Below are 242,278 nucleotides of genomic sequence, written 5' to 3'. Positions count from 1 at the left end.
GTAGTTTGATTGAGATGCGGGGCCCTTTTGGTTGCGGGGGCCCTACGCATAGTTTCTCTATAGGAAAAAACGTCTCTGGTTTGGAAACAATGTTGTTGTTGTTTTTTTCCAACTTTCCTTTTTTTCTTCCCTTGTTTCAGTAATAATAATAATGCGCCCCACTGCTTATTATCATTAGCCTCAGCCTTGTGTACATTTGGGGCATGTTTGCAAAGAGCCCAAAACAGTGTCAGCAGTGCACTTTCAACATTGGCTGTGTAGCTTGAGTTAAAAGTCCGCTTTCATCCCATCTTTGGAAAGAAGACTGTTTTATAAATGCCCCTGGCTTTTTTCCAAGCTCCTCGCCCGCAGCCTATGAGTCTAACAAGCATGATGCTTTGAGGATTGACTTGTGATTCAACCCAAATTTACAAGCTGATTACTATGCAGACACTGAGTCAAGTCGAGCACACAAAACCCCTCTGCTATTTTTTAACCAACAGTCTCAGGAATGTCCGCGGGATTAAATGACATCCGAGCAAGTATTTGTATGTTGTGTCTTAGCATGTCTTTAATGGCCGCGCACTTGAAACTTTGATGTAATTGATAAAAGAAGCTGTTCTCCCTAATCCTAATAGCACAATTCCTTATGATCCTTTATGCACAGGCTTGCAGAGGATCAAAGAAACTGAATTTTGCCTTGGGCGTTTAAAGATGTATTAAAAAATGAGTTGGAGGGATGCATTAACAAGATTTAAAAAAGAAAAAAAAAATCACAGCATTTATTCAATTGATATATTCGGCATTTGCTTGTGGTGCAGGAAATATCATAGGCCTGTTTACAAATACTACTGCACCAACTGCAATACAATGTACAATTTCAGCCACTAATGAGAACATTTTCAATGTGAAATCTCTGTGGGCGAGAGCATATAACTCATGTCAAATGTTTTCTGCTACTTAGGACATGCCAGACTCCGTTATGCTGTAGTTTAGTTTTGGTCTATTTTTAACCACCTTTTGGCATGTTGTGATTAGGAACTGGAGTGATTTCATCGCCATCAAAAAGACAGAGAACAAAGTCGGACAATGAGTGGCTAAAGTGTTGAAGTTTTCACTTGACAACTGGCTTTAATTAACACGTGACATGTTAACACGTTCACATGTCGACAGAGCTCTCACTCACATAGTTTTACCAAAATTATATTTAGATACTGATGCACTTGCAGTACATCAGGACAAGCAGGATACTGCTCTTTGTTTCAGTTCTATACCCTTTCAGGTTAATACATGAAGTCGTGCAGTTTTAATCAGATTTTGATTTGTTATTTCTTTTAAGTAAATCCCAAAGGTCGAAACAAATCTATACAGTATATTGATCAGTTTTTATGTGCACCAATGAAGTAATCAGGATCAATCACTTTCAATGTATATAGGATTTATATTGATTACTTACAAACAAACAGTTATGGTGGCCCTACACAACACATTGCTATAACTAACTAATTAGAAGCGAAACGCTTGATATTGATGAACTATGGACATGCGTTTAACACGTTCATTACAGTTATTTGTAAAGCTGCCTGTCAACCCTAGTTCTGTTTTATTACATTGTTCAGCATTGTGTCATCTACCCAGAACAGAACACTGTCCCATTTTTATAGTAGTGAGAGCTATTTCAAATCCTTTAGTGCTGATTTCTTTTTGTTGTGTATCTGACAGTAGTCTCATAACTTATAATTGGGAGTAAATGGTGCTGTAACATTTGCTCAGTGGATATTGACCAAAGGCTCATTTATATAACGCTCTATTGAGTGGATACCAGTTTACACTAACAGACCAACAGCTTATTGTAGTTATTGCAATAGACTGCAATGCAATACAATTGTTGTATTGTATGCAATGCAACAATGCATGCATGTTCATGTAAAATTATAATTTCATTATAAACTCAAAATCTTAAAGGTACTGTGCGCCGCACTTATGTTTCTAAACATACTGGTTTTAATTCTTCTTATGACAGAACATAGCAAGCACTTCTTTTGAACAAGTACAATGAACATGTACAATAGGGCAGGATGAATGATGTATGTGCGTAAATGAATGGTGGTGGCACATGGAGTGAATGAAGTACAAATCCCCTTCACTGTGTGAAGCGCTTTGGGTAACTTATGTCATGTGAAAAGCGAAATACAAATAAGCTTCCATTCCATTAAACAACTTTAGTTACAAAATGTTTTATAAATGTATTCAAATCTCTGATATTAAATGTGCATCTATTGCAAAGGTAGAATTGGGTCCATGGCTTACGATTTTATTTGCAACAAGCTTTTCAATGAGAAAAAGCTTTAAGAAAAACAGGGCGAAAAAAAATCACCATCTCATGCAAAATAGTGGCTTCAACTTTAAGCCGAGTGATTACAGTGTCTGAGCAATAGACTGGTGTCATGGTGAAATAGGGTGGCCCTTCCTTGCTCCCGTTCCTTTCTTCTCGGGTGATCTATAGTTTGTCGACACCAATCAGGCAAGAATGGGATAGCAGTCCATCCGTCTGCTCATGGCTTATTGAAGCGGCCGTGCTGCTTTTGAACGCCCCGGGCCTGCACATCCTTCCAGAGGTACAACTGGATCGGCCCTATTTATCTTCCTCTTTATCAGCGGGGAATGCACTTTTTGATTTATACATCCATATGATTCTTCTCACAGTGACGGATGCCTCCTCTCGCCGCAGTGTGCTAGAGGCCGCAGCGCATACAAAGTGTTTTTAATGAATATCTCACTGACAGAGGGTAAGTATCCGAGGGGGGCGTGTGGAAAACAGATGTAAATGGCATCACCTCAGACTTGTGCAGAAGTGATTAAGATCCACATGAAATCATCGTATATATGCTTAACCCGATACGATTTGCATGCACAGGGTCATTGTTGGGTTTTTTGCTCTTGTCTCTGATTTTGATAGATACCTCATTGATCTCCAGTGATTGTGTCTTGGATTTTTATGCTGCTTTTATCACACAAAACATGACACATTATACATTTTTTACTGCTTGAATGGCACTGCGCTGCACGTCTCACACTTTACACCTGAGATAGTAAAGGACATATTAATGTAACCTGGATTGTGATGACTTGCAATTTGTGGTTAACATACTGTTAAGAAATGTGTTGCTACAGCAGAGTCGTTTGGTATCTGAGATGTGCTGAGCAGATAATTCTCATAAAGCATAACTAGCCATGCTTTATCTGCTGGACATTACCATTATGTTAGTGAGCCATGTCCCCGCTTCTATTATGTAAATCTGCAACTTTGTGAACTAACGCCAAACTATAGAATATTCCACTTTACACATTGTTTTTGAAGCAGCGTAGTGACCAGTGACTAAAAATAAAACAATAAAAACGTATAGGGATAGATTTGTTCAAAGGGTCTGAGAATGAATAAATGATGAGGTTTGAAAGGCAGGAAACAGCCATTCACTGTTGTCCTGGTTTGGGTACATTGTATATAATGAAGGAATGTGGATTTGTATTTACTTTTTCTTTTCTTTTTTTCAACAAACTTGTTTTTAGTCACTTCTTCTTCAACGCCAATAATAAATCAAACCAGGAATTAGATCACAATGAAGGAAAATGTATTGTAGATGTCAATGTCACAGTGTAATAAAAATGCATTATGACAAAAGGACCTTCGATGTTATGTTCCAATGTGAAGCTAATGGTGACTCATTATTATTAAAATAAAGCAATTATTTATTTCCTATTGAAATCGTAGCATTTCCGTGTACTTGTCAATGATTTATGTTCCCTTGAGTTTTGTTTTTCATCGTTGAGCATTGACCAAAATTAACCAGTGTCCTCCATAAAACAGAGAACTTTTCAAAAGATTCCATCTTAAAAGCGTGGAATTTACTGCAGAGCTATAAAAGGCAGTTCTTGCCGAGCACAATGCATGTTCAATAAAACAATATGAGATCATAAAAGATGAGCAATAATGCATCTCCAAGGAAGATTAAATGAAAATCAGGGAACCAATAAGGCTTGTAATAATATACTGTGACACACAGGATATAAAACAGGGCAGACTTATAGCGTTTACTTCTATATATGTCCGTGTGCAGAACAAAAATACATCATATTCTGATGGTCTGCTACACTACCATATGGGTTCATGCTCATTATCAAATGTAAGGAGGCCTTTTAGATTTCAAGGGGATTGTTCCAGTAAGAAATAAGGTTTAAATACAGTCCAAGTTTTCAAGTAAAATTTTATTTTGCAACAAGAAGAAATGTGGGATAATAACAGAAATTTAGGACCACATGCCTTTAAATGTGGATTCAGTCATTTTCTGTCAGGTATTCACACTGCCATGACGTTGTGATGGCAAAGGCAAAATAAACCTTTCTTGTTTTGACTGTGGTTGGTTGTTGAGCTACATAAGCTCCATCTCTGCTGACATGGGACACAGCAAGACAGTCATTTTGAATTTCTCATAGGATCCTGAGGGATATGGAACAAAAAAGTCACGTGAAAGACCCCAAAAAATGTCCCCAGGACTGAACTGGAGGATTAAATTCAAGACACTGGACGATGCTCGACCCAAATGAAGGCCGTTACTGCAGCCCAATAACCATCAGAGGCCTGCGACTGAAGGGCTTCTAAAACAAAACGCGTCTTGAAAGGCCTCATCTCTTTGAATTCCACAGACCTGCCAATTTGGACTTTGCAAGAGAGCATCAAACATGGGACACTGAAAGGTGGAAGAAAGTTTTATTTTCTGATGCCTGACGAAGGCAACTGGCCGAAAAAAAAGGAACACTGGTGCGAGAGATTTTTCCTGTTCTGCGTTTGGCCTCTAGGCCTTCTCTTACGCACCTGTTTCACACAAGAGATATGCGAAAGAAACCGTCTTTAATTTTCTGATGAGAAAAAATGTGACCTTGATGATGGTCCTGATGGTTTCCAACTTTACTGGCATGACATGCTTGAGATGTTTTCTGCGATCCATGGGGAGGGGCGCCATCATGATTCAGGGTGCTTTTTCCTTCAGTGGAACAAAGGAGCTTCAGGTGGTGCAGGGGCGTCAAACGGCCACTGGCTCTGTGTAGATGTTGCAGAGAGCGTCCCCCATGACTGAGGGCCCAAATCTGTTTGGGAACCACTGGATTGTTCAACAGGAAAATGTGTCGTGTCTGGTGTTGGTTGAGTTATTTTCAGTGCTTTTTTCCATGTCAGTCATTCTATTTTATTTTGAAATCTCACTTTGTTTCTCATTGCACACTTCCTTCCTGCCCTCCTCTGTCTCCCGCCTGCTCCTGCCCTAATGTGTTACACCTGTGTGTCATGCTCCTTTACGCCCCTTAGTATTTATAGTCTTTGACCCCTTTGTCAAGTCGTCTTTGTCCTCAGGTAATTACTTCATTCTGTTCTTGTGTGTGTTCCAGTTTTTGACTATTCTGTTTTTTGGTTATTTGTCCTCTCGTGGAAATTCGCTACAATTCACAATGCCCGCAAGACAAAGGACTACTTCCAGAAGAATAACCTCCCTCTTTTGGACCATCCTGTGCGCCCTCTGATCTAAATCTCCCAGTCCCAGTCGATGCCCTTTGTGTTTCCACTCACCACCTGGAAACGTTTGCATCAAGCATGAAGAGGTCAACAATAACGGTGGAGCTGATTTCTGTTTTGAGGGGGTTTTGGGTTTGTTTGTTTTGTATTTTTTAAACTTTCGGTCAGCTGCAAAACGGCCTTAGCCTGGGAATACCCATGCTGCTGTGTGCGCTCGAATCATTTCAAACTGCACAACAGCCTGGGGACCATGGCCAAGTTTTCGCATGGTTATGGGAACCAATCACAGAACGAGGAGAGGCGGCAAGGCGATGACGCGCTATTCAACATACGGAAATTTGTAGTTTGTTCACGGATAAAACATATTTTTAAAAACAGGTTGTTTACAGATCCAACATGACAGCAACGACTCCATATTTTGATCGAGCTTTAGACCGTGTTCTAAATAGTTTAGCTCGAAAGTTTACAGCAGGTATGACATATGTCAAACCACACCTCTCCTACGAGAAAATGAATTGGTGGTCCCCTGACTAGATATAACTTGTGATATTTTGTCTAGGCTAGGGTTTGCTCAAAAAAAAAAAAAACTCTCTCACTCCTATTTCTTGTTGTTGCATATTGAAGTTCTACTTTGAACCTTAATAAGATACAACTATTGATGAAGACGGCACAATGTCATGAACCACGTGACAATCCGGAACAAGGGGTTAGTAAGGCAGTTCAGTTCCCAAATTGACTATAATGCAGCTTTGAGGCTTCGTAGCTTTTATATGTTACGCTTTACAACTAAGCATAGAAAGGACAGATGGCGTCCTTTTGATCGGGACGCATATATATTTTGTTTCCCCATCTCCAGCCCGTAAACACAATGGATATATCACTCAATCAATCAAACTTTATTTAAAAAGCGCTTTTCATACCGAAAGGTATCACAAAGTGCTTTACAGATAACAACATTTAAAACAATACGAGTCTTTTTGTTGACTTTAGGAATAACTAGGAGACCCCTGCCGGAGGAGCGAAGGGGCTGTGAAGGTTCAAAAGGTAAAAGCAGTTCTGAAAGATCAGAAGGACCAAGACCATTAAGACATTTAAAAAACATTAAAAGAACTTTAAAATGGATCCTGAAACACACGGGGAGCCAATGCAGCTATTCTAAAACCGGTGAACACTGAATAAGAATGTTTTTTCTTACTGTATATTTATTTTATTTCTTCATTTTCTTTATTTCTTTATTTCTTTTAAAAGAATGCAAGTAGGGGAAAGCCAAATGAACATCTTCAGTGCATAATCGATAAATAAATTTCCAGTTTTTAAATACAAAAAATTAAAACGCAGACAGTGCTGTGTGTGGGAGTGAACTTTCAAAAGGAACAGTGAAGGCCATTTTGGCACATTGTGTTAGCTGCACAATAAGATACGCTGAAATGTGATAAAATAAGTGCTGTGTCCATTCTCCAGTGACAACATTAACACATTGCAACAAAAGCAAAGTACTGTTAAAGATGAGCCTCCGTGGTTGAAGGTTTTTACGTACATGTCGAGCATTCAACTCCATTCACACAAAGCTGGACCTGGACGTAAATTCAGTCTCTCGCTGTCTTCATCGCACCATGCCTGGAGGTATCAAAGCCTTTCTCTTCGTTGCCATGGAAACTTTTTACTCTTTACATTTCCTATTGTCACTTGTGTTTTCAGCGGTTGTCCGTCTCAATAAGGCCGTGCGCTGATGGCATTCACTGCCAAACACAGACAACGGATCAGAAGAACAGATGAACTCGAGTATGTGTCGAGCAAGTCATTCAGGGACCTTGGTGCATCCGATCAAACCTGCATTCAAGAACACTGGTGCTAAAGACACTGTATATTCAGTTCAGTCATACGTAAACCCCAAAGAAAATGTATCATTCAAATGAATGAATGAAGAATGGTGTAATTACTCATGTGTACAGATGACTTAAATAAAGATTACTGTTAAATACTTTTACTGATGTAAAATAAAAACAATTTTTAAACAAGTTTGTCATATTGGCAAATGCCGAAGCTGAATCTACTGTATTATGATAACAATAGTTGTGTCAATTTGTCAAAAATGTCGCATTACATTCATTCATTCATTCATTAGAAACAAGAAAAATAGTTATTTATTCAAATGCTTTTTGTCCTGAGCCAATACATTGTCTCTCAATAGAAACCAAAGTCAATTACTGCTACGCTGCAAACAACAAAAGTATCCAAAAGCTCGCCAATCAAAGATTTATAACATTTCAAAAACTCAACTACAGGACTAAAAGTTGATAAATAAACAACACAAGTTTTGGACAACATTTTCAATTCTCATTTGGACGGCATCATGTTGAAATCCAGCCTCCCCAACCCCTCTCAGTATCTCAGAGTATCTCAAAGTCTGAGTGATGACAGAGAATATGTAAGGCTGAGAATATCATTGGAGAATTACAGTATGCAGCCGCGAGCAGCCTATTTTACCAGCTGTATCTTGTGAACTTAATCCCTAATATAAAGCCATGCTGAACCGGATTGTCTCGGAGATCCATGAAGGATTGGCTGAATAATTATATTTACACATGGCTTTTATACTCAAGTGAAAACTTGACCAGTTTTAATGACAATGTGAGTGTGTTGTGGGTGTCATAATAGAATAAAATATTGAGATATTTGTTTTGTTCTGACACCCAAACAATCCCAGCTCAGCCAATTAGAGTGGCAATAGCTGGAGGAGAATGCAGAGCCGAGAGAGCTGGGGAGGAACAGCTGAAGGCCAGATGCAGACCTGGAGATAGTCGCAGGCAGGGGGTCTATTAACGCTTCGGGGAGCCAGGTCTGACAGCTCCTTACTCATCTGGCCCACAGGGAAGTGTGTTCTCTTTCCGGCACTGTTGTGATGGTCAATACCGGTGCTTCCAGGGACACCTGGATGTGGGCTGGGATATTTGGTCATAGTAGCAATACTGCTCCATGTGGGATTTTGTCCTGTGTGCTACAAAAGTAGAACATCTTTCATTTACTGGATAGAATAAAAGAAAAAAAGGAAAGTCCACAGAGACATGTGCATATAGTTACAGACAGTGCTATCAAAGCTCTGTGCATGCACAGCTCCTGCAGTCATCATGAGAGCGTCACACTTAGTACTCCTGCTATGCTCAGGCTTGTGGAGGCTTTACACAGTGTATGAAGCAAGTAAGAAGTTTATTTGACATACACACATATTTTCATAAAATTCTGTCATGTAAACTGCTTATGTGGCACTTTGGAAAAGGTTCTTCTTAGTTAAAGCTAATGAATACAGGAAGTAATCCAAAGTGGTATAGCAGGTAAACAAACCGTCTGTCTTACCAAAAGAACCATCTTTAATAGTGCTCATGTGGTGGTGCTCAATGTAAATATTATCTTTGAACTTAATTGTAGTATGTGTTCAGTGCACGTCTGTGATGTGAGAAGGTAGAAAGCATGTCTCAACAATGACAAAAGACAAATCAACACTAACATGTCTGTTTCCACAAGCCTAGTGTGTTCTTTATATTTATCATGAAAACGTGCAAAGCCACTTGTCCAGTATGCACATGTAGCTCCGGTGGTGTGTGAGAAAGATAAGCTGTCAGATAATAACACCTCTGAGGTGATGCCGCTGCCTCATACCACATACGTATACTGTGTATTCATATACTGTATTTCCAAGAGTGGTGTGTTCACCTGTGAGTTGGAAAGTGAGTTTCCATCATTCAATATATCTGCTTGTGTGGGCGATATTTTACCTCGTGCCAACATGGCAGCTTCCATTTTACAATAGATTCAAAAGAAGGTTCATCTTTCTGTCACTACCATCCATCGCACCATCGCCTCCATCGGGCTGATTGCAGAGATGCAATCCGTCCATTAATATTCTGCATGTATATGTGTCTTAATGGACTCTGACAGCTGTATCTAACATATAAAAAGAGTTACATGCTGTTCCACAATCATTAGATAAACGTAAATCTCCGATGCCTTGAGATATCTGTCGTGTAACAATTGTGATGATTTTGTCTTTGTAGATTTTCGAAGGCAGTTTCAAACTACTACTAAACTGAACTTGTTCATTTGAACATTTTTGTGTGATTTCGTTAACAATCCGGATGGCATGCAGACATTGTGATTCCGGGCACCTCCCAGCTATGGTCATCGTTAATTAAAGCTGCTGCGGACTGACTTATTGACCTCGCCAGCTCAAGGGATTTTGATGGGTTATAGAGGAGCTCATAGAATCTGGCCCGTGGCCCAAGTTCTCTCCATTTTGGTCATCCCGCCGTGTTTGATGCATGGCAATTTAAATCCTCTGGTCTAATTAAATGTGATCTGCACTTGTGCAAAATGACTTCTTCCTGCCTCGCCGAGACATATCCGCAGCCTCTCACACAAGGTGACATTCCTCTTTTCCATTATTCAGGATTATAACAGATAGGTAGGACTCCGAGGATAGAGTGTATTTGGAGGGCTGCCACCGCACTGGAAGGCTGCTTTTAGATTTGGGGTGAATAAGTAATGGTGGTGATGAGAAGCCTGAAAAAGTCAGAATCGAAAGGATTTTCTTGGCTTTATTCATCGTTTTCACTGAACATGTCTAAATTATGATGTCAACAAAATGCAAAGTTCAGACGTTGAATTATCAAACATTAATCAACCATTCGCACAGTTTAGACTCAAATTCAGTATATGAGTTATTTGACTATGGAGAGACAGGCATCATTATTTTCTCATATTTTATTTATTCAAGTTGTGTGTCAGTGTGCTCTCTTCGGGATGACTCGTAATAAGAAAGCAACATATCAGAAACATCCAGGAACAGGTCAAATTATTGGTCAGAACAACTTTCATCAGAAATTGTACAAACTACATTATCCAGATGTGTTTGAGTGATTGGGAGAAATTAAAACTATTCCTTGGACTAGGCTTGCCTTGTGTATGAAATGTGCGGTATAAAAGAAAACATGCCTTGCTACCGCCTATGACAACCTTTCATTTAATTAATTACAAAGATTTTAGCATGTTAATTGTTTTTTAACGAAATTAATCGTATTTCGTATATTCGTGCATTGAATAATTTTTGTTGTTTTTTGATTAAAATGCAATTCATTGCAATTAATTAATTACAGACCTGTAGTTAACTCGATATAAATATAAATATGTATATTTCCTACTTTCAAACATGAAATGCTGCGCCTAAATGTCCACCCTGACCTCCAGCCCAATCACAACACTATGCACTACAGCGCACACATTGTAGTTAACGGCACAGCTAGGCCTATACTTCCTCATTGCCGTGGATCACATGGGTAAAACAAAGAATAAACACTGGATATAATCGATTACTGCAATAAAGACTGACCAAATTCAAGTCATTGTTCACATGGATTTTATGTTACTGAAGGCCTGTATTATTACAATAATTTGCCTGAGAGGTGAAGCTGTCGATCACAACAGGCAGTTAACAAAGCTTGTTTCAGTTGTGTTCAGTTCAAAGACGGCCGTTCTCCTCCTGCTCTCACAATTCATTGTGAGAAGTATTGACTACTCTGCTGACCATTGCCGTCCAACTCATCATTCGGATAGTTCACTGTCCACTTGAAATAGTGTGCACATTCTGACACAATCATAGTCCTGTCATATGTCCCCATTGATGCCTATGGTGCAGTGACCTTTCACAGCCAAGCCATTCCCATCGCGCTCGTGGTTAGGCTACCAAGCAAGAAATGCAAATCTGTGTTTACAACATTGCACCATAACAAACACTACTGGGCTTTAGCCATTGTTTTGCACTAATATCGATCATTCATAATTTCCTTTTCAAGCTCACCTGATCAGTGGCACTTTGGTCGTCTTGATTACTAATTTATTCATAATATCATGTGAGATTTAAAGTGGTATTAGTATCCAGTTAGTACTATCCGACTCATGACATAGCGCTTTTCTGTCGCCCTTTTCAGTGTTCATTTGGAGAAAAGTCCATCAGTGTCTGTTCATTATTGTATAGTCTCGGGGAACATACTGTACTTTCAGACAGTCTGGCTCATTAATGCAGACTGTCCGACAGCTCATTTAAAGAGTCTGTCCAACATTTTAGTGGTATCCAAGTTTCTCATTATATATTTACAGACATTTAACATACTTTAGGGGATTTTGCCGCCCCTTTACTCTTTGTGACTGTAGCTATTTGTTCAGTAGTCTATCACCTGTGGGATTTTCTTTGTTTATTAAGATTAATTGGCCAAAGTCCTTAAAGCGCTGTGGGGACTCTTTTAAAGTCAGTAGGAATTAGGTTTGCCTTTTTCCCCCATCACTTTGACCTCATTTAACACAGTGAATAATATGTGTACCTTTGTAAACCTGAGCTGCATATTTCACAGGCAAGCTGTTAGCACGCTTCACGCTGTATCCATCCGTCCTGCCGTGGAACATTTAGCACTAACGCGTCATGACAATGCACTCAATCCTCCCACCCTTACGGATAACCGCGACAGTGACGGAGAGGCTGGAGAATTTATCCCAGGAAGATGGCAGATCGGGAATGGGATCCTTCTACAGCTGTCTGCACACATATCTCACGCAGGGCTTGATTATGAAGTTATGCCGCATGCTACATGTGTGATGCAAGAGCGCTGATTGATGCTTGTCCTCATTCATCATCTCTATGGCTTCCACATGGCCTGCATGCCTAATTGTGCAGCAGGGAAAGTGTTGTAAAACATATGTTCAATTGATCCTGACAGTGAACTAAGAACGAATCCTTGACCTTCTTGAAAATGTGAAGATAGCTACGAAGTTTTGGTCCCTCCTCAACATCAAAAGGGAGACATTTATGAACATTGATGATTTCAGTGTTGTTTGTCAGGTAAATGTTCCTGTGTCAATCCTTTCAGGTCATTAATAAACTTAAAGGCAACCTGTGTAGTGATTTAAAAAAGGCACTGGAAAGACAGCTTAATTTGGGCTGCTTTAAGTCAATGATTTCCAACAGGGAAACTCTCAAAGACTCAGATTGGTGTTGCATTGGCGCTCTATTGGTGAGTTTGGGATTTGATGCCCCTGCCCCATCCCCTAACCCTCCTGGTCAATGTGGAAAGGTTTTTCAACTCAATTCAGGTCATGGGACACATTTCAATGCAGGGTATGGAAGAAAAAAAAAAATATATATATTAGTTGTACATTTCAGGATAGAATTCACACGTTGAAATAACAGACCAATATTTCACACACAGAGGAACATAAGGTTAAGTTTAAAGGAACTATAAGGAGTTAAAAAATGTTAAATGTTGTCCAGCAATGTGTAAGGTGTAGAATGAGCTCAGACCTATTCACCATAACTGCCTCTAAAATCCTGCACTGTCACTCAAAAAGGTGTTAATTCGGGTCCGAAGTGCCGTCATGCACGAGCTTAATATAGAAGGTGCCGCTGCGCAAATGACCTGAGGTGGCAGTAGTGAGTATAAAATGGCCAACTTGCATATAGCCCCTTTGGTGCCAGGTCGCCATAGGGAAATTTGTCCTCTGCATTTGACCCATTCTTCGATGCCACCGGGGCAACCCATCAGGGGCAGTGGGCGACCGCAGTGCAGCGCCAGGGAACCATCTCCAGATGTGGATCCAGGCTGATGGCCAGAATCACCTGGCCGGAGAATCCATGGATGGAGCGCATTTTGGAGATGTTTTTTTTTTTTTTTTTTTTGACAAGTATAAAGTGTGTTATTCCTGCAGCACAATGCTACTCTGCACAAGATGCTGGGAGAATACAATGAAAATGAATGAATAGAGCATGAATAGAGCACCGCAGGCGGCACAGTGGCGCAGTGGTTATCGCTCATGCCTCACAGCTAGAAGGTCCCGGGTTCCATTCCCACATGGATGGGGCCTTTCTGTGTGGAGTTTGCATGTTCTCCCCGTGTGTCCTCCGGGTACTCCAGTTTCCCCTATCACTAAAAACGTGTATAATAGATGTCCCTCTGGGGCTAGGACTCCCCTGAAAAAGAGATTCTTAATCTCAGTGGGACTATCCTGGTTAAATAAAGGTCAATAATAATAATTTTGTTTTTTATAACTTACAACATACAAACGCATGAATGGAAAATAAGTTACCTGTGAGCGAGGACCTCTCTGCGCTGCAGGGTGAGTGAACATGTCTCTACTCCATGGAAGTGTGCTAAATGTGATGTAGCTCACTGTGTACTCTTTGAAAGGAATTAAGATACTTGTTCCATTCGGCATTCCATAAGATCACTCAGGGTGCGCAAAACAGACAGGAAATGTGCAAACAGAAAAAAGAGGTATCTTATGTACAATAAGTAAAAGCAAAAATCGGACGGAATTATAACAATAAGGAAATAAGAATGAATAAAAATAGGATAAACATTTGAACAGATTATAAAAAGAATATGAAGGTGTAAAGTTTACAGTCCTCGTGCAGGTTGTCAATAAGTGATGCTTGTACAGGGATTAAAGTGACGCTGATACAGAGATTATTACACGTAGCTTTGCAGAGGGGTTGTTGCACATGTTACTTTACAGTCTTGCTGTACAGTCTGACAGCAGTGGGGATGAAGGCCTTGCGGTAGCACTTCATCTTGCACTGAGGGTGTCTCAGTCTGCCACTAAAAGAGCTCATATACTACACCATTACTATACGGCCTATATCAACAGAAATCAGAGTTTTGAGATTGTATATAATATATTTAGAACTTTGGCCTATTGCATTTTGACCAACAGCTCCACATTCAACATTTATCCAATGTTCATTCCCATATTAATGTATGTTTTCTGTGTATTTTATTGTCAGAAGTGTCTGACATTTTAATATTTAATACAACATTTATTGAAATCCTACACTGTAATAAATAATGTAGCAGTTCAACTTAAAATTCTATGTTAAATTTCTGCCATAAAGATTTGAGCTCATTGAAGGTACTGTTGTTTCAATCAAGTATAACCAGTAAGTTATAAATGGTCCATAAAGCATTGCTATACATGTTTTGTTGTGCCAACCATAAACTTGTATTGCTTCTTCATATTAACGCAAGGGTGTGTGTTTTTTAAACTCACGAGGCTAAATTAAAAACATCTTTGACTTATAATTGAATGTCAAAAGAAAACAATGTTTTGACCTCTATGAACATGTCAGGTTAAGTTATGAACAGATTTCAACTCATTCACTGCAGTTGAATGAAACCAAATATATTTGCTACTATAACACAAAATACTACTTTTTTTTTTTTAAATGGTACCACTTACAGTCTAATGTTAAAAGAACTCAGATGTTTATGGCAGAAATTGCACAAACACTAGTAAGTTAACAGAACATCTACTTGTTAAAATCTGATGAAACTTACACATTTTGTTTACACATTTAAGCAAATACATGTATATTTTTTGTATGCTCTTGTGTAGGCCTGTCACAAAAGTTCATATATATATCAACTTATTGTTTAGAATAATTTTGCATTTTACCTAAGTAAATGTTAATTGCAACTCGTGTTGTTGAAGATCTTAACACGTACTTTTAGAACAACTGCTTTCTGAGATTTTGTTTTAGTCGCATCAAATGGTCCACAGTATCATTCATGGCAATATTTTTTTTCAATATAATGAATTTAATTGTGTGATTGTGACAGGCCTACACTTGTGTTGTAGACAAACTTGGAGGCATTCACATATACACATTCAAAAAACACTGGATGGATCTTCTCGGAGGCAGTGGTGATCCCACCACCAGAGCAGCAGTCCTGTTCCTCTTGTGTTCTGCAAAAAGTGACACATGTTGTTTATGAGCAACTTTCCATCATTATGTGGAGAAGAGACGAGACACTGAGGAATAAAATGGCATCTACTGCAGTTAGAAGTTCCAGAGTCTTAAGGATTGATAAGATTATTTTTATTTTATTTTAAAATGTATAATTGATGAGTCATTTATTATGCAGTTGGTAGAACGGGTCGTCTTGTGATTGGAAGGTTGGAGGTTTGAATCCCTGCCCCACCCCCTCCCCCCTCAAATGCAGAGAACAAATTACTCTTCAGAGATTATTAAAGGATAACTTAACTTCCCACTATACTTACATTTTTACATGGCACAAGGAGAAACACCTTCCAGGAATTGCTAGAACATTAGTGAAGCTCTAGCAGTCGGGGAAAAACGACCTCACAGCCATCCAGAAATGAAGCCAGCAGTTCAGTTACAGCCACTTGTTGAAATTCAGCTTTTAGAGAACAAAATACAAATAATGTATATTAGCAAGCACGCAAAAAAAAAACACACAAAAAAAACAGTAAACCGTTACATCACCTCATCACCGACAAGCTCTCTCTTCCACTGGGCCCACCATCGGTTTTGTCATGAATGGAGCTGTTTTACGAATTTTCCACCATTTCTTCTTCACAGTCACCTTCTTGAGGCTTCTTTTGAAATGTGTTAAGATTAGACTTACTTAATCTCAAACATACTGCATAAATAAGCACACAATCGAAACCCGTTTTCTACATATCCAGGTTGACCCAAGTAGTGGAATTTTATAATCCAAGTTTATATGCTAACACATTTAAAGTAATTACTTTTTGTCATGTGCCAATAAATAAAACCAAGGGTTACTCCCTCAATTTAATTCCCATTCTTTATTAGGCATTTTGAAGCACACCAGATGTATTTAAAAGAAGTAAGACAGTGTCTGCGTACATCGGTGTGTGAATGAGAGTATGATCCTTGCTGTAAAGCGCTTTGAGTGCCTAATGTAAGTGGAAAAGCGCTTTACAAGTTGAGACCATTTACAATTTTCAGTTTTAGCCGCGTTGGTGTAATGTACCATGACCTTTGACCTAGGATAGTGCAATCTACCTTGTAACCTAGCAACAGGTCATATTCCAAAGTGTGTCATGACACATTCCTTCCTGCTCCATATGGAATGCTGTGTCTGTTGCTATGGTGAGTCCAGGTCATTTCTGCCAAACTGCTGGTTTAGTTCACATTGCGACACCGTCTTAGCAAACGCTCAGCACTTTCTCACAGTTTTGATCGACTTTTACAAACATTTGTGACATTAGCAAAATGGAAAACACCCAAGACACTTCTGACAGTGTTACAGAAGGAGCTGAAGCGTTTTCTGAAAAAGACAAACTCAAACAAGAGATCCAGAAGCTCCATGACAGAGAGCGTCAGTGGAGAGAGGAGAGATCAGGTCTCCTTCAGAGAGAAAGATGGAGGCAGGAGCGTGACCGGCTCTGGCTGTCGTTCTTTCATGCCAGAGAACGACAGTGGTCAGAGACGCAATTTGAGAATGAAAGACGTTGGTGTGAAAGTCACGGTTACAAGACTTTGAAAGCGCCGCACGAGAGTCTGCAGTACGTGAGGAGCTTCTCTTAAACGTGTTAAAAGAGGATGAAAGGCATCGCATCATCGAAATTGAAAGAACATCAGAAATATTAATCCCTCAGACGACGAACACACAGGGTTCAGGAGCAGAAAACGTCCAGCAAACATTTGAGCCAGCGAACAGCGCCAACATGAGCGAAGGCCACAATAACCACGCTTTGCTCACAACAAGAACAATTTCTGAACGATCCTTCAGTGACAGTTGTAGAAATGGTGCCACTAAGACCAAAGTATCGACAAATTAATATGTAAATAGGTCAAAATTACTTAAACTCAAAACTTTACTATAACTTTTACTATTAAGTCAAATGAAAACTGTGTCTTCTAAAATATGAAGATATTTTTCTCGGGGATAAACACACATCTCAGCTCCCGTTGGTTTCCTCCGCAGGCCGGCGCACTGAGGCACCAGGTGGCCGTCCCAGGAGGAGAGCGCCCCCTACAGGAGACCAGGGCCCAGACAAGGTTGAGCTGAGGAAACAGCTTAATGCAGGTGCAAGGACGATGCTGCTCGAACGACAGCGGGCCACAGAGCGAGGACCTGCAGCTGCGTCTGGAAGCCTCTGACCCCGGGGTCCCGCATGGTGGGGTGGGAGGGGCCTCTGCGGCGAGCGGACCCTACGAAAAGCTGATTAGTCGTCAGGGAGGTAAATTTGCTGCCATTGGTGTGACAGGGCCGGTGTTAGGACAGGGCGGTGGTTGTAGGGCTTGAGGGCGGGGGGAGGATTAGGACAGGATGGTGGTCACAGGAGTAGGGGTGGGGGGATTAGGACAGGATGGTGGTTACAGGAGTGGGGGGGGGGGATTAGGACAGGACGGTGGCTACAGGAGTAGGGGGGCGGTTCTCTCACATCAATGGCATAAAATTTGCTTTTACTGAGCTCAGTTTGGTAGAGATTTGATAGTCCAGGGTGGGACGGCATGGGGTAAATTAGCGAGGGGTAGGACATTGCGCGAGGGGTAGGACATCGCGCGGCCTTTAGCGAGGGCTAGGACATCGCGAGAGAGGATAGGGCGTGACAGTATGGGGCGTGAGGGTACTGCGTGTAACCGGACTGGGCAGCGACAACATAGCTTTTCTGAGTTCAGCTCTGGGACAGATGAGTCCCCAAACCCCCCCATGTGCAGGACCCGGGGCAGGGCTCCACGCAGCTGCAGTGGACCTCGTTCTGTGGCGGCTGTCGCGGGCAGCATCGCTTTGTACCTGCATTTAGGTTGTTTCTTCAGCTCAACGTTGTCTGGGCCCTGGTCTCCTGTAGGGGGCGCTCTCCTCCTGAGACGGCCACTTGTTGCCTCAGAGCTCAGGCCTGCAGAGGGAAATAAAGGGAACAGCTGGTGTGAGTTTAATCACTCCTTCCCTCTTAAACTCTGTACAGTTTGGGTAAGAGAGTAAGAATGTATGACAAATGTTTAGAGATGATCAGGAACTGTCTCTTCTAAAATATGAATATATTCTTCTCAGGGATAAACACACATCTCAGCTCCCGTTGGTTTCCTCCGCAGGCCGGAGCACTGAGGCACCAGGCGGCCATCCCAGGAGGAGAGCGCCCCCTACAGGAGACCAGGGCCCAGACAAGGTTGAGCTGAGGAAACAACTTAATGCAGGTGCAAGGACGATGCTGCTCGAACGACAGCGGGCCACAGAGCGAGGACCTGCAGCTGCGTCTGGACGCCTCTGACCCCGGGGTCCCGCACGGTGGGGTGGGAGGGGCCTCTGCGGCGAGCGGACCCTACAAAAAGCTGATTAGTCGTCAGGGAGGTAAATTTGCTGCCATTGGTGTGACAGGGCCGGTGTTAGGACAGGGCGGTGGTTGTAGGACTTGAGGGCGGGGGGAGGATTAGGACAGAATGGTGGTCACAGGAGTAGGGGGGAGGGGGGAGGTTTAGGACAGGACGGTGGTTACAGGAGTAGGGGGGAGGGGGGAGGTGTAGGACAGGACGGTGGTTACAGGAGTAGGGGGATTAGGACAGGACGGTGGTTACAGGAGTAGGGGGGCGGTTCTCTCACATCAGTGGCATAAAATTTGCTTTTACTGAGCTCAGTTTGGTAGAGATTTGATAGTCCAGGGTGGGACGGCATGGGGTAAATTAGCGAGGGGTAGGACATCGCGCGGGGCACTACCGAGGGCTAGGACATCGCGCGGCCTTTAGCGAGGGCTAGGACATCGCGCGGCCTTTAGCGAGGGGTAGGACATCGCGCGGGGCACTACCGAGGGCTAGGACATCGCGCGGCCTTTAGCGAGGGCTAGGACATCGCGTGGCCTTTAGCGAGGGCTAGGACATCGCGCGGCCTTTAGCGAGGGCTAGGACATCGCGCGGCCTTTAGCGAGGGCTAGGACATCGCGCAGCCTTTGGCGAGGGCTAGGACATTGCGCGGGGCACTACCGAGGGCTAGGACATCGCGCGGCCTTTAGCGAGGGGTAGGACATCGCGTGGCCTTTAGCGAGGGCTAGGACATCGCGAGAGAGGATAGGGCGTGACAGTATGGGGCGTGAGCGTACTGCGTGTAACCGGACTGAGCAGCGACAACATAGCTTTTCTGAGTTCAGCTCTGGGACAGATGAGTCCCCAAACCCCCCCATGTGCAGGACCCGGGGCAGGGCTCCACGCAGCTGCAGTGGACCTCATTCTGTGGCTGCTGTCGCGGGCAGCATCGCTTTGTACCTGCATTTAGGTTGTTTCTTCAGCTCAACGTTGTCTGGGCCCTGGTCTCCTGTGTTGGGACACTCTCCTCCTGGGACGGCCACGTGTTGCCTCAGAGCTCAGGCCTGCAGAGGGAAACAAGGGGAACAGCTGGTGTAAGTTTAATCACTCCTTCCCTCTTACCAAACTGTACAAAGTTTAAGAACGTATGACAAATGTTTAGAGGTGATCAGGAACTGGGTCGTCTTCAGAAGTTTACCGTCATATTTTTGAAGTTACAAAGATGCTTTTACTCAAGTAATGTCATAGCATAATGAATTCTTTGGGACTGAACTTAGAATTAAACTCCTAGGATCTAATCAACAAGATGGATGACTTCCATCCTCTCCAGACTGGCACTCCTTTGTTTCTCCTTTTGCCAGAAGCAAGACCCCCACTGGGATAGCCAAAGGTAAAAACAGGAACTGACACTAATGTTAAGACTCATTCACAAAGATGAAACTTCCTTGAGCTTTTAACATCCTGCTGAAAAGCCACACTCCTCTGGATTCAGGATTGAAAACAACATCTTGGCTTTGTGTTTGAGGTCAGACAAAGTTCCTCCCACAGACAGTAGATTTCCATGCAAAGACTGTCCTATCACAAAGGAAGAAACAGATTTCAACTATTTGTTTCCTTTATGACACTCATGAAACAAGTCTGAAGCTGCTGCTGGCCTTGGACGAGACCAAAGACTCTTTACTGACAATGTGACTTATGTACATATTAACTGCCTCACTATGTGTGTCACACAAATGTTTTACTCTTTGTTGAATATTTATCAGTAATTGATGGAGTATTAATGTTGCCTTCAAAATACGGCCTGATCTCGCTCTCTTATAAAACTTCTCTTTGTTGTGGTGACCATCCTTGTGGTTTCAAACCTCGTGTTTCTCATTTATTTTTATTTAAAAATACATACATTTTTGAGCTCAGTATAATCGTATACGCTCCTTTTAAGTCGACAATTTACCATTTGGAGCAAATCCTGGTAAAAAAAATAGCTTTACAAATTTAATTTTGTCTTTAATTTTGTAATTAATTAATTTATTGGTTTATTTGGTCGGGACAGTGCGTGTTAATTAACATACATGGGTCTCGTGCATGTAAACATGCCACACTGGATTGCAGCCTTGGGCTAATTCCATCCGTTTTTAGTGGTAGGGGAAACTGTTTTTTGATCACAATTGTTAAAAGCACTTTTTGCAACATAATAAAGCCCTGGACGGGCTCGACCAAGCGCCGGCCGCAGTAGCTCTAAAGAGCAGCTCAGCGGGGCTCCACGAGAGTACCCGCGCTGGGCCTGAGCGAGTATACTGGAGAGCCTCTGGGGACCCACACAAGGAGAGAAGTGGTCAAACCAGGCGCACCTGGCTCCTCTCGGGCGCCACCAGGCTGACCACCACGGTGCCAAACCCGTCCTCCAAAACAAGTGCTGTCCACCTCCATGGCCTCCAGGTGAAAGATCGCCTCCATCCTGCGGTGTCTGTCGGCTTGGTGTTGAGCGCAGGCTACTCCAGCTCTGACCAATGTCCCCTTTGACCTCGCCATCGCCATCCGTAACTCCGGCCGATGATTATCTCCCTACATGTTTCATGTGGGTCTGATCTCAGTGGCCGCGTTACATCGGTTGATTTTCAACCTACCAATCAGCGAGCAGGGGAGGCGGGGCTTGTAGAAGTAGCATTTGATCGCTCACTTCACTCACTCGGGCGCATTACATCGCCTACGTGAAATCAGATCCAATCGTCTCAAACTATAAAAGGAGTTCACCCCTACCACCTGAAAATGGAGCTCAATTGTGAAGATCCAGACCCTCTGTATGAAATGAGTATGAGGTAAGACCAGGCTACCTTTGACAATTTTTATTTCATTACTTTTGAAAACCCTTTGTAAATCGATCAGGCCAAACCGTATTAAAGATAATTAGACCAATGTAACAAAGATACTCCATCCACTACTGTAATTGTCATTCACCCCATTTACGACCTGTTATACATTAAACTTTAATAATGTTGATGCTTAAGTGTGTGTGTGACCTCAAATTTTGAATAAATATTCACATTTGCATTTAAAGTTTGGATTTCTACGTGTTATTGTGCTTTGATTTCGTCAGTATAGTTAAAAGATTCAAGATTTCATTCCTTCAGATATGTGTTAATAGATTTATATAAGACTTTCTTCCTGAATGTCCATATTAATCTGTGAAAGAACAGAGTTTGAGCGATAGTGTTCTAGGGTTTGTTAGGATCTGGTTCTTTTGTATCACACGAGAACAGTTATTTGGATATGGCCAAAGCAGACACTGGAGATATAAGTGGTCTCAAAGAAAAGGCTTTTACTGCCATTGTTCCAGTTACAAAGAAGTAAAACCAGCTGGTGACTTCAGAGAAAGAGAAGAAGTCCAGACCTTTTATCTCCTTTTATCCCAGTCTTGCTCCTCTGTGCTGAGAGGGTGACTGTCTATCTGTGAGTCAGTTGTTTGTGTCTATGTGTTTGCAGATTATCTGTACTTTACGTTATGTTCAGAATGGTCACGTTCAAACCTCCGTACGGAGCACGGGGCTTTACCAGCCCAGTGACCGAGACGGGTCTGCGGCCAGATACACTTGCAGTGACCGCAGAGCGTGGCCTGTTCTTGGGCTTGAACTGCGCTAGCTTAGCTTAGCTTAGCACCCCTGCTAGCTTAGCTTAGCACTGCCGCTCCACTAAGCAGAGAAAAGTGGCGCGCAGCGTTGTACAACACAAATAATAACGTAATGCGGAAATGATCGGCAGCAAAGTCATTGCTTGAGTGGTTAAAGTACTTGCTAAACAGTTACATGACAGCCTTAGTTCTAGTTTACCTTTGCACAGACACAAACTCAGATGAAACCTGTGGCATGACTAGCTCAGTAGCTCCGCTCTCTTCCTTGTCTCTCTCCTTTCTGGGAGACTGGCCTGGACTTCGCCTGCTGCCTGCTGTGTTACACAAGAAAATATTACCACGAAGAAGCTTTTAGAGCAAATTAAAAACCCCACTCTAAGACAACTTTCTTCAAATAGCCCACCCCTTTTGAAGCTAGCTTTAGCACCGCATGGCTTACTTTACAAAAATATATATCCATATGTATATATATGGGCAAGACATGGCTTAGGGTGATATTGAACATATATTTTATTTGGCTAAAACACAAGTGAAAGATTGTTTCCTTACTTTAGCGCGATCCTCAGCGAAGAAACGTCCACTCCATTTGAAAACAAAACTGTGGAAATGTATCGTAGGACGGACTGATGTGGATTGTATTCTTCCGCCAGTTTTGTCCAGATTGATTTTTACCAACAACATTTCTTAAGCTGTTACAGTAAGAGTTATTATTAAAAATAAGTATTCACTCTCAAAAAAGCTGAATGTTATTTTATATTATTTTCTAGCACTATATGTGTGGCGCAGTAATATGGTTGTGGGGTTACAAGATCCGGTCTCTTTCTAAAACTTACCAAACTAAGTCAAGTTCATGTATTTAAATGTTACCCCAACACACCTCAAAGAGTTTTTCACCTTTGAACTTACTGACATAAGTTAAACATCTAAAACAATCATTGTCATGTGAAGACAAACACTCTTACGTTACAATAACAAAATGGGCATACGACTTTTAACAGTGTATGATCGGCAAAAACAATGTCCATAGACAGGGCATTGCTTCTCTTGCGCTGTAACCGATCGATCCTTTTATAAAACCGAGTTAGAGACTTGCATCAGCTGGTGCCTACCATTCACCAAAACATTCAGCGAAAATTGCCGAAGTAAACAATAACAGCGATCGCTCGTATTACATGAACCTAAAACAGCATAGAGATCATGGTGTCTTGATTTCAGAGACTTAAGAAATATTGATACAAAATCTAAATAAAATAACCTATCGTTAACTAATGTGCTTTTTGTGGATTAAAGCACTAAGTAACTTGTTTACCTTAATAAATCCTTTTCGTAGTCCCTCTGGAGATAATACAAGGGTTATTTTTTCTTTCATCTCCCCCTGGTGTCTCTAGCCAGAAAACCACACTTGCAACTTTCCCTTCTCCAACCCGGAGGCGCAATACACATTAATAGAATCCCATAGAAGAAGCTAACAGGCTAACGGGCAAAGCTAACTGCGGGCTAGCGCCACTTAAACAGTATTTACAGCCAAGTTTGAGTGAAAAATAATTATCTCCATCGTGTACTTGAGTTGTTGCACAAGGTACAATATCCCTCTCTCCCTTTGTCGTTTCTGTCAGCGTAGTATTTACTCTCACGGAAGTTTAATGAGTAAAAAAACAGGGGGGAAAAGTGTCAGAACAAACTTTCATCAACCATCACTTTGCCACGTCTTGATATCAGCCTGGTACAATCAACTCCAAACTCTCATAGCAGCAAAGGTTTTCGAAAAAATGTCAAGGTACAAACCATACTGAAAGAAACCTCAGTTGGAAAGGAATAATTAAAACCATAGAGTTAGGGTGAACTTTAAGTGCTTTGGAACGCTAATGGACTTGTGATTACTTGTGAATAGGAGGCCTGGATCAAGGGGTAATTAGCTCAATTGTAAGCCACCTCAGCAAGTGGTCATTGGTCATTGTATTATAAATGTAAAATATAATGATGGCAAACCCCCCACTTTAAGCCTTAATCTCACACACAGCTGGTGGCTATAAATACATGCGTGAAAAATCTCAAGGTTAAGTTGGGGGCTAAGATATTCCCTGGCTAATGGGCTCCTGCAGACGGTAACTTGAAATAAATCCTCCATTTGATTTCCCATCATTGTCCACCAAAAGCTCACTTATCTTGATCATATTTTGCCGTCCCTAACTTTGGCAGAACAAAGCGCCTCTTTCTCTTGAGGGTATTGAGATGTGCTGTCAGACGCTATGATTCAATAAGCCTCCACTATTATTGTTACCTGATCTGTGCGCGCTCCGTTGTTATAAAACTCTTCACAAAGAGCTGCGAGAAGGGATGGCGCTGAAGCAAAAACAAAAAGCAAGGGGAAAAGCAGTGTGTACGACGAAACTCTGGGGGAATGCTTCAATGGAGATCCGATGTACTTCTTTTTCAGTAGCTTTGCATTCGACCAGCAGTGCACTCTGAGTCTCAAGGGTGCTCAGTCCCACTGCCAGTTCTGAAATGAGGAGCCCTCTTTGAGCATGTGTAACGAGGTATCAGCAGGCGACCTCCGAGCAGGCACATAAACATCAAAACATAAACACAACATTAAACTTATGAATTAATACTTGCTCAATTTTGTTTGGTAACCATCCAGAAGCATACTTAAACTGGGGTATACTCTCAGCAGGGGGATGATGAGATAGATGGGACATTTGGACTTTTTTTTTTTTACTATTTGCTTTTGTTTTTATTGATTTATTTAGTGGCTATATTGGTAAAATGAACTCAGCTTCATTACACGTTTATCTCTCATGCCGGCCGACGCTGAAAATTAACATTACCATTAATTCAACATAAAAATGTGATGCTGGGTTATATGGCACCGGTTCAGAACAGGAAATAGTTTATTTGTAATTTGAATGGTAGCATGTCGTTTACTGTGTGCACCCCTGCAGAGGACTTTGCCATCGGCTGCAGTTTGGGAGATTTCTTAGCCAGCCATGCAGTCAAGAGTGAGCTTGGTTTTTGTCTTGCTTTTCATCAAAAACATTACTTGAAGGACTTGCTCTTGACATGGCGTTATACATACAGACGGCATCTCGTCATAGAAGGGGGCGTCGCTTCGCTGAGGGGGAAAATAAAATCTTTAGAGCAATGGTGCCCAAACCTTTTGTCTCCGAGGGCCAAAGTAAAAAGTGCCTGTGAGTCGCGGGCCAAACACGGCGATGTCAAGCACGAAAAACACATATGACTGTAAATTATAAAGTTACTTTATTTTATTTACTTTTTATTTTTATGATAGCCTACATTTGCATTTGATTCTATCTATGCAAACAACAAGCTATATTAAAACAAATGGTAACTATGGCAAAAGCCTAATTTTAGTAGAACAAAATCAACAATTGTAGCAATTTAGTGCAAAAAAAAAACACCTGCATCTACAGCACCTACAGTAACTTTACCTCATTTGTTCACTCAAAGATAGACCTTTGCAATAAAAGTTGGAAAACTGTGAAAGTTGATGCTACAACACTCTGTAATTGATAAATACCAAGACACCACAACAGTGTTTCCTTAACTTTGCGAAAGGAGTGAAACAGCACCCCCAATTTGACGCTGGTGGTCAAAAAGTGTACTGCATCCATATTTACCATTGAGAATGAACGGAAGAGAGTTAGTAGGTCACTCTCTGGCGGGCCAACAGAATTGTTTCGATGGGCCAAATTTGGCCCGCGGGCTCCACTTTGGGCACCCCTGCTTTAGAGAATCACAATTTCCACTCTTTTTAGCCATTTTCTGGTGGAATATGAACTTATTTATCACACATAAATAAAGTCAAGTGTAACTTTGGCCCATATGGAGATTTTCTCACAGCCGATTGTTCAGTAGAAGTGAAAAAACGGCAGTCGTAGCTAGCATTAGCATTAGCCCGATGCTAACCTGTAGCATCATGTTAGCATTTTTCCGTTATTTTTGTGTTTATGGGCAGTTGAACCACTTTGCTCCTCTCCATGTCTTTGTATCTTTATTTAGTAGAAAACAATTTTCAGAATTCATGAATAATTCGAGAAAGTTTAGATTTTTCTCCAAATTGTTTTCCCCCTTAACTGTTTTCAAACATGACCATATATGGGCAATTCCAGAGATGCCGTCTGTATCGATGCTTTTCAGTCACGTGATTTTTGTCCTGGATCCCGAATCCAGCTCAAATTGTTCAAAATTGATACAAACCCTCGGATCAGCAGTAGTTTTGCCTGATTAATGGCCAACACACGCTCAACGGCCCTATAATTTTGTGTGGGAGAGCACCGGAGCCCCGTCCTCAAACCTGTTTTATTTGGAAGCAGCATGTGGCTAAAAACAGCTTCTGTCACCTCTGCAGATAATACAAGCGGTTCTTTGGTCTGTGCCACATTAGGACCTCTGTTAACTTTGAACCACTCATTTTAAAAACCCCTCTGTTTGTGTTGAATTAACTCCTTTCAAGAGTCACGATGCGCCGCGCAGTTTTGCATGCTTCAGTGATCTATTTTGTTTTATTATTTTGATCATAATATTGTTGTAAACACAATCTTTGTATTAATTTTTGTATTATTCTTATATTATTCTGCATGGCAAATATTACACTCATCATAGCAAATGGTCAAATGGCAAACCCAATTTATTTAGATTAAAAAAATGTTAAAATTAAGCATTTTCCTCCCCCTACATGTTCTAGCCATGTCCTAATGTGTAGAATGAGCCCAGACCCGTTCACCACAACTGCCTCTAAAATCCTGCACTGTCACTCAAAAAGGTGTTGATTCGGGTCTGAAGTGCCGTCATGCATGAGCTTAATACAGAAACTGCAGTTATGTGTAAGCCCTGAGGTGGCAGTAGAGAGTATAAAAATGACCAACTTGCATTTAGTCCAGGGGTCCCCAAGTAAATTTCGCTGGGGGCCAAAATATATCGGTAGTGTGTTGCCGGGGTCCATAAAAAAAGCTCCAGTAAAATGCGTTTTGATTGGGAAAACACAATTGAGGAAACTTTTTTCAATAAATAAATAATAATGAGACGGACAAAACTAACCTCGGCTTACACTTGTATTGTACTTAACAAGTCTGTGTCACAAGTCTCTGCCACACTGTAGGATTATAATGTATTGTTTACATCCTGAGCTCTTATTATGTCAGGGCCCTCTGCTGGACACGTGTGGAATTCTTTCCTTTCTTTTTTTAAGCTGCCCCCTAGTGGCTGGAGTGAGCATTCTGGTTATTTCTTTAAAAAAAACATGTAGCTCTGCACAGGAATGGGCTAGAGACTTACTTTCTTTTTTGACATACTCAGGAATTTGTGCTCTACAAGTCAGGGGATTGAATCATCTCGCGGGCCGGATTTGGCCTGCGGGACGCCTGATCAGGTCCCTTTTAAAGGAATATTGAATTATTTTAAAACTCTAACCTGTTGATTTTAATGACTCTCTTATTTAAACCCCCGTTTACCTGTTTCAATATTATTATTTGTTTTTTTATCATTTCACTGTCATTTTATCTCTCTTATTTATATAATGATCCCAACTATCTCTATGTTGTCCTTCATTTTCCTCCCGAGCAGTGAAATTAGTGCATGTTGTGTTACAGCATATACTCCTCTCCTACTGCTATCCCGTCTACACATATGCCACACCCCCTCAGCTGCTCAGCCAACCATCACCTCTGCAACAGTCAGTGATTCACTCCGTGCCACCTCCCTCCACCCAGCTCCACCTCTACAACATCTTCTTCATCCTCTCTACGCTGCACCTTCATCTCCACCACCGAGAACGTGCTCCAGGTCAATGCGGCAAAGCTGTGGATTCATTTCGCTTTTTATCCTATGCACACTTTGTCTCTGTCTGAGTCAAATTATCCAGCTTTGTTTGCATATCAAAGTTTGACCTTATAGCGTAAACCACTTGTATTGGTTTGTTGTTAGGAGTACGCAAGCACATTACTTCCTTTTATAACTAAACTCTTGCACTCTGGGATTTGATTACACTTGGCGTGAGTGCATTACAACTGCCCTTACTTGATTGCAGTTTGTATCCCCGTCACCTAATCATGAGTCTTTATGGCTGGACAGTGAACTTCGATGAAATTAAGAAATCTGGGAGGCAGAGGATTTGAATCAGCACTGCAGGGGTTAGGAAAACAAATAGTCCTAATTCTAACAAATTGTTGCAGCACCAGTGGGCTCTCTCCCAGTGGCTCTCTTATAAATTGGGGCATAATGTGGCGGTAAGTCAAAGCATTTTTCATTTTTTTTATGGGACAAACTCAATGATGTGAGTGCAGCGGTAGGCACACACACACACACACACACACACACACACACACACTGGCCCGCTCAGACGGTCTATGCTCCACCTGCCTTCTAGTAAAGGGTTTGCTCGCTGGACAGTGATGGTAGAAGGGGATATAAATGGCCCATAGCGGATGCATTCCCCGTGGGCCCATACACATATTCAAGCAGGTTCAAGGTATAATCTACATCAGCCCATGAGGGGGGGCTAATGAGTGACTGGAAGAATAGAAGAGTGGGGGTGATTAGACTTTACATACTAACCTTGGCAACTGGGCCTGTCCTTTAATGATGGCATAATTCAGCGTTCACCTTGGGAGGCTGCCACGGGTTTTGGTTTATGAGGTCACGGCGGTAACCTCAATCATTCAAGAGCACAGTCCGTCTTCTGCTTCAGTGGCTTCCCCTCAACACACATCCATAAGTCCTGCACCGCCGGACCTGTGTTAAAGACAGCCGCCATCGCAGCCGCCCCGAGGCAGGAACAGGTCAGATCACAATCTTGATTTTCACTTGCCCGCCTGGTCTGACAATCCTCAAGTCAATGTAACAATTGGAATGGAGTGATGGTTAGAAGAACCAGGACTTGACGTTGGCGAGGCATCCGACCAATCACGGGCAGGTTTCTATTTGGGCCTTATAGATTTAGCTTTTTTTTTGCATCAATTCTGTGTTGTATGTTTTATGTTGCACGATTGTGCCAAGAAAAATTCCTAGTTTGTGAACCTGTTCTCAAACAATGGCAATAAATACAATTCTGATTCTGGTACACCTATTGTATTTAGATTAATCTTCATATCACCATCAATGGGTTTTATTATTTTAAAAATAAGCAAAAATATCAGAACTAATTAGTACCTAGTAAAAAACACACACAAAAATGAAAAGACCAGCCACAATGGCCAGTGAGCAAAAATGTTTATGTCAAGCCCGGTGATGATTATGGATTATTTGTCTAGTTAAAACAGAGATTAAATAGTTCAAATAAAGCAAAGGATTTAGTCATTTTTTGACAACTTTATACTTGATTTTAAAACTGATTTTGACACTAATTTAACAGCAGTACATTTTTTTCTGGGCAGGCACTATATACAATTTGCATACAGTGCCATAAACATGGGCTTTTTGCGACACAATGGAATAGGGGTAGGCAAGTTTGCGTTGTGGAGGGCCAATTTCTATCATCGCTAAAACACCAAAGGCCGAACCTCACCATTGTAGCCCAAAGTAAAGAACCATTTCCTGCAAATGCCTCATACATTACATTAAATATGACCAAGTGGGATGTTCTGACAATACACAACAAAAAGTAATTGGCTTCAAAGCCACACCACATAGAATTTTACCCAAAAAATAAAATTGAAATACAAGCATTTATTTTATGACAGATATTTTCATCATTGAAAACTACTGCATAAATGTCCAAACAAACATTTATGAGGCTCACCCCTCTTAAGATATGACTGTAATCTTTACTGGGAGTGGGTACGTCTCCAGCTCGTCTCCATGAAGATGTGACTAAAGGCAGTAGAATTTGAGGTTCAAACAGGTTAGTTTCTCATCCAAATCCATTATTTTATCACTCTCTGCAGTAATAGCATTTTCTGTGTTGAGCTGGTCAATAGGAGCAGGTTTTGTTTTGTCAGCAACAGTGTAGTCCAAAATGTTACGCAGTGTGCCTTTGAGGAAATGTCTCTTGTTTTTTATTCACTTTTTTCCTGATCCAACCAAGTTTACTTTCCTAATGTTTGAGACTATAGTTAATTTCAGACTAGTTCTAAGGTAAATTTCACTTGAAATAAGAAAGTTGATCTTGCAATGGGATAAGACCAATGTTCTTACCCCATTGGAGTATAACGAGTAAATCAAGTAAATCAATAATCATCAATGATCTAGGTCAACCGTCCACCCACATCTTAACTCGCCAAAACAACTCAAATTAGGATTGTTATGCTCAAATTGAGAATTTTAATCTAATCTAGTTAATTACTCTCTTGTAGTGGACTGGTGGCAAAACTCTAACAGGTATTTGACCTCTATTTTGCATAAATATAATATTTTTCAAAATCATCTTGGGGAACAGAGGTTTTGTGCTCGGGGGCCAGATTTGGCCCTCGGACCTGATGTTGCCTACCCCAGATGAAAAAAGTATTGTATCTAAGTTGGCTCTTCATCATTTCAGAACAGTGTTGATTCCGTAGTAAATGTCTCTTGAATTTTAATCATTCCAAATTGTGGAGATTTTTTATTTTTAATCAATTCCTTTGATGAGAGAAGGATATATTTCTGAGCTTTGGCTTATTAACGCTTTGACTTAAAAGATTTTTTTCCCATTGCTAATCTATTCACGTTTTACTTGCTATTTTTGCTTAACTTTAGCCATATTTCTCCTGCTAAATCCCTCCCTCCAGTCATCACTAATTGATACTAGATCTTATTACATATTGATCAAAAACAGACTGCTCCATGTCCGTGAACATGGTCTAATTAGATGATGTATTTTTCATACGGCCCTTCTGCAATACAATACAACATGCTGACGTATTAGAATACCCATTATTCACAGGGATCATCAATACTTTTGACATGTTTATTTTGCGTACCAGCTCTGGCCGCCAAGCTGTTCTAGACGCTCGTGTTTGGATGCATTGTGTGGATGGTGCAAAGTGGCTGGAGTGTCTACATTATTAAAGACCTGGGATGTGTTTTTCTTGTTTTCAACCAATGGAATTACTATGAAGAGAGCCTGAGCCCAGCACAAATGTATCAGCAGTTCCTGACTCACACCGGCGCACAGTCGTACGTTATAAGTATGCTTGACTCAACAAATACGGGCTTTAGTGGATGTAGTGGAATAGTCAGTGCCTGGTGTGTGTGTGTGTGTGTGTGTGTGTGACTGTGCCGGCGACCAGGGCAAGGTTGAGAATTCGAGTGCATGAAACCATTATTCCCACTTGGCCACAGATGTTAGGCACACGAGAGGCAGCCAACGAGGGTTACAGTATTGCAATTAAACAAAATGAATGACCACTGTCCGGCAATTCTTTAATTGGAGATGCAGAATTCACGAGCTAAAAAAACAACAACGTTCAAACTAATCACACACAGAACAACCACGTTTATTGTTTATATAGCAGGAAAAGTCTATTTAAAGGCAAATTCACATGTGATATCACTTGCCCGAGCCCAACGAACGTACTATCATCCTTTTTTTTTAGCATTATTTCTGACAGAACAAGACAGTACCATGAATTAACCTTTCTGCAAGATGTGTTTTTCTGGATACTGAATGTGAACACGCAATAGGTAACCTTTCATTGTGAAGTTTGGGGGAGAAAAAGTCTTAGTATACAGTATAACATTCAGTGATATTATTTGTTTCTCTTGTCCAGCCAGTTAAAGATAGTGATACTGGTAATTACATTTTACACCTAAGCCCAGTGTTGGGTAAGCTACTTTAAAACTGTAATATATTCTGTATTAGTAGTTACAGCTATACAAATTGTAATGATTTTTACAATTTACATCTGTTATTCAACTTAAACTGTGAGACTAATGTATGATATAGACTCATTACATGCAAAGTGAGATATGTCAAGCCTTTGCTTGTTATGTAAAAGTTTTGTTTGTTTTTTTGAGTTTTTTACAAGCTGAGCCATAATAATCAAAGTGATAACAAATAAAGGCTGGACATATCTCACTTTGCATGTAATGTGTCTGCCATATATTATATTCACAGTTTGAGTTGAATAACTGAAGTGAATGCACTTTTTCATGATATTCTAATTATATGACGAGCACCTGTATGATATATACAGTGGGGGAAAAAAGTATTTGGTCAGTTTCACATAGACATTCTATTGGATTTTGGCCAAATACTTTTTTTCCCCACTGTATGTATACAACAGCATGCGATGAAAGAAGCAATCAGTACAAGCCCCCTCGCTGACCCTCACACACATACACAGCGTCACACCTGTATAATGCAGCCACACATCTCATTTTCTCTCATTTTGACGACATTAGCCACACACAACTGCACACCCTATACACCAGTGTCTGTATATTGAATGGAAAATAGCCTTTAGTATGAACAACTGGAAGTATCGAGTCACAGGCCAGCTGTTCTGAGACATTCTTCTCAACTCATCCCTGCAAAGATCTGAGGTGTTGATAATGTGTTAGGAAAGGGTTGGAATAAGTTTAACAGTTTCAATGTAACTAACTTCCTCTGTCACGGTAAGAAAATGGGGGGAAATATATACATACGGGGCTTTTCAGAAATTCTTGATCTACAAAATAGACCAGGTGTGTTTATATGGTAAGATTTCGACAGGGACAGATTACACGCTGTTCTACTTTCTATTGCATTGCTTATATCAACTTTATTTAACAGCGAAACATGAGCAAAGTCTCCCTACTGTCTCCTTCTGAAGAAGCACTGAGTCACACTGTATTTTGGCCAGATGAAAAACTGTGTTCATCATTTATCAGGCCGACAGACAGAGAGCTGCGGGAGGTGCGCGCGTCCCTTTGGAGTCCTTTTGTAAAGCTAGTTCAACAGTAAACAAGGACATTCATTTTGCACTGCCACCTCAGAGGTTCTTTTTATTATTTGATCATTTTCACAGTCGCTTTTTTGGATGCACCTTCTGAGCGCAGACGCAGCCCGCGGTTTTAGTCTTTGCCATAAATCAAGACCAACGCAATGTTTCAGCGCTATCCATAAAAGTTATGCCGACATTATTTTTTTTGACAGTGAACACAGCGCGGCGTGACAGTGACTTTGAGACGAAATTACAACTCTTCTATCACTCAATCTTGTGCTGTCTCAATTACGCACAGTTCTTATGCTTGTCAGAATTAGCCATGCAACGACTCTTTAATGATGACTCTCAGCTCCTCTGCAGAATTTACCGGGAGCTTTGATGTGCGTTGCCAGCTCGCGTTGCATTTGAGCACCTGTCACTTTCCGTATTGGAGCACGAGGAGACGTGGATGCAGTCAGACAGAAGCACCAGCAGGTGTGTGCAGAGCCAAACACAAGAGACAATATACTGAAGCACAGGAGCCAGACAACACGTCCACTCCACACCATCCACAGAGGTGTTGTTGTTATCACTATTGGCGAGTGCTCACTTTAACCACAAGTCCCACTTTTATTTAGCCAAGGTTTTGGGCAAAACAGAAGAATTGATCTAAGATTGATCAAAAAGCTAGTCCGACTCTCTCATCTAAAGGGGATTTTATTGATCTGCCAAAGTCCTTCTCTATAATTGCTTCACTGAAGTGTAAGAACAGCAGTTTCAGGTGGCTAGGTATCTGAGGGAGGAACACAACTTGGGCAATTTACAGATTGTTAAAGTTGAAAAAAAAAAAGGCTTCAATCTGGGCTGCTCACTAGAGCTCGTATCCAAGCGAATGCACTGACAAGCCTTTATTCAAAGAGAATGATTTTAACATAATCTATATCATCCATCGGATATTCTTCTGAGCTTGTTTTCATGCGAACATTAACTCCAGTTCAAAATACAGATGTTAAATTATACATTTTTAATCCATATCGGCTTGTGCTGGTACATCTTGATGTATAAATGTAGGCTGACGTTTGTCATACATTTTTATGTGACTATACTGCCACCTACTGGACTCTCTGAGAACATGCGCTCATTCGATCACACGGATATACAGCAGCAGTTCTGAGACTGCTCTCCAATGTCAGTGTCATTCACCAAAATGTGAGTCTCTTAATATGAAGCTTCAAAGTAATATAACATTAGTTAGAGGTTGGGAGTAAAACTTACATTTATTTGTCACAAGTGCCATGAAGACATTTGGAAAGTCATTTTAATAAGTAAATAATTAACAGAATTTTGGAAATTGGTGGGGAAAATATTTATCACTTCTGTAAAATGCACATGTTATGCAGAAAAGGGCAACACAGTTACAGGTGTAAGAGGTCATAACCCATAACCCATTAACTAAGGGTTAATGGGACAGAGGCTAGATGGTAGCCTATCCCATCGCCTGGGTACATTTACACACCCCCACCCTATCGTGGCCAGTTTATACCTCCAGTAGTGTTGAATAAATGACTTTATTTTTTAAACATTTCTCATTTGTTACTAAGTAATAGTCCAAGCATCTTAAGTTTGTGGAGTAACAAAATCATTCTGAATTAGAAATTGAAATTTTCAACCAATTTACTGGTACTGTGGAAACTCCTGTCAGGTCATAGTCCTACAGATGCACATCATGAGAAGAGTGACATTGTGAGATTTTTTTTCATGAATTGTCAAAATCAAGTTTTCTCAATTATAAAGAATCCTAGGACTTTGCACATGTCTTTATACAGTATATTACAGTATATACAGTATATACCCATTATGCTTGGGCCTCATCGTAGCATGATTAGTAAGACCTCTGCCTCACGATCTTTCAGATTTTAACGCTCAGAAAAAAAGCAACTATTTTGTAATATCTTGTTTATTTAGAAGAGAATTAGCAACTCTTCTATAGCTAATCTTTCTATGTTAACTAAAAAACACCCAAGACTGTGCAAAAATGCAACCACCGCCATTCATTTTTACAAGAAAACTATGCAAATTACAGCTTCAGGGTAAACAGAATAATGGAAAGGTCACAATGCTTTATCTAATAAACCAGATGAGACTTTGGGATTTGATTTAATTGCAGAGCATGTTCGAATGATTTGCGTCCAACATTTTAAGTTGATGAACTCCAAAACACAAATCTTTGCGTGGGCGGACAGTAAAAAACCAAGACAGCGATAGTCTAGTTGGACCATTCCTTTTGCTGTGAACATAGAGCCGCCCAAATATACAGATGGTGGGTTTGGATTAGTGAGTAATGACTAGCCCGCGTAAGTATTGTTAAGGGACTGCTACAGCAAACCCATTGAATTGCACAGCAGGGGCTAATTGAGAGTGTGAGACAGAGCCACGTCGGTTGCATTCTCTGGAGATGGCTTTGTGTAACGCTGGACTATGGTGGTGTATAGCATCGCCTTATCTCCACTGATTACCCTGCATCAAGACCAGATTACAACCAACACCATTGTACTGGATACATATATTATTTATTAAAAAGCAGGCTTTTTCAATGGCTGCCGGATTACTGTTTTAAGATTAATCAGACTTCTTATTCATTCGCAATTCGTTTCACATCTTGAAAATGGATCTCAATAATAGATGAGCGGCGGAACAACGGTACAAAAGAAGCGGGGAAAAAAATAACAATTCCTATCCTGCTATATTCAGCTTTTTGAGTTATTTTTTTTCCAGACTTGAATCAATTAGAGGCACTTTAAGGGGTGAATTACCCACCATTTTACTGTAAGCATAAATTCTGGCAATTTATTGAACAATGACATCTGTATAGACATAATTTAATGAACATCTGGTTTTCAGAGGATGCCTAATGATTTCGCATTCATCTTCTTCTAAATGGCTAAAGTGCACGCAATTAAGTTTTTAATTAGCTGTGAATATGTTTCTGTCAATTGGAATGATTCATCTCTTAAACATGAAATGCACCATGTGATCTCAGAAAGAAGAGACTTGTGCCAATTTTAGAACACAAGCAGCAAAAATGGGATTGGAAAGAGTTTTAAAGATTATCTTAAAGCAACATAGGTTTTGTTCTAACTCTAACATGGAAATACAGAATCACGGAGTTGGATGTAATCAGTGGACTTATTTGGTGGATTGGACTTAAAGCCTGTATCTGCTGTTCAAAGCAAATCAGGAAAATCTACAGCTCCCTAATGAATAGTGTTTGGCACGTCCCAGTCTCGCTGACTTTTTGGACTCCTCATGTGCGGTGCTGACTGTCATTTCTCCTTCCTGATCATTAATGCCTCATTAGAAATGATGAGCTTCTTCATCACCTCTCTTTGGAAAAGGTTAGTCCAGGCCCAGAGGAGAGGCCAGGAGTCCTTCACAGTGGGCCTGATAGAAAACTTCACAGCCCTGCAGCTATTGATTGGGGCTTCAGGTTGCCTTTCCACCAATGTAAGGGTCTGCACTGCAGCATACTAAGCTGATGTGTAATCAATGACTCATACCGCAACCGCGCTCTGTGCACAAACCCGTCAAATTATACAGTAGCCCTCCAATATCTGACATAGTGTGTTTTAAAACTGCCTTCTGGAAAAAATGACACACAGACCAGCGCACACTGGTAAACACGCTTTGGCCAGCGCACAGGCTGCCAAGTGTGCAGCCTTCCTCAGATACACGTGCCAAACGGTCCGTGCTCTCCCAACATCTCACACACCAACCAACGCCAGGTCATGCAGGGCTACTTTGATTTTTCACCTTGCATCCAGATAAAATGTTTATCAACTGAAACTCTGGCTGGATAAAAAAAAAAAATCTCGGTTGTGAAAGCCAGTCGCAGTTAGAAGCCTGTGTTTGGAGTGGGGCGGGCTGCAGTCAGGGGACGTGGCCTATCTGTGCTCTTGGCTGGCTGCAGCACAGACGTGCCCTCCTCCGTCTCTTTATGGCCCTTAACGATATGCACAAGCACACTCTGGGGCCAGCTTCCCAGAGCATTTAATCCATAGAGATATGATACTATGGTGGTGTTGAGTCATCCATCACAATCTCACTGCTCTTTTTCCCTTTACTCTTATTGCCTATAGGTGCAGCACTGTTGTTCTGCTTTGCACATTTGTCAAACAGCCTCTCATTTACGCACCCATTACAGACCATGGTTACTCACATCTATAGAACTTGTTCCTTTTTTGTACCCATTGGTTGATGATTTGCTGAACTTTGCTCATAAAGATGCATTTTCAAACTAAATAATGTTTATTTAAACTGTATCGACTTCCTTGGTTTCTCATGTGTGCACTTTTAATGTAGCAGTAAGGGTGTTCACAAGCATTTATTAGTTTATTGCAGAAGAAAAGTTGTAGAATTTCTTTCCCACTTTTGCACTTGCAGGATTTTATTTTGTTTACAACTCTCTAATCTCCCAAGATACAATTAGTGTGCCACCCTTGGACTCTTTTTGCGTTTATCAATACACATTTTCACGGTCGATACTATTAAGTCAACAGATGACCATCACAATGCAATACTCAATCCATTATGCGCTCCATTACATTGTCCCTATGGTTTGCCGACAAGCCATTAGGTAACAAAATCTCACAAAGGAAACACTATCTTTCATCAGACGCCCAGTTCAGTGCCTTCATTGCAATGCATGGCTCTTAACTCTTCTGAGTTTTTTTTTTTTCAAAGACACACACGGCCATTAGTAGTGTATTAATTACATGTAGAGAATTACTTTGTTCATCAATCAAGAAATCTCCTCTCGGCTTGTCAAGTGTAATTTGGTGACACGGTGAACAAAACCAGGAAGGGCCGGTCTGATCTGGCCCATTGTGATTGTGGCTGTTAATAGCCTGTGCGGTGCTGACAGACTGCAGAGCCAAACGCATCTGCCTCTTGTATCAGGAGGAGACGCTCGCTGTCCCACTACCCCGCTGAGCAAAGGATGCACAAAACACCTCGAATAGAACACAAGGAAATAATCACATCAAGACTCATTGCAAAGATGGCTGAAAGACTAATGATCACCACTGTCAGAACGTGCAGTCGCTTATAGACGCCATCCACAAAATCACAATTAGAGGGGATCATATACAATTATGTGAGTTTCAATGCAGTAAATGCCATTGTGATTATGCATCTCATGTCAATCTGAAAATGATATAGTAGATAACAGAATAATGAGCTACTGGTTGTAAGATGTGTCTGTGGATTTATCATGTTTAAAAGAATAAAACATTCAGATAGAGATTCAGTTTCCACAGTATCATGCATCGATAGGGTCCCAAGTCAGAACATCATAGATACTATCAGTAGACTGGCATTCCACCCATTTACATTAATGACACCATTCAAGACAAAATCCATGATGACAGTTCAGTCTCGTCCGTCTGAGCATGTTCCAAAAGAAGGCGGGAAACTTTGCCCGCCCAGCCACAAGACTCCTCAGCTCCCCTGGGCTTGTCCATCATAGCCTTAACAAAAGTTGAAAAGTTGCCTATTACGAAAACCTTTGAGGTTTCATCAACTGTACCCATCCCAGAGTTATCACAAGAGGAACATCTAGCTTTAAATACTCTAACATTCTTTGAAACAAAGCTTTGAAGTTGTTTTTGACATGTGTAAAGTACCCAATGGTTTTCACACGACAGTGCTATCCATCGGCCATTACATGTTTGTGGTTCAGCCCCTCAGTCAAATTTAATTGAAGGACTTTTTCTTGGGTTGTCTTTTTTCAGGCCACTTTGTCATGCGGGGTTACGCAAGGCTCATTCCGTGGCCCTTTGTTGTTTTCCTTGAACGTGCTCCCTCGAGGGTTAATCTTGAGGAAACTGATCCGCAAGGCTGGTAAACCCCTTATGTACTGCATTGGTGATATTGATATTGATGCATTGATTTCTGACCCTAGTGGTCCAAATTACGCTTCTCCTGACCGAGGCTTTTTGTCGGATTTGGTAACGCTGGTTGTTTCTAATTTGTGTGTTAAAATGGATCCTGAACTGAAACTTGAGCAGCAAAACAGTGCCTTTTATAAAGTCACTTAACCCTTTACAGGGCACTCATTGAAATACTTTTAAATAAATAATTTCAAATTAAGAGTGTAACTGGGGCACATAACACAAGTTTAGTTCTTTTTTAACATGTTTCTAGAAAATCAGTGTGAGAAGTTACCATATTTGGTACCTCGCCCTTAAGTGGTAGAAAAAGTGCTGTAAACAAAGTTACTATATTTAATTCATTGTCCTTTAAGTGGTAAAAAAATTATTATAATATACACACACCTTTTGTATTTTTTACCGCTTAAAGGACAATGAATTAAATATAGTAACTTTGTTTACAGCACTTTTTTATATATTATATAATATACAAAAAGTGCTTTCGGTCTTAGCTCAGGTTTCAGGTCTTGGTATTAAGGTGACATTATGTTTTGTGATATTGATCTTTAATGATCACACCCGTCATAGGCAAGAGCTTTTGTAACGTGATTGTGCTTTACGTGCAGTACCTCCAGTACTGTTTGCCTAAAAAATGTACAAATATAACCTTTGGCAACCTTTGGTTCTTTTGTCAAGAAAATACTGTATGAATAATAGGTGCAATGGGCATGTCCAAATATGGACAGAACTAATTAACTTAAGGTTTATGTGAACAGGGCGTATGATCAAATATGGTGGCTGCCTTTTTCATACTGTAATTTCACTTATTTCACCACATCCTCCAAAACAAATATATATATCATCACTTAGCACATTTATTCACCAATAAAATTTGTGAGTTTCATCAACTTACCATGGTTAGTTTTGAAGTTATGTAAAGAAATGTACCATGAATTTAGCCAGACTTTGGTCTTTTTTAGACTTAAGAGAAAACAGGAAGTTGAGAGCACGACCGGTCTCTGCTGATTGGTCAAATGCCACTGTAGTGGGATCTGTAATGTAGGGTGATCTCTTCTGATTGGCTGAGTGAGGACCATTATGCTTACTGGTATGCCGCTGGGAGGCCATATGTAAAGTGTGTGGAAATTACCAAAAAATAGTCACTTGCCCTATAACAGGTTAAGAAAACTGGAAAAAATGAAGCCAATGTTTGTCAAGGCAGCATTTTGAGACAGTGATGCATGCATTTGTGACAATGAGGCTGGATTACTGTATTGCCCGTTATGCTGGTGTGAGTCAGAATGAACTTTCCCGACTGACAAAACATTGCAGCTCGGCTTTTAACAAGGAGACAGAAACATGAACACAGCTCCATTGGCTGCCAGTTCATTTTAACGTTGATATTTTAAATATATATATATACATGGTCTTGCCCTTCCTATCAGTCTCACCTGATACACCCATACGCTCCCTCTCTTGTTCACAGATCAGGGATCAGCTGCTGCTGCTGCTGGTTGTTCCCATAGATTCAAACGTCGGTGAGACTGTGCATTATCTGTTGCTGGCCCCCCGGTTGTGGCTTCAGCTGCCATTACAGTCCCCACCAGCTTTTAAATCTCTTCTACAATGCACTGCTTTGCACATGCTTTTTACATGACATGCTCATGTCAGTTTTATACTTCTGTCGCTTCAGTTTGTGTCATACACTGCTTAGGGGAATTTATATAGGATTTGTGTATGGCACTTTTGGTTTTAAAGTGCTTCACAAATAGAGTTGGTATGGCAAGCTCTCCATGTGGTTCTTATAGGGGTATCTAGATAGTTAATTACATGTATGCTTTAGTATACCCAGTTTAGACCCAGTTCATGATTGTCTTGTGGTATTTGGAAGGAAATTACAGTGATATAACAAGGACCATGACATCATAGTATGGCTCTCTGTTTACATTACTGAATTTATATTGAACGCAATATTAAACATATGAAAACGACCATGTGAACAGACAGCAGTGCTGCATTTACTGCAGTACCTTCAGTGAACATCTTCATACTCTTGTCCAACGTTAAATTATTCATGCAATCCGTACTCTATCTTCTTGCAATATGGTTTCTAGTGAGACACGTGTGTTGGAGGAATTCTGCAATACAAAGTAGACTACATGGCTTGTCTCTGGTGATCTATGACTAACTGTGCTATGGGCCCAGTGGATTGGCTACGACAACAGAGGTAAGAACAAACAGTTTTATCTCTATGAGTCTTTGCGCTGCTTCCTGGGCTGCCTCGGCTTGTCGGGACCTACCGCAAGTTACCATTTACACACATTATGGATCGCGCCTGCTTAAAAATCTGTTCTATTCCAGAGCTGTGAAAATGTCAGGGAAAAGCACCCAGGCCTGAATTTTACTTGGAAATTATAGATCACCAAAAGCTGCTCTCTGAAGGGGAAAGAGCATGGGCCAGGTGGGAGGGTCTTCAAAATACTACCATTTTCACCCTGAGCAAGAGTGGATATCTGCGAATTTGCATGCATATTTGCAAAGATCCAATCAAACATCAAGGCACAGTTCTAGGATTGAAAAGCAGGAGGACCAGCTGTGTGACTAATACCTCAGTCAGCTACATGTAAGAAAAGAAGACGCTTTTTTCTTTTTTAACACATTTTCAGTGTTGCATCAGAAAATTCTGAACCAAGAGGTTTTGTAAAAGAGGACATGTGTCATCAACCTTCCATGTACCTTCCGTTTATGCATAATAATGAATGGATTGTAAATTGAAATCAGAATCAGAATTGTTTTATTGCCATTGTCGTGAACAGATTCACAACTAGGATTTTTTTTTGCGGTTCAATCGTGCAACGTGCAACATATAACACATAAGTTGGACGCGGTGACGCAGCGGTTAGCGCTCGTGCCTCACAGCTCGAAGGTCTCAGGTTCGATTCCCACCTGGACGGGGCCTTTCTGTGTGGAGTTTGCATGTTCTCCCCGTGTCTGCGCAGGTTAGTGGTAGGTTATAAAAACATGTGCAATAGGTGAATCCTCCAGCCAGGTGTTTCTGACCTCCAGCCTGGCTCCACATCATGGAGATGGGTCCTACAGGTCGCCCCATGCAACACTGAGGATGGGTCAAATGCAGAGAACTAATTTCTCTACAGAGATTTCTCTACAGAGATTAATACAGTATAACTTAACTTAAGAGGTCGATTGTGCAGCACTATGACTTATAAAGAATCTATTTTGGTGTTGACGTTTGTAAGATCAATCTATAGAGTTAAATATTTATTGAAGTGTAGTATTGTGTAAAAAAAAATGTAGTTCATTCACGTGTATACTTAAGCGTTACTTACATGATGGAGTTTTGGTGGTAAGTTATTTAGTAATCTAACCCCGGCATGGATATCCCAGTTTAATTTCCTCAGATGAACCTCTCCGGGGGTATTTGCCCTGCTGCTTTTCTATTTATCTGTCAAAACATTGCCAAATAAGACAACCTTCATTACAAAAATCTACTGTAGAAGTGGGGGAGGCTTTTCACATTGGTTCAAATGTGGAGGCACAGCGTCTACCTCAGATCTCGGCTCCTTTAAGTATATTTAAGTACCTAAAATGCATGTTCACAAGCAAATGTGTTTCACTACTGACCTTGTGCCACACAGCAAAAGCCAATTTCTACAAAGTGCTCTTGTCTCTGGGAAATAGGTCTCAAATCTTTACACAAGACTAATCCTTTGTATTGTAGTGAAAACAAATTAGGAGTTTCATAGTATTTTTAACAGTTATTCAAGAGTATTAGCCAATTTCCTCGTTACTTTCTGCAAAGTCAAATGTTTTGCTTGTTAAGCACACATAAAATCAGAGTCTAATGATTGTAAAACATTGCTTCAAAATAGAGGAAACAGTGCAGATGAAGGCGAAGGAGCTGAGGTGACTGAAAGCATATATTAAATGTCTGTGAATAGAGATAAAGGGAGAAATGTTACTTCAGAATATGTTATTAGGAAAGGATTCAACAGGCTCTTAGTAGCTCTCATTAGATGGTGTACCAAACCAGAACAAAACTCACTTTTCCTAACTATGTGGGGGAAGTGAATTGGAAAATTAAACGGGTAGAGGAGAGCGAGGGTGCAGTCTCTTGTCACTGCAGCATTGCACCGGCTAACAAGTCCGCTCCGTCGCCTCGCACTCAAAGTCATTCACATGCTTTTTAATTTCACTTCATTGATTGGAATTTAAAGCCCAGCAATACAGACAGGCAGACATTAAGATTATCTAGTCCCTCTAAACTGCTGTACTGAACATTTGTTTTTAAATTGTGCTACAGTAAGGAGGAATCATTCAAGTGAAGAGAGGAAAAGCATAAGAAACTTAACAGCCAGTTTAGGATTTTTATAAGAGGCAAAGCGACTTTGTAAAGGCGTGTATATTTATATAGCGCAGATCAATTGCAGTAACTTTTCATTAATGTTGACATGCTGTTCTTGCTTGATGCCAGATGCTGGGGACACAAGCTGTCGAAACAACGGACATGCTCTTCAATGCTTACTTGCCACTTTTTTCTTTTGCTTGTACTTCGAGCAATACATCTGTCAGAGAGATATGATTTACATAAACATCAAACTAGTGGTGTGAGTATCTGTCAGGGAAACTCAGGAGACCTCACAATTATTAGCATTTCAAGCTTGCGTTAAGGCCCATAGCTGTTTTGCATTTACTATTTTAAGTGTTTCAGATTAAATCTTTCCTTATAGCTCACTTCAGCATGTCTGAACCAGCAGATGGTTCTTACAAAGGTACAGAGGTGGAAATAGGAAAGTGATCACCAACAACCCTAAGCAGGTCCCTAGTTCCTCGTTCACTTAGATAAAAAGTACATCATTTACACCGCTTTTGATGATGAACCTGATCAGTTTAAATTCCTAAATTAATATATATTTATTCAAACACTTTGAATCCATTCATTAATAAGCATTCCATTGTCATATAAAACATCTATTGTGTTTAATTTCACCATGCTGTTGGCCTCTATAGTGTCTGTCAAGAAAAAATTTGGCCCACTGGGGACCACTTTCCACTATCAAGTGGAGATTCAGTTTTTGACTAACATCTTTTATTTTACATTTAAAATATGTTTCACTTGCACAATTTTAGTAGTTACATACATTAACTACTTTTAGTGACAAACCTGCAATGCACCAGATTGAAAGGCTAGCTATGGCTACACATAAAATAGAAATTATATCACAGTTTTGGTCAAATTGCTGGCTCCTTCATAGATGCTGGTTTGTTCTGTGGTTAGAAAGTCCAAGTCGCTGAATGGAGTATAAATAGTGCAAACAAACAAATATAAACATCATTTCTATTCACTTTGCTTTGCAACTGCTGCAATCACATGTTGAGATGGAAATGATAGGCTGCACAAGTGCGTAGCCATGTTACAGATTATTTTCACCGTGATTGTATGTCACTCTGGACCAAACATCCATGGTTGAATTGCAGTTTATGGTAACTGGATGGAAATTCCTTGTTTATCCCCAGGATTTCAGAGGACTGTTGCTTGGAAATAGATATGTAGTTGGACAAAGTGGCACCTTGAAGGACACAAAAGTGGCACTCTGGGTGTGATTTGCATGATTAGTTGTTTTTGCTAAATGCTGCCGAGGACTGGTCCAGAATTACAGTGGTGGGTGGGGGATGAAAATGGTCACCTTGTTTGATTTTATAATACCTGAAAGCTGAATAATTTAGCCTGCATGCCTGCAACAGTTAATCCGTGGGCTGCTTGTGGACATTTTAAATGTCATTTTGAAAGTAAAAGATGAAGTCCAGAGACCTCTGTTTAACCATATTGGCTGCATGAGGTATTTTACTTGCTCAAGTGTAAGGATCAATACTCTATGAATTTTTTTCAGCTCATCTTGGCTGTGATAGCCGCACCTGGTGGCATGGACCATCTCATTTGGCCACACTGTTCTCCTCAAACAAACCTCAGGGATGCACACTTTTCTAGACATGTACGATGTGTTCCAGGCAACAGTATTAAAATGTTGAAAATATCTGGGGGGACACAAAATGTGCTTTAAAAGAAACCGACTCTGCCTTGATGTTATCACAAGTTGGAATTAAATTGAATTTAGTGTGTTTTGTTATTTAATGACATGCATGTGGTGCTATTGTGCTCACTCTTCAGAGTGCAGCCACTCGAGGCTGTTCTACACCTCAGTGCCATGATGGATCTGTAAAACACTGCTGTGTCTTTGTTGGTAATAGAAAAATGGCAGATGAGAGGGGCTGAGCTAAATGAATAGAGAACAGTAGTAAACTTCATGTTTTAAGCCTCACAGAGAATCAGAGCTGTGTAAGATTTTCATAATAGACCAGACGTTAGCTGTTTCGCTGTCGGCTACTGCACACGCCTCAAACTGAAACTTACATGCTAAAACACTGCCGACAGCACATTGCATGTCTGATGAATCTTCAACTGACACCAGCTTACACACGCCACATAATTGGCTGCTTTGCATTTTTATGTCTCTGTTCTCCATTTTTACTATTTTAAGCTGGTATTGTAGTGTTGGATTTGTTCTTTTTTTATCTTGGACAGTAAGGGCTCTCTAAAAGGCAGAATTCTCTATCTTGCTCTCTCTGTCTCTCTCTCTTGCTCTCTCTATCTCTGCTCTCTCTCTCTCTAACTCTCTATACCTTCTCTCTCTCTCTCTCTCTCTAACTCTCTCTCTCTAACTGTCTCTCTCTCTCTCTCTCTCTCTCTCTCTCTCTCTCTAACTCTCTCTCTCTAACTGTCTCTCTCTCTCTCTAACTCTCTCTCTCACTCTCTCTTTCTCTCTAACTCCCTCTCTCTCTCTAACTGTCTCTCTCTCTCTCTAACTCTCTCTCTAACTGTCTCTCTCTAACTCTCTCTCTAACTGTCTCTCTCTAACTCTCTCTCTAACTGTCTCTCTAACTGTCTCTCTCTAACTCTCTCTCTCTAACTGTCTCTCTCTAACTCTCTCTCTAACTGTCTCTCTCTAACTGTCTCTCTCTAACTCTCTCTCTAACTGTCTCTCTAACTGTCTCTCTCTAACTCTCTCTCTAACTGTCTCTCTCTAACTCTCTCTCTAACTGTCTCTCTAACTGTCTCTCTCTAACTCTCTCTCTAACTGTCTCTCTCTAACTCTCTCTCTAACTGTCTCTCTCTAACTGTCTCTCTCTCTCTAACTCTCTCTCTCTAACTGTCTCTCTCTCTCTCAAACTCTCTCTCTCACTCTCTCTCTCTCTAACTGTCTCTCTCTCTAACTGTCTCTCTCTAACTGTCTCTCTCTAACTGTCTCTCTCTCTAACTGTCTCTCTCTAACTGTCTCTCTCTCTCTCTCTCTCTAACTCTCTCTCTCTCTAACTGTCTCTCTCTCTAACTCTCTCTCTCACTCTCTCTTTCTCTCTAACTCTCTCTCTCTCTAACTCTCTCTCTCTCTAACTGTCTCTCTCTCTAACTCTCTCTCTCACTCTCTCTTTCTCTCTAACTCTCTCTCTCTTACTCTCCCTCTCTCTCTCTCTCTCTTACTCTCCCTCTCTCTCTCTCTCTCTCTCTCTTACTCTCCCTCTCTCTCTCTCTCTCTCTCTCTCTCTCTCTCCCTCATCTCTCTCTCACTTGTGGCTCTCCGATATTCAATGAATGTAACACATATTAATAGTAATTCAAGATATTCATGCATTGTTTTTTTGCAGAATCAAAATCTTAAATTCTGATAAGCTGCAGATTTAAATGAATTGCCTCATTTGAAAATGTAATTGTACTGTTGAATGATTTAATGAGAAAACCCTGCAGCCATTCGGAGGCGCTGGCAGGTGAGTGTCCACCTTCTTGAAATAAAGGCCAAAGCTCTCTCCCCTGATTTCTAAAACCAGGGGCACAGGGAACACACAGGGCACTTTATTATTTCTAATGGCATTTTCAACTAGTTCTCCTGCAGCCTAATCCTATTAATCCATCCAGTTTAAAATGGCCACAATATGGAGCTCATGATGAACATTTATCTATCTCACAGTTTTACCAATAAAATTGTGTCATTGCCACAATAATGTTTAAAAAACATTTAAACATTTCTTGTAAATATCCTTCTTGGCTGCGGCAGGTGTGCGCTCTCACTCCTCCTCCTTCTCCGGGCTTCTGTCAGTGTAGTGGCTAATCCATGCAGCCGGCAGCTGGCCGCTACTCCTCTGCTTCGTCCACCATGTAAATGAAACTTTCTTTGCGTAGTCTTACCCGGTCTCCGTCTCCGTCGTTTTTTGCGGTTTAAACTATAGGTCTCTGTTCATGCCATCCCTCTATTGAAGTCACAGGAGATTTCATTTTTTGTGTAATCAAAACCGTTTGTTCGAAAACTGTGAAATAATAACATTTGAATTATTTTTTCCATACATTTGAGCAGTCTCTACACTGGTGAGTGTAATACTGCCATCTACAGATCGCACTTGAATTAATATATTCAAAACTGTAGGTGGGGCTGTTGCAGACATGCCACACACTCAGGTCTTTCCAGTATTACGGCCCTCGCCTCTGGAACGGCCTAGCAGAGCTCAGGGCCACACAGAACATTCATGCTTTTAAGAGCAGGCTCAAGACCCACCTTTTTAGTGTAGCTTTTAGTTGACATCTACTGTGCATGGCTATGGGGCGGGGGTGGGGTGAGTATGAGTGTTATTGTCTGCTTCTATTTGCAAGAGTGGGAAGTTGGGTGTGCGGGAATTGTATTTAATCTGTAAAGCACTTTGCATTACAACTTTGTATAAAAAGCTCTCTATAAATAACATTTTGATTGATGTGGGGTGCACTGTGTTGGGTACATTTTTACCATCAGATCTACATGATGATGCTTGTCAGACTAAAGTGAAGCATTTATCCACATATCAGCCACAAAACCAATGTCACAAACAACTCTCATTCAGACTCAGAGCATCAGACATGTGGCGACAGAGACACAATGAGGCAAACGTTTTGTCTAAACAGAAGTCAAACAGTTACATGCACACAATGCATTTATGAGTTCATAAATAAGTCATTTATGTCCTGCTAAAAGTTAAAGTGTATAAAACAGGTTTTAGTGCTTTTGAAAATATGACTTCTTTAGAAGGATAACATCAGTTGCAAGTTAATCAGCATAATTATAATTTCATTTCAGCGAAGCAGCAATTTTAATGCAGAAATGTTGGGCAGAAAAGATATTCTTTTTCGAATTTTTAAGCTGCTGACAGGAAGTGACATATAGATAAAGTTCCGTATAAGTTTGACTAATATATATATATATATATATATATATATATATATATATATATATATATATATAGATATAGATATAGATATAGGACCTGAGCTTATTTATATATATATATATATATATATACATATATATAATATATGATCCATCCATTCCAACACCAAAAGTGGAACGAAAATGTTAAAATGTTACTTATGGATTTCGCTCATGATACATGCACCGTATAAAATCTCTTGTATTAAGTTGGGCCAAGTCTCCGTCAGAGACAGTGAACTTGTCGTCAAAAATAGATCAACCTTTAGAAATTTGATGGAGTCTGGGACGTGCAGTGACACCTGATTCACAGTCCTTATCCACTGCTCCACCTTCCTGGAGCTTCTATAAGGGAGAGAGAAGTAATACACGCTGGCATGGCTCGGACTGTAATCCCTGCGGATACAGTGAATCTACATTGGCAAAAGGACAATAGTAATGATATTCACCTAATCTCCCCTGACAGATTCAGGACATGCTTTTCATTAACACAAAAGTGGATAAGAGTGCAATAAGCAGTGTTTCGGAGTTTACCTAAATCCTTTAAAGCTAACTGAGATTCACAGGAGGTGTCGCCACTGACGCCTGCTTGGATTTAAGCCAGCATTGCCATTGTATTTACCTAGTGCTTTGACGTCCCTTTCTTCTTCTTCCCAAGGTGTGAGCATAAACAACAGGGGCAGAGTCAATTTCCACACAGCTGGCAGTGCATGTTAACTTGCATTTGGGTTGTTCAAAGTGAGGAGAAAAATCAGACACTTTGATGCTTTTAAAGACAAATCTGAAGGGTATCGAGTTGTGCTCAACTTTGATGACTGCGAGCAACTTTTAGCATTTTTGTAGCTGTGTTTTTAATCTTAAGATCAAATAGAGTATATAGAGATTTTTTTAAATGGCTTTTGCAATAGTGTAGCCGGAACATGCTTCATGTGTCTTTTAAGAATTAGACGTATCATTATGTGCACCTTTGCGCCCTGAGTCTGCATAAACATGTGAATGTGCATTTTCATTTTCAGTTCTGACGGTATAGAAAACTAACCTGGCAAGAGCCAGATTGATAATACAGAGCCAAAAATATGAGCACTGATATCGATCTGGGATCGCTCCCCCTTGACTTGTTTGGGGAGAGAACGCACTTTTGGTAGCAGCATACCTCATGTTCTTTGTCGTTGTTGCGTTGTTAATTCGTATCTATTTGGCCCAAACCACATTTGGTTTGGTCTTGAACAGTGAGGCGGGAGCGATCCAAGATGGATTCTCGTGTGTTTGTGAAAGCACAAATAGAGCGAGAATCCAGCTTGTAGGCAAGATAAATAGAACGCATGCACTTTTGCTTTAATTAGCTTTATCTATTAATTGATCATAATAACTACCTGATTCATCTTTGGCACCATCTGTGTCGTAGAGCATGTCATCATTTTCATATTAACAGGTATTGTTTTTACAATGGATCCCCTGCTCGAAATGTTCCTGCAATTCATTAAAAAGTGTTGTTACTTTACCCTACAGTATTCCCAGTGAAAATTAATTAAGTAAATCAATTATTAATTTTATGTTGGCAATTCACTTATTTAGTATTAACTCTTTTTCGTGGTGGTTATTAAGGTTTGTCTTAAGGTGTAAAGGTACGAGTATGTTTTCACAAGAGGGAAACAACACTCCAGTTCAAACTCAACTCAAACTTGATCTTGGAGAGTTCCTGCACAGTGACTTTTGGACTTACCTTGATCACTCAGAGAAGGCCAAAGGGAATTTGAACTTAAACAATTAGGACGTGTTGGTGAATTGTCTGTGATACTGACTTGAGCACATGTGAACGCATCTGGTCTGAAGCGGAACTGGTATGAAAGCTTATGTCTGGGTCAGGTCATCCTCAACTGCAATACTTTTTCTCAAACATAAAGGCACCATTTTTGCTTTTTCTTCCTGTGCAAAGATGGTATTGGAAGAAGGGAGGACTGCACTTATATTTCATTTTAATTAGTTTCATCTGAGGAATTACCCAGCACTAATATAATGGCCTGATTCATCTCCCACACCATCTGGCGTGAGCACGGCCTACCTCTGGAGCTGATTGCTTTCCCCTGGCGCTATGTTGGGGCTAATAGGCTGTTCAAAGGCTGCTCAGGGCTCAGACAGCTGAGCAGAGGTGGGGCACCAACAGCTGGCCTCGGCACCATCATCTGCCGCCTGTCAAGGGGACCTCAAATGGCTCAAGTCCGTGCCCTAAGAGTAGAGTGAGTGAATGTAAACTAGAGGTAGGGATCTTCTGAGTGGAGTGAGGGAGCACATCATTGCGGCTCTCCTGAACATCTGCCAGAGCCGAGACAGGTGTCAGATATGCATGCGTGTTCAGTGGTGATAGTCATGCTTCACAATGTCACATGACAGGCAGGAGACCCTTAAATCAACTTGTGTGAATTACTTTTTTTTTTTATTATTGAAAACTTTCTGGTATGGTTCTCAACACAGCTCTGCTTTCACCTGTGGAGCGTGCCCTTCACTGGACACTGTCACAATAGTACGTATGGAGCCCCTACTTTAAGTGAAATAAACGTTCAAAGATCAGTGACTACATGGCTCAATTAAATTTGTAAATATTCATATTCATATCATATTGTTTGTTTCTTTCAGCACCTAGCATAAAATGAATTGCGTTATTGAGTTATAATGGCAAAACACTTAGGTTTCCTTTCAAATAAACAATGTGGAATGTGGAATGCATTCTCTCCTTAAACATGGGCTGGCCATTATGAGATCAAATCAGTCCTTGGATAACACAATAGCAGCAACAGACTCTGAGCCGTATGCACCCACTACCATTGGAAAGAGAGCACAAGCACAGTGTTGTCATTAAATGCCTTCGGTGTAGGTACAATAAATATTTGTATACGCAAAATAGACTCAAATCTTTTAAGCAAAGAAACACAAGTCTGCAGATGGAACGGATGTGAGCGGTCAGGGGCTGTGTGGTTATTTAAGGGATCTGATCTAACAGTTGAGCGGCTTTATGGCTTCTAATAGGCGTCCTGTCGGATTGAATGGTAAATATGGAGTGGCGTTGTGCATGCACAAGTGTGTACATCCTCCGCTTCATTTACCACATGCCAAGTCATGACCAGCCCATTTATTACACGCTGCAAACCACAATTAAATGAAGACATCCACACAAGAAAGAAACCCATTTACCTTTTACAAGCCTTGCACCCACACACCTTACACAAATCCGAGCAGTATTTGAAAGCTTCTCATGCATGGAGCACATTATCATTTGAGCTCTGTCCAGAGTTCTCAATTAAAATTATACAGAGGTTGCATTTCATTACTCGAGCTTGGGGCAATTTGCAGGCCATTAAGCCCCTACCTGTATCAGCGGAGATGTTTGGGAGATGAACATCTGGGGTTGAGGAGGCAGACCATGAAATGAAATGCCCCTGGCTTTCCCAGCTCAACCCTTTGTCCAAAAGGGTCCAAGGGTATAACAATGCCATGCATAGTGAAGAGCCCCCTTTTCCACACTGCGGCAAATTGGTCTGGGATCAGACTGTCGCACTTTTGTACCAACAATAATCAGTTTGCGAGAAATAATCAATGCATAAAAAGACGGTTGGTTGGGGGGCAGAAAAAAGTGACCAAATGTGGGAAGATCAATGTAATAGGTGCCTTTAAGGGCATTTTTGCCAATTATTTATTTGAGCGGCTCGGTACTGCAGCGGTTAGCGCTCGTGCTTCACAGCTAGAAGGTCCCGCGTTCGATTCCCACCTGGACGGGGCCTTTCTGTGTGGAGTTTGCATGTTCTCCCCGTGTCTGCATAGGTTTCCTCCGGGTACTCCGGCTTCCCCTACCACACAATAGGCCAGGATGAATGATGTGTGTGTGAATGCATGATGGTGGTCAGAGGGACCGCTGGCACAAATGTTTGCAGTTTCGGTCAGTCTCCCGCAGGGGAAACCACCACCGAGGATGGAGAGAATGTAAAGCTGTCTCATTGTGACTGTGTGTGTTTCCTATTTATGTTTTTTTGCCCCATATGCTTTGAGACAGGACAGCAAAGGATGAAAGTATTTGTAGACTACGGGATTCCAGTCCAAAATGCTGTGAGTTTCAGGCGTGTTTTTTTTTTGTGCTCAGAAAGACTAGTCATTCAGACTAACCTTTTGTTTTACAAATATCCTATACCATTAATTTATTTTGGCCAGGGTGAATGAGAGTGTTTTTGAGAGTGCGCATGGAGGACAACAGATGGAAATTAGCCCCAGGCTATAATCTGGTGTGGCGTGTTTACATGCATGAGACCCATGTATGTTCATTAACATGCACTGTCCTAATCAAATAAAGCAATCAATCATGGGTAATCGATTGTTTTGAAATCTAAAATACTGATGCTGTTAAAACCCTTAATATTATAAATTACAGGTGACAGTAAAAAGATTAAACTCAAAATACAATTGATAACAAGTATCACTTACCATCAGTTCATCTTTGCCATTAAAAATACTGAAAATATTATGTAACATTGAGCTCTTGTCCTTTTTTTACACAAATATCATAGAGTTAAATCACTCATCGGTTAAAGTCGGTTATGAAGGCAGATTCAATTTACTTTTATTAATAACATCAGAATCCAGTGGGCGTAATATTTTGCCTCATGTCAAAGTAAAACTGCCTGCCATTATTAGTGTGAGGTGTTGAGATTTTCAATTGCTGTCTAAATCTTGAAGACTGTAAAAATGCAAAGTGTTCTTAGCAGAATTCCCCAAATGGGATCAAGGTTCTCCATAAAAGTGTAATTGATTTTTGTAGCGCAATAATAAAGACGTGACAGAACTACTCTTAGGAGAGCAGTTCAGCGTGAGACCTCATTACGAAGCATCTAATATTTTCCTCTAAATCACAGTTTAAGCGCAAATGCAATTGCCTTAATGATATAATGCAATTTTGCAATATAACATTAGAAAATTAATATCCTCTGGAATTAATTGAAAAGACTTAGCTCATCTGAATATACAGGGTGGGGAGAGGGAACTTCCTTTTTTGAAAATGAAATAAAAACATTGTACACAGTTCAAAACTCTTGATTCTTATTGTTTTTTACCCGTCACACAACATCGTGTCAGCAATGACGTGTGTGTGAGACACATTTTAAAATAATCTGGATTGTGTCTCATTTTGTTTGTCACTCGTTTTTGTTGTAGGCCTACTGTGACTTAGTTAGTTTGTCCGTTAGTTTTTGTAAAAGCTTTGTGTAGCTCAGTTACTTGGTTTTGTACCCCTTTCTTAGTTTTGGTTAACTATTCATAATAGCCTTAGTTTGGTCATTTTTATTACTCCTTGTTAAAGGAATAGGCCACCGTTTTTACATACTAAGATATGTTCTTAGCTCACTTTAGCCGAGTTAATATATCCCCGTCTGGTCTTTGTCCGTGCGCTCTGTCACGCAAACGGAGCACATACGCAGCCTCTCCCACATGTCACATAGCTCCGAAAAAGCTCACGATAGAAGCTACCAAGCTCTTTCACGTGTTCCCTATTTAAATAAAGTTACATGAAGTGTTTTCATGCGAAGTATATTTACACAGAAATGTAGCATGTTGATTTTATAAGCAAATAAAAAGGGGGACTGTATTGTGAGGCGTAATGATACGAGGAGCACAGCGTCCGCGTAGTAACTCCTAAAGACTTCCCCCGCTCACTTCCGTCAATAACCTTTAGGAGTTACTGCGCGGACGTTTTACTCCTCGTATCATTACGCCTCACAATATAGTCCCCCTTTTTATTTGCTTATAAAATCGACATGCTACATTTCTGTGTAAATATACTTCGCATGAAAACACTTCACGTAACTTTATTTAAATAGGGAACACGTGGAAGAGCTTGGTAGCTTCTATCGTGAGCTTTTTTGGAGCTATGTGACATGTGGGAGAGGCTGCGTATGTGCTCCGTTTGCCTGGCAGAGCGCACGGACAAAGACCAGACGGGTATATATTAACACGTCTAAAGTGAGGTAAGAACATATCTTAGTATGTAAAAACGGTGGCCTATTCCTTTAAGTTTACCTTTTACATTTCTTGTTATTAAATTACATATTTAACTTTTTAGCATCCTTTTGTTTTTGTTTCAACTTTGCACAGCTGCCACACATCACTGAAGCAGTTGAGAAAGCCACCCGGTGGGTTTGGTTAAAGAGGGCAAGCCCGTGGACCGTTGCTGCTGGGATACAATCTGGGGACTGATCACTCCCGGATGGGTCGCCTGGGCGTGGGGTCTGATGTTGAAAGACCCGAAACCTAAGATGATCCCAGGAACATCCCTGATGATGCATCCCAGTGCATCCTTGAGATGTGTGTTTAAGCCATATCAGCTGATGCCAATGCGCAGCAAGGTCTAAATGAATAAAGTTGAGATTAAGCTATACTTTATTGACTCGTATTAAATATCTAAAACATTAACATTTGAAGCTGCAAGCAAGTGTATAGCTGACTGCTGGTAGAATACTTTAGACCTACCTGTAATAATATATATATATTTTTTTTTTCTTTAATTCTCCCCATTATGTGATGAATGGGAACACATGTTTCTGTCTCACAATAAGAGTATATTATTCAACTCATCACTTCAATAATGACTTAGTTAGATTTGGCGTGTAACATTCAGGTTAATGAAAGGGAGCATATGAGCAGACAGACGGGATATCTAGATTTCCACACATCTGGTTAAGCATCTGACAGAGCATGCGGCACATGTAAAAATAGCACTGACTCCGTTTTCCTTTATGAAAGGCGCAATATCTATGCAAAGAGATAGTTGTTTTATCAAGTTCCACTGTTCTTGCTATAGAGCACCACCCTTTAATCTTCTGTTCTTAGAAGTGAGAAGAATAAAAAAAAAAACAAGTCTAATATCTTTTTATGAAAAAACTGATGGATAAATGATCAAACTTCAATGAAAAAGCAACACTTAGTAGAGCAGGGCAGCTTCACCGTGCCTCTCCTCACACTGTTGTGAATAATAACACTTCTTTGTTGGGGATTATAGGTCCTTGCTACAGGGTGGTGCAAATAATTTTGCTGGTGACAGACTGAAATGGCTTTCAGTTTGTCAAATAGCTGCAGAGGTTGTGTTTAAGTCATGCAGTGAACATTCAGAGATCACTCTGCACAACACTGTGAGGCAGCTGTGTTAAGAGCGCATCATACAAAGTAGCTTTTTATTTCTATTATCGTACTTGAACAGAGTGTGGATCTCACTGGAGATTTGTGTTGTGTATTGTGTTCTAGATGATATGCAGCAATCAGGCCCTTTGAGTTTTCCCCTCTCACTTGCCTCTTTCTTTGTTTGTCTTTTCACAGTCTCAGCGCCTCGCTCCAGTCTGCCCTCACAGAAGCTGAGTACCAACTTCTGTTTTAGCATTACATCATTCCACATGGCACACCATTAAACTGCGGCGAGCACAGGCCTGGAGAATGGTAAAACACTGAATTCTGACGACCAATATTCGAGCACCGCGCATCACTAAGTCATTGAGTCACCACAGCAAATAAGTGTCTCCTTGTGTCCAGTGAGTCATGGGAATTCAATGATCTATCATTCTCTATATTCAAACTTCTGCTTTGGTCATTTAGATTACATTTTTGTAGTGTTATTAATCAACTTGCTTTTTTAATTAAGAAATGATTAAGATACTGAAATGTTTTATGTAATTTCTTCACTAAAACTCATATGTTTGACATAAATGAGTAAAAGACATGGAAAATGCTGGATGATATGGGTTTCACATTGTTGCCATAGCGACTATGTAGTAAAAAATAAATGAATACAATTCAAAATGGAAAAAGGTATGAATGGTGTCCATAAAAGGAAAAAGTTACTGTGGAATTTTTCACATTTCTGCCTAAATTGGTCATAAAATGTGGTCTGATCTTAATCAAAATCATAAGAATGAATAAACAGTGTCTGCTTAAACTAATAACACCCAAACAATATCATATTTTTATTGGCCATAACATGTAAACATTCACAGGACAGGGAGGAAAATGTAAGTAAACCCCGGTCTCACGCTGAACTGCAACAGTTTTGTAAAGAGGAATGGTCCAAGATCCATCCTGATTGTTGTGCACGTTAGGCCCAATAAGAATATGATAACATGTTTGGGTGGCCTTAGTTTAAGCAGACACTGTGTACTCATTCTTATTATTTTGATGATGATCAAATAATATTTTATGATCAATTAAGGCAGAAATTTGAGAAATTCCAAAGCGTTCACATACATTTTCCTCCCGCTGTATGTGTGTGAAAACAATGGATTCTCTACTACCCCGCTGTGAGATTGAGCAAAATCATCCGTATATTCATTGTATAGAAAGAGCATGGCCTTGGACGGCTTATCCCTGCATCGGCCCATACCACATTCCAGACAGGTACAGTTGATGTCATGGCGACGCTTACTTATGCAGAGGAATTTATTGTCTGCACTGCGGCAGATTACCATTGCTTAACATGCCACACAAGAGACCTAAAGAGGCAGCACCTTTTCTTTCACTGTGTTGCATGCTGCTAAAGCGCGCCGTAGAGCCCGAGGCAAGAGGGGAAGCACAGACTGTCGGCCTGAAGGACCGTGCCGCAGAGTGGGTTGGATTGATTTTCATTTTGTTTTTCAATTCTGGACCACTTTGCAATCACTGACTTACCAACTTTTATTTTTCTGCTTAATAAGTCACGCAGAGGGCAGTGCACTCCCAGGGCCGCTTTTAAACGTGCTCTGGGGGAAATGATCACTTATGCAGCAGTCTGACCATGCAATATTTACAAGGTCAATAGCTTGTGTTTTATTTACCAAAAGAGCAAATTTTGTAATTGACAAGTTAGCATTCCAAACCAGTCTGCAGCCAAAATAAAGATACATCCTAAATAATTGAAACATTCTCCATTTCAGATACATGAGACACGGGCAAAAGCTTGAGGAAATTTAAAGGGGAAATTTCTTTAACAAGGCAACAGTCTCAAGCTTTTAAGTACAGGGACTATCATTATGGAGAAAGTGTAGACGGAATTAGCCTTTTGAAGTTGTTATCTGCATGCATACAATATCAGGGCTATAGGGGATGAAAAGGTTTCAGTTTCTGTCCACCGTGGGCAATCCTCCTGGCAATATGTGCTCCATGTGTTTTTTCTGTGATACGGGCTGCCTGGGGTTAGGCAAGAAACAAAATGTTCTAAAAAATGATTAAATCAACCCCAGCGTCTCAGATCCCATCTGTACGTAGATATAGGCTATAGCCTCCAGCTGGAAAAGTGCACTTCTACAATATCCTTCTACAACACAAGATTTGTGGCATCTCAATTACATCTGTAATGGGTTATGCTGGTGTTTACAAGAAATGTATTCTATCATTTGTTTTATATGTACTCAATAATAACAATATCCATATTGCTATGAATCTAACTGACAATGTTTTATGGAAAACAATAACACCTACGCAGCACAATACATCTTTAGTCAGATTTTAGGCGACTCCTGAGACACAATGTTAATGTGAGTCACTAGTTGAAGTGTTTTCAGGTTATTTCAATATGTTTTACTAATTTATATTAAACACCTGTACTTTTACCGTTTATTATATACATAATTATTGTTGACAGTCAGTCAGTGCGCTTGTCCTTGTAAAGTGAATAAAAGACTTGTAATAATGTAATAATTTGCCATTTGTAGTTTAATTGATCGGGTCAGCAATGAATCACATTTGCTTATATTGAAAAAGTTTGTAGCACTCAAAGTATTCTGAAACTACTTTGAGAGCTTTGAACCTTTTATTGAAAAAAGTGATATTGCCTGCACTTCAAAAACATACCCAGAGTAGTACTTTGTTTCACTCACACATGCTTGGGGAACAATTCCTTCTCCGGACTGTTTATCCTGGAAGTTTTTTAAAGAGGGGGTATTATGCTTTTTTCAGCCACATAGCACCAGTCTATAGCACACTACAATGATGACGAAACCTTCTGTTGGTCTGTCAATGCAGTAAATTAGAATAACTGCCTTGTATAAAATTGCTCTTTCAAAATGGCGGTAGCAAATGACTTGAAACAGGCCCCTGTCTCTTTAAGAACCTCTGACCCTTTCCGACACGCCCCCTCCACACGCTGTCTGTGGCATCGCAACAACACTCCGCTCGTTGTCTCAACCATGGATCTATTGAAACTACGATCGGTGCATTTTAATTTTTATTGTTGGAAAGGAGCTACTGTTTATCACTTTGTGAACAATGGCCACACAGGATATTATTTGGAGACGAACCTTCCACACCGGACGCTTGGAAGGGGCTCTTGCCTGAAAAATAACTGCTGTTTGGAGGCTCTCTCTTTGCAACTGCCATGCCCTATGGATCTCTAACTATACCCCCATGGACGACACCAGGATCTGCAGGAGCCCATACGATTCAAAAGACGGACATTATCTGTGCAGGTGGACAATGGTTTTTCGAGGTTACCCGTTAGCTTGTTATAATCGACTACAGCTCATTGTTGATGAAAAGTCTGCAGTAAACCACACATGTGTAAAGCCAGGCTCATTGTGTGATCATCGTAAAGGCTGCTTCGAGTAGTTGCTGCTTTATTGACGTTATTTGTGCATAATATGCTGCCTGTTTTCAATGAATGTTGTGAAGGTGAAGGTTGTTAGCTTGTCGCGGCTAATAGTGCCTTAGCTCCGGGAGAAAACCACTCGGCTACGACTCACTGTAGATGAAATGTGAGCAATAAACTACAAAAACAAGCCAGGCTCCGTGTGTGATCATCATAAAGGCTGCTTCAAGCAGTTGCCTGTTTTAGTGACGTTTTCAATGCATAATATGCTGCTTGTGTTCAGTGAATTTTCCCGTTAGCTTGTTGCGGCTAGCTTGTTAGCTCCGGGAGAAAGCCACTCGGCTATGACCCATTGTAGATGAAATGTGAGCAATAAACTTCCAAATCAACAAGCCAGGCTCCGTGTGTGATCATTGTTAAACGGTTCTTTATGTGTGCGGTGGTTTTATTGACTTTATGTGTGCATATTTCTCGTTTTCACGTGATGACTCGAGGTTTAGCTTAGCATTAGCTTTCTCCGGAGGCTCTGTGCATCATCAAGGCCCTATATTCCCAGCGCAGAACCAGCCACTGAAATAAGTGTTCTTGTCACCGGTTTGAATCCTGGGTGTTTAGGTAACAGAAACACTGATGTGTGTCTTTGTAAAAGTCTGCTGTGGCTCCGGTTCACAACACATGAAGCTAATCCTCCATGATGACTCTGTTTACATCTTAGGGCTAGACACTGCGGGGAGGGGGTTCTGCTAAGGAGCAGTGGTTGGTTACTCGGCTGGTGACGAAAGGTCGGAGGCGTATCCTGGAGGTCGAGGGCGTTTCCTGAAGGAATCAGGCGTTTTATCCCTAAAATGGCTGCCATCAGAGTTTTTACAGATTACTCGAAAATACGTGAATGTGCCCTGGCAACACTTCAGGCATGTTTTTAATGAGGGAATGACTTAATAACATGATGTAAAGCTTGAAGAAGTCGATTTTGCATAATACCCCCCCTTTAAAACAGTCACATGGTCAATGACTCACTCTGATAATTATTGTCTTGAATTTGTGGAGTATAATTAATAGCCGTGCTGCACAAATAATAAACATGGTTCACTTACTGCTATTGCCAGTAGAGTCTATTGGATCCCTCAGCACTGACATTCTCATAACTTATAGAAAATATTGTAAATGTTAAACTTTAGAACTTCCGATATTTCAAAACATTTATACAGTTATACAGTTATACTGGCCATCAGAAGTGAAAAGACAGGTATCTAGAATCTGTGGTAATGACTAGTAACCTTCAAACATGCAAATAAACGCAAGAAAGGTAGTTTGCCTGCAGATATGATCAGAACAAGTTTGGTGAAAATGTCTCGACTTTAAAAGACAGAGAAACTTCATGGATTACACTATATGACATGTATCAAAGTGACTGAAACACGTGCAAACAAAACACAAGATGAGTTATGGATGAGGATATACATAACATGGCCAATATTAAAAGCTATACATGAATTGAAATATGTTTCTGTAGAAATATTTCAATCAGTAAAATTAATCCCTGTGATTACTGTAAGTCGCCATTGCGGATGCTGGTCATGTGTCAACAATACACACGATGGTGACAGCGTGGTGTGGTCGTGTCCATTGCGTCCAGTGTGTGCCATTGCGGGCATCCAGAATAGCAGTCGCCAGTCCCCGAATGTGACGCCACAATTCCTAACTGATACTGTACGTACATTATATTATACGGCTTCACAGAACAGGCATTTAGTCAGTAGCACTTGCTCCATCACAGGACAGAATGTATCCGATTTATGTTGCATCAAAAGCGCATTCACAAGCCTTGCTAACTTTCTATAGTATTCACACTCTATTCGAGACTCTCTCGACACAGCTGCATAAGTCTTGCTGGACATTTGGGGTGTCTTTTCATCCGTCCAGAGTCCCTTTCATTAGGTCCGTGAATGGCAGATGCAGATACGGCAGTGTTCTCCATCTGCCTGTGAAGCGTGAGGTCGAAGCTTCCCTTACAGCAGAAGTAATGGTCCACACCTTTAATTGTGGTGGGCCGTTCATCTTCACTAACAATAGCAGTAAGCAATGGCTCCGGGAAAGAAAGGCAGTGGTGTCTGACAATGGGAAGTGATTTAGTTGCGTGGACCATTGGTGAGCGGGCCTCGCAGGGGCAGCAGTAAAAGTGGAGGGAGAAGGATCATATGGGGTAAAGAGGCAGAGTGGATACAATAGCAGGCAGTGGAGAAGTTTCTCTCAGTCGATTGTGAAGATTTATCTAAAGAAAGATGCTGTCAAACACAGTTGTGCATGTCCTTGGAGGTATAGAGAGAAATGAAGAATGTAAGCATTATGGATATTGTATTTGCACAATGGGTATTTTAAGTTACACAGGACAATCACCACTTTGTCTTCATCTTTTTACAATCTTAAAATGGCCAAATATCTAAGCCATCAAGTTCCAAAATGTCATTGGAATGCATGCATTTTTTTTTTACTATAGGCATACAGCACTTTGTGTATATACCCTGGTGTTTATAATCTCAGTTACCCCATCTGATAGGAGAGTGTAGAGTAGTTACACTACTTAGTAATTCACTCATTGTTGTTGTTGTTTTTTATAAGACAGTTATGGCCACTAATGGAATTTTTGTCACATGACTAACCAAAATGAATACAGTTTATCTGCTGTGCCCGATAATATTCCATAAGTACTTGCAGTACAATTAATAACATTGTTTAGAGTAAGTTTTTTCAAAATCACGTGAAGTGTGCATAGAATTTTAACACACATTGGCCTTGACAGACTGTCTGGCTCAATGAGAGATTGAATCAGTAAAGTGATGACCAGTTTTTGTAGCTGTACCTGTAAATCTACACAAGTTTGTATTTTTGCAGTGGACGTGAAGTGTATTATAGATGCTATGAAAGTGAGTGGAGCACAAGTTACTTTGTCATCACAGCAGTATCAGTCACAAAACAAACGCATCTCAGTCCAACAATAGCCCCCTTTTGTGTGTGCGCTCAGACGAAAGGTTTGATGTTTTCTCATTATTCCATTTGATGTCAAAACACTATTTGATGCACAACTTTCAAAAGTGGACTTCTACTTTTGCACTTCTTTTTCTAGCGAGAAGAAGCTTTTTAAAGGCGCTGTAGGGGAGGGAGAAAAAAAAGCCATTGATGGGTCAGTAAGTGTTTGAAATAGGCATAAAGCAAGCAAGTGTAGTTACCAAATTAGCATGTTCGCAGAGAGAAAGTTGAGGCTTATTAAAATGATAGATTGTGTATGCAAAGAGATGCTTTACACCCACAAAACAGACTTAATTGCACTTGTTCCTGTAAGTCCAGAAATCTTGAATCTCAATACTCAATATTGGCAGCAGGCAGCAAAGGCAGCAGATGACTAGCTTCAAACACATCGCAAGGGGGAGGGCGGTAAAATCCTGACAAACAGTGAGATTCAGTGTCCACATCGTCTCGTCCCTGACAGGCTTCCCCATGCATGAATTCAAAGCTGGTGAAAAAAAAAAGCATGGCTGAATTTCATTTGGATTTGACAACCATCATGCAGATCAGTGTTGTGCTTCCACTGTAGTGTGTCCACGATAAGATGCTTTGGCAATTGGCCCATGACATCTGTTAGCAACCAGTCAAGAGAGACCCGGCAATTTGGCATTTCTTGTACATAAATAAATGTAAGTGGTGCTCCACGTCTGTTTTCACTTGTATTCAAATTGCCACTACAGCCAAGAATAAGCCGGAGTGTAACAACTATGTATAATCTCCACTGGAAGACAAACTTGTATGTTTGCGAAATGTAAACACAAAGTTGCCCAAAAAGCTTGAATAATTGACAGCACTTCATTTACAGCACAGTAATAACATGGTAATAGGATGGACACATGTATATATGAATGACAAGGGTTAGTGCATTTTGCAGTTTCCACATTACTATCATGAAAATATATGCCATATTTCCTGCTAGAGTTAATCATGTTATCGTGAAATAAATGAGGAGTGCCCTGTTTAATAATCATATCATTACACTTTCAGTTACCATTTCCACCCTCTTACCATGACATTACATTATGGCCTGGCCTGCCAGACTTAACACTTTTCCATTCTTTTACAAAGGCATGCAGTCTGCCAATATGTCAAGTTCCATAGGCATGATTGTTGAGGGGCTCCACCAATTCGAGATGTGCATAGTCCGGCCATACTTTAACAAATGGCGGCTTAACCGAGTACAAAGACATAAAGAAAACCTAGTAAAAATCACACACAAGACTTACTGTGTATTGCAGCGTGAGGTTTAAGCTGTTACTTATTGTTTTTAAATGTCTCCATGGCACTGCTCCTGTGTATTTGTCTGAGCTTCTGGCCCCTGCTAGGGCCTTGAGATCTGCTGACCAGCTACTGTTGAAGGTTCCTCGCTCCAAGCGTGTGACCAAAGGTGACAGGGCTTTCTCTGTTGCAGCTCCAAAACTGTGGAATGACCTTCCTCTCCACATAAGAGCTGCACAGACACTTGATTTTGATCATTAAAACCCTGCTAAAGACACATTTCTACTCCAAAGCTTTTAACACTGTTCAGCACATATCATGGCCAAAATCTGAGCTGTCAGTCCTTTGCTGCTTGTATATTGTCTTTTTTTTGTACTGTAGACCTTTTTGTGAAGCACTTTGGTCAACAAGAGTTGTTTGCAATTTTAAATATATAAATCAATTTGATTTGATTTAGAAACATCGCCAAATTAACTTATTTGCCTAAGTTGATTCTGACGGATTTTGAGAGAGTCTTCCACATTTGAGTGACGCATTGCAAATATAATTGCATTGATAACAAAATTAATGGAGGAACCCATACGCTCCCCATACTTCTCCCCTTTCACACTGAACTGTCCTGTTTAACAAAGTTTATGGTAGTAAAAATGCATTCCAGCTTTAAAAGGACATCAGAAGTATCCGAAGTTTAACAAATGCCACAAAATGTATTCAATATATGCCATGGCATGTCAAATGTTCAATGTGTAATCTTTTACCATCTGATGAACAGCTGTTTTCTTATTCTATGGGGGCAAAATCAAGCAAATGGGGCAGAAAGCAACTGCTGGAAGAGGAGTTTGCAAGTTGATGTTACAAGTATGTACATGTATGTTTTCAATTATATTGTTTATATTTTATTAGCCTCGATATCGAGTCTGAATGATGCTGTTTAGTTGGGGAGCTACCTGCTCTGGAGAACTGATCTAATGCTGAGACCAAGTAAACGCTAATTAATTATAAATGTGTGAACTATTACTGGAATAATTCTCTTCCTCCTTTTATCTCTCTGACGCCGTCAACACTTTCCCTTCAAGGCCAAGCCACGGAGCTAAACCAGATAAGGACTGAGCTCATTGGCTCATATTTTGCATAACACTGACTTTCAGGATTGTAAACAACTGCACACACATACCCCCCTCTAACCACACCCCTGTCGTTCTGCATCTGCCTCAACACGTTTCCTCAGTCCTATCTTCCGGTCAATGGCCTGTCGTCCTTCCTGTCCCCAAGAAAAAAATCCAACACCTGACCTGGTGTACAGTGAATTTCCCATGTCTTGATGTTTTTATATGTGCCTTAACTTTAACCTGATTGTAATTTCACATATCTTCTTTTGTAAGGTGCGTTGAGTTGCCTTGTGTACGAATTACGAATAAACATGCCTTGTTTGTTTGTTTGTTTGTTTGTTTGTTTGTTTGTTTGTTTGTTTGTTTGTTTGTTTGTTTTTTTGTTTGTTTGTTTGTTTTTTGTTTTCAGATTCAAGATGTGATTGAGCAGCATTAGCACCTCAACCTGAACCTTGACCTCTGTATTCACTCAAGACACAGAAGCTTCACTGCTTGCCCCCTTGGGACAAATGTCAGCCGTATAACAAGTTCAGAACTATGAGAACATCGACTGTGTCATATGGTGCAATATTAAAACTGAAAAAGACACATCTCCGGCCAAATTAAGAGTACATGTAAACACAGTATCACTGGCTATATGAGACACTGACATGTGTGTAGGGGGCGTTGTACGCAGATGGGATGGCGTCCTGATATCTTTCACTCAACATAATGAGACTGGAACACGCTTCAGCAGTCTTAAGGGCCGCGCGATGGCAGGAGACACCGCGGATCTTTTCCCCCTTCAAAGATAATGAGATGACAATGTATTCAACTATTATTAGATGGAGTTTCGGGGGGAGAACCGGCACTTGTCTGCAGCCTTTGATCAGCTGAGAAAACCGACTGTCATTCTTTGTATCTGAGCCGGACACATGAAACGAACGGCTAACAACTATATCACTGTCAAGAACACTCAGAGGGTTGTGGTGGGAGTGGAGCTCTTGCAGCAGGAGTTCACCTATCCTTGCACCGGGAGGAAGACCAAGAAAGCGACTCTGCGGCGTGTTGAAAAGAGAGATCTGAATTTCACTTAAGAAAAAAAAAGAGTGTAGATTCCACATGCCGTCACCTGAATGAAAATATTTCGTCTGACAGAGGGGCTCCATTGCAACATGTCAAAAGTGTCATGTTAACAGGCTTATTTAGGCAGGCTTGACGAAACACCCTTATTCCGAGTTGACAGTTTGTTTTGGCATTCGTGGAAAGATCCGTCTTGTCTTTTGTCCCCCTAGACAATCTTGAGTAAGGCATGTTTCTTTATATATTTTATTCTCAACATTGTGTTTTGACAAATAAACCACCCAAATCCTCTTCAGGCATTTTTACTGAGCTTTCTGACTATTTGATTTGTTGTCACATTTTTCTGTCAGGACTTTGGCAGAGAACAATTAGGCTGCGCTGCAATTTTACACGTCAAAATCTTCTCGATGGAAAGCTAAAAACAACCTGGTTGTGTTTTTCACACAATTTATTACACGTTTCACCTTGATTTAAAAGGTGTTATACAATTTACGAAGGCACCATTTCTATTTTTATTATCAGCTGAAATTGATTGAAATGTATTGCATGTGTTGTCTCCATGAAATGTTCTTTCACTCTTCAAAGCAGCATAATTCAAAATGATCGCATTATACAATATCAATAAAACATGTCTGCGAAATTCATTTGAGGCTAACCAATCACAAGTTGGACCTGATCTCTGCAAATCTATCTGCAACTCAGCAACACCATCCTGTGAAGGCAAGTTGTAACACCAATTTCCCAACATTTCATCATAGTGTCATGATAATTAAGCTGGGTTATTAGCTCAAGTATTTGTTCTTAGCATTCTTAATGCCAGCTGACATTTATTATGAACAGTTAAAGCATGTTGGATGGAAATGTTAGTTTGGCTGTGCGTTTACGGTGGCAAATCTGCTGTGTTCCCTGTGCAGTGCAACAGCGCCCTCTGTTGATAACAAATGATGCAATCAGTCACCAAAAATAATAGCGCACATGTTCATTTTGTTTTGTTCATCCATTTCAAAATACATTTCTTTTATCTCTTTGTGACTGTGTTGCATTGATTGTCGGACTAATTGAAAAATCCTAAAACGGCGTCATTCTTTACTCAGTCCTGATGTCCCTCATAATTAAAAGTTCTTGCGCCCTGTGATGTATTGTGCTGATGTGTATTTCATCTGACAGTTGTTTCAATAGGGAATGCGTGGACAAACTGAATATTCATGACTTCCCAGAATTTAATTAAAATCACGTCTGATAATTGGATCATGCAGTAAATCTGTGATAAAAGTGCTTGTTTAAATTTTTGTGATTGTGACTGGAGCACCAAAACCAGCAGCGACCCACCAATTCGTGTGCTCAAGCTGAATTCATTTCTTTTGTTTTGCTTGAGTCAGTGCTCAAAATATTTAGTGGAGGCAATGACTCAGAGGTAGAGTATTTGCCTGCAATCCAGTTATAGCAGGTTGGTTCCTTCCCATCGCTGACCAGTGTAATAGAATAATGCAATATAAAGCTACCAGTGTATTTTTCCACAATGAGTTCAAACCAAGCTATCGTCTAGCCCCCAAGCTTTTGGCCTTTTGTAAATTCGACAAGTCCCCTGTGTCCTCAAAACTGCTCTGTGAAACCAATTTGAACTTGAAGCCACATTAAAGCATAAAATTAGACGGGGAAAAGAATAATCTACTTCCTCTTAACAACCATAGACATATTGAATTAAGCGCATGATTCTGTTTCCCTCCATGTTCAAATTAATTGGACAGAGATACATGGAGCTAAATACTGTGTTTGCTTTGGGCTTTTAGTGATATTGCACTGAAAGGGGTGAATCCGAGCAAGAGCTTTTATGTTTTATTGATTGCCATTGATATACCACGGAAGGTGTGCAGACAGGATGTTTTATACTGTAGGCTCTTTATAGAAGCGCTAGGTTTAAGAAATTGGTGCCTTTACAAAGCAGGAAATGGGCTTTTAACTTGCGTGCATGTTGTCTACAAGGTTATCCCAATGTTAATAACTGCACGAGAGCGTGTCAGGACTCACATGGTGTAAAATAAAGGTTGTCACTGGAAATAAGAAACATAGATAGGGGGAAATAATATCACACATACATCATGGATTTGACCATGCACAGAAGACACTTGTTGCTTTATTTGCATGCTGTACAAAATTATGGTAAAAACATGAAAAGTTCTGCATTTGGCTCAAGAGCATGTTTACATTGGTTCAAGTTAGCATTACTTTTACGGCTAAGGTAACTACAAAATTAAAAATACTACTTACATTTCAAATTGTACAAATTTGTCGCTGTGTAAGAATGAAGAGAAATGTGTTTAGCCAGCACTACATTACAGTAGAGCTGGATAAACATAAGATTCACCACACACAAAATAAAAAAGTGCATTTTCACTGCGCAGCAGAGAAAGGTTTTGGTGTAAGAGTAAAATGCTTTACTGTTGCCAAAGCAAGAAAAGAAATGTACGATGGCTGCTTGTATTAAGAAAATGCTAAAAAAAAAAAAAATGTGCACAAAAAAAACAGCATTGCACACTCAAGTAGCCGATATCCAAAGGTGTATTTATGAATCAAAGCTTGCATTGCCTTCTTCTTGCTCACAAATGACAGGCCTGCTTTGCTTTGTTTGTAGTGAATCTTTAGTTTTTGCAGTTTCTTTACGAACTGAAACGTGTTTCATGTTTTCTACATTGCAAAATTTCAAGTGAAAAGGAATAATGGAACTACTGTTTGACACTGCTTTGGTCTGCAGCATATCATGATATCAACAGACTTCCTACAGTATCTATAAATATCACTGTGGTATTAAAAGTGTGATAATAGCATGCCCACAATAGTTGCCATGGTGAGCTGGTTAAGCTGTCATTGTGTCTCCATAACATACAGTCACTTTCAGAAGTCCACAAGACATTTGCACGGAAAAATGAAATATCAATATGATATATTTCCTATAAGACACACTTCTGTAAACTTTTATAAATGTGTAAGAAGACAAGTAAATGACTTTGGTGTTTTGCAGCTAAACAGGCTTGTAAAATTGCCTCTCATACAGCTTTCAGTTTCAGACTTGCTTTCTTGAAAACAGTAGTAATGACACTTTTTAAACATAAATGGCTGTACATACAGTGAATGCATGAAATGTGATGGCAGTCTGGGTAAAACAGGAGTTAAAAAGTTCATTTAACCTGCCCTTAGGATTCCTCTATAAAAACGCAGCTTCAAAACTTAAATATGACGACACAATGTACACAAAACCTTTCATGAAACACCCCAGCAGAACAAGGGGTTTGGCACTAGTTACGCTACAGCTCTGCCAACTCTTTGAAAAAAAAAAATTCTTGATCGGTTGAGAATGCAGAGAATGTGCGGCTTATTCCAGTCTCTGGGCAAGTGCTCCCAGTGGGCAGACCGACCGCTAATGATGGAGACAATGGTTTATGGGCAAGTCTCAGTGTGTGCCCAGCTCTGAAAAATCTGGAGAGCCGAGTTAAAGCCAGAGAAGAAAAAAAAAAAAAAAAAAAAAATGAAACAATGATTCTCAAAGGATGTGTCCTTGATCTGTTGCTTTGTTTGTCCACTCGTCTTTGCTGCTTGTTTTGCTCGCCGTCGGGAGACAAATCGCTCAAGGCAATTTCACCACCACAACGCAGGCGCCCGCTCGGCCTATGTTGAGAGGGACCTCCTACAGGAAGACACAGAGGTTAACTCGCAGCCTCGCTTTAAAGTCCCATTGTCGCTCATGCTGCTGAAAAGCTTTCGGGGACAAACACATAAAGATACATCAACCAAAAAACAGAAATCCAGCACAAGTTTGGATGCTGGATTGAATATAGGTTACATTCACTTGATGTCACAGATTGATGTTTGTTTGTTTATTAAGATCCCCGTTAGCCATTGCCTTGAAAAAAGTCTTCCTCGGGTCCGGATTATATTGATGTCTCAATATTTTGTTCACTAACGCTAATAAATGATCAGACAGAGAAGTCATAGCACCCTGTAAAACTGTCTGTGAGCAGTGATTCCCTCTCTCCGAGCCCCTGCGATGTTAAAGGTCATTTCATCCATTAAAAGAAATAATTGGAGCCGAGGTCAAATATCAGATTCAACATTTATGGGATTTCTGTGTGGATATTTCTTTTTTTCTTTTATGTAGTCGTGTATTGCAATATACAAGGACACTAAGGCGTTTCGGTGGCATTAAACTACTGACTGTACACCGAATTCTCATTGTAAACCAATTGAGACTGTAAACAAAGTCTGATAAATCCAGACAGCTGGACATTTCTTGATTCAGGCCTCTGATAAATCCTGTTCAATTGTTCACATTTTGATATTGTTTTGGTCAATGCTGCTCTATGGACATTGTTGCCTTTTACTAACAAAATGGTGGATCGCGTCCATAATATTCCATGCATAACAGTTTATTCCAAACTCTATAGGCTGTCACTTGAATGCTTTTGTTTATGGTCTGTCTATAGCGAATACCTTTTATCGTTTGGAAATGCATGAAAGACTAACCTCAGTCCACTCATTGTTCTGGGCATCATAGGAATCCACAGTGTTCAAATAGCACTGTCCGTCATATCCGCCAACAGCATACAGTCTGTCCCCCAGTAAGCACACCCCGATGGCGTCCCGCGGCACACCGAGGGGCGCCACAGTGGTCCACGTGTCTGTCTTTGGATCAAACCTGAAAGCATAAGCGCAGGGGTTTTCAGCAGCTTTTCATACCCCTTCATCCATTTCTGCTTGTGAATGTCACAAAATTCTTATGTTTGTAAAGCTTACAACACTTACACTCTACCACAACACGTTAAAAAAGCAGAAAATCAAAAGCAATGGGGGGAAACATAACGTGAAAATCATATAACAAAAATGACAGAGTGAGATGAGTATTCAGACTCTGCACGACCACTCCTTTTCTCTCAGTCATAACTTGAGTCATTGGTCGGTGAACATTCCATCCATTGCTCATGGGACAGAGAGGTGTAGTTCCTCTAGCCTGAGTGCAGATTTTTGCCAATAATAATAACAAGAATAACAATATGGATACTCCCTGTATCCCCTATACATTTCTGTTATTGTAGCCAATGCCTTTATACTTCTAACAGATGCTTTTGCTGGTCATGGTCTTTAATCATTAGTTTCACGGTCACCAGGGGGAGCTCTGTTCAGTACAGGACTTGAACTTCAAAGCTAAATGCAGAGTTGAGGAGCAGCTGGCAGATAACTGAGTCAACAGGGAGGCACCAAAGAGGGATAGAGTCCCCATGAAGGAGCTCTTTCGACTGATACGTTAATATGTGGAACATTTATATTATAAGCGTGCCCTTCTTTCAGGCTTCAAAATCATAATAATCAAATAGACATTCACATTACTTCACCTTTTATTCAGACCTACTTAAATATATATTAGTAGGTAAATATTATTGCATCACAAATAGAAAATTCTAAAACATCCAAATACAAATGTGGCCTTAATGTGCTGTATGTGGAACACGTTAGATTCAGGTTAGTGGCCACCAGGTGGAGCAAAACAATCATGTATAAGTCCCATTGCAAACGCCCTGCAACACGTAGAACTGAATGTGGAAACAAACAGTAGCTATATCTTTAGATAAAGTGTTAAGGACATGGACATTTTAATTGTTATTCCTGACGTACATGGCAAACCCAAGCCCTGTGGCAGGGATTTTGCAATAACACATCATACATTCCGTTTGGAGATAGTTGTACAGACCTTTCAACACAATCAGACAGCCTGGAGCAGTGGTTGGAGGCCGGTGCGTCATGTCCTCCCACAGCATACAGGAAGTTGTTGTACGTTGCTACACCAACGCCCCCGCGCCTCTTGGTCATGGGAGCACACATGCTCCACTTGTTGGTGTGGGGGTCAAAGCATTCCATGGATCTCAGACAAGAGCTGCCATCCCTGCCTCCAACTGCAAACAATCTGAAAATTGTGCAACATTGAACATAACAAATGGAAACATAATGCTGTTTTAGTAACCAGGGTTACAGGTAGAGATACCGCCTTGAGAAAGCTTTTCAAAGGCAGACTGATGACCGAGGTACATCACAGTGATGTCACATAATGGCCTGCAGCAGACGCCTAACAGCAAGTCGAGACAAGAACAATAGTTGCCTTTTGCTGACCGAGAAAGACAGAAAACAAAACGTTTGTATTGCACTTTCCCTGAAGTTTGATGAAATACTAAAATATAGATGCACACAACGTCTATTATGTTTCTAAGAGGTTATGCCAAGTTATGCCGTATTTATTAGCACAATCATGAGACTGTCTTTGCTCTTAGCTCATTGCTTTATACTAGAGGTTCACAAACTTGGCACACGTATGAATAGTTCTTTGTGTGGCAGCTGTGAGCAATGAGCCTAAGACAAATTTCCCCATTGGGGACAATAAAGGTTATCAATCAATCAGACAAACATACACCAGTTGGTACTTTGAAAGTCTTGAAATATTTTACCATCACAATACCACCAGGCCCAGATTAAGATCAAATCTGGACTAAACTGGGTCTAAAAGGGTCTTAAATTGACTTAATTGGAAAGGCGGCAAACCCTTGACTTACTTTCCATTGAGTGCAGTGACCCCCATGGTGCTTCGTGGGGTGGACATACTGGCCACATAGTTCCACTGCCGGGCCTGAGGATCCCAGCGCTCAACTGTGTTCAGGTAACTCCAACCGTCATGGCCTCCCACTGCGTACATGGGACCCTCCAGCACAGCGATGCCTGCACCACAGGCATCAAAACTATAATTATGGTTGAAGTGTCATGCCTGAAGAAACAACAGCATGTGCAGTATAAACAGGGGGGACTGGTTTAAACTTTTCTGAAAGCAACAGTTTTAACTTCACTGCCCTATTATTTCTCATATGTCTTTTCAAATACTAGTGGACCTGCTCAAAGGAACTGGATCTATCTCACAATTTTTGAGAAATAATTTCCCAACTCGAACCAAATTTTATCAGGTAAATGATCAGTTCTGTCTATTTTAAGAAATACTGTTAGTGTTTTCTGCCCCCTGGTGGCTTGAATAGGCATGCTTTGTACTAAAAAGTAAAACATTTGAATATTAAAACTATTTTATAATATTATAGCTATTTACCACCATCACATTATCAGAGTATTTGCTTTGGGTCATAGCCTGAAAAATGTAGTTCTACTAAACTAATATACTGTATATTAACTAACAAACAAAAATATAATTCACTGCGGAAAAAAATAATAATAATTTGGACTTAGGTGGTGACATTAGACTCAAATGAAGCAGAAAAAAACCCTTTTACATAAAGATTATGAAAGTGTAATTTTTTTTTCGGTTTCTGACAGTGTGCAAACAAAAGCTGCTTAATGTATAAAACTACTGACAACTGTTCCATCACAGCACTCCAGCTGTCAGGGAGAGGCAATTTGCATTGAGGGAGCACAAAAAAATCTGACACATCCTTCATGTGGCTGACGGGTGATTCCTGAATAAAAAGTAGCGTTTTGTCATGTCTTTGCCCTCCATTCAAGCAGCAGGAATCCCACACACGGGGATGTTTGTTGACACTAAGCTCAAATTTGCTCGATACATTCAATCCACAAGCGAGGCGGCAAGACATATTTGCAGTGTGGAAAGATGAAAGGCTACCCAGGTGATGTACAGTGATAGGTCCGACCACACGGGGCGCCAGAGCTGAACGCTTTGACAAGATCTCCCTGTTCTGTTGGCCCCAGACCTGTTTCAACTGTAAATCAAAAGCGTGTGTGATATGAGATTTATTGGACAAGTGAAGAGAAAAAAAGGAGAGGGGTAAGGCCAGAACAGACTGTGGAGCTTTGATAAGGGAATGAGAAAATATCAAAAGCCCATCTTAAAAGGAAGTGTGAGTTTGTGCAGTGTGCCAGCAGTGATGTGACCCTTCAAAGCACTGATCCTGCAGTTTTCTGGCGATGTGTTGCCGAAAGTGGCCTGACCGAGTGCAATCTGGTTTAGTAACTCAAGTAAGGTATGAAAGGGGGAGAAATGTGCATATTGTTAAAGGCTAAAGACATGATTATGACTTGATCATTAAGTTCACCCGCTCATCAAAGCACTGCTTGGAACCTCTCCCAAACAGGTTTTTTTTTTCTTCTGGTAATCCTGTTCTGAGGTTTATTTCATTATTTGATTTATCTCTCTTTTCTGCCTTAATTGCTTTATTCATTTTTATGTTTGGCACTCCAGTCCAATCTGTTAGGCCTCTGTATCAATAAATAAGTGCATTCTTAAATTGTCTACCACCAATATTACATAAAAATAGATAAAGCTGAAATCCTGATTGATCCCATCCCTTCATATTCACATTTCAAATATATATTATGTTAACCTCTTAATCCCCGCCTTAACCAAGTGACATTTCTCGAGCTTTACCCAAATCAAAACACCTATCGTAATGCCTCATTTGAAAGCTACAAAACTCATCTAAACTACAAATTGTTTTTTTTACTTTTGCGCTTTTGCCTCTTTTGTGGCTGTCTTGTTAGATTTTCGTCACATTTTCGTCACTCATTTGTTGATATTTTGACACTTTTTGTTCCCAAGAAGCTTTCAAATTTGGGTACGGCCGAACTGGAGAAAAAGTGCTCAGTTCAGGTGGGGGTTAAGAGGTTAAACTCTGAATGGAAACACTTTGTATATAAAATGTGCTGTAAATAAAGTGGATTGGACTGGATGAAAAAAAGTTCCCTGTTCATGACTCACCTAGTCCGTGTCTATGCGTAGACATAGGCGGCATCGTGGACCAGACTTTACTAATCGGATTGTAGCACTCCACCATATTTGTAGTCTTTAGTCCGTCTCTGCCTCCGACAACATACAGCTTGTTGTCGATGACAGCCACGCCAAACTGAAGCCGGCGGCCATTCATAACCCCGACCTGGACCCACGTGTTGGTCCTCAGGTCATATCTCTCTATAGTCGTAGAACCTGGAGCACAGACACTGCATTAGTGAGACGTCCTGGCCAGATAATGTTACAGACATATATTAGGCCTATACCCTTTGTAGCATCCATCCCTCCAACAGCATACAGTGCTCCCACAGTAGACTTCCGAGGTTTGGTCCTTGGACTCTGGAACATGGGCCGGCGCTCTGGCAAGAGATGGTACTTCATGGCCTCCATCAATAGTTTTTGACATTCAAGGTCATCCGAGAACATTTTGTTATTTTCAAGATCTGCCAGCAGCTAGAAGAAAGATTTAAAATACATTCAAAAACTGCAACAATATTACTGTGTGAACACATTATGGAAACATTCCCTCATCAGCAGTTTATTTCCCCTTTGGCCAAAGAAATGTAAGTGATTGATGATTTCCAGAAAAGGTTTGGACAAATAAAGCAAACCATGAGCTTAATTTAATTTACTTACTTAATTATGGTCCCATTATTTTGATTTTTGTTTACTTTTGTGATATTTTCCTTTCAACACTATCTAGCCTAGAGTTGGATGTCAGAAACCATGTACAGCAATCGTTCACAAATACCACACATTCTAGGCTGATCTCAAAAGCCTCTTCTTGTGGTTGCATTTCTTCAACATTTTTTCAACCACCTCATTTCAAAAGCATGCATCCATAAGTCTTCAAGAAATAAAAAAAAAAAATCAGGCCAGCTCGACTAACTGTCTGCAGTTTTTATGTCACTACAAACCGTCGCTGCTCCCGGCACAAATACTTTCTGTCAGAGCAGAGCAGTTAAGCTCAAGGGCAACACTCAAGCAGTGGAGTCTCAAATCTCCTGAAGGACCAGAATGACGGATTTGACCTGACTGGGCATGTCCCAAAAATATGAATAGGGTATTAACGACAGTGGCGTAAACCCACCTAGAGCAATGAGCACAGATATCCTTACAGATTATCAACATAATAATCACAGTTTGAACTTGTGAGGGGCAGCTATTACAATAAGGTTTAAAGCTGAAGAACATCCCAGGTTATATTGTATGTAATGCCATGTTTAGTTAATTTAGATTAACTAAACATAGACATACAGCAACAAACATGCTCTAATTTGCAGCAAAATAATTATCTTTTTGCAATTTTTAAAACATTGGAATTAAATAATTGCACGTACAGTGGGAGGAAAAAGTGAGTCCACCCTTTGCAATTTCTTACATTTCTGCATAAATTGGTCATAAAATGTGGATCTTTATTACAATCAGAAGAATGAGTAAACAGTGTCTGCTTGAACTAATACCACCCAAACAATGATTTGATTTGTATTGTCTATAACATGTGAACATTCACAGGACAGAGATGAGTAAGTGAGTACACCCCTTGGCTAAAGATCTTCCAAGAGTTAATTAGACAAATCCATGCAGACATTTAGAGTCACGTCTAATCTGCAACTGCAGGAAACGTCTGGTTGAAGTTATTGCTACCAAAGAGGGGTCAACCAGTTATTAAATCCAAGGGTGTACTCACTTATTCCTCCCTGTCCCGTGAATGTTTACATGTTTTGGCCAATAAAAATATGATTACACGTAATTGTTTAGGTGGTATTTGTTCAAGCTCACACTGTTTACTTGTGATTTTAGTAAAGATCAGACGACATTTTATGAGCAATCTAGGCCGAAATGTAAGAAATTCCAAAGGGTGTGCTCACTTTTTCCTCCATTTCATTTTATTCTAATTACTGGGTGTTACTGTGTTACTGTGGCTCAACTAAGAAATGATGTGTTTCAAGTTACTGAAACCTGTTTTACTTGACAAAAACAATGTTGTGTCTGGTCGTGATTTCCCACACTGCACGTCGCCTTCACTGGTCTTACTTGAGGCGGAAGCAGCGGGAGGCGGATGTGGGAGAGCAGCACCCCGAGGTCCCGCTGACGATGCTGCACGTCGTAGCGCACCCACAGCATGAGCGCCTGGAAGATGGTCTCCTCGTCGGGCACGTTGATCTCGTCACTGGACAGCAGCTTCACAATCTCCGCCGAGGGGAGCAGCAAAAACTCCTGGTTCTGAATGACCTCCAGGAAGTGTTCCTACAAAGAGAGAGATAATCATCAATCATTATGGAGGATTCTGTTTGGTCTGTGTGTCCTTAAGAGATGAAGGGCGGAGAGGTGAACGGGAATAAATGGGATAAGATAAAGAACAGAGATTCAGGGAGATAGAAGTGAGAGAAAACTAAAAAAAAAAGAGGAAGTAAATTAAACTTGTGTGTCTGTCTTATCCTGTTAATTAAAGTCCTCTCCACAGCAGCGAGCTACAAATCAATAGAATCAAACTCATCCGAAGAGACTCTGTTCAGCTTGGTCAAATATTGAGTGACAGACGGAGAATGGGATTTTCTTTTATAAAAAAAAATCAAATGTAACATGAATGTCCTTCAATGGGATTATATTCCACGTTTAGTTTAGTTTATTTATTTAGAAAAACAGGGACAGTGTACAATAAACATTAACCTCAAGGGGAGAGATGCATTGTACCAGGTTATAGGTCAAGTGCTAATTTCCACCCGTAGTCCCTGGGCAGGCTGATGTTATAGTGGAATACATAAAAACATCATGCATACATGGATAATGGCATTTACATTGACCAAGTTCATAAAAGCAAATCTTCACATACACAACAATCAGATAAAACACACACGCATACATCCGGTCACATGTGGGTGCAAGTTGGTTTGACAAGAGCCATTTCTTTGCCAGGCGTGAGAATGTGTAAGAGTTTATGCTTGTTATCAGCTCTGCAGGCAACTTGTTTCACTGATGAGCGGCCGCACAAGAAAAAGCAGAGTTTCCAAATGCTGTCTTTCGTTTAGGGATCCTGCATTTGCCTCGCACTGTAGAACTAGTGGTTCGAGCTGCTGTTTCAGAGCCCAGAGAGATGAACTCTTTTAGTGGAGGAGCAGCAGCGGTGTCATGGAGGACCTCAAACACAGATGTGTGTGGATTATCAAATTTTCAAAGCTGAGACATTTATGTTTTACGAGGATATGACAGTGATGGGATTGTCTGCCTTTCTTATCGTGAATCTTTAGAGATCTTTTATATAATGACTCAAGTGGCCTGAGGGCAGATTTACAAACTTGTGACCAACTTGTCCAACTTGCATTTAGGTAGGCTCCTGAGGCAAGGGAATTTCCAATGTGTCAATTTTCCCATATTAAATCTGATTGTATTTGATAACTTTTTATGTGCTTTTTAAAGCCTAAATTTGGTTCCAATATGACATCTAAATATTTGACCTATTATGTACACCTTGGCTGGTCATACACTTACAGATATGAACATTTAAAAATAATCATGATGGAGTGTCACAATCCTAACAAGCATTTTAAATTGTGGCAGCCATTGATCATTCAATCCATACTCAGTCGTAGTGAGCAACTGTATGTGCATTTAGCCAATGCAAGACTGCCAATCTGCGCCATTGGCCCCTCCAACACCACTCTCTGCATTTAAATTGGTGAGGTGGGTGAAATGTCTAGCCCAATGACACAGTCACTTGTCAGGGCAAAAACTTCCCAAATTAATAGCTTAATTTGACCTGATAATGGGGGGGGAAATTGCAGCATTTCCTGAAATAATCATTGATCATAACAATTTATCAATGGTCATTATTGGCAAAGGCCCACAGCCTACTGATAATGGTCAAGCGGCCCACGTTTGGGCTCCGAGCTGCCAGTAGATTGCATGTCCAAATGCCCACAGCCTTCAGAGGGGAATGCAATTTGTGGATTAAGTATGTGCCTTATCCCATTAATTAAAATCCTCTCTGCAACAGCAAGCTACAAATCAATCTGGCATCAAACGTGTCCAAAAAGTTTCTTGTCAGCTTGTTAAAACGCTGTTTGGACATCACAGAATAAAGCCTTTGTAAGCCTTTTTAATGAGCTGCAATAAAACTATAGCAAGGATGCCGCAGCTAGCGAAAACTTTTGTTGTCGCTCTACTCCATTACTGTCTTAAAGATTGATCTGCCTTTTTACTGGCCAGCAGCCCGGGCGGCGTTGCCACACTTCGAGGACAAATCCATTAATGCTGGTTCACTATAAAGGCCTCTTTTACAACACAAACATGCAATATCAAACACTGGCGACATAAAGATGCCAGGGCAGTCTATGGCTATATTATTCTTGGTTAGTGTTTTGAACAAGTCTTGATGATGAAGTTGACAGATAAGCCAGATGCACAAGTAGGGAGAAAAACAACTCTATTGATCACCAGCTTGCTCCAGATTACGAGTCCTGGTCCGATCTATTGCCAGAACAGGCTTTAAGAGCTTTACACTGACAGCTTTAATGAAATGAGGAACACATATTGATCCATTTTGGTAATGCACACGGAGAAACACGACTTAACAGTTGGAGCAGTAATTTGCAATTGCTAAGCTACCTTAAATTTAAAGCAAAAGCGAACATGATCCATTTGCACTTAAAAAGATTTTCACACAGTTTAAAACACAACTATATATAAAGTGGGAGCAATTTCTGCCTAAATTGGTCAAAAAATGTGGTCTGATCTTAGTCATAAGAATTAATAAACAGTGTCTGCTTAATCTAATACCACCCAAAGGTTTACATTTTATCATGTTTTGAATGGCCACAACATGTAAACAGTCACAGGACAGGGAGGGAAAAGAAAGTGAACTCAGGAATCTCGCTGAATTGCAACAGTTTTGTAAAGAGGAATGGTCCAAGATTGATCTTGATCACACCAACATCAAAACCCTTTCCCCACTGTGAAGTATGGTGAGAATCATGGTGTGGGGCTGTTTTGCTGCCTCAGGGGATCGTTGTCAACAACGTGCTATCATCAATAGATAAATGAATTTACAAGATATTTTGCAGCTTCTTTTGTAGCAATAACTGCTTTCCTGTAGTTGCAAATTAGACGTGCACAACGGTCAGGATGAATCTTGGACCATTCCTCTTTACAAAACAGCATGATATGATAAATGTAAACCTTTGGGTGGTATTAGTCTAAGTAGACACTGCTAATTCATTCTTATGATTTTGATGAAGATCAGACCACATTTTATGACCAATTTGGGCAGAAATGTGAGAAATTCCAAAGCGTTCACATATATTTTCCACCCACTGTAGACACATTGAACACAACTGAACTATATACGTATTTATTTATTTTATTATGTTGTGTAAGTTCCCTATGCAATGTCACAATATACTGTAATTCTTTGCGATAAAATTGACAACGCATGTCTCAAACTGCTGAAAAAAAAAGGATATCTGGGCTGGGTCATTGCCATGGTGAAACTCGTCTTTATCAAAACAAAACTCTTTCTGCCTCAATGCAGAGAATGGACATCCAGGAAGCTCCCGGTCCTCGCCTCTCATTACCAGAGCGATGGAACAGGAAGTCAGCCTCTTGTGCAGCTTGATGATTAGATTAACCTCCACAGCCCTGGTAAACAGACGGCAGATGTCCTTCAGAAGATAACGCCACCGCACACTGTCACCGCTGCTTCACGCTCCTGACACTATCTGACACGTACATGCATGAAACTTAATCTAATGCAAATATTCATCACGGTCCCATATACAAATATAGAAATCCAATTTTCACAAGTCTAGCTCTAACACAGCAGTATTTCTGACTGACAAGCAAGCATTGAATTAAATAAGGTGAGAAATAATGAAACAATTTCATTTATATTCAAATGTCACTCTAGAACAGTAAAATAAAACATATAGAATGTGTTGGTTATACAACTAGTGGCCCAAGCAATAGCATAACAAACAATGCAACTTTAATTACTCTCTTAGCCACAAATGCTTCATGGAACGTTACTCACTCATTGTCATTTAAAATTATATTCTTCTTCTTCCTTAAAACTACTACTGGATATGGAGTTGAATATTTTTTCTGATTCATTATACACAAAAACGATCATGGATTTTTCATGTGTTGATTTTTGGCATAGCTGTTGTATCCTTGGGCAAGACACTTCACTCATCTTGTCTAGGCATGAGAGTGGTGTGTGATTGCTAGTGGCTGAAGGGGCCATTGGCGCAGATTGGCCAGTCTACCCCAGGGCAAATGTTGCTACATTTAGATCTTACCAGCCTTGAGTGTTTGGAAATGCGCTTTGTACTAGCATTGGTCTACATTAGAACAATTTCTCATTTTCTTTTTAATCAAAATTGGAAGTGCGTTTCGAATTAACACCAGCAAATTCTCCTTTGCAGCACTCAGTCAGTGCAATGAGAAACCACTTTAATAGAGCCATTCCTTATTACAAAATAAATTATTTAGCCCACCGCAGTCGTTAAACGCTGTGGAGCCTCAAATAAAAGCTTCATACCATGGTGTAGTTATGAGCCACGTTGAGTAGGTCCGTACAGCCCTGGGCGTCTGCAAATGAGCGGATACCAAGGCAGTTTGAGGGATGGAGCTGTTTCATCAGGAAGTTGCAGCAAACCTGGATGACCTGTGAAAGCTGAAGGAGGCACGCCGCTGCCAATAAACTCTCTATGGTTTCCTCTTTGAGCTCAAGGACACCTGCAATGTCAGGGCAAGCAAAATATATAGTCACTTGACAAGTGGATATAGCCGAAGCACCAGCATGGGGGGAAGGTAATGCATTTCAAATTTCTTCTCTGAAACCCTCGCAATAAAGTGATAGTTATGGCACAGAGAATTAGACGGTTGCAATATCTCACTTTGCACAATGTCCAGTGGTATAAATTGTGTCAAATGCTGCACTGAAGAGAGGCAAAATGTCACTACATCTATGTGAAGAGTTAAGGTCAGGTCAATAGGGCAAGGACAAAGATGGTAATAGGGCTCAGCACTGCCTAGTGTTTTAGAGCATTGTGTACAGTTTTAAGATACAGACCAAAAGGAACCCGTTGATAGATTATGTGCTTATGTACAATGTACCCTGAATTTGAAGAACATGTTTGTCTTAAATATCTTTACAACTGTTATACAGGGCATAATACACTCTCCAAGTGCCTGATGTTTCACCCAACAGATTTCTGAAGCACCACCAGCTGTATCTGAATACTCTGTCAAACACTGGTATTTACAAATATAAAATCCGATAGATTGAGTCAACAAAGAAAGACCAACCTGTCTATAATAACGTTCTGTAATTCTATATTTACATGGATAACTGTGGGTTCTTTTGACTTGTTTCATTCATTTTACATATACACAATCCAATTTGCTTTTGCTGTGTACAGCACATGCATCTAAGCCCTATGTAAAACCAGTGTATTGATTTTTGCCTTTTTCATATCCCATAACTTGTTGTTGTGAATGTGTTTATGGGCACTCACCCGAATAGGCGAACTGGACCAATGACCGCAGCGCCTCTGGATCCACGCCCTCCATCTTGATCTCCTCCTGTTTGGCCTCCCTTACGTCGTTGGTGAACATGGCGGCAAAGTAGTCCGACACAGCACTCAGCACCAGTCTGCCGAATGAGCCAGACATAAATTATTGCTCCGGCTTTACATGTCTTTAAATGGTTACTAAATCAAAGCAGATGTATCTTATCTCCAAATGACATGTTACAACAGTGAACATGCTCAACAGTGACATTAATCAAGCCGTGATTTTATACCATCCTCTGAGAAATCAGCCTCACTCCACTCGGCAATAGTGTTTAATTTATGGCCTTGCCGAATGTACTGTACCTAATAGCTTTAGCAGCTCAGTGCATAATTACGTTAAGTAATTCGTAACTCTACGACTCAACTGCAGATTTAAGAAGCAGTGAATTATAATTTACCATTACATAAAAATGAGTTTCAAGCATATCTGTTGCTGTTTTAGTATTTATAATGCAGTTTGTTTACCGGGGGTTATAGATCTTCAAACAGCTTTAGCTCATGATTTGTGCATCTGATACTTCACAGCAGCAATAGCGGTGGGAATATGGAAAAACATGGTACATAAAACTGTAATAACAAGCTAATTATAGTAATTACATGCAAACGTGGGACACACATAATTAATTTCCCGGTTATATGACTAAGTCTAACCATAACACAGCACAAAGAACATAAGGAATCAGGAAGTTGTATGTAAGAGTAGTCTCTCTGTTTAAGACGTGTGGGGATCCTTAAATAAATAAAAATTCTGTATTAAAATTGGTAATAATATTGAAACTTTTTATCCCTATACCACGCTATTTCTATCCGATTGCCTTGTTAGTGCTGTAAAGAAAAGGACAACTATGAAATGTGGAAATTTCTGTACCACTTTTACTCTATGTAGCATTTTGGAGCTTGTTTGTAAAAAATAGCCCAGAAATATCTGTGGCTTTGATTATTTTGAGTAAATCAAGAAAATTGTGACAACATGACTCTCAGCTTTTCATTCTGAAAAGTGAAATATTAATGATAGAAAGCATTCTTTTATAAGGCCGGGTTGATCCATTATTTATCCCCTCCATAGTCACACACCGGTGATGGTACCTGTGTCCTGAGGCGAACTGATGGGGAAAAGGGGGAGAAAGGCGACCAATGCTTTACCACAACAAGTCCGTCCATGTCCCTCAGCCTCATTTAAGGCACAGAGGGCGCTGCGCCTCGCCCATGGACACACAGGCAGAATATGTATTAGCCATCTCTTTACAAATAATTGTTTTCTTGGGGTGTGGAAACAAAGTGCAGTAGGTTGCATTCAGGTAAATTCATAGCATTTGAGGCCAGGACAGACGAGAATGCTGAAATAGAAACTGTCAAAATGCAGGCATATGTAAATCGCTGTAATAATAATAGCAATGCCCTTTAGCTAAAAATATGACATAACATTCTGTGAACGCAATGAGTCTTTGTAACAAACTCCCATTTCTTACACTAGGCTGAACTTTGGCTTTCTTTCTACAGTCTTAATCAATCTGTCTTCTAAAATAACGTCTCTAGCCCACGCCCTGTGCCCCATCGACTGAAACTAATGAAGTGCGCCATGGTTTGCTCTTACACACATGTACAAAGTAATTACTTGAATCCGAGCTCAATACAACCTGTGTGCTGGGATCTTGTGGTCTCCGGCTATTAGGAGCACATCACAGAGCTGCTTGTGTTGGAGGTAGGTCTCCATCTTCCTGAAGGTCTGTTCTGCATGGTCTGCGGCCTGGAAAAACTCATCGGACGAGCTGCTGCTGGTGTTCATCTTGGAGAAAGTGCTCAGAGCCAGCCTTTTGGAAGATACAGAGGAAAATATATAAGACATTTTGCCTCAGAATTTTGATTTGATTTGATTTATTTGAGCAATTATTTACATTATTTACATTAATATATTTACATTCATGTCACATGAAGCCAAAGAAAAAATAATAACTCAAAGGGAGTAGGCCGAAGCAAGAAAGCTTATACGTGCCTACCCCATATTCAAGATACTAAATGCGCTTCAGGATTTTTTGTAAGAGAATACAAACAGTAGCAATATAAGATAAATGTTTTTGAAGCGCATGAGTCCAGCAGCAGGCAAATGTTCACATTGCTTGCAAATAAGTTCATATGCATCATTTTCTTTTTTCTTTTTCTTTTTCTCTCATATATGGGCAAACTCACACTACTCTGTGAGTTTACCCATCAATGATTTACAGATATGTTGTTGCAGATTTCAATAGTACAATTGTTGATTAGCAGTACTGATAATTCGAAGCATTTAGATGTCACAGGTTGAAAATCTGATGGGACTTACAAGAACACTTCTATTGATTTACTTATTGATTAAGTATTACATTTGTCTTAGTGTGTTTGATATACATATATACATATATACATATATACATATATATATATATATATATATATACACACACATACAATATAAATAATATAAACAGTTGTATCCCAGGGCATTGTGTTTCTCTATCCCAGGAGACAAAATGGCCTTGGACGCACAATCAAGGGTATCCTTTGGTGAACAGAGTGAATTTTGATTAATTTATTCATTGTGCACACCGGGGCTTTGATTGACAGTCTGGTTTGCGCGCTTTTGTGTTTGTTGAGGCCTGCATTCATTAGTGTGCATTTGTGTTGTGCCGCTGGGTGTAGATTTGTGATAAGGTGAGCTTAAATACTCTGTGGTGGTGGTTTACTAAAGTATTTAAAATCTAAAATGGTCTCGATGTGATTCCCATTGCGACACAGCCTTTGACATTCGTCCTGTCTGGTAGGAGCACACTTTGTGACCACTTCAGACTAAACAAATTAAAAATGAAAAGCTTTATAGCAGGTGCATGCACACATACAGAAAGAAGAGGAAAAAATGGGAAAAAATAATCATCCCTTTAATACTGTATCTCTCAGTACGTTGGAATTTGTTTTTCTTATAGTTAAAAGCATTTTCTATATAAATGCGCACCTGTAGGTTTAAATCTTGAATTTCATCACATACTTCAATTTGATTTGACTGTAATTGCTATGTGTCACCTCCACTTTGAAATAAACATTGTGACAAAAGATTCAGGGCACAATTGGGTTTACACAGATCGCTTTTGTGTCATCACATTCTCACGGAACTTGAGCGTCTTTCTGCCACTTAAAGCTGAAATTAAAAGTGTTATTGGACTCAGTTCCAAACATAAGCGGATAACAGGCAGCGCAGTCCAATGGGATAAGCCACTAAGACAATCTGAGCAACAGCTTGTCCCACAACACCGCCCCAGTCTTTACAACTGCCTATCTACGGGTACACATGTATTTCAGACAGAGGGACTTAGCCGTAGTGAAACAGCTTGAGTTCTGCTCCCAACAGGCTGATAGATTATATGCTGTTTCACAGGCGCCAAAATAATCCCGCAACAAATAATGCACCCCCATGCATTTGGTGTCCTTCACAGAACAAGTGCGCGTGTTGACATTTAGGGTTGTTTGTCACGCTGCATAACAAGATCCAAGTTTTGTCTCCAAAGGAATTGACTGTCATCTCGTGGTTCCTCTGCTGCAAAAAGACTGATAACATTGGTGCGGGGGTGCGGGTCATTACAGGGTCTATTTAAAGCCACACTTTATTTCCAGGCCTATTACTGTTCATATCTGATATAAGAGCTGCATAGACTCATAAACTTAGAGATTTGTCAATAGAAAGTGAAGGCAGTAATACTTGGCAGCTCCAGTGTATTGACACAAACTAAGATTTATAATGAAACAAGGGTGGAGTGGGAGGCCAATATTGAGTCACTCATTAAGTCACTCACACAAACACATTTAGGTTGTTTGTCCATCTGGTTATTACTGCAATACAATAAAGGTATAGTTGTTACATGATTACAATTAAATCAAGGCCACGTTGCACTGACGCTGTAGACTTAAGTCACTTTACAAACAGTGGTGTGTGCCGCCTGGGCCAGCGTGGTCTTCTCTGCTATATGGCCAAATGAAGAATAAAGAAGTGTAAAATAATGACATAATGGTCTATTCAGTTTGTAATTTATTTATATTGAGTTTATTTATAATGAGTTGCTTATATTGGTATTGTTGAGGTGCAACAGTAATTTCCTACTCTAAAAGTGCCTTAAACACCAACAGATTGAGATACCCCTCTGTTGTCACGATGAACCATGGCCGCACATATGATTGACTCTCAGTGTGACTGACAGAATTATCAGCCAATCAAAATTCGTTGTACAATAGATACAGACGGCATCTCTGGAATCGCCCATATATGATCATTTTTGAAAACAGTTAACAGTTTCTCTAATTATTCAAAAACTACTGTAACAAAAGCTGAATTATGAATATATTTTTCTACTAAATAATGATACAAAGACATGGGGAGGAGCAAAGTGGTTCTACAGCCCATAAATACATGAATAACGGAGAATGCTAACTTGATGCTACATGTTAGCATCGGGCTAATGCTAACGGTTGGCTAGCGCTTGCTACAACTGCCGTTTTTCACTTCTACTAAACAATCTGTTGCGACAAAATATCCATATGGGCCCGATTTACACTTGACTTTATTTATGTGTGATAAATAAGTTGATATTCCACCAGAAAATGGCTAAAAAGAGTGGAAAATTGTGTTGCTCTAAAGATTCTATTTTCCCCTTCGGCAAAGCCACGCCCCCTTCTGTGACGAGATGCCGTATGTATCTATGACAGCGTGCCTCCCAGGGCCCGCTGTCCCTTGGGGCACAGGGCAAGACTAAACCGGATAAACAAAACATTTCTCTCGTGAAATGTCCGAACGAGGCAAAATTAAGTGGATTGATTAATCACGGATATTTGGCGCCGTTTCTTTATGAGGAGCTTCGGTAGCAAAGCAGCGGGAACGACAGTGGGACGTAGACGCTTGGCTCCGCGGACAGGAGAAGAGTTTCCCCACGTCAGCTGCGCTGGGACTCGGGCAGGGAACAGGTACGGGACGATGAGCGCTAAAAAGGCATCCCTGGGCGTCCCACATAGCACCAAACTGTAAGTCCAGCATCTTTTTGTTACTTTGGATCTTGCGTTTCCGTTGATCTCTGGTGTCTCGCGCTGTTTCCACGTTATAACGTGCTCGTCTCCGCCTGTCATGTGTCGCGTGTTTCCGTATACTATTACGAGTGTTCCCGAAGGTTTTGGGTTTTGTTTCCTTTGGCGAACAAATGCCCCGTAAAAAAGCTGTTTTATCCATAGGCGTATTATCGATCAGTTTATATGCGTTTGAGTGAGTGAACGCAGGTTGCTGAAGGCCCTGACTGACACCCCACGGCCCGCCACTGGTTACAACCGTATTTAAAGGTCCTATATCATGCAAAATCGACTTTTTGGAGCTTTTAGCCATGTTGTTATGCTATTTCTTTATCAAAAACACCCCCAGAGTGGTTTGTGGCTTCATTCACGCAGCTCTCAGTAATCCTCCTGAATCCTGCTCTCTGAGCAGCTGAGCCGGCCTCTCCTGGTGAACGACTGAGTGTTCAGTTGTGTCGTAACAGCGGAACGGAAGTGCTCAACGTCTGTAATGTAATGTAATGCTTACGGACGGATTTTAATTTGTAAAACAGCGTTTTCATTATGTCTGTCGTAAGAGAGAAACAAAGAGAAAAACAAAAATAAAAAAAAAATAAAAAAAAATAAAAGGATGTGCCCGAGGTGCTTCCAGGTCAGCTGAGGCCAAAACAAACACCCCTGAGCGTCTGAACAGATCAGTCATGTTTGCGCTGCAGCTGTGAAGATGGAGCTCGTTACCTACTCTGGACACACCTGTTCTTTATTCTTAACTAACGACAATGTCATGGAGAAAAAGAAGCGCGTTTGGCTACGGAGTTTATTCAACCATTTTCAAGAAGAGGCCACTTGTCTAGCTGTTTTTTTTTCTCCGGGATTCAGCGACTATCACCAAAATATTGTTTTTCTGTGACTGTCTCTGATGGATGTTTGGTGAACCTTCGCCAGAACCAAAGTGGATTAACTTTTATAACCAACGCAAGTCCCATAATGTAAACAGCGATGGACCAGAGCGGTGAGTCAATCCAAACGCGGGTTAGCTTGTGTGTTAGCATATTAGCATGTGTGTTAGCCATTTATGAAGCTGCGTTGCAGATGTCAACTCCGTATAACTGCATCGTGAAGTAACTTCACTTATTGTTGTTTATTTATATTACGGTAAAGTTATATGTGCGGAGAGAGGGGGCGGAGTTAACTGAATCGAAGCGTTGTGTCTTCCGGGTTCGAAAAATACCTCCAGAAAACACTTATATTTATCACAAAAATGAGTGCTCCATAATGGTAGAGGTACAATATATCATATAAATGCCTATACTTAGCTTTGGAATGGCTAAAATAGCATGATATAGCTCCTTTAACATTGCTCTCCATGGTGTTCAGATACTTCCGTCAGGGAGCAAACTGACAGTTGTATTTCTGCGCTATAACTAATTGGATTAATCAACCAAGAATTGTAAACTAATTCAGTGACTCAAAACATGCTATTTGCTCAAAGAAGAGGTTTGAACACTCAGACAGCAGGAATGACATCACAATGGCGCAGGAAACGTGCAAGTTTGATGCAAAACATGTTTTGTCTCTTCCATCAATATATCCTGTTCATTTATTTACCCAAGAAGTTTGAGATGAATCTCTACTTTGAAGGAGACCTGGCCAAGAGGCACCGGGGACATGTATAAAACATGTAACAAATAATTTGCCTTTTACAGGCTTATTGAGAAAATGCGAGATCAAGCAATAAGACAACTGTTGCTTGCAGGGTTATTCTGCACCTATATGACCTCTTTCATCACCACCAAGGAAACAATCGTACAAGCATTGACTGGGCCAGTCTTGCCAAAGATTTTAACGGCAGTATCCAGTACATCCACAGTTGAAAATCATAGTATTTATTAGTGCTGCAACTAACGATTATTTTGGTAATCGATTAATCTACCGATTATTTTTACGATTAATCGATTAATCGCTTGGCTGTGAAAGGTGCATGGAAATTGTATTTCTTAATTTTTTTTTATCACATAGAGCTAAAGTGGCGCCGTTTGAGGACATGTTGATGGAGTAAACTTAAAGTAAACGTTTGTAGGAGGCTCTTTGTGCTAATTCTACTTTCTGATTGGACGAGACAAAGACAGATATTTATGAAATTCATAATGTACAAAACACTACAGACCCTAACTTTAAAAACAAAGTAGGTTTTCATCCAAAATACATAATTGTTATGTCTTTTTTGCTCTATTTTAGTCTGTGTTTGCTAGAAAACGATTAATCGATTACTGAAATAGTTGACAACTATTTCAGTAATCGATTAGTTGTCGATTAATCGATTAGTTGTTTCAGCCCTAGTATTTATATCTTCCACCAGGGTGATATCCAGCACATAATAAACAAGATCAGAGAGTTTCTGATGTGTCAGTAGAAATACTTGGTGAGGGCTGTAATGCTTGGCAGCGCGGTATACTGGCATTATGACTGATACTAGAACTGCAGCAGACCTGATTAACTCTCTCTTATAAAGTTTTAGGTGACTTTCATTCTTTCATTACCAAAGCATCTATATTACCCCATGGAGACTTGCTGATATTACCTGTTGGTTACTGCTGTTCTATAGTGAGCTCTTTATTGCAAGATTTTATGCTAAATAGAGGAATAATTTATTGTCCTGCCACAGTAATTCCCCACTGAGTCTTGCCGAGTAACACCAAACAAGACTGAATAAGCAATGCCGACCATAAAACCAAGATACATTGCCTTTGTATTGGCTCAGAGGTATAGTGTGGGGATTTTTCATGCCACCAATCTTGCAGACACTAATTGCTTCAGTATCACATTCGAGGGACCAGTAAATTTCGGCGAGGTGTAAATTTCCCTTTACTAGTGATCATCAGAGGTATAGCCCAATTTCACTGCAGGCACTAAAAAGCAAAGCAACTCCAGAAGAAAGAAACTGCTTTAGGGACATGGTGTATTACAAAACAATATGCAAAGAGTTTTAATACTGGCATAGTTGTCTGAAAGGTTCATGATGATAATTTTTCAAACAGAGCAAAATACCTGGAGTACTGTCATCCGCTCTTCACACGTACACCGAGATCACACCATCGCACAAATTGTGAAGCCGAGAAAAAGATGTTTGAAATGCAGCGACGTTGTCATTTTTCACGGTTGGAAAAGAGTCTCATATAGATGAGACCTTGAATCCCTATGAGCAACTGCTTTAGCAGATCAATAATATCAGTGACACTGGAAGGTGAATGTGTTTCTGATTGAACACGCTGAATGGAAATATGCATTTCAAAATGGATTAAGCTGCCGTTTGCCAAGGCAAGCAGAATGATCTCACAATGCCTCTAAATGTTTGCATATGCCAAGCCAGCAATCAATAATGTCCATAGACCCAGCCGTCAGTGTAAAGCTGTATTACTGGAGGAAAACAAATACTGCGCAACAATATAACTTATATATGAGATGGTGATGTTGCAGCTGCTTTATTTAGCCTATACATATTTTTTCTGTACTTTGTGAGTGACATATAGCCCATTTACATACACTTTTTTCTAACATAATTCATTACAATTTGTCAATTTGGCTGAATGTATTTAGTAACAGAACCTGTAGCATTACATCTGCAGTAAATGAATAAATCGAGTACAGGCTAGGTGCTGCAGTGCTGAGCACTACATTAAAAAGAAAAATTCACAATATATTGAAAGTGCATTATTTGTGCAGGCGCATGTCAGAGAAAAATCTGCCGATGTTTGCAGAAAGCGTCTTTCGCAATGGCAAGTTAGCTCATATAGTCCTAAAGGCTGCCATCGCTACTGATAATCTTTGCATAATTTATTGATATGCAGGAGCTGGATAGTAAACATGCTAATCCAGAAAAGCCTCTCAAACATGTATGAGAGAAATGATTCTCACATTGCTATTTCCTTCATTGGTTGCAGCAGCTCATACATTACATCAAGTTTTATACTGTTCTTTGGCAGGATTCTCCCTATGTGTTATCTGAGATTTATAACCTACTTCTTTTCTCATTTTTTGGATTCTTAAACTTCATGATCCTTGTATGAAAATGTGTTCTCCATGTTTGACCCATTCATCTGCTTCAAGACAATTTGCAGCATTGTACGACGTGTTTTGGGCTGATGGAAACCCATCCGAGAAGATAAAAACTCCATGCGGGACGGCCCCACACAGGAATTGAACCTGGAATTTTCTTGCTATGAGGCCAGTGCTACCGCCATCTAGTATCTGTGCCACCTACTAGCATCCATGAAGTATTCTTATTACTGCTTTTGACAGCAAACGACAAGGCAGTATTTCTTCTCTATAAAGCTGAAAGAGAATTGAAATATCATTCAAAGTAATGCTTTGCTGACTCAAGCTTCAGTTAATGTTTATGAGGACAGGTCAGGGTCTCCATCCCATTTAGGTTAACTTCAGTCATATATTTTCTTGGGTTATGAGGAGAGCTGGGCAAACATAGCAGGACATTAGAAGCAAGGGCACACACTAACAGTGTATGATTGTCATACTAATAGTTTAAAGCAGTGTTTCCCAACCAGGGGTACGGGGACCCCGAGGGACTACTTGAGCACTTAGCAAAATAAAGTATTTTGTCTATATTTTGAACACCACACTAATCATCAAACATATTGGCATTATCCTCGAGGTAGGGGATATGTGGAGTATAAATGAACGTCTCAAAGGGTTCATGAAACAATAAAGGTTTTAAAAACACTGATTTAAGGGATATCTTTAACAGCATCGGTTTATCGCGCGATAGGCATACTCTAGGCATGAATATTGAAATACAACTGGGTCCTGTTATTATTGACTGCCTGCCATATGGTGAAGAAATATGATTTCATTGCTTTGTTGTCATATTGTTTATCTCTTATTAGGTCAATTTAATTGATAAAAACAAGATTAAAGGGCAGTGTCACATTTGGACTGCACATAGGCCAATCAGGTCATAAGTAACTATTTTCATGATTACTGAGCCAGTACAAGTATATTAATGGTAATATTGTTGTAGTCCTGGCAATTTTAGACAAAATGACAACAGATAATTATACTATAATTTTGATGATAAGCATACATAGCAATGCCTGATTTCAATTGTGGGACAAAAACAACAACAGGGAATCAAAGAAGGGCATGTAGATTCTGGTGTAGCTTCATGTATGATTAGCACCGGAAATTTGTTTGTGACTGTCTGTGGCAGTTTACTTTACAACAAAACAACAGCAAGAATTCTTCAGATTTTGACCCTTGATTGCAATGTGTTCCATCATTCGGTTCTTCTGCCCAGCCATGAGCATGCATTACAATAAAGTGTCTAATGTGCATCTGCAGTATTGCATCTGCATATACAAACATGAACAATAGGCCGGGATGCATGTGGGTGGGTTTGAGAGTGTGAGTGTGGGACAACGGATGCAGATTAACCAAATAAACCAAATTTAGAAAAAAAACGACTGAAAAGACTGGATTGGGGCAGTGGTGTTTTTTATATTCTGGCATCAGTCTAAATCTGTTGGTGGAGCTGTGTTTTACATGGACAGTGAGAACTCAAGGTCCCCATGAGAGCAGCTCACTTACAGATTCTAACTCTGAGGCAAATTTGTTATGCATGCACTCTTTACACGCCGGGACCTGCAAACGTGAGCTTCTGCCAATTATGCCAACACAAAACAGCATTTCTAAAACTGTGTAATGTGTACATCCTCCAGACATGACCGTTAATGACTGACAGATACAGATAGATTTTTTTTACTTTTTGCTTGATTCCAACTGCACACCCAAAGCTTCTTTAAACAATAATATGTTTGTTTGCAATTTGTGTAACATGGCAAAATTTGCATTTGTTGTCCTGTCCATTAACAGGTGTTGTAATGCCAGATTTAAGTGTACGCTTCAGTGCCTTCATTTTGGCATAAAGCAACATAAAGCTTTGTTGTGTTGTTCTAAAGAGATCAAAGATAGTGAAGAATCTAGTGATCCAACTAGCCCAAAATGTCACGGGCAAGATGAAAGAGAGTCAGTGAGCTCATCCTTGATGCACGGGGCTTTTAGTCAAAGAGCTACCTCATGCACACACCATCTTAACCTTTACCTCCTGATGGGCAGTGTAATCATGGCTTCTGTGATAACCACAAGTCTAAATCTTGTAAAATAAATGTACAGTCCTAATGACTGGACCATGTAACTTTAGCTTTTGTTCCTTGCACTCACCACTGTCCTCTGCAGTTGACCTTTTTATGTGGAAAAAAAAAGTTGATATCTGTGCGTAATTAACGTGACCCAGCGTCTGTATGAGTGGTCACCAGGGCGCCTTTACTTTCCACCACAGGGATCTCTTGGACACTCCGGGATCAATTGTTTGGAAGGACTTCACTGCTTTCACTCACCAGAAAGCCTACAAAACAATTGATCCTGGAGCATTGTAGAGACCACCACGAAAATATGCACAAATATCAACATATTTTTTGGAATAAAAAGTTGCATAATGCTCCTTTAAGCCTACACTATGGAGACTGTGGAAAGTTCATTCTCTGAGAAGTAATGTAAAATCAGCCTTGTATCTAGACCGCAACAGAAGACAGAGGAGTGGTACTGCCTGCCTTCCCAGCTACTGAATAATTAATTGGTTGCTTTATTGGTTTATTCAGTCTGACACCCAGCTGTCCCCAGGTGAGCATGTTGTGGCTGCTGCAGAGGCCAGCAGATTAGTTTACAAGTGTAACAAGCATTAAAATGTGTATATGATATTAAGTTGGGGAAAGAATATAATGATTAATGTTGGCGATTGAGTGCTGTTCAGGGGATTCATTAAATCCAACATTCAGATACTTAATATAAGAACAAAGCCAAACTCACACATGTGCCCCCAGCAGGCTAAAGTCCTGGTAAAGTCATGATTTCCTTCCAAAAATCCTGATTTTACCAGGACTTTAGCCTGCTGGTGGCGCATGTGTGAATTTGGCTTAAGATTCAAGTTTAAGTACCAGTGTATAACCAAGTGCGCTAATTTGTTCAAAGTCTTCTTCTCTCAATCATACCTTTCTCTGGCCTCAACCTCTGGAGCCTCTTCCGTGCTGCTCTTGACATCTTCCTGTCTGGTGATGCTGTCCTCTTTCCTTGGAGTACAGGGCAAGGAGGAGCTCTTTGGACTCATCTCACTGACTTGTACCCCCTGGATGGTGCTGTGTTGCTGATGCCACGAGTGCTGACCCCCCCTGAGGCAGACAGGTGTGGGCCCTGGTGTTGGCGAAAGGATGCTGTGCACAGGACTGCTACTCTTCCTTAGTCCACCGGCATTTCTCTCCCTCGAGTGACTCTTGAGGCGCCCGTGAGCAGGTGTCCCTCTGTGTTCCAATCCCCCGTCCTGCGGGATGTATCCCCCCATCCCACCACCACCTCCACCGCTGCCGGCCGAACCCTGGGAGGAGTGACTGAACCATCGCCAGCGCAACCTCAGGATCTGCTTCACGTCAAAATCCTTCTTCCCGGACATCCTCCTCCTGTGGGTTTAGCGATTAAGGCAACGGAGCGACGAGCCCCAAAAAACATGGAGAGCACTGGGGAGACTGGAAAAGACGTCTAGGCTGTGTGTTATTGTCTGAGTGCTATCATGTCTGCACCCCCGTCTCCCTCCTCCTTTCCTCCGTTGTTCTGCCGCTGGATCCAGAAGCAATCGTCCGCAGCTTTTGTTCCTGTGTCTCAGACTATACTACCCTTCCTCTAACTCACGCGCTCTGTCTTTCTCTCCTTTCTCTCTCTCCCCCTCAGCTGCTGCTGCTGATGCTGCTGTGTGCCTCTGGAGCTGACTTAATGCACATGCATGATCCACCCCCATTCACCTCCCCTCTTTTTTTCCTTTTGCTTCTCTGTTCTGCCAGGAAAGACACATGAGAAAATTGTCTTTGAAATACTTTATATTTGCTGTTGATATGCTTTATACCGGGGCAATGGCAAGCTCGTGAGTAGAGGGAGGGATGTTAATACACAGGTTGATGAGAACATGAATCAAATCAAAAGGGGGAAGGAGAAAGTGGACTGGCTGAAGCATCTGATTAAACCATGCCGTCTCAGATACGTACAAGTCAAGAAAATACAATATGGATTTCATTCAAAGCCACACTACAGAACATTTCAGGATACATGTGGCCATGTCAGAAAATGGTAATGGTAAATGGCCTCAACTTATATAGCGCTTTTCCACCTACATTAGGCACTCAAAGCGCTTTACAGCAATGATCCACTCACCCATTCATACTCTCATTCATACACCAATGTACGCAGACACTGGGTAGAGAAACTGAACTGTTGAAAAACAAACAAAGGTCAGCTATTACCAAACAAGCTCCTAATACTTGCTGGACATAAACAATATGTTTCCAGTGGACTGGCAAACTAATGTATGTAATTAAAACTAACGTTACATTTTGGGAAAGCAAAGATGCAAGCGTCAAGCTGGTGATGTCCCGCTTCCAGCTTTTTACTATGATTTTACTGAGTGGCTGTAAACCTCTGCTTCTATTGCTGTGTTACAAAAAACGCAAGTGACAAAAAAACGATAAAAATGCGGATTTTTTTTTAATGAAAACGCAACAAAAAAAGCCATGGGAAAAAATGACAAAAAAGTGACAACAACATGAGGAAAAAGGTCTGTTTAGATTAATTTTATAGGTCTTGGCTTTCGATTGAGGCATTACTCTCGCCTATAGGCTGTAACCCTTTAGATTTGGGTAAAGCTGAACTGGAGAAAAAGCACTTGCTGAAGACGGGGATTAAGAGGTTGACGTATATTACACTATTGGTAGTTGCATTCGTGCTCAGAATGAAAGAGTATGTAATAAAAGGTCATTAGAAGGATCTGACGTAACGTTTCAAACAAACTATTACAGTGGTTAACCCCTTGGATGCAGGATTCAAGGACCACATCAGCTTGCTATCCACATGACACGACAGCTATAGACATCATTGCCGTTCGATATTCAAAATGTTTTGGTTTTCATAAGATGGTGAAACAAACTTAACCATAACGATGATATGCAGAAAATAGACATACAGTATGCCGTATAGCCGTACCTGTATTTCTTTTCAGCATTTGATGAGTGTCTTTTCTGAATCTTTTGAGTTTGCAATCCGCTAATAATTAGTCTGTTGACTCCTCAGCAGCTCTCTTGTTTCTGGTGACCCTGTTCCAGCAGAAGAAGGTTTAACCCTTGCAGACAGGAAGGGAAGAACTTTCCAGTTTTAAAGGAAACCCCTGACATGTTCCTTCCTCTGTGCATGGGGAACAATAGATTTCAGCTGAACAGGAACTGGGTAACATATCCTGTGTTAAACCAAAACAATTTTCTGAAAAGGTTTAAAAAAAAAAAATTAACTCACAACCCAAATAAAAATAAAATACAGTACTAATGTAAACTAAATGTAAAAACATCATGCAGTTTTACTATAAATACACTGCTCACAAAAACTTAGGGCACACTCAAAAAACACAATGTAACTCCAAGTCAGTCAAATTTCTGGGATATCAGACTGTCCAGTTAGGAAGCCACGCTTATTGTGAATCAGTTTCACTTGGTGTTGTGGAAATTAAACAGACAACAGGTGGAAATGAGAGGCAATTAGCAAGATCACTCCAAAAGAGGAATGGTTTTGCAGGTGGTGACCACAGACCATTTCCCTGTCTTCATCCTTTGTACCGTATTTTTGGAACACTTTTGCATTTGTCCAGTGTTCTCACCACTAGAGGTATCATGAGGAGCATCTACGACCCACAGAAGTTGCTCAGGGAGTGATGCTCATCCAAAATGGCACGTCCATTCGTGCTGTGGCAAGAAGGTTTGCTGTGTCTCCCAGTGCAGTGTCCAGAGCATGGAGGAGATACCAGGAGACAGGCCAGTACACCAGGAGACCTGGGGGGGGCCGACCAAGGTCAACAACCCAGCAGCAGGACCGCTATCTGCTCATTTGTGCACGGAGAAACAGGAGAAGCACTGCCAGAGCCCTACAAAATGACCTCCAGAGGGCCACAAATGTGCATGTTGGTCCTCAAACGGTCAGAAACCGACTCCATGAGGGTGGTATGAGGGCGTTGGGCCGGTGCTTACTGTCCAACACCGGGCAGCACAATTGGCATTTGCCCGAGAACACAGCGATTGGCAGATTGGCCAATGGTGCCCTGTGCTCTTCACGGATGAGAGCAGGTTCACCCTGAGAACATGTGACAGACGTGACAGAGTCTGGAGACGCCCTGGAGAACGTTCTGCTGCTGCAACATCATCCAGCATGACCGGTTTGGTGGTGGGTCAGTGATGGTCTGGGGAGGCATTTCATTGGGGGGCCGCACAGCTCTCCATGTGCGAGCCAGAGGTTCCCTGACTGGCATTGGGTACCGGGATGAGATCCTCAGACCTATTGTAAGACCATATGCTGGTGCTGTGGGCCCTGGGTTCCTTCTGATGCCTGATAATGCCAGGCCACATGTGGCAAGAGTGTGTCAGCAGGTCCTGCATGATGAAGGTATTGATGTTATGGACCGCCCTGCCCGTTCCCCAGACTTAAATCCAATAGAGCACATCTGGGACATCATGTCTCGGTCCATCCATCAACGCCACGTATTACCACAGACTGTCCAGGAGCTGACTGATGCTCTAATCCAGGTCTGGGAGGAGATCCCTCAGGAGGACATCCGTGGTCTCATCAGGAGCATGCCCAGGCGTTGTAGAGAGTGCATTCAGGCACGTGGAGGCCACACACACTACTGAGGATGATACAGACTCGTTTGGAGGAATTTCTACAGAATTTGGATCAACCAGTGACCTGATTTGTCACTTTGATTTTTACTATAATTTTGGATCCAGACCTCCAGGGGATGAGAATTTGAATTCCATTTATTATTCTTATGTTATTTTGTTCTCAACAGAGTCATCAGAGTTCTATGGATTCAAGCAGTGATCATATTGACGATGGCTTTTAAAAATGTTTTACAAACCATTTCTAGTCTGGTATCTTAAATATTACTGAAAAACATTAATATAATAAAGATTCAGAGACTGAGCAGTAATTGTATCTCTTTGTTTTATTTTATTTTTTTACAGAATTTGTCAGAACACACACAAAAGGAACGGCCCAGAGAGTACATCCATCATATCATTACTCAATATAACTCTCCTATAAAACTCACTCTATTCTCCTGAACTGTATTAAAAGTAGTGATGTCAAAATACCATTGCAACAGAATGTATAGTATTACAATAATTGAAACATAGCTTCATGATAACATTTGGAGTTTATAAACAGCGATTGTCAATGCAAATATAACAAAAACTCAAAATATATACACCACAATTGTTTTATCTCCTAACAGGCCAGCCTTATGTTGTGTGATTTCTCTTGCAATATTGTTAAAGTCATGTGATTTTTGTGAAGAAATGTCTTTAGCTAATGGCTGATGATTGCAATACAACATCGTCCTTCAGAGTATAACCATTTTGAATGTGTTCATAAATCTGGACTATTTACAAAAGAATATTTAATATTAGAATACAAATTCATCTTATTTACAATACAATGCATATCAAAAATGTGGATGTTACTTTTCTTGTAAAAATCAACAATGAGATGATTCATCTTTATATTTTTTCAACACAATTATTATAGAAATCTAACTAATCAGTTTTAGGTGAGACTGATAGTTCTAATTTTGGAAACCTAAACCCACCCCGTGAACCACTTTCACTGCTTGAGGATGAGGACAACCTTGACTTTTTAGATGCTAATGAAACACCAGTCGCTCCTTCTGCTGATAATTCACTGTCCTCACCAAAAGTCACTTCATATGAACCCTTTGACTTTGATCCAAAGCCTCCAAAAGTACCAAACTTCAACTTTCCTTTCTTTTCTTTACTCTTAGCTTCTCCCAAGTTAAGCGAAATATCACCACTCTCTGCTTCTAAGTGAGTCGAACCAGAGCTAAGCCCAAGCTCTCCCTCAGTACTCATAGATGGACTACCTGTTGATTTCTTGAAAAAATCCAGTGAGGCTGATTTGCCTTTTGGTGACAAACTGACTGCACCCATCTGCCCGCCAACATCAACATCTGCTCCTTTTTGACTAATTTCTAACTCTGGTCCCTTGAGATCAAATGCACTACTGCTCTTGGCTTTAGATTTGCCAAAAAACTTTGGCATTTTTACCTTTACTTTCCGTTCACTTTGCTTTATCTCTGGGCTTGAACCATCCATATTTGCACCTGCCTCATACTTAAGTGAAGAGGATTTCATTTTAAGACTTACATTAGGTGAAGTTTCTGTTTCACCATTTCCTGACCCTGAACCTTCTATTTGGGGCAAAGCGATCGCAAACTTTGGTGCTTTGATTTGAGGAAATGTAACTTTGCCTTCTGGATAGTGAAGGCCACTGTCAACACGAGGCCTTTCTAAAGAAACTTGCGATGCACCTGCAAATTCTACATCAGTCTTTCCCTCCGTGATAGACCAATCTCCTTTTGCTTTCGGAGATTTGAGATCAAGTTCAACATCAGGGAAATGCAGCTTGCCAAAAACACCTTTCTTTGTTCCTTTCACCTTAAGGTTAGGTGTGTCAGCATCCACACTTGCTCCTCTGTTTTCATCCGTTTTTTTAGACTTTCCCTTGACTTTAGGTACTTTGAATTTACCCCGTTTTCCTTTTACATTAAATTCAATATCAGGAGCATCAATGCTTCCTTCTGAAACTTTTCCTTGCCCAGCAGACATTGAGGAAATGTCGAAATCACCTTTGGGGGCCTTAATGTTGAATTCAGATAATTTTATTTCTCCTTTAGTCTTTGGGACTGAAACATCCAGATTTCCTTTAACCTTTGGGCCTGTAAGATGTATATTATCTGATAGAGAAACTCTGGGATCTGGCACAGAAGACAGATTCAAAGATGGCTCTTCAAATGTTCCACTTGGACGGTCAATTTCACCTTTTACGTTGACTTTTGGACCTTTCAATCCAATTGATGGAATTTTAAATGTGGTTGAATCAAATCCACTTTTGGTGCCCTCAATGCCAAATTCAGAACCTTTCATATCAACATCTGAAACACTCATATCAGGGCCCTCTACCTTTGGACCTTTAAAACCAAAGGAAGGCATTTTAATTTTTGGCATTTCAAAACTGCCTTTAGAACCTTCTATGTCAATTTCAGGACTTTTGATTTCACCTTTGGGAAGATTCCAATCTCCGTCTATCTTAGGTGCAGACAGATCAACATCACCCTTTATCTTTGGACCTTTTAGGTTGAAGTCGACATCAGGCATGGACACTTTTGGGCTAGAAATTGATGGAAGATTTAATTTTGGTCCCTTGATTTTTCCACTAGGACTGTCAATTTCAACTTCAGGTCCTTTTATGTTTAATTTAGGAGCATTAACATCAATATTGGCTTCAGGGAGCTTCACATCAATATCTGGGCCCTCTAACTTGGAACCTTTAATGCCAAATGATGGCATTTTAATTTTTGGCATATCAAAACTGCCTTTTGAGCCTTCTATATCCATTTCAGGACCTTTGATGTCAACACTAGGAAGATTCACATCTCCCTCTATCTTAGGTGCAGACACATCCAAACCACCCTTGATCTTTGGGCCCTTCAGGTTAAAGTCTAAATCAGGCATTGACACTTTTGGTCCAGAAATGGATGGAAGATGTAATTTTGGTCCCTTGATTTTTCCACTAGGACTGTCAAGGTCAACTTCGGGTCCTTTTATGTTCAGTTTGGGAACATCAACATCAATATTGGCTTTAGGGAGCTTTGCATCAATATCAGGGCCTTCTACCTTTGGACCTTTAAAACCAAAGGATGGCATTTTGAATTTTGGCATTTCAAAACTGCCTTTTGACCCTTCAATATCCATTTCAGGACCTTTGATGTCAACATTAGGAAGATTCAAATCTCCCTCTATCTTGGGTGTAGACCCATCCAAACTACCCTTGATCTTTGGACCCTTCAGGTTAAAGTCTAAATCAGGCATTGACACTTTTGGTCCTGAGATGGATGGAAGATTTAATTTTGGACCCTTGATTTTTCCACTAGGACTGTCAAGGTCAACTTCAGGTCCCTTTATTTTCAGTTTGGGAGCATCAACATCAATATTGACTTCAGGGAGCTTTGCATCAATATCAGGGCCTTCTACCTTTGGACCTTTATAACCAAATGATGGCATTTTGAATTTTGGCATTTCAAAACTGCCTTTAGGACCTTCCATATCCATTTCAGGACCTTTGATGTCAACGCTAGGAAGATTCACGTCTCCCTCTATCTTGGGTGCAGACACATCCAAACCACCCTTGATCTTTGGACCTTTCAAGTTGAAGTCTAAATCAGGCATTGAAACTTTTGGTCCAGAGATGGTAGGAAGTTTGAATTTTGGTCCCTTGATTTTTCCACTTGGACTGTCAAGTTCAACTTCAGGCCCCTTTATGTCCAGTTTGGGAGCCTCAACATCAAAAGTGGCTTCAGGGAGATTCACATCAATATCAGGGCCTTCTACCTTTCGACCTTGAAAACCAAAGGATGGCATTTTGAATTTTGGCATTTCAAAACTGCCTTTTGAACCTTCAATATCCATTTCAGGACCTTTGATGTCAACATTAGGAAGATTCACGTCTCCCTCTATCTTGGGTGCAGACACATCCAAACCACCCTTGATCTTTGGACCTTTCAAGTTGAAGTCTAAATCAGGCATTGAAACTTTTGGTCCAGAGATGGTAGGAAGATTGAATTTTGGACCCTTGATTTTTCCACTAGGACTGTCAAGCTCAACTTCAGGTCCTTTTATGTCCAGTTTGGGAGCCTCAACATCAAAACTGGCTTCAGGGAGATTCACATCAATATCAGGGCCTTCTACCTTTGGACCTTTAAAACCAAAGGATGGCATTTTGAATTTTGGCATTTCAAAACTGCCTTTTGAACCTTCAATATCCATTTCAGGACCTTTGATGTCAACATTAGGAAGATTCAAATCTCCCTCTATCTTGGGTGTAGACCCATCCAAACTACCCTTGATCTTTGGACCCTTCAGGTTAAAGTCTAAATCAGGCATTGACACTTTTGGTCCTGAGATGGATTGAAGATTTAATTTTGGACCCTTGATTTTTCCACTAGGACTGTCAAGCTCAACTTCAGGTCCTTTTATGTCCAGTTTGGGAACATCAACATCAATATTGGCTTTAGGGAGCTTTACATCAATATCAGGGCCTTCTACCTTTGGACCTTTAAAACCAAATGATGGCATTTTGAATTTTGGCATTTCAAAACTGCCTTTAGGACCTTCCATATCCATTTCAGGACCTTTGATGTCAACGCTAGGAATATTCACATCTCCCTCTATCTTGGGGGCAGACCCATCCAAACCACCCTTGATCTTTGGACCTTTCAAGTTGAAGTCTAAATCAGGCATCGACACTTTTGGTCCAGAAAAAGATGGAAGATGGAATTTTGGTCCCTTGATTTTTCCACTTGGGCTGTCAAGGTCAACTGCAGGTCCTTTTATGTCTAGTTTGGGAACATCAACATCAATATTGGCTTTAGGGAGGCTTAAATCAATATCTGGGCCCTCTGCCTTTGGACCTTTAAAACCAAATGATGGCATTTTCATTTTTGGCATTTCAAAACTGCCTTTAGGACCTTCTATGTCAATTTCAGGACCTTTGATGTCACCTATGGGAAGATTTAACTCTCCCTCTATCTTAGGCAGATCAACATCACCCTTAATCTTCGGACCTTTCAATTTTAAGTCTAAATCAGGCATTGACACTTTTGGTCCAGAAAGAGATGGAAGATTTAATTTTGGACCCTTGATTTTTCCACTAGGACTGTCAAGTTCAATTTTAGGTGCGTTTATGTCCAGTTTCGGAGCATCAAAATCAATATTGGCTGTAGGGATATTCACATCAATATCAGGTGCCTCTACCTTTGGACCTTTAAAGCCAAAGGATGGCATTTTAAATTTTGGCATTTCAAAACTGCCTTTTCGACCTTCTATGTCAATTTCAGGACTTTTAATGTCACCTTTGGGAATTTTAAAATCTCCCTCTATATTAGGTACAGACACATCCACATCACTTTTAATCTTTGGACCTTTTAAGTTGAAGTCTACATCAGGTAAAGACATTTTTGGTCCAAAAAATGATGGAAGTTTGAATTTTGGACCCTTGATTTTTCCACTTGGACTTCTAATGTCAACATCAGGACCTTTAATTTCCAATTCTGGTGCGTTTAGATCCATGTCAGCAGTAGGTAGCTTAACATCCACAACCGGACCTTCAACTTTTGGACCTCTGTGTCCAAATGATGGCATTTTGAATTTGGGCATTTCAAACCCACCCTTTGGGCCCTCTATCTCAATCTCCGGGCCTTTAATGTCAGGTTTTGGAAGTCTCAAATCTGCTTCAATTTTTGGTTTTGACATATCCATGTCTCCCTTAATCTTTGGACCCTTCAAGTTGAAGTCTACATCAGGCATTGATCCAGAAATGGACGGAAGATTGAATTTTGGTCCCTTGATTTTTCCACTTGGGCTGTCAAGGTCAATTTCAGGTCCTTTTATTTTCAATTTGGGAGCATCAACATCAATATTGGCATCAGGGAGCTTTGCATCAATATCAGGGCCCTCTACCTTTGGACCTTTAAATCCAAATGTTGGCATTTTGAATTTTGGCATTTCAAAACTTCCTTTCGGACCTTCTATGTCTATTTCAGGACTTTTGATATCCACTTCAGGAAGGTTCACATCTCCTTCTATCTTGGGGGCTGACACATCCAAACCACCCTTGATCTTTGGACCCTTCAGGTTAAAGTCTAAATCAGGCATTGACACTTTTGGTCCTGAGATGGATGGAAAATTGAGTTTTGGACCCTTGATTTTTCCACTAGGACTGTCAAGGTCAACTGCAGGTCCTTTTATTTTCAGTTGGGGAGCATCAACATCAATATTGGCTTCAGGGAGCTTCGCATCAATATCAGGGCCCTCCACCTTTGGACCTTTGAATCCAAATGTTGGCATTTTGAATTTTGGCATTTCAAAACTTCCTTTCGGACCTTCTATGTCCATTTCAGGACTTTTGATGTCAACTTTAGGAAGGTTCACATCTCCCTCTATCTTGGGTGCAGACACATCCAAATCACCCTTAAACTTTGGACCTTTTAGATTGAAGTCTACATCAGGCATTGAAATGTTTGGTCCAGAAAGAGATGGAAGTTTGAGTTTTGGGCCCTTGATTTTTCCACTTGGACTGCCAAGTTCAACATCAGGTCCTGTTATGTCCAGTTTGGGAGCCTCAACATCAACACTGGCTTTTGGGAGATTTACATCAATATCTGGGCCCTCTACCTTTGGGCCTTTAAAACCAAATGTTGGCATTTTGAATTTTGGCATTTCAAAACTTCCTTTCGGACCTTCTATGTCTATTTCAGGACTTTTGATATCCACTTCAGGAAGGTTCACATCTCCTTCTATCTTGGGGGCTGACACATCCAAACCACCCTTGATCTTTGGACCCTTCAGGTTAAAGTCTAAATCAGGCATTGACACTTTTGGTCCTGAGATGGATGGAAAATTGAGTTTTGGACCCTTGATTTTTCCACTAGGACTGTCAAGGTCAACTTCAGGTCCTTTTATTTTCAGTTTGGGAGCATCAACATCAATATTGGCTTCAGGGAGCTTTGCATCAATATCAGGGCCCTCCACCTTTGGACCTTTGAATCCAAATGTTGGCATTTTGAATTTTGGCATTTCAAAACTTCCTTTCGGACCTTCTATGTCCATTTCAGGACTTTTGATGTCAACTTTAGGAAGGTTCACATCTCCCTCTATCTTGGGTGCAGACACATCCAAATCACCCTTAAACTTTGGACCTTTTAGGTTGAAGTCTACATCAGGCATTGAAATGTTTGGTCCAGAAAAAGATGGAAGTTTGAATTTTGGGCCCTTGATTTTTCCACTTGGACTGCCAAGTTCAACATCAGGTCCTGTTATGTCCAGTTTGGGAGCCTCAACATCAACACTGGCTTTCGGGAGATTTACATCAATATCTGGGCCCTCTACCTTTGGGCCTTTAAAACCAAATGTTGGCATTTTGAATTTTGGCATTTCAAAACTTCCTTTTGGACCTTCTATGTCTATTTCAGGACTTTTGATATCCACTTCAGGAAGGTTCACATCTCCTTCTATCTTGGGGGCTGACACATCCAAACCACCCTTGATCTTTGGACCCTTCAGGTTAAAGTCTAAATCAGGCATTGACACTTTTGGTCCTGAGATGGATGGAAAATTGAGTTTTGGACCCTTTATTTTTCCACTAGGACTGTCAAGGTCAACTTCAGGTCCTTTTATTTTCAGTTTGGGAGCATCAACATCAATATTGGCTTCAGGGAGCTTTGCATCAATATCAGGGCCCTCCACCTTTGGACCTTTGAATCCAAATGTTGGCAGTTTGAATTTTGGCATTTCAAAACTTCCTTTCGGACCTTCTATGTCCATTTCAGGACTTTTGATGTCAACTTTAGGAAGGTTCACATCTCCCTCTATCTTGGGTGCAGACACATCCAAATCACCCTTAAACTTTGGACCTTTTAGGTTGAAGTCTACATCAGGCATTGAAATGTTTGGTCCAGAAAAAGATGGAAGTTTGAATTTTGGGCCCTTGATTTTTCCACTTGGACTGCCAAGTTCAACATCAGGTCCTGTTATGTCCAGTTTGGGAGCCTCAACATCAACACTGGCTTTCGGGAGATTTACATCAATATCTGGGCCCTCTACCTTTGGGCCTTTAAAACCAAATGTTGGCATTTTGAATTTTGGCATTTCAAAACTTCCTTTCGGACCTTCTATGTCTATTTCAGGACTTTTGATATCCACTTCAGGAAGGTTCACATCTCCTTCTATCTTGGGGGCTGACACATCCAAACCACCCTTGATCTTTGGACCCTTCAGGTTAAAGTCTAAATCAGGCATTGACACTTTTGGTCCTGAGATGGATGGAAAATTGAGTTTTGGACCCTTGATTTTTCCACTAGGACTGTCAAGGTCAACTGCAGGTCCTTTTATTTTCAGTTTGGGAGCATCAACATCAATATTGGCTTCAGGGAGCTTCGCATCAATATCAGGGCCCTCCACCTTTGGACCTTTGAATCCAAATGTTGGCATTTTGAATTTTGGCATTTCAAAACTTCCTTTCGGACCTTCTATGTCCATTTCAGGACTTTTGATGTCAACTTTAGGAAGGTTCACATCTCCCTCTATCTTGGGTGCAGACACATCCAAATCACCCTTAAACTTTGGACCTTTTAGGTTGAAGTCTACATCAGGCATTGAAATGTTTGGTCCAGAAAGAGATGGAAGTTTGAGTTTTGGGCCCTTGATTCTTCCACTTGGACTGCCAAGTTCAACATCAGGTCCTGTTATGTCCAGTTTGGGAGCCTCAACATCAACACTGGCTTTCGGGAGATTTACATCAATATCTGGGCCCTCTACCTTTGGGCCTTTAAAACCAAATGTTGGCATTTTGAATTTTGGCATTTCAAAACTTCCTTTCGGACCTTCTATGTCCATTTCAGGACTTTTGATGTCAACTTTAGGAAGGTTCACATCTCCCTCTATCTTGGGTGCAGACACATCCAAATCACCCTTAAACTTTGGAGCTTTTAGGTTGAAGTCTACATCAGGCATTGAAATGTTTGGTCCAGAAAGAGATGGAAGTTTGAGTTTTGGGCCCTTGATTTTTCCACTTGGACTGCCAAGTTCAACATCAGGTCCTGTTATGTCCAGTTTGGGAGCCTCAACATCAACACTGGCTTTCGGGAGATTTACATCAATATCTGGGCCCTCTACCTTTGGGCCTTTAAAACCAAATGTTGGCATTTTGAATTTTGGCATTTCAAAACTTCCTTTCGGACCTTCTATGTCTATTTCAGGACTTTTGATATCCACTTCAGGAAGGTTCACATCTCCTTCTATCTTGGGGGCTGACACATCCAAACCACCCTTGATCTTTGGACCCTTCAGGTTAAAGTCTAAATCAGGCATTGACACTTTTGGTCCTGAGATGGATGGAAAATTGAGTTTTGGACCCTTGATTTTTCCACTTGGACTGTCAAGGTCAACTTCAGGTCCTTTTATTTTCAGTTTGGGAGCATCAACATCAATATTGGCTTCAGGGAGCTTTGCATCAATATCAGGGCCCTCCACCTTTGGACCTTTGAATCCAAATGTTGGCATTTTGAATTTTGGCATTTCAAAACTTCCTTTCGGACCTTCTATGTCCATTTCAGGACTTTTGATGTCAACTTTAGGAAGGTTCACATCTCCCTCTATCTTGGGTGCAGACACATCCAAATCACCCTTAAACTTTGGACCTTTTAGGTTGAAGTCTACATCAGGCATTGAAATGTTTGGTCCAGAAAAAGATGGAAGTTTGAATTTTGGGCCCTTGATTTTTCCACTTGGACTGCCAAGTTCAACATCAGGTCCTGTTATGTCCAGTTTGGGAGCCTCAACATCAACACTGGCTTTCGGGAGATTTACATCAATATCTGGGCCCTCTACCTTTGGGCCTTTAAAACCAAATGTTGGCATTTTGAATTTTGGCATTTCAAAACTTCCTTTCGTACCTTCTATGTCTATTTCAGGACTTTTGATATCCACTTCAGGAAGGTTCACATCTCCTTCTATCTTGGGGGCTGACACATCCAAACCACCCTTGATCTTTGGACCCTTCAGGTTAAAGTCTAAATCAGGCATTGACACTTTTGGTCCTGAGATGGATGGAAAATTGAGTTTTGGACCCTTGATTTTTCCACTAGGACTGTCAAGGTCAACTGCAGGTCCTTTTATTTTCAGTTTGGGAGCATCAACATCAATATTGGCTTCAGGGAGCTTCGCATCAATATCAGGGCCCTCCACCTTTGGACCTTTGAATCCAAATGTTGGCATTTTGAATTTTGGCATTTCAAAACTTCCTTTCGGACCTTCTATGTCCATTTCAGGACTTTTGATGTCAACTTTAGGAAGGTTCACATCTCCCTCTATCTTGGGTGCAGACACATCCAAATCACCCTTAAACTTTGGAGCTTTTAGGTTGAAGTCTACATCAGGCATTGAAATGTTTGGTCCAGAAAGAGATGGAAGTTTGAGTTTTGGGCCCTTGATTTTTCCACTTGGACTGCCAAGTTCAACATCAGGTCCTGTTATGTCCAGTTTGGGAGCCTCAACATCAACACTGGCTTTCGGGAGATTTACATCAATATCTGGGCCCTCTACCTTTGGGCCTTTAAAACCAAATGTTGGCATTTTGAATTTTGGCATTTCAAAACTTCCTTTCGGACCTTCTATGTCTATTTCAGGACTTTTGATATCCACTTCAGGAAGGTTCACATCTCCTTCTATCTTGGGGGCTGACACATCCAAACCACCCTTGATCTTCGGACCCTTCAGGTTAAAGTCTAAATCAGGCATTGACACTTTTGGTCCTGAGATGGATGGAAAATTGAGTTTTGGACCCTTTATTTTTCCACTTGGACTGTCAAGGTCAACTTCAGGTCCTTTTATTTTCAGTTTGGGAGCATCAACATCAATATTGGCTTCAGGGAGCTTCGCATCATTATCAGGGCCCTCTACTTTTGGACCTTTGAATCCAAATGTTGGCATTTTGAATTTTGGCATTTCAAAACTTCCTTTCGGACCTTCTATGTCCATATCAGGACTTTTGATGTCAACTTTAGGAAGGTTCACATCTCCCTCTATCTTGGGTGCAGACACATCCAAATCACCCTTAAACTTTGGACTTTTTAGGTTGAAGTCTACATCAGGCATTGAAATGTTTGGTCCAGAAAAAGATGGAAGTTTGAATTTTGGGCCCTTGATTTTTCCACTAGGACTGTCAAGGTCAACTTCAGGTCCTTTTATTTTCAGTTTGGGAGCATCAACATCAATATTTGCTTCAGGGAGCTTCGCATCAATATCAGGGCCCTCTACCTTTGGACCTTTGAATCCAAATGTTGGCATTTTGAATTTTGGCATTTCAAAACTTCCTTTTGGACCTTCTATGTCCATTTCAGGACTTTTGATGTCAACTTTAGGAAGGTTCACATCTCCCTCTATCTTGGGTGCAGACACATCCAAATCACCCTTAAACTTTGGAGCTTTTAGGTTGAAGTCTACATCAGGCATTGAAATGTTTGGTCCAGAAAGAGATGGAAGTTTGAGTTTTGGGCCCTTGATTTTTCCACTTGGACTGCCAAGTTCAACATCAGGTCCTGTTATGTCCAGTTTGGGAGCCTCAACATCAACACTGGCTTTCGGGAGATTTACATCAATATCTGGGCCCTCTACCTTTGGGCCTTTAAAACCAAATGTTGGCATTTTGAATTTTGGCATTTCAAAACTTCCTTTCGGACCTTCTATGTCTATTTCAGGACTTTTGATATCCACTTCAGGAAGGTTCACATCTCCTTCTATCTTGGGGGCTGACACATCCAAACCACCCTTGATCTTTGGACCCTTCAGGTTAAAGTCTAAATCAGGCATTGACACGTTTGGTCCTGAGATGGATGGAAAATTGAGTTTTGGACCCTTGATTTTTCCACTAGGACTGTCAAGGTCAACTGCAGGTCCTTTTATTTTCAGTTTGGGAGCATCAACATCAATGTTGGCTTCAGGGAGCTTCGCATCAATATCAGGGCCCTCCACCTTTGGACTTTTGAATCCAAATGTTGGCATTTTGAATTTTGGCATTTCAAAACTTCCTTTCGGACCTTCTATGTCCATTTCAGGACTTTTGATGTCAACTTTAGGAAGGTTCACATCTCCCTCTATCTTGGGTGCAGACACATCCAAATCACCCTTAAACTTTGGAGCTTTTAGGTTGAAGTCTACATCAGGCATTGAAATGTTTGGTCCAGAAAGAGATGGAAGTTTGAGTTTTGGGCCCTTGATTTTTCCACTTGGACTGCCAAGTTCAACATCAGGTCCTGTTATGTCCAGTTTGGGAGCCTCAACATCAACACTGGCTTTCGGGAGATTTACATCAATATCTGGGCCCTCTACCTTTGGGCCTTTAAAACCAAATGTTGGCATTTTGAATTTTGGCATTTCAAAACTTCCTTTCGGACCTTCTATGTCTATTTCAGGACTTTTGATATCCACTTCAGGAAGGTTCACATCTCCTTCTATCTTGGGGGCTGACACATCCAAACCACCCTTGATCTTTGGACCCTTCAGGTTAAAGTCTAAATCAGGCATTGACACTTTTGGTCCTGAGATGGATGGAAAATTGAGTTTTGGACCCTTGATTTTTCCACTAGGACTGTCAAGGTCAACTGCAGGTCCTTTTATTTTCAGTTTGGGAGCATCAACATCAATATTGGCTTCAGGGAGCTTCGCATCAATATCAGGGCCCTCCACCTTTGGACCTTTGAATCCAAATGTTGGCATTTTGAATTTTGGCATTTCAAAACTTCCTTTCGGACCTTCTATGTCCATTTCAGGACTTTTGATGTCAACTTTAGGAAGGTTCACATCTCCCTCTATCTTGGGTGCAGACACATCCAAATCACCCTTAAACTTTGGACCTTTTAGGTTGAAGTCTACATCAGGCATTGAAATGTTTGGTCCAGAAAGAGATGGAAGTTTGAGTTTTGGGCCCTTGATTTTTCCACTTGGACTGCCAAGTTCAACATCAGGTCCTGTTATGTCCAGTTTGGGAGCCTCAACTTCAACACTGGCTTTTGGGAGATTTACATCAATATCTGGGCCCTCTACCTTTGGGCCTTTAAAACCAAATGTTGGCATTTTGAATTTTGGCATTTCAAAACTTCCTTTCGGACCTTCTATGTCTATTTCAGGACTTTTGATATCCACTTCAGGAAGGTTCACATCTCCTTCTATCTTGGGGGCTGACACATCCAAACCACCCTTGATCTTTGGACCCTTCAGGTTAAAGTCTAAATCAGGCATTGACACTTTTGGTCCTGAGATGGATGGAAAATTGAGTTTTGGACCCTTGATTTTTCCACTAGGACTGTCAAGGTCAACTTCAGGTCCTTTTATTTTCAGTTTGGGAGCATCAACATCAATATTGGCTTCAGGGAGCTTTGCATCAATATCAGGGCCCTCCACCTTTGGACCTTTGAATCCAAATGTTGGCATTTTGAATTTTGGCATTTCAAAACTTCCTTTCGGACCTTCTATGTCCATATCAGGACTTTTGATGTCAACTTTAGGAAGGTTCACATCTCCCTCTATCTTGGTTGCAGACACATCCAAATCACCCTTAAACTTTGGACCTTTTAGGTTGAAGTCTACATCAGGCATTGAAATGTTTGGTCCAGAAAGAGATGGAAGTTTGAGTTTTGGGCCCTTGATTTTTCCACTTGGACTACCAAGTTCAACATCAGGTCCTGTTATGTCCAGTTTGGGAGCCTCAACATCAACACTGGCTTTCGGTAGATTTACATCAATATCTGGGCCCTCTACCTTTGGGCCTTTAAAACCAAATGTTGGCATTTTGAATTTTGGCATTTCAAAACTTCCTTTCGGTCCTTCTATGTCTATTTCAGGACTTTTGATATCCACTTCAGGAAGGTTCACATCTCCTTCTATCTTGGGGGCTGACACATCCAAACCACCCTTGATCTTTGGACCCTTCAGGTTAAAGTCTAAATCAGGCATTGACACTTTTGGTCCTGAGATGGATGGAAAATTGAGTTTTGGACCCTTGATTTTTCCACTAGGACTGTCAAGGTCAACTTCAGGTCCTTTTATTTTCAGTTTGGGAGCATCAACATCAATATTGGCTTCAGGGAGCTTTGCATCAATATCAGGGCCCTCTACCTTTGGACCTTTGAATCCAAATGTTGGCATTTTGAATTTTGGCATTTCAAAACTTCCTTTCGGACCTTCTATGTCCATTTCAGGACTTTTGATGTCAACTTTAGGAAGGTTCACATCTCCCTCTATGTTAGGTGCAGTCGCATCCACATCACCCTCAATCTTTGGACTTTTTAGGTTAAAGTCAACACCAGGCATCGAGATTTTAGGTCCGGTAATCGATGGAAGATTGAATTTTCCACCTGCACTTGCATCAGCTTCTGGGCCTTTGATATCCACTTTTGGAGCTTTAACATCAATGTCAGTTTTGGGACGTTTCACATCAACCTGAGGACTCTGCACCTTGGAGCCTTTGAAGCCAAACTTAGGCATCTTAAATTTTGGAACTTTAACTTTTGGAGCTTTAACTTTAAAGCCTTTAGCCTCAATGTCTGGTGTGCTGATTTCTCCTTCCATTCTTGGACCTGTAATGCCTCCTTCCAACTTTGGTTCCTTTATGTTAACTTCAGCTTTAGGAAGACTTAAATCAACATCTGGACCTTCCAATTTTGGCGCTTTAATGTCAAATGAGGGCATTTTAACTTTGGGCATTTTGAATCCTGTTTGTGCATCAATGTTGATGTCCGGTACTGCAACATCAATCTCTGGGCCACTGATTTCTCCTTTGATCTTTGGAACAGAAATGTTTCCTTTCATTTTTGGTGTCTTCATGTCAACCTCAGCTTTTGGAAGACTAAAATCTACATCTGGACCTTCCAGTTTTGGACTTTTGATGCCAAAGGAAGGCTTTTTGACTTTGGGCATTTTAAATCCTCCCTTTGAGCCGCCAATGTTAATATCTGGTACTTCAACATCAACATCGGGTGCACTGATTTCTCCTTTGATCTTTGGAACCGAAATATCTCCCTCCAACTTGGGTGCTTTTACATCAATTTCGGCCTTTGGTAGACTTATATCAACATCTGGACCTTCCATTTTCGGTACTTTGATGTCAAATGAAGGCATTTTGACTTTCGGCATCTTAAATCCTCCTTTTGAGCCTTCGATGTTAATATCTGGTGCTTTAACATCAATCTCTGGGGCACTGACTTCTCCTTTGATCTTTGGAATTGAAATGTCTCCTTCCAATTTAGGTGCTTTTATGTCAACACCAGCTTTTGGAGGAGTAACATCAATATCTGGACCTTTAAAGCCAAAGGTAGGCATTTTGACTTTTGGCATTTTAAATCCTCCTTTTGAGCCTTCGATGTTAACATCTGGTACTTCAACATCAACTTTGGGTGCGCTGATTCCTCCTTTGATCTTTGGAACTGAAATATCTCCCTCGAACTTGGGAGCTTTTATGTCAATTTCGGCTTTTGGAAGACTGAAGTCAACATCTGGACCTTCCATTTTTGGTAAATTGATGTCAAATGAAGGCATTTTGACTTTCGGCATTTTAAATCCTCCTTTTGAGCCTTCGATGTTAATATCTGGTGCTTTAACATCAATCTCTGGGGCACTGATTTCTCCTTTGATCTCTGGAATTGAAATGTCTCCTTCCAATTTAGGTGCTTTTATGTCAACACCAGCTTTTGGAGGAGTAACATCAATATCTGGACCTTTAAAGCCAAAGGTAGGCATTTTGACTTTTGGCATTTTAAATCCTCCTTTTGAGCCTTCGATGTTAACATCTGGTACTTCAACATCAACTTTCGGTGCACTGATTTCTCCTTTGATATTTGGAACTGAAATATCTCCCTCGAACTTGGGAGCTTTCACGTCAAATTCGGCTTTTGGAAGACTGAAGTCAACATCTGGACCTTCCATTTTTGGTAAATTGATGTCAAAGGAAGGCATTTTGACTTTCGGCATTTTAAATCCTCCTTTTGAGCCTTCGATGTTAATATCTGGTGCTTTAACATCAATCTCTGGGGCACTGATTTCTCCTTTGATCTTTGGAATTGCAATGTCTCCTTCCAACTTAGGTGCTTTTATGTCAACACCAGCTTTTGGAGAAGTAATATCAATATCTGCACCTTCAACTTTTGGACCTTTGATGCTGAAGGAAGGCATTTTGACTTTTGGCATTTTAAATCCTCCTTTTGAGCCTTCGATGTTCATATCTGGTGCTTCAACATCAACTTTGGGTGCACCGATTCCTCCTTTGATCTTTGGAACTGAAATATCTCCCTCGAACTTAGGAGCTTTTACGTCAAATTCGGCTTTTGGAAGATTAATGTCAACATCTGGACCTTCCATTTTTGGTAAATTGATGTCAAATGAAGGCATTTTGACTTTCGGCATTTTAAATCCTCCTTTTGAGCCTTCGATGTTAATATCTGGTGCTTTAACATCAATCTCTGGGGCACTGATTTCTCCTTTGATCTTTGGAATTGAAATGTCTCCTTCCAATTTAGGTGCTTTTATGTCAACACCAGCTTTTGGAGGAGTAACATCAATATCTGGACCTTTAAAGCCAAAGGTAGGCATTTTGACTTTCGGCATTTTAAATCCTCCTTTTGAGCCTTCGATGTTAACATCTGGTACTTCAACATCAACTTTCGGTGCACTGATTTCTCCTTTGATCTTTGGAACTGAAATATCTCCCTCGAACTTGGGAGCTTTCACGTCAAATTCGGCTTTTGGAAGACTGAAGTCAACATCTGGACCTTCCATTTTTGGTAAATTGATGTCAAAGGAAGGCATTTTGACTTTCGGCATTTTAAATCCTCCTTTTGAGCCTTCGATGTTAATATCTGGTGCTTTAACATCAATCTCTGGGGCACTGATTTCTCCTTTGATCTTTGGAATTGCAATGTCTCCTTCCAACTTAGGTGCTTTTATGTCAACACCAGCTTTTGGAGGAGTAACATCAATATCTGGACCTTTAAAGCCAAAGGTAGGCATTTTGACTTTTGGCATTTTAAATCCTCCTTTTGAGCCTTCGATGTTAAGATCTGGTACTTCAACATCAACTTTGGGTGCACTGATTCCTCCTTTGATCTTTGGAACTGAAATATCTCCCTCGAACTTGGGAGCTTTTACGTCAATTTCGGCTTTTGGAAGACTAATGTCAAAATCTGGACCTTCCATTTTTGGTAAATTGATGTCAAATGAAGGCATTTTGACTTTCGGCATTTTAAATCCTCCTTTTGAGCCTTCGATGTTAATATCTGGTGCTTTAACATCAATCTCTGGGGCACTGATTTCTCCTTTGATCTTTGGAATTGAAATGTCTCCTTCCAATTTAGGTGCTTTTATGTCAACACCAGCTTTTGGAGGAGTAACATCAATATCTGGACCTTTAAAGCCAAAGGTAGGCATTTTGACTTTTGGCATTTTAAATCCTCCTTTTGAGCCTTCGATGTTTACATCTGGTACTTCAACATCAACTTTGGGTGCACTGATTTCTCCTTTGATCTTTGGAACTGAAATATCTCCCTCGAACTTGGGAGCTTTCACGTCAAATTCGGCTTTTGGAAGACTGAAGTCAACATCTGGACCTTCCATTTTTGGTAAATTGATGTCAAAGGAAGGCATTTTGACTTTTGGCATTTTAAATCCTCCTTTTGAGCCTTCGATGTTAATATCTGGTGCTTTAACATCAATCTCTGGGGCACTGATTTCCCCCTTGATCTTTGGAATTGCAATGTCTCCTTCCAATTTAGGTGCTTTTATGTCAACACCAGCTTTTGGAGGAGTAACATCAATATCTGGACCTTTAAAGCCAAAGGTAGGCATTTTGACTTTCGGCATTTTAAATCCTCCTTTTGAGCCTTCGATGTTCATATCTGGTGCTTCAACATCAACTTTGGGTGCACTGATTCCTCCTTTGATCTTTGGAACTGAAATATCTCCCTCGAACTTGGGAGCTTTTACGTCAATTTCGGCTTTTGGAAGACTAATGTCAACATCTGGACCTTCCATTTTTGGTAAATTGATGTCAAATGAAGGCATTTTGACTTTCGGCATTTTAAATCCTCCTTTTGAGCCTTCGATGTTAATATCTGGTGCTTTAACATCAATCTCTGGGGCACTGATTTCTCCTTTGATCTTTGGAATTGAAATGTCTCCTTCCAATTTAGGTGCTTTTATGTCAACACCAGCTTTTGGAGGAGTAACATCAATATCTGGACCTTTAAAGCCAAAGGTAGGCATTTTGACTTTTGGCATTTTAAATCCTCCTTTTGAGCCTTCGATGTTAACATCTGGTACTTCAACATCAACTTTGGGTGCACTGATTTCTCCTTTGATCTTTGGAACTGAAATATCTCCCTCGAACTTGGGAGCTTTCACGTCAAATTCGGCTTTTGGAAGACTGAAGTCAACATCTGGACCTTCCATTTTTGGTAAATTGATGTCAAAGGAAGGCATTTTGACTTTTGGCATTTTAAATCCTCCTTTTGAGCCTTCGATGTTAATATCTGGTGCTTTAACATCAATCTCTGGGGCACTGATTTCCCCCTTGATCTTTGGAATTGCAATGTCTCCTTCCAATTTAGGTGCTTTTATGTCAACACCAGCTTTTGGAGGAGTAACATCAATATCTGGACCTTTAAAGCCAAAGGTAGGCATTTTGACTTTCGGCATTTTAAATCCTCCTTTTGAGCCTTCGATGTTCATATCTGGTGCTTCAACATCAACTTTGGGTGCACTGATTCCTCCTTTGATCTTTGGAACTGAAATATCTCCCTCGAACTTGGGAGCTTTTACGTCAATTTCGGCTTTTGGAAGACTAATGTCAACATCTGGACCTTCCATTTTTGGTAAATTGATGTCAAAGGAAGGCATTTTGACTTTTGGCATTTTAAATCCTCCTTTTGAGCCTTCGATGTTAATATCTGGTGCTTTAACATCAATCTCTGGGGCACTGATTTCCCCCTTGATCTTTGGAATTGCAATGTCTCCTTCCAATTTAGGTGCTTTTATGTCAACACCAGCTTTTGGAGGAGTAACATCAATATCTGGACCTTTAAAGCCAAAGGTAGGCATTTTGACTTTCGGCATTTTAAATCCTCCTTTTGAGCCTTCGATGTTCATATCTGGTGCTTCAACATCAACTTTGGGTGCACTGATTCCTCCTTTGATCTTTGGAACTGAAATATCTCCCTCGAACTTGGGAGCTTTTACGTCAATTTCGGCTTTTGGAAGACTAATGTCAACATCTGGACCTTCCATTTTTGGTAAATTGATGTCAAAGGAAGGCATTTTGACTTTTGGCATTTTAAATCCTCCTTTTGAGCCTTCGATGTTAATATCTGGTGCTTTAACATCAATCTCTGGGGCACTGATTTCCCCCTTGATCTTTGGAATTGCAATGTCTCCTTCCAATTTAGGTGCTTTTATGTCAACACCAGCTTTTGGAGGAGTAACATCAATATCTGGACCTTTAAAGCCAAAGGTAGGCATTTTGACTTTCGGCATTTTAAATCCTCCTTTTGAGCCTTCGATGTTCATATCTGGTGCTTCAACATCAACTTTGGGTGCACTGATTCCTCCTTTGATCTTTGGAACTGAAATATCTCCCTCGAACTTGGGAGCTTTTACGTCAATTTCGGCTTTTGGAAGACTAATGTCAACATCTGGACCTTCCATTTTTGGTAAATTGATGTCAAATGAAGGCATTTTGACTTTCGGCATTTTAAATCCTCCTTTTGAGCCTTCGATGTTAATATCTGGTGCTTTAACATCAATCTCTGGGGCACTGATTTCCCCCTTGATCTTTGGAATTGCAATGTCTCCTTCCAATTTAGGTGCTTTTATGTCAACACCAGCTTTTGGAGGAGTAACATCAATATCTGGACCTTTAAAGCCAAAGGTAGGCATTTTGACTTTTGGCATTTTAAATCCTCCTTTTGAGCCTTCGATGTTCATATCTGGTGCTTCAACATCAACTTTGGGTGCACTGATATCTCCTTTGATCTTTGGAACCGAAATATCCCCCTCCAATTTGGGTGCTTTCACGTCAATTTCGGCTTTTGGAAGATTAATGTCAACATCTGGACCGTCCATTTTTTGACCTTTGATACTGAAGGTAGGCATTTTGACTTTCGGCATTTTAAATCCTCCTTTTGAACCTTCAATGTTAATATCTGGTACTTCAACATCAACTTTGGGTGCACTGATTTCTCCTTTCATTGTTGGAACTGAAATATCGCCCTCGAACTTGGGAGCTTTTACGTCAATTTCGGATTTTGGAAGACTTATGTCAACATCTGGACCTTCCATTTTCGGTACTTTGATGTCAAAGGAAGGCATTTTGACTTTTGGCATTTTAAATCCTCCTTTTGAGCCTTCGATGTTAATATCTGGTGCTTTAACATCAATCTCTGGGGCACTGATTTCCCCCTCGATCTTTGGAATTGCAATGTCTCCTTCCAATTTAGGTGCTTTTATGTCAACACCAGCTTTTGGAGGAGTAACATCAATATCTGGACCTTTAAAGCCAAAGGTAGGCATTTTGACTTTCGGCATTTTAAATCCTCCTTTTGAGCCTTCGATGTTCATATCTGGTGCTTCAACATCAACTTTGGGTGCACTGATTCCTCCTTTGATCTTTGGAACTGAAATATCTCCCTCGAACTTGGGAGCTTTTACGTCAATTTCGGCTTTTGGAAGACTAATGTCAACATCTGGACCTTCCATTTTTTTACCTTTGATGTCAAATGAAGGCATTTTGACTTTCGGCATTTTAAATCCTCCTTTTGAGCCTTCGATGTTAATATCTGGTCCTTCAACATCAACTTTAGGTGCACTGATTCCTCTGATCTTTGGACTCGAAATATCACCCTCCCATTTGGGTCCTTTTACGTCAAATTCGGCTTTTGGAAGACTAATGTCAACATCTGGACCTTCCATTTTCAGTACTTTGATGTCATATGAAGGCATTTTGACTTTCGGCATTTTAAATCCTCCTTTTGAGCCTTCGATGTTCATATCTGGTGCTTCAACATCAACTTTAGGTGCACTGATTTCTCCTTTGATCTTTGGACCCGAAATATCACCCTCCCATTTGGGTCCTTTTACGTCAATTTCGGCTTTTGGAAGACTAACGTCAACATCTGGACCGTCCATTTTTTGACCTTTGATACTGAAGGTAGGCATTTTGACTTTCGGCATTTTAAATCCTCCTTTTGAGCCTTCGACATTAATATCTGGTCCTTCAACATCAACTTTTGGTGCACTGATTTCTCCTTTGATCTTTGGACCCGAAATATCCCCCTCCAATTTGGGTCCTTTCACGTCAATTTTGGCTTTTGGAAGACTAACGTCAACATCTGGACCTTCCATTTTTTGACCTTTGATGTCAAATGAAGGCATTTTGACTTTCGGCATTTTAAATCCTCCTTTTGAGCCTTCGATGTTCATATCTGGTGCTTCAACATCAACTTTAGGTGCACTGATTTCTCCTTTGATCTTAGGACCCGAAATATCACCCTCCCATTCGAGTCCTTTCACGTCAATTTCGGCTTTTGGAAGACTAATGTCAACATCTGGACCGTCCATTTTTTGACCTTTGATACTGAAGGTTGGCATTTTGACTTTCGGCATTTTAAATCCTCCTTTTGAGCCTTCGATGTTCATATCTGGTGCTTCAACATCAACTTTAGGTGCACTGATTTCTCCTTTGATCTTTGGACCCGAAATATCACCCTCCAATTTGGGTCCTTTTACGTCAATTTCGGCTTTTGGAAGACTAACGTCAACATCTGGACCTTCCATTTTTTGACCTTTGATGTCAAATGAAGGTATTTTGACTTTCGGCATTTTAAATACTCCTTTTGAGCCTTCGATATTAATATCTGGTCCTTCAACATCAACTTTGGGTGCACTGATTTCTCCTTTGATCTTTGGACCCGAAATATCACCCTCCCATTTGGGTCCTTTTACGTCAATTTCGGATTTTGAAAGACTCATGTCAACATCTGGACCTTCCATTTTCGGTACTTTGATGTCAAATGAAGGCATTTTGACTTTCGGCATTTTAAATCCTCCTTTTGAGCCTTCGATGTTCATATCTGGTGCTTCAACATCAACTTTAGGTGCACTGATTTCTCCTTTGATCTTTGGACCCGAAATATCCCCCTCCAATTTGGGTCCTTTCACGTCAATTTTGGCTTTTTGAAGACTAACGTCAACATCTGGACCTTCCATTTTTTGACCTTTGATGTCAAATGAAGGCATTTTGACTTTCGGCATTTTAAATCCTCCTTTTGAGCCTTCGATGTTCATATCTGGTGCTTCAACATCAACTTTACGTGCACTGATATCTCCTTTGGTCTTTGGACCCGAAATATCACCCTCCCATTTGGGTCCTTTTACGTCGATTTCGGCTTTTGGAAGACTAATGTCAACATCTGGATCGTCCATTTTTTGACCTTTGATACTGAAGGTAGGCATTTTGACTTTCGGCATTTTAAATCCTCCTTTTGAGCCTTCGACATTAATATCTGGTCCTTCAACATCAACTTTAGGTGCACTGATTTCTCCTTTGATCTTTGGACCCGAAATATCCCCCTCCAATTTGGGTCCTTTCACGTCAATTTTGGCTTTTTGAAGACTAACGTCAACATCTGGACCTTCCATTTTTTGACCTTTGATGTCAAATGAAGGCATTTTGACTTTTGGCATTTTAAATCCTCCTTTTGAGCCTTCGATGTTCATATCTGGTGCTTCAACATCAACTTTAGGTGCACTGATATCTCCTTTGGTCTTTGGACCCGAAATATCACCCTCCCATTTGGGTCCTTTTACGTCAATTTCGGCTTTTGGAAGACTAACGTCAACATCTGGACCTTCCATTTTTTGACCTTTGATGTCAAATGAAGGCATTTTGACTTTTGGCATTTTAAATCCTCCTTTTGAGCGTTCGATGTTAATATCTGGTCCTTCAACATCAACTTTAGGTGCACTGATTCCTCCTTTGATCTTTGGAACCGAAATATCCCCCTCCACGTCAATTTCGGCTTTTGGAAGACTTGTGTCAACGTTTGCACCTTCCATTTTTTGGCCTTTGATGCCAATGGTAGGCATTTTGACTTTCGGCATTTTCAATCCTGCTTTTGAGCCTCCGATATTAACATCTGGTACTTCAACATCAACTTTGGGTGCACTGATTTCTCCTTTGATCTTTTGACCCAAAATATCCCCCTTCAATTTGGGTAGTTTTACGTCAATTTCGGCTTTTGGAAGACTTGTGTCAACATCTGCACCTTCCATTTTTTGACCTTTGATGCCAATGGTAGGCATTTTGACTTTTGGCATTTTAAATCCTCCTTTTGAGCCTTCGATGTTGATATCTGGTGCTTCAACATCAACCTCGGGTGCAATGATTTCTCCTTTGATCTTTGGAATTGAAATATCAGCGTTTTCCATCTTCTGTACGTTTATGCCAACTTCAGCTTTTTGAAGACTTAAATCAACATCTTGACCTCCCATTTTGGGCACTGTGATGCCAAATGATGGTATTTTCCCTTTTGGCATTTTAAAATCTCCTTTAGCGCCATCAGTGTGTATATCTGGTACTCCAACATTTAGGGAACTGAATTCACCTTTGTTTCTTTGAATTGACACATCAACATCTCCTTCCAACTGGGGACCTTTTTGTTTCATGTCCAAATCTGCTCTTTCTGGACCCTTACTGGATGATATATTATATTTTGTTACCTTCAATGTTCTGCCAGGTCCTTCAAAAGTAGCAGCGGGAAGATTAACATCAACCTTTTGTGTCTCAAATTGTACATCCTTGACGTCAAATGAAGACAATTTCATTCTGGGCTGTTCTATTTCACCTTGTCCTTTAATATCAAATGATTTTCCCTTTATGTTATCTTCCTGAGCAGCCTTTGGAAGGTCAACTTTCACATCTAGACCTTCCAATTTTGAACCTTTAACATCAAATGTGGACATTTTGACTTTTGGCATTGCAAATCCTGCTTTTGTGCCATCACTCATGGCATCTGTTCCCTCAAGTTCAACCTCCTTAACTTTGAATTCACCTTTCATTTCTGTGCCTGAAATATTTATGTCTCCTTTCAACTTGGGTGATTTTAAGTCAACCTCAGCTTTTGGAAGACTTATATCAACATCTGAGCCCTCCAACTTATGACCTTTGATGCCAAATGAAGGCGTTTTCAAATCAGCTTTCATTTTTGGAATTGATATATCCACGTCTCCTTCCATGTTAGGACCTTTTAGGTTCATCTCCAAATCTGGTGTTTTGGTACCAGTAATGGAAGGTAAACTTACTTTTGGTCCTTTAACTTTTCCATCAGGTCCAATTTCAACACCACCTTTTTGAAGATTTATATCAATGTTTTTCTCTATTTTTGGACCCTTTATGTCATAAGAGGACATTGTGATTTTGGTCATTTCACTTCCTCCTTTTGGTCCCTTCATATCAATAGTTGGTCTCTCAGTGTCAGCTTTATGTACCTTTGAGTCTAAATTTGTCTTTGAAAGTTCAACATTCACATCACCATCCCATTTTGAACCTTTGATTCCAAAAGAAGAAACGTTTATTTTTTGCATTTTAAATCCTGCCTTTTCACCATCATTGTTGACATCTGATGCAATATCACCCTCCGCGACCCGGATTTCACTTTTATTTGTTGTAACTGAAATATTAGCATCTTTCATGTGGCCTTTCAGATGTGTGCCTGTAAGTTTCCCATTGAGTCCTTCAACATTGGGAATGGTCACATTAGCCGTAGCTGTTTTCAAGTCAACTCCTGCTTTTTGAAGAGTTAAATCAACATCAGAAACGTCTGTTTTAGGACTCTTGATATTAGAAGAAGTCATTTGTTTTGTTCCAATTTCAACTTTTTGCCTTTTAATGTCAACTGATGGTCCTTTAAATTCTATACTAGATGTTTCGATATTTCTTTCAATGTCATCTTTTAATTTTGGACCTTTCATGGCAATATCTATATTTTTCTTTGAGAAGCTTGACGGAGTAATTGATGGCATTTTAAGTGTTGCGTCACGTTTTTCTTTGTCAGCATCTGATATTTTAACATCAACATCTGGACATCTAATATTTAGATCAGTATTTGGAATATCTGAATCAACATCTGGGCCTTTCCCTTTTTGGTTTTTGATGGCAAATGTGGACATTTTTACTGTTGATATTTTATCTCCCTGTCCTTTACTAGTTTCCTTATCACTTATTGAAGGTTTCATGGCTATTGTTGACAAGTGTATATTTTGTTCTCCATGTAAACTTAACTCTGGACTCCTTGCTTCAGCGTCAGATATGCTAACTGCATCACCCATTAAACCAACATCAGGAAAAGTTCCTTTTACTTGCTGCTTTGCTATTCTAATTCGACTCACATCTGTCATCTTGTCTGTGTCAGTTTCAACATTTGTCCTGTTTGTTTTGCCCTTTTCTTGTGTCGCTATCTGTATTTTCCCAGGGACAGACATACTGATGGACCCTCCATTCTCACCAACAGAAATTACATTTTCACTTCTCAATCTTTCTATTTTGACAACCCTACTACCAGTGTTTGTACCATCACTTAGCGTCATGTTTGTTTTTGTCTGTGTGTCCCCATCCTCTAGATTTCCACTCCCACTGTGCCCTAGTTCAAATGATGGAGCTGTACAACTTGCTGCGTCTCCCTGTCTTAGAGTACTTCTTGTGTAAACACCACCAGTGCCCCATCTAGTATCGCCTGAACTAATTTGTGGGACAGTGTAGGAAATCCTCATATCTCCGTCATCTGTTTTACCTGCAAGGTTGTCATGTGGTATTGTGATTTGGGAAGAAGCATCTTCTGAATCTGGTCTTAGCCCTTTGTGCTCAGAGCTTGAAAGTTCATGCTCACTTATACCAGGAGGGAAATCCACAGTGTAGGTAGTAATGCGGCGGGTGACTGTTGTAATTGTGCTTCCATCGCTACTTGTGCTGCTGTGCCTCTCTGTCCGTACGTCAACTCCTTCAGCTAAATCTTCAGACTTCAGCCTTGGTTTGATCTTTTTTGTGTATATTCGCTTGTAGTCCTCATCATCACCGCTCTGTTTGGACATATAAAATAAAACTTTTTTTTATATTCTGTAATTTGCTAATGTACAACACACTTTTTTATTTTGATAACTTACAAGGAGAATGTCAGGACTTGTAGCTCCAAAGCGTGGACTCCCCTCCCATGTCAAAGTGCCCATTGGTGACCGACACGGTGATCTCAATGGTGAGCAAAGAGGGGATTTGTCCTTGTTTTGTAATTTCAGACCAACTTTATGTCGATTCAGTGTTTTCAGTAAGTCTGCTGTCTCTTCTGAGCTCATGTTCTCGAAGTAGATCGTAGCACCAACAACCTGATCACCTTTGGAATAAAATAAAATGAATTATTAGAAAGAAGGTAAAATTCACAAAACTCTTTATTGATAAGATAACTGACAAACTGTATTCTTACCTTCGTAAACCCTTCCGGATCGTGCTGCCGGTGACTCTCCTTTAACTTCCTTGACAAGAAGTTCACCTTGAGTTGTTTGTTCAAGGGTCAGACCAGTTTTATCCGGACCCTCCCAGTCCGGAAACAATACTTCTCTGGTGTCTTCGTCGTCTGCCATCTGCAAGAATTTGATTATCTTTGTTAATAAAAATTAAGCACGATGAGAGAGAGAGAGAGAGAGAGAGAGAGAGAGAGAGAGAGAGAGAGACAGTTAGAGAGAGAGAGAGAGTTAGAGAGAGAGAGAATTAATACCTTTTCTTGTCTTTTGTTTTTCTTTGACTTGAGTGTGCTTAAAAGTCAGCCTTGGTTTCACTACAAACACAACAAAATCAAGTTATAGCCTTGTTTCATGCAGGGAACAACATTAAACACTAGGTGGAGCTCAAACCAACAGCTGTGGCATCCAAACACCACAACTTATCAGTGTTTTGGAAATTGAGTTGTGTCTATAGCCATCCCATAGCCTAAAGAAAACCACTGCGATCTCCGGTGTTTATGCAAGTAAGAATGTGCCTATTTGTACTTACATTATCTTTGTTAATGCAGAATTTGGTATAGGTATTATAAATATTTCATCATTAGGAATTGCTTAAAACTCTCAATATGTAGAATGAAGTAGCATTTTAGAACAATCACTGTATTTAGACTCAAATCAAATTACAATTTTTTGTTGTTGTTGTTGTTGTTGTTGTTGTTGTTGTTGTTGTTGTTGTTGTTGTTGTTGTTGGTTTGCTCCTTTGCCCGTAAGAACAAGTGAGACTGATGCTCGATTGACAGAGCTCTGCTAAGTGATAAGACTCTGCAGCATGGAAGGGGATGAAGAGCAGGACGAGATATTTAGCAAATTGGTTTTGCCATGAGGTAACTCTCTACGATGACACCAATATACCCGAATATACCCGAACCTCTAGGCTGTCAGCCATAATGCTGGGCCAGCGGGAGCTTTAATCTTAATACATGTATGTAAACCACAGGTCACTCTCCATGGGTTTTAGAATTTGCTTAACGTGCTTGCCTCTGTGAAATTTTGTCTCCATTGTATATCCCATTCCCATTTCTGTCTTTCCCTTCAGGGTCACAATACGCTGATAACCTCTTCTTCTCACAACTCTACAGTCTGTCCGAGGGAATAAATTGCCTACAGCTGTCAACCAAAAACACTTAAAGCAGCATGAGCTTGGTTGGTTTCTCACAGAGTTGTTCATAAAAGTGAGGGGCAAGGGTGGGGTGGGGAGACCTTCATGCAGAACAGGTGGTCAAAACAACAAAGGGGGGAGGGAAAGGGGCAGACTAGCATCGTGTTTCGTCAAGGCAGACCTTTCACAGCTCACAGACAATGTTGCGGTTTTCCAGGTTCATAAGACATTGCCGCATTCAGACACAAAATTGTGAGTTAACAACATGAAGGATTGTTATGACACTTGATAAGGACAATATAAAACTTTTGAAACCTACCTTGGATTGCTCAAGCAGTGCCAAGGCGTTTCTTCTGAAAGTTTGCGTCTTGAGTTCTTGACTTCTGGAAGGAAAGAAAAAGTAGCCATAAGATTTTGCATTGAATTCAGAGTTCAGAGACACCACACTGCCACCATACTTGACTCAAACGCAAGCCTCTATCTTCTGTATCATGACACATCACTGTCTGATAACTGGGCAATAATTAACTCTCAGACAATGGTGGGATTGACCATGCCCAGTAATTATTCTACAGCTGTCATTGAAGTACATAAATCCACTCATACTCATAAGTTTGTTGGCTCTGTGAAGTGCTACACATACATGTTCTTCACAAGTTGTGTGATATACATGTCCTATAACTCTTGACATCGAACAAAATAAGAGAAATGTGCCTTACAGCAACATTTTCAGTTGACGTATGAGACATTTAAAGAAAAAGTGAGTGACTAAAGACTTCATCAGCCACATAAGCACGGGTAAGGGGTTTTGTTTGTGCATGACATACAACAGCTGTGTACACTTTCACCACCATATACCTGAGCTGGTTGCAAAGCAGTATTAATCAAAATGGCATGTAGTGTAATTGAGCTAAGGGATGAATGACAGGCAGACAAGACACGCCTGTGATGTAGAATTTGTATGTTAAAAGCATTCAGCAGTGTCATTTTATTAACAAAAATTCTCTTTAAATATATTACATTCATTTCAATTGCGTAGCTCTGTGTGAACATAGTATTAGCATAAAGGTTTGGAATATTGTTGAATATTGGTTTTATTTACAAAATATCCTTTTTGTATTGTTTATGCATTTAAAATGTATGCTAACAAAGACACATCGCACCCTAATAATAACAAAACACAGCCGAGCATGAGGAGGAACGTGGTCTCCATTACTGCAAATGAAAACACATGCCATGGTGGAGTAGAAATACCACAACACTCTCCATGAGGCAGATCACATCTCGAGGTCTTTCAGCTTTGCTTGCACAGGAGCAGCACAGTGATGGCCCCACCCAGGCCCCGAGTCACACACATTCCTTGATAGAGCCGTCAGGCCAGCTGGATTGGAGCCCAGCCTCTCCCCACAGTGACTAACTCAAAAGAAATGTCCTCTTTCTCTATTCTTTGCCTCCCTTTCTGCGCCCTGCCTGACTGCCTACCCCACACAGCCATGCAGGCAGCCCACCACAAGCCTGAGCTTCAGGTTATGCTCAAATAAACAACAACCTCACAGTCAGGAATAAATGCAAATAAGTCATATGGCATTCACAACTTGCAACATGCATCTTTCATTTCACTTCAAGCATCTATTTCCAGACGAATTCACACATGTGCACGTGTGAATTCACACATGTGCATGTGTGAATTCGGCTTAAGTCTCCATCTACACACAGAGTTGATGCAACGCTCCCCCACTGTCATGTTTATTGTTCCATGTGCCTGAAGTGTTCACTGTAGCAACACACACTAAGAAACATGAGCCAATCATTGTTGAATGGAGAAAACATAGCACTGTGACACTTATTACTGCCTTAACAGGAAAGCAGTGGTAAGTGCTCTGACTTGATTATAACACATGAAAGACCGCAGTAAAAAATAATATATCAGGAGTGACTGGTCAGATAAGCTGCAAACTGCAAAACACACGCTTCTCTGTTTATCTCAGTTCAGTCAAGTGAAAGACATGATTCAACAAAGATAGGGTGGGTATATCTGACAATGGGGTTCGTTATAGTTCTTTCTGTTTCTGTTTTGTTTTTTAATACCAGTACTTAAAGTCAGTAGAATAAAATAAAAACACTTCTTTGATTGCAGATATTTTCATAGTTGAAAAATACCTACATAAAAAATACAGGTGTCTTTACTGTGATCAGCTCACTTCTCCTCAGACCTGACAGTTATGTTCCTGGGAGCGGGGATGTCTCTCGCTCGTCTCCATGGAGATGCTGAATAAAGGCAGCTAAATATGACACAGATAGGTTTGGTCCTCATCCAAGTACATTCTTTGATTACCCACTTCACTGTGTCTGCTGTGTGCACTGAGTCGATCTCGTCACAAGGAACATGTTTTGTTTTGCTGGCAACAGTAGAGTCCAAAATGTTATGCAGTATGTCTTTAACCCCTTAACCCCCGCCTGAACCGAGTACATCCCCTCCAGTTTGGCTTTACCAAAATCCAAAAGGTTTTTTAAGGAAAAGTGTCCAAAAATGAGACCAAAACGTAGAACAGGAAAAGGGAACAAAAAGTGACCAAAATAAGGATGAAAATGCAACAAGAGCGACAAAAACGTGACAAACCCAACAAAAAAAGTGATGGTGAAAAAAAGTTTCAAAAGTGACAATGGGAAATATGCACATTCCTATAGACTGTGAGCTTTTAGATTTGGGTAAAGCTGAACTGGAGAAAATGCACTTGCTTAAGGCGTGGGTTAAGAAGTTAAACAATACCAGCTTTTTGATAGCGGTACTTATACTCTATATACTTATATAAGTGCAACAGAAAAACAACGCTGGCACAAAGCAGCATCACATGATCCAAAGGCATGCTGGGTCATCGGGAGAGTCGGTGGGCCGCGGTACTTTTGGGCCGCCAGAAAACAAAAATCTATTAATAATGGACTCTCACAGCTATTACAGGCCCAAAGGCTTTAACTGCGCTGCAGCAGGGACCTGGGCTACAGTTTTAGACATAAATGATGTGACACAAATGTCAATCAAATAATGACTGAGGTGTAGAAATCAGAAATAAATTGTGCTGAAGCAGGGAGAGGCCATAGGACACTGAGGTGACGCAGAGTGTTAAGTTGAACACCCCTGCGAGTTAGTTTAAGTTGGTGCAGTCCAGTGGAGATAACTCGTGAGACTAAGTGGACACAAAACAGCAGGTGAGGCAAAAAAAAAAGAAAATGAAAGGCAGTTGTGATCAATGTATAAAAAGTGCCTTAAAAATATATTTTTCATTGGTATAATTCAAAGCTAGCGGCCTATGTGAAAAGAGAGAGAACCGACATGTGGGCTGGTTTAAAAAATAAAAGTCCCCGGCCAAAGTGATGTCCCAGCACGCACCTGATCACATCTCACATGCAACTTCATGTTTAGAGCTGAATATCCTACTTAAAGGGACTATACAGAGTTTAAAAATGTGAAAACTAAGTATTTTCCGCCCCCTACATGTTCCGGCCGTGTCCTAATGTGTAGAACGAGCCACAACTGCCTCAAAAATCCTGCGCTGTAACTCAAAAAGTTGTTACTTCGTGTCCGAAGTGTCGCCATGCACTTAATATAGAGACTGCAGTTACGCGTAAGACCTGAAGTGGCAGTAGTGAGCATAAAATAACCAACTTGCATCTAGTCTCTTTAAAGGGGCTGGATGCAAGTTCGCCATTTTATACTCACTACTGCCACCTCAGGCCATATGTGTAACTGCACCTTCTATATTAAGCTCATGCATGATGGCAATTCGGGCCGAAGTGACACATTTTTGAGTGACCGTACAGGATTTTAGAGGCAGTTGCGGTGAACAGGTCTGAGCTCATTCTACACATTAGGACATGGCTGGAACATGTAGGGGGAGGAAAATACATAATTTTAACATTTTTAAACTCCCTATAGTCCCTTTAAGCAGCAGTAAAAAAAAAAAAAAGTTACAAGCTCTGCTGTAGATGAGAAAATGAATACACAGTAAGAGCGGTCACCCTGCCACTACACATTCATAAGATTTTTCTTATGAGATTTTTTTTCAAAGTTGGTTTAAAGGGGCTGTATGCAAGTTGGCCATTTTATACTCACTACTGCCACCTCAGGCCATATGTGTAACTGCACCTTCTATATTAAGCCCGTGCATGACGGCACTTCAGACCCCAAGTGACACCTTTTAGAGTGACAGTGCAAAACAGGATTTTAGGCAGTTGTGGTGAACAGGTCTGGGCTCATTCTACACCTTAGGACATGGCTGTAACATGTAGGGGGAGGAAAATACATCATTTTAACATTTTTAAACTCCCTATAGTCCCTTTAACTAAACAAAAGCAGTACAAAGTATGTAATGTCTTTGAAAAAACAAGAATAACAAAACATCCATTTGAAGGAATTTATACCAAAAATAATACAAAATGAGTGCTCACTTTTCCAAAATTGATCTTTGTCGCGGTGCCATGTTTTGGATAATCCCTTGTTGAGCTTCTACTGGTTTACCAGTGTGCTCTAAAGGCAAATATTATTGTGTTTGTCTTGTTGTCAATGCTGTCACATTTTTCGTAAGTCATAGCCTTCTTCCACTTTTCAGGAAAATATCGTAATTTGTGCTGAACGGTCACCAATTATCAGTGCACATATTTAACTATATAACGATTGCCTTTTCGGTATTTTCTTGTGCCATGCATGTTTTTTTATAGACAGTTTTATTTTGCCTAAAGTTTCAAGCTCTGCTGTACAATGAGAAAAACGAAACCTAACTTTACACTACTGTGCACACATTTATATGATTATTGCCTCTTTTGGTATATATTCTTGTGCCATTCATGTTGTTTTATAGACACATTGTGTGTGTGTAAAACATGGTACCTAAATAAAATAATATTTTCAATATTGCCCCCTGCCGGCATGTTTCCAGTTGTTACTGAGTTTGCGTTGTTTACTGGTACCCAGAACGATGTGACACACAGAAAAAGAATGCATATCAAATTAAATTGCTTACTCCTGTTCTTCGTTGTCCTTAACCAAACCACAAAGCAGAAAAAAATCCTGCCCACTGACGCCAAACTGGTCTGCTGCCGAAACTGTTGTAATCTTGGCAGCTTTAGTGCATACAGCGGAAAAACTGAACTAAACCTTTAAAACTCTGTCATTTATTTTGTGTGCTCACGAACACTGCAGTTTGATTGATTGATTACATGAGTTTTATTGAAATTAAGAGTTACATATTATTTCAAATTGGTTTGAAACTCTACATATATAATTAGCGATTTTTCAACACAATTCAAAACAAGCAAAAGAGAAAATTACAGCTACTATATACTGAATAATGTTCACTGCTCAACAAAGAACCGCCTCAAAACACAAAAGTTTAAACCGTTCTCAGACATTTACTGTCAGTGCTTTATGTTGGGCAATGTCCTTATATCACACAGAATGAAGATTTGTTTATGGATTCAAGTGTGTAGGATAGTAAGAAAAATCCCACTAAAATGTTTACCAGGAGATAAAGCAGACCCAAACAAAGCCTAACGTATTTCTACATTTACATTCCATGCATCAGTGCCCTGACATTTTTAGAGTCTCATTCTAAATAGAGTGTTGTAACAGATGCTGCATGCCATACCACACTCTTGGCAACCCAATGCAATTTGTGGAGGTTAAAGCTTGAGAAGTGTCAGGTTTTTAGAAGGGACCATCATTTACAATGAAAGTTATTTCCTAATACAATGAATTAGCCAAAGGTTATTGAACGGTCTATGCTGTGCTTTCTTATGGGTGTAACTTTTGGGGAATTTGGGGAGATTACTACCTCATCAACAGGTCTCCCAAATCACTATTTCTCAACAGCAAAACAGGGCTAATCATAGTCAGTGCAAACAGGGTGAAGACATGCTGAAACATTTCAAAGCTGTATTGGAAAGATGACAAGGGTGTGGCAGGGTGGATTACCTCAAGAGACTTACAAAATCACACAGTGCACAGATGTTTACTGGCAAACTAAACACGAGTTTTGTTTTTTATCTTCCAAGTTGGGTCTTCTAAAACTTTGTCCTTAGGTGACCTTGCACTAAACACATTAGCCAATTAAGCAATTGTACTATGCTATCCTCCCTATTGGCCTCTCCGTAATGTCCCTCCTTTCACCAGCCACCCTCTAAACACCAAACCAGGAAACTGCAAAGGAAGTGTGCTGTAGGCTTTCAGATTAACAATGGCACAAACCAGTAGCGCTGCAGGCCTGTACATGCTGCCAGACAACAAAACAAATGGAGGTTTTGACAAATATCTATTATCTTAACACCAAGAAGCTATTTCAATGGCTTGAAACTCATAGGATTGACCAGCAGACCAAAATGTATACAATTCTGACAACTTTGCTGCAGCAAAAGGACAAATCATTTATTTTGTCTTATACCCCCAGGCAGCCTTGTAAACGTAATCCGCTGTGCTCATTGCTCTGATGATATACGTGACATATTTATTAGCTGTGCCTCCTCCTGTTGACTCTATGTTTCTGATGCACTACAAAATGACCTTTCAAAAGTCAATAGCACACTCAAGTGAAACCCCTCTTTTAAGCCTGAAAATAATATAGTGAAAGCACCTACAGCTCAAAAGGCAAAAAAAAACATGTGTAACCATTTGGTTCTTCAAGCAGCCTGTGTCCCAATCAATCACCTTGACAAGAGAAGTCCAAAATATGCCAGACATTTACAGCTGCAAGCCACTTAGCTGTGCAAAATGAAGCCAAAAATGAAAGAGACAGCGCTTGGGTGTGGCGGGTTGAAGTTTGTTGAACTTACAAACAACACTCAACCAAGCATGATCTTTCTTTCTTTTAGGTCAAGGCAATGGAGATCTCAGAAGGGCTGTACACTATAGTGTGTGATGAATGCTGCAAGACCTTTTTGCTACTCTTTTGCTCTTTCTTCTCCCAAAAGTGCCAAGTGGTCTTGGCTTCCCTGTATATACTACAGCTCAGCCCTGGTTTCAATTAGCTTGTCTTTCCAAACCACTACATTCCATTACTCCCCTCCTCACCCGCCCTTCCCCCTTCTCTCACACACTTCTCCTCTGACTCCCCAATTCACTCCTCTGCTCTGCCAGCAATCATCAGCTCATACCAAATATAAGCAAGACTGTGAAATATACTGTACATGCTTTGACAATAAGTAATATTCATATAGACGAGTCCTTCACTGTCCCCCATAAGCTTGACAGTATTTAGTTTGGGTTACTGTTTTTGATAGACGGATAAATATCCTTTTCAGTAAGGAACCGACTGAGATGGGTGTCCCAAGCATGCTCGCAGCATCGCCCTTTTTTTTTTTCTTGCCATAAAGGGTGTGCCTCTGTACAGAGACAGCACAGCAAAATGGGAGGGAGCAGAGAAAGAAGGGGGTGGAAGGCGTTGAACAAGAGGAATCCACACCCAAGCCTGTTGCTGCAGGCACAGAAAAGTATGTCTACTTTTTGAACCTTCCAGTTTTTAAAGGAGGCAGTAAAAGAAAAAAGGGGGGAAAAACAAGATCATAAAGTTCCTAAACTCAAGACTTCAAGCTATCAAGTCCAGAAAACTCACTAGTGAAAGCATGGATGCAAATAAGACTCCTGTAGCATCAAATTCAAATCACTATACAAATAATCTGTGGATTGACTCTACACAACTACTCACTTTCTCTCTAGTTTCACATCCAAAACATGACGTATAATTGTGTCTTTTTTAACTGTTGGTATCCTTCCTTGTGCATAAAAGAGAAGTGCGCAACCACTTCATGTGATGGCGAGTACACACCCACCTCTCATCCAAAGCTTGATTTAAATTGGATTATGATGAATTACAGTCACATTATCCAAATGACCTCTTTTGTAACTTTTAGACAAAGGACATACAGTATCTATATATCTTAGGCTTACCAAACAAGCATTGCGGGCACATTTTCTACAAACTCAAATAACACTAATAAAAGAGACATGTATTTAGTCTCATTATGTCATGGACTACTTTGTTTTTTTACTGTTAGGAAAAGTGGACACTGAAAATAGTAACACACACAGTACAAAAAGTTTGAAATTCAAGCTGCAAGTGAAGCTTTAAAAAGTTTTCTTTACCTGTGCGCAGCTGAGGCGCCTCGAAGCCTTACTTCTGCTTGAGCATCCCTGAAAAACCTCTTCCTTCCACCCAAGTTTAGTGCGTAAAGACTGGTCAACCGTGCAGTCTGGTTTACTTTTCTCAAGTCTTCCTATTTCTCTATCAAAATTTCCAGGGCGTTTTCACCTCCTCCTTCCCCTCCGCCTCCTGGACTCCCTCCCCTTTGTTGATTTTTGCCTGTTGCTCTTTTTTCACTGCGCACTGAGCTGCTCCTCTGGGCTGAGCCGAGTGGTTGGGCAGGGATCTGGGTAGGGCTTCTGGTTTGCAGCGGGGGGAAGAGGGAGGGAAGCCAAAGAGGAGGTGACCGGTGCGAGGGAGTGGTCCAAACGCCGCTGTCCTGGGACCACCTACAGCTTCCCGCGGAGGGCCCCAGTTGAGGATGTGCTTGAGGAAAATGCCTAAAAAGTTAACCAAATACACAATCCTTCACGGATGAAGAAAAAAGAAAAAAAAAAAGGGTGAGATATCAGCATGTTTGTCCAAATGGTTTAACTTAAACATACATTTTTGGATGGTAAAATATTCAGACTTACAAAAAACCGAATGGTAGACTTTTTGTTTTATCAGTGTTACCCAAGTACAATAAAAGCTCATGTTTCAGTTTGGCTCAGGGACTACGACCTTTGTCTCTACATGCTTTCAATGTTCTGCCAACAAAGCACACACATGACATGAACGCGCTCCATATTTATTGACAACAACTGCTTCAAAGATAAAAGATAGACGTAATGTCACATGAGGTCAAAAAAGTTGCATACATTAACCTCAAATAAACCGTCAGAACAGCATATTAACCTAGAGTGCATTTTCTCGCATTTTCGGCCCATTTTTTCCACTATTTTCAAGAAGCTTTTAGATTTGGGAAAGGCCAAACAGGAGAAAATATGCTTGGTTCAGGTGGGGGTTAAGAGGTTAAAGGGATATTTCAGGATTTTTGACACAGGGCCTCATTTCCTAGTTATCCAGAGTGTTGTTGATTTCTGGAGATATTTTTTTGTAATTCATGCAGTTCTTATATTTGAGTATTTTTACGGTAACAGCTAGCCTGCATTAAAAAACAGTCCACAGTGCACCTGAGGCAAATCACTTATACGCCAGACTAACCATATAAATGTCTGTCGATAGAATTGTTTTAACCATTTTGCATTTAAAATACCTTATATTTGAGCTGCATCAGCTTCGTGGTTGTAAGCTACGCAGCGGCAGAGTGATCTGCTTGAAAATAGTCCCTCAAAATGCGATCATTCATGTGATGCAAGGTCAGTTATATTCCAAAAGTCATTCTATCGACACAGACATTTATATGGTTAGTCTGGCGTTTTAAGTGATTTGCCTCAGGTGCACTGTGGAGTGAGTCAGACTGTTTTTAATGCAGGCTAGCTGATACCATAGAAATGTGCTAGCCTAGCACTAGCCTACAACCACGAAACTCTCCAAATATAATAACTGCATGAATTACGAAAAAAAATATCTCCATAAATAAGCAACACTCTGGAAAACTAGGAAATGAGGCCCTATGTCAAAAATCCTGAAATATCCCTTTAAGTAGATCCAGACCTCCAGATACAGTATGTTCTCGACCGAGTACAAAACTCATTAGCCTTCTTTCATTAGTTTTGCTGTTGCACCTGTTTGCTCTGTGCCATTTGCATGTTGTTTGCCGTGAGCCAAGGACCTTTGAAATACCGTTTTAAAAGCAGACGTAGTGCCTCCTGAAATCCTGTGATGTGAGCGTGTGTAAACAGCGGGATGCCTGTTATACCTGTCTACTGCTCAACAACTTTTCTGCAGGGCTTTTCCAGAAGTTTACTGTGGGATAACAAGCCCTCGGTAATCAAGCACCCAGCATTCAGGCACTTTCACAGTCACTAAAATTGTGTTTACAGCAACTGGAGGCCTACTGTCTAAAAGTAATAACTGGCACAAAGAAGTTCACAATAATTAAAGTATTGCGTGGGCGTGGCCGTGACTAATTATGCGAGGACTATTAAGACATTGTCTGGTTTGATTTTATGTGAAGTAATTACTACTTTGGTGTTTACAAAGCATTACTGGTGATTCATGACGCTGTCAGCAGTTACATATTGGCTGCGTCCTCCTGTCCGGCAACACTTTCACACAGGACTCAGGAGGACACCGGCTTGTCTCCTCCCAGTGTCAATAAGCTGGGGAAAGAAGGCATTCAGTTCTGCTGCACCTTCTTCCTGGAATGATCTGCAAACCAGCAATAGACATAATGAACGGATCTCACTAAACACTGTATGTTTAGGGACTTGAAATTGTCAGGGTGAAAGGTTTTTCCTGCTGCCTACGCCTTACTTTATATATATTGTTCACTTATCGGATGTGGTTGGGTTTTTCAATGTTAATGCGCGTGAGTGTTTTGTACCAAGCTCTGTTATTGCTTGATGAAAAGTAGCTGCCTCTCGGGTATTATTTATTTAAAAATCTGACTGTTCTGCTCAGATACCCTTTAACTTTGATAATGACGCCAGCCATTTGAGGCATATTTAAAGTACATGATTATTAGGGCTATGGTAATAACAGGCACTGAACACCTCATGAGGTATTTAGTGGAACATGGAGATTGTGGTTTTACAAAACTGTAAACAAAGTCATGCTACTGTGAGGAGCAGGTCATGTCATGCAAGCTATTCAAATACACTTTACTATACTTCTGTAGTACAAATACACTTTACTATACTTCTGTAGTACAAATACACTTTACTATACTTCTGTAGTACAAATACACTTTACTATACTTCTGTAGTACAAATACACTTTACTATACTTCTGTAGTACAAATACACTTTACTATACTTCTGTAGTACAAACACACTTTACTATACTTCTGTAGTACAAATACACTTTACTATACTTCTGTAGTACAAATACACTTTACTATACTTCTGTAGTACAAATACACTTAACTATACTTCTGTAGTGCAAATATACTTCACTATACTTGTGTAGTACAAATAAACTTTATTATACTTGTGCAGTACAAATAAACTTTACTTTACTTGTGTAGTACAAATAAACTTTACTTTAATTGTGTAGTACAAATAAACTTTACTTTACTTGTGTAGTACAAACAAACCACTATACTTCTGTAGTACAAATACACTTTACTATACTTCTGTAGTACAAATAAACTTTACTATACTTGTGTAGTACAAATAAACTTTACTATACTTGCGCCGTACAAATACACTTTACTATACTTGTGCAGTATAAATAAACTTTACTTTACTTGTGTAGTGCAAATAAACTTTACTATACTTGTGCAGTACAAATAAACTTTACTATACTTGTGTAGTACAAATAAACTTTACTATACTTGTGTAGTACAAACAAACTACTATACTTGCGCAACATGAATAAACTTTACTATACTTGTGCAGTAAAGTTTATTTGTATAGCACTTTCACAGGCGAATTGAAAACAATAAAATAACAGCATAAAATAGAACAAAAGTAAGAATCAATAAACAAAAAGCGCTCCTACATAATAAAGTCTTTAGTTTTCTGTAGCTCCGTAATGTTACTCTGCTCTGAACTGAGTGCAAATTAGGTCACTGTATATCCTAGGTCTGTCTAAATGTTCCTAGTCAGATTTACATACTCTAAAATACATGTATGAAGAGAATGCAGTTTCATTTGTTAATGGAACAATTATCAACAACAATTAATTTTCATCTCTATTTATATACAACTATATATTTTCCTTGCAGTAATGAGGTTAGGAATGAAGTACCGTAATACTGTATATAAATGTATGGCCTGCTGTAGTGAGGGGCCGGCCTGGGCAGCGTTTTAAGGACAAACCTATGCGGTGCATCGGTTGCATGTTATTGTAAACAAATGAGTTGCCTGACATGGAGCTGTGGAAGCTCAGCGCAGTCGGATACAAAGAAATGTGGGAATGGGTGTGTCTGCAGCTCATAGGTGTGTCAACCAGAGCGAACTAGCACAAACAGCTTGGCTCAGACACACAATGACTCACCGATGATAGCTTTAATAAAAACAGGGCAGCTTGACTACAGAGGACACAAAAACTAGAGGATTAGTGGTGGCCGGACAGTTGGGTTAAACTTGCAGAGCAAATCACTGTGTGGTTGTGTATGATTAAAATTCCCCAAAGCATAAGGGAAGTCACATGTTGCTGATTGGAGAGACATGCATATCACAATATGATTTAATAGAACTATGTTTTTGATTTCTCCTCTACAAAACAATACTTCTTCTGGCTGCACTTAAATGTAATGCAGCCAAATCTGGGAGTAGCTGCGCATTTGATTGTGCAACACGGGATTATAGACAAGAACAAAGAAGTTTTAAAAACTTAACACAAAATCATTTTGAGCAATACAAATCAACCTCAACACTCTCAATCATGTCTATATACATGAAAATAAAATGGAACATAACCTGATAAAAATGGTGTTCATTTTAAGCAAAATGTCACACTTATGAAGGGAAGTTGCCCAAAGACGACACATGAAAGCAGCTGAACTTGGCACCGGGCCTATAGCAGTGAGTCATCACGAGAAGTTTCTCGATCACAAGACAAGTACACAAGGCACATAACTACAGAACATAACTTTGCAGTACAAAACATACATACAAATGGAAAATCTAGTTGTGTACTTCTTGTGTATATAATGGAAACACTAAATCAATAATTTTTGTCCTTCATTCGTGGTCAAAAGTCTCTGAAGTTTGATGCACTTAAACTTCACTTGTGCTCCAACGCAAACACAAACCAGACTGTGCAAATAGAGATGTTCTTTGTATTCCGTGTTTATTGGATCTTTTTTGGACAATGCTGCATTGTCAGTGTTGATAAATGCTTTAGCATACAAGAGAAGGTAGAAGAGACCAGTGTCGGCATGTAGAGCAAACAGACTAGTCATTTGTTCTTCTTTGTAACTTTTTAATCATTATTATTTTCTACAGAAATTATTACTACACAATGAACACATTTTTGTATAATGTATTATGTGAATTTGGCAGTAGTATGGCTGTACAATTTTGCTAAAAAGTGCTAAAAACAAAACAAAAAAGATATATTGGGAATAAATGACAAATTATGGCATTTCCTTGATAGTTTGTTTGCTATAACAATGCAGCTACGTTTGGTCAGCCAAGTGGACCAAATGTCATTCATTCACTTTCCTTTAAGATTAGTGCTTCAAAAGACAGACAGTGAGCATGAAGTACCTCAGATAGGCAAGGCATGCTTATTTGTAGAGCACAATTCAAACACAAGGCAAATCAAAGTGCTTCACAGCTACATCAAATTACAAGAAAGCAGATCAAATCATTCCATAAAACATTAACATAAAAATGTATTAATTACAGTAAAAAGAGCGCAGACAAAATACTTTCAATTGTCATATGGACAGGTTTGCAAGAACTGTTTGCAGCTTGGATTTGAACATTGTCAGAGTTGAGGCCAGTCTCACATCCTCAAATACAGTGCCCGACCCGTGCCTGATATGTTAAATCACCATAGCAACTCATCATTGATAATTTGGTCATCTGAGTGGAATTCCCCACAGCGCACGCAGATGATTCAAGGCAAACTGTTCCTTTGGTGCAAAGAAGAATGTAAGGGAAAAAAGGGGAATGAGAGACAGATTGAATTGTGGTTTCCACTGCAAGTTGTGAGTCACGAACACGAGGGAGGAACAGAGAGGGGGAAAGCCGACTATTCTGGGATGGCTGCTATAGCAACATAATAAGCAAGGGGCAGGTACTACGAGGATGTTTCCATGGTAATGCTCTGTGTGTGTGTGTGTGTGTGTGTGTGTGTGTGTGTGTGTGTGTGTGTGTGTGTGTGTGTGTGTGTGTGTGTGTGTGTGTGTGTGTGTGTGTGTGTGTGTGTGTGTGTGTGTGTGTGTGTGTGTGTGTTTGAATGAATGTCACATGTGAAACAAAAGTTTAAACTGTAGTAACTTCTGTGTTATGACGCACAATCTAGATACACACAGGCTTACACCCCATTATGGTGTTTTGTGATCACAATGCACTATTGTGCCAATAGTTGTAGCTCTGCATCAAACCAACTCCAACCCCTGGAAACACCTTCGTCAAGCCCGGTCTTGCGGCTGCCAACACACTGTGCAATCATAAGGATTAGGCCGATTGAACAGCAGCCTAGAGGTGTATAAGTGTTGCTCAATTGCTGCATACAACTGTATTACATACTGCATCTGCATGACTTTCACAGATAGCAAGAAAGTAAGTGCTTTATGTGTCATTGTACAATAATACAACTAAACTGTGTAGAACAGATGTGTAGATAGCCCTGCAAATATGGTTTCCTTGGCAGTAAAGTTTAGAGTGATGTGGGGTTTTGCAACAGGTTCTCCAGTGTGGCTCAACTCCCATCAGCGCTGCAACACAAGCTGATACCGTTCTGCGCGGCACATTCCAGCCATAACTGTAAACATTCCAATACTCACAGTCTGAAGTTGGCTGAGACGTAACCACCAGCAAGTCAATACTTGAAGTATCAATCAGCTCTTTCTAACACAGTTCTGAGGTAGAGGCTTTCTCTGGAGGACAACAGGGCTAAGAGACTTAAGACAAACACAATTTTACCCCACGTAACTATTTACAGACATAATTGCCCTCCTCTCTCAGAAGAATATAATTGGCCTCCTCTTCAAAAACTAGAGTTTGGGAACACACCCAATCCACAGACAAAGCTTTTGTGTCTGTGCCTTAATATGTATTATGTACGCATGGTGTTCACTTCCTAAATTAGTACTCGTGCCACTGGTTTCACCAAACTTCTCAAAGTAAAACTGTAAGCAAGCATCCCCTGTTCTTTACTAGACAGCTATAAAAGTATGTATAACAGTTGACTCTTGTTTAACAATATCTTCAACTGCCCCACCTCCAGAGTCTTGTAATTTGAGACAGAAGCAACACTGGGGTTTCATGTCCAAAAGAGCAGGGGCTGTCTGTTTTCCCTCTGCTGTACCTCGCCTCTCTTCCCTCAAGTCAAGCATTTTTCCCTGCCAAGTGGCAACCTTTGTTGCAAGGCAACACAACATCTTCAGAAAATAACCCGTGAAGACATCACATCACCTAAACAAAAGCTACCTCGAGTAAAACCACACCATGCTGCCGCGCCTGCCTGACTGCTATACAATATCATCTCATCTTTGCTCGCCTTCTGCAGTTATTTCCCCTCAGCAGACTCACCTTTGACCCGGCTCATTCCATTCCAGGACTGATTTACAATAATGCGTTAAAGTGCCACAGGGAAATGTGCTGCACACCCACATTTAAATGTAAAAATGTGAGACAAATGGAGGCCACTTTGACTGAGGTAAATTTTGTATAGTAACTTAATTATTTTACTTTATTTACTTGAATTTGGTCAGACTTCGTGCTTTTTTTTGCTTTTGTCTACTGTCTGCATTGTTTGCAATGAGTTAAATGTGAACTGGGGACAAATGGGGTTAAGCATGCCTGAAGTGCTGACTACAGTCTCCCTCGTTCCATTCAGTAATGTTTATGATATGTGTGTGCATTTGTGCATTACGTTACTCGTAGCCCAGCCCAGACTACGGTCGAGGAAACCTCTAAAGCTGAGGGCGGGACTATGTGGTAGTAGAGTGTTGTCATTGTCAACTCGGGACGTCAGATACATTACAACACTATTCATTTCTGAGCTCAGTACTGTGGAGGACAGGGCATTGGGAAGATTGTGAATGAAAATTATTCCAGTTTGAACAGTGAGAAATACCTGCATATATTATTTTTTATTACCAATTTAATCATTTTTAATGCTGAAAGTAACATCAAATCATTTTGTTGATCAATCAACTTTGGTATGCAATCAGTGAAATCAATTAATTAATGCATTAAACATTCTTATATTATCCCATATTGACTCCAAGCTTGGACTGTGTTACAGAACACTTTTTCTTCCTAAATCTGACTATCTTATATCTTCAATTCAACTGGACTTGCTTTTTTGGACATGTCTCTCGCAATTGAGACACTGAGTCTCACGGGACTGACCTGTATAAATAAAGGATTCATTAAAAAAAAAATTGATTAAAAGAACTTAAAGGAGCTGTACCGGATTTTACTTCTAGAAATGGAATGAAACTTATTTTTTACCCTCCTTTCGTATATTGTAAACTCATACATTTGTGGGGCACTGTGCATCAAATTATAAAACTTTCAGGCTATTTTTCTCACATTTTTGTGAAAGCGACCCTGAAAAGTGATGGTGCAAGTTGTGAAATGTGCCGATAAACTTGTCCCTGTTAAGAATTTGGATCCAACAAATATATTAGGAAAGTTACGAATGAGTTTGGACCACAGCATTTACATTTAACATTTTCATTTAGTAGCTTCCCCTTTCATTGTTTGCAATAAAACAAAAATCAGGTATAGGGCCTTTAAGTTTTAAGGAACACTTAATTGACCTCAAAGGGACATTTGACCACAGAAATGAACTCATCCTCCAGTGCCACTTAACCAGGTCCCGGGTTGGACACCACGCTAGGATCCCCGGGCTGGACGGTGCCTTACGGTGCAGTGTTTGCATGTTCTCCCCGTGCCGGCAGAGCCACCTTAACCAATGGGCTAGCAGGGGCTGGAGCCCAGGGGCCTACCATAGTCAAGGGCCTATAAGAATTAAGGGCAAAAAAAAGAAAAGGTGATTAGTTGATTTTCATGTCAATCACTTCACTGTGCGTGAGGGATACATGTAGGAGTAGCAGGGTTAGGGTTTTTGTGGGATTTAGGGTTAGGGTTGAGGTTATAGTTTAGTATTAGGGTAAGGGTTTGCACTGAAGGGGGGTGGGGGCCTACAATTCTGTTTAAAGGGGCTAGTTGGCCATTTTATACTCACTACTGCCACCTCAGGTCATACATGTAACTGCACCTTCTATATTAAGCTCGTGCCTGACAGCACTTTGGCCCCGAAGTGACAACTTTTTGAGTGACAGTGCAGGATTTTAGAGGCAGTTGTGGTGAACAGGTCGGGGCTCATTCTAGGGTATGGCTGGAACATGTAGGGGGAGGAAAATACATAATTTTAACATTTTTAAACTCTGTATAGTCCCTTTAAGCCACGGGGCCTTTCCTCCAGGTGTTCGAATTTCCCCTACCACAAAAAAAAGGGATTAGGGTTAGGGTTAGGACTCCTTTTTTTTCTGTAGTGTGCGATCATATTTCTCTAGATTATCTTTGGGGCCTAACCCTGCTCTAAAGCAACGTGACAGGAGCAACGCCCATATCCCAAATCTTAAGATGAATCTAGGCAGAACTTTCAAGCTGGAAGTAGCCTATTGTGCATGTTTTCATGGAGTAAAGCGAAGGACCCACCCAGACACGGCTAGAGTGCAAACTTCATGCAGAAAAGCCCACAGAGTCAAGAGATAAAACCCATGACCTTCTTGCTGTGAGGTGAGACTTCTAACCACTCGGCGCCTCTTGGATAAATTCAAAATAGTTGCGATGACAATACTTGCCATCACGCTTGTTAAGACACAATGCTTCCCAAGAACATGGGTTTAGATTTGTGTTTTTGTGTTCCCTGCACAGCCTGACTTTATTCCAGATGTGCCCCTTCCTTGCAACAGATGCTCAGCACATGCCTATAGCTCCATCGGGGGGCTCACAACCTCACAGGGACCTGGTGGTGAAACAATGCAGCCTCTCTCTGTTCTTCCCTCACACACAGGTACTCCTTCTCTTCGGATACCCCCACCCCCTTTTGTGTATGGACTCAAAAATGTACAGCGAGCTAGGAGCGGCAAAGAGGAAGGAAAAAGAAATAGTGTGTGTCAGGCCAGGGGAGAAATAAAGCACGGGGGGGAGGACTGTTGGCAGGGCTGCACGAGAAATGTTGCTGTTGGCATGAGCTTGTGTATTGTTCTTGTGAGTTCAACTATTTAACTCTGAAGTTGCACCAATTAAGTACCGAAATGCATTAGAGTTCATAAATACCTATTGCAGCTTGATATAAAGACGTGATGGCTTTTCAACAACAACTATGCTTTTTTTGCTTTACATTTTCTATAGGAAATGAGAAAATGCTCTAGTTGTCCTCATCTCTCCTTTGGCATCCGAAGGGTTAGCAATAGGTAGTGTTGCAACTGGAACACACAGCACAGGGTGAAGCTATTTGCTCAAGTTACAGCCCTGCTTCTCCGTGAGCCACAGGATGGGTGAGTCATGTGTTCAAGGACTTGGGCGCTTCACTGTTGTGGGAACATTTCCATTTTCTGATTTCCATGAGGCCGCAGAACAAACTAAAATGGCCTCCGTGATTCAGTTTAAAAGATGGTTGCACCTACATGACACTGAATCACTGCGGATATGAATAACATGACTCATGTGCTCCATACTTCTTCATTCCTTAATATTTTAAGCTGGGGCAATGCAGTTAATCAAAATTGCATTTCCTACTTTGCTCAGTCTCAATGTTTGTCAATTGTAGAGTACAATTTCATAATTAATGTCATTCCAGATGGTCTAAAGGTTTTTGAGAGGAAAACATTTTTTGTTACTTTATCTAGGTCAATCCTGACTACGCTCCCAAACCATATTAGCAAAAACTGTTAATACAAACAAAATGTAATTATGAGCACTATGGGCACTATAACCATGTGAACTAGCCATTGGTCAATCGGTGTGTTTAAGATTAAGATGAGCCAGGCCGGCTCATCCGCTGCAAGTGGCTGCAAGTGGCTGCAATTGAGCGGTGCATCACCTGCAGCCGTGACGCAATTTGTGCAATGATCGTAATTGATGGGCAAAGAAAGCCCTTCTCTTGGGCCTCATGGCGGGGAGCTGACATTGCTGTAGTGCCACCCCCTGGTGGCCAAAGGCGACTCTAAAAGACACTTGGTAAACAGGGTTTACACCTCCCTTGCACTGCTTAAAAGCCTGGCTCCAAAGTTTGTTTGTTTTTCTCCTAAAAATGACTATGACCATGTGACAACGCTGGGCTAGTTTTCATATTTTCAACCACTCTGTTTTTTGTACATAGGCAATAAAAGTGGAAGCCTAAATCTATGATTGACAGGCTCTGGAGCTCTGTGGAGATTCCGCCCGCCCTGCGAGGGCACAGCTTCCTGCCTTTTTGCCCTTTTAAGGAACAGGCCTTTTAATTTCACAGACCACTCAGGATCATTACTAAGAATGGGGCTGAATGGAACAGCGTTTATGTTCTCTCCATAGATAGTATACAAGAGATCGATGATTATCTATTCGGGGTGGGCAGACCAGCTACGAGCCTCCACAGTGCTCCACAGTGGAGCACTGAAAAGGCTTACTCTTTTTAGTGCTAATGTACAAAAAACAGCGTTGTTAAAAAATAAGACACCCACCTCAGTGTTGTCACATGGGTCATAGCGATTTTTAGAAAAAATAAAACTCCTTGGAGCCAGGCTTTTAAGCAGGTCAAAGTGCTCATAACAATGCTGTTTACCAAGTGTCTTTGGAGCATCTGCCCACCAGGGGGTGGTACTACAGCCATGTCAGCTCCCGCCATGAGGACCAAAGAGAAGCGCGCCCTTTGCTTCTAATATCTGTGATGCTCCTCTGAGAACAAGGCGCCTGTACCGCCTTAGCAAAGCAGGCAGTTGCTTTTCACCGCATTGCTCGGCCGCCTAAACTACAAAGGCCTGAGGGATGATGGGTAATAAAGTGCAGTCAACACGTGCGCTGATAGCGGACTGACAGATGATTAGATCTGAGTTGTTTTGATCAGAAACGTGTTGCCCTGACGCTCAGCAGCCTCCTGTGACATCTCATCACAGATCTTCGATCTGCAGACAAAAGTGCCAAGGATGTGTCCAGCATATAACCTACATTTCAATAAAAAGACGGTTATTAGGCTATCCATTTCAATCTTAAACTGTAAGATGTCTACTCTTTGCTGATGAGGTGTCTGTCTGTGTGGTGCATAGGAGAAACACAAATGTGTCACTAACTTTTAAAAGAGTTTTATTCACAAACTAATAAACGCGAGACGCTGCGTGATCTGAGGCTCCTCTGTTCTCGGGGCAGTGATGTGTCCGCCTCGATTCCAGCGCATTTCTCCGCCCTCGGCTGCCACCGCCTGGTCACTTCATCTTAAACACACCCATTAGTTTGTCTACGTGAATATTAACCTACAATAAAACTAGATGTCCAGTGCGCATTTTTTTTTTTAATTATTCGCTAGTGATAGAAATCAGAAAGACGATATCAGTGCAAAAACATTTTAGGAATATCACCCACACCTATAGTCTGATATAGCCTACTTCAAATACTCCAGTTTTAAAATGACCATTACAGATAAAATGTCTAACATGAGTGACGTGACTGCTCAAATCACCATCACAGGGAGTCAAAAAGGCCTTTACTCTGGAAGTCTTCAATGAAGGTTGATTCAAGCTTTATTCTGGAAAGCTAACCGTTTATTCCTGTACCAAAATACATACCACTCATACGTCATAAGCAGGGAGCGGTCAGACCACATTATAACTGATGCCACAAAAATAAAGTTGCAAGTTGAAATATTTTCCACCAATATAAATAGGTTATGTAAAAAAAAAAAAAAAAAGTATTGATTCAAGACAGTCAAGCCTGCCATCTAGAGGACAAAGGAGAGCAAGGATACACCAAGTTTCAAAACGACAGCACAGAGTTTTGTGTAATTAACACAGAAAAATATGTAATACCAAAAGTTAAATAAGACAAAGGCCCATAAATGGCATTGTGGAAAATGCTTTATTTTCACATCAAAACCAAAGGATTGGGCCACTTGGGAGAAAAATGTTCAAACGTTGTCAATCCATGTCATCTCGTGGTTAAGCGTGCGGTGGCATAGAGTTTATAAGTGTCAAGAGCACTATCGCAGGGTCCCCGTATTATTACTTGAAGATCTTGCCCTGGTTGACAGCCTTCCCCATATGCTTGAACTCTCCCTCCCAGAGGAAGTACTCCTTCACCATCAGCTTGCACTCGTCGCTGTCAGGATCCAGTTTGCGCCATGTGTACGATTCATAATCGATTGTCCAGTCGGGACTCAACTGTAGAAAACACACACTTACAATTAGTCAAAACATTCAGGCAGATTAGACAAACAAGTTCGTCAAGTGCTAGTTCACATCATTTGAGGCGAGGCTCAGGAGCATGAATAGGCTACAGCTCACAGGGCATTTCAGTTCAAGACACATTCACTATTAGGGCTGTGTATTGCCAACAAATTCACGATACGTACAGGATATATTCAGAATAAAAGGATCTGGTAGGTTCACAAAATTTAGGTTTTTATTGCGTCGATTGTTGAAGATGAGTATGCAATTTAAGCCTTTTATTGCCGAGTGTATGTGATACGTTATGAATAAAGACTACGGATAGCCAAACATATTTGCAAATAAAGATACTGTAGATGCATTGACACGATGTGCTCCATAACAATGTATTGCCAATACGATACAACACAGCCCTAACCACTATAGAACCACGGAGACATTACAGAATATTCTACTTCAGACCATGAGAACAGTTGAGAGTTCAATGTACTTGTGACCACAGCATGAACCAACCAATGCTCACGGATCAGAGATGACTGGGATGAATGTGGCCTCATGTTTCTCTGCCCCTGTCAGATTAAGACATGGTGCCATAAGTGGACACAGTCTTGCCAAATGGTAGGGGTTTGATATTGATTTGATACATTTCTATTGGTTTATTTCATTCATTTTGTGTTCATTTTATTATTTATGCAAGAAAGGGAGTTTGCAACCACCCCCACCTGTCTGTTTATGTTTTCCCTTCACACAAACACGGAGGCAATTAACCAAGATGATAATTTTGGTAAGAAATGCACTCGGCGGTTTGACTGGCAGCATTAAAATCAAACTACCGTTTTTCCAGACTATAAGAGGCACTCGTTTTCATAGTTTGGCAAGTGCGTCTTATACTCAGACATGTGTTGGCCCTTGACTTTGTATCCAACCTGAGGAACTAATCTGGTATCATTCTGCTTTAAGTTTCTTAGATCAGGACATAACACAAATGCAGCTAGAATTGGTCCCTGAAATAAACAGCATCCATCTATAAACCATTTAACCGAAAAAGTGCATTCATTAGTACCAATAGTCTGCATACAATCAATTGTATCAAACTACTTACAGGGAAAGCGAGCTCTTGGCCTCTCAAAATCCAGATTCCAGAGATGGCGTGGTTATTGGGAGTGCCAAAGAGGAGAACACTGGCAAAGGCATTCTTTCTCAGTTTATCCAGGCGCTGATACATACCTTAAAAAGAGACAGAAGACAATTTTTTTTTTACGTGTATTACAAATTACACACGGTATACAACCCACTCAGTTAAGGGACCACATCAATTATTCCACTTATCTAGAAAGCGTTCTGAAACGTAAAACTTCAAAACCCAACAGAAAGTTAGAAATGTGTTCATTTGGAAAAAATAAATACAAATAAATAAATCATAATTTCTGTTCCAGTTCGACTCATGTAATTGATCAGCCATGTCCTACCAAAAAACAAAAGCACCACCATATCAATGCTACATGTTGCTGGCTTGCATCCGGTTAAGCTTGAATATCAGCGCATGTCAGTTGTGAGATTTGCATTCACGACAGATCATCTCTAGTAAAGAACATCGTTTCAAATGTGATAGAAATGTGACCACAGCATGAACCAGCCTGCACTCACTTCAGAGACAACTGGGATGAAAATGGCCTCAAGTTACTTTACTCCTGTCAGATTAAGACAAGGTGCCATAAAAGGACACCGTCTTGCCCAATGACAGGAACATCTAAAAAGTTATCTATTGTGTCCCCAGACTTGCAGTATAAAGAGAACCCATTCAAAAGAAAATATCAATTACTTTCGTAATTTATTAAAAAAGCAAATCTCAGACATACAAGCTGGACATTTCTTGTTATAATTTGTGCCCAATATTTTGTGATCAGCCAAATAATTTTTCCAGAAAAAGTTAGTAGCAGTTCTTTTTTATTCACCAGCTTTGATGTCTGAGACTTGCCGTTTAATTTGTCAAGAGTTTTCCTTGTGATAGTGAGCAATCTTTAACACCTATGCACTGTGGTCTCACTGGCCACTTGGCAATGTGGTGTGAACCCGTTTATCAGCTTTGGTCCTGGAGAAGTGATTTGGATCATTAAGCATCAAATGTCTATCAAAGAACTGTCCAGCTGCCTCCATTTATCGGACACTTTCTTTGAGCATTTCACAATTAAACTTCATTTGACTATACATGTAAGCAAAAACATCCCCCCTAACCCCAATATGGGTTGCCAGGTTATTGTCATTCTTTCAATGCAGAGTAAAAACACTCGCCATAGCTTCACTTCAGCCACAGGAGGGGTGGGAGGAGCCGAGAACAAGTTACTACTGGATATTTTGTTGCCATTTTAGATCAGTATTGCCTTTTCTAACCAACAAAGTGTAAGTGATAATGTTTGACATTACTAAACTTGCAAAAGAGCATAATACCCTCGTTTTAAGAAATTTAAATGTGCTGTTGGCCCGCCTCAACTTACCTCCAATAAGGTTACAGCTCATGAAGGTCTGGGTGAGTTCCTGAGAATATTTGTACTCGCAATACCAGATAGAATAGCCTTCACGATCAAAGTTCTCCCAGAAGTGAGGAATAGCCACTTTCTCGATGTCATCGTTTGAATACGACCGCTTGAAATTATCCAAAACAAATGTGCTAAAGAAAAGAAAATGAGAAAAGGTTTATTACAATTTCAGGCTTGGTAATGTTCATTGTGTCTACAATTACTAAAAGTCTCTGACAAGAATCTTTAACAGAATTGGAACAGAATTAGCTGTAAACCAGCAAAGCCTTAGCATTCGTAAGTGTGCCCACAGCATGAACCAGCCTATGCTCACGTCAGAGGTGACTGGGATGAATATGGCCTTAACTTCATCTTCCCCGGTCAGATTAAGACTTGGTGCCATAGATGGACACTGCCTTGCCCAATGACAGGGGACTCGCGGTTCAACATTATACCCAATTCAGACTTTTTGAAATGCTTCAGAGAATCTTTGATATTTTGGATTTTAAAACAAAGCACAGCCGCATGGCGACCGGCGCCGGTCATAGGCTTAATATTTTGAGACTTAGACCCCTATTAAAAACTATTTCCTGCATTTCAAGGACCAATTTATTTAATGATTTTTTTTTCTAAATCAGGTATTTAAAACTGTATCAAAAAAAAAAAAAAAAAGAAAATCTTCCCTACGTTGGTTGAAACACAGCGTAGGGACAAAAAAACATTGTGGGGGCTGTCCTTGGCACAAGGTTTACACGGTTTTGGTAAAAACTCAGATCAGACGTGTAATTTATGCGTTTTTAAATAAAGACATTTCATAGTGCAAACATTTAAGATTTGTTTAATATGCACTGCTGAGCTACTCATCACATAAATTTAATAACATTTTCTTTTGAACTACATGCTTCTATTACAATCACCTAATATTTGCTGTCTTTGTGCCATCAATTGAATTTTTAATTGATTGTGATAATTGTGCTGCCCTTCAGCAGAGTAGCTTCAAACAGGAATAGGCAGCAGTTGATTTTGTGCGGTTCAAATTTTACTTTGTTTTTAAGTAAGGTCAAAATCAATCTTTCACATTGGTTTAGAAATCCTTGAGTTTTATACCTTTTTGGTAGTGCTGCAAAGGGGTCCTTCGTTTTAGGCTCACTGGCCATTGCAGCATCGGCCGCATCCATGTCATCCTCTTCTGGGGCAGGTTTCTTCTCTTCCTTCTTTTCCTTTTTCTCTTTCTTTTCCTGTGGCTTTGCAGCTTCTTTACCTGCTTTTTCTTTCTTTGCAGGGGTTTCCTTCTTGGGTTGCATCTCTGCAAACTTCTTGGCTGCATTTGAGGGAGAAAAAATAAATGTATGGGCATCATAAATTACATTTATAGAGTTAAAGATGGAAGTAAAAGAAAAAGATAAATTAAAGGTGAAAAACATTGATAGCCTAGTATTCTCACCATCAAACTGAGCCATTTTTTCACAGAGTTTTACTTCTCCAAGGACTGCCTTAAATTGAGGCTGGTTAATACAGGTGACAAACCAGCGGTTAGCGTTGGTATAAGGCTGACGGAATGAAGGCTCAAGCACCTACAAATGAAAATAGTAACTTTATTTTAGTACCAGTAACACATTCCAACTGTATGCAAAAGGAGAAAGTCCAACCTGTTTATAAAGCCAAAGCAGGGAGCAGGCAACGGTGATGTCAGCAAGGCTAATCCTCTCTCCCACCAGAAATGTGCGGGTGTTCAGGTGTTGGTTCAGCACTGTCAGGACTCTCTTCACATCCTCTTTCGCCTGTTCTGTGGCCTAGACACAAAGCAAAAATCCTTGAACAAAAAAACAAAATGACAATGTCCTGATAAATTCCACTTCTCTTCAAAGCAAATCAAGCCATAAATGGACTAATGAGTTGCCTTCAAACTTGTAGACATTCAGAATACACTATTACACTACCCAGTTTTTGTTTAAAAAGGCACTCTGCTCAACATTTTGGATTCTACCTTTGAGCCAAACTCGCTCCTAATGACCAGCTAGACACATATAGTGCTATTTTAGCAGTGGATGCATTTGGATGACCTATAACCTATTTAAAATATCGTATTTGGCTGCCCTTAGTGAATATGGGGACGAGCTGGAGACGTCCCACTCGCAGTAAAGTTACAGGTCGGGTCTTAACACACATTCTGACAAGAACCTTCAACAGAATTCACAGAACTTGACATAATTAGCTATAAACCACTAAACCCTTAGCATTCGTAAGTGTGCCCACAGCATGAACCAGCCTATGCTCACTTCAGAGGTGACTGGGATGAATATGGCCTTAACTTCATCTTCCCCGGTCAGATTAAGACTTGGTGCCATAGATGGACACTGCCTTGCCCAATGACAGGGGATTCACGGTTCAACATTATACCCAATTCAGACTTTTTGAAATGCTTCTGAGAATCTTGGGTATTTGGGATTTTAGAACAAAGACTTAAACAAAGCTTTGGTCAAATTATTGAGTAAAATTTACATTTCACATGTAAACATAATTATTTGCCCAAATTTGAATAAACCAATAGCTGTGGCAAGTGACATACCTGTTTGTTGAACTGCATGATTCCAAGAGTAGGAAAAACCCATGCACTGGCTGGAGGGATGATCTCAGAGTCAGCAAAGCTCACCCACTGCAGTACCTGGGCTGCAGCTTGAGGAGTGGCACCACGGAGGGCTTCATTGCTCACTACAATATGAATATTTTAACACACTTGCAACTCTTTAATAATCGGATTCCAATTCATGAAAAACAAATACTTACAGTAATGAGCAATGGCATTGCTCTCAAACAAACAGAATCCGTCATCTCCCTGGTAAGCAGGTACCTAACCAAAATAAAGTACAAAAAAAGTAAAACAAGCAGCCTTCGGACATTGAAAGCCATGACAGTATTTCAATGTGCTTACCTTGCCAAGGGGGAAGTTGCTCAAAAAAGCAGGAGTACGGTTCGTCTGCCCAAAGGTGAAGGCAGGGGAGTTGCTGGCAACTTTGAGTGAAGCACCACTGTACTGGGCTGCAATCTGAGCCTTAAAGGCCCTCCAGTTTTCTGGATATGTGTACAGGGTCTGGAAGAGAAAGTGAATTGAATGGTTAAAAGCGTAACCATGAAATGCCGAATTTTGCAATCAGTGCTGCTCATCTCTGAATGCCATGTTAAACTTTACGATTCCAAAAAGCTGAATCTGAAGCATGAAACGTACAAATTATATTACATTATATTGGTAAAAACACATACCACCTTTTAAAATCCATTACAAACTGGGTACACCCTATTCACGTGGCAATTTTAGCATGCATCTCTTGCCATCAGCAGCCAGATGCGTATTCACTACAACATAGTGTTACAAACAACACCAAACCGTGACAAAGGCATTAAAGAAATTGAGATGATAATCAGTGGCTGATGTAACATGGCAGAAATCAGAGTAAGAGCAGGGGTTGTCACAAATTCCGTTTCATTGCGACGTTAGTCAGCGAAAGCTAGCATAGAATGCGAGAGCTTGAATGAATTTCCCCGAAATAATGCCCAAAGTGTGATATTTTAAGTCAGATTTCATGTGATAAACTGAGATCTAAAGGGTAAGTGTCAAGATTGGACTGATATTTGACGGATGGTGATGATAAGCCTAAGAATTCAAAACTCTCCAGTCGCCTCTCCATCTTACTCACCCCTGCCGCCATCTTCAGCACGAGAGAAAGGAAAGAACGTAGGCACGTTTTACTGACGTATTTACGTCCACTGCACGTGCACGCCGCCAGCTTGCGCGAAGGGTTCACTGTATGGATCACTGAACCCTTTCAAACTGGTTTTAATTAAACATTACTTTTTCTTTTTAAAGGAAATTTACAAAACGAGACACTGAAGCAGATACACAGTAAAACCAAATTAAAAGGTTTATTCGTATAGAGTACAAAAAAAAAAATGAAATAGTGATGCAACATTATAAAATACCCTCTTGTCAAATGGTCTTCCTTATGCCCAAATCAGCTTACAAGACCTAGAGAAGAACAGAAGTTCAGTTCATGCCAAAGTTTTTGCCAAGAGAGAAGACAGCTATTATATAGTTAAAGGCATATAACATAAGTAGTGACATGCAGTCATGGGAGTCATAAAAATCACAATACAAACTAAAAAAATACAATAAACTGTATAAAACAAGTTCCTTTTTTCTGATGATGATAGTAACTTCTTTTGATTTTAATCAGTTTTTTGTGTGTGTGCGTGCGTGTGTGTTGTCTATGCAACAGGGATCACAAACAAGTAGCCCCTTCTAAGAATATAACCAAAGGCTTTCTACATTTATGTTTAGATTTTAGATCTATTTTCTTTTTGCTTTGAGCATGTTGAACACATTCCCCAAACATCCACCTCAATCTAAGACGCAAAGTTACCGGGTACATGTACCAATGATTAGCTCATTGCCATTTTTGTTGTGTAAAAAAATAATTTTTGTATTACAAATTGTGCCTCACCAGCTGCAAACCTCAGGACTTAAGACCTGTTAAGTCCTGATGTGATTTTGATCTAAATGTTGTACTTGTGATATGAACCACTGTTCTACAGTGTTTCACATAAAAATGAACTCACCAAGGTAATCATCCATCAGAGATCCAATAGCAAACTGTAAAAAGAAAGAAAACAAGTAAAACACCAATTTGTCTATAATAAACAAAAAATAAATGTGTCATGAACCAACTTACAATGTCATTTTTGTCAACTCTTGTACCCACAATTTTTAACCGGATTTCATCATCTTGTTGTATTACTATGTCCTAAAATGTGTACAGGGTAAAGATATTTATTTGGCATTGTCACATGTCAGTACTTTTTTGTTTTATGTTTTAGACACTAGCTAATTTACCTCATCAAGTGTCTTGTAACAAGGAGGGTTTGAGTTGGGGTCAAACTCCATTTCAGAGGGAATCGACTGAAAAGGAAAACAGCAAAATTTCAACAATTAAAGACAAAAATAATGACTTTTTTTCTTTCTTTTTTTCGTTTGGGAATACTTTTTGTTTTGTGGGAACATGTGGGAGGAATGAGGAGCCTATATGGGAAATTGTAGGCCACATGAAAGCATTAAATGAAGAATAGTTCTATGATGGGTAAAAAACATGTCCACATATAGTGCTAGGTTTCCCTTGGATTCAAACAAACAGCCCTACATGCCTGGGATGGATGCTCTTGTACAAGGGATTTTTGGCCGTTATCTTTATCTAAATATCTCTACCATTCACCAGAACATCCTGAGAAAATCGCGGAGGAGAACACTGTGCACATTAGGAGAATGTTCATTTGTCAGTGAACACGGACAGCAACGCAAACAACAGGTTGCCCATTTTAAATGTCCAATATAACAGGAATAACTACAATCATTTTGAGCACAAGCTCATAGAAAAATCCACAATAGGAAAAGTTGACTTTTTCCTTTGAAACAGAAAGCTCACAAACTTATAAATGAATTATGTTAAGAAAATACTTCCAATGAACGACAGGTGAGTATTTCCACCAAAACGCAGTGAGTTTTAAAGCAATACTGTGTTTGATTTTTAATGGATTTTTTAATTTTTTGACATCTTCAGCTGCAGTTGTCTACTCTCACTATATAATCCATGAAACTTCAGCTTTAGTACTGCTGTAACACTGAGCTGTAAGTTAAGACTCTTACATGACGGGAGATGAAGCATGACATCGGACCAATTTCTGTGAACAATCCAACCTGAAAAATAAGGGGTAAAAAGAGTACAGGTGGGATGGCAATAAAAAATGCATTGAAATATAATAAACCCATTAGGCACGAGTTGAATGACGTGATACAAAGAATCTGTTAAACCAGAACTAAAAGCCAATGTTATGACTCAAACCTTGTTAACTTGAGTGACAACAGCATCCACAACCTCTCCTTTGAAGGGGCGAAAAACAATAGCCTTGTACTTGACAGGATACAGAACAAATCCTCTTCCTGGTTGAATTACTCCAGCCCCAATGTTATCAATTGTGGTAACAGCAATAACAAAGCCATATCTGAAAAAGACAGATCATTTATAAGTCTGATGTCTCACAATTTCATCATTATAATCATTATTATGATTGTTATTATCATTGATACAAAAACACTTACTTGCCAGTACATGTTCCCTCTACTTCGGTGAAGAGCTTTTGCTTTACAGTGTTTAGAAGATTGGGGCCGAAATACCTTGGATGTAGTAAGATTTCATGCTCTAAAGAGATCTATAAAGAGAAATCTTCATTAATTCAGACCATTTGACTATTCAACCGTACAAAACATGCAGAAATTAGTCGTTGTAGTTTGTTGGGGCATGGATAGCTAGCGCACGGTTTAAGTAGAGCACAATAGCTCTCTGAATTCCCGCTCGCTCTGGCAATCGCAAACAACGGGTTACATCAAACTAATCACTGCAGGATATTGACTTACATGGTAAAACATAATGGAGTAAAGTCCAAGTGAACAACAATATATTCGTATCAAACAGCAAAATCCAAATATGTTCACTGAATGAAAGCAACGCTAGCTCGCAAAAAAAAAGTCTGGGGGAAAATGACTTCCGGGTCGTCGATTTTTGTTGCCCTGAGTTTAGTTTTCCGGGTTGACTGCAACTTAATAACTCACATGTCCATGGATATAAAATAAAGAACTCCCAACTATTTGTATTTATCAAATGAAATATATTAGGCCACAGTCTTATAAACGAGAGGCAACAGGGACATGGGACATTTTCAAAGTAAGACGGAGAACGAAAGGAGTGTCTTGAATCCTTCATAATGATTGGGCTGTTTGTGACCCGGAGAGACTCGTGTTTTTGTTTTGATATTGTATTTTGACATTTGGACTGGCTGAGATGGCGTGCAGGATTGTCTCCAAGTCAATTCGCCTTCATGGGTTCAGAAAGCTTGTGAGTCTTCTTTATTCGTAGGGTTGTTTTGTTTTGTTGTCATCAGTAACTCATGCAGCCTATGTCATTCTCTTGTGTAGTTGGGCAGTGTTAAGGTTTGTGCTGCCATGAAGTCTGGAAACACCAGATATTTCTCCAGCGACACTCCACGCGACAAAATCAGTCGGTATCCTATTCCAAACAAAGCAGAGCTGCCCGCTGACATAGTGGATGTCATGGAGGAAGTGGAGTCTAAAGTAAAGTGAAGTACTCACAGTTACGCCCCTTTTTACTTGACGTCATTGTTTCAGGTAAACTTGTATCTTCACAGGGTGGCTTTCTCCCCAACGTTTTTAAAGCCCTCTCTCACAGACCAGCAGAGTTCAGAGCTTTCTTTGCTTACTACAATGGGCTGATGAACAAAGAGTCTGGTGTGTTCATTTTCTTTATCCTTATGAAAGATATACGTAGTCTTGCCTGACACTTTATGCTAAAAATGTTCATTATGAATGATTATATTTTATTATAGTTTGAGATCAGCCTCAGTGATTGAAGTTTCAAGATCTAGGATAATGATGTGCCTTAACGTGGCAACCTGTTTGAAATGTGTTTTTTGTTGTATACTTCAGGAAACCTAACCAAGGCAGATCGCGAGTTGATCGTTGTGGCGACCAGTATTTATAATAAATGTCTCTACTGTGTGATTTCACATAGTGCACTGCACCGCATCTACTCAAAGAAACCCACCGTTTCTGATCAGGTATCACTTTCCTTTGGAGTTATTTGTTGTGTATACAAGTTCAAATTGTCAACCCCAGGTTAATGGAAAACTTTCTTTCAGGTGATTGTTAACTACCAGACAGCAGAGTTGTCACCACGGGAGCAGGCCATGCTGGATTTTGCTATGACTGTTTGTCGTTGTGACACAATCACAGAGGAGCATTTTCAGTCTTTAAGGGAAGTGGGGTTTGATGAGGAGGATGCCTGGGACATTGCTGCAATCTCTGCATTCTTTGCAATGTCCAACCGGCTTGCCCACCTGACAGACATGAGGCCAAACCTGGAGTTTTACAATATGGGTCGTGTTCCAAAGGAAAAGGGAAAGGGCAAGGCAGATGTTGATGTGAAAAAGGACTAGAGGCAATGTATTTTCATTTGTTACATTGTCTCTTAACTTTTGATGATGAAAAATGTATCGCTACAATTATTTTTAATTTAACCAAGATTTAAAGTTTGTAATTATTGCATCACCACACCGCTCTTATTCATAAAGTACAAAAGTGCACATAAACAATCAGATCCACTCCTTCCGTGCTTAAAACCAGTTTGCTGACAAAAGAAATACCAGAGCTGAAAAGGTTTGTCTGATGAGATGTGAATAAACAGTGACAACTTTTGAAAAACTTTGTTTCCATTCCACTTTCAAGGGTAAAAGAACTGTGGACACTTCTGTTTTTTTACCACCAGATGGAACTCTAAACTCAGTGAGATTTGCACTTCACTGAATTAGTAGTCTCTTCTGTGTGTCCTAAATTGCTCTGGGCAGAACAGGATCATTGAGTCGTGTACAGATGTGCTGTTGAAGTGCGTATGTCACATTTTATTTTGTTTCTATCACAACATCTTTAATGCTTGTTTTTATCTAAAGAGTGTTCTGAATTTACTAATTTACTACACTGCACACATCACTCTACTGTCTATAGCCTATTCCACAAAGCTTTAATATATGGGTGCATGTTTACGATCAACCACTAGACTAAACTTTATGAACTATCTCTGCTGATGTGGCCATGTGTAATTGACTGTAAGCACAACTAAAATGGGTTATTTTGTGTGTGGGACTATTTTCCTGCTGTGGTGAAGAGTCCACATAAGATGTGTAAAGCTGCTGTGGGGGTATTTGTGTGAATGTTAGTTAATCAGAATTTCAAGTTAGTCTACTTTAACAACTGCTGCACTACTCTCACATTTGATAAATTACCAATGCGTTGTATAAAGGCAAGGCAGGTGTGAGCAAAAATACTGTGTATTTTTTGCTGTAACTTAATAGCTTTATTCTTGAACAACACCCTGCTCATTTACGTAGCTACAGCTTGTGACGGGCAAAATGAAGACTCATGAGTCGCTCTGTACTTCCATCTGATGATGATTTGAATGTATTACAACAAATAAACTAAGTTTCTTTTTCTAGTTTCCTGGTTCCTAAGTTGATATTATATGTGTGCACATTTATAAGTTATGAAAACATAATTTTAAAGTTTTAGGGTCAGGTTCACTAAAACCCTTTAATTCATAATTTCTATAACACACACCCACTTTGGTTCGACGCACTCTTTGACGAAGCCTGCATCATTTTGCTCATCACTATCACTCTACAGCTTTCATCTCTCACCATGAACCTGTGACTGAAATGTAGGAGATTATAGAGTTTCTGATTCAGACTGATCATCCAAATGCACTTACTCTCAGATTACTAACTTCACAAGGATAATAAAGCATGCACCATCTGGTCTTTGTCAACACTTGCATGTGCTGTAGCCTCTACATATGTATAACCAAAACACCATTTATTTAATGCTTAGAATTAAAATGGAGCTCAAAAACTCCTGTAAGGTTGGCAGGTGACAATAATTAGGAAAACATATTGACATATAGCCCATATAGAAAAGTTTTTGAAAAGCAGTCAACCATGAAATTTTGAAATAAAATACATACAGTATAAATCAGAGTTGTTTCGATACCGCTACTGGTATCAGTGAGTACTAAACCTAAACCCAAACTTATCTGATACCAAATTGTGTTTTTTGGGCTATGCAGACCTATTTTCCCTAGTATCAAGCAGCATAAGTCACACAGGCTTTGTTTAATATGCATAATGAGGCATGTGCTGTAGGTTTTGGCATAGTTTTACAGGCTTTGTTATTATTCACTTGCTGTGGTATCGGACTGGTACTCAGTATCAGCGACTACTAAACCCAAGTATCAGACCGGATGGGAAAAACTGGTAGACCAATCGGAATAACAATAATATAAATACACATAAAACCGATTAAAGTGCTTAATGACAAGATACCAATCGAGGCATCTGAGCTCACAAAACTCCCCTTTCTCAGTCGGCCCACTGTTGTCTCAATTAGTCATCGTGAATCACAGCATTCATCCTACTTCTTTTAGAGAACTCAAATAATTCACAGGCTGTTATGAAAATGAAACTACTCTGACAAGTGTGACTTAACAGAGATAAAAAATTTAAAAAGGTGATAAAACGGAATACGGAAAGCTAGCTGGAAGATAAGCGCATCAGAAGTACAGCACACAAAGGATCATCTGCTATGGCTGCAGGAGTAACAAGGCTGTTTCTCAATGCCTTAGTCCAGGGAACTGTGCTGGACTATGGAATGGAAGGAGACTGCATAGCTGTAAAGCAAGGCAGCAGTTCAGGAGTCTCTGCCGTCCTTTTATTGGCTGGTAATAAGGATTGACATTCATGCAATAACTTCACAGATAAAGTTCAAAACTACACTATTTGGGAAATCTTTACTCAACTTCAGTGAAAAATGTAGGAGTTATTAAAAAAAACAAAAAGTGCACTGGTGTGAGGGTCAAAATACGTATTTTCACTTATATAATAATACAAAAACACAAAATAATTCCCAACAAAAGTAGGCTAATTAATGAACTAATGTTTTGTATCAACAGCAAAACCACATGCTTCATGTGTTAGAAAGAAGAACCTTTAGGTTCTATTCTGATCTCCTGCAGAGTTCAGCATCTTGACCATTTGACACTGTGTGATGATGCCATCTGCGCTCTTTCAAACCCCTACAGTGCAGAAATATGTTATTTTGGGGGTAGATGCATCTTTGTAATTATTTGTACACCATACCCATAAAGATTTATAGGCTTGACGTCGCACAGCCACACAATAATCTTGTATCATAACAGGCTTTTGTCAACCTTTTTTATCATGTGGCTTTTGCTCTTTATGTCAAAGCTTGTTGACGAGTTTCGGTAAATATTTTTATATAGCTGCATATACAAATTCTTATATACAACAATTAAAAACATAATCAGAAATCAAGCATGTCAAACAATTGTTGAATGTTAAATGTTGGACCTAAAGATATAAATAAACGCACATAATATTTCTTGTGAAGTTAATGAATGAGAGCATTTCAGACATGCAACTACGGTGTTATCATCAACTCTTCACAACTCACATTATACATCACTACACATCTGAAGCTTAGTGTCCACCTGAGAATAAATTTAGCAATGCATTTATAAATAGATTTCTTTAATATATCAGATAAACAAATGCACTAAGGCAGTAAGAGCTGGCCCTAATCTGGCCTTGAAGTGGGGATTCACCATTTATATCCACGATAATCATCTTATGGCATACGTGATTACTGAACATCAGGGCATCCCGCCTGGCTGTCTATTTGCATTTTCTGTCAATATATAACCAGTGAGAAGCAGCCATTTACCACACATTTTGGGGTTTTAGACATTTCTCGGATTTATTTCATCTGCATGGCAGTTAATTGGTTCCTCTCTCAAAGGCATTCTGGTTTTCTTTTTAAAACTTTAAATCCAGGCCATCAGCCGCACCCGCTGAGAGCATTATCATAATAGCAGACTGATAAACATTTTTGATGCTGTGTCATGATGGTGGTTCATTACTGCAATTATTGTTAGTTCTTCCATATTCAGGCATAACATTATCACCACCCACCGAATATTGTGGCAAAGCTTCTTCAGGCTTATCTGTTTATCCTCTAGTTAGCGCTCCTCTTATGGGGAAGAGTTGAACCTCCCTCAGCCCCACCCTGCTGTTGTTTAACCTATTAAAATCCTTAACATAACTGTGTAAAGTGACTTTATTTGGTCACTATGTCTCATTTGCATCACAAAGTCAGGTACCTTCTGTGATTTAGATCTGAGTCTATTATGAATTAGCCTACCACATTTGTTCAATGATTAGGGCTGGGTGCTGCTGGGTAAAAAAGGTTTAGGTTCTACTGGTATCAAAAAAATAAAAGTATCAAAAAGCAGGTATAAATATACAATCTTTATATTCAAGTTTTTGTGTTGTTGTTCATTAAAATTTAAAAAAAGCAAAAAGTGATACACAAGTTGAAATAAAATTGAATGAAGTAGAAAATAATTGAGGAAAAATTGCCAAAGTAAAAAAAAAAGACAAAAATTTGGGGGAAATACACGTGGAAGTTTCTTGGTTGTTTCACCTCAAACACGTGATACAAATGCAAAAGAAATTAAATGGAAGGAAATTGAATTAAATTAACATTATTAATCTGTTTTATGGTTTTATATGACAAATATTTGAGTATACGTATCGTAAAAAGAATCGTTCAGGTATCGGTACCGAAAACCAAGTATTGTTAAAGTACCAGTATCGAACAAAAATTAATGGTACCCAGCCCTACTCCCACCTAATGTAATATAATAGCTTCATATGCAACAAATTTATGTACAATGTAGTTTTATCATCACCAATTGTCAGTCTCTATAGAGAATAGGCGGCGTTCACGATTGAGAATGTGATGATGTCATAATGTCAGGTGGGGCAGGGGCCAGTACAACACTGTTTTTCCTCATCATATTTGATCGTAATTGGATTCACAAACCTGACACATTATATTTGGTCTGAAAGTCCTTCCTATTGGTCAACATCACGCTTATGTTTCCGAGTTTGTCACCACTTTTGTACGCCTTTCAGAGAAAGAAAATGGACATTAGTTCACTCAGAGAAGACGATGAACTTTGAGCCAGTTTTTGTTTCGTGTGGATTCTCCCAATAATGACTGAGATATTAACCAAAAACTAAGACGAAAAAACACCACAGTTACCGTAGTTACCGCCATGGAAATTCGTGAATGCAACCTATCCCAAACACCGCTGCATCTTTAGCACTTTCACTTTGTGCTCAGCCAATGGAGAAGCTTGTTATAACTAAACAAACATCTTCTCTCCAAGTTATATGAGGATTCTGAATTTTTCTTTTTTTTTTCATCTTTTTCATCTTTTTCTCTAAACTGACTCGGGCAATTATGTTAAAAAGACTCACAACATGGAACATTAATCCATGGATGTGCAAACAAACGCTGAAGAAAATATAGTCCTCTTTTTATTGACTGGACTTCATCCACAAGACATCAAACAAGGGACACTGGGAAGAAGTCTTTGTTGCTGAGACACAAAAACAGAATTACAGAAGATTATGTAGATAAACATGACCCATTTCTTCATTCTCCTGAATTCTTTGGCCGGTATTTCTAATGTGATTGTGGATCCACTTCGGGTTTCTTTTAAGAACTGTATGCACCAAATACCACCAGAACAGAATGCATGGTTTTGAGAAAGATTTACACTTTGCCTTTTGTTATATCGACAAATATCTACAGCTGTAATGTCTGCTGTATACTAAATGAAAGACATTGTGAACATAAGCAACAAACTACTTGAAGAAGTGAAATTATTAAGGTCAGGTAGTGCATTGTGTAAACGTGTGTGACTGTACATTGTGGTCAAGTGCAAATATCATATACAGTATTTTCTTAACTACTGGACACATGGACAGACAGCAAAGTGTATCAGTCAGTCCGCTCTTCTAACTGTCATGGTGAGGCATTAGTCCAATGGATGAAATGATTTAGGAGCAGTGGTTCTCAAACCTTTCACACCATCTCACACAATATTTGACCTTTCAAGTACCACCAGGTCTAGATCAAGATCAGATGAGGACAAACACGATTTAAAATGGTCTAACATATGGCTAAATAATGGCCACAGTGAGTGTAAACCATGTGAAAGAAATCATCTAATGTGTTACTAAAGCAAGTGAAACAGACTCTAATTTCTTTTTTTCTTTTTTTTCCAAAGTGTAAAATATCAGATGCCCCTGGATACCACCTGAAAAAGCCCATTGAGGTTAGAATGCCACCACTTCTCTGTGACCCAAAGAGAAAATACCAAATGTATGGGGTTAAACTCAGTTTGAGAACCACTGGAGTAGTTTGTTTGTGTTCTAAAACACATTGTGCATATTGAATTGTTAGTTGTGGTTCTAAATCATTCCCAAGCACTGACACAAAGGAAGTGTGATGTTTTGTTTTTTAACAGCTTGGGTCAACAAAGCTAGTGAAGTAGATAATAAAATGGAGAATGTACAGACCGTATGTAACAGTGTCACCTACAATATACAGTGCCAAAACATTTACATTTCTGTAGTACTCTCAAACAGTTTTGCTTAAAGGAGTCATATCTGAGCATTTTATATCTCCGACAAATTGATTTAATTATAGCACAGTCAATAATTGGTTCGAACAAATAATATTAAAACGAATGCTCCTCGGGACGTTCCAGTTTTTTTGCGGTCTTTCACAGAAACCAAGTTGCCTGCCTATTTTTTGCCATTTTACTACTGATGGATTGCTCTCTAGTCAGTTATGTGAAGTCCTTTGAAACTGCCTCTATAAAATTGGGCGCTGACATGAGGATGGTAAAGGTGCAGATAATGGAGAAGAGTGAGAAGGCCACCAGACAGAGACGATCAACCACCGCTGCTGCAAACTTCCACTCGCTGCAGATGGCTTCAGCCTCATCCTGATCCCGAAATCTCTGAGCTATGTATGACACCTCCTCCAAAATGCGCTGGATTTCCGGGAGGGGATATCCAACTCCCAAACCCAGGCCTCCGCTGCTGACTCCCCCGGGAGGCTCTCCATCCTCACAGGCCCGACCGCCGAGGGCAACCCCAGAGTCGCTAGAGGTGGGGCAACGCGGACTATCTACAGAATGGTAGTTTCCGTAGTAGAGGCCCATGGACCCATTGGAGGTCCCAGAGGGGCATGGCGGGCACGGTGCCTGAGATAAAGGGACAGATAGGCTCGGGACGTTCCCCATTTCAATAGAGCTGGCGCTGGAGAGCTGTTGCGATGCGTGGCGGTACTTATATGCCGGACGTCTGCGCTGATCTTTGGGCTGTTTCATCCGGAGGAACCAGGCACACCAATTCAACAAGATCACTCGAACCTGCAGACAAGACATAATATATATAAATGTGGTTCACAGAAATAGACGCTAGAAGTGTTTTCCAGTTCATGGTAGATGGCCATATCCATCCATTCTAACAATAGAAAAAGTACATGAAGCCCCAAAATACACAAAGACATTTATGATATTGTGATTTATGATGATTTATAAGGATGGATACTTTACTTATAAAATTGAAGTTGTGATTTTTTTTAAATTAAATGTGTTGTAAACAGGAACATGTTTAACATTATTACTCACCCATTTGGGCATTTTGCCTCCATGTGGGTCATGATGGTGAAACTGCAGCACAATAACAGTGACGACCACAGACATCCCCACAATCATCATGGTACTGGCAAAGTACTGGGCTGCCAAGAAGAACACATCACGTGTTAAGAGTTGCAGCTTCTGCCCTTTAGCTCTACTGTTTTGTGCTTTGCAGTTGTAGCAATGCAATTTGTGAGACAAATAAAGTTATTCTTATTTTAACTTACATGAGAGAAGAAAAAAAATAAGGCTCATAAACAACCGTGAATTTTGTCACAAGGCAACTCAATGTGCCTCTAAAGAAGATATGCGAAATTACAATCAGGATAAAGTTGAGGCAAATCACATATGACGTTTTAATCCCCAAACAAGGGGGTACGTTTCTTTCAAAGTCAAATCCTTATAACATCATTTAATGGAGCTTGCTTCTTTTTTGATGTTTTAATAAAGTAAGCTTATTTGGGAGTAACAGAAACACACTGAAGTAAAATGCAGTTTGTTATTTCAGCAAGAGCTAAAGAAGAGAAAAGAGGTGTAAGATACAGTTTGTCTCAGCACTCACCTATGAGAGGAACAGAGTCTGACGTTGCTGGCATGATCTCTGCCACCAGCAGCATGAAGACAGTGAGTGACAGCAGCACAGTAATACCTGGAGACACAATATTCAAGAGGTAAGTTTCTGTTCCAGGATGACTATAGCCACATGTGACCCCAGCAGGCTTTAGTCCTGGTAACACATGCAGGCTAAAGTCCTGGTAATGTCAGGATTTTCTTCCAAACTCCTGACTTTACCAGGATTTTTGCCAGCTAGGCTGCATGTGTGAATGTGGCTCAAGTGAATATGGTCACCTTGCTCTCTTACCTAAAGATATTTTTTCACCAGAATCCGCGGGGAGCAAGAAGACGAGCAAAGCCAGACCAGAAATCAGCACACAGGGAATGAGCAGGTTGAGCCCGTAGTACAGTGTCCTCCTGCGCATGGTGACAGTGAATGTCACATCGGGGTAGGGCTCCTTACAGCACTCATAGTACAGCTCATTACGCTTGGCTGGCACATCTGAGAGGAGATTTGACAACAAGCAAAACGTGAGGTAATTGAGCACATGCTTGAAGTTTCAGTCTCATTATGATCATGATTTTGTGCTAAATTTTTTCTATTGATTCTGACTAGGTTTCCTCACCCACAAGGTCCCATTCTCCATTTGGGATGTACGTCGAAGTGTCCACGTCAAGCATCTGCAGGTCCAGCAGCCAACCATTGTGTGTCCAGGACCCAAACTTCAGGTTACACTTCTGCACATCGAAGGGGAACCAGCGAACGTCAATGTAGCAGGTGCTTTTCAGGATGCCTGGAGGTATGTACTGGCAGTAACCAGATGCATTGACCAGGACGTTGGTGTGGAATGTGGCATCAAAGCGTTCATCAGCACTGGAGAAAACACACGCCACACTAATAGTCAATTACAGAAACCTTTTGTAAACAATTCACTGTGGAAGAAAGCATAAATGTATGTAAAAAAAAAATTAAAGGGGGGGTATTATGTAAAATCGACTTTTTCAAGCTTTACATCATGTTATTATGTCATTACCTCATTAGAAACATGCCTGAAGTGTTGCCTTGGCACATTCACGTATTTTTGAGTGATCTGTAAAAACTCTGATGGCAGCCATTTTAGGGATATGTTTGCCTGAGTCCTCCTAGGAACGCCCCCACCTCCTGGAGAAGCCTCCAAGCTTTCGTCACCAGCCGAGTAACCAACCACTGCTCCTCAGCAGAACCCCCTCCCCACTGATGCCACAGACAGCGTGTGGAGGGGGCGTGTCGGAAAGTGTCATAGGTTCTTAAAGAGACAGAGGCCTATTTCAAGACATTCACTACAGCCATTTTGAGAGAGCAATTTTGTACAAGGCAGTTATTCTAATTTACTGCATTAAGAGACCAACAGAAGGTTTCGTCATCATTGTAGTGTGCTATAGACTGGTGCTATGTGATGTGAAAAAAGCATAATACCCCCTCTTTAAGTAAAGTTTACAATCTTTGCTAGTTGAGACATGCCATTGCACTTCATTCTTCAAGTTCTCTCTGTCACCGTTGTTATTTTTAGCTGTTGCTTTCATAGGTTTTTCGAGTTGGCAGCAGGGATATTGTGCTAAGGTTGAGAGCAAATACCGACATTCTGTGCCGTGTTGTTTCATTGAGGAGGAAGCACAGAGACATGTCTATGCACTGGAGGTAACACTGACAGGTTCCTAGCGTTACCTTTTCCTATGCTCTTGCACTTTTACTGAACCAAGTTAACTGTTAAAACGGTCCCACTGCTGTTATTTGAGCTTCCTCAGGTGGTGTTCAGGGAAATGTTTAGACTTAACTAATATTAATAAGCGATATTGTAATGAATGCTATAATAATACATAGTTTACACCCAGTTTAGACATAACATACATATATCTCTGTCCCTTTTTAGATCTGCTTTATTGCTGATGTAATCTTTCTTATCTAGGCCTGGTGTAACTTGGAAGATCAATGATTTAATGAGGTGGAACTTGGTGTGAAAAGTTGTAGAACCACTGGGCTAGATCTGTGTCTATTGTACCTGTTTGTAAAATAAAATAGGCTACTCCACGTTAACAAAGGTGGTATAGGTATTGGCCACTTGCAACAAGACATAGCTGGAAAATTAATGAATGGACAGTATTTGTAAAGTGTTACACATTTTAGGGATGCACCTATCCGATACTGGTATCGGATATCTGAGCCGATACGGCTACAAATATCTGATACAGGCAGTTTTGGCTTTCAATGCCTTAAAAACAATGAATGAACAATGAAGTTAGTTTCAACCTACGCAAACGCATTATTGATCGCTGCGCAAAATGCTGCGGTTAGCATCAGTATGCTAAAGCTAGCATGCCAAGGAAAACTCAAGGCTGGGACATAAACTAACATAGAAAGTAGCCTAATAAAATAAAATAACCACTGCTGAAGCCAAGTGTTTGTATTTTAGTTTAAGAAATAACAGATCTAACATATTTGTAATGATCAGATCATTTCATGTGAGTTGTTTATATTAATGTAGCCTAAAGCCTGTCATATACCCAAGGATAACTTGTGTAGAAAAGTCCAGTGATCTTTGTTAAATGTTTATCCAAGATTTCAATAGATATTATTGATCCGCAATATCATGACAATAAAATATGACTTAATTGATCTTAAAACGGAGAAAACAGTCAATAATATTTTTCACTCAGAGAAAGCCACTTTTAAGAAAGTGGTATTGGTAAACATCGGTTATCGACAGATACTCATAACCCAGTATCGGTATCGGTAGCAAAAAAGCTGAATCGGTGCATCTCTTACACATTTCCTTCTCTAAAATTATTTGATCAAGCATAAACTTTGTATCTTTCATTTGTGGAATGTTTCAAACAAAAAGAAGACAATATGGGAACAATATACAGTATTTGTCACTAGCACATAGGGCTTTCTGAGTTTGTTACAGAGCTTTCTGGAGACACAACAGTTGGTCTCAATTCACTCCTGTAAAATATATTCATAGCTACAGATACAAGTCCATATACACACACCCACACAATCCAATCCAAGTGAGATCAGTCGCAGTTACTGAGTCGGACAAAAACACTCTGAGAAATCTTTTGGCAAAAAAGTATAGGCCTAATGTATGTGTAAAAAATGCTTGATTTAGGTTTACAATTAGTTATTTATTTATCATAGGGGTGTTAATGTATTTCCTTGTGTTTGACAAGTACAATCAGCTGTGGCCAGGGTCTGCTGTGTTATGTTTGTGTGGGAAGACTGGGACAAAGCCACGCGATGCATTATTAAAGCGTTCGGTACACCACGTTAACACATGGTACCTATAAATGCGCTGCACTTTTTAATGTGCTAAAAAGAAAATGCTGTTGGTTGGGTATTCTCATGGGAGATTGAAAAGGCAAGTCTAAGCAGGGCAAAGGGGAATGGAAAAAGCGGGAGAAAAAATACTAGAGGCGGCAGTGACAGAGCCATATGCGCCAGAGGAAACGGTTCAACGCGCAGTATATTTCCTCACTTACTCAACATCTGCACAGGTAGACAGTGATGGAAGACCAAGTGCATGCAAGCCAATCGCAGGTAAGGAGGAGTTCAGATCAGATTTTATGACAATTATTGAACAATGAGTGACCCACTAAGATTTCAGAACCGCGTAACCTCTTAACCCCACCTGAACTAAGCACAGTTTCTCTACTTTGGCAATGCCCAATTCTAACAGCTTCAAAATGGCGCCGAAAACAAGGATTGCAACAAAAGAGTGACAGGAAAAGTGACAAAAAAGTGACGAAAAAGTGACAAAAATGTGTGATGAAAATGCAAAAAAAAAGGGTCACAAAACAGCAACAGAAAGGTGACAAAAAGCAATGAAAATGTGGGTAAAAAATTTGACGAAAATGCAACCAAAAAAAGTTTAAAAAGTGATCTGTTTAGATGAGTTTTGTAGGTCTTAGCTTTCAAATGAGGCGTTACACTGGCCCATTAGATTTGTGTAAATCATAAGTCGAGAAAACGCACTTGGTTAAGGTGGGGGTAAAGAGGTTAAACAGAGGGGTTTTGGCCCCAGAGGAGACTGAACCTGGTGTATTGCTGGGTTTCAGGTGACATCACAGCGTTCTTAAGGCCTATACTATTATATAGAGGAAAAATTATTTTGTTTTTGAGGAAATTTTTGGTCTTTTACAGAGAGATCATGGACCCAGTGACTGATGTTAATGATATTTTTTTAAATTAAGGCAAGCCACACAGAGAAGCCCCACACGAACCATGAAGTGAAGTCGGTGCCTCCTTGCTGTGAGGCGAGAGCACGCTAACCCAGCTCTCAATCACCAATCACAAAGTCAAAGTGCTCCCATTACAGTTGACATGGTTTTACATTGCCGATAACACAGAGTTAAGTGGTTCCTTAATGTCGTGCCAGCTCTTAAAAAAGTTCACTTTAAGATGTATGACAATAAATCTTCTGTTCTTTGCCCTTAAATACTCTCATCTTGACAATGCCAGGCACACGTTCTGCGGGTTTTGCCAACGTAGCTTAACCTCTGAACTCTTGCTTGAACCGAGCTTAAAAATGAGACGAAAACAAGGATGAAAATGCAAAAAAAGAGCACCAAAAACGTGACAAACACGCACAAATATGTGTGATGAAAACACCACAAAAAAGAAAGTGACGACAACGTGAGGAAAATGATCCATTTAGATGCGTTTTGTAGGTCTTAGCTTTCAGATGAGGCGTTACACTGGCCTATTCACCTTACTCCGGAAGTTTGCATGGGCGGCGCCATGAATTGTGCCCGCCTCTTTTCTCCTATCAGTTAACATGGGACTAGAGAAGTCCAGATAAAATCAGTTACTACATGAAAACAAAGCAGTTTTTAGGCCATGCAGAGAAACGGTGCAGTGTTGGTGGTGGTCGGAGGGGCCGATGGCGCAGACCGGTTGCCTCGCTTCCGTCAGTCTACCCCAGGGCAGCTGTAGTAGCTCCACGAAGTATGGAGTGAATGAACAATGCAATGTACAGCGTATTTGAGTGTCCAGAAAAGCGATATATGAAACCGATGCATTATTTTTATTATTACAAAGCAAAAAGAGGCAAAAGTGGGCGGGGCGGAATAAGGTAAATACATGCAGGCTAAAATAAAGGAACAGGCCACCGTTTTTACATACTGAGATATGTTCTGCTGGGAGAGGCTAAATGCTAACAACATCTTTGGTCTATTTGCATGACTGAGCACACGCACAAAGACCAGACAGTTACGCATCAACTTGTCTACATACATACCTCAGTATGTAAAAACTGCAGCCTATTCCTTTAAGGCGGGGATCAAGAGGTTAACAAGATACAGATGGGGTCATGCTTGCCAAGTCTTTCACTGTGATAATCACACGACTAGTCGGTTCGGCTGCTTTGACATTACAAAGCGTAACATGCCATATTTTCTATACCCTCATTGATAAACCGTAGCCATAGTCCAACAATCCATTCATTAGATTAATTTCCCTGTTGTTTGTCCCAAAGCTCTTTCTCCATCTGTTTGTGTTCCCCACAGCAGAATTAGGATTCAGCCTGTGGTTCACTTAAGTTGGATGCCCTTCATGCGTCTCATCGATTGCCAGTAAAGTTACACCACTGACTTCCTTCCGGGAGGTCAACGACTAGGACTGCTCTTTAAAACTGTGCATTAATACAACAGTGCACCATGGCAATACACATCTCATACAAACCATAGAGAGGGTAAAGGCTATAAAACTAACGGCGTTGCTTTCATTTAAGTTTCATCTTAAGATGACAGGACATATAAGTAACAGTTGTAATGACACTGGCAAATTTAAACTACGCTATATTATGATTACTGGCAAGCATTTCCTTTGTATGTCTTTGTATGTCTTTGTATGTGTGTTTCCAAACTAAGCTTGCCAACACTCAGTACAACAACAGTACATTGATTGTTAGGGTTCTCATATTGCATAAAGATACACTGAACATGAAAAAAATGGGTATTTTGTGCGTATAGAGTTCAGCTCATGAAAAATGGTGAGTCATGATGATAAAGCAATCGTCAAAACAGATCATCAGACAAATCACCCTGAGCCACAGAATAAAAACCTAAATGATCATAATCTCTTCACTTAACATTGAACTGCAGCTAAAAGGTAAGTGGACAGAGTGTAACGGAGGAAAAAAATGATATTTAAAGGTAAAAAAAAACATGCAGCATCTATGGAAAAGGTGATTTATAAGGTGATTTATTTCATAGTCTTGTTGGTATGTTTAAACTCGAAGCGCAATGAAAATACACTGAAGTCACGTTACAGGCAGAGAGCTTGCTTTCAGTTTGACACACCGATGATTTACCAAATATCAAGTGGATCCGGTAAAATATGGAGGGAATGGAGTAAAAGGCATGCAGACAGTTATGAAAGACAGACGAGCAGAGACGCAAATCGGAGGTGATGAAGGGGAGTGCTGGGACAGAAGGAGGGTGATGGAAAGAGGAGAGGGGAGACAGACCGGAGAGATTACAAGAGGTAATCCTGGTGCATCGAAAGGCTGTGAGCTTTTAAAATTTAGGTTAATTCCCCCAAACCTTTGTTCTGTTTTCACAATTACTGAGTGTGCTTTGGTCCGTGACATAACAGAGAAAGAACAGCTAAATAACAGCTGAAGTGATGTCTCTGGATGAAATATATATTTAGTAATATGTATGAGATCTGGTTTATGAGATCTGGTTCTATAAATAACTTTTGTTATCTGTTTCAGTTTTGCAATCAATCATCTTCTGCAAATTATTGTTATTATTTCTTAGTTTGCCGTTTATGCTTGAGATAGAGAACACTTTAGACAATGAGCTGCATTGCTCGATTTCCCACATTATCCAACCATTCTAAAGAATAAACACACTCTCATTCATCCTGGCCTATTGTACCTTTTTTTACAGGTAGGGGAAACCGTAGTACCCGGAGGAAACCTACGCAGACATGGGGAGAACATGCAAACTCAATCCCCATGGTGTGGACATATCATGTGTAATAGTGCGGTTTAGGCACCTCAGCATTGATATTTCACATGAAATCATGGAAAAGACACTTGATGGTAAGACGGCTCTTTTAAGAATCCTGTGTGTTGTTTGGAGCACTCTTATTGTGTTAACAAAAGTAAATGTGATAGTATAAAATAAATAAAGATAAAGTATACAAACAAACAAACATAATAAATGCAGTGTGTTGCTCAGAACGTGTCCATTTCCAGGAAATACAGATAAAAGCACTTCAGCAATGGAAGAAGAAACTACCAAGCTCAACACAGAATGAAGCAAAATACTACTGCATGTATTTTTTCAATGTAAAAGAACCTTATAACATGGTCAAAAGTTCAAGTTCATTCTGGGTGATCCTTTCCATCCAACTAATTTCCCGCTCTCCCTCCTGCACATCCTGAATGTTCATGTGCATGAATTATTTGCACATTACAGGCACGTGCACAGCTTTGTCAGGCAGCAAACCTAAGTAGGTCGCATCACCTTGTGTCAAGACTGGCTCAAGTGACTTGACAGAGCAAAGCAATGGGAAAAGTAAAGACTGACATTTACTTACAGGGGTACATGGGATGACAAGGGGACATGCAGAAAGCACGGTCCAAAATGCAAATAGCTGACTAGGATAGGGCAGGGGCAGCTAAGGAGCCGAGGGAGGACGGAAAGCAAGAAAAAGAGTTGGACGAGAACAAAAGGTTAAGAGGCAGACTGGCAGCCATCACTGCACAAGCTAGCAATCGATAACACTGCTTAATAATATTGATGATCATTAGCTGTGGGCAATGTGAAGACTCTTTTTTCAAAAATTGTTGCTTTTCCAGAATACATACTTTATAATTAGAACTTTAAAGTGACAGCTTCAAACCCAAAACAAACCAGCACCAATTTTACATTAAAAAGGACATCAAAAAGACACATTCCCCAAATTATTCAAATCTACATGGCTTGGCAGAGGCTTTCTGTCAGATCTTATTTATTTATCTTTCTTTCAGCAGGAAAGTTAGCACAGGTTGTTATTTTGGATAGGAGCAGCTGCCCTACATTCTAACTACCTGGAGATTCAAGTACAAGTATGAGGGAGTTGGCATCTTAATCATAACACACACTGCGGGCTTACTTAACATGCATCTTATGAAACACAAAATCATTCATATTTAACTATGACATGACTACCTGTTTCGTGTGCTCCTCTTTTACGTCCTTCTTTTAACTCAGATCACCTTTGATTGGTCGTGACTCATTGTTGGTTTAACTGTGCACTATGTTTTATTGATATTAACCAAATGTAATAACATGGATTATGCTGGTGTTCCATGTCCTAAAATGAATGCACAGTACATTTTATTCATTTTCCTACTTCTCCTTCCAAATAACACTGACCTGTTGTAGAGCAGGATGTCTGGGGTCCAGATTTGGTCCGAAGGGAAGCGCAGATTCTGGACACCGGGGTAACTCTCTGTGTCCCAGGTCAAATAGATATCTGTCCAGTGCTGAGACAAACAAGAAGAATTAGGACTTTTTTCATTATTCTTAAAGGAATAGCCACCATTTTCACATACTGAGATATGTTCTTGCCTTAGCTTAAACGAGTTGATGCATAGCTATGTGGTATTTACTGAGGGCACCCTCAGTCGCGTAAACATAGCCAAGGGGAACTATATTTCAAGGCGTAGTAATATTACTATGCTCTGCAATATAGTTCCCCCTCTTATCCGCTTAGAAAATCGTCATGTTTAATTTTGTGTGACTATACTTGGATCGTGACTATAAAGGCTCATGTAACCATATTTAAATAGAGGAAACGTGGAAGAGCTTGGCCGCTTCTAGCTTCCCCCCCGTTTGGATCCATAGGTGAGAAGAGGAGAGGCTAAATGCTAACGCCGTCTGTGCTCTGTTTACGTGACTGAGGGCACGCGTAAGAACATATCTCAGTATTTATAATGGTGGCCTATTCCTTTAACAAGCACAACACATCTGTACTAATTCTAGTGAATGTTTATATCCTTGATATACAAAAGAGACTGGGTATAATTTGTCTTCTCTTTGCAAAATCTGCCAATAAAGTTAAAAATAAAACTTCTCAGACTAGTACACTTTCTGTTTATATCTCCCCTGACATGTCCCCATTGTAAGCCAGGAAACAGACCAGGAAAACATTGTACAAACCTTTCGAGACATTTCCAGAGCAGAGTTCTATTCTTTGAGCCAACATTCTCTCTCTACTCGCCCCGAAAATTGTGCCATATTTTGTCTAATTAAGTCGCAGAATGAAAGTTTGCCTGTAAACATACAAATCCTGAACACGAAATGGCTTTTTTAAAATTTGCTGCTTTTATTTTTTTTCACCATGTGCCTCAAGCAAGTTTTCCCGTTTGCTGATGCAGCATCAAAAATGCCCTTAAATTTAATCTCTCTTTCTCCCCGCGCACATCCACAGTCAGCAACAACAGCGAGATCGAGAGGAGACACAAACCAAAGACGACGACAAATGTGGCTGATTTTGTGGCATGACAGATGACCAATGCTGAGTCATCGGAAATTATTCACATGGATAAAACAACAACAAGAGCATTGATCAAGAGACTTCTTGGTTTTTCTGTTGTAGGGGGGTTAGAACTGACATCTACAGAGCCACTTCTAACGAGAGCAGATTATTTAAATTGTGTGTGTTAAAATGTGTTAAACAGAACTTGCTCAATACTAGGGCTGGGTACTGCGACATTTGTTTTCGATAAACGACACTTGGTCTACGATACCGATACCTGAGAACAATACTTTTTAAAATACCCAATAACAGTACAATATTGTTCATTTATTTTAGGACTGTGCAAAAAATCGAAAGGTTTTTTTTGCAACACAGACTTGCATTATTTCATGCCACTTAATTTCCCTTTGCATTTCACGTGCCATGGCTCATGCTTTTGCCTGACATAAAAACAAACAGCGCTGTGTGATGATATCATCAGGCCGCACTGCTCAGTTTACTTGTGCAGCTGTTAGGGCTGGCCAGCAGGGGGCAGGTGTGAAACAGAGACCTCTCCTTAATCGAGGCATACTTGAAATCATTTGTATTTTTATGACTGTTCAGAATATATTCAGCATTGTTTTTTGATGAATAAATAAGAAATAAAATAAAGAAATACTTTTTTTTAAAGGCAACAAATAATCGTTGATAATAATAATTATGACTAAAATAATCGTGGTTATGATTTTTTTCAATAATCGAGCATGCCTAATTTATTCCTTTTAAAATGTATATTAGTTATTTGTGAAACGACCAAGTAACTTCCTTTAACCCCTTACCCTCCACCTAAAAGCTTCTTGAGAAAAGTGTCAAAAACAGCAACAAAAAGTGACAAAAAGCAACAAAAGAGAAACAATAAAGCGACAAAAAGGTGACAATAAAAGTGATGTAAAAAGTGACACAAAAGCAACAAAAGACTGACAAAAATGTGAGAAAAACAGCAAGACAAAAGAGATTTAAAAAGTGATGAAAACATGACAAAAAAGTGACCAAAATGTGACCAAGAAGCAACAAACGAGCAACAGAAACATGACAAAAACGTGTCAAAAAAGCAACAAAGAGTGACAAAAATGTGACAAACAGGCAACAATAAAGTAACATAAAGGCAACAAAAGAGTAACAAAAGAAGAACAAACGAGTAACGAAAAAGCGACAAAAGATTCACAACAAAAGTGATAGAAAAAGTGACACAAAGGCAACATTTGTAGCTTTCAAATGAGGCGTTGCTCCTGCCTAGAGGCTGTCAGCTCCAGTCGAGAAGCTTTTAGATTTGGGTAAAGCTGAAGTGAATAATTACACAGATTTGAAATACACTTCATTTGTGCCACTCACCAGCTGAAGCCATGCATTAGTCATTAACACCTGGTTCTTCTCATCCTGAAAAAAGAAACAATAAATGAAATGACAGCAAATAGTTGAGGCTCCACTTCAACCCCCAACACCGCGTGACGTAAAACTGTGGGTGAGGAGCAGAGTTGGAAAATTTAATGTATTTTGTGCGCTGAGAATCCATGCACATATGGCACACGTCTATAATGAAAGCAAATGACCCATAGTATCTGATAATATACGGTTCAGAGTCATCACAATCGTCTCTTTGGGGATTCAGTCTCCAGTGAATTCCTGTGTGTTTAGCTATGATTTCAGTTTCACTTTTTATTATTCATTATTATTATATTATCACATGTAATATTTTTAAGATGGGACTTTTTTCTAAAATCGACACGCTACCCAGTTTAGACGTAATTTAGTCCATTTTTAAAAGTTAATGACAAAAGCTGGGTGTTAAATGTTTGAGAACCCCTGTATAAGAATATGGATTATATCAGAACCCGTGAAAATTATGAAGAAGATACAGGGTAATTTTAGGGACATTTCACAAGGCAGTAACACTAATAACTGAGATAAAAGAGACATCTGAGACATCTAAGCCAGCGCATCACAGACTAGCAATTACCCAGCGGGGGGAAATTTGGATACCTCCAGGTAGCTGACCCACTTGTACAAACAGCTTCTAGAGAGGTGTTGAGAGTAGTGGACAAGAGTGAACAAAAAAACAACCACAATATTTTGGTTTAAAATTTGGTTTAAAAGCAGTAGCAGGGGTGCCACATTTGCCACATTTACAAAATGACTTTCTTCACAATGCATTTAACACAATCATGTTTTCAGTGTGTGCATTGTAGCAGAATAGAAAGAACATTGGTTAAAATGCAGAATAACACAAGGCAAAATATGTAGGTTTCCAGATCATGTGCATGCTCATTAAGTGTAACATGTGCAGGGTCAAGAGAGCCTTTATATAACAGGCAGCAAGAAAGCATAGTTCCTTTGACAAGCACGTCCAGTGTTAAATGTGACAATGCTACATTATAAAATGATGTGCAACCTGTTTTTGTAGTTGTTGTTTCCATACACAACGTCATAGCTAAAAAACAAAGCATATGTACCACATCTATGATCTGCAGGAGAGTGAACCCCAGCTCCACCAGGATTGGGGCAGAGTCATTGACCACTGGCCTCTCCAGACGGTTGTAGTTGGCAAGCAGCTCCTTGTAGAGCTTCCTCTGGTACTCTCCTTGAAAAGATCCTAAAACAAATGAGAAATATTACTGGATTTAGTATCAGGTTTTATGAAAGGGATGATATAAAGAACAAAAACATGGCATTTATTTGTTGAAGGTCACAGTCTTAAAAGTGTGGCCGGTTTTGTACTTGCATTTTCACAATATAAATCTGTCTCCCACGTTTTCTGTTCCGGTAACAGGACCCTATCAGAGCTTTGGCTTTAGGTGTCCTTTATCTGCAGTTCATTCCCTGGACCAAACCCGGTGTACTGAGACTGAATGTCAATGCAGAATATAGGGACTCCTATCACCTCCCTCTTTGTTCTTCCTCCTGTTGAAACCTACAGACAAAACATGTCATCTTTTACTCATAAACAACCGCAGAATTGTCCCGTTATTTGTCACGTTTGAATGCAGATTCTGGCATGTTGGTCACTTTTTGATTATGCTGATGTGTTTTTTGGCCAGCCTCTCATAACTTCCATTGATCCCCTCTATGTCACCTTCCAAACACATTAGGCATCAGTCTTACATCCAAAAATAATCTGGCACATCTGCATTATTTAGCATGACTCATTTTCTCAGCATAATTCAGAATACCTGCAATTATACGGTGGTTAGCACATCTAATAAAAACAAAATGGTAAATGGTCTCGACTTATATAGTGCTTTTCTACCTTCATTAAAACAACAAAACAAACAATGGGGCTAATATAAGATATATTTCATCTTTTACAAGTAGTGTAAAGTGTCATGTAAATTTGGACATCTTAGCCTTGATTTGTTTTTATTGTACAATTTAAAATCAGGTATGTGTCTGTCTACCTCAGATGTTATAAAATGTAGCCTAGTTATAATGTTATTTTATGCCACTAGTGCTTGTGCTTTTCTGCACAAGGAAGAGGCATCCACCAAGGACAGGATCACAGCATGTTCGCTGAAGGTGTCAAGAGTAAACAATAAAACACAGTGGAACTTCATGGATTACTCTGTGTGGCATATATTAGAGTAAGGGATGGCATTTTGATCAAGATATTCTACTATAACATGGTCAAAAACTCAGAGGGTTGATTATGCAAAGCTTAAAGGAATAGGCCACCGTTTTTACATACTGAGATATGTTCTTACCTCACTTTAGTTGAGTTAATATATCCCCGTCTGGTCTTTGTCCGTGCGCTCTGTCACGCAAACGGAGCACATACGCAGCCTCTCCCACATGTCACATAGCTCCAAAAAAGCTCACGATAGAAGCTACCAAGCTCTTCCACGTGTTCCCTATTTAAATAAAGTTACGTGAAGTGTTTTCATGCGAAGTATATTTACACAGAAATGTAGCATGTCGATTTTATAAGCAAATAAAAAGGGGGACTATATTGTGAGGCGTAATGATACGAGGAGCAAAACGTCCGCGCAGTAACTCCTAAAGGTTATTGACGGAAGTGAGCGGGGGAAGTCTTTAGGAGTTACTACGCGGACGTTTTGCTCCTCGTATCATTACGCCTCACAATATAGTGCCCCTTTTTATTTGCTTATAAAATCGACATGCTACATTTCTGTGTAAATATACTTTGCATGAAAACACTTCACGTAACTTTATTTAAATAGGGAACACGTGGAAGAGCTTGGTAGCTTCTATCATGAGCTTTTTTGGAGCTATATGACATGTGGGAGAGGCTGCGTATGTGCTCCGTTTGCTCCGTTCGCGCACGGACAAAGACCAGACGGGTATATATTAACTCGGCAAACTTAGGTTTGACGAGTTCTTTAGGACCTGTCTGGTCTTCACCCGTGCCTTCAGTCACGTAAACACAGCACAGACGGCGTTAGCATTTAGCCTCTCCCCCTCTCCTCTATAGCTCCAAAAAAGGTCAAGATAGAAGCTACCAAGCTCTTCCACGCTTTCCCTATTTAAATATGGTTACGTGAAGTGTTACACTACAGGCGTAGTAATACCAGGAGTAGTTTGGCATCCGCACAGTAATCTTCACTTTACTGCGCAGTAATCTTCACTTTACTGCGCGGATGCCAAACTACTCCTGCTATTACTTCGCCTTACATTATAGTTCCCCCTTTTATCCGCTTAGAAAATCCACATTGTTTAATTTTGTGTATTATACTTTGTAGTGTAACACTTCACGTAACCATATTTAAATAGGGAAAGCGTGGAAGAGCTTGGTAGCTTCTATCTTGACCTGTTTTGGAGCTATAGTGGAGAGGGGGAGAGGCTAAATGCTAACGCCGTCTGCGCTGTGTTTACGTGATTGAAGGCACGGGTGAAGACCAGACAGGTCCTAAAGAACTCGTCAAAGCTAAGGTAAGAACATATCTCAGTATGTAAAAACGGTGGCCTATTCCTTTAAGCCTTTACAATAAGTGTGAACCAATGAATTCATATTTGTAACACCCTCTGAAGTTCGTCTTGTAGTGGATATCCAAATGTGTGGAAGATGTAACGTCTCTGTTTCTGTGAAGGATAAGGGACATGGCATCGGTTCATTAACGCTGTAATGAGGAGCGTTTACAACAGAGCAGAGCCCGAGGTAGAGACACAAGTCAATGTCTCTGTTTGGACCTAAGCCACGTGCACAGTGTTTGAAAGATGCCCTGCAGGTGCCACAGAGTTCTAGTTGGTCCAGGTTTGCAGTGAATGGAAGCTGATGCTTTGCTGATGAGTGTGACCCCATTGGGAAACATAGGGAAGTGAACTACGAGTACTTAACACCAACTATACATTTTACCTAAGAGGTGTCAAAGCTGTGCAAATGTTGTTTTGTGGTAAAGTAGAACCTAACTAAGTTCATGTAAAAAAAAAAAAACCTGCTCAAGTAAAGAATGCATCCTCTGCACACAGACACCCAGCTGCACCTCTGTCAAACAGCACATGAAGGTTCTCCTGAGCTCCATAAAATTAGTTTGTGCCTTATAAGCAGAACAGACTGCTCCGGGGTCCTCGCAGAAGCCCCAAGGCATAAGTCCTTGAGGGTAGCTTTTGTATTTTAGCCAAGCATCATACTGCAGAGATGAACGCATTTCTGTATTCACAAGGTCCTCAGTGAGACATGCTAATTTTCTGTTGGTGTGAGATTGCTCGACATCAGTGTTTATTGAAAAAATATTGGACAGTGAGCGATTCAGCAGATTAATGTTGGAGGTAATTGACAGGAAATGAAAAATGTTTTGTTGGACACAGAGATGTAAATTTGTTCTGCGTTTATATGCATTGTGCTTCCCTGGTGAGGTCACACATTCCTCTGTCTACTTTGTGACACCTAATGAAAGATTTATATTACTATTTTTGCTCCGTTTAACTTTCTTGTAGTCATTCCCATCTCTGTCACTCAAAACCTATAAATTAAACTTGAATGCATCACAACCAGCCTATTCCAGTGGTAAGGCATGTGGCAATGACCAGATTAAGCAAACATTGTGCTGTTGGTATTGCAGACTTCACTGTCGCTGTGAAAATGTATTATTCATACATCACAGTAAAACCTGTGTCGCCATGATATCCTCTAGAATGCCACAGCTCCACAGTTAAAATGAATCCTGCATAATAAGTTCTTCCTTCATCCTGGCAGATAAATTATCTTTTATCTCTGACATAAAAGACAATTTAGAGATACCAAACCGCTTTATTCACAATTCAACACTGCGCATTTGTCTATTTCAAGATTCTTCTGATCTTCTTCTATCTGTTGCTCAACTTCTTCTGCCTCTTTCAACATTTGAAGCACAATCAACTCTCAACTCGCAGTAAATATGGAAATTTGGCAGTCAGGATAAAATCCCTGCAAGCAAAAATCCAGCAGCGGTGAGAACCTGCGCTGGAGGGCACCACGATGTACAACTAACTTGAGCTGAACTACAAGGTTTCTCTTTTGTTTCTACTTTAAAATATGTGAGGATGAACAAATAACTGCCAGCATTTCTTTCATTTTTCATAGCCTATTTCACAAGAAGTCTTTGATGTGATAAAGAATGAAGAAAACTTTTTTCTTTTTTAATCTCATACTGTCTCATATTGAAAATGGCGGGTCACCGTTCTAATCCCCACAGCGTTGAGAATTCAAAAAAATGAAGAAATAAATAAAGTTGTGTCCCATCTGTACATTTGTCCTGGGTCAGTGGTTTCAGATGGGGCAGGTTTTGTTTCCAAATCAAGATGACCACAAGAAACGCGTCCCACAAATACACACACAAAGTGATGAATAATAAATGCCCAATATGAAAACTGAACCGTGATATATATCGAAATGCAATTATTTTATCAACATAGACAAATAACGGCTAATTCCCCCCCACACACACACACACACTCGTCCACAATCCATGAAATGAGATTGATGATAAAAAAAAAACATTTTCCGCATAATAAATCTCATATGAACTTCTAAATATCCAACACAATATGCACAAAAGCATTGAGATAGTTTTAAATATACCTAGGGGCTCTGTAATGATATGTCTGAAAGACTCCAACTCTGAAAGGCTTGCGAGGACTCCAAAGTCATTATCAGGCATACAACACAACAGGGCTGTGATCCCAGAATGCTTTGGGACACTGGGAGCAGACTGATAAACCTGGAAGAGGAAGAGGACGGCACAGAGAGACAAAGAAGTGACAGACATCTTCTCCCCGAGGGTCTGGACTGACAACACCACATCTAATGCACCCCATCCACAGCCTTTCTCATGCAAATACCCAGGCTTTTGTATGAGAAAGATGTATTAAAATGTATTTTGTGATATATTTGTGACAGAAATAATCACAGTCTTTCACTCGTTACTGTTTGTTGGAGTCAATCCTATTCACAGTGTGTAGGTTTGAGGTGAATGATCCATATAATAATATACTGCTGAGACATGCACCGACAAACCGCCCTTCTCTCTTGCTTTGGGGCAGTTCTGCACCACCATTTCACAATCGTCTTTGGGCATTGGGAGAAAGCCATAGGCACCAAAACAATGGCTGTTCTGTAATGGCAAATACATGACAAAAATTTTGAAGCAACTTTCTGTTTAAGCAAAGTCAAGGGGTCAGTCTTAAAAAGGTGACGCTGTGCCAATTTTCTTCAGATGGAATCACTTTAGTCAAAGTCACACGCATCAGACCATTCATCCATCTTTTAGAATAGACGCCAAGCTTGATAACGGTCATTACCTGTATGTGTGAGAGAGAAGCACCGCAAGGTGATAAAATAATTGGACCCACCAGCTCAACAGTGTGCATGGCAACTGTTCTATGTGTTTAACAGCCGTCCTTCAAGACAGCCCTCTATACGGTCTTTGCTGATACGTTATATGCTCACACTCTTTCTCACATGTCAAGAGATTCAAGTAGAAAATGCAGGTCCAATTATATAGAAGACAGAGTTTTCTATGGGGCTACAGCGGCTTAAGTTAGATGTTATTTCAGATGAAGTAAAAGAGATCAGATTCTGAAAAAGGAAAATGTGTCAACATAGTGGCCACAAAGTTATTTTAAGATACTACATATAGTTTCAATCTATACACAAGGCTAATGGGAGGCGGATTATTTGCGGTGGTGAGGCCTGAAAGGAAACAGCTCAACGACCAGTGGCCCCTGTGCCAGAGGATAAAAAAGACACCATGTTTCGTGCACCAGACCCATACATTCTGACATCACGTGACCAGCCCCATGGACAGGCAATGATGAGAGTATACAGTCTATAATCTATGGCCAAAGATTGACAGCTCAAACCACTGGGCATTTAATCCTAATCCAGAGGTTAAGACTTTAGGAGGTAGAATGATGAGAGCAGCCATGGCTATTTCCAACGTTAGTGCTGCTTTTTGTATATATATTCTACTGTTATATATATTCTACTGCACTCTGCTATCTAGTTATTTTAGGGCCGACATCAGTATGTGGCAAGACAATTAAAAGTGCGAGTGAATGAGGAGAATGCTCCACATTGTGATTTTTTGATCCATAAAAAATACAACCGGGTTGTGCGCATTCTGCTATCCGCGACTATCGTCTGTGGTTTCTCTTCAGTAAAGCCGTTGTGTCACAAACCAGGAGTTAAAGTCCAGATGATGATGATGATGATGATGCTGAGGGCAAGAGACTTAGAGGAGAATTAACATCATCCACGTTCCTCTGCGCACGAATGAGCAACCATTAATGCGCACTCTCATGCCACAACTGAATGTGCACGTTTCTTTTGTGTTTTCCACCAAAGAAAATTACTAATTGATCCACGTTTAATTGGTGGAGCTCATTAACTGAAGAGTTAAAGAAAATGCTCAAACGAAATGCTCACTAAAACTTATTGGTAAAAACGAAAAAACTTTACACGCCACAATTCCGGTGACAGGTTGACTTTTGAACCTACCTTTGATTAAAAGCGCTGTCCAGAGATAAAATCCAAACGCCTGAAAGTTGTGGAACCGCATCTTTAGGGTCGTTTCGCCCCAGAAGTGAGCTCCGGGTTTCGGCTTCTCATGCAGTCTCCGTCGGTCCTGCTGTAAGGGCGAGCATCAGGCAGAAATGAGGCGGGAAGAAGGGCAACAGCGGGGGAGATAAACTACAACAGACGCGTGAAGTGAGGCAGCGCGCGCCGCTCGCGTCGTTTTGCCGAATCACATTCCCACGCACGCGCGCACACGCACAAATTGGCAAAAGTGTCACCCAAGTTGTCATTCTTTTTCCTTTCTTTTTTCATGTGTCAGAATAAAACCTTAACTGTCATTGTGTCTATAGACCAATTAAAAAAATGATGGAGGAAAAAATGAAGAATGAAGTCCCTCACCTAATCTTATTATCTGTGCATGTGTTATTCACGGCCTGCGTTTGGGGCAGTGATGGGATGTGATGGCGCAGCGTCAGCCACTGCAAAATTTTGTCCTGGGCAATCATGCATACTTTTTGCTTATCCCAAGCATTGGGCATGAATAAGCAAACTAAAGGGTTAGTGCGTCCAACAGGTGATAATTGCTCCTTGTGTTTCAGAATAAATCCTCTCGGAAAGTTCACTGGTAAGTTGGGGGCAAATACCTTTGTGCAGTTCAAGCTATGCTTTCAATTCTAGACTGAAAGCTGCCAACCTGAGGCTTCCCTCAACATCATTGATAAAAAAAAACATTTTTTTTTTTGATGTGTTAAATCAAAAGGCACCAAAATGAAGATATATCAATTCTTATAGAAATACTTTTCAATGCAATAATCCAATCGTAAAGTAGCCTATGTCTTCCTTGAATGCATAATTATGGGGTATCCATGTCATTAAAAAAAAAACAATGGTAATGTTCATTTGCTTACATCAAAGTGCTGGATGATCAGGGGCATTTTTAAATAATAATAATAATTATTATGATTATTACTTCAATTATTATTATCATTTATTTATTATTCTTATTTTTATTCTTGGTTTGCCCTGAGGCTACAATTTCATATGTAGGCTGCTTGATACATACCATAGGTTGCGTTCACGTGAACATTCTAAAGAGCCCATAGCTTAAAAATTTAGGTGGTAACTATGGTAACTGCAGTAACTAACAATATACAGATTTGTATGTATTTTTGGCTCATATCTCAGTCATTACTGGAGGAATCCACATGAAACAAAAACTGTCACAAAGTTCATGGTCTTCTCTTCCAGCGCATATGAACTAAGGTCTGATTATTTTCTCATAAAGGCGTCAAAAAGTGTTGATAATATTCAAAAACAAGAGTGTGATGTTGTTCAGTATAAAATAATATGTCTGGTTTGTGAATCCAATCATTGTCAAATACTGATGAGCAAAAACATTTGTTAATTTTCGTTTTGAAGATTTCTTACAAAAACTGTATTCCGTATTGGCCCCTGCGCCCCACCTGACACTATGACATCATCACATTCACCTATTCAACTCAGACCATGAGTACTGTGGGTGTAAGAATCCATAGGCTACATAAAATTCCCAAATTAACAGCAACTGTTCTGCGTAAAAGTGTTGATTGAAATACATATAGTCAACCTTTTGTCTCTGATCAACTAATTATTTTTAATACAGTGGTTTTCAAGGGCACTTTTCTGTCATTCACTTCTGTCATTATTATATATTCAGAGCCCTGTCCCCTAGAGTGAACTGGATCCACTGACAGTGAGGATTGTGCCTCATTTAAACCCTCTTTTGTTAAACATTTTCATTGCAATCACTGATATATTTCAACAGTTATATAAAAAGTTTGCAAGTCCGTGCTTCGTGTGTGTGTGCGTTTGCATGTGCGTGCGTGCGTGCGTGTGTGTGTGTGTGTGTGTGTGTGTGTGTGTGTGTGTGTGTGTGTGTGTGTGTGTGTGTGTGTGTGTGTGTGTGTTGGTATTCCTATCTTTATGGGGACATAAATCTGTTTACACAGTCACGCCATGGGGACCTCTAACCTCATGGGGACAAAAAAGCAGGTCCCCGCGAGACAATGCCTCTTAAATGAATGCTGGAGCCATTCTGAAGGTGCCTGTGAAGTTTTAAGCTTCGGCCCATAAGTCATGTTTTTCCGTCGGTAAACACACACACAGATTTCTCACTATGGCCCCCTATCGGTCCCCATGAAGTATTGCAGTCAGTTGATTCACACACATTCTTCCATATATGGTAAGTTCCGCCCCCTTCCTGGTCCCCATACAGAATGTTAAAAGCATTCATAGTGTTATTAACACTAATATACACTAGTTAACACAAATATGTATTAAATATGTATATACATACATATGTACATATATATGTGGTTGGAGGCTATAATTCAGTACAGTGCAGTGATCGTTGTGATTTCAGCCATGAGAGAAGATGTTGTTGTTAGGGGATTAGGGGAAGCTTCGCTTGCTCGCTGCTCTCTTCCCTGCAGCTTCTCACTGTGGGCTGCACATCCATGTTTGTGGGGGCGTGGACTTAGACAGATCACTGATGTGAGGGGGAGGAGGGGGGTGGAATTTAGATGAGGTGCTACTTTCAAATCTTGCTAGCTCTCTGCTCTCATAGCTCTGCGACGGTACGTCATCATGAACAAAAGCGCATGTAGATCAAACCAGCGGTCTTAATAGTGTTCATCCTCCCTACCAGTTGTTGGCAGACATGCTACCCTTTCAAACAAGACTACGATTGCGTCATTTTGTAGTTCATAGTGTCTTTGGTGAAGCCGTAAAAGATGCGACCTGTGACACGACCACAAAATGCGGAAGTAGCCACTTTGCGTCTTTGACTCGAGGCGTACAAGTTGGGCTTGTGTTGTTATCAGTGAACTATCAGCGAGCTATTTCATCATGGCTAGTGAGAAGTTGAATCGTGATGAAGTTCTGAGCATGCTATTTGCCTATTCTGACTCTGAAGGACAGTTTTTATCTCACGAGGAGGATAATGATCGGACGAGCACTCTTTGTTTACCGTGGCGAAACTTCCGAAGGCAGTGATGCCGACATGCAAAGCAAGGATGTTCTCTAAGCACACACACACATTGAAACTCATTTGGTGACTTTATCCGATCTCAAGTGAGTTGGTGGTAGTGGCGAATGCAGTCGTAGTGTCCATACAGGTATTGGTGGAGGAATTAGGGGTGAGAGAAGTGGGTCTGGTAGCCTAATGTTAGCTTGGGCTCCCTCCATTCAGCCCCCGGTTATGCGGGTAGCCACCTATCCGGACGCAAACGCAATAATCCTGGGATCAGACCAACACTGTTCACCAAGCAGCCCACACGCACTCATTCTGTCCCTCTTTCTGACTTCTACTGGGTGGATGGCAGCGGCGAACGTGGCCATATCTCCGTATGGAGAGGTTCTGGTAATAGAACGCACGGTGAAGAGAAGACTAGGGTGACCAGACGTCCGGTTTTCCCCGGACATGTCCTACTTTTGAGACCTAAAAAAATGTCCGGGGGGAATTTCAGAAATGTCTGGGATTTTGTTGGACTGCCTGAAATAGACCTAATTCATCTGCACTGTAATTTTCACTCCGTTTCATTTGACTCCACTCCAGGTTTCTCTCTACCGTTCACAAATTAGTCACTTCCTTCTCATCAAATCTAGCCACTTCGCACCATGTGTCCGAAAGAAGTAGCCTAGGGGACTAGCCAGTGCGCCCCATGTTTACAAGCGAAAGCTAATCTGTCCGCTGGTTCGACGGACTGCAATGCCGATAGAAACGCAAATGCACGTTCGCGGTGGAGTTGAAAACAAATTCCCTCGTGTGAAGCCAGGTATGAAGGTAATCTAACACAGGAGTAAGCCTAGTAACACCACCAAATCCATCATTTAGGGAGGTACAAGTTTTGTTACACCTTGTCACAAGACTTAGTCTAAAAATTCTTTCATGATCTGACATTTCCAAGTTATTTGCAAAAGCAATTTCTCTGAGCTAGAAGGACTCATTCCTGAGTTAAGAAATTAAGCTTCTTCATCAGTTTCTTCTTCTGTCTATTGCCTTTGCAGTTATTGATAACGCTGTATGGGTTATCTTATTAAGTAAGGGTTAACGTTCGGCGAGAAGGTCGCTACCGTGGAATAGCAGCACGACAGAGAGAATCTTTAGACCCCGACGCGGGGAAGTGCTGCTATTCCACAAAGCAACTCGTTGTTGACAATCAGACTGGTCACAGCGTTTTGACTGTCTTTGTAAGCGTTATACAAATCAGTAAAACAGCAAATAGAGACGAAAGAGGTGGCGATATATTTCCCTCAAACGGGGGAGAGGGTGGAAGGGCGCTGCGCTCGCCACGCGAGGGGGCGGGGATTGTGTTCCTGATCGGCTTCAGGTGTCAGGCTATAACGTAGCCTAATTACGTTGGACACAATACTATGGACATGATACTTGTGATTTCATACCCATTATGTTGACAGTTTGCCCATTAGTTTTGTGAAATGTAAGAAGTAAACTGTAGAAGTCACTGAGCTAGACTCTGCCATGATCAACCATTTTACTGCCTATACAGCGCCTGCTCCAAAGGCCATAGTAGGCTATACAGATGTAAAAATAGGCATAAATATGAATTGAATATGTGTGTGCTGACCCTTTCTGTGAAAGTTTCACAAGCTATAAAGGTACAGGTTACAGATACAAACATGTTCGGCCCTCCAGGCAAGAGTAGTAATTGTTGCATTATATATTTCAATATTATTGCATTAGGCCTATATTATTGCAATATTACAATATATACTACATATATTCTGCCTAAAACTACGTATTTCCTTGACCATAGTGTATGTGCACTATGTGATAGAAATGGAATGTCAAATATTGCTAAATAAATTCAATAATCTATTGAAAATTATCAATATTTTCCAAAAATTATTAAAAATTCAAAATGGCCACCGCCATATGACGTCATAATATGCAAATTAGGTATACATATTTACTCCCAAAATAATCTTGGGGTCATCCCCAATATTTGTCTAATTGATAGTCAAGCTCTATCTGTTACCAGTGTCAAGCCACAGTCATTTGAATTTATCATGCCAACATTCAGCTTTTTTGAAAAATAAATTGTGGCGCTTAAAGGGTTAACATCAAACCTGAGCTGGAGTTTCAACGCCACATCCATAGTAAAAAAAAGCCCAGCAAATGCTGTACTTTGTTAGGATACTCAGGAAGGCTGGGCTGAATCACCGCCCTCTCACCCAGGCCTACAGAGGACTAGTAGCATCACCACAGGCATCACTGTCTGGTATGGCAACACCACGCAGACTGAAAGGAAGTCTCTGCAAAGAGTCATCAAGACTGCAGAGAGGATTATAGGCACAACACTTCCCTCCATGAACTCAATGTATGTGCAGCGCAGCCAGAAGAGAGCAGAGAGAATCATTAAAGACCCACTCCATCCAGCTTACTCTTTGCTCAGACACAAGCACTGCACACCTGAGACACAGTAGAGCGGACAGTAGGCCTATCTCTACAAAAAAAGCAAGTTTTTTTTTATAGCTTCTTCCCCTCTACAGTCAGACTGATGGCAAAACAGAACATTTGATCTCTTATATATTTTTAATTTTTATTTTTATTTTTTTGATTCCTTGATTTTTCCACTTTGGATCACTTTTTTGAATGACATTTGTCCCTTTCTTTTTTTTCTATTTATTTCTTTCTATTTATTGACTCAGAGGGCCTGCACAAGAGTCTAGTCAAGGCACAAATGGCAAATAAAGAACTTTGAATAAAGAACTTTGAACTTCTCCCCTTTAAATTGCCTGAAATGGGCACTTCCGCTGGTGGACTTTTATTCTGAAATCGGTTCAGCCTGCGGTCAATGACGATGTCGGATGATTACCCGGAGCTGCCTTGAGTTTGTGGTCAGCGGTGTTTTTCGGTATGTATTAATCATTTTTATTGAAATGTAGCAGTTTATATTCGTTCATTTATTCAAACTATCGTTTGTTTTGTTGTTGAAGACTATTGAAGGCGAATTTTTCGGCAACCAGGATAGATTTATTCAGTTAATGTTAATGCACATGTAAACGGATAATGTTAGAAGCCAAGTGAGAAGTCGACGTTGCACCGTGTCAAATGCTCTGTTTAGTCAATATAGTATGTAACTTATGTCATTTAACTAGAGAAAATAGCCGTGATGCCGTGATGCTACCGTCGCACGTGTAGCATGCCGAGCTGTTGCAGCTAGCGTTAGCTCCAACAGCTCGGCATGCTACAGGCGCAACGCACAGTCAATAGCAAATAATATGTGAGGTGATGCAGCAGTATGAACGCTAACATCATCGTGCTGTGACTTTATGCTTTTGGGGGCTACAATAATCTTCTGAGAGCAGCTGAAGTTTTTAGAGTCAGTTTCTCCGGCGTAGACTGTAGGCTTCTTCAAGTTGAAGTCCACCTTGGCTGGGGGGTGGCTGAGCGCACGGGGCAGCAGAGCCAGGTGGTGGGTCATTAATGACAATGATGATATTGTCCATCGGCACAACCCTAGTTGGAATAGCACCGTATACATTTTAACAAACTGTCTTTTATTAATTTCTCTTCAGTTTGAAATGCCGCCCAGGCTCTGTCCTGTTAAAGATGCCTGCCACCATGTTGGTTTAAAGACCGACAAGACATGGAAACTGGAGGTGAAATTCATCAATGCAGTGAAAGGTAAGCCAACTTATAGGCGGGGAGCCAGGAGGGTCTACCATGCACCCCACCCACAACAAAATGCCGCATGACTTTTTTTAACCTTCAAGATGTCCTGAATAAGAAATTGAGTGGTAACAGTAATATAACTCATTCCCATTATGTTTTTTTTGTGTGTTTTACATCATATTGTACATGACCCCAGAATGCTCTATGCATTTTATTTCTATGTTGTAGTACACTGCCAAGGCCTCTAGAGCCATGCTGCAGTTGGTTATCATAGCTCATGATATACCATATGAAAGCTTGGAGTCTGTAGTATACAGATATGATCATAGATTTGGTGTACACATTTGCATAGCAACAGTTGCTAGGCAAAGCATCTTCCTTAGCAACCAGCATCAGTAATACAGTTCCTCTGCGATTGCATTGTTTTATGATCTCTGAATCCAGACCGCTTTTCCAAAGTGCCACTTTTATAACCTTCAAGATTTCCTGAATAAGAATTTGAGTGGTGACAGTAATACAACTCATTCCTACTATACTTTTTACATCATTTTGTACATGACTTTACTTTTTACATCATTTTGTACATTTTTACATCATTTTGTACATGACCCCAGAATGCTCTATACATTTCAGTTCTATGTAGAGGCCTAAACTGCCAAGGCCTCTACAGCTATTCTGCAGTTGGTTATCATAGCTTGTTATACACCATATGGAAGCTTGGAGTCTGTAGTATACAGATACTGTATGATCATAGATTTTTTTGTACCCATTTTCATAGCAACATTTGCTAGGCAAAGCATCTTCCTTAGCAACCAGCATCAGTGATGATCCATTGTAGTACATGATTTGCTTCTTTGTTTTGATCAAAATTTCCTTATTTTTTTTCTTGCAGGACGTGGATTGTTCGCACTAGGTTCATTCTGCAAAGGAGATTTTGTGGTTGAATACAGGGGTGATTTCATAGATGATGCTGAAGCGCAGAGGAGGAGGAAAGTGTACCACCCCTCCTGTGCTGCATTTTTCTTTCTCTTCAAGTGGAGAGAGAAAACATGGTGGTAAGATGTAAAAGTGCACCTTTATCTCTGGTACATGCCTTTATATAATTTGTATAAATTGTTAAAATTGACTGCACAATCGATGTCTGCCATTTAATAATGTAATAACATTATTTTTAAGTAAAATTGTTTTTATTTTACTCTTATCTCTTTGTCCATTCTTAGTATTGATGCCTCCAGAGAAGACGGTTCGTTTGGCCGCCTAGTGAACGATGAACACAGACATCCAAATTGCCGGATGAAAAAAATTGAGGTGGAGGGAAGCCCATACTTGTGTCTTTTTGCTCTAAAAGACATAAAAGAAGGTGAAGAAATAACTTACGACTACGGAGGCAATGACTGCCCGTGGCGAATGCAGGTGTGTCCACAGCATGATCCTCAACAGGTACATTCAGCTTCATCACTCGATGTTTATTTTACAGCCTCTCTTACGTTTAAGTAACTAAGTAAAGCAAATGGGGTCATTGTGCAGTTAATTTTTTGTTGATTAGATCTACTAACAGTTAAATCTAATGCCTCAATGAGGCAAAAGATAAAAGCACTTTTAAGATGGATTTGGTTTACTCATTAGTCTGAAATATTACAATTTGGTGTTTTCTTTCCTCTGAAGTCTGGTCTTTTGGCATGTACTAAAGTTTAAAGATCCTTGAACATGTATTTTTATCTACTTGAGTTTTATATGGTGGGCACAATAAGGTCTTAATTTCTCCATTGTTTTCTTTATACATCATTGCAGACGACAATGTGTGCCCTGGATATTCATCCTACAAAGACGTCCCATCCTCTTGCCGTGTCTGAGAAACAGATGGAAGCAGCTTCGTGTCCACAGGACAGTCCTCAACAGGTACATTCATCTTCAACACTTGTTGTTTTCTGCAACAGCCTCTCTTAGGTTAGTTTTAAGTAACTAATTAAAGCAAATGGGGTCATTGTGCAGTTAATTTATTGTTGATCAGATCTACTAACAGTTAAATCTAATGCTACAATGTCAGTGTCATTTAGCAGACACTTTAGTCCAAAGCGACGTACATTTTAGAGTTATACATTCACATGCACACACCAATGGCACAGCCTTTGGGAGTAATTTTGGGTTAAGTGTCTTGCCCAAGGACACATCGACATGGAGAAGCCAAGAATCAAACCACTGATCTTCCGATTGGTGGACGACTGCTCTACCTCCAGATCACAGTCGCACTAAATAAAGCAAATGGGGTCATTGTGCAGTTAATTTTTTGTCGATTAGATCTACTAACAGTTAAATCTAATGCCTCAATGAGGCAAAAGATAAAAGCTCTTTTAAGATGGATCTGAACCTGTCTGGGCATTTTCTTTTGGCCTAAATATCACTGTAATCCAACACTTTTACGATGTCCCCACAATGTACTTATGATACTACTAGTGTTAGATACTATTAGTGTTAAATAACATCCAGAGATGCTTAGTCCCCGTGAAGGATGATAACATGGTGTGTATTAAAGTCCCCATGAAGCTTGTTGTATTGAAGATGTGTTAAAGCAAACACAGGTTTACTCATTAGTCTGAAATATTACAATTTGGTGTTCTCTTTCCTCTGAAGTCTGGTCTTTTGGCATGTACTAAAGTTTAAAGATCCTTGAACATGTATTTTTATCTACTTGAGTTTTATATGGTGGGCACATTAAGGTCTTAATTTTTCCATTGTGTTCTTTATACATCATTGCAGATGATATTGTGTGCCCTGGATATTCATCCTACAAAGACGTCCCATCCTCTTGCCGTTTCTGAGAAACCGATGGAAGCAGCTTTGTGTCCACAGGACAGTCCTCAACAGGTACATTCACCTTTATCACTTGTTGATTACTGCAACAGCCTCTAAAGTTAGTTTCAAGTAACTAAATAAAGCAAATGGGGTCATCGTGCAGTTAATTTATTGTCGATCAGATCTACTAACAGTTAAATCTAATGCTACAATGTTAATGTCATTTAGCAGACACTTTAGTCCAAAGCGACGTACATTTTAGAGTTATACATTCACATGCACACACCAATGGCACAGCCTTTGGGAGTAATTTTGGGTTAAGTGTCTTGCCCAAGGACACATTGACTTGGAGAAGCCAAGAATCGAAACCACTGATCTTCCGATTGGTGGACGACTACTCTACCTCCAGACCACAGTCGCACTAAATAAAGCAAATGGGGTCATTGTGAGGGTAATTTATTGTCGATCAGATCTACTAACAGTTAAATCTAATGCCTCAATGAGGCAAAAGATAAAAGCTCTTTTAAGATGGATCTGAACCTGTCTGGGCATTTTCTTTTGGCCTAAATATCACTGTAATCCAACACATTTACGATGTCCCCACAATGTACTTATGATACTATTAGTGTTAAATAACATTCATAGATGCTTAGTCCCCGTGAAGGATGATAACATGGTGTGTATTAAAGTCCCCATGAAGCTTGTTGTATTGAAGATGTGTTAAAGCAAACACAGGTTTACTCATTAGTCTGAAATATTACAATTTGGTGTTTTCTTTCCTCTGAAGTCTGGTGTTTTGGCATGTACTAAAGTTTAAAGATCCTTGAACATGTATTTTTATCTACTTCAGTTTTATATGGTGGGCACATTAAGGTCTTAATTTATCCATTGTTTTCTTTATACATCATTGCAGACGACAATGTGTGCCCTGGATATTCATCCTACAAAGACGTCCCATCCTCTTGCCGTGTCTGAGAAACAGATGGAAGCAGCTTCGTGTCCACAGGACAGTCCTCAACAGGTACATTCACCTTCAACACTTGATGTTTATTTTACAGCCTCTCTTAGGTTTAAGTAACTAAGTAAAGCATATGGGGTCATTGTGCAGTTAATTTATTGTCGATCAGATCTACTAACAGTTAAATCTAATGCCTCAATGAGGCAAAATATAAAAGCACTTTTAAGATGGATCTGAACCTGTCTGGGCATTTTCTTTTGGCCTAAATATCACTGTAATCCAACACATTTACGATGTCCCCACAATGCATTTATGATACTATTAGTGTTAAATAACATCCAGAGATGCTTAGTCCCCGTGAAGGATGATAACATGGTGTGTATTAAAGTCCCCATGAAGCTTGTTGTATTGAAGATGTGTTAAAGCAAACACAGGTTTACTCATTAGTCTGAAATATTACAATTTGGTGTTCTCTTTCCTCTGAAGTCTGGTCTTTTGGCATGTACTAAAGTTTAAAGATCCTTGAACATGTATTTTTATCTACTTGAGTTTTATATGGTGGGCACATTAAGGTCTTAATTTTTCCATTGTGTTCTTTATACATCATTGCAGATGATATTGTGTGCCCTGGATATTCATCCTACAAAGACGTCCCATCCTCTTGCCGTTTCTGAGAAACCGATGGAAGCAGCTTTGTGTCCACAGGACAGTCCTCAACAGGTACATTCACCTTTATCACTTGTTGATTACTGCAACAGCCTCTAAAGTTAGTTTCAAGTAACTAAATAAAGCAAATGGGGTCATCGTGCAGTTAATTTATTGTCGATCAGATCTACTAACAGTTAAATCTAATGCTACAATGTTAATGTCATTTAGCAGACACTTTAGTCCAAAGCGACGTACATTTTAGAGTTATACATTCACATGCACACACCAATGGCACAGCCTTTGGGAGTAATTTTGGGTTAAGTGTCTTGCCCAAGGACACATTGACTTGGAGAAGCAAAGAATCGAAACCACTGATCTTCCGATTGGTGGACGACTACTCTACCTCCAGACCACAGTCGCACTAAATAAAGCAAATGGGGTCATTGTGAGGGTAATTTATTGTCGATCAGATCTACTAACAGTTAAATCTAATGCCTCAATGAGGCAAAAGATAAAAGCTCTTTTAAGATGGATCTGAACCTGTCTGGGCATTTTCTTTTGGCCTAAATATCACTGTAATCCAACACATTTACGATGTCCCCACAATGTACTTATGATACTATTAGTGTTAAATAACATTCATAGATGCTTAGTCCCCGTGAAGGATGATAACATGGTGTGTATTAAAGTCCCCATGAAGCTTGTTGTATTGAAGATGTGTTAAAGCAAACACAGGTTTACTCATTAGTCTGAAATATTACAATTTGGTGTTTTCTTTCCTCTGAAGTCTGGTGTTTTGGCATGTACTAAAGTTTAAAGATCCTTGAACATATATTTTTATCTACTTCAGTTTTATATGGTGGGCACATTAAGGTCTTAATTTATCCATTGTTTTCTTTATACATCATTGCAGACGACAATGTGTGCCCTGGATATTCATCCTACAAAGACGTCCCATCCTCTTGCCGTGTCTGAGAAACAGATGGAAGCAGCTTCGTGTCCACAGGACAGTCCTCAACAGGTACATTCACCTTCATCACTTGATGTTTATTTTACAGCCTCTCTTAGGTTTAAGTAACTAAGTAAAGCATATGGGGTCATTGTGCAGTTAATTTATTGTCGATCAGATCTACTAACAGTTAAATCTAATGCCTCAATGAGGCAAAATATAAAAGCACTTTTAAGATGGATCTGAACCTGTCTGGGCATTTTCTTTTGGCCTAAATATCACTGTAATCCAACACATTTACGATGTCCCCACAATGCATTTATGATACTATTAGTGTTAAATAACATCCAGAGATGCTTAGTCCCCGTGAAGGATGATAACATGGTGTGTATTAAAGTCCCCATGAAGCTTGTTGTATTGAAGATGTGTTAAAGCAAACACAGGTTTACTCATTAGTCTGAAATATTACAATTTGGTGTTCTCTTTCCTCTGAAGTCTGGTCTTTTGGCATGTACTAAAGTTTAAAGATCCTTGAACATGTATTTTTATCTACTTGAGTTTTATATGGTGGGCACATTAAGGTCTTAATTTTTCCATTGTGTTCTTTATACATCATTGCAGATGATATTGTGTGCCCTGGATATTCATCCTACAAAGACGTCCCATCCTCTTGCCGTTTCTGAGAAACCGATGGAAGCAGCTTCGTGTCCACAGGACAGTCCTCAACAGGTACATTCACCTTTATCACTTGTTGATTACTGCAACAGCCTCTAAAGTTAGTTTCAAGTAACTAAATAAAGCAAATGGGGTCATCGTGCAGTTAATTTATTGTCGATCAGATCTACTAACAGTTAAATCTAATGCTACAATGTTAATGTCATTTAGCAGACACTTTAGTCCAAAGCGACGTACATTTTAGAGTTATACATTCACATGCACACACCAATGGCACAGCCTTTGGGAGTAATTTTGGGTTAAGTGTCTTGCCCAAGGACACATTGACTTGGAGAAGCCAAGAATCGAAACCACTGATCTTCCGATTGGTGGACGACTACTCTACCTCCAGACCACAGTCGCACTAAATAAAGCAAATGGGGTCATTGTGAGGGTAATTTATTGTCGATCAGATCTACTAACAGTTAAATCTAATGCCTCAATGAGGCAAAAGATAAAAGCTCTTTTAAGATGGATCTGAACCTGTCTGGGCATTTTCTTTTGGCCTAAATATCACTGTAATCCAACACATTTACGATGTCCCCACAATGTACTTATGATACTATTAGTGTTAAATAACATTCATAGATGCTTAGTCCCCGTGAAGGATGATAACATGGTGTGTATTAAAGTCCCCATGAAGCTTGTTGTATTGAAGATGTGTTAAAGCAAACACAGGTTTACTCATTAGTCTGAAATATTACAATTTGGTGTTTTCTTTCCTCTGAAGTCTGGTGTTTTGGCATGTACTAAAGTTTAAAGATCCTTGAACATGTATTTTTATCTACTTCAGTTTTATATGGTGGGCACATTAAGGTCTTAATTTATCCATTGTTTTCTTTATACATCATTGCAGACGACAATGTGTGCCCTGGATATTCATCCTACAAAGACGTCCCATCCTCTTGCCGTGTCTGAGAAACAGATGGAAGCAGCTTCGTGTCCACAGGACAGTCCTCAACAGGTACATTCACCTTCATCACTTGATGTTTATTTTACAGCCTCTCTTAGGTTTAAGTAACTAAGTAAAGCATATGGGGTCATTGTGCAGTTAATTTATTGTCGATCAGATCTACTAACAGTTAAATCTAATGCCTCAATGAGGCAAAATATAAAAGCACTTTTAAGATGGATCTGAACCTGTCTGGGCATTTTCTTTTGGCCTAAATATCACTGTAATCCAACACATTTACGATGTCCCCACAATGCATTTATGATACTATTAGTGTTAAATAACATCCAGAGATGCTTAGTCCCCGTGAAGGATGATAACATGGTGTGTATTAAAGTCCCCATGAAGCTTGTTGTATTGAAGATGTGTTAAAGCAAACACAGGTTTACTCATTAGTCTGAAATATTACAATTTGGTGTTCTCTTTCCTCTGAAGTCTGGTCTTTTGGCATGTACTAAAGTTTAAAGATCCTTGAACATGTATTTTTATCTACTTGAGTTTTATATGGTGGGCACATTAAGGTCTTAATTTTTCCATTGTGTTCTTTATACATCATTGCAGATGATATTGTGTGCCCTGGATATTCATCCTACAAAGACGTCCCATCCTCTTGCCGTTTCTGAGAAACCGATGGAAGCAGCTTTGTGTCCACAGGACAGTCCTCAACAGGTACATTCACCTTTATCACTTGTTGATTACTGCAACAGCCTCTAAAGTTAGTTTCAAGTAACTAAATAAAGCAAATGGGGTCATCGTGCAGTTAATTTATTGTCGATCAGATCTACTAACAGTTAAATCTAATGCTACAATGTTAATGTCATTTAGCAGACACTTTAGTCCAAAGCGACGTACATTTTAGAGTTATACATTCACATGCACACACCAATGGCACAGCCTTTGGGAGTAATTTTGGGTTAAGTGTCTTGCCCAAGGACACATTGACTTGGAGAAGCCAAGAATCGAAACCACTGATCTTCCGATTGGTGGACGACTACTCTACCTCCAGACCACAGTCGCACTAAATAAAGCAAATGGGGTCATTGTGAGGGTAATTTATTGTCGATCAGATCTACTAACAGTTAAATCTAATGCCTCAATGAGGCAAAAGATAAAAGCTCTTTTAAGATGGATCTGAACCTGTCTGGGCATTTTCTTTTGGCCTAAATATCACTGTAATCCAACACATTTACGATGTCCCCACAATGTACTTATGATACTATTAGTGTTAAATAACATTCATAGATGCTTAGTCCCCGTGAAGGATGATAACATGGTGTGTATTAAAGTCCCCATGAAGCTTGTTGTATTGAAGATGTGTTAAAGCAAACACAGGTTTACTCATTAGTCTGAAATATTACAATTTGGTGTTTTCTTTCCTCTGAAGTCTGGTGTTTTGGCATGTACTAAAGTTTAAAGATCCTTGAACATATATTTTTATCTACTTCAGTTTTATATGGTGGGCACATTAAGGTCTTAATTTATCCATTGTTTTCTTTATACATCATTGCAGACGACAATGTGTGCCCTGGATATTCATCCTACAAAGACGTCCCATCCTCTTGCCGTGTCTGAGAAACAGATGGAAGCAGCTTCGTGTCCACAGGACAGTCCTCAACAGGTACATTCACCTTCATCACTTGATGTTTATTTTACAGCCTCTCTTAGGTTTAAGTAACTAAGTAAAGCATATGGGGTCATTGTGCAGTTAATTTATTGTCGATCAGATCTACTAACAGTTAAATCTAATGCCTCAATGAGGCAAAATATAAAAGCACTTTTAAGATGGATCTGAACCTGTCTGGGCATTTTCTTTTGGCCTAAATATCACTGTAATCCAACACATTTACGATGTCCCCACAATGCATTTATGATACTATTAGTGTTAAATAACATCCAGAGATGCTTAGTCCCCGTGAAGGATGATAACATGGTGTGTATTAAAGTCCCCATGAAGCTTGTTGTATTGAAGATAGAAATTTCCTTAAGTAATGGCTTAAAAACTTCTGTCACTACATTTTACTATGATTCTCTAAAGAATGTTTGAGTCTCATTTAGCTTCATACACTACTTTTTTTTGTACTTTTCAGTTTAATGTCATACTGTATAATGATTTAAGTTGTTGCTTATTTTTACAGAGTCTGGAGGACTTCCATAATGAGAATGAAGAAATTGTACCAAGACTAAGACGGACAAAAAGCATTATGGTAAGTCCACAACTAACTGCCTGGATTAACATTGTGGAAATGTTCCACAATCTTTCATAAAGTACATGATTTAATGGAGTGTTTATTTTAGAGAAAATATGTCCAAGTGACTTCTTTTTATTTATTTCAGAATGACATATTTCTTGAAGACACAGAACTGTATGATACCACATCATCAGTCAGTGGAGATGAAGACGAGTATGTTCCTGATTCTGACCCGGACACTGACAGTGATTCTATTGACCTCACTCCAAGAGAAAAAAGACTTCTTCATTCTCGTCTAAACCTTGGCTCAGATATGCCTTTTGAATGTGACACCACAACACCTGGATTGGACACCCACTCCGTTGCATCTGAATCCTCTGTAGAGGAAGAACCCTGCCTGGAACTTGGTGTAGAGGAAGAACCCTGCTCAAGTCAGCGAACCAATGATCTTCTAGTAGTTGGTGCTCACCAAAATAAAAATGGCAAGAGATGCTACGATAAGAGACACTATTGTTTGTATTGCAAAAAGCCATATGCCAAAATGGCAAGACATTTGGAACATGCACACAAAAATATGGTGCATGTGGCGAGAGCTTTTAGCTTTCCAAAACAGTCCAAAGAGAGAAAAGATCAGCTAGAATATATTCGGAACAAAGGCAACTATGCCCATAATGCTACTGTGATGGAGTCAGGAAAGGGACAACTTGTCCCATGTAAACGGCCACCAAAAGAAGCGCAGGGAAGTGACTTTATGCACTGTGCACACTGCCAGGGACTTTTCACACGAAATGTTCTATGGAGACATATGCGAGTTTGTAGATTCAAGTCTGGATCAGTCAACCCAAAACCTGGCAAGAACCGTGTTCAGGCTCTATGTGCATACACTGCGCCTGTGCCTTCACATATCAGCAAGCAGCTTTGGAAAGTTGTCAGTGCCATGAATCCGGGTCCTGTCACAGAAATAATTAAGAATGACCATGTCATTATTGAATATGGAGAGCACTTGCTCAATAAAGGTGGAATAACATTAAAAAGTCAACAGTGCATCCGTGAAAGAATGCGTGAATTGGGACGACTGCTGGACAATGCCAGGAAAAATACCAGGTTAAGAAAGATTGAGGATTTCATTAATCCTGCGAATTATGTGGAGATGGTCAAAGCTGTCAAAAGTACTTGTGGCTATGAGAGCAGTACCAACGCATTTGTCATTCCCTCACTGGCAACAAAACTTGGACATGCTTTGGTAAAAGTCAGCAAGCTCTTGAAAGCTCAAGGACTCATTACCGGCAACCAAGAGCTTGTGAAGCGTGCATCTGAGTTCCAAGAAGTGCACAACGAGAAGTGGAATGCATTGGTTTCTGCAACAGCACTAAGGAACATCGTTGAGGCCAAGTGGAATGCACCCACTGTGATGCCCTTTACCGAGGATGTGCAAAGAATGCACCAGTTTCTCAGTCAAAAACTAGATGAATGTTGCATCACATTGTCTGAAAGTCCCTCGACAAAGGCTTGGATTGACCTTGCAAAAGTTTGTTTAACAGACACCATCATGTTTAACAGACGCAGAGAAGGAGAGGTGTCAAGCATGCCTTTGTCGGCTTTTTTGTCAAGGGACACATCAGATCCCCATGAGGACTTGGACTGGGCACTCTCAGAGGTAGAAAAAAAGCTCTGCAGACATTTCTCCAGAATTGTCACCAGAGGAAAGCGAGGCAGACCAGTTCCAATTCTCCTGACTCCAAAAATGCTCCATGCTTTGGAACTCCTCGTTCAGCAAAGAGATGCCTGCGGGGTTCTTGGTGATAATCCTTACTTGTTTGCAAGACCTTCAGCTATGTCACATTTCCGTGGCTCAGACTGTATACGTGGCTTTGCAAAGTCATCTGGCGCAAAGTGTCCAAAGGCATTGTCATCAACCAAACTGCGAAAACACGCTGCAACTCTATCAACAGTGCTCAACATGACTGACACCGAGATGGACCAACTAGCAAACTTTCTTGGTCACGATATCAGGATCCACCGAGAGTTTTATCGACTCCCTGACAAGACCCTGCAACTGGCAAAGATCAGTAAAGTTCTGCTGGCACTAGAGAAAGGAAGACTGGCTGAGTTCCATGGAAAGAACTTGGACGAAATCACAATTAACCCAAATGGTATATTTGATTTTCACTGTACTTGATGTATCGTGTTTTCATTTTGTCTGACCAAATTATAAGCGTGTCATGTCTCCTGCAGAAAACGTTATGGGGAGTGATGAGGAAGATTCATGCGGAGAGGATGGAAATCGTTCATTTCCTGTTGATGGTATGTTTCAGTAATTTCATGTAAAAAAAAAGAGTAAGATGATTGTTTTTAAAGGTGTAATAAGGGATTTAATTTCACTGCTAGAGTTTGCGTTGTGCGCGGCCTGAACACCAAAACATTAGGCACACCAAAATAAACTCAGATTTTCATGAGATTTAATCGTACTAAAGTGATCAAAAGTATCCCGAAATGACAATATCATGATGCAGATTCATAAAAAGTCTGAATTGTTTCTTTGTGAGGTCTGTCTGCAAGACGACACGCAAACAACTGTTAAAATGTTTTTGTGAATGAGGTCTGGTGGTTCAGCGCTGTACTGTGCAAACACTGTAGTTAATTGCTCTAACAACACTCGAAATAATGTCATCTAAAGGCAACTTAAACATTATAAACCGGGTTTTATGACCGGGTTTTATTGATGAAGGCAGCTGAGCTGGCGTGACTCCTCTTGCTCCACCAGGTTGAGGTTATTGTTGCATTCTTGCAACAATAAATGACCTACTTTTGTTTTCTATGACCAGAATGTTTGTATTACTTTTTGAAGTATGTCTTTGTGTGAATGTCATCGAAACTGTTGCAGATACTTTGAGGAATGAAAACTCAACAGACAAGCAGCAAAAACTGCCATCAGCAGAGCACGGATCATCTTCTGGAGTCAGTACTGTGGAACATTCCTCCAAAGGTAATTGTTGTTTTTCCTCTTTTGTGAAACAAACTTTTGTCAAGTTAATACTGGATGCAACAATGTGACGTGAAGTAGATATCACCCCAACTTGATCAATTATTAAAGAATATTTAGATATAGTTAATGAAGAAAACAGTTTTTTGAAACTTAAATAAATGACCTACTTTTGTTTTCTATGACCAGAATGTTTGTAGTGCATTTGAAGTATGTCTTATCAGGTACATTGTGTGTATGTCATAGAACCGTCAACAGAGGAAACTGTTGCAGATGCTGTGAGGAATGAAAACTCAACAGACAAGCAACAACTGCCATCAGCAGAGCATGGATCATCATCTGGAGTCAGTACTGTGGGACATTCCTCTAAAGGTGATGTTTTTTTGTTTGTTTTTTACTCTTTTTTTATTGTAATATCACCAGATTTGAGGACAGGAGATTAATGAGAGCCATCATTGCAACCCTCAGTCTGGTGGCGCCCAAGCACTGGTGGACTGTAATTTGTATTTCAGTACAAATTGACCCTTTGCTAAGTCCCGCCCCCCTTGGATACTGTCAAGCCTGTCAAGTTTTCGCTCCTAGCATGAGAAGTTTTCAGCTATATCAGTGAGGGGTATACCAAAGGAAATAATATCAAATTTCTGACAAAATGGTTCGAAGATATCAGAAAGAAGACAGAAAGGTCTTCAATACGCATTGAGAGCTACATTCACAATATCATCTGCTGGCGGAGTATTGTCAATCATGAGGAGATCATTAAAATAGAGGGAAAAGCTCAGCGGTCACAATGCAAGCGTCAGGTACCCCACGTCTTGACACTTTACGTGAAGGACAAGAATAACAATGCTCTGGGTAACTCAATACATTGTTTACATTTTAGTTTAAGCTATAAAAAGTGATTTTATTTCACTGTTAGGGTTCGCAGTGTATTGTTACTGCCTGTACACCAAAACAAAGTGTCATTAGCCACATCAAAATAAACTCAGATATTCACAAGATTTAGTCGTAATAAAGTGATCAAAAGTATCCCGAATTGACGACATGATGCAGATTCATAAAAAGTCTGAATTATTGCTTTGTGTCGTCTGTCTGCAAGACGACACGCAAACTGTTAAAATGTTTGTTTTGTGAATGAGGTCTGGTGGATCAGCGCTTTACTGTGCAAACACTGTAGTTAATTGCTCCAACAGCACTCAAAATAATGTCATCTAAAGACATAAATACTGCAGCGACATTATTGAAGATGTACAGAAAACATTCTTGTTTGTTCCACGTCCGGAAGGAACCTCAAAAACTAAAACACTTTTAAGGGCCTTTCTTATGGCCTATAATGCCATCTAATCACAAGTTGTGGCTCGGCTGTAAATTTGTCAGCTGTAAACTGATCAAATCATTGAGGACCGATGCTTATCTCAGTTCTGATCAGCCTCTTAATTTCACTTGTACTGTATGTACTGGCACAGGACTTGGAACTGTAGCGTCTCCCTTACACTGTTAATGAAACTTTTGTTTTTGTCTCCTCACTTACAGGTAAAGCTCCACAGAAAAGAGCACGCTGGCAGCCGACAGAGATTAGGGCAGTAGAGAGGCAAATGAATCAGTTCATCCGATCTTGTACTGTACCGTCAAAGAGTGATTGTGAAAAATGTTTAAGGGCTGAACCTGAAGCTCTCAGGAACAGAGACTGGCAGAACTTGAAATTTTATGTGTACAACCGGATTACAGCCTTAAAAAGGAAAATGTCTAAGTAGTCTAATCTAAATGTCTAGATTTAACCCTCTTGTTGTCCTCGGAAGAAAGAAGAGGGAAGGATGGAGGCAAGAAAGAAGGATGGAGGAAAGAAAGTTAAGTAGAGGAAGAAGGAAAGAGGGAGGGAGGACAGAAAGGAGGGAGGAAAGATAGATGGAGGGGAAGGTGGAAAGAAGGGAAGGGGGATAGAGAAAGGAATGGAGGAGGGATGAAAGAAGGAAGAAGGAAAGGATGGAGGAAGGGAGGAAAAAAGGAATAGTCAAAACACTGGGTAAATAATATGGCAATTACAAAGAAAAGGGTTGTAGAGAAGTTTTGTTTTTTTCTTTGATATGTAGTTTTATGATGCCAATTGTTCAGTTTGGCAGGTATTTCTTTAAAAGTTAAAAGTTTAGAAGTTAAGTTAAAAGTTTAGAAGTTGTAGATGTGTACAGTATATCACGAAAGTGAATACACCCCTCACAGTTTTAGCAGATTTGTGAGTATATCTTTTCATAGGAAAGCATTGCAGAAATTTCACGTGGACACAATGATTAGTTACCTTTTAACGACATATGTAACCGCTTAAATTTCTTGTTCACTCAGAAAAAAACAAAATACAGCCAAGAGTGTTTGAACATGTACTCACAAAAGTGAGTACACCCCAGATTAAAATGAAAAGGGAGGTCATCAGTGTGCGTTTCAACCTTTCTTTGCATTGAACTTTTACATTTTGAGTCTGCATCTGGCTTAAATAGATTGGTGTGAGATTTGAATGCAATCCTATGGAGAATAACAGGATCTGCTTCAGTAGTCACAGTGCATGTTGACATGCATGTTTCTTTTAGGTGTATTTCAGATTACCAATGTTGACAGCATTCATGCATCCCCAAACCATAGCAGTCCCACTACCATGCTTGGCTTTTGATAGGATACACTTTTTTTTGTAAAACTCACTTGTTTACCACCACACATGCTTGACACCATCTAAAGTATATTTGTTTATCTTGGTCTCTTCAGATCACACGACATGGTCTCAAGAGAGATGAACAGACCAATGATATGGATCACTGGAACCAAGATAAACAAATTTGCTTTAGATAGTGTCAAGCATGTGTGGTGGTAAACAAGTGAGTTTTACAAAAAAGGTGTATCCTCAATAGCCAAGCATGGTAGTGGGACTGGTTTGGGGATGCATGAATGCTGTCAACATTGGCAATCTGAAATACACCTAAAAGAAACATGCATGTCATCATGCACTGTGACTACTGAAGCAGATCATGATATTCTCCATAGGATTGCATTCAAATCTCACACCAATCTATTTAAGCCAGATGCAGACTCAAAATGTAAAAGTTCAATGCAAAGAAAGGTTGAAACGCACACTGATGACGATGATGATGATTTAGTTAGATGATGATGATTTAGTTTCATTTCGAGACGATTCGAGCCAACACAGCCCCTTCTCTACCAGATTTTAATCTGGGGTGTACTCACTTTTGTGATATACTGTGTGTTGCAAAATTGTAATATGTGAAGAAATGAAAGAGTTCTCCGCTAATTTACCTTGTTTAATAAAAGGTATGATGTACAAGTCAAATTGGTTTGATTTTTGTGTGGATGAGTTGACTGAGTAGTTGCGCAGTCTTCATAGGCTAACAAGACCAGACATGATATATATTTTTTTACACTTGGGAATCAGTCTCCATATATTTAGCGGATACTGGAGTTAGTTCCACAGATCTAATCATTCAGGCACAGCTGTTACCCTGTTAGCACATTTTTTAAATAGCCATGAAGGTTTTAAACCGATTCAAAAGGTAATGTGTTGACATGGGTAGTATTTATAATAGTGAAATTTGTCACAATGGCCATCCTTTTAAGAATCATCCTCATCACTTGCACAACACGAGTGATTAGAAATGAGTCAATCTGCATCTTTCTAGATACCGCTACAGTAGAAGTTAAACTCCCAGATGCAATATGTTTTGCAGATTGCAGATCACTCACTGGGGTGGGAGGGTTTCTCTTTTTGTTATTGTTGATTAATTGCTGACATTTGGATGTGTGCATGAAGGTGTGTATGGGTGAGGCAGATTTGAGTGTTGCTGCTTGTGTGTACCGTTTTTTGTTTTTCAATGTATATTGGACAATATGCTGCTACAACCAAAGGTACAAATATATGCACACTGTCTGTCTTCCCTGTTTAAGGTGGCATAAAAAGAAATTTAAAAAAAAAAAAAGTAAAAAAAAAAAGAGGTCCCCACAAGTAAAATACACATTTGTGTGAAGTATGTAAATTTATGCAAATAGTGTCCCCTGTAAACACATTGACCCGTTTTTACGGAGGTCCCCATATAGCATGGGGAAAACACTACATTGCATTTTCAAAGGTTTGAAGGTGTGTTTAGGCTTACTGACCAATGCATACTTTACCTGATTTTTTTCAGACTTGTAGAACCTCTAGAAAGGGTGGTCCCCAGAAGTGATGATTAAAAACTTAGTCCCCATGAACCATGGAAACCAGACTGTGTGTGTGTGTGTGTGTGTGTGTGTGTGTGTGTGTGTGTGTGTGTGTGTGTGTGTGTGTGTGTGTGTGTGTGTGTGTGTGTGTGTGTGTGTGTGTGTGTGTGTGTGTGTGTGTGTGTGTGTGTTAAAGAATGAGGTCGCATGAGTTTAGATTTTGTCTCTCTGCCTTTGATCTGCAGCATGCTCTCAGGGTACTGTGTGTGTTTATTTATTGAGACATGACAGTTTTATTAATGTTTGTTCTCCAAAATACATGAAATCATATTGGGACATTATAAATTCATTCTTTATTTTATGAAATTTCAATAAATTTGTGTAGGTTTGGTTGTGGTTATAGTGCTATGTGTTTTTGAACAGCTCTCAGTTGTACAGGAGGTTTTCCATCATAGACAAAAGCTCTCAGGCCATCATCTATACTTGGAGGTTTGTGTCTTGGATGTTTCGCCTTGCTTTGTCAGCAGTAATGTAATGTATTGGACCAGTATATGTTCAGACATCTGCCAAACAAACATCATTAGTGCTGACGAAGCTTCTTGGTTGACAGGTGAATCATCCAACGAGATGATGGCTTAACAATATTAGTTCACGATAGTCTTACCACCTCTACAGCTGTTATTTCTTTAAGTACTGACACTATAAGACTAATCTTCAACCCATCATTAAATATCCCTCAACATCATTGTAGATATTTCCTTTAATTTTTTTGTTGTTGTTCCCCACGAAATAAAAGTACAGTGAAAACATCGCACATGCCAGCTGAGATTGGTTTCTTTTAAATGCTAATTGTTGCACAGAGCTCTGAAGACGCATGGGAAGCAGAACTAAGTAACTCATGCCCCTAGAGGCCATAAGCGCCACTGCAGGTGTCAAAGCATGTTGCGTTTTTTTTACTCATTAATTGTTCGTGCGAGTAAATACGACGCTGACAGAAAAGACAAAGGGAGAGAGGGATATTGTACATCCAATTACACAATAGAGATAAGTGTTTACGCTCAAACCTGGCTGTAAATACCGCTAAAGTGGCGCTAGCCCACATTTAGCCTGTTAGCTTCATCTTCGTGATTCCATAAGTGTGTATTGTGAACTCCGAGGCAGGGGAGTTGCAATTGTGGTTTTCTGGCGAGAGACACCGGGGGGAGATGAAAGACCCCTAATCATCCCATTAACACTTGTATTACCTCCAGAGGGACTACGAATTTATTAAGGTAAACATGTTACTTGGTTCTTCTTTAATGAAATGAAAGCTGTGGTAATGTCCCTTTCTATGTTTCCATTTGTCTCCAACGATAGAGGTGACTGCAGTTTATTATAGGGATCTCACCTAAAGCTCACACTTCTCACATATTAAACCCTCTATTGAGTGGAGAGAGAAACATGTCACAGCCTCATCAGTAAAGGCAACTGCTTCAACGTGACTTCCAAAGTGGTAATTTTCCTGTAGCTCTAAATATTACATTATATATATCTAGTGGGAATGAGGCTTTTCTGCTCACACTTGAAAGGACCGGATATGTAGCTCTGCACCTTAACCGGGCATCAAGCCAAATTGATACTCAGGGGACTGGCTTTGATTCCTCAAGTTTTAAGAGAACCCTCCAAAACATCAACTTCGAGCAGAGTTTGAGAGAGCTCATGATGTAAAAAATCGTATGAGGTAATGTGGATTGTATTTAGAAAGAAGTAAGGTGCCATTGTGCATAGTGTATTGCGATGGGTGTACACATGCGCTGTGACAACGACAATCTCCAGCAGTAGCCGCTAATCATGTGTCTGCAAGTGACCAATTCCAATGACTCAAATTTCGGAATCAATACAAGTGGGATAGAATTGATGGCTCCTTCTGAATTCCTCAAATAATAGCTCCTATGTCCTGATCCTAGCTCCTATCCCCTTGTCACGTGATAAGGTCAACCGTTAGATCCCTATGCAGTTAGGGCTCTTTAAAACAGTGGCATGTGACTGTACTGTGGTGACTCTAACATGCATTTTGTCACTTTTATAAACTTTGGCTTGTGCGCTCTTTATTTTATTTTTTTCATTATTATTATTAAAGGGGGGGTATTATGCAAAATCGACTTTTTCAAGCTTTACATCATGTTATTATGTCATTCCCTCATTAAAAACATGCCTGAAGTGTTGCCTTGGCACATTCACGTATTTTTGAGTAATCTGTAAAAACTCTGATGGCAGCCATTTTAGGGATAGGTTTGCCTGAGTCCTCCTAGGAACGCCCCCACCTCCTGGAGACGCCTCCGAGCTTTCGTCACCAGCCGAGTAACCAACCACTGCTCCTCAGCAGAACCCCCTCCCCACTGCCACAGACAGAGTGTGGAGGGGGCGTGTCGGAAAGGGTCAGAGGTTCTTAAAGAGACAGAGGCCTATTTCAAGACATTCACTACAGCCATTTTGAGAGAGCAATTTTATACAAGGCAGTTATTCTAATTTACTGCATTTACAGACCAACAGAAGGTTTCGTCATCATTGTATATTGTGCTATAGACTGGTGCTATGTGATTGAAAAAAGCAGAATACCCCCTCTTTAAATGTGGGCCTGTCAATCAACAGTGGTTTCATGAAGAATCACTCGAGGGTGGGGGGGATCGGTAGTTTATGGGATGGCGCATAGCTCCTAATCGCCGGTGAGGAACCACCAGAGGTCCCTTTGCTAAAGGAGGCATGATAGGAAGCATACAGGCCCCTTTCCCTACCTCCTTCCTCACTGACAGCCCTATTCGGACGCTCCTTGTCATGGCAGACGCTGACGCACATCCGGTTTCGCCTCAGACCTCTTAACAATTTGCTCGATTCGGAAGCAGCCCATGTCTAGTAGTAGTAAGACAAGAAGAACAAATGTTTAAAATCTACTCACCAATATGTTTAGTTCTGCTGCTCCACTGCGATAAACAAGCAACATAAAAACAATGATAATAATACATTTTATTTATCTAGACTCTCAAAGATGCTTCAAGGAAATACAATAGATGAACTAACAATGTGCGTGGCTTTCATATATTACAACAAATACCTTTAATTAAAAAAAAAAATGCCTGAAATTTCGAGTACAAGACTTTTTGCGGATCGGAATTGCAACAGATGTTTTTAGCCTATATTTTCAAAAAGCGTCACACATCTCTTACCGTCACAGTCCCATGCTTTGGGTGGGGCGCCCCCTGGTGTGTAAAGTCCTGCACACTTTAAAAACGCAATTTGCCAGAGTGTTTTATCACACAGACATCGTGTTTAACAAAGGTTAATTCTTGTAGGCTATTTTCGTGTAAGAATGAAACAGAAATGCTGAAGGACGCAGATCTGAGCACACAATGTCGTCTTTATGCTGAATTTAGACTCCAGAGTGTCCTTGTGTGGAGGTGTGTGTTTACTGAGCAGGTTTTTGGATGGTCTCCCTGGGTCGTCCGGGCTCACCCTGAGTGAACACATGCCTGGCTCCATTCATTCAGCTACAGGAAAACTCTGTGAAAGAGAGTCTTGTTCTGTCCACGTTGAGCCGAGAGTTTGTGAGCTGCACAGACACTCATCCCAACATCAGCCCACTGTGCACTCTGCAGGTAAACCATCATGCTTTTTCTTTTTTTTAAACAGCAAAACATATTACTCTTAATATTTCAGTCAGCTGATTGAGTACGCACTGGAGCAATGCGTAAAATGTGATTATTGTATTCTGTTTTTACATTTCTAGGCATGAATTTGAAGATTTTAATCCTTTTGACAATTTTGGGAGGTGTGTTCATTAATTATAAATACATAAATTCATACAAACTCTTAGACTTTATATCCTTTTTGCAACATTTAGTTTAGTTTGTTTTAATGTACAGCTAATGTTTTGTTCTAGGGGTTTTGTCTGCACCTTTTGCCAAGGAAGATGAAGCAAAGAAGTTTATCCGTCGGAGGAGACAGGCAGATCCCTGGGATCCCTACAATTCGCAAAACGTGTGGGGATACACTATTCAGGAACAGGTTCACCTAAATCACTAAAATCACAATCAGTTTATTTGAAGCAAAGACACACTGTTGTATTGTATGTTTGCAGGCCAGTGAGTACTGGACTGCCCTTCGCACTGACGCGCAATACTACATGGACATGGGACATCTAATGTTTGACCGTTCTGTGGTTGAGTAAGAGGCATTGGATGATTTGTAAACACGTTGGTCTAATCGGGCTGAATGTTTATTGGTTGTTTTGTTTGTTACATATAGTGAAAACAACCGTCAGTACATGGAGATGCTGCGTAATGCCAGAGCTCACTTGGACAGTCACACGGGACAGCAGGGTTAAGAATAACAGCTGGACCCATTGAGGAGCTGCTACAGCACTGTCATCACAGTACTGTGCTTCCACAACTGTTTACACTTCTGTCTTGTCTTTGCCAAATGTAACAATGTTCACACATTTAGATTTAGAGCATGATTTGTTACTTAAAACGGAATATCTAAACTTCTGTAAGTGAAAAGTGTATTTTCATTATAGTGATATTAAACTTTCAATTAAAAAAAAAATGTTATTACTGATTCTGTAAAAGTGCAATACATGATATTCACCACTAGATGGTAGTCGCTATTCATTCTACGTTTTTCTACAGACAAGCAAAGTTCTGACAACATAAAAAGCAGATAAAACCGTATAAACAAAACTTTATTTGTGCACTGACATCGTATTGGAAAGTTACCATTACTGTTTTACCATTTGAACAAGCAAAAATATCCTGAGAGTTTTTCAAACTGAACAGAAGAGTGTGATTTTCTCTTAATTACACAACGAACATCTCATTATGTAAAATCCCTAGTACTTCTGTGGCAGTCTCTTGTTTGGTGCAGACAAATACCTGACTGAACTTCTTTGTGAACGTGGTAAATCCCTGTAGTCAGTGAGGAGGGGTGGAGGAGGACTCCTCACTGGGAGCTGGAGGGACTTTCATGAACATGTGCAGAGCTGGGGTGAAGATGAAAATAGTGCCCAGAATCGCTACAGCGAGAAAAGCCCAGAGGAAGATGCGGTCTAATACCTGGGCAACAAACTTCCAGTCTTGTACCACCTTAAAACAGAGATGTGTGTTTGGTATACATTATTTTATTTGCAGAAGACATGTTGGTTTGTGTTTTAAACAAGTAAAACAAAAACAGAGCTTACTTCTCGGATGAAGTGCTCCTTGCGGATGTGTCTGCTGATGTAGCGCACAGAGTGAATAGCCTTCTCCAACATTGAAGACCAAGGCTCTTCCTCCTTCCCTTCTGAAGCAGTCGCCCTCTGACCTCCTGCCCTCCTTCCAGACCGGTTCTTCAGCTCAGGACTCTCGGGGGCCAGCTCCGGGTAGTGGTAACGGTCAGTGTGGCCTCGCATGCAAAGCATCCTGGGAAGTTTCTGGAGGAACAGAGTGCGGACCCAGGGCGACATAGGGTGGTATGTGGCAGAGGAGCGGTGGTGGACGTTTATGACAAAGACGGTGACGATGATGGAAAGTGTGACAAAAATCATAATGAACAGCAGGTATTCTCCGATAAGAGGGATGACTTTGGAGGAAGATGGAATTATTTCTTCAATGACGAGAAGAAACACAGTGAGAGACACAAGCACAGAGGTGGAGAGAGATAACTTTTCTCCTTCGTCAGATGGAAGATAAAATACTAGAACTGTGAGGAAAGACAAGCCTAAACACGGGATGATCAGGAAGAGCGTATAGAACAGTGGCAGCCTCTTGAGAATAAAAGAGTATGTTATAAAAGGGTATGAATACAGGCCATCTTTCCTGTTGCCTCTGGCCCCAGTGGCATTAAGTATCTCCCACTCTCCATTGTCAAAGAAGTCTTTCCGGTCAACCTGGTGGTCCATCAGAACCAGGTCCACCATGTGTCCGTCGTAGGTCCAGGAGCCAAACTTCATGGTGCAGTTCTGTCGGTCGAAGGGGAAGAAGGTCACGTCCATAGTGCAGGCCGATTTATAGCTGGCAGGCGGGGTCCAGGTGATGGCACCATTGTATTTGACAATGGCTTTGGTCATGAGGGAGCCCTCGAAACGCCCATCAGCGCTAACACAATGCATATAAAACAATTAATATTTGTGATGTGTTATATGCAGTATCCATTATGCTCATGGTAAAAAGTAGATATTGTAAAGTAATATTGGAGATTACTCAAATACACCACAGTCATTTTATATGGAATGTTATGGGACTTACTTTTCATACAAAACAATGTCAGGCAGCCATATATTTTCAGAAGGAACTCTGATGGACGTGATTCCTCCATAATTATCTGGATTCCACCGAAGCTTGTAGTCGTACCATTCCTGAACAAAAATAAAGCAATAAGTGCAACACAGTTTTTCCTGCTCGCTTTTCAACATATTTGAACTATTGCTCTTTAGTTGACAGTACTCCATGCAATGAGGATGCATTTATTTGGTGCATACTGTACATATTTGAAATCTTAGTCACCACATTCCTTGAATCTGTTTTAATATTGGCACTGAGCTGATGGCGCATTCATTATCACAAAGCTTTACTTTGTCTGGTCGTACCTGGCACAGCCAAACATTTGTTGTCATGAGCTGGTTCTTTTCATCCTGAATGACAAAAAAATAAACTGAAAAAACAAGTTCAAAGTAACATAACCGAGAAAACAACATTGCATTTGTGTCTGCCTCAAAATAAATGTCCACATAATGATCTCTATTACGTGGAATATGGTCCTTTTTATTCGGCTAATATCTTCTGTGTGCATAATTTCAATACAGCCTTAAATTATAATAATGAGCAGACACCAATTTGTGTTCTAATAATAGAAAGCAATATGTGGGGCATAGAATGACGTGTGCGTGCTTTTTATGGATGGCATAAACAATAGCCAGAAGCACTATTCTTTCTAAAGTACAGCAACGTTGCATTTGAGTTTACATTTTTAAGTCACTAAATAGAGATTTTAAAAAAACATAGATATATGCTTTGGGAAATACTGGGCCATAATAAATACAATGAGAGGCGAAAGGAAACAAGAATCACCTTCCCCATGTTTGGAGACTGGCTCAAAATGCACTGCAACGATTCGGAGTGAAACACTTAGGAGGAGGAACTGGCCACTGTGACAGCAAACCCAAAGACGCAGTTGAGAGCGGGATGACAGAGAGTGCCTAAGCTACTCTGTGCACCCACCCTGCGCCTCAGCTGTCAGGCTCATCCGGATGTTTTGGTCATCACACAAACCAGAGGTGCACAATAATCTAATATTGAGCCATGCGGCGGGCCAGGGAGACACAGGGGACGAGCAGATACCAGATACTGTTGCCTCTATTCCCTTTCCCAGAATGCACTCAAACCTTTTTAAGAATCAGCTATACAGTCCTTTGTGTGCCGAGCAGAAAGAAAAAGTGCATGTTTGAGCTGGCAACATGAAGATTTAAGTGAGGATAAATATTTTAAACCAAAAAAGAGACTTCTTCCATTAGCATTCTCTATTTTTTCATCCTCAAAGAAACAAGCCATCTCCACCAATCAGAAAGGCTGTTGTAATATTAAAGAAACACTCTGACAGAGACTCTGGAAGGCTGCAGAGCTATTTCAGGACCATGGAAAGCTCCTTACTGTCCTGCCTGTGTGCACTATGTGGATTTGTAACATAGCCATGAAATACAGTGTGATAATTATGAGGAGAAACACCTAACATATGGTTGAGCCTACACAAGGAAAAAAATGAATGCGGATGCATCTGTGTGTCTGAGTTCTTCTTACCACATCCACCAGCTGGGAGATTTTCAGTCCAAAGCGCACTCTGACTGTGTCATTGGCACGTTGGATGGGTCGGACCCAGCGCTGGTATCCCTGGAACAGGTTCTTAAGCAGGGCGTCCTCCATTTCAGCCAAAGACACAAACTCAGTCTTAGCTGTGGGAAATATAGATAAGAATTATTCCGGTCATGACATTTTGGTACAAGAAGTGACTTGACCCATTTGTGGCAAGCAGAATTACCTTAAAATAGAGAATTATTCATGTTGCAATGCTCTATGAAAAATGTGATGGAAAAAAATAGTACACTTTTTTGTATTATTATTATTTACTTTGATGCATCTCTTAGATGAAGTTCGGGCAAACCAAGAGCATAATAGACATCAATAATAATAAATAATACAAGAGTTCATCGTAGTGAAGCTTAAATCATCGACTGGACTGACTTGAGTTGAGTCTCACCTCAGTCCAATCGAGGATTTAAGCTTCACTACGATGAATACTTCCTGGACGAATGAGAGCCTTCACAAACAATGCAAGAGTTGTGCATAGAGATGAACTGCAATGCAATGCACCGAAGAGCATGATGTCGCCTGGGCCTGTATGCACAGTAACAACGTTCTCAGACAGACATGTTGGGACAGCTCAGACATCATGTCTGTAATGCTGACATCAACCCGAGAGGACACAGCCTTTGATGGATGCGGCGGGATTTGAATAAATAAACAGACACCAACTTGGCGACAGGCTGCTGTGACGCGGCTTTACACTGAAACATTTGACAGTTCACAAAAACATGACGCTTGGACAATTTGTTTCCTAATGACCACAGTTATAACACCTTCCAAATACTTTTACTTCAGTGCGACTGTGCGTAATAGTCCTCGCCTTTCAGCGCGCTATTGCTTCACTATTCGTGAGAAGACACCAAAACAAGTTTCTCACCTGGAATCGCCGCACGGCACGCGCTGCAGGACAGGAACAGCAGAAGCACGGAGCCGGACTTCATGTCGTTCTGGTCCGAGGTGTGAAGCGCAGACCCCTCGGTTTACCACAGCTCAGAGCGAACCACGGGCGGGTGACGGAACCTAGAGCAGGCGGGAAACTGAGTCCGTAGAGCCGCAGAGAAGATAGCAGGGGCTGGGTGTCGGGAGGAGCATGTGGCCGGTGTGCCCGCTCCACGGCTCACTGCGGGGCGTCACGGGCAGAGGTGGTCTCTGCGGGAGGAGGGGCCCGCGTGGACTCCTGAAGCTTCTCTAAAATAACTATTATTGTGGTAACTGTTCCTGACAGCGCACAATGATTTTGATTTTTAATTCGGCATATTGTCATTTGAATAGGTTTTAAATAGGACTGTGAACTTTTTGTAAATTTGCATATCATGTTGCCTGCTCGAGACAAACACTTATAGGCTTCAAATTACTCTACTTAGTCCTTTTGTTACATTTAAGGTCAAAGAAACAAACGCTCTGAGATCATTTGTAATCGTAAACTCGCTATCAGACGTCAGTGACAGCTCATTTGCTCACTGACCGGTAGAGGGGGTCAATGAGCAAATGGCTTTTGTGTTGTTTGTGAATCTGTGCAGTTTACATGTAGGCTACTGAACTTTTTTGGGCATGTTTTCGAGTTCATCATAATGTTGCACCTCATGCTATGAAGCCATTTTGATAAAAGGACTTTTTATACCACGAGTCTCCATACTTTGTCTGAATAGCATCTTCACAGCCAGATGTTTTCAGAGGCAGCTGCACATTTACCCTTGTTTTCCACATGTGTTTAACCAACATCCAACTACTGGTACATTTCTGTTTCGGCTATTCAGGTACAAATGATTTTTGCATTTGAGAAAATCAATCACATTTGGCTATGTCATGTATTTTTTTCTTTTCTACCTTTTCTAGGCCCAAAGCGTTTTACAGGAAAGGAACCAGTCACCCATACACGCTCTCATTCATACATCAATGTGCGTAGACACTGGAGGCAAGGTGGGTAAAGTGTCTTTGCCCAAGGACACAACGGCAATGTGCATCTGCAGGAGCTCGGAGTCGAACCCCCGACCTTCCGATCACGAGACGACTCGCTATACCAACTAATGATAATAATAATAATAATAATAATAATAATAATAATAATAATAATAATAATAATAATAATAATAATAATAATAATAATAATAATAATACATGTTGTTTATATTGCGCTTTACATTTCAAAGAAACCTCAAAGTGCTACAACAGATGAATAAAAGCAAAATGAACATTGACATAAAACAAAGCAAGCACAAGAGCAAAAACAAACTAGAAATGCAATGGCTGCGCCATTGCGATTGACTGCGGAATTGCGGGAAGCAAATGCAGAAATTGCATAAACTCTTCAAATTGCATAATCAAATAAGCATAAACTGGTAAAATGCATAAAATGTCATGTTGCATAAACTGTATAAACTGCATAAAGTGATAAAATGCATGAATGGGTTAATTTGCATAAATTATGTAAATTGCATAAACGCTTTAAAATGCATTAACTGGTTAAATCCCATAAAGTGGTTACTTTGCATAAATTATTAATGTTGCATAAACTTTTTAAATTCCATAAATTGGTCAAACTGTTGAAAGTGCTTGATTGGCAGAAGCTGCACAAATGGCTGAAAGTCCTGGAGTCTCCCCATTGGCTGGATTCCCCCATACACACCAATGCAAAAATTTCAAACTCCCGTATAAAAAAACTGGAAAACTGCAGAAGGCCAATTTTTTCTCAAAACCCACAAGTTGCAGAAGCTGAACATGCACAAAGTGCAGAAATTGCAGAAAATGCAGAAAAAAGTGCAGAAAAGCATGGATTTGCGGCAGCCCCATTATAAGTCAATGGGAAAAATCTCCGACATTTCGGCCGATTGCAGAAAAACTGTAAGTTGCAGAAGTCCCAAAAGTAATAGCACCCTTCTCCTCAACATGCGGAACGTTTTGATGCATAACTTGCATAAATTGCACAAAGCATGAAGGTGCTGAAAGCTGGAGAAAATCGGGAAAAAGATGGAAGAGGAATAATAATAAAGAACATGAAAACCAATAATTGACTGCGGAAGAATTCCGCAGTCAATCAAAAAAATAGTCAAAGGTTATGTATAAACATTAACAGACTAATAGGCCTTTTTAAATAAATGTGTTTTCAGGCCTTTTTTAAAAGGTCTCAACACTCTGGGGAGCCCTCAGGGACAGGGCGTTCCAGAGTCTAGGGGCAACTGCCTTAAAGGCCCTGTCTCCCATTGTGAAGAGCTTGGTCACGGGCTGGTCAAGGGTGTGGGTGGAAGTGGACCATAAGCGCCTTGTGGTGGTGTGTGGGGTAACTAGCTCAGTGAGGTCTGCCAGGGCTGTTCCATGGACACACTGGTATGTGAGGGGACACATTTTATAGTGGATTCTGTAATGGATGGGCAGCCAATGAAGTGCCCGGAGGACAGGGGTGATGTGGTCATAATTGTGGTCATCTCCTTGTCAGGATCCTGGCTGCACAGTTGTGGATGTGCTGGAGCTTCAGTAGGCTCTTACCAGGGATCCCGACGAGGAGGGCATTGCAGTAATCCAGCCTGGAAGAGACAAAGTAACTGCGCCACTGTCTCCCCATAAGTGTGTTTAGAATACTCATTTTGAGTAACTGTATTCAGGTAAGGTTACTCTTTAATTTTGGGGTATGTTACTTTCTTAAAATCTAAGACATACATTGTGGTACTCTATAAATGCATTTCACTTTCATATTCATAGCAATAAGAAAGCCGGAAGTTACAAAATGCTTCTCTGCATTCCGAATTAGTGGTAGATAAGTTCTTAACAGACGATGAAACAAGTGTATCCAACATATTTTGAATCATATAATCCATATATGGATGAATATAATGTAAATCAATGTAAAAGTATTCTAAGTATTCAAAATACAGTACTCTGATTAGACAAAGTAACAGTACATTTTAAGTATTCCGTATTCTGCAACAAAATCATTTCAATGCATTCACCCCAATGGTTATTTTTGAAAAAGAAGAGCCACAGGGGTCAGTGATCAAAAAATCTTCAGCCCCTGCCATATCGTCACTGAGTGAGCAGCAGAATGGCACAAATAGAATGTGCCTTCAGGACAACACTCGGTGATAACACTCCATCCACAAGTGGTGAGAGAACAAGAGGTCCGAATGTAAATCAAATCAAAGAGAAAGAAAGTCGAGAGGCGAACTTAAAACGGATATGGACAGTTTGTGAATCAGCTGAGGCAGCAACACGTTTGAGAAGGGCATGTGTGCTGAGAAATTCTTGTGCAAATACCAGCTGCCAGAAAAGAAATGAAGAACTTCTATTTAGATATAAGTCACTACACTCGTACTGAAAAACCCAAGCGACGACTGCTTTGAAAAATCAACCTGTGCAGCGGTTTTCCACATTTCCATGCAAACCTGAGTGCTTAGTGTCTGACATTCAAAGGATTTGTGCATCTCATTCATATAGGTTTCCAAGACAAGTATAAGCCTTGTCAATCACCAATTTGTTACATAACTTGTTTTTGCGGCGGCGCTGCTTACTTTCCAGTGTACAGTTCATGTCCCTATGCAGTGAGAGCTCTTTCCACGCTTCTTATTTGGACTATTCCTGGTAACAAGTGAAATTGTTGACAGTGAGTTTTTATGGATTATCTCAAATAGCAGCTCTTCCCCCCAAAAAAAACACACACAACGCCCTGATAAATATGGCAGAGAAATGTTTCCTTTCAACGTTTCAATTTAAATAAACCAAGGATTTATAGAAATGAGCATGTGAGTCCCACTGTGCTAACCAGGCATGAAGCGCACTTTCTCCATTATTTCTTGCTCCTTTGTTTCCGTCCTGCTCTCCATGTAAAGTAATGGCGATGACGGTAGCCTGATTATCTCTATGAATTATCCTGATTTTCTGCTCCACTTGGATGTGTGGGGCGGGCAGCTGCTGTCTCTGAGATGGCCCAGTCCTCTCCTCCTCTAATCATCTGGAAACACAAATTCTCTCGGGCTGGAAACCTGCCTCTCTGCTCCCAGACGACTCTGACCAGCTGCAGTGCGTGCTGCTGGAACACTGTGTGAACATGTGTGTGTTTTGGCTTGTGTTAAATTACAGTAACACTTTGCGAGATTTGACCAGGCCCACAGCAGCGACAGTAAATCTTCCTCCTCCATTTTTGTATTATTTTTTATTATTTGCATTTGTAGATTTGACTTCTTTAAACCCATCCTTCAGCTTCATCTGGGGACTTGTCTCCAAATCATGAGCCAGGTGATCAGGATTACTGAGGTTTTAGCCTTAGAGAAACTGTAGCGCCCAGAGGAAACCTATGCAGACATGGGGAGAACATGCAAACTCCACACAATCCAATCCACTTCATTTATATATTTAAACAGCAAAACGTTTGCAGCACTTAAAGCAGTACGAAGTAACTTGTTTACCTTAATAAATCCATCTTGTCGTCCCTCTGGGGGTAATACAAGTCTTAATGGGATGATTGGGGGGTCTTTCATCTCCCCCGGTGTCTCTGGCCAGAAAACCACAGTTGCAACTTCACTGCCTCCGAGTAGGTGCCACCAATACACACTAAAGGAATCTTGAAGAAGAAGCTACAGGCTAACGGGCAAAGCTAACTGCGGGCTAGCACCACTTAAACAGTATTTACAGCCGAGTTTGAGTGTACAATATCCCTCTCTCCTTTTTGTCTTTTCTGTCAGTGTAGTATTTACTCTCACGGACAATTAATGAGTAAAAAAACGCAACATGCTACGACACCTGCAGTGGCGCTTATGGCCTCTAGGGGCATGAGTTACTTAGTTCTGCTTCCCATGCATTGACATGTAAAAGAAACCAATCTCAGCTGGCATGTGCGATGTTTTCACTGTACTTTTATTTCGTGGGGAACAACAAATTATTGCTATTAAGAATTTGGTAAAAAAAATAATAATAATTAAGGAAATATCTACAATGACTACTGCTTTAAAAACAATAAACCAAAACAATACAAATTTGCTCCACCTCGAAATGAGTTTAAAACAATAGCAAGAAATAAAAACACATACAAAACAATGAATAAGAATAAAACTGTTTAAGAGAATAAATAGAAAGAACAATGAAATGAATGAAAAAGACACAGTGGACCACTCAACTCATGTGGTGCTAAAAGCCAGAGAATAAAAGTGGATCTTAAGATGAGATTTAAACACTGCACGGTGGGGGGTGTTTCCGACGTGTCCCCTCTACTTTTACGGTTCGTCTTAGGAACCTCAGGCTGGAGCTGGCCCTCGGACCTCAGAGCGCGCGGGGGTCGGTAAATTTGGATGAGGATTTACTGAGGGGCCAGTCCATTGAAAGCAAAGTTTTAAAATCAATTCTAAAATTAACAGGGAGCCAGTGCAAAGATGCAAGTATTTGCAGTTGTTCAAAATATGTAAAAAGAAAAAAAATCTTCAAAATAATGAATGCGTTCTCTCATTGAAATTCATATTAATATTCATGCTGTTTACTATCACTGTCTCCAGGCTGTGTGGAGAGTCCGCTAGTCTCAACTGGCAACTCTCCTCACTTTTTAGATGAACAGAAAAGTGTAAAAGTTAAGACAAAGCTCCAAGTAGGTCATTTATTTCTGCATTTTACATGATGAATAATATTGGGGGTTTCATGTTCACGTTTCACAGAAAAGCCTTTGGGATCTAAGAACCTTTTTGCAGTAAATAAGAAAACACATCTATACAATGAATTGCGATGACAGGTAAATTGAAAAAAGTGAGCGAAGTTGTGGGTCCAAAAAGTGATCATCGGGTGTTCTTCAAGATCCAATCATAAATGTACATTGCATAAAAAGAAAGAAGACGCACTTGATCAGTGAAAAGTCCTTTATTCTAGTCAGTTAACGTGTTTTTCCGCTGCTGTATTAAACTGATAAAAGGGTAAAGCACACTGTAGCACATGCAGTAATTAATAAATGGGCTCAAATGTTCTGATGTACTTGCTAAACTTTTCGTGAGAAAAAAAAACTTCCACCAAAGTCCCTATGTACATGAACGTTTGAGGGTTTCCTATTGATGTCTTGAAATGAGATCAAAGGCCTTCAAGAGTTTCTCATTGGAACTGACTTAACTTGAGATGCTTAAACCGAGAGAAGAAAGAGCTGCTGGGACCGATTGGGAGAAAGATAAAGAATAATAATAGAGAGAGGGATTAGGACAAAAGCCACAATGTTCAGAGAAAGTACTCTCAAAGTCAGTAGGAGATTTCTCACTCAGCAGACAAATAGACACAAAACATTTATAAAGCCGTAACATGATACTTTTATCAGCGTCATGCAGATGATTTCCCTGTTATCAATGAGACGCCGGAGACTGAGGTGACGAGTAAAGGCCTCGTTGTTTGAAACCAAAGCCTTTAGGACAGAATTACACTTCTGTCTGTCACAGATGACTGGACGACAGAGAGAAAATATACGAACAACACACTACCCTTGAAAATTACATTGTCTAGAATAACACAACAGGTTCACTTGTGAAATCTGATGTAAGGAAGTATGTACACTACTCAAAATCTCTCAAGAAAGACCCAGGTAATACTGCATGAAAACGTTCAAGTTGTTAAAAATTATGTGAAAAAAAATAATGAACGCATTCTCTCATTGAAATTCATATTAATATTCATGCTGTTTATTATCACTGTCTCCAGGCCGTGTCGAGAGTCTGTTAGTCTCAACTAACAACTCTCCTCATGAACAGAAAAGTGTAAAGTTAAGACAAACATGCGCACACCAAAGCTCCAAGTAGGTCATTTATTTCTGTATTTTACGTGATGAGTAAGACAATAACACAGAAAACATCCATTGTGAGAGTTTGTCAAAGGTTCAGTGTGTGAACAGTGAAGTGAAATCTATACGTTTCCAATGACATCACATATAGTACCGGCGGCCATTTTGAATACTGAAGTAGATTACAACATGTTGTACAGTATTACAACATGTAGCAATATCTCTACTCAGGATGAAAATGAAAGACGACTGACTGACAGTGGCATTTTTATTTACTCGCAATCATTGCTCACGAAGATAACAGTAAAAACACGGCCCCAGAGACCACACGTTTATGTGATTTAACCAGCAAATGTGGCACAGACTGTCTGTCGAGCTACAGCAGGATTTACTAAAGATCTGCTTCACTCCTCAGACTAAATTAACACATCAAAGAGGAAACAGAAAACATTTCTCTGTGATTTTTACAGTTTGTCAACAGTCTCAGTCTGAGTCAGTGTTTAAGCTGCTCAAGACGTTAGCATGCTACCGGTTAGCAACTGTCAACCTACAACACGATAAACACATGTGTGGCTCACATCTATGAACACTGAGGAAATACTACAGTAACAGCTCAGCTCTGACCTCTGTCAGAGGTTGCATCTATGGCTAGATGTTTGTGGTTCAGGGCTTGCTCTTCGAGAGGTCAGAGCTGAGCTGTTGAGCTAACCGGTAGCATGCTATTGTCTTGACCGGTCAAACACTGACTCACTGGTTTCTTCACATAAACATGCACTCTCTGGGTCCATGTTTTTACTGTTATCTTCTTGAGCAATGATTACGATTACATTGAACTGCCACTGTCAATCAGTCGTCTTTCATTTTCATCCTGAGTAGAGATATTGCTACATGTTGTAGTACTGCATAGTTCTACTTCAGTATTCAAAATGGCGGCCTGAACAACAAAAGTCATGTATGAGGACTTAAGCCGTGTTTTAATGATTTACTAAGTGCTGCTGTCCATGGGACTGGTCCTCTGTAAAATTGCCCTGAAGGGCAGTTTGATTTGCAGCAGTAGGAAAAAAGCATCCGAACACATAAACATCATAAACAATGACTAGAAAATACAATACAATAACAATAGAGTTAGACAGGCTGGTTGAATAATGGTAACTGGGATAAAAGAGTTTGTAATATATTAGTCCTGCATTTGGGGACAGGAGCCACTTGAACTCTGCCCACACAGAGGATGGCTTGGGCCTGTGAGAGCTGTCCCTTTTCAAGATCTGTGACCTATAAATGTCCTGCAGGTCGACCAATATGCCGCGTGCAATTGTCCCACAAGTGTGCACTATAGTACTCTGCAAGTGTATCCAGGAAAGTGCACCAAACCAGTGCAAAGAACTTAAAAGACAGGATCAAAACGGACTCAATAAAACATGAGTAAAACATTCTCATAAAAGCCTTCTGAATATGAAACATCCTGAGTTTTTGATAAGTACATCCGCTGATGAGCTTCAGAGCAGAGCGCAGAGATCTACCAGTTTCTGATCAATGATGGTGCCCAGATATTTATACTGGTGCACTTCTTTTTCTACTAGTGCATGTTGATTTGATCAGATCTTATGGCCTGTAAACACACGCGGCAGCTCTGTTCATGTATGGAGACTTTTGATTCATTTGCTCTCGCTTTCATTCTTAGGAAAATATCTTAAACAATCCCACACATAAGTGAGACTGTTTTACACCTGGTTCCTGCACATCCACAACAGACCTCCATTATCTAGTAACCCGTGAACCACTTGGGCTGATTTGTCCTGTGACTCCAGTCTGTGGAAACTCTGCATGGGACTGTCCCGGGCACAAATAAAAAGTTAGAATTTTGTATCCAAGTCACAAACTTGATTTGTGCCTTTGTTGGCTTTTATCACACTGTCTTCTTAAGTCAATGTTTCGTCATCTTAAATATAAATATTTATTGCGGAGTAAAATTAGACTGCTGCTCTTTGTAGGCCTGCAGAAGCTGAAGTCGTGGTGCGCCGGAGCGGCCCGTGCATGTGTGAGAGTGTTCACAAGGCTCCTGTTGGAATGAATTATTTAGAGAAGAGTCTCCTTTACTTAGCCACGGTCCACTGGCCTTGGGCACGCAGCGCTCCGCTCCCCACAACGCCAGAGACTTTCCCCAATTCATGCCCCAGCCTCACCCCGCAGCCCCTCCCAGAAAATTTACCCAGCATGCCACAGTCCCTTTGCAGAGGTCGCTTTAGATCTCACGACCCAAACTACTGTCAGTACTGCACTCGACTGGAGTTTTCAAATTCAGTCACCAAAACTTTGCAACACACTAAAAAGGTACATAGTGAAGCCAACTTTCCTATGTGGTCATTTTGAGCTTTGTCTTTACAGTGATTCACACAAAGTAATGATCCTTCCATAAGTATAATGTCATTTAATTTCTACATTGTTTGGTTATTCTAAGATTGGCTTTGGTTGTTATGGTGAATTTGGTTTTGCTGTCCAAGGTGCTAAAGTTCAGAGGCTGAGAATTGGAAATGTTTGCAACAAATCATCTTCCTTCTTGTATTGAGTGACATTGATTTGGTCAAGATTTTACTTTCTTTTTTTTTATATCCAGGCTTGGGACAGGCAAACTATTTGACCAAGAGGGTTTTTTCCCCCCATAATTTTTGAGGTTTGCAAAGTTCTCAAATTGACTGAGTTGTTTCACCTCTTACCCCGCCTTAACCGTGTGCATTTTCTCCAGTTATGCTCAACCCAAATCTTAAAGCTTCTAGACTAGAGACAGTGTAACACCTCATTTGAAAGCTAAGGCCAACAAAACTGCTCCTAGCGTTTTTTTGTCACCGAATTTTTGTCCCTCTTTTGTCACCTTTTTGTTGCATTATTGTGGCTTTTCTGGCATGTTTTTGCCGCTCTTTAATTGCTTCGTTGTCGCTTTCTTTGTCACTTATTTGCTTCATTATTGTCACTTTTTTGTGGCCTTTTTTCCGTAGCATTTTAGCGTATTTATTTATTTTCGCTTTCACCATATTTTTGTCACTTTTTTGCCACTCTTTTGTCACTTTTTTGTAGAGTTATTGTCTGGCACATTTTTTTTTGCTCTTTTATTGCTTCTTTGTCGCTTTTTTGTTGCATTTTCATCCTTGTTTCCGTCGCCATTTTGACGCTTTTCTCAGAGAAGCTTTTAGATTTGGGTAAAGCCAAACCGGGGAAAACGCTCATTCAGGTGGGGGTTCACAGATTAAGTAGAAGACATATTGACCTTTTATCCTAACCTTCATCAGATTCATCTCAACGTAAAACAACCCAGTCCAGTTGACGGCTTTGTAAAAAACCTCCACACGAGAGCATCCATGACTTCTTCCGTGACAAGATTAGCCAGTTCAGCAATTGAAATTTTGATTTTGCAACACTCCTGGCACCAGACTGAAACCAATGGGATACAGCACGCACATCTACATATTTATACCTAGCTTCCCCTCCCCTTCATAATCTGCCAGATCCGTGCCACACAGCATGCATTATTAGTATGCACACACGCACACACACGCACACACACTTCCTGTCACTGCCTCTCCCTCTCACTTCTTCTAATTCTCGCCTCTCCGAAAGCAGCCAGGGATTATACGCGATTGGTTGAGTTGTTAACTGCCACGGGGCGGTCCAATTCAAAGCCCCAGTCTGACTCCAATCCGGCTGAAGGGGTGATATAACATGCGGTCCTGTCGTGCACTTGGGAGGTTACGTAACTCTCCAGCGACCTATAGGACACCCCCCTCATTAATGCAAATCTTCGCATTGATTCCTCAGTGAGAATTACAAAAATGATATAAGTGTAAAAGAATTGCGGCAGAGGTTTGCTCCATTCCCGACAGCTACACTGAGACTGAAGTGTGACCTTTGCCAGAGGGAATTGGAAAGGGGGATAAGGCCCGAGAAATGACACGCTTGAACCAAAACGCTGTGCTTTGCTCTGGCTTTGGGGGGGATAAATTTAGTGCATTTGGTGTTCACATAGCAGCGACTTGCGGAAAGCGCTATCTCAGAGAAACATGCTGTTGCTCCTCCAGCAGGTAGCAAACTGCAAAATATGTTACAATATGACTTTTGCATCCAATTAGGAATAGTCGCGTGGCAGACTGCACATTCTCCTCAAGGCAACACTTAACTAACACCACCAATGTCCCCACGTGGCCATATCGTGAGCCTCATAGTCTTTTAACAGTATTGTATTTTGACTTGCATTTTAACTATATTTTGAGAAGACAACACAAAAACACTAAAGAATTCTTGTACATTTGACTTAAAGTGCAGACAGCATGACAGGTTTTAATGCTTTTGAAAATATTACTTCTTTAGAAGGATAACATAATTATCATTTCATTTCAGTGAAGCATCAGTTTTAATGAAGAAATGTTGGGCAGAAATGTTATTCTCATTTGAATTTTTAAGCTGCTGACAGGAAGTGACGTAGATAAAGGTAAACTGACTCATTTCCCATTGACGTAACATGGTTGGCACGGCAACAGTTTAAAGTTGTTGTCCTTCATCTATGTCACTTCCTGTCAGTGTCCAATAAGGAAGTGAAACTATAAACATCACAAAAATGGCCAAACTAAAAAGGCTGGGCACAATCTTTCGCAAAATCTTTAATATAATTGTGTTGACTGTGTTTAACAATCATTCCCTTTGGCTAAGGACACAGTAAGGTGGAGATTTGGCCAAAGAATTACCGCCTCTTTAAATATTTGACCTTCAAGTATCACCAAGCTTAGATCAGTCAGGACTAAGGTCAGCTGGAAAAGAGTCTAAATTAGATCTCATGTCAAAACCGTGGACCTTCCTCCAGTTCGGCTCTACCCAGATAGATAGATAGATAGATAGATAGATAGATAGATAGATAGATAGATAGATAGATAGATAGATAGATAGATAGATAGATAGATAGATAGATAGATAGATAGATAGATAGATAGATAGATAGATAGATAGATAGATAGATAGATAGATAGATAGATAGATAGATAGATAGATAGATAGATAGATAGATAGATAGATAGATAGATAGAGATCCTAAGGTATTATTATGCGTTACAATATAGTACACCTTTTTTATATATATGAAAATCAACATGTTTGTTTTTGTGTAACTAGACTTGGATCGTGTAAAGGCTCACGTAACTGTATTTAAATAGGGGAAACGTGGAACAGCTTGGTAGCTTCTAACTTCACCCCAGTTTGGAGCTATACTGTATGTATGCTGGGAGAGGCTAAATGCTAGCAACATTTGTGTGACTGAGCGCACACACAAAGACCAGACAGGTACGCATCAACTCATCTAAGCTCAGGTAAGAACATATCTCAGTATGTAAAAAACACCCATTCCTTTAAGAGAGGCAACAAAAGAGCAAGGAACTTCCGGAGCCTGCCACCTTTTCCCATTAGCTTCCCGCAGCTATTAGCGATGCTACGTTCCACCATTTTACAGTCTATGATTTAAACCAGACAAATGGTGATCTTGAGTAGGTTTCTCTATGCACCGGGCATGATTGTACGCATTTGTTTTTGAGTTAAAATACTGAAATAAAATAGCAACACTAAATGGAGGGATAATTGAAACATACCAAGTGTCCGCTCACACTCAATTCATAGTATCTTTATTAATACAAACCAAACAGAACATTTACATTTTGTACAGGCTTATTCTACAGTGTGCATTTTCAAGTGACCGAGTTGTGCTTATTTGTTCGATATACAGTACGTGACGTGTGAACAGAACATTGTACACTGAGGAGTGAGTCACTTGTTGGTTTGAATGGTTTACATTTTGAAGGAGGAGCCTCATGAAAGTAAATAAATCGCTTGATACAATTGATTAGGAGGCTTTCTAGACTGTTCTCTTACTTTATATAGTATGTAGGCCAATACAGTTATTTTTTTATATATGTACTTTCACAATGCATGGAAAACGTTTACTTTTTTAAATTACCTACATGTCTTTTTGATATTGTAGATACTTTATGTCAAAGAAAACCTTTACGCTCAGACTAAATATTTTATATATTCTTTTATTAAATTCAATAATGGCTCAAGTATTTGTCATATGTAAGTATAGTACAATGCCTACAGCTGAGAGAACGTGCTTCCAGTCCAACAATAGGCTTGCCGATAATGCACACAATACATGTGCAGTGACAGGTCATGACATGGCAGCACAATGCAGGCCGCGCACTGAAGGCCATGTGTCAAAATATTTTCTAAAGCAAACTCTGGAGGAGACATGCGGACGGAAAACAGCATTGTGCGCCATAATTGAGAGAATAAGGAAGGATTGGAAAAAGAGGGCAAGTCAAGGGAACCGGGGAGAAGCTGAAGGCTAGAGTCTGACAATGAGAGGAAATCAGACAGAGGACGGAGACAATATTACCACCGTCGCTCGAGAGGTTACACAGGAAGGGGTGACAGGCAAAGAGCTGGCGAATATCTCGCTTTACTTGAAGAAGCTGATGAGAGGCTGCAGGAAGAGTCCCAGTGTTCCTAGTATGCACACCATCACAAACACCCACAGGAAGATTCTGTCTATGACCATAGCCACGTACTTCCAGTCATCTGCCACCTGCAAACAAGAGGACAACATCAGGATACTGGAGTAGAAAGGGTCATTTTATTTCAACATTACATGTACAAATCCAGCAGACCATTATAGAGTGTAGACAGAGCGATGCTGTGTGGCAATACCCGCAGAACCTCTAATCCTGTAAGCCTATTGGTAATAATGTATGACTTTCTATATGGAAAAAACTATACAGAATCTCATAAGTTAAACACGATTTGATAGAAGATGTTAATTAACAATTTTTCATGTTGTCAGTCGAGATAAAGGAAAAAAAAAAAAATCATAAATTTTGCTTTGCACTGCACCTGACAATGAAAAGATAAGCACATACCCCATACAGAACTAGTGAAACAGTGGATTCTGTTGTTTTTGTAATTTTGCAGTAAAAGGTGACCTTTACTTGATGCTAATTGTGGAATTTATAATACAGCGCCTCAAACCAAAGCATGATGTCTTTGTCACAGAGCTGATTATGCTCATGAGCCTATTTTTCAGCATCATCTGTGTGCTGTGTGTGAATGCAAACTGTATTAGGCCTTGGCATGATCTGGTCAGGTGTGGACAATTGGATCATGGCTGCAGTGACCATAATGCTATTGTGTCTTTAGAAAAGCGAGGGAGCGGTTTTACGAGAAGAATCGGAAACCATAGATGTGCCTTTCCCCAGGAAAAGACGGTGCTAAAGTAACAAACATATCAGCAGCATCCAGAGTGTGAAAAAGGCAAACACAAAGCACACAACGTCTGCAACCAACAAGCAGCTTTATGCTCCTTTTATAGCTGCGTGGAGAGGGCTGCACCGTTCAGCAGCAGGTTCACAGTGAGAACTGTGGGAGTCTGTGAATGTGTCGCATTGTGGGGATGCTAAATACTTCTACATAGTCTACCCCATGACGCTGAACCTTATATCGTCAATATTATGTTAAAATGTAATGATCTTATACTAACAGAAATTTGTAGGCCAACATTTTGGTTTTATTCCTAAAAAAAAAATCTGTGTATTTATTTACAATGTGTTTTTAAGCCTTAAAGCCAAAGGTGTAGAATATATGTATCTATTTATTTATTAATGCAGAATGTTGTTGCTTAAAAGTGGTACCTTACTAGTAATTTACAGAGATTGTCTTGAAAAATTCAAAATGTTCTCACACAAAGGTTCTCCTCTCTCTTTTCTTTGTCCCTTTTCTTTTAATTTTCACAATCTATTGTAAGATATCTCACAAACAGAAGCAAAATAACACCGCCTAAGGAAAAGTGTTGTTATGCAAAGTGTCCCAAACAAAGATTGCATCCTTTATTCTGTCCTGATGTTGGGGTTGATTGAGACACAAAACACGTTGTCTCATTATGTTGGTAACAACATGTCCTCTGCTCTACTTTCTGAATGACTACATTGTTGTACTTGGTTTGTATTCAAACAACAACTGAAAACTGATTACAAAGAAACACCAAACTTTTACAAATGACATTTCGCCCCTGACTCTCACCTCTTTGGCTTTGTTGCGGGTCCTCATGTTCTCGGCGATGTACTTGACGCTCTCGATGGCCTGCTTGATTTCAGGCGACACTACGGACAAAGCAACCACGGCGTTGACCGGCGACGGGGAGTTCAGCGGCCTGGGAACCTTCGGGGACTTGGGCGGTTCAGGCAGCGGCAGCGGCAGGCTCTGGGTGCCCTGGGACGGGAGGGATGAGGGCAGAGGAGGGGGCGGTGGAGGTGGGGGAGGGGGCGGTGGCGGCGGCGGAGGTGGGACCATCGGAGGCGGGACGGGCGTGGGGACTTCCTTGCCTCGATTGTAGGGGTATCTTCTTGTCACGTCACGATTCAAGGATAACTCCCTGTTGTGATCGCGATTTAAGTCCCGATTCCTGTCCCGGTTTATCTCGCCGTACTCCACGCAGTTCATAGTGCCGCCTGTTGACGCGCCCCCGCCGGTACCACTGCCCACGAAACCCCCGGTAATACCTCCCACACTCACGCTCCCGGATCCACTCCCAGATCCTATGCTGTTCTTTCTCTTCTTGTGGCCCAGGCGACCCAACCCCGCTATCCCACCGACTGCGCCCGCTCCCGCGCTCGTCGACGTGGGACAGCTTTGATCTATGGGCCTCCTCATCAGCATGACTTTCGGGAGCACGCCGAGGAACACCGCTCTCACCCACTCCGGCATCGTGTGCGTCATCGGCGTGCGGTAGTGGACGTTTAGGACGAAGACGGTGATGACGATGCTCAGAGTCACAAAGATCATGGTGAACAACAGGTACTCCCCGATCAGAGGGATGACCAAGGACGTGGACGGGATGGTTTCGGTGATGACCAGCAGGAACACAGTGAGGGACAGCAGGACCGAGATGCACAGGGTGACCTTCTCGCCGCAGTCTGAGGGCAGGTAGAAGACCAGCACGGTGAGGAAGGAGATGAGAAGGCACGGGATGATGAGGTTGATGGTGTAGAACAGCGGCAGGCGGCGGATGTAGAAGGAGTAGGTGATGTCGGGGTAGATTTCCTCGCAGCAGTTGTACTTGATGTCGTGTTTGTATCCGGGAGCGTCAATGATCTCCCACTCCCCACTTTCCCAGAAGTCTTTGAGGTTTACCTAAAACGGTAACACACGGGTACTTTACATACAATTCAACAATTATGCGACAGATCTCCCCATTACTGGACAAGAGTTTTTATGTTTATCTTATTTATTCATTTATTTGCAAGTCCCCGGGCAGGATGTTGGCATAAACATTACTCATACTCAAGCATTTTATGTCTCCTGTCCATTTCAGACATTTTTCTTTCCGAGATTTTTCATAGGTTTGTTTGACTCAACATTAGAGATGCACCGATCCAACTTTTTTGGTTCCAATACCGATACCGGTTTGAGTATTTGCCGATATCCGATACTGACCGATGCCAAGAGTTGCTGTGAGTGAATGTGTCCTCTTTTCACCATTTTCAATTAAGTCTTTGTTTTGTTATCAATAATCAATAATGGCTATCTATAAAGAACCTGTAATGGAAAAACATTAAACAAGAACAACTGGACTTTATAGACTAAATATTTGGGCGGCTATTCAGGTTGGTCACTTGGCCGTGACTTCCGATTTTATTTTATTAGGCTACTTTAGGTGATCCAATCATAGTTTCTGTCCAAGTCCTGATTAGTTGACAGAGCACTAGCATGCTATTGCTAGCCGCAGCATTTTGCGTGGCAATCCAAAATGCGTTTGCAAATATTAAAACTCAGCGATTGAATTCTCCAGGTTGTTAGCTTTAAAATGAGGTACAGCATGTCCATATCCACTCAGATTTGGTTGGTTAAAATTGTGTTTTTAAATAAATCAGAGCGAAAACTGGTTCAGAATCTGATATTTTTAGCCGATACCCGATATCGTATTTTTTCAGATATCAGCCAACACGCCATATCTTATTATTATATTATATTATTATATTCTGATTGGACACCCCACTCAGAGTGGAACTACTGCAGGTTATATAAAAGTATAAGAAGTTGAAATCAATTTTAATGCACCAAGCATGCCTGAAATGTAAGTGTTTAATTCAAAAACGTTTATTTAATGCCATGGAGATGTGGCATTAAATAAGCGCTCTAAAGTAACTAATGAGAATGTCTGGACACGCCCCTCACTCAATCCCATGGCGTATTAAAAATTAATGTGTGACAGAACAGAGGCTTAACTAACTAACCTTTGAGCCAATGAGAACAAGGTCGATCTTGGCCTTGTCATACGTCCAGGAGCCAAACTTCATGGAGCAGTTCTGGTAATCAAAAGGGAAGTATGTGATGTCCATGGGGCAGGACGATTTAAAAATGGCTGGAGGGATCCATGTGATTGTGCCATCAAACTTCAGCAGAGCCTTGGTTTTGTCCTCGACCAGGAAATCACCCACAGCACTGTCAAGACAGAGTGACGTTACATTTTGACAAACAGTGATAACTTGATTTCAAAACGCAGCTCACTTGTTGTATAACACAATATCTGGCCTCCAGATCTTGTTAGATGGGACACGTATGAATTCAATCCCATCATACTCGACAGGTGACCACTTGAGCTTGTAGTCGTTCCACACCTGAAAAACACAATCAAATCAAATCATCATGTATGATGTATAATGGCAGCTCAGGTGATGGAGATGCAGTCTGAAAATCAAGAGCTTAGCCGTTCAAATCCAGCTCAAGGCAGGTCATATAAGTGTTTGTGTCTTTGAGCAAGACACAAACTGGAAGTCATGCTTTTGTCAATTAGCCCCAGGGCAGTTGTAGCAGGAGAAGCTTATCACTGCATTGCAGAGGAATGAATGAATAGTTGAATAATACATTCATGTTGCGAGAGGCTTGTAATTTGAATCTAATCTGCTATTGTGTCAGGATTACAGAATTAATGGGGGGAAAAAAGTGAAAGACACTCACATGTCTTAGCCATAAATTGGTTTCCATTATTTGATTAACTTCATCCTGCAAACACAAACCATGTAAAAAAACAACAAGCATAACATTTACAAATGTGCGCTGGATTCCTGAGTCCCAATGATGACCTTAAAATGCATTTTAATATGTGAGAACGCAATGATTTCGCAGGGGAATGCAGTTCCTTTACCAATGCCTTTTTGCACGGAAACGCAATAGTCTTCACTGAGGTTGTGGTCTGAGCCCAGTCATGGGGCTCCAGTCAAGAGCTTTTTGAACTGCTTCAGGAGCTATAGTCTGGTCTGCACTTTCAGGCTAAGTATCACTCAAAACATGGACATTTAGCATACTTTTATTTATCTGCATGTTTTGGTTTTTACACTAGTTTTAAAGCAACTAGGTGACCGTGCTGGACAGCTCTCCATCCTGCAGAACCCAGAAAGCACTACAAGACCTATACAATAGATATAGCGTTCGCTCACAAAATTACTGCGTTCCCAGTATTTTCTTTAAGGTCAACAAGAGGGCTTGGCAGGACGTGGATGTTTTATGTTGTTTTATTTTTCTTGAAATTCTCACCACTTTGACCAGCTGAGATATAGAAACCTCGAACTCCACTGTGACTGGATCAGAGACATTCTCCACCGGTCGAATGAACTGATTATAACGCCTGAACAGCCTCCGAAAAAGTCTGTCCTCTGCTTTGGATGAGAAGCAACCTATGGAAACAAAGAATTAAAAACAATAACAATTAAAAACAAGCAAGACCTTGGACCTGGAGAAGGCCATAGCTTTAAGTGTAAGTCATGGCATTGGTGGAAGTAGCGTGCAGCTGGGAGCCTGCACAAAGGTCATGTTAAAAGCCCCTGGTGACATTGACGGCACAGAAAGAGCCACGCCCGTCCAAGCAGAAAATGCAGCCTCTCTTTGGGGACTACAGACTGTATCAGTGGGACTCAAGGCACACAATGCAAGTGGGCCAAAATATCTATCATGTCCTCTGCACCTCTGCCTTGCTGTATGGTTTGATAAGTTCAGAAAATTATCGAATACGCTGTAAACTGGTCAGTCTTTAAGTCTAAGCCAATTCAAATGCAGGTTCCCAAAAGTTGCACTTGAGAGTAACTTTAGAATGAATATGTGTGTTACATTAAACCGACAAAAACTGAAACATGAACGCAATACATACATCTCGATGGGCACAGTATAGTGTCAGCATGAAATATTATCTTTATCCCATATTTTTTAAGTAAGTATTTAAGTAATTTCTTTATTCGTCATTGTACAAGCGTACCACGAAATTGTGTTCAGGTGTTAGTCCAGAGCCACTATGACTGAGCTGCGCCCCACCACAGTGGCCCAACCTGACCAGCATGTTTTTGGAGGTGGGGGAAACTGTCGCACCTGGAGGAAATACCTGGCAGGCCCTGTTTCAGAGCGTGGTGTCCTGCACTGGTCAGCTCCACCTCCTCCTTCCTCTTCCTCCTGTGCAGCTCCCTCTGCTCCACAACAGTTTTTCCCCTATTTGTAGGAAGAGCTTAGCACTTAATTTGTTTTATTGTCCAGTGAATGTCCGTTAGCCAGAACAATAGAAGGCATGTGTGGCTGCTGTCAGTCTTGCCTGGATACCTCCTCGTTTTTCCCTTCCTTATTTCCTGTAGCTCCTCTTGTGACACCTCCACTGTGCAGCTCTGGGGGCTCTTGGTGCTTCTTCAGTGTCTCAGAAAAAGGAAATTTGTAGGTCTCAAATGTCTTTAGCTCAAAAGCTAGCGGTTTACTTTTCTTCAGGACCATTAATACATACTGTGTTCTGCAGTACAAAAAAAAAATCCACCGAATCCCACAAAAACACGGCAAAGACGTACAAAGGCATCCAACAAAACAACATGGAGCACATGAACGAAATACATACTCAATGGGCACAGTATAGCGTCAGAATTAAATATTATCTTTATCCCATATGCACTTTAATAAAGAAGTCTGCAGTTATTGCCTGAGGGGATACACTAAGGTAAACATCAGGTAGACAGACACAGTAGCTGGTTTCATCTGAAGGAATATATGAAGGATTGCTTTGGTAAAGTTAAAGGCGGCATTTCTGAATGTTAAACAGATCGCAAGCCTAAGGACAAGTGTCTATAAAATCAGGTAAAAACAACTTTATTACAACCATTTTTTAAAAGCACAGGGGACCATTGTTGCCCAAAGGCAGTCCTTACATAATCATGCCATCTGCACACAAGTGACCCAACACAAATGCATATTCAGACAACAGCGGAATACAAATGGCTATACGCTGTTGGCCGTTTGCATTCATCTAAAGCTGTAAAGTTTTCTGAGGTCAGGAATAAGGTGTGAAGCTTAATGGAAAAGACCTTCTCCTGAGACACTTTGCAATTCCAGCTCCTACCTCGAAAACTGCCCAGCGCTCCCTGATCTGCAGCTCTCTGGCTCAGACTGGAACTTGCTTAAGTCCTAATTGGGTGAGGGGAAGTGAGGCTAATTATAATCAGTCAATTAATTGGACCTCTTGTTCACAGGGACGAAAAAAAGGCTTGAGCCAATATTTTCTCTCTCCGTAGGCCGACGCTCGCGGCTAATGCCAAGTCTTTGTTCTGCCACTTAGAATCTTACGTGAACACAATTGATGGGAAGTTAATTCTAACCTTTAGCCTTTGACCGCACATTACTTTAAAGACATCGCCACTAACAACAATTAATCATGGAGGAATAAGTTGTACTCTTGCAACTGTCACAACAACTTCCACTAAAAGTAACCTGGTGTCTTGCCTTGCCTGCCTTTAATAAATGGCTGTGTATATTCCCATCAAACTGCGAGGTTACATTTCATTTCAGTAGCCCCGGCCACATGCTGTTTAAACTTCTTCATTGATGTGACAGTTCTTTCTTCTTTCGACGGCTCAAGCACAGTCGTACATCTTACACCCTTTTGTAGCCTAATTGATTGAGAATTTCCGCTTAATCGTTTTCCATCCTGTGGAGAAATCCTTTGAGCAGCGTGGACTGTTTCACTGACCGCAAACGGAGAAGTGGCCAGTGAGGGAGCTAATTACAAAAGCTATAAGACAAAGCTGACAGTGTGCAGTCTGCAAAAGGGAAAGATATAAAAGTAAGAGAGAAAAGACGGCGGGCAGCGGAGATATGATGCTGAGAACAAGCAGAGAAAAGCTAGATAGCGTGTGCGAGCTCTCCAGGGTTTTTGATGGCCTGACTGTGACATCTTGAGTGACGCACAGAGGACCCACAATGATTACTGTGACCGTCCTGTTAAGACTGAGGGCTCTTATAGCGTGTGTGTTCTCAAGAAGGGGTTTTAACGTGATATCTGCATGTTCCTATATTTATACATGTACATTCAGCATATGATTTTGTCAGTGATGCATGAAATCCAATGTTGTCTTCGTGTATCCGTGAGTTCATAGGAGCTCATGCAAAAGTGTCACGGACGCAGTCATTAGACAAAAACATTACAGTTGTTCGTGTTTTCATGAGGGAGTGGGACTGTCACTCTTCTTCCACAAAAAATATGTTGTGCTCTACATTATTCACTGTTGCTTGACATTATGGTCCTCGTTCTTTCATAGAAACATATCGTTCAAGCAGTTTACTTCCTAAAATTGGATTTAAGCTGTATGGCACTAAGTAAATCTTACAAAAAATTTAACTATTGCAACATACAAAATTAAAACTTATATATATATTTTTTTTTTCATCTTTACAGTATTGGTTGGTTGTTCTTCTTCATCCCATCCCAAGTGTGGGGTAAAAGGTAGCCTCCCTTACTAATTGTTATATTAAATTACAAATGATGAAACTATTAGTAAATAGATGCACAATCAAACTATACGACAAGCCTGGCCCGCCAAACTACATTCTTTTCCAATTCTTTACAAAGACGTGTAGTTTGGGATTTGACGTTATCTCGGCGTGATTGACATGCGGATTAACCAATCAGAGAAATGCATGGTCCCACCTGACGGCTTACCCGAGAAAGGTCAAGGTCAAGGTCAAGTTTATTTCTATAGGACATTTACAACAACCACGGCTGCCCAAAGTGCTTCACAACACAAACAGATGATAAAAACTATGAATACAAATACAAACAAGGCATAATAAACGTTACGTCAAAATCAAATTTAAACAAAAATACAATGGAGAAACAGAGAAAGAAAAACAAAAAACTGATTATAACAAATTGTATTGCATAGAAAATGACCACCTTCTTCTAAATAAACAGGAAAATTACTCTTCTCTTTGTATTCCAGGCGGGAGGAAGTTTGTTCTGAATGATGGCTACGAGCTTTGAGAGTTGTCCTCATTTGAGTGATGCGCTACAAACTGGCATCTGCGATTGGATCAATAAAAAACTTAGCTTGAGCCCCAGACATTCCTGCTGGCCAGGCTACTGTACCACAGAGGCCCAGAGCATCATCGTTGACGCCAAAGATAAAGTTTTACCTGCAGAAATCCTCCAATCCTTAAATGATAGTGATAAAATTATGATAAAACTTGAAGGGGACATTAAAAGGGCAAATAACTACTCCATGCGAAAATGACCTAAAAATAGCTTTGGGTCTCTGAGGGTTAAGTCAGGCCACCGTTTTTCCATACTGAGATTTGTCCTGACCTGAGCTTAGACGAGTTGATGTGTACCTGTCTGGTCTTTGTGCGTGCGCTCAGTCATGCAAAAAGATCAAAGATGTTGTTAGCATTTAGCCTCTCCTAGAAGCACTTTGATGTCCACACATGTGTGAGCGGTCGGTGGTGGTCGGAGGGACCGCTGGCGCAGATGTGAGCAGCCTCGCTTCTGTCAGTCTGCCCCAGGGGAAACTGCAACTACAACTGTAGCTTACCACCATCAGTGAATGCACCCCCCTCCCTTTCATGTTTCATGTTTCATTTTCATGCGCTTTGGGTGTGACTTGTGTCATATGAAAAGAGCTATATACAAATAGGATTCCCTTCCCTTCACAGCAATATCTTCACTTTACTGCGCAGATGTCGAAGTGCCCCTAAGGTGTTATTACGCCTCACAATATAGTGCCCTTCTTATCCGCTTAGAAAATTGACATGTTTAATTTTCAAATTCTTGGACCGTGTAACCACTCACGTATCCGTATTTAAATAAGAGAAGAGCTTGGTCGCTTCTAACTTCACCCCCGTTTGGCCCCATAGAGGAGAGGAGGAGAGGCTAAATGCTATCAACATCTTTAGTCTTTTTGCGTGACTGAGCGCATGCACAAAGACCAGACAGCTATGCATCAACTCATCTAAGCTCAGGTAAGAACATATCTCAGTCTGGAAAAACGGTGGCCTGTTCCTTTAACAGTATTTTCACTCCCGCTCCATGTTTGGGGGTACGCAGGTGATCACAGTAACCAATTCCATATCTCAACATTGACAATGATGTGGCTTATGTTGCAAGGATGCTGCTATACTGTGACATCATCTGCAGGCCAATGTTACGTCGCGATGTCAGCTAGAATCCAGTGATGTAGAAAATATATCAATACGTAAGGTTAAATAGTCCCCTGTGTGTCCATGTAGCCCAGCAGTGAGCAGACCTCAGCCCTGTTCTCGTGTGGCAGTACAGTCTCCACAGTTTGGGAAAGTGTCCCGGAGCGTGACGCGGTGTTTTCACAGCGCTCCAGTCACAGCTGCAGATAATTCAGCAATCAGTGCTAATGACTGACCCTGCAGAGAGGGGCAGAGCGCTGTAGGAAGAGTCTCTGCACATCTCAGACTGTTTTTATATCAGATCCTTTAATGTTATGCAAAAATCATCGAGGTTTTAATCATGTAGGAATTGTAGTCCAGTCAGAAGTCATTTCTGGAAAGGTTATTCATAGTGAGCCATAAGCCAGCATGTGTTTGCCCAACACATTAAAAGAACAATTACCATTCTCAGTGACTAGAAGGTGAGGAAAACCACATTAGCTCAGTCTGTAGCATGGCAGTTTATTGCTTACAAATGTTTGCTATTTGGAGGTTTTCTTTGCCTGCCGACTCAAATCTGTGTCTAATGCAAGTTCATTACGAAATGACACGAGACAAACACATTCATTGTTATTTTGCATTTCTTTGTAGCCGTATTGTTGTTATAGGGACAATAATTGACGATTATAAAGAAAAGCCTGGCAACAGGGATATAAATAAAGTCCAATGGTCACCTCATGTTTTCAGTCAATGAAAACCTTTATGAGCTTCAAAGCTGCCTAAAGGGAAGGATAAGTTTTTATTGACGTGCTAGAAGATCTTATATTGGAGCCAGAAGCAACTGCACACATGATGACCCTTTGACCTGGAAATAGATCCTGAAGTTCCAAGGTCGCTCACCAGAAGAGTCAAAATGAAGATATATACGGACAAAAATGAAAAAAAAAAAAGTGATGTTATTCTTATTTTCAATATGGGTTTCTAGCCGATCTATGGGCGTCTGCAGTGCATTGTGAATACTTTGGGGGAGAGAGAGTTGCAATAATCATGTGACAATCGCATTAAAGAAGATCCCGCAGCCACTGCACAGTCCCTAAGCGCTCGCCGGCTTCCACTGTATCGCCTTTGGGAGGGAAACCAACTGTACTGGAGCATTTAAGTCTGGCAGGATAAGTCTGTGATCTGAGAAGACAACTGCATACACGCCGACGTAGATCAAAAGCTCCAGAGAATTTAAACCGCTTGATACAGTCTGTAAAAAGAGACTGCTTTTGGAATTGATGAAAGCTTTTGAGTGGGATTTTGCCTTTAAAAAACGGTGACACAGTTGCTGATTCTTAAATCTTGTCTGAGGTTCTGATGTCGATTCAGCTGCTGTTTATTAAACAGAAGGGTCAGAGTGAAACCTAATGAGCTGTTGCATAACATTAAAATGATTAATGCCTCAGCAAGAAAAAAAGTCACCCCTGAACTTGAAGAATATAGTGCGATCATGTTTTTTTCCCTCGCTTGTCCCAGTTGAAATAATATCTCATTTCCTTTTACCATATATGGAAAGATGATGTATTCAAGCAACAATATCCCATAGACTTATAGAGAATTATGTCAACGTAAAACACTCACACACTATATACAGTATATTCTATTTTTGACTATGATGCTCAATCCCGTGGGGGGATCCGCAGTTCCTCTATGGAATATCCACATGATCCTGGAGAGCAGAGGACTATACCCTCTGAAACCCACTAATCGGGCCCCCGCTGGGGCACATGTGGTCTGTGTACATTGGCTGGACACTTATCTACACAAGCAGCCCTGGGCAAAACCATGGCCAAATCCACACATCCTCTGAACACTATGGTATAGAGTGAGGAGATCAAATGGGAAGCTTTCACTGCTATGGCTTAATTAATGACCCTTGACCGGCCACTTTATGAGGTTCAACTGTTCCAAGATAAATGCAATCAGTCCGATCAAGAGGAAAACGGTAAAACTAAAGCCAAGTTACATCTAACCATCAAAATAAAACAGGACTCTTATATACGGGCTATTGCAACAGAACCTTTTCATCCATTCCTGATCAAAACAGCAACACCATGGCTCTTGTTTGTGAAAAAGACATCTCTACTGGAGCTTACTGAACTGCAAGATTAATCTCACCAATTTCTACACGTGCTATTATTTAAGTTATACGTATATGGTCCTCAGCAAACAGGATTACGAGTCTTTGAGGGTGAGTAGTTTAAGCCTTCTGCAAGCATGTTCTGAAATGTCAGTGGCTCTGTTTAGCAGTGTATTTTTAGTTTTCATTCATCTCTCAAATGTTAATGCAACTACAGGCAGTTGAGAAGGAGTCTTGTTGATGGTAGCAATGAGAGATTGGCTGTTTCCACATGACACAAAAGCCAACCTAAGTATATTTACACAGAACAGAGGAGCATCTCTGAGCATGTAGGCATTTTGACTGACCAATGAATCGTCTGAGAAGAGTTGTACCGAATAATCTGGTCAGAGAGTGCAGAGTGGTGAAATCTTTTCAAAGTCTCCCAGTTCAAGGGCACAGCGACAAAGCAGCGACAAATCTCTCTACAGCACCAAAAGGATGTGAGCGGCTGTGGGTCTGAACCGCATAGTCACCCACTGGAGTCCCCTGATGCGGCTCAGGTTAGCGGCTGTGAGGAAGCACTTGACGACTGGAGCGTGACAAAATAAAGGCACTTAACACAAGTCTCCAAGGGGGAATCTCCAGGGGAACGCATGTAGGACAGTATAGGACAGTCACTTATTTACCTACACAAAAGTCATTTCTTTTCTTCCGTAAGTTCCGTAAGTTCCAGTAGGCTAGATCTGATTCTGTGCAACGTTCTTGAAATAGAAAGCTACCTATAGAAACTTATGCAACATATCCTATGTTCTCTGCTGCACGGATTCATCAATTGGTTTGCTGTTGAAAACGCTATTATGAGTCAACCATATTATAATGTTTTCCCAGAGGAAAACTCAAGAAACTCCTGCCTTGAAATAACTTTTTGTTTACATGTGTTGAAAGGAATAGAAGTTTTGAGTTCTTTGTTTTGCAGTGAGTCCTTTGGGACACATTCAAGGATCAGACTTTAAAAATAGTGCTGTGAGACTGCACTGGGGAGCGACAGCCTTAAAAAAATAAATGAAAAGGCATAACACAGAACTGTCAAAGCTGAGGCAATCCAGCTGTGAGTTAACAACTCGAACAACCACCCCCAGCCACCAGAGAAACACTTTCCTTTACATCTGACAGACAGAAGCTGAACGCTCATTTAAATTATGTATTGAGACTCCATAACCTTTGACCTCGGATGTGCACATGTGGACTGCTCGTTTCTGCAGACACTGGACTTCTGGAGAGCCCGAAATGAAACATGGGCGAATGCTTGAGCGCCAGCGTCTCAATCACAGATAATCAATTTGACAATGAAAATCAATGTCCAAAAAGGAAAGCAGTTTTGGCGTTTTCTGCGCCCACGGCTTCAACCAACTGACTTCACGAGTTAGATAAGTGTGCCCTGTTTTGGCGGAGATAACACCCACTTGTTCCGTTTCGGTACAAGCACAAGTTTTCAGAAGAGCTGAGAAAGCATTTGCATGTCGCATCTCAAATGGGATTAGCGAAGAGTTCTGCCTCAACGAGGCGTAGTGCACTTATGAAACTACTTGATAAATTTTTGAGAGAGAGCTGTGAGTTGAACAGCTTTATACCAATGTTATATCCTGTGGTTTACGTGTTTTTATAGCACCGCTTTGATTAAATATTGTGTTTTGGCCAGTTGGATCTAAACTTGCAAGCGA

The 242,278-nt window shown here is 40.4% G+C and overlaps 9 protein-coding genes across 11 annotated transcripts in view; 1 reads left to right on the top strand and 8 right to left on the bottom strand.

Annotated features, from left to right (window-relative positions):
• Nucleotides 1-67,887: 67,887 nt before the first annotated feature.
• klhl4 (kelch-like family member 4) lies at nt 67,888-95,991 on the bottom strand. 3 transcript variants are annotated; one of them, XM_079556123.1, is made up of 12 exons: nt 95,887-95,967; nt 93,855-94,687; nt 83,373-83,546; nt 81,679-81,815; nt 80,700-80,896; nt 76,199-76,411; nt 74,428-74,614; nt 74,132-74,356; nt 71,973-72,135; nt 71,120-71,332; nt 69,898-70,069; nt 67,888-69,061 (listed from the first exon to the last, which is right to left on the bottom strand). In XM_079556123.1, the coding sequence occupies exons 2-12, from the start codon at nt 94,307-94,309 to the stop codon at nt 69,002-69,004; spliced, it is 2,196 nt and encodes a 731-aa protein (XP_079412249.1). In that variant the 5' UTR covers nt 94,310-94,687; nt 95,887-95,967; the 3' UTR covers nt 67,888-69,001. The 3 variants fall into 3 exon arrangements, with proteins under 3 accessions (XP_079412249.1, XP_079412251.1, XP_079412250.1); XM_079556125.1 differs by lacking the exon at nt 93,855-94,687 and having other exon boundaries at nt 67,889-69,061; nt 95,887-95,991; XM_079556124.1 differs by lacking the exons at nt 67,888-69,061; nt 69,898-70,069; nt 71,120-71,332 and adding an exon at nt 71,371-71,530 and having other exon boundaries at nt 71,969-72,135.
• A 1,883-nt stretch (nt 95,992-97,874) lies between these two features.
• ahnak (AHNAK nucleoprotein) lies at nt 97,875-112,772 on the bottom strand. Its single transcript, XM_079556373.1, has 2 exons — nt 99,878-112,772; nt 97,875-99,676 (listed from the first exon to the last, which is right to left on the bottom strand). The coding sequence occupies exons 1-2, from the start codon at nt 112,701-112,703 to the stop codon at nt 98,478-98,480; spliced, it is 14,025 nt and encodes a 4,674-aa protein (XP_079412499.1). The 5' UTR covers nt 112,704-112,772; the 3' UTR covers nt 97,875-98,477.
• A 50-nt stretch (nt 112,773-112,822) lies between these two features.
• On the bottom strand, nt 112,823-133,614 carry LOC306963561 (uncharacterized protein; the record flags this gene model as incomplete). Its single annotated transcript, XM_079557135.1, has 9 exons — nt 133,391-133,614; nt 125,579-125,642; nt 124,376-124,435; nt 124,085-124,241; nt 123,771-123,994; nt 121,386-123,686; nt 120,245-120,614; nt 112,947-118,102; nt 112,823-112,837 (listed from the first exon to the last, which is right to left on the bottom strand). The coding sequence occupies exons 4-9, from the start codon at nt 124,239-124,241 to the stop codon at nt 112,823-112,825; spliced, it is 8,223 nt and encodes a 2,740-aa protein (XP_079413261.1). The 5' UTR covers nt 124,376-124,435; nt 125,579-125,642; nt 133,391-133,614.
• Nucleotides 133,615-146,166: 12,552 nt separating this feature from the next.
• eef1g (eukaryotic translation elongation factor 1 gamma) lies at nt 146,167-152,808 on the bottom strand. The gene is made up of 10 exons (XM_079556130.1): nt 152,705-152,808; nt 151,942-152,100; nt 151,797-151,860; nt 151,579-151,721; nt 150,659-150,802; nt 150,454-150,583; nt 150,117-150,330; nt 148,989-149,161; nt 147,596-147,720; nt 146,167-146,487 (listed from the first exon to the last, which is right to left on the bottom strand). Exons 1-10 carry the CDS (start codon nt 152,714-152,716, stop codon nt 146,329-146,331), a joined length of 1,323 nt encoding a protein of 440 aa, XP_079412256.1. The 5' UTR covers nt 152,717-152,808; the 3' UTR covers nt 146,167-146,328.
• A 98-nt stretch (nt 152,809-152,906) lies between these two features.
• polr2g (RNA polymerase II subunit G) lies at nt 152,907-155,610 on the bottom strand. Its single transcript, XM_079556129.1, has 8 exons — nt 155,473-155,610; nt 155,158-155,267; nt 154,901-155,060; nt 154,705-154,755; nt 153,898-153,963; nt 153,737-153,808; nt 153,624-153,657; nt 152,907-153,033 (listed from the first exon to the last, which is right to left on the bottom strand). Exons 1-8 carry the CDS (start codon nt 155,482-155,484, stop codon nt 153,020-153,022), a joined length of 519 nt encoding a protein of 172 aa, XP_079412255.1. The 5' UTR covers nt 155,485-155,610; the 3' UTR covers nt 152,907-153,019.
• A 140-nt stretch (nt 155,611-155,750) lies between these two features.
• Nucleotides 155,751-157,587, top strand: LOC306962822 (uncharacterized protein). The gene is made up of 5 exons (XM_079556128.1): nt 155,751-155,950; nt 156,031-156,186; nt 156,261-156,360; nt 156,559-156,689; nt 156,771-157,587. The coding sequence occupies exons 1-5, from the start codon at nt 155,897-155,899 to the stop codon at nt 157,065-157,067; spliced, it is 738 nt and encodes a 245-aa protein (XP_079412254.1). The 5' UTR covers nt 155,751-155,896; the 3' UTR covers nt 157,068-157,587.
• Nucleotides 157,588-162,996: 5,409 nt separating this feature from the next.
• On the bottom strand, nt 162,997-183,619 carry LOC306963061 (neuronal acetylcholine receptor subunit alpha-7-like). Its single transcript, XM_079556505.1, has 9 exons — nt 183,292-183,619; nt 176,816-176,955; nt 175,698-175,742; nt 173,222-173,331; nt 165,439-165,686; nt 165,120-165,314; nt 164,820-164,906; nt 164,249-164,358; nt 162,997-163,987 (listed from the first exon to the last, which is right to left on the bottom strand). The coding sequence occupies exons 1-9, from the start codon at nt 183,350-183,352 to the stop codon at nt 163,400-163,402; spliced, it is 1,584 nt and encodes a 527-aa protein (XP_079412631.1). The 5' UTR covers nt 183,353-183,619; the 3' UTR covers nt 162,997-163,399.
• Nucleotides 183,620-211,094: 27,475 nt separating this feature from the next.
• LOC306963200 (neuronal acetylcholine receptor subunit non-alpha-2-like) lies at nt 211,095-215,366 on the bottom strand. Its single transcript, XM_079556687.1, has 6 exons — nt 215,108-215,366; nt 214,168-214,319; nt 212,961-213,005; nt 212,620-212,729; nt 211,575-212,469; nt 211,095-211,479 (listed from the first exon to the last, which is right to left on the bottom strand). The coding sequence occupies exons 1-6, from the start codon at nt 215,169-215,171 to the stop codon at nt 211,309-211,311; spliced, it is 1,437 nt and encodes a 478-aa protein (XP_079412813.1). The 5' UTR covers nt 215,172-215,366; the 3' UTR covers nt 211,095-211,308.
• Nucleotides 215,367-227,618: 12,252 nt separating this feature from the next.
• LOC306962778 (neuronal acetylcholine receptor subunit alpha-3-like) overlaps nt 227,619-242,278 on the bottom strand; it is a 14,936-nt gene continuing 276 nt past the window's right edge. The window contains exons 2-7 of the mRNA XM_079556050.1: nt 233,576-233,715; nt 233,000-233,044; nt 232,550-232,659; nt 232,276-232,483; nt 230,063-231,172; nt 227,619-228,575 (exon numbers count right to left, since the gene is read on the bottom strand). Coding sequence (XP_079412176.1) covers nt 228,450-228,575; nt 230,063-231,172; nt 232,276-232,483; nt 232,550-232,659; nt 233,000-233,044; nt 233,576-233,715 — 1,739 coding nt within the window. The 3' untranslated portion in view covers nt 227,619-228,449. The remainder of the gene's footprint in view (nt 228,576-230,062; nt 231,173-232,275; nt 232,484-232,549; nt 232,660-232,999; nt 233,045-233,575; nt 233,716-242,278) is intronic.

The sequence above is a fragment of the Gobius niger genome, assembly GCF_951799975.1.
Source record: "Gobius niger genome assembly, chromosome: 5".
NCBI lineage: Eukaryota > Metazoa > Chordata > Actinopteri > Gobiiformes > Gobiidae > Gobius > Gobius niger.
This window is presented reverse-complemented; position numbering and strand designations above follow the sequence as displayed.

What these genes read in the sequence shown, in the direction of transcription:
- klhl4 (XM_079556123.1), bottom strand. Translation starts at nt 94,309, where the DNA reads ATGTCCGGGAAGAAGGATTTTGACGTGAAGCAGATCCTGAGGTTGCGC. An exon ending in AGGGATGGATGCTACAAAGG is followed by an intron (nt 74,357 to 74,427) that starts GTATAGGCCTAA and finishes TCTGTGCTCCAG; the next exon opens with GTTCTACGACTATAGAGAGA. An exon ending in TACGCATAGACACGGACTAG is followed by an intron (nt 72,136 to 74,131) that starts GTGAGTCATGAA and finishes CCTGTGGTGCAG; the next exon opens with GCATCGCTGTGCTGGAGGGT.
- ahnak (XM_079556373.1), bottom strand. Translation starts at nt 112,703, where the DNA reads ATGCCGAAAGTCAAAATGCCTTCATTTGACATCAAAGTACCGAAAATG. An exon ending in TTCAGATGTTGATATGAAAG is followed by an intron (nt 99,677 to 99,877) that starts GTTCTGAATTTG and finishes TACATCTTACAG; the next exon opens with GCCCAAAGGTTAAAGGAAAT.
- eef1g (XM_079556130.1), bottom strand. An exon ending in TCATGCAGTTCAACAAACAG is followed by an intron (nt 150,803 to 151,578) that starts GTATGTCACTTG and finishes CTTTGTGTCTAG; the next exon opens with GCCACAGAACAGGCGAAAGA. An exon ending in AAAAATGGCTCAGTTTGATG is followed by an intron (nt 150,331 to 150,453) that starts GTGAGAATACTA and finishes CCTCAAATGCAG; the next exon opens with CCAAGAAGTTTGCAGAGATG.
- polr2g (XM_079556129.1), bottom strand. An exon ending in GAGGGAACATGTACTGGCAA is followed by an intron (nt 155,061 to 155,157) that starts GTAAGTGTTTTT and finishes TGTCTTTTTCAG; the next exon opens with ATATGGCTTTGTTATTGCTG. An exon ending in CATGCTTCATCTCCCGTCAT is followed by an intron (nt 153,964 to 154,704) that starts GTAAGAGTCTTA and finishes TTTCCTTTTCAG; the next exon opens with TCGATTCCCTCTGAAATGGA.
- LOC306962822 (XM_079556128.1), top strand. Translation starts at nt 155,897, where the DNA reads ATGGCGTGCAGGATTGTCTCCAAGTCAATTCGCCTTCATGGGTTCAGA. An exon ending in TGGAGGAAGTGGAGTCTAAA is followed by an intron (nt 156,187 to 156,260) that starts GTAAAGTGAAGT and finishes GTATCTTCACAG; the next exon opens with GGTGGCTTTCTCCCCAACGT. An exon ending in AACCCACCGTTTCTGATCAG is followed by an intron (nt 156,690 to 156,770) that starts GTATCACTTTCC and finishes ACTTTCTTTCAG; the next exon opens with GTGATTGTTAACTACCAGAC.
- LOC306963061 (XM_079556505.1), bottom strand. Translation starts at nt 183,352, where the DNA reads ATGCGGTTCCACAACTTTCAGGCGTTTGGATTTTATCTCTGGACAGCG. An exon ending in GACAGCGCTTTTAATCAAAG is followed by an intron (nt 176,956 to 183,291) that starts GTAGGTTCAAAA and finishes CATTTGTTTTAG; the next exon opens with GATCTTTTCAAGGAGAGTAC. An exon ending in AGACTCTGTTCCTCTCATAG is followed by an intron (nt 164,359 to 164,819) that starts GTGAGTGCTGAG and finishes TCTTCTTGGCAG; the next exon opens with CCCAGTACTTTGCCAGTACC.
- LOC306963200 (XM_079556687.1), bottom strand. Translation starts at nt 215,171, where the DNA reads ATGAAGTCCGGCTCCGTGCTTCTGCTGTTCCTGTCCTGCAGCGCGTGC. An exon ending in GACATTGTTTTGTATGAAAA is followed by an intron (nt 212,470 to 212,619) that starts GTAAGTCCCATA and finishes GCATTGTGTTAG; the next exon opens with CGCTGATGGGCGTTTCGAGG. An exon ending in AGGAGCACTTCATCCGAGAA is followed by an intron (nt 211,480 to 211,574) that starts GTAAGCTCTGTT and finishes CTCTGTTTTAAG; the next exon opens with GTGGTACAAGACTGGAAGTT.